The following is a 288,358-nucleotide window of genomic DNA, read 5'->3' as shown; positions in this document are numbered from 1 at the left end:
GAAACAGATGTCAGATGTTATCTCTATACAAGTATAAAAGGACAGTCTCTTGTTCAATTTTGGAGAGAATATATTTGGCTCCTGTACTCTCCCAGACATCCATGGCAAGTCTGGTTTGATGCTGTTCTTCCTTGTTATAAACATATTATTATAATCAAGTCAGCGTCAGCGGAGATTCCTTCTTCATCAACACATCATCGACAACAAAGAATCTACATACTCACCATATTCTAGAAATTGTAAAAACACACCTGCTATAAGTAAGGTTTATATTTGGTAATCTTTTTCTGTTTTGGTTTCGTCCTTTTGATCCATCATAAAAGTATTGAGCATAGACAGTTTTTTCTGATAATCAAAAATAACCACGATTAATAATGTTTTTGCATAAAATACAACGAATGTAAGCAAAGCAGCCCCTGAAGACTCACTTCAGGAGATATGTACTCAATTGCAAATTCATGTTTGGGGCTTGGTAGCCCCAAAAGGGCGGAATTATGTAGTGGAAATTTACTGATCCCCAACTTATTATTGGTGTGTGCTAAAGAAGGTCAGTATCGCTTCCCAGATACTACTCCCTAGAGATAGCCAACTTGGTAAACCACAATATTAAACTGCCAAACAGTGATGTGGAACACTCTGCTTAAGTAGAAAAACACGCCACAGACAGAGATAATAAAACCACTATGTATCCTTTGTATTCTTCAGTCTTTTACTCTCCAGAGACAAGCTCAGATATTTTATATAATAAAGGATGTTGAACTAAGGACCTCTTCTCCAGGGTGATTTTTTCCAACAGTTACTAGTACAGGATCTATTCCAATTGTATTAGTCACTATTAATTGAGTACTTATTCATTGGTGACTAGTGCCTTTCCCAATGTCTAAATTAAATTTTAAATTAAACTATCAACAAGCTGTTTGTCTAGTAATTTCTCATTATCGGTAAAAATTACATTGTGATTGGTTAAACAAAAAATGTTACAACTAAGAGCAAGAAAAGGCGGCTCAGGTTTTGTGTGTTTTTACTTGTTCTGCCAAGGCCTTTCTTTGGCCTGTTAATTCATATTCTAATAAGATGCAGCAACATTGATCAGGTCTTTTTCACTGAAAAATCCTTGCATGGGAGTTAATTTGATGCTGAAATTTAATGTTTTTCTTTTGATAAATGTCTACATTCCAGAGCACCTGTTGTCATTTTGTCTGAAAAGCTTGTGCCAACACCTCACCTAACTAGCTAGGTCAGGTTTGCCGTTTTTACATGTCTTGTTGCATAAACCCGTTATGAAGTAGTCATTACCAAAACTTATTGTGTTGCATTATTTTGGCTTATTTCCAAATTGTGCCAAATGCTTTTATTAATGCCATCCAAAAAAAAGAACTCTCAAGCAGACTTCAGGTATCATACATTCTTCTACTCTCCCTACATAGAGAAAAGATGGGTAAAAAGAGAGCTAGAACAACTCGGGCGAGTGTGTGTCTGTATAAAAATACAGTTGGAAAGACTTGTAGCCTCGTCAGTGTTGTGTCTGGCCAATTTAATTGCCCAGATCAGCCACTTGCCCCGCAGATGACCCAATGAAGAAGCAAAGTGCATATTGCAAAGATGGCATACTTCAGTCTGTAACACTCATTTACACATTTGGATTTTCATGGCTTCTGTGATTTATTTAAAAAGCACTCACCGAATGAGATATTGTCCATATGCCAGCCTATAGGACTTCCAACAGTCTTTACATTTATAGTGTTGACAAAATATGGACAAAATATCTTGTAATATTTTAAATTGGCCCACAAAAACTGTGGACATACAGTAATCATTGCAGCTGTCATTGTTTTTGTATGGACAGCATGTTTGTGTAATACAAATAAATAAACAAAGTTTGCTGAATTTATGACTCCACACTTAAAAACACATTGACCAATGTTTAATTTGCTCGAGTAAATCCCTTTATTTATCAGTAAGTGGTTGATAGGTGTACATTGGGTGAATTGTCGCAGTACAGAAAGTATACTGCCATGCCCCTCCCCCTCCCCCAAGAAACACAGACAGACACAGAGAGAAAGATTGGAGGGAAGGTGTTGGCAATTGTGGTGAAATCATTTGAAGTCACCCTATTCCCTTCCACATTCCCATCTATTATTTTTTCTTGTAGTCCTCCAGGTGAGCCAGTATCCAACCAGAGGGTCCCAGGATGGTGATAAACATCACTGTCAGGGCTATTGCCTGTTCCTGTGGGAGGGAGGAAGAGAGAGAGAGAGAGAGGGAGAGAGAGAGAGAGATTGACAACTGATATTACTATTATATTGCGGAAAAAATAAAAAAACGAATAACATACAGTACAATATACAACAGTAATGTTTTTTTGCCGCGCAAAAATAAAATACAGCTTACAAATAGCAATGATACCATTCATTTTGTCTCTTTGTGCACATTAACAATGGCAACAAACAAGATGCAATGCTTAATGATGTGCTTATAATGGACAAATCAACATCTTCTGTATAGTGCATTGCAAGGAAAATTTGAAGAAAAAAATTGCCACTCTGAAACTATTCCAAATCTAAAATAACGGTAAGTCTCTCAAAGCCGACGTGGTTTTATGGAGCAATACAGGTGGAAACTCAAGGTTCTCTAGCTGCAGCTTCCAAGAAAACATAGTTTAAAGTTATTTATATATTTAGCAACATTTTGACACCAAAACAAACCATAAAGGATGCCATAGAGCTCAGTACTGTGGTTGTTTGTGCAGCCAACTTGCAGCACTGACATTATATACACTAATTAGTAGGGATGCACAGATTTATAGGCCGTACATCGGTATCCGACATAATTTGCCTTGTTGACCGCCATTGGCATATCAGCAAATATGATGACATTCACAAATGGCAGTGGCTGATGTTTATTTGTTGTGTCATCAATTTTGTGCTGGCTAAATGTTGTGTTGGTTATTTTCGGTCTGATGCCACCTTCACATTGAGGGGAACATTACATTTAGCAGACGCTTTTATCCAAAGCGACTCACAATTATTCAAACACAGCCATCGGGAGCAATTAGGGGTTAAGTGTATTGCTCAAGGACACTACAGCATGCTAGCAGGAGGAGCCTGGGATTGAACCATCAAACTTTAGATGACTAGACCACCAGCTCTACCTCCTGAGCTACCATCCCCCGGTACTTTCTGAACGCAACGGGGGGAGCGAGGGGGAGGTACGACAGATGTTGGTGGTGTTGTTATGGTAATGTACAAGGACTGCAATAAAATATATTAAACTAAATTATTTTGTGTCTGTTGTAATAAATAAAAATGTATACAGGCAATAACCTGGAGCTGCAAGCCACACGAGACCACGATGTCCAAATCCCTGTATCTGCTTCCTCGCTACAAGCGCCAGCCTCCATGCAATTAAAAAATAGAAAAAACTAGAGCTGCCCCCAACTAAAGATTTTCTTATAGTAGTCCACTATTAGTCTTCAGTTCAAGGCATTAGTCGACTAAGCATATTGTTAGTGATATTAATTTAATAATTTAAATATATGTTTTTTTCTTTCTGTTACTCACATCAGAAAATTTCAAATACAGTTCCAGCAAAATAGGCTTTAAGGTTAATTTCCTGCGACCAACTGACCAATGAAAAACTTGGTCGACCAAGACTCTTCTTGTCGACTAACGTCTGGTTGACTATTTGGCGGCAGCCCTAGAAAAAACAACTTTTATTTCAGTCCACATTTTTATTTAACCCATTTAAGTGTGATATTTCTGAGAAAATGTCCATCACTTTCTCCATGTCTGTAAGGTAGCTACGGTACGTAACATTCATCGTGGAGGAGGGCAAAAAGTTTAAACATTTTTATTTTAATTACTGATCTGATTATATTTACATTATTGCTTCTCTAATCACTTTTTCATTTACATTTAATTACATTCAATTTATGTTTCCCAAAAATTATTTACTGAAAGTAAAGTACTCAAAAATTCTTCTCATTGAGTAGGTAGTTGTATAGCAGGCTAAAGGGGCTTTAAATAGTTATTTTTCACCAAAGATTATCTTTGTCATGTGAAAGAAGGTTATTTGGTTGTCTCATAAATTTGTATGATTGAATTTGTGCTCATTCAAAAATAGTGTGATGAAAGGCTGAAAAACTTCAAAATAGTTCAATAATTTTGTTATTATCAAGATTTATTTGTTTCCCTGGCACAAAAGAAGGAATAAATAACAAAAACAAAATAACCGAAAAAACCTCGGCATCGGCTGAGAATTTCACAATCAGTGCATCCCTACTAATTAGACAGTCATTACTCTCCCACAATCCCACCAGTCGCTCCTCCATTTTCAGAAGTCCACACTGCTGCTTTCTTTAGCTTCATTGAGCTCCTGCGTTGACTGGCTGCTTTTGATCGCTGTGTTGGCTGTGGCTATGGTCACTCAAAGTCTGTGGTCGGTGCTTAATCAGTGTATAATCTGTTGTATTCTGTGTATTTTTGATTGTACTATATAGCCTATTTCTTATGTCAAATGTCAAGTAATAAAATATCCTATATACAAAATTCTTACAGTCTTATGGTTTGATATAGGTTAAAGTATACTACATTAGTCAATATGTGGACATTGGCGTAAGTAGTGAGGGTGCCCTCAACCAGGAGATCCTGAGTTTGATTCTGCATGTTATCAATTTTGGCTATTAAAGCCCAAATTATTGATAGAATCACCCTCTTTGAACATTTCAGTATGATTTAGTTCAGTTCATGATAATTAGAGGACGTTAACAACTGGTCCGGACCACAAGGACGAGAGGATGCTCACTGCAGAGCTAATTGGCTCTAGGTCTAGCTGCACCTTAGCTCAGAATTAAATAAAAATTAAATAAAAAATAAATAAAAAATAATTTATTGTGTACAGATGGGTGACTGTCTACATTAAATAAATATATTAAACATATAAAAATCGACATTAAAAATATATATCTGGTATTATTATATCTATAGAAATATGTATTTTTTAGATGTAAATATTGGCATTTATATTTGTTCTAATAAACGTAAGTCCCAAACTGCAGCAAGAAATGTATGCACAGCAGAGAATTAAATACTGAATTTTTTTTTTACACACACACACACACACACACACACACACACACACACACACACACACACACATATATATATATATATATAAAAGAACTCTTGCTCTCCACAAACAATCGGACAATCAAAATTTGATAATTTGAATGGTAGTCTGCGGCCCGAACACATCTAGTACCTCGGACCACGGACGGACCACCAGGACAGTGGACCGACCACAAAGACCACTCCACAGACCACCCACTAACTGGTGCGGACCACTAGCTTCAGCGTCCCCAGTGGTCCGTGTTCACGGTCCGTGGACACGGACCACTGAGTCGGCTACAACCCCCTGTCACTTCTTGTGTGTGCCAGAACATGCATGAAATACATCTCAAGTGTCAAATATGTGACCTTTAAAAATAATAATAATAATAATAATAATAATAATAATAATAATCTCACGCATACTTGAAATAAGACAAAAGTTGCTCTGCCAATTCAACAAGTAAGGTCACAGGAACTTGGCATCAGTCCAAATGGTCAACGGTCATATTTTTTGACACAAGACAGGAAAAATAAAGGCCTCGTCCTATGTGAGATACTACATTCTCAAATATGGGAAATATCAATCAGCTCTTATTTCTCTGAATAAAGGGGGCGCGAACAAGTGTGCGATCGACTACGTGTCGGGATTAAGCAGAACGATGGCGCTGAACACGGTGCGCGTCTATGGGGCCTGATAGGCCATAGACGCGGGCTACATATTGAGCACGCCGCTGGTTCCGCATAATGCTGCCGAAAATAGACGGAGGGGGAAACACTCGATACAATGATCGGATGCCATGCCAACATATAACAATTTAAAATAAAGAAAAAGAAAAACACCCGAGCTGTATGAACTTTTATGAACTCATTAAAAAAAGTTTGCCATAGTCATTAAGTGCCCAACTATTCGCTTACACGATTATATATATATATATATATATATATATATATATATATATTATTAGAGAGAGGGAGTCAGATCTTCGTGGTCATTTTAAAATCCATATGACTTACCCCTGCGCCGACAATATGTTTGGCCGGTTTCGATGACACATTCGCCCTGAGGAGCAACCGGGTCTTGGCCGCGCTCCTTAAAAGCCGAACCGAGGTGTTCAGAGCGGACATTCTGCCGCCGCACTGCAGTTATTTCCCACTCGGGTGGTGGTGAAAAAGGGAATATGTGCGTATATGTAAGTATCCTCTCAGCCCCAGTAGCTGGTTTCAGTTTGTCTACCTGCCAAGTGTGTGTGTGAGGAGGGGAGAGAGAGGGCAGCAGAGAGAGAGAGAGAGAGAGAGAGAGAGAGAGAGAGAGAGAGAGAGAGAGAGAGTTGTTGTTGATGTTGTTATTGTACTTTTACGTTTTATTTTTTGTTTTCAATTTGCTTTGACAATGTAAACGTATGTTTCCCTGTGCCAATAAAGCATTTTTAATTTAAATTGAGTTGAGAGAGAGAGAGAAAGAAAAAGAAAGAACGAGAGAGGATATATACTGTATATATATATGTGTGTGTGTATATATATATTTTTTTTTTTTTTTTAATTATTATTATTTATTTATTTGTTTGTTTGTTTGTTTGTTTGTTTGTTTGTTTGTCTGTTTATTTATTTATTTATTTATTTATTCGCCGGGGATTTTGGGCCCCATGAAAAGATATCACATTGAGGGGCACCCTATTGTTCTAATACTCTTTTCGGGCTCCTGTCATCCTAACTTTTCCCCCTACGGCTCCCCTGCCTGTTCATGTTTACATTTTTAAGTGCAAGGTACACATACTTATTCTCTAGAAATGTTTTCATTTTATCTTCTTTATATTTATCTATCTATCCGTCCGTCTGTCCGTGTGTGTGTGTGTGTGTGGGGGGGGGGGGTGTGTGTGTGTGTGTGTGTGTGTGTGTGTGTGTGTGTGTTATAAGGGAAAAATATTGTTTGACCAGAGTTAAGTGTTGTTAAAAAATTGTTTACCTTGGCTACAGGAATAACCAAATATATCAGGAAATCGTGTTGTTGTTGTTGTTTTTTTAACTTTGATGGTTAGTATTATAAGGGAAAATCGTGACAATGTATACTGATCAGTCACACCATTAAAACCACCAACTGATTAAGTGAATAACATTGATCATCTCATTCCAATGTCTGTCTGGTCTGATCTGTGGCAAAAATTGCCGAAAAAGTTAATGCTGGCTATGATAGAAAGGTGTCAGAGCACACAGTGCATTGCACCTTGCTGCGTATGGGGCTGCATAGCCGCAGAACGGTCAAAGTGCCCATGTTGACCCCTGTCTATTGCCGAAAGCATCTACAATGGGAGGGTGAACGTCAGAACTGGATCATGGAGCAATGGAAAAAGGTGGCCTGGTTTAATGAATGACGTTTTCTTCTACGTCATGTGGATGGCCCGGGTTAGGGTTCGATCTGATCGAGCATCCGTGGGATGTGCTGGAACAACAGTTCCAGTTTTGCAGTTTTGGTGACACGAGGGGAATCTACACAATATTAATGGTTGTTAGCGATGGTTCTAATGTTTTGGCTGATTGGTGTATGGTAAAATTGCAACAAAAACTGTTAGTGCACTTTGTGTTTATATGGTTATCCATACATGGGGAAACTTTAAAAAACAGTTTAAGCATTCATTTATCTGTTAAAGAGCAAAGATTATATTTGTTTAGATTTGTCATTCATTATGGTTAGGCCTCGATCTTAACTGCAGTATAATTGGGGCCTGTTCACACCTGGCATTTAAATGCATCCTTGGTGATACGATCACAAGTGGTCAACTCGATAAATCAGGCCACAGGGGCGCCTGACATTTAATCCATAGGACAAACTCACTTTTTAAATGTCATGGGTAATTATATTTTAATTACTAGTAACTATTCAAATTGTTATTAGTAACAATTTGGACAATTTTGTCATTGAATCCTATGGGGCTCCATGGTAGCGATATCAAGTATTTGCCTCCGACTAGTATCTATTCCAATTGTTACTAGTCACAATTAATTGAGTACTAATAATTATTCATGAGTGACTAGTGCCTTTTCTTTCTGTTACTAGTAACATTTTTGTTTTACTAGTAACAACTCATTTTTTACCATACATCAGAAATAACTAGACAAAACAGCATGTTGATAGTTTAATTTAAAATGTTACCTATAAGAATAAAAAATGTACTAGTAACAACAGGAAAAGGCATTAGCCCATTGATGGATTTGTCGTCTGGCAAATAGGCAAATGCCACAAGGGCCACCCTACTAAAGGCCGGGCGGCCGGGCCCATAACATGTACCGGTACAATAATTTGTGTGAGCGACTCAAATGATACCATTTAATTAATAAAATATTTTTGAAATGTAGTGTTGCAAGAGTAGTTGTTATATTTGCACGCTCACAGTTAATGTTACAAGATGCAGATGTGCAATTGAATCGCCTCCAAATGTATAACGGGTAATGGCACACATTGGCACGATGACAATGTCATCATCAATGACTTGTCAACACAGTTTCTGACGCTTTCTGTCACTGTAGCAATTGCGGAGCACTGATTCTCCAAGCTAAAACTTTTTAAAAACAATCTAAGAAGCACAATGGGAGAGGATGGACTGAGTTGATGGGCCATGTTATCATTTAAAAATGACCGGACGAAGATGTTGGACATAGGGTGCATTTAGGATGACTTTGCGGAGCGCAAGGCTCAACGAGTGCCCTTCAAATAGTGGTGAGTACTTGATGAATTGATGGCCACATGCCAATTTTTCTAAACATTCTAGCTATTGATAATTTACAATAAGTAAACAATAAGTACCTGCCCCTGATGCTCATTAGTCAAGGCGGGTTCTAAAAAGACATAATCGTTGTGACAGCGATCACAACTTGTCAGTGGTGCTGTGAGTGCGCGCTAGTTGTGCACGATTTGTGCTGTGCAGGCAGGCACACATTGTCGTGTTATTTTGAAAGAAGCATTCCTTCACACAAATAAAGACATTTCCACAAAAAATTGATGCAGAAAAGGCATGAATTGGTGCATAAGAATTCACCAGAATGCAGGGAATTAAGTGTTTGACGCTCAAAATTTCCTGGGGGAGAACCTTCTGACCCCCAGCTTAATGTGTTCATCCCAATTTCCAAACGAAAACCTACCCCACTGCTGACATGAATATTAGTAGTCCACCCTGGGCATAGAGCTTAAAGATTAATCGAACCATCTAGTAGCTGGTTTCCTCCGAAGTCCTCAGGATAGCTGCCACTTGACAGACGAAATTGTATCCGGTAAATCGCTATTTCAAGCTTTTCATGTAAAAATTTGGGTGGGGTTGGTGATGGGTTTAAAAAAAGGGCCTCTTCGTTGCAAATGCCAGGGCCGTTTTCTATTGCAGTCCGTTACTGGGCTCCGTGTTATGAGGGAGCAGCCCTCATATCTTAAATACAGAGCCCCATCAAACTCAACGACAAATTTGTCCAAATTGTTCCAAGTAAAATTGCAATAGTTAATAGTCACAATTGGGGTAGTAACTCGTATATAATAAATAGAACTAGTACCTAATACATTTCGACTAAAAAAAAAAAAAAAATACTACCACCTGGTGAACTGCAGGAGAATCACATGCGCGTAGTCACTTGACACCTCCCCGCAACGACCACTAGGTGGCAGCTCTACAACCGCCCACCCAGCCTGCACTGGCGTCACAGCCCCGTCCGGGGGAAGTTCGGAAGCTAATCCGCGAACGTGTCTTTGCCGTGGCCTGTGCCCACCGTGTGCGAGGTCCAAGCGCTGGAAACCCGTGAGTCACCTTAACATTTGGACTAGGTAACAGCCACAGCAACGCCCCAGCCTGTTGATATCGCTCCGTCTTCAGTGACATATTTGTAAACGACTTCTAGAATTGTCTGAGGGGGGTCGTTGTTCTTCGCTGTTCATTTTTTTTTTTTTTTGTTGCCTACCTAAAACTGTAGCACTGCAGTAATCTTTCTGTACCGCTTCCAACTTTTCGGTCCTGCTAGTGCTGGTGTTGCGTTAGCTTAGCACCTATCTGAGCGACCGCGCTCATTCCGTCACAGTCAAGTTAGCTACCGTTAGCTTGCAAATTAGCCTAATAATAACCAAGATTCAAAGTTTTATTTGGCCAAAAATATAAGCAGAGGGAAAACCAAAAGAAATATAAAACTAATAAATGAACGACATTAAATGTATGCAATGTATGTATATAGAATGTATGCTGAAGGCATTAATTATTATTCGATTAGTCGCTGCACCTAACTAACCTTAGAAATATCAGCATTAGGTCGGATTCAAGTCGATTTTCTTATTCTGAAATTTGAGCTGATCTGTCTTCTGGTTAACGGAGTCCAGGTAGGCAAGGCTTACGCTAGGCTAGGGTGATTAGATCTCCACGTTGGAGCTCCAAATGTTAACCTTTGAATATGTACTGTTAAGTAGTGTTTACCTTCAGGGTGGGCACCGCTGGCCATGCCAGGTTGCGATGGCCCAAGTAACCATTCATCGTCAAATATATACGAGATGTCTTGAGTTATTAGACGATATACATGTTGCTGTTGGCCATGTTTCAAATGTTAAAAGTTGAGCCATACTTGTTGATTTGTAAAGGGCGCCGATCTTCCTTCGTATTGGGAATGGTATAAAATTTGATCAAGTAGGCTCAATATAGTCATATAGTAATAATAATTGGGGCATGTGGGGTTTTGTGAGGTGCTATTGACTGGGTTAGGGTAAATATGCATTGTATAGAAACTTACATAATATATGTAGTAATAGCCTGTTAAATAATTTAAATGGATTCTAAAAATAAATTTCCACTTTCCACTGTTCTCTTGTATCCAATTTTACTCGACCTTATATCATTTACTGGCACTTTTAATTTTCAACTATACTTTTCCTTTTTTTTTTCTTCTGTCTTACCATGTGTTTATATAATTCAGTCAGTTTACCACTTTCCCTATGCAGCATTTCCTATTTCTGTGGGAGCTTGTCTAAATGTCACGGTGACATTGCTATGGAAGCACTTTCCACAGAAATAAGAACAATACAAATTCTTATTATATAGCTTTGGACCAATTACGGACAGAAAACTTCTTTCCCGCTTCCAGATCCTATCCCATACAATGTTGGGAATGTCAAGTGCAAGCTCTTGAGTTTTAACTATAGAGATTGAACAATTAAAAATAAATAAATAATAGAAACATGTAATTTGTTTCTGTGTGTATGTGTGTGGGGGGGGGGGGGGATTAACAACGACAGATGTGACATCAACATGAAGACTACCACTGAAAGTGTAAATAGATACCCCACCCCCCCCAAGTTGAAATACTGTAAAAACATACAATTCACTAATCCACACAAATGCGAACATTTAAAAACCAGAAGAAGAATTGTATTAGCCTCACAGGTGCGAATGCACGTAACACGCACGCACGCATGCAGGTGAGTGGTGGCTGGAGAAATTCAGCATCTGTGTTTCTCCAATCCTAGCCATCGTTCCTCAAGGGTGCAGACAGGAGCCCTCACTTTAGATGGGGGTCAGTGACCAATTCCCTGACTGGGGATGGGGGGATGGTAGCTCAGGAGGTAGAGCTGGTCGTTAAGTGTCTTGCTCAAGGACACTACAGCATGCTAGCAGGAGGAGCCTGGGATCAAACCAGCAATCTTTAGATTACTAGACCACCAGCTCTACCTCCTGATCTACCATCCCCAGCACTATAGCACTAGTACTAAGCACTATAAACAATGTAAAATATATAGAAAAGAACACCATAAATAGGAATCAGAGTACTCAGCATATTGCACATATTGTACTTTTTCCTTTTTTTGATTAAAAAAAAAAAAAAAAAAAAAAGTGATCCAGGAAGACAGGACCCTGGACCTTGTTGCTGTGATGCAGCGGTGCAAGCACCGTGCCACCTAAAACATATATTTTCCTTACGTTTTTTCCGGTCTTCGTCCACCGAAAACTGAGATTTTCAAAGATGCTCTCCCAATGTAAATAAAAAAATAAAATATTCTTGGCACCAGAGTATCGATGCAATATCGTGGGGGAAAATATTGTGATACTATGCTGTATCGATTATTATTTTTTTCCCCACCCCTAATGTGTACACTTATAAGTACCTAATTTTAAAAAGCATATTCAAGTTAGTGTGGTGACAAACCAGACTTTTGTACTGTTAGAATATAAGTACTTGAGGCGAATCCACTCTTTGTGGAATCGCCTCAAGTGCTGGTTTTGATTGCTGTATTGTTTTAAGATGTTAAACAAACTCTCATTGAGGACAACATTTTCTAATCTAATCCGAATTACAAAAATGCCACAAAGAAATATATGGAAGTACATTTAATATTTTGTATGCTGGAATTTTCCAGATGAATATGTGGGGAAACGCTTGAAATGATGGTGGACCCATTAATTTTTTTTCCAGGAAAATAAAGACTTGTAATTGCTGTAGTTGAAAATAAATTGTACATTCTTCTCACAGGTTTTCCTCATTTGGATTTGCAGAAATTTGTTAACATTTTTACAATTACATAAACATTACATACGTCTTTATTCCACATATGTCCCATTTAATTTTTATGGTTGATTCTAATGGATAGTTTAGATTTTTAGACATATGTTACTGTGATGTTGTCGCAATGTTTTTTCATTTTTCTTTTTTATTGCAAATATGAATCCAAATTTTCAATGAGACTAAATTAAATCCAGATTAAAAAAAGGGATTAGGTATCCCCCCTGATCACTACAGTTCCACAGAGAAGACACTAGATGGGAGTCATGCGTCATTTTTACAGCCTGGTTGAATTGCTAACCATTAATAGTGTGTATTAGCTTTTCTGTCCATGTAATTGGTAATGATGTAATGAGGTGTACTGTATGCGGACTCCAGTACACAGATTGTTTTGTGTTTTTATATTATTTTATCCTAATTTGTAGGCTTTTTATTCCTGTGTTTTGTATCTCAGCTCTTGTTACCACAGCGTTTCCTACAATCTTCTCTCATTTATATCTTAGCAAAAGGCATTTATTCTGCAATAATTCTAAAGGTTACTATGCGGTAAAACTAGTGTAGTGTTTTTGTAAGCATGTCTGATGCTTACTAGTTTTTGTTTTTTTTTTATGTTTTTTTTGTTTTTTTGTTTGTTTTGCATTTCACTCCCTGCTACATTAATTCCACATATGCCAGACATTTGGCATACATTTTTTGGCAAATATCTAAATTTAGCACCAAAAGTTAATCATTTTCAGGACAACTCTGAAAACATTAAATAATAACAATTTCTTCATATTATTTCACTTGGCTCTTTTCAAGCGAGTGACTGCAGTCTTTTGACGACAAGTTTATCGACCGAGTCGTATCGATATGTACAGGCATTTTCCACCTCCAAACTTTTGTTAGCAGTCACTAAATTCAGTTTCACTCTTCATTATAGATGCCAGCTTGTAGACTAGTTTTTTCTTGCTTATTGTTGCCATGGTTTTGATAATCTGTGATGTCTAATTGCAAACAAACCCCCCCCCCATGTTTTTCAACTTTGAGAAAAGTAGCAGGAAGTTTTTAGAATTTATGCCCGAGCCTGATATAGTGTCATTATGTCAGCATCGCTCTTGTTGGTAAACACATTTTTTTTCTTCGTCTCTTCATTTAGGTCCAGCTCTCAGATGGTGACTTCCTCCTCCCGTACCACATCATTCTCTCCCACTTGTCTCCTAACTTTTGTGCCGCCTCTTCTTCAAGTCTGCACTAGTGCCAACGTGAATGTGATCGTTAAGTGGGGTCTTACATGTGCAGCCTCCTGCAAGGCTGCACATGTAAGAGGTGTGTGTGTGTGTATGTGTGTTTCTGTCCTCAATACCGCCATGTTCCACCATGTCCCTCCACCATCCCTGCGCTATACCTCCAGACAGCGGCATCTCCTGCTCCCTCTCCTCCTCCACACGCTGCTGATACTGCTGCTTCTCCCAGATGCCTCCTTGTGCACCACGATCGCCAAAAAGGAGCCCAGACCAACCAGTACTGGTTCTGCTATCCCATCCTCCCTCAACGCAACACAGAAAGTCAACTGCACCACTTCATGTAAGTGTGTGGGGTGGGAGTTGGTCAATACAAGCTTGATAGAATAGCAGCTAGACTGCATTTGTCTGGTAGATGTGTTTACAGCACTGTGGAAGTATTGTATGTCTTCATTAACTTGATGTAAGACTTTATACTGCCAGATTAGATTAGATTCTCAACAGTGCAAGTTAAATTCAAATGACTTGTTGATAGTAACTTCGATAGAGTTAAAAAGATATATATACAGAAATTAATAATTTAAAAAAGAAAGAAAAATAAAACGTAGGGTCAAAAACTGATGCAAACTAGATGACAAGCTAAACAGTTGACCAAACTGCAGCACTGGCTTTAATCCAATTTGTTTGCTCTGCTTGCTTATGAATGTTGCCCTTTTGAGAAACCAACCAAAAATCAACATTCTAGTAATTAAGACCATTGAAATGAATACCCTTGAAATTAATCTGAATGAATGAATGAATACATCAATTAATTAAAATTCATTTTCACATAACTCTTTACTTATCTGAACCTCACTAGTTCAAATTTACCGGTCAACCAAACACAGCCCCCCCCCCCCCCCCCTTTCCCACCAGCTACATTAGTCAGATAACAGGTATTGGAAGCCACAAAGTGTAGAAGAATTTATCTGTTGTAAAATGTGTATTTAAACTTCATGGCTCCCCATTAATTCTCCTGACAGGGCTTTCGCACGCAGGCAACAATTCAAGTTACACGTAGAAGCATTTTAGGCATTTTCAGTTGTTCAGTTTCATGTATTGATTATATATTTTTGGGTCATACTGTTTCTGAATAATTTGGGATATTCATGCATGTTTATAGTAGAGTTTAAATAAACCAGCTGGATTGATTCAGGGACAGTTTTCATGTCAATACATTCATGTTCCTGTCAAATGAGCCCTTCACTCTTTGGAACTAGAAGGTTCTGCTGTGGTCATCAGCAACATTGCAAGATGGCTTGATAGTCAGGATTGCGATTGTCTATACTATGCACAATTACAATTGTTCAATTAAGACATGTTTATATTGTATGCCTACCATATAGGCATAATGCTTGCAGCGACCCTGGTTCGAATCCAGCATGTGGTCGTTTGCTGCGTGTCTCTTCCTATCTCTACCCTGTTTTCTGTCTTCCCCCACTGCTCTCCACATTTAAAATAAATAAACTCCCCAAAAGGTTTAGTGAAATGACTTAATCTAATCTAAAAGTTTATGAATGTAATTCTTTCCCCAAGGGTTTTGGATTTCACATATGCTTACTTCTAGGTTGGGGGGGCAGCAGTGTGAGGCATTACTTAAGCGTAAAACACAAAGTGTGGCAATAAACTCTTGATTTCCATGGTCTCGCATACCTGTACACACAGATTTCTCCCCTGAGATATGGGAAGTGTAGGATGCTTTAGGTGAGAAAGAAAAAGACACTCTGAAAGAAGAAGGAAAAAAAAAAAAAAAGATCACGGGAGAGATGCAATGAAAGAATACAGGGAGGCGTTTGCCTGCCCGGTATCTCACTTTTTCGTGGGGGGAAAAAAAACAACCAGAACCATATGTGAATGTTGGTGTTTTTTCTAAATCACATCTCCCTCCTCGGTGGAGGTAAGATTTCAAAGCCGCCATGTGGTTCTAATTGAGGATGAAAGGGACCACGCACGCACACACACGTGCGTGTGTTGTGTGTGTTTGTGATCCATGAGTCCATGAGCTACACGGTGCCTTGATCCCTTCATCTCTTTCTCCTTGTATTTTTCCTCACTCTTCTCTTTTCTGTTTATGATCTTTCCCTTTTTCTTCTTATTACCTCACACTGTCAATCTCCTTTCTCTGTGTCTCCTTCCCATCTGAACACCCTTTACCAACAATTGTCAAACGCATACAAACAAAACATTAGTCCAGCTTCGTTATCTGGTTAGAGGCCATCTGGCCAACTATTGATGCCAAAGTGTCTCTTTCTCTTTAGTTTTCTTAGCGTGTCCCGCTATCTCAAATCTCTTGTCTCAAACTTGCTCCCCCCCCCCCCACAGGGGGAGGGAAGGCGAGTCTCCTTAATAGATACATGTGTAGATTTTTAGTCAAGGTGTGGAAAAATGTGCACCAAACATCTCACTGAAGAGTTTGGAATTATTTTGTGAAACCCACGGGAATGACCGCTGTTCGTTAGATTCAACTGTTTGGTTAACTGAAGCATGGCTGAACGACCATGAAAGGATTTCCAAATTCAATCCAAGTGATTTATTTAAACTGTACTTGAACCATACTTAGGAATAGCCCATATTTGCTCAGTGTGATCCCTAAATCAAGACATTTTCTCAAAATGACAGTTGTTTTCTCAAAACAATTATAACTGTCCATAATCTTCTCTTTTACATGGGTCTGAAAGACTTCTTTCAGACCCATGTAACATGCATAGAGTCCTTAATGATTTAAGTGTGTATGAGGTATTCCTTCATTTAAGTGCTGAATAAATGGAAACGCAGACATTCTAAATTTTGATGTAATGGGACTGAGAAAACCCAAATGTGGAAGAAGGTAAATTCTGCAAAATGAAAATGGTTGTCGCTGTGAACTAGGGTAGTTACTGGAGTGTAGGCCAAACAAAAAGACAATAAGGCCATGGCAGACCAACTAGGAGTCGTATTACTTGCTTGCAAGGTCTCTCTTTTATTTATGTATTTTGTTAAACTTTTTTTTTTTTTTGTTAATTAATTGACTATTGTTTCAATGTGAAATACCATGCTATTTATCACAGCAACAACTATTTGAATAGCTATAAGGAGGAAACCGCTGGCTGTTAAATGCAAGTAAGTACTGAAAGTCGTCCAATCCAACCGAACCACGACCTGCCCCCTCAATCTTATCCCTTCACCTCTTCTCCAAACCATCTCTGACCCTGACCTTCCTCACTACATGAGGAAGGTCAGGTCCCTGTCCTCAGGCTCTATTTCTACCGCCCTGAAGTCTGCCAATCAAGTCTCTTCTCAAAACCATCCGTTGACCCAGCTGCTTTCCAGAACTACAGATCCGTGTCACTTCTCTCCTTTCTATTAAAAACCCTTGAGCGAACAGTCTCCAATCAACTCTCTCGCTACCTCTCTCAAAATGACCTCAACTCGCTACAATCTGGCTTCAAGACTTTCCACTTTACCCAGACTGCTCTTCTTGCAGTCATGGAGGCCCTCAAAACTTCCTTGGCTTAATCCCTCTCGTCAGTCCTTATTCTTCTAGAGTGGTCTACTGCCTGCGACACACTTAACCACCAAATGCTTCTCCACCCTCTCTGAGCTTGGAATGACAGGATCTGCACACTCCTGGGTTACTTGATCAATCACTCATGGGGTAATTCTCAACAACCAGTGGTACTATCACCAGCTGGTTTACTTGTCAGAGGACTGCGGAGAGGGGGGAGAGAATGATGTAATGCCAGATTTAGAGGAAACAGGATTTAAAAGACATGCATCCATTAAGCATTAAGGGAACAATGTTGACAGAGACTGGCTTCTTGTTAGGCTTCTTCCACTAAACCCTGAGTGTCAATCAGCCGGTCCTCTTTTCCGTCCATGTTTGGCACTGTCTTTTTTCCAAGACATCAGACCAGGCATTCAGTCTAAATAAAAAAAGGCCAGACCACATCTTGTGATCTGAGCATCTGAAAACCATCTGAGTTAGCATGTTAGCATTCTGATTTTGGTCATTGGCACAGCTGAGATTCTTAAAATTGATTTTATATAATTTTCATACAATGCTTCAAATCGTCAAAAGGTTTCCTCATGTTTGATCTGAACACTCAGGTTTTCTTCTATTTTGAGGGAAACTGATAACAAAATTAACTATTCTGACATACGCTCATTTATAAATCTAATTATGCTAATATGTATTTTGAATGTTAGTGTCAAGGCAGCGAATGTTCCATGTAATTGTAATAACTGCTCCATTACAACCAACTCATGCATTATGGGTAATGCTAGGCTGAGTAGCAACTGCTGTGGAGAGAAATCAGAGATGGCAAACAAACTGCAAAATATCCATTATCTACAGTTATCCAGTACAATTCAGGTACAACAAGCAATTAAAATGGCTGAACACAAAATTAAATATACAGTATATAGCATATCAAATTTGTATATTATATCTGTACTGGCATGCAACAGCATCTGTCTGTCAACATAAACAAAATGAAACAGAAAAAATAATGAGAGAGAATAATGAGGAAAAATACTATTTTACAAACACAATGTTTCTGACACCTTTAATGCATACTTGGTGCCAACGATTCTGTACGGGCCTTTTATATGGACAGTGTCCTTTCACAACTACTGTCCCTGGCATAACACTTGCCTGCCCTTTCCAATTCTACTAGCATGTTAACATATGCTCACTGCCACCTGGTCCGTATAGGGATGGTTAGTGGATATCATCCATCCCTAACTATCAGCACCGCACAGACCTGCCCAGTGAGTAATCCCACTGGCACTGTTAAGATACATGCTCAGTGCTACTGGTTCAGTATGGGCCCATCCCTTACAATCATTGTTTCTTACTAATAGCTACCTCCCCAACTAATGTTTTCTTAGCTGCTGACTAGCCCCCTCCAGCTGTTTCAGACAAATCCATTAGAGCTGATCTTCAAGAATGACCTTGAATTCCAAAGGAATGATGTAGTTAAATTGGCAGCAAACCCTCTTAACACCTACCTTTACTGCACATCATAGGTTCCTCCAAAGAGAAAATGAATGACTGGTCTCCATGCGCCAAAAATCTTCCCAGTCCATCTTCCGCCTTCCTACACTTTCCCAATCCATCCACTGACCTTGTTTCACCTGGCTGCATTCTTCTCTGTATTGGCCTATCAGCGTTTGTGTGATCTTTCCGCTAAAATTCAAATACAAATAGAAAATCAAAGTTCACACGGATATCTGAAATGATTGAGACTAAAATTGTATGATGTCTAAGTAAGAATCGTCTTTCAACTGTGTACAATTAAGCATAAAAACCAAAGAACTCTAGCTAAGAATTTTCTAGACTAAGCAACAGACTTTTCTACAATGTCATAAGTTTCATGAGAAATTAATTTCAAATTTTTCTCTTGATATAAATCCATGGTCCATCAAATGTGGACAAAAAAGGCATGTTTTGAAATAGGTTTCGACTGAATATGTTGATTGGAGTTATGTGATTTGTTTATTTGTTGAAGGGTTACATGGGGGGGGGGGGTGTAATTTTGTTCCAAGATCCGGGAAAAACTTAATACTTTCCACTGGGTTACATTTTGTTTTGGGTTATTCTGCAGAGTATACACAGCTAGAGTTATAAATCTACCTTAATAACAGAACTAAATAGTTTAAGTGTCTTCAGGGAACTTTTTCAAGGCTAAGATATGAATGGTGTTGAGTGGCAAATTGAGCTTTAGACGTTTACTAGTCAGCACATTCATTTTACATTACCCATGAACATTTTCCTGATAGTCCACATTTTTGGATTAATTTCATATATAGTATTTCTGTTTTTAGGGTAAATCCAATGATTATGCTGAGATCTTAAAAATATCTCCCGGTCACCCTGACAACTATGGTAACACATTTTTCTTTTGCCATATTTTGAATTTAATTCCATTTGAAAATGCATTGCTGTAACATGAATGAATAAATGGACAACATAGTAAAATTAAGTAACTTTGACAACATTGATATAGATACCCTGTATCTGTAAGATGTGCTGCGACCTGGCTTGGCTACGGAGAGCGGCGCAGGGTGCCTTCCGGGGCCCCTGGGGGCGCTGCTTGCTGTTGTGGTTGTGAGTTGGGGTGTGGGGGGGCGACTGTCGGCCTATTGCTTCTGCTGCGCGGCTTCTCTGCGGCGGGCACCCCGGGTGCTCGGGGAGGGTCTGTATATTTGGCGGCCTGCAGGCATCGGCAGGGTGGCGGGCTAACATCCAGGTGCCCCGCACTGAGCACACTTTGCTACGTGGATGGGCACTAGTGTCTCACGCCGGGGGAGGCGTATGGTCGGCTGCGGTGGGGCGGGCATTGCCCTTGCGCAGGTCGTGGGTCGGCATGGGGGTCCTGCCGGCTCGCCTGCGGGGCGAGAGGTTCAGGCGGGGTGTCAGTCTGTCAGTGTTCTGGCACACACACACACACACACACACACACCACCACACCTGCTTCGAGTGCCCCCCAGCACCCTCCTGGTTGCATTCCTCTCCTTTCCTCCCTCATTTACTGCCATAACTATGACAGGAAGAGGCCACGTGCCCAGTTGTAGTTCTAGTTTTCCTGGATCCAATTAACTTTTTCAATACATATTGTAGTCCAATGTTTATGTTTTTGTGTAAATGTTGTTTGGTTCTATTCTCCCCCTCTTGGAGTAGTGATCAGTTGTTTATAGACCAAAACATGACAAATAGTTCTCCAAATAGGGGTGTTGGTGGTGGTTCTGTATAACCAAAAACTGTGCCCTTGTCATCCTACAGGTCATCCACAAGACAGAGTTAATGCAACAGTTCTTGAGGATTTTAGAATTAATAGTTGCATTGCAGGTTGAGAGTTTGAACTCTACTTGCAAACTAACTCTGTCCTAGATGCAATGGCATACAAATACTCTGTTGTTTGCCCAGCATGCTAACAGCACAGATTTATTTAAAAAAAAAAAAAAAAAAAAAAAAAGATACCCTGTATATACTAACCCTGACAATAAAACATTTATTAAGATAATGAAATAATGATAGTGTACCCATGTTCCCTGGTTTGAAATACAGGGGAGGTAAAGATGGGGTGTCTTAAGTCTCATTCTCAGGAATTGGGATCTTAGATCATGGGGGAATTTGGTAGCACCATGTTAGTTAATCAGAGACCCACATGAGTAGTAGTAGTTTCCAGGTGCTTGAATTTGAACATAACCTTTATTGTTTTCATTCATAGATTATACAATCTCTTTAAAGAGGAAGACTTGAGGTAGTTTAAGGCCATAAACTATTGACCTATTTTTATTTTATTTGAATGTTTATGTACATAGTTTAATTAAACTTATCTAAAATGCTGTTTTACTTTTATTTTTTTTAACATTCTTTCTTTACTGTACAAAGACTCATTGGAAACCGGAGTGAAATTCCTTGGTAACCTGCCTTTACAGTGAATTTGAAAATGGACCCAATTGTTAGACCCCATTTATCCATGGACCCCATCCATCAGTGTGAAGGGAAATAAAGATATTGTATTGTTTTCTGTCCAGGTTATGTTGGTGGCGTTCACAACGGGAGCAGAAAGAAGGCCAGGGATTTGTCGGATTCAACTTCCAGGAATCTGAGAAAGTTCCAACAGATAAATGGCTCCTCAGCCCTTTCTTTGTCTTCATTTTCTGAACTCAAAGAACCCTTCAGCGAGTTGGAGAGCAATACCACCAGCAATTCTGCCAGCTCTTCCTCTCTAGATGTCAGGAACAGTAATACTGGTCCAAAATCTGGGGAACACCTCTCCAAGATCCATTCTTCCATCTCCTCTTCATCCAGCCATCATGCACTTGCGAAGCGGCTTTTGAACGACACTGTACCACCGTCAACAGCACGGAACCAGACTGGCATAGCCAACAAGCATGAAGGCGCCATGAAACCATCTAACCAGTCTGTGCCACATTCAAAAAAGCCTAGTAAATTGCCACATGATTTACCTGCAGAAGGCCAATCTCCAGTCAGCCAGCCATTAAATAATCAGTCTGTGTTAGAACCTAGTCAAATACCAAGCAACACAATAATAGTCTACCACACTAAAAACGACCATATGCAGACTAACCAAACATCAACTCTGTCTAGCAATATTGTAATCACGCCATCAACAATAGGTCAGTCTAACCCAGTCCCAGACTCACCATCTCCCATTGAGCCCACAACACCACTTCCAGTGTTAACTTTGTCTGTAACCCGTCGTCCTCCTCTCACTGAATTAACAAGCAGTTCTCATTCACAGGCTGCCAGCAGTACCTCCATTAAATCCACTACAATCACTAAATCCATTGTTGAAGAACCCATAAGTACCTCATCTACAGGGACGCAACATCCAGGAGGTGAAACCACTGCTCCCAGTACTGCTACACCTCCAGCAAAACAAACTACCACACCACCAAAAACAACCCCAACTACTACAAAAAACTCATCCACAACAGCTGGTACAACAGTTAGCGTAACAACAGATACAAGAGAGAAGAAACCCTCAGCTTTGCAGTCGACTCCAACAGCGCACGCATCCAATGCCCAAGTTCCAGCTGGGGAACTGTTTCGGTCCACCACTGCTTCACTCAATCGGACTACTATCTCTGCAACTACCACTACTCAAGACAGTCAAGCTGGGGTTGCCATCGTCGAGGTCGCCGGTGGAGCTCTTACTAACCAGCTGGTGGACACCGCCTCTCTGTTGGCGGTCCTGCTGTTTGGTCTGCTCTTCTTCTTTGTCACAGTGGCTGTGTTTGTGACACAGGCCTATGAGAGCTACCGCAGGAAGGACTACACACAGGTCGACTACCTAATCAATGGCATGTACACAGACTCTGGAGTGTGAGACTGTGACATTGAAAACTGTCTCAGAAAAGATTTTGAAGGGGGGTTGTTCCCCGCCTGAGGCATGCTTAACCACAGGATTGGAGGGGCTAGGCTCTAGTTTCTTCAGGAAGAGGGTAAAATAGTTCTCCCTTGCGACTTGCTGCCAACTTTTCACAGTTGTTTGCATAAAGTAATGAAGAGTGAGATCGCTTTGAAATTTGACACAGCAGTGAATTCAAGGGACGGTACAGTGCCTTTTTTTTTTTTTTTTTTGGGAGGGGGGTTTGTGCGTGGGTGAACGATGGTAGATAGAATGGACAGGGCCTGAGAAGCAGTCCTTTCAAGCTGGCTTATGGGCCAGGCACAAAAGGGTGAGAGATGCATTGTACTGTATCTCCCTTTACTCTGCTTACTTTACAATTCGCTGCTCTTTTTTTTTGTTTTTTTTCCCCCCAAAATGTTTAAGTTAATTAAACAAAATCCCAGTCAAACAAACTCATGTCATGGCCGAGTCCCCTTGACTTGTCTTGGTCCATAGGAGAGGGTCATTTTATGGCATTATCAAGATAGATTGACACTGCATGATCTGATTATATAGAGATGGTGGTAGAAAGCACAACAGATTACATGCTAAGTAATAGTTTATATACCAGAGGAGAAACATTTTCTTTGTATACACACTTCTCACTTCTTCTTTAAATTCTCACCAAAGGTTTTATTTGGCATTGGCACACCAGATGCACTGCATTTTGTAAGTGTTATGTCCTACAATATAACTTCAGTGCACTTCCTCCTAATCTTCCTTTGTACTTTTACTTAAAGATCTGGGATGTCTTATGGTCTGTCAGTACAGTAGTGTATTTTTCTAGATAAATATTTCAGTGTTTACAGGTACTCAGTTCATCTGAGCACGGAACAGCCCCCTCTCTGTCTCTCTGTGTGGTCTCTGCATCCTTGGCTTGGCCAGTTGTGCTGTCTGTGTGTTTGTATGTTTTTAAATCCTTGTGGCCAAAGTGTATAGGTCTCCTTAAGGAGAACTTGTTTGTTGCATTTCAATGCCTCTTGATTTCTAACTTGTTTTGAAATTCCATTTCTTTATTTTTTTATTTTTACCTTTACTTTTATTTTTCTTTATTTTTATATACATAATATCCTATGCTCTGTTTCAGTGTTATATTTCTATGCAGATGTTCCCAACCCAGAAACATAGGATTAAGGCCATAGTCTAGACTACACTATAGAGATTTGGATGTATTAAATATTAAAAGATATATTGCGACATATCTATGTCAACATTGTTTACAACTGTCCTAACTCGAGTTATTTTATTTTTATTTTAGTTATTCTATTCGGTACAGTTTGGTTCATAAATTTCACCTTAAAACTCATTGTATTATTTGACTGCCTTGAGGCAGATTTCATTTCACTAACAAAGGTTGCCAGCTACCTTACTAGCTTTATTTCACTTAACTGAAGTGCCATTGTGCAACTTTCAGATCAATACAAAATCAATAATTTTGTATTGATGGTTCCCTTTAAGGTAAAGCTGAGGATTGCCTAATGATTGCCTTTTCTTACATGATTTTGTTTAGCACATTATTGTACTCTAAAGCCAAGGGAATGGTGTAGCCATCATCAGTATGTGATGACTAGTCTGGATCAACATTGGAAAGAAATGCCGCAACGCGAGACAGTTTCTGAAAGCGTGTGCTACCTATCGCAAGTACCATTTTCACTAGCTTGGAACAATAAAATTATGGTAACATTGCAGAAGAAATGCTGCAGTATGTTGCTTGCAGGTGTTAAATTATCTTGGGGAAGATGTTCCTTTTCTTTCGATGTAAATGTTAATCACACAATTTTAGTAGGGTATATGACGCGCTTTCAGGAATGGTTCAGTTATGTCTTCTCCAACAAACCTCTCTTATGCTAAGAAAATCCCCTTTTTTTTTTTTTTTTTTTTTTTTTTTGTATGATTTTGACAGTTCATAAAATGTACATCACAAGCTCATCAAAGGTCCAAAGGTCCAATTTGAAGCATGATCAAAAAAGTGTCCTGAATGTCAAAATATGTTAAATTGTTTTGTTAAACAACTTTAATCCTGTGAAAATATAATCAAACCCCTCACAGTCTCTTCAGTCCGTGGCTTGTTCACAGACTTCAGACCAGATTCGTCAACTTGAGAGTAGAGAGAGTAAAGATGATTTTATTTTCGGCAAACACTAATGTTCACAAATATCAACTTTACTGTCAAATATCATAGAGCAAAAACATGAACTGTGTTGAAGGTATTATTTTTTCTTAATTAATGAACTTTTGTCAAGTATAAAAATACTGACCATGCGTCAGATCTTTCCATTTGACAACCCTAACATGTATTAATGCACTATCAAAAGATGTTTATTTGCTGAAAATAAATTATGTAAAAACAAAAGTTTTTTGTGTTTCAGTTAAAGAGTTTGTTGTTCATCTGCAAGGCAGTAATTCAATAGAGGAGAGCATGTTTTAATCAATGCTCCAATAGTACCAGCTTCAGCTATAAATCTGGTGGCTTTCTCTGCACTTAGTCCTCTTGGAGCTACAGTGGGGCAAAAAAGTATTTAGTCAGGCACCAATTGTGCAAGTTCTCCCTCTTAAAAAGATGAGAGGACTGTAATTTTCATCATAGGTACACTTCGACTATGAGAGACAGAATGGGGGGAAAGAATCCAGGAAATCACATTGTAGGATTTTTAATGCATTAATTGGTAAATTCCTCTGTAAAATAAGTATTTGGTCACCTACAAACAAGCAAGATTTCTGGCTTTCACAGACCTGTAACTTTTTCTTTAGGAGGCTCCTCTGTCCTCCACTCGTTACCTGTATTAATGGCACCTGTTTGAACTCGTTATTAGTATAAAAGACACCTGTCCACAACCTCAAACAGTCACACTCCAAATTCCACTATGGCCAAGACCAAAGAGCTGTCAAAGGACACCAGAAACAAAATTGTAGACCTGCACCAGGCTGGGAAGACTGAATCTGCAATAGTTAAGCAGCTTGTTGTGAAGAAATCAACCGTGAGAGCAATTATTAGAAAATGGAAGACATACAAGACCACTGATAATCTCCCTCCATCTGGGGCTCCACGCAAGATCTCACCCCGTGGGGTCAAAATGATCACAAGAACGGTGAGCAAACATCCCAGAACCACACGGGGGGACCTAGTGAATGACCTGCAGAGAGCTGGGACCAAAGTAACAAAGGCTACCATCAGTAACACTACGCCGCCAGGGACTCAAATCCTACAGTGCCAGACGTGTCCCCCTGCTTAAGCCAGTACATGTCCAGGCCCGTCTGAAGTTTGCTAGAGAGCATTTGGATGATCCAGAAGAGGATTGGGAGAATGTCATATGGTCAGATGAAACCAAAATAGAACTTTTTGGTAAAAACTCAACTTGTGTTTGGAGGAGAAAGAAAGCTGAGTTGCATCCAAAGAAGACCATACCTACTGTGAAGCATGGGGGTGGAAACATCATGCTTTGGGGCTGTTTTTCTGCAAAGGGACCAGGACGACTGATCCTTGTAAAGGAAAGAATGAATGGGGCCATGTATCGTGAGATTTTGAGTGAAAACCTCCTTCCATCAGCAAGGGCATCAAAGATGAAACATGGCTGGGTCTTTAAGCATGACAATGATCCCAAACACACCCCCGGGCAACGAAGGAGTGGCTTCGTAATGAAGCATTTCAAGGTCCTGGAGTGGCCTAGCCAGTCCCCAGATCTCAACCCCATAGAAAATCTTTGGAGGGAGTTGAAAGTCCGTGTTGCCCAGCGACAGCCCCAAAACATCACTGCTCTAGAGGAGATCTGCATGGAGGAATGGGCCAAAATACCAGCGACAGTGTGTGAAAACCTTGTGAAGACTTACAGAAAACGTTTGACCTCTGTCATTGCAAACAAAGGGTATAAAACAAAGTATTGAGATGAACTTTTGTTATTGACCAAATACTTATTTTCCACCATAATTTGCAAATAAAATTCTTTAAAATGCAGACAATGTGATTTTCTGGATTTTTTTTTTCTTATTTTGTCTCTCATAGTTTAGGTATACTTATGATGAAAATAACAGGCCTCTCTCATCTTTTTAAGTGGGAGAACTTGCACAATTGGTGGCTGACTAAATACTTTTTTGCCCCACTGTAGTTAAAAAGCATAAAACTTACTGGACTACTTCAACCAGTATTCTGCAGTGAGCGTTGTGTTTGGTATTTCAAAATAATCTGGGGGGGGCACACTGGCATTGAGAACCTGGTGTGGTGTGGTTATGGTGTGGTTTGAGCAGCCACACCTGACCTGGGTCTAGGTTATTGGGGGCCCAGGATCAGAGAGGCTGTATCTGTTGTTCGTTGGTTGGTCTAATAAGCAACAGGTAAAACCCCCATTCCCATACACACTCAGGAGAGGAGCCCTTGCCATGACACATCTTCATCTGCTCCTGGGCTTATTCCAACAAGCCCTCTCTCTACAATAAACTGGTGTGTTTACAACCCCGTCGCCTGTCTCTGTGCCAGAGGTCCGTGAAACGCCACTTGGGTGGTGTGTGGTAGGTGAAACTGCCACACTGGCACCTGAACAGGGACTCTCCAGTACGGGGAAGGGATATAGAGGGGCCGTCCGAAGACACCCTGGTGTCACCAGTGGGTCAACGGGCGGCCCCAGCACCAACCCTCTCCCGACTGGCAGCACCAGCACCCAGGATGTCCGGCGGAGGACAGGGGGAAAAGGAGTGTCGTGGATATTCCAGCTGTTCAGGTGGTGGTCAATGCGTCAGGTGAGATAGTTCAGGTTAAACTGAAAATACAACAACTGTCACTTAGTCTAAGTTTATTCCATAGAAGATCGATCAGCGGGGAGCACTTCAAAAGTCACACAGAATAGTAAAGCGCTCTCCCCCGAACTAAGTTGCTTGAGGGGTTATATTAACTAAGCCACATGGGTCGTTACTTACGCGGGAATGTTGCCTGGTTCACGTCAACAGTTATTGCACGAGGGAATACGTAGACAGTCAGAAGATGGTGTAGCCTGGTTTCCTGCCACAACTGTCTTGTGGGCTGCAATAAGTAGGACAAGTGAAAGGCGACTTCTCCTTTTGGAGAACTGTTTCACTGCACCCAGCAGTACAAGATGTTCTCCTTGTTAGTAAAGCAGATATGGGGGTTAGAAGCGGGCACAGGATCAGTTTCAGTAATTTCCATTACATTTCCCCTCTTTGATCAATCTTTTAATCAACATACATAAATGAAAATTTGTGTTCACACAACTGCGACTACTCATTCCGGCAATGGCCTGTCGTCGTCGCTGGCATAGGGTGAGACCCACTCGAATGGTATGGCAGTGAATTGATCTTGGCGGACAATTTGATTCTCCAGGGTCCTCTTGTACAAGATCCTGTATGGAATTTGTTGAGTTTTTCCCACGAGGGGGTAGTTTCTAAGGCTGGCACCTGTATGTGTGGTTGCATTTTCTGTGTGGCATGTTTTGCCGCTTTGCCGGCCCGATCGTTCCCTTTGGCAATTGGATCAGTTGTTCATATTGTGTCCATGTCGTGCATATGGCCAACCGGGTTGGCAAAGTGATGGCTTCAAGAAGAGCTTTGGCGTTTTCTTTGTTTAGTATTGGGTAACCATCTGATTTCAAAAAGCCCCTTAACTTCCACAGGGCACTGGAGTCGCGAACGACCCGAAAGCGCATGGGCTGTTGGTGTAGACAGAAAGAGAATGTCCTGCTGCCATGGTGCAGGCTCGCGTCAGGGTGTGCAGTTCTGCCTGTTGGGCAGAGAAGTAAGGTGGGAGTGGGTTTGATTCTACCAGGCCGTTATCACGGACTATTGCGTAGCCTACTTCCGCCTTCCTCATGTCTGGGTTTTGGGAGGCAGAGCCATCCACATACCAGATATGATCACTCTTTGTGAGGGGTGTTTCCAGTAAGTCTGGTGTGGTCGGTTGTCTGTTCTGATATCACCACTGCACAGTCATGTGGTTCCCCATCCCCCTCTGTAGGCAGGAGGGTGGCAAGGTTCAAGGTGATATGAGGAAGTGAAAGTATGTCAGAATAGTGGAGCTGTCTGCCAGATGCAGATGGGCTGTTTTATGTTGAAGTAGTATGGTTGCTACCGCATGCAGAACTAATAGCCACAGAGGGCTGTAATCCACAAGGTTACAGCGGATGCTGTGACCACTGCACCAGCGGCAGCTACCGACCGCATGCAGACAAGCATCCAAGCATGTGCTACTGCATCCATTCTTTGAGAGTAATAAGCCACCGGCCTTAATTTATCTCCATGAGGTTGCAAAAGGACCGCTGACATAAACCCCCCCTTCTCATCCACAGTCATAGTATATAGTTGGTTTGGGTTTGGTAAACCCAAAGTCGGTGCCATGCTGACCTTTTTCAGGTCCTCAAACGCATCTGTCGTGTTGTCAGTCCATTCTACTTCGTCCCGGCCTCTCAGGTCATTACCGTGAGCTATATCCTGAAAGGGTAGGTCAGTCTTGGGTAGTCTGTAATCCAGCTCCTGCAGTATCCAGTACAACCTGGAAATGACATTAGCTGTTTTGTTGTACGGGGGCGAGGTCTTTTAAGAATCTCTTCTACCCTCTCTTCCTTCCTCTATTTCCTTCCCCTTTTCTGAGAGGATGTGACCTAGATATGTCACTTTTGAACAGACTATTTGTAATTTTCATTCTGTTTACTTTGTGCCCTTGTTTTGCAAGATATTTTAGCAATTATTCTGTGTCTGCCTCGCAGGCTTGCTGGTAACCGGAGCATATTGAAAAATCATCAACATATTGGATTAGTGTGCTGCCGAGTTTGAACGTGAAACCTTCAAGGTGTTCGCCTAGTGCCGCACTGAATACTACGGGGGACTCTGCGTAACCCTTGGGCATGCGGGTCCAGGTGTAACGTTTACCTTTGAACGCAAACCATTGCTGAGACATCTCTTCCACCGTTATACTAAAGAATGCGTTTGCCAAATCAATCACAGTAAATACATTGGCATCGCCGGGTACTTGGGCCAGTATGGTAATGATATGAGGGACCACCGGGGTGGGGAAATGAACAGCCTCCTTATCCCCCTTAGGTCTTGTACAAATCGCCAATTCACCCCATCTGCCTTGCGGACTGGGAGTATGGATGTGTTACATGGGGAAGTGGGCATGGTGTCACAACTGCTCTTTCTAACAGTGAGTCAAAAAGGGGTGCAATGACGATCTCAGCCTCCCTTTTGAAAGGGAACTGCAATTTGCAAGGCCTGTATTTTATTTTGGATGTACCTGTAGTGGGGTAGTTCCAGCCATTAGGCCCACATATTGTGTGTCCTGAGTCCACAGGTGCTCTGGCACTGAGGCCACCTCTTGAGCTTCTGTCAACACGTATTGTAGGGGCCCTGTGGTGGAGCCATAAACTTGTTTACCTGGCACCGGGTAGACAGCCATATGACAGAATGCTCTGCCCCGGAATCTACCAAAAACTTTTACTTTTGTTCCATTACCAAGAGTGTAATTGGTATATCTCTACCAAGATGGTCCGCTGAGTGGTCGTGCCCGTCCCCCCGTCAACATTAGTCCTTGCTGCTATGCTCTCTGTCCTGCTGTCCCAACCCGTCTCCGTCACGCTTCTTCTTTGGTTCCTTGCAGTCCCGAGCAAAATGGCCAGGATTTCGGCAGTTGTAACATAGCAGGTGCCGTCTCTCACTCTGTCCCCATCCTTGTCCTCTCATGGGTCCTCGATCTCACTTGTCCCTCTGGTTTATGCGCACACACTCTGTCCAGCCGAGCTGTTTTGTACCTGATGCAGGGGGTTTTGGTCATTCGGCTGATTTCAGGTTTTAGTCCATCCAGGAAACAACACTTTAATTGTTCATCGGGAGGGTCCGTGTTTCCCCCTTGGGGAGCTGTCCTTCCGCTGGCCTGCCTGAACACGGCTTCCAGGCGGCTGAGATATGCTTCCGTCAGTTCATCTTATTTCTGTGTACAGTCCCGTACGGTGGACCAATTCATGGTCCGATGGAACAGCCCTTTGTTTCGGTCTTCCATGTCTCGATACTGGTTGCATTGGACTTTCTCATGTCCTCATGTCCCGATGTCCTTTCTCATCGACCCGCAGACAGTCCTCTGGGAAATACCCCCGGCAACAGTCACAGTCTGCACCAGGTTTGTGGCGCAGAACCACATTCACTTCTGTGAGGGTGGTTCGATGCATACAAATCAGGGAGCGAAAGTCTTGTATGCAAGTCTTCTGGGCCGTCTTTCTTTGGGTTTAGGAGGCTATTAATGATTGCTCCCACCTCTGCAGCTTTGTATGGGCGGAAGAGGTCCATAACATCGGCGGGACAGCGGGATCAGGACAGGAAACCACGGGCATCTGAGCGGTGATTGGAGTGCCCGGGTCATTCGGATCAGTCACCTGGTGTCCCCGGGCTGTATGGCTTCTATATGGGGATGGTGGTGTGGTCATCAATGGCTGATACAGCACTGGAGCTTTGGGCATAGGGGCCGGCGGGATCAGCACTGTGGCCGGCAAGGGCGATGGCCATGGCCCATCTAAACCTGGGTCAACTTTGGGAAACTGGCCAGAGTTGGGGTTATTTTGCTCTGCAGATTAATTCACACATTTCTTCTCTCTTATTATCGCTTCCTTCACCCACATACCAAAGATCCTCCTATCAGGGCGTTGTTTCTTGCGCCCTTTAACTTTATCATGTTCCTCCAACTTTGTTCTCCACTGATCTATTTGTCTTGTGCTAAAACTACCATTTGCGAGAAAACTGAGTTTCTCCCAGAAGCTCAATTGTAATCCCACTGTCCCACAATGTTTATCAATCATCACTTTTGCTTGACCCGTCCATTCGGAGGTGCCCTTTAATTTTGACCGTTACCGTTTACCACTAACAGCGCTTACCTGTATTGATTATATTTACTACCTTAACAATTACATTTAGGACCCTGACAGGGGAATTTTACCACACCATAACCTTTAATATGTCCCAGACGTATATTCAATTGTTGTAATTTTACCTTTACACGGGTAGTTGTAAGAGTCACGAATAGTTGTCATGGATTTCGTGTCCTAGATTCTGTCAGATTGGCTTGACTCAGGCGCCTGCTTCTCCTCCCGTTTCGATTATGTCACAGGCGAGTTGAGGTTTCGGCCAGGTATTCTCCCTGGCCTCAGTTTGGTGTCAGGGGTATGTGGTGTGGGGATGGTGTGGTTTGAGCAGCCACACCTGACCTGGGTCTAGGTAATTGGGGGCTTAGGATCAGAGTGTCTGCATACCTGTTACTCGTTAGTTGGTCTAACAAGCAACAGATAAAACCCCAATCCCCCCCACACTCTCAGGAGAGGAGCCCTTGTCATGATACATCTCCATCTGCTCCTGGGCTTATTCCAACTAGCCCCCCCTCTACAATAAACTGGTGTCTACAACCCTGTCGTCCGTGCCATATATATATATATATATATATATATATATATATATATATATATATATCTTATTCTGTTTCTTGATATGCTTTTTTTGAACGACTTAATGCAATCAAATGCCACTGGTCTACAATAGGCTGTCATGGTGATTAGCTGCCTGTTGACCTCATGAGGCTCCCAATGCAATATCTAAAGGAGACGTACGTATGTATTAGAACTTCCGTATTGTACTGTATTAGCCGATCTTTACCATTCGGTGTCACTATATCCTACACATGGATAATTCTCTTTTTAAAAGTGAGTTGCTATTCACCCATAACCTGGTCGTGCAATACACGATGTGGGCCCTCTGTCTCAAAGGACATGTCACTGTCATGCAAATTTTCACTATTTGCCTATTACTTTTAATATTTTAACATTAACATTACTATTAAGAAAATTTCAGTGAGTCACTTTTAACCGTTTGAAAATTCACTAAAGTTCAATGGACAAGTGTGCCTTGGCTCTCTGTTCTGGTGTTTTTTGTGACTGCAGAAGTTCATTTGGCCTGGTTACAGTCTACAGTGTACAATGTAGTTACTAATGGTGGTTATCATTCTGAAGTTGGGCTGCATGATCATGACAAAAATGCACGATTAGTGTAGTCAATATTGTGAGCACAATTATTGATCATGATTACAAATCCATTTTGGGGAACGGAATAATCTTATGGCACTTCAACAGTAAACACTTCAACGTAAATCAACAGAAAACTGCCTTCACAAATTGTAGTTTCTTGATGAATTTAATGTGTTGATGAAGAAGGAGTGACCGCTGACGCTGACTTGAGTAAAATAATAGGTTTATTACAAAAGAAGAAAGAAGAAAGAAAAGAAGCATCAGCCCAGACTTGCCAAGGACATCCAGGAGAGAACCGAGCCGGATGGATTCTCTGTCGACTGAAACTCGGGCGGGTGCTTTTAAGCTTGTCCAAAGACAAGGTTGACCATTTGGTTCCCCTACATAGGTCACAGGTCACATTTTACCTCCCTTATCACCGGGACCCCTGGTGATGTGCTCTCTCTCTCTCGGGGCCCCTGGCACCGTCTTTTAGTAATTATCTTATACAACGGGGGCTGTCTTGGGACGCCACACATTCCATGACACTTCATATTTCCCCCCTTCGAGACTACACAAAGTCTCGACAGAGAAAAGTGTAATTGAACTTATGATGTTAATTGGCTTAATAATAATCACATACTAACAAACAGACTGATTATAGTAAACCCTTCTGAACATGCTTAGTCGTAGCAATACAATAAATTTGTGGAGTGTGAGAGCGAAAAACCCATCTGGCAGCTTCCTTTCTTAGTTCTTTCATCAAACAATCAAGACAGGAAAATTCTCTCACCGTCCCTCTGCCCCAGGCAACCACCTATTCCTCTCAAAATCAATTAACCGCAAAGAAGAAGGGTTTAGACAACTGTACAGGATGTTACATATAAATGCATACATTCAGAACCTCAGAAATAAATCAAAAATGTTGTCCAAAGTCAGGCTGGTCGACCCATCGGACCTTCCAGTGAACCTTTCCCTGCCTATCATCAATGTCCTTCAAAACCCCGCAAAAAAAGAAAACACCTGAGGTCCCAATATATTCATTTCACCACAACAATGTGAAATCAAAGTAATATGTCTTGCTAAAACATTCTAGTGTAGAGTACAGACTTTTCATCCATAATACAGGTTACATTGTTATAAACAAACTCCAATATTATAAAAACCTGTATAACACATATGTATGTATGAAACTGTTGCTTTTTAACACCATCAATCTTCAATGCTATTTCACTCGACACTCCTGATCATGATGTCCTCATTCAGGATCTGTCGTCCATTTTCATCCTCCATTCTTGAATGTCCATGTTTGAGTGTTCAAGTCCATTAGGCTGTTAGGATCTCTGGATACAGCCACCCTCAGACTGGTCCTGAAAGAATAATTCACCAGCCAGTATCTTGCACACACATCAAATATAGTATAATAATTTCACTTTTGCATTACACTTTAACATTATTCCAATATATGATTAAAATTTTCCTTTTCCCCCCTTTGTCCATGCATTTTCCCGGTTAAAATAGATTTGAGTATATGACGGAATCAGATATTCAGAATGGATATTTCTCTACTAGTGCTCCTAACTACACACCATTAATGCCAACGGAAGTGCCTCTACCCAATTTAGTCCTGTGTGCTGACAGCTTTTAACAATACCATTTTTCAGCACACCCTTTTTTCACAAACACCTTGGCCTTGCGGATAAACGTTCCTAGACGTTGTTTGATTCACAATTTTTGCAGAATTTATTTTACTGTTTCATCCACAAACTCTTTCCCATTATCTGACGATATGCGATCTAGAAGTCTCCACCTGCTTATGACCTCACGACACAAGAACTTGGCTTGGCAACTGACTGAGCATCTTTATGCTTGGTTGGACATGCTTCAGTCGCCCATGAAAATCTATCCACGACGACTAACATGTATCTTTTACCTCCTATTGGGCTTATCATGTCAACAAAATCCACAACCAACTCACGCATGGGACCTGTCGGAGTTGGAATGTGACCGGGTGGACTCTTCACACCCCTCCGAACATTGTTTTTAAGACAGATTGTACATCTGCCTATGACATAATCAATTTGCTTAAGCAGGTACGGTGCCCAAAAACCCTTCTCTTTCGTGATTTTTCTTCTTACCTCCCCCCTTGCAACATGGGCTAACCCATGTGCTTCCATCATCAGACCTAGTAGGTCAGGGGGTGCTACCATCAGTCCTTCATGATTTCTCCACAGACCAGTAGGCTCTTGTGTGGCCCCTCGGTCCAACAATAATTGTTTATCTATGGCTGATGCAGCTTCTTGCATCAAGATCACATCTCTGACCGTGATTTTATCTTCCAAGTCCACTTCATGGGTGACAAGAAGAATTTTGCCTGCTTTGTTTTTCCTACCTAGATTTGACTACATTATATTTTCATACAGCCAACACTCACACAGCATTTAATGTACACATGTCTTACTGTTTAAGGACATGCGGGCCTTGTCTTCATTAATCTTGCATGGTTATTTAAATAACTTTTGGCTACTAGTTCTGCCATTCTACAATTACTTTTTACTTCAACTTCTCCACATATTTTAAGCCTTTAACTTTTACTTTTAACTTCATATTTTATTTCTCTCATCTCTATTCTCTATTTCGCTTAATTCTCTTTTTCTTTGTTTATTATTCTCTTATATTATTTACGTTTTTTACAACTTAATAAACCCCAATTTATACGGAAACTCACTTCACACATCACCATATCATCTCCATCTCCGCACAATCTGCTCTTGTTAGTGCAGCCTATCTGCACAAAACACTACCGCTTCAAGAACCTAATGATATATTTTATAAACATACATTATAAATACTAAGGTAAGTGGTTTAACTGGCTCAATTGTAGAGGATATATAATTGAATAAATCATGGAGTGGGCTACACAAAAAAAACACAAAAATAATGAAAGTGATTCAAAACACATATACAATAAATACATATTCCTTGTATTATGTAATAGCTTATGGATATTGTTATCAGAAATTATAATTCAGGATGATTGTATAGTTCTTGAATACATCTTCCGATGCACCTGAACACATCATTAGTGATGTAACCTGGTGTCCTCGGGCGTTTCGGGTCTCTCAACATCATACACCCTCTCCCAGGCGACCCCACCATGGTTCATCAGACCACAGTGTGTGTTCAGGTGGCATTCGCTTGTCCCCATCTCGAGGCTTTCTCAGCTGCTTCGGTGATGTTCTTGATGGCTCTGCTCCTTGCTCCTCCTGTGATGCCCAGTACACTGAGGGCTCTGTGGAGTGAGTGACCCACAAATCCTCTGCAGCCTACTTCAATGGGCATGTACCCCGCCTTCCAGCCCTGCTCTCGGCGTATACATTGATCTGGAATGTATATTCTGACAGTATTGTTAATGGATTTTTATTTTGTGAAACTTACTCTAGTGCATGGCAGTTGTCCTCAGAAGTGTATATATTTATGATGTTTAATATGCTGCGCTTTGTTTAATCCAATTCTTCAAACAGAATTAAGGTTAATAGTCATAAAATACCAGGCACTTTGTATTTTCATGTGGTTAAGTGTTTGTATCTTCTAATCCTTGCAGCGTGTTAAATATCATAAATGTATCCGCTTCTGAGGACAACTGACATGCACCAGAGTGAGTTCTCGAAAAGTACAAAGCCAATAAGGACACTGTCAGAATTTGTACACCACCAAATTTGTATTCCGATTTATGGTGAAAGGATTGGAGAGAACTCCAAATGGAGGAAAAGGCATGACAACTTAGTGCAAGAAAAATGTTTTTATTGAGCAGTTGTTGGACAGAACAAGAGAAGGCCAAAATATAGCAATGTGTTTAAATGTGTTGCACCCAAGACTTGGTGTGTAACACAAATGAGGCCATTGTCACGTAATGTGAAGAAACAACTTGTTTTTCAGCATTATGTGGTGTAGCTGCTGTTGCTGTGTCATCCATGTCCATTATGATAATGTTAGTGACCATATAGGTCTCAGTGAGGTGACTTCGAAGTAGCCCCCCTTGCTTTCTGGACTCTCCAACCTGTAACCTTTTAACACCAGGATGTTTGGAGAGTGGCTCACATGCCCATTGTAGGCACTTTCAGCAGTGGGCAGGTGTCAGCATAGGTACTCTGACTGGTCTGCGGCTACGCAGCCCCATACACAGAAAGCTGCAATGCACCGTGTGTTCTGACACCTGTCTATCATAGCTAGCATTAACTTTTTCAGCAAATTGTCCTTCAGTAGCTCTTCAGTGGGATCGACTAGACTTCGCTCCCCACGGGCAACAATGAGCCCTTGCCCTTCCTTTCACCACTTCTGGTAGGTACTAACTTCTTACCCAGCCATCACAATTTAGCCCTTGTCAAAGTCACTCAGATCCTTACGCTTGTCCATTTTACCTGCTTCCAACCCATCAAATTCAAGAACTGACTCTTCCCTTGTTGCCTAATATATCCCACCCCTTGACAGGTGCCATTGGAATGAGATGAGCAATGTTATTCACTTCACATGTCAGTTGTTTTAATGTTGTGGCTGATCAGTGTACAGGAGCTCCTTACTTAACGTCCTACCTGTTTAACGACTGTTCGGACTTATGACCAGCTTTCTGACCAGTCTGTATTGTGCGCTGCGCACAATACCGTGCGTCAAACATCTCATCTCGCATGACCGTGAGGTGACTTGGAAGGTGTGGCGTCCCAAGACAGCCCCATCGTATAAGATAATTACTAAGAGACGGTGCCAGGGGTCCTGAGAGAGAGCCCATTGCCAGGGGGCCCGGTGATAAGGGAGGTGGAATGTGACCTGTGACCTATGTAGGGGAACCAAGTGGTCAACATTGTCTTTGGGCAAGCATAAAAGAACCCGCCCAAGTTACAATCGACAGAGAGTCTATCCAGCTCGGTTTTCTCCTAGGTGTCCATGGCAAGTCTAGTCTGATGCTGTTCTTTGTAATAAGTCTATTATTTTACTCAAGTCAGCGTCAGCGGTCTCTCCTTCTTCATCAATACATCAAAATTATAAAGGAACAACAAAGTGGTGTCACGAACAGAATCTGCTGGGCCTCACCTGCCGATGCTGCCTGCTCCAGCAAATTACCACTCTCACGGTGAGTGTTACCTCACAAAATTGAGCTGTGTGTGGTTCTTGAGGCGGTAGTATTCTGTGCAAATAGGCTGCACTGACAAGAGCAGATTGTGCAGAGATGGAGCTGATGTGATGGTGTGAAGTGAGTTTCCGTCTAAATTGGGGTTTATTAAGTTGTAAAAGACGTAAATAAGGGGAATAAGAGAATAATAAACGAAGAAAAAGAGAATTAAGTTGAAATAGAGAATAGAGACGAGAAATAAAAGATGAAGTTAAAAGTAAAAGATAAAGTCTTAAAAGATGTGGAGAAAGTAGAAGTAAAAAGTAATTGTAGAATGGCAGAACTAGTAGCCAAAAGTTATTTAAATAACCATGCAAGATTAATGGAGACAGGGCCCGTATCTCCTTAAAAAGTAAGACGTGTACATTAAATGCTGCGTGAAAGTTGGCAAAATGAAAATATAATATAGTCAAACTAGGTAGGAAAAACAAAGAGGAAATAACCCTGGCCAGGGGAATTGACTCAATATAAAATTATATGAATGAAGATGAAAAAGATGAAAAGTGAAAAAGAGATAAAAGTTAAAAGTCTAAAGTAAGATGAAAAAGGATGAAAAGTGAATTTGAAAAGTGAATTTTTTTTTTGGGAGAATCAGAGAATCAGCTAGACAGACATGTCTTTTTCCTTTTGGTGTGTGAGTGTGCATGTATGTGTGTGAGAGTGTGCCGGCTAAAGAGGTGTGAAGAGATTTGTGTATTGTTTGTGTATATGTATAAATTATATATAGAATACATGGGTTATTAAAGAGGTATACATATGTGGTGAGCAGTTGAATAATACATAAAAGAAACATTTCTTGCCCCTTTAGTGATGAATATATGAGCCTGTTTACGGACTTTGTAAAGCTGATAATAAAGATTATGAGCCTTTCTTTAAGGACGTTTTTATAAATATATATGAGCCTTTTTCGTTAAGGACGTTTGATAAATATATAGGAGCCTTTTTCTTTCAAGGATGTTTTATACAGTTGATAAAGGATATGAACCTTCACAGGACTTTATATATTTGATCACAAAATGAGCCTTCTTGAGAGAAGGACTAATTCACCAGAAACATTCTGCCTACACATGCATGTACACATTCAGAAAAGAAAAGAAAATCTCCTGCTCTGAATTATGGGTAGGATTTGTGGATTGTTTGGTTGGTGTGTGAGTTTTTTCTCTTTGTGCTTGGAGTATGTGTGACAGTGCTTGTGAGTCCTGTTGGTCAAAGGAGAAGGTAGTCTTGGTGAAATAGAAGGAAAAGCTGAGTTTTTGATGTAAGAGAAGAGGTTTTGTGTTTCGGCTGCTGAGTGAAAGGAATTAGCTTTGATTTATGACTGTGCATTACTGCATTAGGCTGGGCTGTTCCAACAGGGAGCTGAAACAGGATGTTCGTTCGCTGACAACCAGTGCAAACTGGAAGGTGTGACTAAATTTAAGAGGTGGAGCAAGGTGTGGTGCTTCATACAGCATGGAACCTAGTCGACTCCCTCTGATAAGAGGGGCGGAGAAGAAGTATGATAGAAGAAGATAAATAAATATTAAATTAAATAAATAGAAATACAATTAAATTAAATAGGAAAATAGAATAAAAATAATTAATTCGAGGTGGTATTAGATTGACTAATATACTGTACTCTTTAGATTTAAATGCGTCGTATGAATAAAAGTAAACATTGCTTTATTTCAAATGCGCGAGAAATAAAAAAGCTGATAATGTATGTCTCATTGAATTGTATTATAGTATGTAGAATTTAGAGTGGTCTTAAGACACTAAACTCTTGTTTTCTTTTTGTTTTTTCTTTCTTCCTCTCTTTTACTTTGCTAAGGGGGGAAGGGGCAGGTGACAAGACATCTGGCAGTTCTTCACAGACACCGGGAGCTTGCGGATGACAACGCATAGAAATTAATCAGACCAGTACAGATTATCCACAAACTCTTTTCAATAGACGCCTGCATTTACCTATATGTGCGTACATCTAGTTATAACCTACATTATTGCTTGTTCTCAAATATAGGGTTACAGTAGTTATTTTCCTTATATTGCGTTTGCAATTACTTAGTAAGAGACTTGGCAACGGACTGACTAATCAAGGTATTCGCCTAATTAATGGAGCATTATTGATTTGATTGATCACATGCGGAAAAACTGATTTGATTTAAATACGGTTGAGTGCTGTGAATATTGGTTTCATTATCTGAGTATGGTTTATCTTGATTGAGGCTGTTTTGAGAGTGAATATTGATAGACATTTTGATAATTGAAGATAAATGAGTATGATCAGATGTATCAGATCATGAGGTGAAGTTGCTTTCATAAGTGGGAAGCTATTGGTCTCCTTTGGGGTTGGAAAATTCTGTTGTTTTTGGTCGAGTGTGATTACATGGTGCTTTATAAATCATTTTTAAATAAATCAATTCCATTTAAAATAAAAGAAATGGATACAAAAATTACAAAATTAATCACTCCTATTGATGTAGTGCGAAAGAATAATCCTCTTATTAAAGATATTGCAAAAATATCAGGAAAATGGAGCAAGTGATGGCCTGACATTGAACAACCATGGCCAGCTGAAGGAACTCTTAACCCTGATGTGATTAAAACAATGCAGGTGCTTGTGTCAACATATAAAGTAAATCAAAAGAAAGGAAAAAGAGGAAAGAGACGCACGGAGAAAAGACAAACAGAACTTGGCATTCTGCAGCTCTTCGTAAAGGAGGGACAGACATGGTTCGAAGCTGCAAAGGAAAAAAGAGAACAAAGTAGACAAGAAATAAAGAAAAATGAAAAGGAAGCAGAAAAATTGATGGAGAAGATTACCGCACCCTTCACACATACAGCATCTGTAAAGAAGCCCCCGCCTTATGAGAAGGAGGTGAAGTGCACTGATGTTTATCCCCAGCTCCCAGTGATGACAACGGAGGGCAACTATCTCTTGAAAGATGAGGATGAGCAAATAATAGAGGCGGAGAAGGCTACAACAACCATAAAGATGTATCCAAGCTCCAACAGTACAAAGAGAAGGAACCGTAGAAATAGGAGAAGAGAGTGTGAGTGATTCGGACAAAGCTATTGGAGGATACGACCCCGCAGTCAGACGGATGTTGGAAAAAGCGGAGAAAAAAGGAGATCAACCAGTGAGGAAAATGGCTCCAGGAACAGACGCCACAGATGAGAGTGAACAGGTTGAAAGTGATGAAGAATCGGAGAAAGAAGGTCCTCCCTGTTTTCAACCATTAGCAGCCAGTACAGGGGTAGGAGATGACATACGTATGGTTTTAAGAGAGATTGAGAGGAGTATAGGCAGATGCCTCGAGGACATAAGTGACACCACCTGTCCAGAAGTTCAACAAATATTGGAAAAACAATTACACGAATTGCAAATAACGGAGAAGAAATTACAGAAGAAAAAGCCTCAAAAGCCAGACACTTTGAGGTATGGACTACGGCTAAGAAAAGGACAGAGACCCAACAAATTGTGTCCAGTGATAATTTGAGGACCAAATTTAGAGTACAAGCCTTGGCAGAATACATACATGTCTAACATACAGTACTTGAAAAGTTACCCACTCTTCAAGATGGAGCACATCCGTGGATCTCAAAGCTGGAAGAGGTTTTGGTGGGAACACAGCCTGCCATGGGAGATATTAAGAGACTTCTGGCTAGCCTTATTGGAGTCCCAGCGATGGAGCAGATCCTGCAGGCGGCAGGCCTTAACAGATACGTGGCAACTGCAGTGTATGACCCAGAATTGTTTGCTGCAAGCAGAGGTCAGATGTGGAGAGCATTGAGAGATGCATTTCCAACAAACGTACACCCGGACAACATCTTTGAGTCATTTTGCCCACAAGAAAACCCAAGAGCTCATGTGTCAAGGGTTCATCAAGTGTGGAGAAATATCACAGGAAATGATCCGGATTTGAGTCAAATGGAGAAGTCAATTCTCCGAGCCAAAATACAGAAGGGGCTGCCTCTTTAAGTGAGGAGCAAATTGGCAGAAGTGGTTGGTCTTGGAAGCATGACCAAAGGTGTTTATACGGATCACATAGCACATCAAGTGGAGCTATATCGGAAAAAGGAGCATGACCAGAAGGAACTGGACCAGGAGACTCTTAGAAAACTCAACCAAATACAGTTGGTGGCTATTAAGAAGGAAAAGAAACAAGCTGTGGTTATGCAGAGCCAGTCACAACCAAATCAATTACCACCACAACCACAGCAAGGACAGAGTCAGGTTCAACCACCTGTGGTCCCCACTGTCTGCCTTCCACAGCCAGCTTTTGATCAACCACAAATATGGAGAGGAAGAGGTCAAGGAAATTTAGGAAGAGGTAGAGGAGGAAATTTCCAACAGTCTTCAGAAGCGTGTTATATCCCAAGGGACCGGCAAACCCTTTCAGGGGTCCGGAACCTGGATACTAGGGGTGCCCAGAAGACTCGAAAGGGAGGTGTCAGCTGGTAGTATCAGGGCCAGAGAAAGATCCAAAAATAAAAGGTGAAAATAAATGATAAACCATTGGAAGTAATGGCAGATTGTGGAGCAGCTTTCACCTGTGTTCAGCCTGAAGATACTATACTCCCCATGTCTGACCAATTGGTACAGACAATCGGGTTTGAGGGTGTGAGACAGCTTATTCCTCTCACCAAACCAATTGAGCTCCGCTATAAAAAGCGGAGAACATATGCCCATTGCACTCTTGGGAAGAGATGCTATGTGCAAACTAAATTGTACAATACAATGTACACTGGACGGCTGTCTGGTGGATGGGCCACCTGATGTAAACCACCAATTTTTTATGGCACCAGAGACCGAGACTTCTTCAGTATATTGGATTGGAAATCTTAGTCCAGAGCTATTAGAGCCAGCCAAGAGATGGGAAAAGTTCATTGTGGCAAATATGCCTGACGTTAAGCCCCCTGAGTACCCACATCATTGCACGCTTAAATATTTTAAGAAAGCTGGCCAAGAAGAAAGAAAGAAACAATCTTTATTTGTCACACAACACACCACACTACAACACATGCTTGCACACACACACACACATGCAAATGCTTTGGATGGTGGCCGGTGAAATGATTCCTCTGCATTTAACCCATCCTGGCTTGTCCTTCCTCCGGGGCCACAGCCAGGAGCAGTGGCGGTGACGCAGTGGCGGTGACGCAGTGGCGGTGACGCAGTGGCGGTGACGCAGTGACGCGCCCGGGGACCAGGTGATAAGTGTCCATCGCTGGTCAGACAATGATGTGTGCATGTTTTTGAGGGGGGTCCTTACTGACGTGAGGTGGAGGAAACCCCATGTGAGCACGGGGAGAACATGCAAACTCCACACAGAAAGGCTCCTATTTGGGAGATAACCTGCACGGTGCCAACAGCGCCCCAGGCGGGAATCGAACCCAGGACCTTCTTGCTGTGAGGCAGCAGTGCACTGCACTGCGCCACCTCGTGCTGCATAATTGTAGGACTACAAGGAGCAGCTATGAAGATAAAAACTGATGAGTACCTTGAAAAGGAGCATGACATTGAGAAAAGCGTGCCACATGTGACTTTAATGGTGGCTGAAGGATTTGAGCAGAAGTATACAGGAGAAATTATGGCAGAAGCTGAGGAAGCCATTTTTGCACCAATAAAGGAGAATCTTGCTATCTGGATGAGTGAAGAACAGAAGTTCATAAAAATCATGATTTCAGCTCAAGGGCAAGGACAACCACAAGTGGTACAGATGACACATGAGGCAATGCTCAGCACTAAATTGGACTCAGACAGCATGAGAGAAGAGATGCTGCAACAAATTCCAGAATGTTTGTGGTCACGCCATAGTACTGACATTGGACTTATGAAAACAGCTCAACCGGTGAGAGTTGAACTCGACCAGGAATCAAACCTCCTTGGAAGAACCAGTACCCACTAAAGGAGGAGGCAATCAAAGGGATTGAACCACAAATTGAAGGACTGTTAAAAGCAGGTGGAGTGGAAATATGTTCGGATCCTCAGAGTAATACGCCTATATTGCCTCTAAAGAAACCAGATGAATCCTTGGTACAATCGCTTGGTACATGACTTGAGGGCGGTAAATGAAGTGGTACAGGACTTTCCAGCTGATGTACCAGTTCCACATACCTTGTTAGCCCAAATTCCTCCAGAGGCTACACACTTCACAGTGTTGGATTTGTGTGGTGCATTTTTTTTTTGTTCCATTGAGCGAAGAAAGTCAAGGGTTCACATACAAAGGACAAACCTTCAAATACAAGAGGCTCCCTCAAGGATTTAAACATAGCCCTCACATTTTCAATAAAGTGTTGCAGGATGACTTGGCTGGGATTAATCAGATCTTGAAAAGTACTGTCATTCAGTATGTGGATGACATTGTCATCTGTTCACCAGACAAAGAAACATGCCATGAAGACTCAATCAAACTGTTACAGCTATTGGCAGACAAAGGACACAAGGCCTCTCAGAAGAAGCTACAGTATTGTCAAGAAAAAGTAGTTTATATGGGTCAAACAATAACCCATGGACATAGAAGCATCTCTGAGAGTCATTTGGAAGCCATTTGAACGGCACCAAAAGCCAGAACATTCAGAGAGATGATGACATTTCTTGGCATTGTGGGATATTCTTCGGCTTGGGTAGAAGATTATGCCTGCCTAACAGGGCCTTTGAGAGCCATGATAAAAGAGACTGGGAATGCTCAACTCCATTGTAACCTCACCTGGATGCAGGAAGGTCTTATGGCATTTGAGACAATCAAACAGAGGTTACAAGAAGCTCCAGCGCTAGCGCTGCCAGACTACTCTCAGAACTTTTTGCTGTATGTGGCTACGTCCACTGGGGGCAAATATGCATGCGCAGTGCTTTGTCAGCCCACAGGAACAGGGACAAGTCCTCAACCTGTTTCGTATTATTCTACTGCCTATTCAGAAGTAGAATTGGGGCTACCACGGTGCTACAGAGCAATGGTTGGAGTTTATTTAATGTATGATAAAGCATCATCAGTAACTATGAGTTACCCAGTGACAATTCTTACCCATCATAGTCTCAGAAATCTTCTGAACTTTGGTAAATGTACATTGACCATGTCTAGGCTAAGAGACTATCATAGGCTCTTAGAGCAGGTGGATGTCACCTTAGTAAGGTGCATCACAGTAAATCCAGCGGAGAACATGCCAACACCAGAAGATGGGGAACCACATGATTGTGTTCAGGAAGTAGAGAAATATGCAAAGCTCAGATCTGACTTGCAAGCCTTACCACTGCATGTGTCAGATGTGGAGTCTTGGACTGATGGGTCCTGCTCTCAAATAGGAGACATATTGAGTGCTGGTTATCCAGTGGTCAAAGCCCAAGGAACTGAATTTGTCGTTGAGAAAGCAGAAGTAATATCACAACCCGCTTCTGCACAGCTTGCTGAACTTGTGGGCCTGACGGAAGCTTGTCCATTGGCCGAAGGCAAGCGAGTGACAATGTATACAGATTCTGCATATGCACATAATGTGTGTCATTTATTTGGATCAGTGTGGAAAAATCGAGGATTTAAGAAATCCGATGGTTCTCCAATACAGCATCATGCTCAGATAATGAAATTGCTGCATGCAATGATGAAGCCAAAGGAAATAGCTGTAGCTAAGTGTGCAGCACACAAAATGGACACGTCAAGGGTTACTCAAGGTAACAAAGCAGCGGATGAGGCTGCTAAAGCAGTTACAGAAGCAAACAAAGCAGGCAAGGTTCTTCTTGTCACCCATGAAGTGGACTTGGAAGACAAAATCACGCTCAGAGATGTGATCTCGATGCAGAAGCTGCGTCAGCCATAGATAAACAATTATGGTTGGACCGAGGGGCCACACAAGATACATGTTAGAAACATGTTAGACAGATACATAACCAGGTGGGGACTTCCAGATCGCATATCTTCAGATAATGGGCAAGAGTTTGTGGATAAAACAGTAAAATTGATTCTGCAAAAATTGGGAATTAAACAACGTTTAGGAGCTGTTTATCATCCGCAAAGCCAAGGTGAAAATCTGTCAGCACACAGGACTGAATTGGGTAGAGGCGCTCCCGTTGGCATTCATGGTGTGCCATTCAAGTGGGCTCCGGGATTTGCACATGACCCCCCATGAGTTGGCTACAGGTAGACGGATGCCAACACCTTGTTTGCGCTCAAGTGGAAAGGGTCCAAGTCTAGCCCTTTTAGAAGATGAAATGCGAGTGTATGTTAACTATATGGCTACACTGTATAAGAAAATACACATATATGTCTGACAGGCAAAAACAGAAGGAGGTGCTAGAGAAACTTGATGAGCAAAAGAGGAATGCGTGCCACCTGGAGACACGGTATTCGTGAAGGTGTTTAGGAGGAAGTGGTTTAACGAACGCTGTGAAGGACCATTCTAAGTTGTTCGCAGTGCAGGAACTGCGGTTCAGGTTAAAGGTTCTCCTACATGGTACCATTTATCACATTGTGTTAGGGCGCCAAAGGAAGAGGCCCCTCGATCACAGAGCAGAGATGTTGAAAGCTCTAGAGAGCCAACAGAAGCTGCAGACACAGCAGAGGTTCATGAGGACCTCCAAGGTCAAGACCCAGAAGAAGGGCTTCATGATGATGTGGGTGTGCATGATGAGGATAAGCACACTTTTGATGATCTCAGGGACAAATTGTCAGTCCCTGAGCAAGAGAGACACTTTGGTGAAATTGATTTACAACATGTCCCAGAAACAACAGAGTCTAACTCCAGAGAATATGAATCGTCAAGGACTCCAGAGGGCTGTGATACCTCTCCAGGAGAATACACAGACCCAGTTGGGCCAAGGAGTCCAAAGCCAACCCAAAAATGGGTTAGACCAAAGCGATACGAGGACTAGGGTTGAAGTGACTTTGGGAAGGGCAGTTCAGCTGCCATGTAAATGTAGTAGATGGAATAATGGTGGAACTATTCCCCCTAAATGGAAAAATGCGCATGGTGAAGACATAGGACCTGATGATAGCAGTGGGCCTCGCAGTCTACGAAAGTTTGTTACAGAATGAGAGGAGACGATCAGTCATACCAAAGGTGACTGTTGGACCGATGATGTCTATTACCTTAGCTCGAAGATTAACTAGTAGCATTAACGTATCATCGCCAGTTACCACTCTGGCTACGACATTGGCAGAAAAGGATGTTACAACAACGAGGATGACAACTTCTATGTTTGTAACTTGTAAACATACAAGTGAGGTTGGGAGAATGAGATCCACCACCAATAAAATAAGGATTACTTTTTCGGTGTCTACGAAGTCTGTAGATAAGGTACTGACACCTTTCACTGCATCGCCATCATTTCAGAAGTTGGTAAATATAACTCAGAAGACTATGGCGAAGTCGGAAATTAAGTTGAACACTGGCATGGAGAGCTCTGAAATTAGAGAGCCAATTGCAGAGAGATTGATAGAGATTCAGGTTAAGTAGTTCAGACGACTATGTCAAATGTGGTCAATGATTTTATTGAACCGGAATGGACATCAAAAGACATGACTGAACCTCTTCATGCTTTACAGAAGCGAAAAACCCAGTGGAAAGCATATGGGTTTGATTCCTCGGTGCTGCAAGTAGCAGACCCGTGGGCGAATAGAAATCTGTAGTTCCAACAGATAACTCACTCCGTTAGAATGACTACTAATTTGAATTGTCGTGTGTGGTGAGAGTACCAGTTCCAGGCACGTGGCCTTCAATTCTAGAGACGGTACCGGAACCTTTGACGCCTGAATGTCAAAGTAATGCATTATCATGGCTGCTATTCAAACAACAAGCAGCGAATGAAAGATGGATGGCTCTGTCGGTCAATCTATTTAGACCTGGACGTAGGTGTTCCTGGTTGAAAGAATTATCATATTTAAATCTTCTTGACAAGTATGAAGATATTAGAACAGCAATACCTGATGCTATGGAAGTGACACCTGCGAAAGGTAGAGCTTGTTTTTGTTCAAATGATACTCGTGGTGGAGATGGTATGTTTATAGGGATATCAGCATGTGTAAGTTACATGATGCAATTTGGACAAAGTACACAAAGGACGGTTGATGACACATATACAGTGACCTTTCATGCACCGCAGTGTCGCCAGAGTAAAGCTTTAAGAGTAAAGAATCTAACTTTACCGGAACATTTAAAGATATTTGGTGGGTATGTGATGATAAAGCATACTTATTTCTGCTGTATGGGTGGATTGGATGTTGCTATATGGCACGGTTGAAACTTCCGTATGATGTTTTTGTTATCCGGAAGGGACAAGAGCCAGATGTTACAATGTAACCTGTATTATTGATGAAAAGTCATGTACTCTACAGTAGATATTTTTAGCAAGACATATTACTTTGATTTAGTATTGTTTTCTTTGAAGTTTTCTGTAACAGGGTGAAATGGATATACTGGGACCTCAGATGTTTTCTTTTTTTGCGAGTTTTGAGGGACATTGATGATAGGCAGGGAAAGGTTCACTGGAGGGTTCGATGGGTCGACCAGCTTGACTTTGGACAAAATTTTTGATTTATTTCAGAGGTTCTGTATGTATGCATTTATATGTAACATTCTGTACAGTTGTCTAAACCCTTCTTCTTTGCGGTTAATTGATTTTGAGTGCAATAGGTGGTTGCCTGGGGCAGAGGGACTGTGAGAGAATTTTCCTGTCTTGATTGTTTGTTGAAAGAACTAAGAAAGGAAGCTGCCAGATGGGTTTTTCGCTCTCACACTCCACAAATTTATTGTATTGCTACAACTAAGCATGTTCAGAAGGGTATAATATAATCATTTTGTTTGTTAGTAGGTGAGTTCTATTAGGCCAATTAACGTTGTAACTTCAATGACTCTTATCTCTGTCGAGACTTTGTGTAATCTCGAAGGGGGGAAATATGAGGTGTCTTGGAAGGTGTGGCATCCCAAGACAGCCCCATCGTATAAGATAATTACTAAGAGACGGTGCCAGGGGTCCCGAGAGAGAGAGCCCATTGCCAGGGGGCCCGGTGATAAGGGAGGTGGAATGTGACCTGTGACCCATGTAGGGGAACCAAGTGATCAACATTGTCTTTGGGCAAGCATAAAAGAACCCGCCCAAGTTACATTCGACAGAGAATCCGTCCGACTTGGTTCTCTCCTAGGCATCCATGGCAAGTCTAGTCTGATGTTGTTCTTTTGTAATAAATCTATTATTTTACTCAAGTCCGCGTTAGCGGTCTCTCCTTCTTCATCAACACATCAAATTCATCAAGAAACAACAACTGCTCTCAGTCCCGCAGTCTGTCAGTATTCACAACACTATCTATTACGCAATCGCCATGCCCCCTTACCATGAAATAACACGGGTCCTCGCTTATCGACCAATTCGCTTAACAACCTGGTCCTAGGAACGGAACTCGGTCATTAAGTGAGGAGTACCTGTATATAAGGATAATTGCAATTATAGATATGAACAATGTGAATAATGGAAATAATGTGTATATAGTAATAGGTAGATATCATATAATATGTATATATTACATTATATCAACAAGAAAAACACCAGTTACAACTAGAAATGGCATTGCTATGCAGTTGCTTGGGAGTGGATGGAACAACAAGAACAGATCCAATTGTCTTCTTTGGCAGGTGCATGCTGTTGCCCCACACAACTTAGATGGAGCCACACAATTGTGCAGTTTTTGTTGTCACAGGCTACCATGATATATTAACTGACAAAGCCTGATTGGGTTTTTATAATGTAGAACTTACTCTGGAGCGTGCCAGTTGTCCTCATAAGCATATAAATTTATGACATTTAAAACACTGCGCTTTTTTAATGCAATTGTCTTTTGGTAACATAATACCTGTCACATAAGGCGTTTTCGCACTGAACTGTTCTGGGGACTCCCAGAGGGGAACTAGGAACGAGGAAGGTCCCCCGAGAACTAATTACCGTCAAGGGCTTTTTTTCTGGTTGTATTCGCACTGCAATGGAACTCTGAAGTGACGTCATCCATCGGGGTTTCAGTGTGAGTTTTGTGTTGTATTTATCCCGTCACCTTAACTTATTTCACCTTATCAAGATTCAAGATTCAAGAGGTTTATTCGTCACATACATATACATGCTTTCATACATAGATGCAGTGAAATGTAATAAATATCAGTGTACTAAAATCTGTTTCTGAACAAATTGGAGACATGAAATAAGCAATCCAGTTGCCGAATCTTCACACATATTAGATCTACCATACCTAATTTAAAAGTTTGTTCAGACAAACGTTTCGTAAACGTTTACGTTTCGTAAACGTTTTCGTAAATGTTTCGTAAGGCACACGCTTGCATCGGGACAGCGCACAGGGATTCATTCAATTAACATCGGAAAATAAAATAAATGAAATAAATACATCTACAAGAACAATACTATTTTTATTGTTTTTATTTTTATTTGTTATTTTTTATTACTGCTGAGTGTACGTGGACTGGTCCGCACCCAGAGCGATGCGACTCGACTGGGTGGACTGTGACGGACCGTAGTGCACATACTTTTTTTTTTTTTTTTAGCTGTGCTGTCAGCATGCTGGGCATAAAACACGGAGTATTTGGATGCCATTGCATCTAGGACAGAGTTAGTCTGTCCTAGAGTTAGTCTGTCACCCCCCCCAGCCAGCAGGCCATTAGATATACAGGCCCTCCGCCACCGACAGCTGCTCCCAAAACCCCAACCCACACCACACACAACAGCAAGCAGCTCCCCAGGGCCACCAGAAGGCACCCGACAGCAACAACAACAGCAGCAAAAAAAGAAACAACAGCAGCAGAAACAACAGAAGGAACAACAGCAGCAGCAATAGTAGCAGCTACAGAAACAACAACAATAGCAGCAGCAAGGACAACACCAGCAGAAACAACACTAGCAGCAACAACAGCAGCAGTAGCAACTATAGCAGCAGCAGCAACAATAGCAGCAACAACAGCAGCATCAACAATAGAAACAACAACTGAAACAGCAGCAGCAAGAAACAACAGAAACACCAACAGAAAAAGCAACAACAGTAACAAATGAGACAACAACAGAAACAACAACAGCAGCAGCAACAGAAACAACAATACCAGCAGCAACAGAAACAATAACACCAGCAGCAACAACAAAAACAACAGCAAAAATAACTACAACAGCAGCAGCAACAGCAGCAGCAACAGCAGCAGCAGCAACAACTAGCCCTAGCCAAGCCAATGTCCACATTCCAAAATCCCCAAAATAGTTCAGGCGAGGGTCAAAGCCAGGAAATAGTAAGGATATCACAGTGCGAACAATCCGAAATCCCTTGTCCAAATCAGGTAAAGTTGGGAAACCATTCAACGAAGTAATGCACACACAAAGACGTCACCGGAACCGGAAGTGGTAACTCACACCGGAAAAGGACATTTCAACAGTGTACACCATCTCATCTCAATCCAGTCATGGCATCTGTAAATTAAGGGTCAAGTTTTCATTTAAACCTCGGGAGGGAGATCCTTTTGACTCTCTCTTTAAAAACACACCGTTCTTATGATCCTCTCACTGGAATCTCACAACAGAAACAGAAAACAACAACAACAGTAGACACAACAACAACAGTAGCAGCAGCAGCAAAATGAGCAGCAACAACAGAGACAACAACAGAAATAATAGTAGCAGCAGCAACAGCAGAATCAGCAGCAACAGCAACCACAGCAACAACAGAAACAACAACAGAAACAGCAGCAACAACAGAAGACAATAGCAACAACAGAAACAGCAGCACTAACCCGTAATCTTATTACATAGAGAACACACACACAAAAAAAAACAAAAAAACAGCAAAAACAACTACAACAGCAGTAGCAACAACAGAAGCAACAGCAGAAACAACAGCAGCATCCGCAGCAATAGCAGCCACAACAGAAAGACAACAAAAACAGCAGAAACAACAGAAATAGCAGCTACAAAAGAAACAGCAGCAACAGCAGCAAAAAATGTCTGTGCAATCATAAAAACAGTCAGGTTCAAGGGTTCAAGAGGTTTATTCATCACATACATATACATACTTTCATACATATGCAGTGAAATGTAATGCAACGCACCCGCTGATAACACACAATATGTCCTAGGGAAAAAATTATTTCTAATAGACCAACTAACTGATTCCTAAAACGTAATACAGTAAGTCAAATACTTATAGAATAAAATAAAAATATACAGAATAAAATAAAATACAATAAAATAAAATAAAATGGAATAGATAAAGGGAATATGCTTATGTATATGGAATAGGCAATTATGTATATACAGATAAGTGCATTAAAGTGGCATGTGAATGAAGTGAGGTAGTGTTTGTGGGATAATACAGCACAGTATACAACAGTACGGCGCAGCAATACGGCGTCACCGAAAAACCCTTAACAGTGACACAGTATGTGGTACAGTATGCTACATACAGTACAGTAATGTAGTGGAGTATGTGTGGCTCAGTGAAGACCCCTGGTGAGGTCAGCATTGACAGTTCTAATGGCTTGCGGGAAAAAACTCTGTCTCAGTCTCTCTGATCTCACTGTGTGACTGCGGAGGCGCTTGCCTGACCACAGCAGCTGGAACAGTCCGTTGTTGGGGTGATGAGGATCCTTCATGATCCTGCGGGCTCTGCTACTACACCTCCTGGTATATAAGTCCTGCGGGGGGGGGGGGGGGGTAGTTCCAGTGGTATGTTCAGCTGAACGCACCACCCTGTGCAGGGCCCACCTGTCCTGAGCAGTACAGTTCCCAAACCAGACAGTGATGTTGCCTGTCAGGATTCTCTCCACTGCTCCACAGTAGAAGGACTTGAGGATCCTCACCGAGACCCGGAATTTTCTCAGCTGCCTGAGGTGGTAAAGACGCTGCCTCGCCTTTCTCACCAGAGTGTCTGTTTGTACAGTCCATGTTAAGTCCTCTGTGATGTGGACTCCCAGGTACTTGAAGCTGCTCACCCTATCAACAGATGTCCCTTTAATCACCAAGGGTGTGTGCGTCCTCGATTGTAATCCTTGCCTAAAGTCCACAATCAGCTCCTTAGTTTTGCTGACGTTCAGGTGTAGGCTGTTGTCCTGGCACCAGAGTGACAGGTCAGCCACCTCTTCGCGGTAGGCCTTCTCGTTGCAGTCCATGATCAGGCTCACAACAACGGTGTTGTCAGCAAACTTGATGATGGTGTTGGAGCTGGACCTGGCCACACAGTCATGTGTGTACAGGGAGTACAGTCGGGGGCTGAGGACGCAACCCTGGAGGGATCCTGTATTCAGGGTGAGGGAGCTGGACATGTGCTTCCCCACCCTAACCACCTGGGGCCGGGCTGTGAGGAAGTCCAGGATCCAGGCACACAGCTGAGTATTCAGTCCGAGCTCCTTCAGCTTGACAGCCAGTCTGGTGGGGACTATGGTGTTGAAAGCCGAACTGTAATCGATGAACAGCATTCTCACATATGCCACCTGGGCCCGCAGCTTTCCTGTTGTTCACCCGCCTCAGAGCATTCCTGACCTCGTGCACGGACACCGAGAGTGCGCGCTCATCCCCAGCAGTGTAACTCCAATTAACCGGCGAGCTAGCGGTGCTGTTGCCAGACTCAAACCGCGCATAAAAGGAGCTCAGTTGGTTGGCTAGGGAGGCATCCACACTCGTGGCTGGGGAGGAGCTGCTCTTGTAGTTTGTTATCGTCCGCAGCCCCTCCCACAAGCGTCTGGTGTTCTCCCGCTCCATCTGTAGCTCCACAGTCTCTCTGTACACCCGTTTAGCTTCCTTCACCGCCCTCCGCAGATTGTACGATGCTGCTTTGTTAAAGTCCCTAGTCACCACCACAGCCGCGTTGGGATGTTTGTTTTGAAATCCGCACAACACATCATACAGGTCCGACAGTGCTGTGTCGGTGTCCGCTTGTGGTGGGATATAAACGGCTGTAATGATGACCGTGTTGAATTCCCGGGGGAGATAAAATTGACTGCATAAGATGGTCAGCTATTCCAGGTTCGGGGAGCAGGAGCGGGAGAGAAACTTGGTGTTGTTGGGGTTGCACCAGCGTTTGTTTACCATTAGGCAGACGCCCCCACCTTTGGATTACCCCGACTCCCCAGATCTGTCACCACGGAACACAGGGAAGGACTCGGCTAGACGGATGGCTTCATCCGGCACCAGTGGGTTCAACCATGTTTCCATCAGACAGAGGACGCAACAGTCAGTGCAGAATAAACAGATCTCACACCATACAGAGCACACACACAAATGTCACAACATAGAGAACACACACACACACACACACACACACACGTCAGTCAGAGACTGTAGTGAACAGCAAGGTTTTTAACCTGCATTTAAAAGTGTTCAGTGGGGGCCTCTCTCAGGTCCCTCGGCAGGGTGTCCCATTTGCTTGGAGCATAGATACAGATGGCAGCCTCCCCTGCTTTAGAGTTGGTACGGGGGATGGTTAAAAGACCACTACCTGTGGACCTGAGAGTTCTTGCTGGTTCATGTATAATTAGCATTTATTTTATATACTGACGTGCAAGGTCATTTATAGCTTCATATAAAAGTAGCAGGATCTTAAAATAAATTCTAGTTTTAACAGGGAGCCAATGTAGAGATCTAAGAACAGGTGTAATGTGTTCAAAATTTTTTGTCCCAGAGAGAACCCCTTCAGACGCATTTTGGATTAATTATAGCCGCTGTACAGCTGATTTCGGGAGGCCGGTGATTAGGCCATTACAGTAGTCCATTCTACTTGTTATGAATGCATGGATTAATTTTTCAGAGTCTGCTTTTCACAGGAAGCCTTTTAAATTTGAAATGTTTTGTAGATGGTAGGCTGATTTTGTGATGTGATTGATATGGCTAATAAAATTAAGATCGCCGTTTGTGATTACACCCAGATTTTTGGCTTTATTCTTGCTCTCCAGGGACAGAGAACTGAGATGAGCTGCAATTTTCGGTCTTTGAGCCTTTGTACCAAAGATGAGTATTTCTCTTTTGTCTTTGTTCAGTTTTTAGAAGTTCTGTGACATCCATGCATTAATATCATTAATACACTGAGTGATATTTTGTGTTTCTTTACAATATGTGCAAGTGGGAGCATATAGAGGTTAAACAATAATGGGCCCAGAATCGAACTTTGGGGCACTCCACAAATAATATCCACTTTGTTCGACACAAAATCTCCAATGGACAAGAAGAACTGCCTGACCTGCAGGTAAGTTTTGAACCAGTTTAGAACCGGGCCAGATAGGCCGACCCATTTTTGGAATCTCGCCAATAAAATCTGATGGTCAACAGTGTCAAAGGCATTACTGAGATCCAGGAGCAGAAGAACAGGTAGTTTTTTAGCATCAGTGTTTATGTGCAGATCGTTCAGAACTTTAATAAGTGCTGTTTCCGCTATGGTGATTCAAGATTCAAGAGGTTTATTCGTCACATACATGTACATACTTTCATACATATATGCAGCGAAATGTAATGCAACGCACACAGTGATAACACACAATATGTCCTAGGAAAAATTTCTTTCTAATAGACCAACTAAATGACTCCTAAAACGTAATACAGTTAGTCGAATACTTATAGAATAGAATAAAAATATATAGAATAAAATAAAATACAATAAGATAAAATGATATAAAATGGAATAGATAAAGGGAATATGCTTATGTATATGGAAAAGGCAATTACTGTATGTATATACAGATATGTGCATCAGGCTTTTGGTAAGGTCAAAAGCCAGACTGATAGGTGTCTAAAAGGCTGTTTGAGGTAAGATAGTTGTTATGCTGAGGGTAAATTGTTATTTAAAGTATTTTGCTGAGGAATGGCAAGTTGAAAATGGCCTGTAGTTGGCAAAAACTGTTGCATCAAGATTGCTCTCCTTCAGGAGTGATTTAATGACAGCTGTTTTAAATGCTACAGGAAATATACCTGGTTGAAGAGAGCCATTTAAAATTTCTGATACCTCATGTGCTAGGCAGTTAAAAACAGTTTTGAAAAATTTGGTAGGGAGAGGGTCCAGGCAGCAGCTGGAGAACCTGAGCTGACCAACAATATCGTCCAGTCTTTTTATGTCTAATGGGATGAAGTGAGATATGGCAGCAGTCATATTACTGGAGAACTGGAGGGTAGGTTCATTTCTGGATGTCAGGCACTAATAGTCTGTCTGATAGCTATAATTTTGCTACTGAAGAATGTAGCGAACTCACAATTTTCAGTGGGGAGCATCTCTGACAGGGTTGTAGATGGTGGATTAATATGTCGATCAACAGTGGAGAAGAGCACTTTACGATTCTTGATATTTTCATTAATGATTTAAGAGAATAAATGCTGTCTGGCGTGCTTAATTTCTATATTGTATTGATTGAGTCAATCCTTGTTAATTTCATGATGAACCTGAAGTTTTTTTTCTCTATTTTTGTTTTTTTCTAGCGATACTCTCTCTTAGGCTGCCAAACAACCACTTTATTTCTCCAGGGGGCTTTTTGTTTTTCTATGTTTTTAGTTTTCACAGGTGCAATGTTATCAATGATATTTTGTATTTTGGAGTTGAAGTTGTTCACAGGATCCTCAGTTGATGATGCCATCAACAGTGGCAACTCATTTACAATTCTCTTAAGGGTTTCAATGGTATTATTGTTAATGATACGTTTTTAATTGTTAAGATACCCCTCTGTTGTACAGGAAGAGCAGACACGTCAAAAAATATGCAACACTGATCTGAAATAGCAACATCCATGACACAGGGTACAGTGATATTAAGTCCTTTTGATGTGACCAAGTCCAAAATTCCTAATTTGAAATTAGGAGGTGCTGTCTCAATGAGTACGACCGTGCCATTTCTGTCCAGCCAGGTGTCAGTCAGTAGAGAAAAATACAGGTTATGGGTACTTATAAGCTCATTAACTAAAAATGACTTATTAGTTAGTGACCTGATGTTTAATAAAGCCATTTTTTTTGCTCCCGGTGCATGGCTTTGCGGGGAACTGATAGTTGGAGTCCAAACCAGTAGAAAATTGTTTAGATTCCTGTATGTTACAGGGAAGTTACATAATTTCGGTCGATGGTTTATAATTACAGGAATTTGTAAAGCAGAGTGACAGTAATTGTTGTCAGCAGTAAACAAAGGATTTCAGCGTAAGTTCCATGTTCAAGGCGAGGAGACGTGATCCGTGAAAGTTTGGATCCCCATCACCCCATCATGTCTGAGGACGTTTGGACGGTTTAAGAAGCTGCCAAAGTTGTCCACAAATGGTATGTTGAGGGAGCGGCAGTATCCCTTGAGCAATGTGTCTAGCTGAAGGACATGCGTGAATTTTACGTCTCCAAAACTGGGACACGGCAGAGGCCGGAGATGACAAACCGGTGGTCCGACTGTAGAAAACTGTCAATAAGCTTCGGAAAGTCTTCTTTAAGTGTCTCAGATTGTTTGTTCCTAAGTTCATTGGTTCGGACGTGGATGAGAAAAGTGGAGGCAGAGGGGTTTTATCCAGCAACTGTGGGATTCTGGAGTCTATATCCTGGACGTGGGCACCCGGGTAGCAGAGGGTTTTAGCCGCAGACAGGGTGATGTGTTGAACCATGGAGGAGCTGACAATGAGCATGGATGGAGGTCCGGCAGCAGAGGAGTTCCGAGGGACAGCAGCAGCAGCCGAGCCAGGAGAGCCCCGTCCTCCCGGAGGCGGTGCAGGCAGGTGGTCCAAGTCAGTGGCCGCAGGGCGGCCCCGACAGCCGGAGATCCCGCTGCAGGAGCCAAAGCAGCGCCCTGCGGCGTTGAGAACAGCGGGGTCCGCGGCGGTGGAGGAGCCACCAACTGGCTCGGGAGCAGAGGTTCAGGCAGACAATGGATAGTCTGGCGGCAGTGGAGACGAGGCCGGTGACGGTAGAGACTGTCTTGGTGCCCTCGATGCCAGAGTGGATTGTAAGCCCTGCCCCCCAAAGGGAGGAATTCCCGCATATCCCATATATCCCATATCCCGCATCACCCCAACAACGGACTGTTTCAGCTGCTGCGGTCAGGCAAGCGCCTCCGCAGTCACACAGCGAGAACAGAGAGACTGAGACAGAGTTTTTTCCCGCACGCCATTAGAACTGTCAACGCTGACCTCCCCAGGGGTCCTAACTGAGCCATACACTAGGCTCCACTACCTAGTGTACTGTATGTAGCATACTGTACCGCATACTGTATCACTGTTCAGGGTTGTTCGTGATGCCGTATTGCTGCGCCGTGCGGTTGTATACTGTGCTGTATTATCCCAAACACTACCTCACTCTATTCACATTCACATGCCACTTTAATTCACATGCCACTTTAAATGCACATATCTGTATATACATAGGCATATTCCTTCTATCTATTCCATTTTATTTCAATTCATTTTTATTGTATTTTATTCTATATATTTTTATCTTATTCTATACGTATTCCACTTACTGTATTACATTTTAGGAGTCAGTTAGTCGGTCTATTAGAAAGGAATTTTCTACTTTTTATTTTATTTTCTATTTTTTCCTAGGACATATTGTGTGCTATCACCGGGTGCGTTGCATTACATTTCACTGCATATATGTATGGAAGTATGTATATGTATGTGACAAATAAAAAATCTTGAATCTTGAATCTTGAATCTCCCTGACGTTGACTGTGGGTTACACAGCTCGCCGCCAGGGTCCAAGGCTCTGGGGTGGAGCAGGTCCGGGTTTGGGCCATGGCTCCTCTGTCACAGCCGGCGGGGCGACAGATGGATCCGACTCACCGCAGTGAGAATGGATTCGGGCCATGGGAGAGTGGAGTCTAAGTCCGGTCCAATCACAGTGGAGGACATGGAGCAATATGCTACACGTACAGGCTAACTAGCGTTAGACGAGCATTAGCGAAAAACAGTTCAGGCGAGGGTCAAAGCCAGGAAATAGTAGGGATATCACAGTGCAAACAATCTGAAATCCGTAATCCAAAATCAGGTAAAGTTGGGAAACAATTCAACGAAGTAACTCACACACAAAGATGTCACCGGAACCAGCCCCCGCTGGACCCGACCACGCCATAGTACGCTAGCCTCCCGTACCCGGAAGCACCAAACCCACAGCGACCAGCCACGGGTGCAGAGCTGCCATGCGCCTCCGCCATGCTGGGCAATTCCGCGCCCCCATCAGGCCCCTGGCCAGCCCCCCGGCCGCCACGGATGCAGACAACACAATAGAGGGCGGCAGACGGCCCCCCCCACCCACAGCTCGGCCCCCCAGCGCCGAGCACCCCGCGCACTGATAGTACCAGAGAACAGGTGCCCAGGCAGCCCGGTGCAAAAACAGGAGTCTGCCCCCCACCGAAGGAGACCACATGGGGAGCCCCGTGCCGAGCACACCCAGCCAGCCTCAGGTGTAACCCTAACCCTAACCCAGGTCACAGGACCAGCCCTGGCAAACCCCCCCACCCCGAATCCAACTACACTTCATTCATGGCTGTGGGTCTGGCGATTGCTGTGCGCCAGACACTTTCAGCTGAAAAATAACAACAATAATAATAATAATAATAATAATAATAATGTTAACCTTTATTTGTATAGCACCTTTCATACACGACCAGTCAAAGTGTTTTACGTTAATAGAAGGCAATCAAATAATAACAATGAAAGCAAAGCAAAATGCCTTTACAAAGTATAATAACTAATTTTACTAAAAACAGGGTAAGAATAAGCTGGTTAACGTAGACATACAAAATTGCATTTTATTTAAAAAGAGGTAAATATACATTTTAACTCATTTTAATTTTTCATTTGGGGCTATCAATTGAAACCACGAAGGATCACAATCATTCCTCAGTGAATTATTTCGTTATTTCAATAGAGTCTTTGATTTTACTGTAATGACAACCGAAATGCACAAAATAAACTTTATGAACAAAATAAACTTTTCCTACGTGCATTGTCTTTTTTTCTTACTGCTTCTTTCTCATCTACTTCCTAGAATCCCTTCAATCTATCACACTTGCAAAAGTATTTTAGACTTGGATCAAACATTTTTTTAAGGTAAATATTTTTTCACAGTGATCTTTTACCATGGGTTTTCTGACGATATTGGCACAAATATAATTTGAGTCCAGTCAATGTCTCTCAGTTTGCAGTGATATGTAGTCTTGACAACAACAAGCTTGTTAAATACACTGGTCGAGATGAACCATTAAACATTGTGGCATAAAATATAAACATAAAATTAACATATAAATGTAAAGTAATATGTAATCCACAGAGTAAAAAAAATCCACATCTAACATAACAACAGTGTGTTTTTATTCGTTTCAGCCGTGATCTGGTTTAGTCGCAATCAAGAGGAGGCGTAAACAAAGGCACATCTGCAGCCAATTGTTTACCTCCTGAAATCATGGAGCTGATCAGGCTGGTGAGTATTGGTCTCCACTGGTGTGTATTCGTTGCTTCGTGCAGGATCTGTGTCAGGTCGAGATAAGAGGGAGCCAATGCTGTGTTCCATGGGAACTCAGAAAATTGTAACTCATGTTGGTCCGAAGTAATACTGCCTTCCATGGGAAGGGGGATGCATTTCCCGGGAGCTCGGAAATATTTAATTTTTGATCAATGCGACTATTCTAGACTGCGTGCATTGCTGCCTACAGTTATATTTGTTATTATTACTAGTATTACTTGTACTCTATCAATAATCTGTACTAGGGATGCAACAATACACGGAATGTTATCGAACCGTTCAGTACACTCCCTACAGTTCAATACGCACATGTGAGCCGCCAGTTTTACAATATCACGCTAGAAGTCCACCGGACGCGTTGGTGCAGTGCACAGGCGCAGCGTGGTGTGCCGTAAGTGCACGCTTCCTATTAAATCCATGTCTATGGCATCAAATGAGTCTCAAAAATCGCGAGCACACAGAACACTATACACGAGCGGAAAAGCATCCTTCACGAGCGGAAAAGCATCCTCCGCAAGCAGAAAACTATCCTCAGTGAGCGCATTTCTGTTCTGCGTGCACAAATGCGTTCCCGCAAGCATGGCACTATGACAGGCATGAGCTCGACCCTCTCTTCACGCTCGCAATTGCTCAACACTCGCTTGCTCGTTAAGTTTACTATTGAGACATTGGAGCCGGGGCAGAAGAGACAGTGGGTGATGTCTCCGCTCTTTTGATTGCTCACTATGAATACTATATAACGTATCACAAGAAGTAGTTAAAATGCACAATGATCGCATATGTCCACAGTAAATCTTATGAGATATTATTTTTTTGTTTGTTTTAAAAGAATATAAAAGTCAACAAAAAAATCTAACAAAACAAAAGAGAAAAGAAATGCAAGACACCTTTGGGAAGTTCTCAAAAAGGGGATAGATTGTTTTCTAACCCCCTTTAATGCATCCAAGCATTGACTGTGATACCATGATAGTATTTTATACTCAATTGCTTCCCAGATACAACATTGTGATATTTGGAGGAATGGATGGTTTCTCCAAAAATCGAACTGACTGCTACTATATTTTAGTAATTCCACATGCTGTGCATTGGCTATACCAGCATAGACCAGTGCCTTGGGAAACATTGTGTTGTCTGTAAACACACTTAGAAGCTTTGACTAATCATCCATTTAAATATATAGCCAGGGTGCAGTCACTTCCCTCTCTCCTCTCCTTCCACACTATGACTCTCCGCCGAGAACCCGCCGCCTAGCCACCTGGGCCAATTGCCCACTACCATGGACACCTCCCCTCCAATCAGATGAACTTTTACAAATTATAACAACCCACCAATGACCTTGAACTCCCTTTCCACTCAGTCATACACACACAGCGTTACACTATGAAAAAATTATATATAGCAGACTACTATAAAAAAAAAATGTTTATACCTTTTTACTCTTATTTATATTTTATTCTTTTCTTTTTATTAATTATATAAAGATACCAAAACCGCAACATTACCGTGGCCCAAAAACCATGATACATACCGAACTGTGGGCCCACTGTACAGTTGCATCCCTAATCTCTACAGTGGCGCACACCTGGACCCCATTTGCACTGACCTGTCTATCAGATGAGGATCTTTATCCCCATTTTCTAATAAAAAAAAAACCCTCTAACTCTACCAATGCTACTTACAGTATCCCTAGACAAGGTTTAGCTGGTTGTGACTGTGATTTACAGTTGGTTTGAGTATGACCAAGAAAATGTACTTTATGCAAGTTGCTTTGCACAGTGTCCAAATTATTTTTATGTCATGTAATGTAATGCAGCGGTACTCTTCCTTAAGAATTTCCGGTTCTCTTCCCTCTGCTGTCTGTGTGTTGTTTGTTGTTGTTATTTACAGAGGGAAAGAGGCATTTATTATGCCCAGCTGTATTACTCATAAACCTTGTAAGTCTTAATAAGGAGAAGATGGACCAATGTGGATATCTTTATTTTTTTAAGTTTGTGGATTGCGAGAAAGGGAGCAGTGTGCATGGATGTGGATCAAAGCTGGCCTGGAGGCTACAAGTTGCAGGTGACTGAGGGGTGAAAATATGTTTCATTACAGCATTCTTTTATTGGCCTAGGCTTGGAGTATAGAGGGAGGTAGCATAGAGAAGCCACACTGCTAGATTGCAGCAGGCATCCACATAAACCTGTCCAACTCAGATAGCAAACTTTCTGATGAAAACCAGCACCTCCGTTGCAAAAGAGAAAACATTTTGAAGTGAATATTAGTGCCGTCCGAATGGGCAACCATTTGACGCCCCCATTGTTGCAACATACTGCAACCAACTTTATTTTTTGGATGAAACTGCAAAAAGATGTTATTAGTAAAATATGACATTACTCTTATTCAAAAATATAAAAAATGAAACAAAATACATGCTGTGTGACTCTTAAAACTGTTTAAACTTTAAGTTCTAAAACGTAATCTTGGACATTTCCACTTTTCTGTTAATTATTTTCCTGAAGTTATGTCATGCAACTCGTTTGAGGTAAAAGTAAACAAAAAGATATGTCCAAATTCACTTGAAATGTTTTGCGCCCTCATTCATCGATCTTCCATTGATTAGCCCATGGCATCAAAGCCCATCGCATCACCCCCTCCAAAGCCACTCATCGCTATGATGTTTTGCCATTTCACCTCTCCTTCCTCTGGATTTAAATGCATCTGGATGCTCTTTCTGCCTGCCTGCTGATGTCAGCTATACCAACTTCTTCCTTGCTGGGCCTTCCACTCCAGGCGGTCCCATGAGTGTTCCAAAGGGACTATCCGATGAAACCCCTGCAGCCAACTTCCATCGGCAGATTCCAAGCCTTCCATCCCTTCTGCTGGCTCCCAAGGATGGGGGACTGGTATTCCTTGAGTTTCCGCTCATGTGCCTCCTCGATCCTCTCTTCCCTGGGCACTGTGGGCTTGATAAGCACCACCTGCTTGGAACCTTTAGACCAGTGGACGATGTCCACTCTGAGGTTTGTATGGCCTATCTCATCCGGGAATCTGAGCTGCCTCTTGAGAGCTTCACATTCAGATCTTCAGATTTTAGATTGTACTAACAGCTGAATACCTGATCCTATCTTAGCTATGGCTAACTATTCTTGTTTTTGTTGATGTTGACTAGTATTCAATCTATCTGTATATTTGTCTGTCTGTCTGTCTTACTACTACAGCAACTAATACTACTAATACTGATACTAATATTAGTACTAAGACTAAGACTACTATATATTGAGATATATATGTATATATATATATAACTAATAATAATAATAATAATAATCGCAATTGTACAATATACCCATTCTATCAGTTGAGTTTCTAGGTCTGAGAATAAGTGCTTGACTCTTCCACATGTACACAGAGAGCAGCACATATGTTTTACGTTTCCAAAGCCTTTAGATTCAAGGCCAATTGGAGAGCTGAAGCGATCCAATGGAAAGCGGAGAAACGCCAGGATTGGCCTGGTTTTAGGTGTGTGTGAGAAAAGAAGAGAGCTGGGTGTGTGTGTACGTGTGTGTGTGTGTGTACGTGTGTGTGTGTGTGTGTGTGTGTGTGTGTGTGTGTGTGTGTGTGTGTGTGTTTGTGTGTGGGTGTGTGTGTGTGTGTGTGTGTGTGTGTGTGATAAGACCTTTACACCCCCCCTTCAAAGTCTTTTTTCCTAATACAAAATCACTTATGATTACTATTGTTTTTGGTGTTATTGTGTGTGCTTTCTTGTACGCATGGCAGGTGATATGACCTAGCAGGTACAGAAATGCAATGTGTGTGTGTGTGTGTGTGTGTGTGTGTGTGTGTGTGTGTGTGTGTGTGTGTGTGTGTGTGTGTGTGTGTGTGTGTGTGTGTGTGTGTGTGTGTGTGTGTGTGTGTGTGTGAGTCAGTTAGTTTACATAGTACCAAGAATCACTTTGGCCGAAATGGAGTTTGAAAAATAGTGGTCATAATATACGACTCAATCATTTCGAAGGGATGATGGGGATGATGAAAGAATGATATGGTCATTCTTCAGAATCTGAATGTTTTATTTATTACGTGTGTTTCATTGCAGACCATTAGCATTAAAAATGTTAAGTCCAAAAAAAAATGATAAATATAATGATAAGATAAAATATGATTTTAAAATGAAGTAAAAACATATTATTATTAAATTGTCAAATATATACAATTGCCAAAAATACAAAAAAAAAACAAAAAAAAAAACCCCCCAGAAATTAGTCTATTTAGATATTTAAAGAGAACCTATACAAAATACACAGGATAAATTATTGTTATGGGCATATAGAGTACTTATTATAAATATGAATTATTACTTTGTGCAAACTAGCTTATTACAGAGTCATTACATTTGTGAGCATATGCATTTTTTGTGTACAAAGAAATGCATACACATTTGTACTGTTCTGTACCTCCAAAAAAATAAACACAATAGAAGAGGATCAGTAATGCGGTATATGTTTATTAATTTACAATTTAGTATAGGCTATTATGAAAGCCCATTTCAGCTACCTAAAAAAAGTTTGTTTATTGTTTAATTAATTCCAACAATTCACAATTCACACATTTTAGCCAGAAAGCTTTACAAATTGAAAATAAAAATGGATACAATCATAAAGGACTATTTTAGGCGTGGTTTCACAAACCATGAGATCTTGTTATTACTGGAAGAGAACACTGTCTAATAATCAGCTCTGGCGGAGATGAAACAAGACATGAAGTAGAGGCGGCCTCGTTCACGCACCAATAGCTTTAAACTTCAGGCAGAAAGGTGATAAGAGGATTCAAGATTCAAGATTTTTTATTTGTCACATACATATACATACTTTCATACATATATGCAGTGAAATGTAATGGAGGAGGAGCAAAGAGAAGATGAAGGAGAGAAGATGAGAGATAAGGAAAGGAGAGAGAGGGAGAGGGAAGGAGAAGTAGATGGAGATACTGGGGAGAGAGGAGATGATAAAAGGAGAGAGGAGAGAACAATAAATAGGCGTTCGGCAGAGAGGAGAAGAGGGGAGAAAAGCAGAGAGAGGAAGAGAAAGAGGGGAGGCCAGTAGCAGAGGAGAGATAAGGGAAGAGGAAGAGAGAGAAAAAGAGGAAAGGAGAGGAGATGAGGACACAAGAAGAAAGAAGGGGAAGAGACGTAAGGGTGTGTGCAGGGGAGAGACGGCGAGAGGAGAGAGAGAGGAGATGAGGGGAGGGGAGAGGAGTGAGAGGAGATGAGGGGAGGGGAGAGGAGAGAGAGGAGATGAGGGGAGGGGAGAGGAGAGAGAGGAGATGAGGGGAGGGGAGAGGAGAGAGAGGAGATGAGGGGAGGGGAGAGGAGAGAGAGGAGATGAGGGGAGGGGAGAGGAGAGAGAGGAGATGAGGGGAGGGGAGAGGAGAGAGAGGAGATGAGGGGAGGGGAGAGGAGAGAGAGGAGATGAGGGGAGGGGAGAGGAGAGAGAGGAGATGAGGGGAGGGGAGAGGAGAGAGAGGAGATGAGGGGAGGGGAGAGGAGAGAGAGGAGATGAGGGGAGGGGAGTGTGAATGAGATCTCTCATACTTTCTTTCGCGCACGAGGAAGCCAATAAGGATGAAGCAAAAGGGCGGAGCTAAGGCATTTGCAATGGTTTATGGAAGTCCAGCAGTCTTGTACCTTTGCCATTTTTGCGAAAGAGGTGAATGAATGGAAAAATTCACTTCCGGTAACAGAGCCGTTGGAAAGGTGGGCCGTCACTGTTGAGCACTATAACCAGACAATATTATATGTATAAAACAAAAATCTATGAATGAAATTCATTGTTTTTTATTGAAATTCATTGTTTTTCAACAATTAATTTGTTGAATAATCAACACCAATATAGCCTATGTGAATGTGGCTTAAATGATGACCAGTTTCATAACATTATTGTTCTTTACAAAGCTAAGAACAATTCGACAAGAATGATAACTCTGTGATATTTGTGGCTGTGAACGGGTGTGTATTACCGATTACACCCCCTATGCCCCTGCCCTGGTGAGTCCCTTGCTCTTCTTTTCACCCAATTCAACCACTGTCAAAATATGTGATGACAAATATACTTACTTGTATAGTAGCCAGCTTCTCTCGGCCGTTCAGAAATGGTCAGTCTAAAACTGCCTCCACCGGCTTCTCAAGGTGGGCCACCAACATTCCATTTTTTGATATCTAGTACTTGGACCTAGAGTCACACACTTTGTGCCATCCTCATTCTGAGAGTTTTGCAGGAACATTTGCATCGCTAGAATGTGTGTGTTTTCAGTTCCACGGTCAAGCCGTACTCTTTGCGGACATATTCCATCGGGTTTAGTTTGTCATACCTGTCAACATGCCACATATAATTTGAGTGACGACTGTTATATAGGCTGTTATATAGGCGTCGTCTCAGGCGATTCCACAGACGTAAATCTACTCCATTCCCATCCATTAGATGCATCCACTGACGGATAGTTTCTCGGGCATTCAACATTTATGATGCATCCACCGATAACCATGATGTCAGGTTGAAGTTTGAAGCTGTTGGTGCATGAACGCTGCCACCTCTGCTTCATTGGTCTTGTTTCATCTCTGCCAGAGCAGATTGTTAGACAGAGTTCTCTCCGGGGATCGGATGCTTTGAGTTTAATACCATGCAATTATTCCAGTAACAACAAGAGCTCAGAGTTTGTGGAACCCTGTCTAAAATAGTCCTCTATTATTGTATCCATTCTCATTTTTAATGTGTAAAGCTTTCTGGTAAACATACTGCAGAGGTGATGCTGACTGATTGTTAAAAACAAAAGTCAGAATTATGAGAAATAAATTCTGAATTGGGAGAAATACATTCAGAATTGGAAGAAATAAAGTCGGATTTCCGAGACATGAAGTCAGGATTCGGAGAAGAAAGGCAGAATTGTAAGAAATAAAGTCAGAATTCCGAGAAACAAAGTCAGAATGGCAAGAATAAAAAGTCAGGTTGTGAGATCCAAACGAATTCAAATATGAAATGAAATGTATTCAGTACATGAGAAGTTAGAGAAGTGTGCTCAATAAGTTGGAAACATGATAGATAGATAAATGATAAGCAACTTGTAAAAAATACAGTGTGTAAGTGTAACACAAAGTCATTTTCGAGACATTGATTGACAAATAACGAATTAAAATTGTATAAAACAAACAAACAAATAAACAAACAGACAAAAAACAATAATTTGGCGCCTCGTGTCTGCTGACGTCACACAACTTCCGCTTGTCTATTCTAAAGTAGCGATGAAAGGTTAGACTCTTTTTTGAGATTCGGTTCCTGCTGAGTCACCCAGTGAAAAGAATCGTTCGATTTTTCCCGACTCATCGTTCATTCGATTCAGTTGTTATAACACGGTGAGCGAGGAAGAGCCGTTGAACATGAATGTCAGAAGAGTCGGCTCTGTGAGACACGGAATCTTAAACAAACAAATCAATAAAAAACATTTAGTAATGTACTTAATACTTTATCTTAATTCTCTCAGAAAGTGGCAGAGAAATGCAAAATGTTATAAATAAAAATGGTTCTGTCAAATTAAAATGTTCGAATTTCGATTTCGCTTAATCTAAATCCAAGGCGGTTGTTTGGACACTTCCTTCACGAATCGAGATTTAGACTCCCCCTCGGAGTCGTGCGGCGCAAACAAAACAAGCGACTCTTTCGCCGGAGTGACTCCCGACTCCCGATTCATTTCGAAGATCCGTTCGCTGCGCACGAATCGTTCGTGACTCCTGCGTGCCCGGTCTACGCTGCGCGAGCCTAACCCGTAGCCAAAGTAGCGCGAGTCGCCCGAAACAAAAAGAAAGCGGCGCCGAGAGAAGACTTCGCTGTCGTGCGGGTTTCCCCCCCGATAACTACTCCCCAACTCCAGCAATTACTAACTTCGCGAATAAACAACGACCGACAATGGAATCGCAAACATGGACTTAAATCGGAGAGGATTCGCAATGGGCGTTTTACTGGAGGAATTACTGCTCTGGACTTGCTTGGTCGCGATACTTGACGGTAGGTTGACTTCGAAGGTGGAGAATTGAAAAGGAAAAGGAACAGTGGCAAATAGTGGGGGAAGTACTCGGAAGCATAATAACATATGCGTTACTATGTTTATATATATATATATATATATATGTATATGTATATGTATATGTATGTGTGTGTGTGTGTGTATATATATATATATATATATATATATATATATATATATATGTGTGTGTGTGTGTGTGTGTGTGTGTGTGTGTGTGTGTGTGTATATATGCACAGTTGCCACTCGAGTCAAGGAACTTGCGTGACTTTTGCGACACACAACACGCTATTGTAACACTATTTCTTTTGCGTCTTGTGGACCTGCCTGCCAGCCAAGCCAGCCTCGGCATATTTTGGGGCCTTGGTACCTTTTACCATCACTGCAGTCGATGTCGCGTTATCAAATTGACTTTCTCCCGGGGGGAAAGGGGGCTTGAGGAACGGATTTGTATTATCCACGTTTATCGTCTAAAATGTTTAGGTTGTTGATTTGTAAGTCTATTATTTTATATTTACAAGTCACCTATATCCGTCTAGTACCTCCCACTGGATCTCCGCGTAACTTCAACACAACAGCTGAATAATAGTCGTTGCTGCGCAATGAAGTCTTCAAGAGGAGACAGTCCTCCGTGTTTAGATTGTTTGTTTATCTAGCTGTGTTTTTTCCAAAACGCATTGTGCTGATTGATATCTACTTCCCGTGCAAATCCAACCATTTCGCTTGTTAATCCGGTGTAAAAGTACTTAAATATAGACATGGATGCGAATATTGGTTTATTACCATAAAACCAGTGGTTCACAACCTAGGATCCGGGGAGTCCCGGGCTCCTTCAAGCGGTTCCAGGGGGTCACCAACAAAATGATTTATTGTTCTACTTTACATTATTTCATTTACAAGAAGGTAGCGACATTAGCGAATGTACAACAATGATTTTTTGACCACAGTTTCTGTTATCTCTGTTACTATAGTATGGACGTTTGGATTAAATCGTATCTTTCCTAGAGGCAAAATCTTATTGAGGTCCGTAGCATAAGGTTTATCGAATTGTGGGTCCTTGATGTGAAAATTGTTGAACGTCACTGCCGTAAACAGCTCTGTGTCTCAGTGGCTCTAAAGCCTTGGAGCAGTTTGACTTTTCACCCAGGCCTAACTTCTCTAACAAGAAACCTGGCCAGCACAGGTACAAATAAACAAGAAAACAAAAAAGTTAAAACATAAAAAATGTTTTTAAAGTTGCGAATCAAATTGAGTACATTCTGGGCAGATGGGATGATGGAAGGCAAGAAGTATAAATAATTTCGATTATACCTTCAGTGGAACATACAACACAAGAACCACAAAGTTAATATTTGGCAGTCTTTTATACCTTATTTCCTCAAATATAAACCCATAGTCAAATAAAAACTGGGCAACTAATGAATGCCGGGCGTGGGTCTACACAAACAAATTAAAGCCTGCCTGAAATACAGACTGGGGGGAAAAACTGATCGGGTTGCACTGCTCTGGCGCGGAGCTTCGCTTCCAATCAAAGCAAATAAAAACAGTGTGTTTTTATTGTCGATGTATTTCATTACTCCTTTTCCTACTGCTGCATGGCAGGTCACAGCTTCTTGGGACAAATGCCCCGCTCTCGCGCTCCAAGCAGGAAGTGCTGCGTTCAAGGCAAACTCGGAGAACTGTAATTCACCGTCGTTTACGCCACAAGTACGACTTTTAGGGTAGCTACTAGCTCTCTCTTTTTTCACCATACATGCGTTTGCATGGCATGGCACTCCGACGAAGTTTGGTTTAAAATTCATACTAAAATATGATCAAATAAACATTATCAGAGGGAATTCGATTTAAAATCCTGCCTCTATAATATAAGCCTGCTTCCAATAAAGGCCTGGTACTCTCTGTAGTTAAGGTAAAAAAGGCCCCAGTCACGATTTGAGGTAATATACTTACTTTTGTGGTGTTAAGTTCATTAGGCTTTATTTTTGAGTGACCTGCAGAATGTATTTAGTTCATGCCCTCAGTAGCTGGCTTTTGGCGACCAAAAATGGTACACTCTTAATGGCAACACTTATTTCATACGATGTGGCAGCCCGTAGAAACTGTTTGTAGACCTCTATCCTCCCGGGTCTGGCTGCTTTCTGCTAGAATTAGCTTTATGTTGAACAACCTCCCCCAACATTTCCCGCAAATGTTCATATGAATGTGAAATGTAATTGATTGAAGAACACTTACTGGGTGATGCATGTAGTGACAGGCACACAGAAGGACGCCCACATTGATTGATTACATTATCATATCAAAATAGATTATTAGAGAATTTGACAGTGTATTGTTACAGTCGACATTGGACTGTGTTCTGCCAGGTCTTGGGTGGTTAAAATCTTAAACGGGCTGTATCAAAAACAAATTTTTCAGGCTGCAGTTAGTTGTATGCAGTCAAGCAATGGTTAAAAGTCTTATGTAGTAAATAGTAATAATAATAATGAAACATCTGGCAATGCCATAAACATCTATTTAGGAACCCCGTGTGAGGGGGGGAAAAATAATTGTAAAATGCCTATTAATTGATGTTTGTTGAGTCTATCAGATTTAGGGTAGTTGAAAGGAAAAATATCTGCATATCATGCACACCCATGGGAGGTGGCTTTCCTCCAGACAGAGTAATGGTACGGTCACACCGCCGGCAACAGGGCGCTGCAAGGCGACAGGCTGCAATGCGACAGGCTGCAATGCATTTCAAACGGAGCACGGCTTCATTCAGTTGCAGGGGGCGGTGTGACGACCAGCGACGAGCTGACAGCTTCATGGTGACCAGGAAAGTTGAGCAGGTTTAAACTCTTTGCAAATGAGTGGCGCCGGGTCAGCCAATAGGAAGGAAGATACGCTCTCACTTAAACTATCGATAAAATAAGGAACACGTAATTTTATGTTTCTTCAACAAGGAAATTCTTTATTTTAAGGGACGGTTGGCAAGATTATTTATGTATTTTTTTTCAAGGGGTTATTTTTTTTTGCCAAGTAAACAAACTACACCATTTTAATAAAAAATAAGTAGACGGCCCCATCTATCTACATAGTGTATTTTAAATATGGAAAAAGGAGAGAGGTTTGAAATGTTTGGTGCACCCACAACAGCCAGTTCATTTCGAGCTGACACACCCACAAACGCCAGGGGCACAGAATCCCCTTTGGCGGAGGTGTGACTGTATTGCGACGAGACGAGCGCTGCTTGGCTTCACGCTGCAGTCCTGTCGGTGGTGGTGTGACTGCAGCATAATATAGGCCTACAGAAACAAGGTGTGCAACCGTATCAATATTGGTATCGGATATCAGTCCAATATCCAGCCTGTCTGGTTTCATAGAATATTTCCAATACAATTATTAACAAAAGATGACCTGATATTCTGCTTCCTCGCCAAACAAAAGCAGACCAGATGTGTTTTAATAGAGGAAAAACAATGATATACCAAATTGTTATGTCGAAACTAATGGTCTACATTCATGCTTTGTAAAAGTAATGAATGACATTGGTATTGGCATACTTATAGTTTATGATCCGGAATAGATATCGGCAGTGACAAAGCGGTACCGATGCATCCAGCACCATTTACCCTAACTCTAGCACATAATCTGATGCTCATCCCAAAATCAGCACACATTTTCTGTGCACACCCAATGCCACAGGCTGACTGCTTTAAATTTAGGCAAAAGTAGGTTTGTTCATATTGCTGTTCATAATCTCTTTCTTTTTTTTTACTGCATGGCTGCCTCATGAGAAAAAATCTGTCCAAAAACTATCAAGGCCATAGAAGAAGAAACAACCTTTTTACCGAGCACAGACACTTTTATTGCAGAGAATTGAATATATAATTTTCAGAGAATTAAATGTGAAATTCACCTGAGATTCAAGTCAGAAAATCTACGAGAAAATACTATTGGATTTTCTCTGAGATCACGGTCAGAAATTTGCAAGCAAAATCTGTGAATTTCTGAAGGGAAATTTACACCCAACACCCCAATCAATGTTTTAAATTGTACTTTATTGTGTTGCCCATCTTAATTTTCTAATCAACCGCCATTAGCCTCAACCTCTATGTGACACATGTATTCAAGCATGATGTTAACAAACTGAAAGCCAATTTATGCATAATGGTCATGACATTACAACATTTCTTTCTGAAAAGGCCCAGTCCATGACAATGTCCCTTTAAAGTTTATATATTTGTAATATGCCAATAATATGGTGATTTTGGGCCAAAACGGCAAGAGATTTGTGTTTAATTGCTTAAACCAGTCTCCACAGGACAATTTGATAAGGTACTCAACCTCCGCTGCAGGAATATTTTTACTCAGACATGCCAAAAAAAAAGTGCTCTTTACATTTGAGTTTAATTTCAGAGAAATTCAGATATTTTTCTCCAATTTTTCCAATTGAAATTTCTTCATTTGTCTTGATTCGTTTAGATTTTCAACTTTTGAATCCCCCCCCCCCTACACACACACACACACACACATACACACACACTTGCATAATGGGTAGACTTGTTGGATTGGCATATTGTGGGAACAGGAGCCGGTTTTGATGTTCCGTGAGAGTCGTTCTGTAAATTTCCCCACTCTCGATCTAGTATAATTTCCGGGTAAATGGTGGTATGGCTGTGAATGGTAGTGTGTGTGAATGGAAACAGTAACATTACCGGGACAAGCACATAAAGTAGGGGTCCGTCCTGGCATGGTGGGGAGATAGGGAGGTGGAAACTGAAGCGCTTGTCAAAAGAGCAAGGAAAAAAACCAAAGCGATTCAGATTGTATGTCCATTGCTGACAGATTGTCCAAACGATCACATCTACCCTGGACATAACATACTAACCCTAACCCATTACGTACTGTATCCGTATTGCCTCTTTTCCACTGCACCAAAACACCCGCTAACATCTGGCTTTAATGAAGGCATGTAGATTTATGATATCTTTTCATTGAATATTTAAAATTAGTCCCGTCAGTTAATGCCGTTTTAAAAATAAATAAAGAAATATTACGTATATTACTACCTGAAATCAAATAATTTCTGTTTGTGATCGATAAGTAATTAGTGAAGGTGCTTTATTTAACATTTCACTTAGAAAATAAGATTTTGATAAAAACAAAATAAATATGGCAAATAGGTCTAAATAAATAATAAAAGTTTGTGGTGTTGCACATCTTGTCGACATGTTTTAAACAATGGATATTTACCGTGTGCTTTGGTTTTGGAACTTAAATATAATTAAAAAAATGCCAAACTATGGATGTATGTGTCCTTGTTGTCAACGATACATCATCTTTATGCTTCTCCTCAGAGTTCTGGATACTGCCCTTTGTTGCTGCTCCGTGTGTGCGTATGTGTTACAAGTGCAACCTGTCCATGAGGGAGTGGGTGGGGCTTATTTCTATATTGACAAACGTGATTGGTTCGAGGTGAAAGGTCAGCTTTAGCTTGTTCAAACTGATTGGTTTTCCGTTGCAACTTGCCGAATGCAGGAATGAACAGATCTGGGGAATTTTTTATTGAAATTGAGTCTATTTTATCATTGACACACAGGAAAAAAATATGGCAATAATTATCTTTTTCATTTTATTATTTATTATTATATAATTATTTTCACTGGACATTGTGACTGGAGAGATTTAAATTTGTCAAACTTCAACAGATTTGCCTGGTCAAAAACCGGTAATTAACGGAAACTGATTTCACTGAGAACCCCCATGGTCCCCGCTGGGTTTTGAGCCACTCCTGAAGGACTGGGCCCGATGTGCGCGCATCTGGCACTGCAGGATATTTTTTAACCAGATATGTTATAGATTCCATGTGGGAAAGGGGCTTTAGTGTTGTTTTTACTGCCATGTCAGGATGACATAATAAGTGGATTCTGGACAATGGGGGATGGATGTGAAAATGTTGGACTGCTAGGTGAGTCAACGGCCCACACTGGGTCACAACCCCAGTTTATGTTGCATTCGCACATGGCAAAAACATTGCTGTGTTCCTGGATCAGCGACAAGTGACAAAATGGATTTTCAGAGGTTGATTTGTTTGCAAAGCCTTGAACTTGGTGTTTAGAGAATGTCGAGGTGAGCTGTGAGTATGAGACGTGCATGCATGTCAACGCCTCTTGCATATAGAAACACACTTCACACACATGGGCCAAAACCGAACCGGAGGGACTTCACATCACAGCATCATCACAGCTATAGGCAAATACTGTATGTATGTGTGTGTTATGTTGTGTTCAGATACTGCTAATTTTGTATTGGAAGAGAATTTAACTGTCTTTATAGCGTTATTGCACCAAATATAAGTCACGTCAACCATTTCCACAGAAGGAACTTCTTTCCACCATGAGTGGACATAAGTAGGATGAAGAGGATTTAGCGCCACTTCATACTCCGAAAAACAAATAGTCCTTGTCTGCGGTCAGAACGCATTTACACGTCATGTTACCTTTCACATCAGTACTTGACTATCTATCCAGAACATGTTCAATAGTATGGCTGGATGAGGCCAGTGTGGCATTGCAGAGATTCAGGGTGTGAAATTGTATAGTTCTGTATTATTTTACACAATTGAATAGATCGCTGTGAACTCTGTTCACGTGAGTCAATGGATCAATACTTTCGGTCTGAGCTACAGTGTCAAAAATACAGTTTCACAGTATTATGCTTGGTCGTCCAGGGCTGACAGTTATATATACGTTTTTATAAAAATGTTTGGTTGTTGGTGGAGGTGCAGTGTTTTTTACAGCATGCCCATGACCCTATTGCGGCCCCTTGCGGGCACCAATAGCATGGCATTGTACTTTATAATTGTACAGTAATAAATGGGTAATTGTACTTAGGGCTGGGCGATAAAACAATCTAGATAATTTTCACGATAAAATCTTCCACGATAACGATGATATTATCGATCGACAATTACACTGATTCAAGTTTCAGTCCATTTAAATTGTTTCATTTAGTTAACAGAACAGTTTACATTTTATTTTATTTTAATTAGCAAATATAATTTATTATTTTTTTTTTGATGATAATCTTATACAGGGATCTTGGATATACAAAGCGCACATATGTGGTTGCAACATCACAGATTGAAGTCTGACCTCAATTCCTTTCTGTCAATCTTCCCACCACTTAAGAGAGCACAACTTCTGAAACCATAAACTCGCACAACAAAAAGCTGATTGTTGGGGTCAAATGGGGTATGGAGCACAAATCAAATAGTCTAAGTCTATTCTGCAGAAAATTACATTTTACAACTTAAAATAAGCAATAGATCTTGAGATTAAAAAAAGAAAAAAAGATGAACGGACTGGTGTAGAAAATCATATGCAAGCATTACCTTGTTTGAATAAATTGCTAATTCTGTCTATGTCTTTGATTTATATATGTATGATTTAAAGGTGCAGTGTGGACAATTTACACAATGGACTTGGCAGAAATGGAATATAATATTCATAAGGATGTTTTAATTATCCCATGAAAATAAGAATCATGTTTTTGTTACCTGACAATGAGCAGTTTCTGTCTACATGGGTGCGGGTATGCTTCACGGAGGCCGCCATGTTGCACCGTCATGTTTCTTCTACAGTAGCCCAGAATAGACAAACCAAACACTGGCTCTAGAGAGGGCCTTTCATGTTTTTTGCAAATTCGTGGCCACCGTCTCCTCCACAGAGGCCGCCATGTTGCACTGCCATGGGGAGAAATTTTCAGTTGCAATCTGCAACCTCACTGCTAGATGCCAATTCTGCACACTGCACCTTTAAAGAAAATTGTTATATAAAATACAATACTTTGTACTGTACTAATTCTCCTATAGTAATTATCCACTATAGGATAATGACCATTACAATATTTATAATTTGAAGAATTCTTGTCAAATTTTTATACCACTGTCGGTATATCCTTTTGCAGTGCATTTTATTCTTTCGCGAAGTTTGCCGAGCTCTATGTGGCTAATGAAGATGCAGCCTGTCATAGAACATAGAAAACATATTACATGAGTTCAGTTCTCACAATGGTGTTGTAAATTTGCATGCTTAGTGATGTAAAATTTCCTATAAATGTAGAGTTCTTATGGATATTATTCCACTTTTAAAGTCATAATGTTATGTTTTCATTTAAACTTTCAGCTATACAAACTTTATGAACAGTATAGAATAAGTGTCATTCAGGAGCCACTACTAAAAGTCAAGGTGTCCCTTCTTTGTACCGGTCCAGGAGGACAGAGGATGGGGGTGCGGGGTCGATTGGCAGGGGAGCTTGGAGGAGGTAAAAGGAACGTAGATTTGGGAGCCGTTGGAGCTGGGGGGGGGGGGGGGGGGTTGCATTGGTTTGCAGCGCTGCAAAGGAATGCACAGAAGAGATCCAATCTTTTCCTGTTTGCTTCTTTTAATTTTTTTCTCCACTGGCGTGAAACATGAGCAGGTTGCACTGTTTTGATTTCATGAGAGAGAGAGAGAGGGAGAGAGAGAGAGGGAGAGGGAGAGAGAGAGAGAGAGAGGGAGAGAGAGAGAGGGAGAGGGAGAGAGAGAGAGAGAGAGGGAGAGAGAGAGAGGGAGAGGGAGAGAGAGGGAGAGAGAGGGAGAGGGAGGGAGGGAGCACAGGAAAATTACAGGTTAACAATGAGGGAATCATCCGGGCTGAGTTTGTAAAATGTTTGTAAAACTCAAACTCCACCCTGAGGCGGGCTCAGAGCAGTCCAATCGTCATCTGGGCTGAGAGAGAGAAGTGGGGGGGGGGGGGGGGGGGTAGAGGAGGGAGTTAAAGAAGAAGAAATGTGTTGCAGACTACCTTATTTCATTAGGGTTCATTCAGAGACACACACACAGCATTTATATGTGTGCTGTACACGGCAAGGCAGACACTACACTGTCGCGAACATTAACGTGAAATCGAACACTGCGCTGTCACAATAGTACCAGACATATTCCTAGATTTATTGAGATTTTTCGTTTCTGTTACACTTCTGTTTAATACTCTTACTGTACTATTTAAAAATGAAAATGCATTTTATTTCACTAAATTGTGGCTGCACTTAAAAGCTTTTTTGATAGGAATTGTTATTTATTCCCAGATGTATTTATTTATGATGTCATTTTTCAGTAATGATTAACTGACTGGCCAACTAGATAATAAAAGAAAGTTCTATGGCATTCATTCTCTGTGAGTATTTGTTCATGTTTTAAATAGGGTGAACTGAGCCAGGCCGTACAGCAATGATAGCAATCATAGCACATCCATACATCCTTAGTATACCGCTGTTAAAATGTACACACATATATATATATATTTCTTTTTTTTGATGCACTGTTATTGGATTGGTACTCAAATCATAATCGGTATCAGGAAGGAAAATATGGTATCGGAACATCTCTCTAAATTAATTCCATAGTTCAAGAAAAAAAACTGATCTAGTGTGGTCTGAAATATTCAATGCTGACTTAGATTTTTGCTACTTAAGAAATTTCTTTCTGCCAAGTCATATTTACAACAGAGTATGAAGTGTTCTTGTCAAGAACTACACGTTGTCTGGCACATACTGTATGTTCGGACTAGTGACACAAGACTCATGATTCGTACGAGTCGATTGTAGCGAACATTTCATCACTAGTTCCGACTGCGTTGAGTGTCCTGGTGTTTTCGGTGATGGCTTGAAGACAACTATTTTGTAGAATCTCTCAGGAATACATTTTTTCCATCTAAACAACTTTTTTGTCCTCTGCACATTGGTGTTTCCAATGTGCCAACGGTTAGGTCAGGTTTGTCGCATCTTATGCCATCAGTAATGTTGACAGTCTAGAGTGGCCATAAATTAAATTGGCCAAATTTCAAATGTATGTATTATGCTATAAATGGTCAAGTTAAGGTATAAGGATAGACATGGTACAAGATACACTTTGATCTGCTTGTGTAACAATGTTTTACAAGCATTTCTGTTTCTCTACTCAGAAACTACAGTTTATTAACTATATTGCAATTGTGGCTGACTGTTGTTTTCAGGCTCACATCTTATCACAGACATCCTGTTGTTCGTTTGCATCAGAAAAAAAGCAGAAGGTTAATTTCTGCTTCACATATACATCTGACTGGAACAGTGAAAAGTCATGTGTCTCAGTACATAATGTTCATATAATTTAATCCTGTATTGCTGGAGTCATAAACCATGTGACATTTATGACATGTAACAATTTATAAAAGAATCCTGGGAGTACCCTTGGAGAGAGACACTTTATCTTCTAGCGAATGCATACTCAATAATACATAAATTCAATAAATATAACCCCATCAGATGAGATATCAATTAGATAACCACTCTGTTGTACTCTGCAATAGATTATATTCATTGAAAACAAATATTAAGTATTAGATAAGAGAAGGTTACATTGAGGTATAACATTAGAAATAGCTAAGCTGATGGTTATATTTAAGTATTAGGTAATTTAAGATATGTGTTTAACGTGGTTAAAGGTTGTTTGGGCTCTAGGAATCTTGTGGATGTGTGGCAGAATCACAGGTGCAAGCTCTATCTGCTCCATGCTTATATGGATTGTGGTATTTTGGTATCAAATATCATGATATTTGGTATGAAGAAATTCTGACACTGTCATGTGGAGGGAGTGGGGGGGGCATTGTCCCCCGAATAAATATTAATTACGGTCTTTATTTATTGGATTTACATCCCATTTAGGCTATTTAAAAACATGTACAAACTAGGGATGTTAAAAAGTGCCAACTAAACGACCGACTGTCTCCGTGTCAACAGTAAAATTGAAAACCTTTTATTTTGTAATGGCCTATTCAAAATGTTCCAAAATTTAGCTATTTAAAAAAATAGCCTAGCCGCGGCGGTGACGTGTTGCAGGTGCAGGAGTTTGGCTTTCTCACTTTGTGTGCTTGAAAATGGCAACTTTGCATAAGATTCAGAGGAGTCTCACGAAAACCTGCGTCGCAATGAAGGTGATGAAAGATCCCACGAATTACAATAAAAGATTCCACCTCAGCCACCGGGTGCACCTCTCCGTCTGTCGCTCTCCGGCGTGGGGTGACTTCTGCTGGACGGTCTCTTGCCCCAACTATTCTGGCATTATCCTGGCATGCGTGCAAAGGCGCAAGATGGAAATGTTCTGGAATGTAGCTGCGTGTGTAAATAGTGAAACTTACTAGTGTTGCCGGAAGGGTTATCCCAGTAATTTATGTGTGAAATGGGCTTCATAGAGATAATGTAGAGGTTGTGCCCTCAATCAAAATCACAAAACCCATTATTATATAAAGAGCTAAACAATGTTTCTTTTTAAAGGCACTTAATTTTGTCTATCCAATATCCATTAATACAAACCCTTGTTTAAATAGATATTGTTCTTGAGATGCAATAGACTATTGTTTTTTTCATAAAAGGGCAGCTTAAATAATTTTCAACAGGATTTCTTCAATTGTTGCAGAATTTGGCAGAAAATTGTGCTTCAAAATCGTTACAATTTTAAGATCCATCCATTTCCTCCATTTATTAACATATTTCTTGGGGGGCCTGGTTAAATTGTGTGGGGGATAAGCGGTGTACATGTCTCTTTTATTAGTGGAGAGGTGAGGGTAGGGAAGGGGCATTTCATTTCATTTCAGACAGAGGGTTTCATTGACGAAGGAGATAGAGGGAGCATGAAGGGGCAATCTGAGGCGGAGGGATAGTGAAGAAGTTGATGGGAAATTGCGGCCAAGAGGAGCTGGTTGGAGGTTGTGGGGCTGGAGAGGTGTGTGAAGAGCTCAAATGTGTTTTAGAAGACATTTTCTTGTTGAACCTTTTGTAAATAGGGTTCAGGATGTGACCCTTGCCATATTTTTGATTGGTCAGCTTATGAAATTTTTATGTACTCCACAAATATCTGGTGTTCTTCTCTTGAGCTCCATTTTACCCTCCTTTAGTTGTTCCTGCTAGATGCAAAACTGGCAGTCCCAAGATTCCTTATCAACTTAACATTATCAAAAAATATTGATTGCCATTTTATGGTCAAATAAAGTAATTCCAAATACCGTATTTTCACGACCATAAGGCGCACCGTACTAAAAGGCGCAGTCTCAGTTATGTGTGCCATTACTGTATTTAACACACACATAAGGCGCACCGGATTATAGGGCGCGGGTTTTATATACCGGTACATATCCTCTACTACGTTTAAATACCTCTACTGCGTATTTAAAAATAGAGCGGGAGCAAAACTGAGTATGTTTGTGCTTTATTCATGTATTTATTACAAAGTATTAATCAAACCCATCGAAGTCATCATCCTCTGTTTCTGAATCAAACCGCTGCGCTAAATCAGACATGCCAGTTTCCCCTTCTTCGCTGTCAGAGTCACTTTCCGTGCCGTGCGGCTCCTCGGAAATGATGCCGGCTTTTGCGAAAGCTCGAACAACAGTGCCAGCAGACACGTTAGCCCAAGCATCTACAATCCATCCGCAAACTGTGGCGTAACTTGCCCGGCGCTGCCTTCCACTTTTCGTGAAACTGTGGTCTCCGTCGGTCATCCATCGCTCCCACGCGAGCCAAGCATAACAGTAAACGACGCCTTTTCATACCCCGTTGTGCGTATCGCTACCGTGCTGGTCCCCTTCTTCTCCACCGTGTGATTCACCGGGATGTCGAAAGTGAGCGGCACCTCGTCCCTGTTGGTGATGTGGCTTGGCTGGATGCGTTTGTCGGCGATGTGTTTGCTGCAGTAGGAGTGGAAGCTCGCCAGCTTTTCATTATAATCCACCGGACGTTGCTGCGCTACTGTAGTCCTGGTCCGGATGGAAAAATGGCACCGTTTCATAAAACGAAAGCACCACGACGGACCTCCTTGAAAATGTTCAATTTTAATTTCTTCCGCTAGCGTTACTGCTTTTAGTCGAACAGTGACCGTCGAAACGCTCGCCCCACTCGTTCTTTGCTCGATGATCCACCGCTCGAGTCTTTCCTCCAACTCGGGCCACCTCGCCTTATGTCCGCGGAACACACATAGGGCGCACCGCACTATAGGGCGCGCCGCACATTTTGAGGAAAAAAATAGACGTTTATATGCGCCTTATAGTCGCGAAAATACGGTAGACTTCCTTTGCCATTGGTAGTTGCAATGGCGACAAAATGTTATTTATCTAACTTCAAATTGACAGAAGAAATATAAAAAAAGTTGTAACTATAGTTTTACATGCAAAATGAGTAGAGTTGTGTTACTTGGTAAATAACAAAAATGTTCTGCATAAATAGAATTAAAAGATGGCGTAGCAGCATTTAAATGCAGTACATGTAACTCATCACAAAATCAGGTTTGTCTGCTTTTATACCTTTTATACCTCTTATCTCCTTTTCTCTCACTCAGTCCACCTGCTTTTTGAAGGTGATGATCTGCCACTGTGTTTTCACATTGTCTTAATAATACACACTGTTCTACCATTTGGTAAGTACTTGGTTGTTAAGTACTAAATTTGGCAGATAGTTTTTTATATAGCACTGGGTTAGCAACAGGTTGCAAACCAACTGGCACATTGAAAGAATCAATAAAGCAACATGCCATATTGCCTGTTGCTTGGAGGAGAAAAGGGTTTGAGGTTATCACAGTTTAATATGCCTCTCAATATGCCAGGAACATATTTACAACATTTTGTGGTACAAAAACATTGACAATAAGCATCATGGAGCACGATGACACGTGTTGAAGTTCCGTATGTTGTTGTATAAATAGACAGGGATATCCATGTATAATTCGATCATTTCATATCCGATTTAGAATCTATAACCAAAATCATGTTATAGTCAAGTTATTGACTTTTTTTCCACATGGTGGACCATGAAATGTTTAGAGTGTGGGGATTGCAACATGGGGAGCATGGGCGAGAACCACCACTCTCCCCGCCGGATTCCGAGTCACTCCAGCATCGCCCCAAGCTAGTCTCCAATCCCCGCCGCCAAAGGGCCACTGCGCTGGCCGACAGCATGGATACTCCACGCTGCTTCTACTGTAGTGTTGGGTCGTTCATGAACAATCTGATTATTTTGAACGGTTCAAAATACTTTTTTCCCTATGTTTTACAGTTTTGTGTAGTTGTTTGTTTAAGTTGCTGTCTCCTCTACTGTTTTGTTCCCAATCACACTGCAACCATGACACGCTCCTTTTCCGACGTGTTTGTGCGTATATCTGCTTTTAAAAGCTGAATGTTTTATGTTCTTTAAAGAGATTTTATTATTTTAATTTAAAACAATCTAAAATCTAATCTAATTACAAGACACTAAGAAATAATAAGTCTCAAAATATAAAAATACTTGAATTCTCTCTCTGACTCTTCTGCATTCATAATTTATTTCCATTCAAACTTTATATTCAATTTGTGAGCTGAGTGTGCCACCCCTATTCATTTAAAATGTAAAAAAAAAAAAAAGGGCAAGCTCAGTCTCCCCTAGCGTATTCTCCAGTACAGCAGGACAATAGTGAGTGCTTTTATCAGCTGAGATTTTGATTTATCACCAGATTTGATCACAAGGCAGCGGCATTGTATCGTAGGAAATTAAGAGTTAAGGTGGAGGTTCACTCAAAAAGAAGTAGAAGTTTTGGATGAAAAAGACATCTTCAGAACAAGATAAAAACAAATTGACGCAGTGCTCTGGGTTCTTGCGGTGTTCTCAGCGCAAGCCCCCGAAGTGAACCTTGTCTTTTTCTCATTCTGAGAGCTCCACATGGTCCAAATTCCGTTGTGTCATGGCAGGGGACGGACTTCAACCTCCCTTTCCAGTTCACCGTATTTTTTCAAATATCAACCGATACGCAAATAAAAACTGGTAAACAAAGCTGAGTCAGTGTGTGTTTTTTTTTGTTTTTTTTCGCCTACAGCCCTGCACGCCAAGCGCCTCATGTGTCGAGCCCCGTGTCAGTTTTCCTGTGTTTTCGATCTATTGTTTTCGTTAGTTTCTACTTATATAATACAAACATTTTAAACTCAGCTAAGGGATGTTCCACCTTTGATCAGGACAGTGGATAGCGTAATGGAGACAGAGTAATCTGTGGTCCACCGTGCGTCCCGGCCATTCCCGTGGCTCCAATTTCATATGTATTTATTGCGAGTTTAAGTTAAAGTATATATTTACCAATGTATTTATTTTGAAGAGCACAACACCCAGACAGAAGTTGAGGTTAATAAAAGTCACTATTTGAGGAAGTACGGGTACTGTCAATAAATGGCATTGTTTGAATTTCATTTCACTTTTTTTTCTTTTTGTTCATATTTATGTAACGCAAAGCCACGTTCTTATTGAGAATTCTGCTGACGGTCTTCTGGGATATGTTCTCCGGTGGTTCTTACGTCTTTTGTTCTCACGTCTTTTTAAGTTTACCTCCTGCTTAAGAGAAAGCGGTGCCAACCCCCATAGTGTGTCAACACCCTGCCTGCCCAGGCCAGTAACCACAAGTCTCCACCACAGGCACGTTGTCAGCTACTGTGTCAGTGGCCGTCCCATACCACTGAGTTACCATCATGCTGGTAATTTGTTAAGTCTGTGAGTCTGTCATTTTTACAGCTTTAAAAGTCTTCATCAAGCCCTGTCTCATTCGTCCAGGCAGGCTAAAGCAGAAAATGCACCAAGACCATTGCTCCAAAGCATGAACAGGAATTCATTCATTTTCAGAAACCTAACAGAATGTATACTGGTTTAGACAGGATGGCACAATTGTTATCTTTCCCTACATTATAGCTCATGAAAACTTCCCTGCCTTTGTTTTCCCTTATTCTCCTAGGCTCTCCTCTTCTTCTCTTTGCCAACCGTCGTGATGTGCGTCTGGTGGACGCTGAGGGCGTTCGGGGGGAGTCGGCAGTGGTTGTCAGTGACCTGGAGGATGCGGCGGCTGTGGACTTCCTCTATGCCGAGGGCCTCATATTTTGGACGGATGTCAGCGAGGAGGCCATAAAGCAGACCCACTGGAACCAGTCCTCCAACTGTAAGCACCTCCATCCTTTAAATAAGATAACACTTTACCGCAGGAAAAAATAATGAATTAGTCAAATGAAAATTAGATAAGAAATAGCAAATATGTAGACATCTATCTTCACAAAGTTAACATGAAGTAGCCCTTTGCTAACTATTGAGCACAATACAGGCAAGTGGCAGTAAGTACAAGTTACTGTATTGTTGCATTACTAACAGAATTGGCTCAGAGTAGTAACAGTAGTAAAATAAATGGCTCAGAGTAGTAACAGTAGTAAAATAAATGGCATCCAATGATAACAGAGATCCAAACGTGGGGAGAAAAATCCCCACGTAATAGTACTAATGAGCCTGATACAACAGCCGTCCTAATATGTAACAACAGTCCTAATATTTATATTCCAAGGTGGTATTAGATGTCCAGGTGCAAAGTATAATCCAGATTTACAGTCCAAGTGGTATTATAATGTCAGTATAATGGGAGTGCATCCACCAAAAGTAGATCTCAGAAGTGTTAAGTGATTTGGGGGGGGGGGGGGGGGGTGTCACAGCTGACTGGTGCAGGCGGTGTTGAACAGTCTGTTTGTCGTTGACACAAACGAACATCTGAAGCGTTCCTTTGTGCACCGTGGAGTGATGCATCTGTCCCTGAAGGTGCTCCTTGTCAGCCTCAGCTCCTTGTAGAGGGGATGAGAGGGGTTTGTACTGGATGGGAAATTCTGGAGGTGGCATTCCGCAGTTGAAACGAAAGGCAGTGGTGTAGAGGTTGAACAATAATGGTGACAGGACAGTTCCCTGGAATGAGCTGGTGTTGCTCATCAGCATGTCGTGACATGCTGCCCTGCAGACGGACTTACGTCAGTTAGTTAATAGCTGACCCACAGCACAATGTCGTGATCTACTGTATCTGCCTCATCATGGTGGCGCAGTGCTTGCACTGCTGCCTCACAGCCAGAAGGCCCTGGGTTCGATTGCAGCCTTGGGTGCTGTTGGCACCGCGCTTAAGTGGGTTATCTCCGAATGAGGGGCCTTTCGCTGTGGAGATTGCATGTTCCCCCTGTGCTCATATCTGTCTCCTCCAATATCAAAAAAAGGACCCCGATTAAAAATGTGCAGAACACTTTCCTGTCCCTGACCACAACAACACCTGGAATTGGTCCTGAGCCGCCATCAAAGTGAGGGCTATCAAATGCTCCTGGCTGCCCCCTGGAGGAAGGATGGCTCGAATGGGAGAAATCTTTCGCACATTCCAGGTTTCCTTCCACTGCTGGATTTGACTGTCTGTAGCCAATTATTCTCTTGATTCCATTCTACACCTCTCTCCGTTGTTCTGCTGCATCTTGTCTTTTGTCGTCTCCCTGAAGCAATTACCCTCAGTTCCCTCTTAAGCTCTTAACTGATTTCGCCTCCTCCGTCTCCTGCCATGAAAGCCCTCTTTTTCTTGTTGAGGAGGACTTCAATGTCCTTGTTATTCCAGGGTTTATTGTTGGGGAAGCAGCTGACCTTCTTGGTGGGTAGAGCGCTGTCCTCACAGAAACTGAAGGGATGCCCTCAATGTCCTCACCATGGCTCTCCTGGAACAGGTGCCACTCTGTGGTCTGGAAGCATGCACGGAGGTCCTCCCAAGCATCTTTAGACCACACCTTAACAGTCCTGTTGGTGGTGGACAGGCTTGTCCACAATTACAAGATGTATCAGGTGGTTGTGGTTTGATCGGCCAATTGTCTCCATACAATAGCGTTGGACGATCATACAAAATTCCAGTCAGCAATCGCTGGGGGGCAGCGATTGGCGACGATTTTATTGGGGGCGCATGTGCGCGGGGGGGCTTGCGCGCGCATATAACGTAATGTAATGTGGCAAATCCGGTCTTCCAATTCCAGGAGTGCAGAATTTATTATTTACAGTATTTACACAAAAACATCCAGCTTTTACTAAATTAAGCCCCAAAGCTACTGAAGGCAACAGGGAGGCGTGCGCCCCCATTGTCCCAACAGTGGGGACGCACCAGTGGTTACTCGACAGCTCTGAGCGGAGAGGGGGAGAGCCTTAGCCTCTCTCCCGCTCCCTCTCTCTCCCCTCCAGTTTCAGAACCTCTTACCGCTCTGTTTCTCCCGGCGTGCTCCTAGCAGCGTGAAGCCGGCTATCTTAACCTAACCATCCAAGATGTTCTAATTAAGCCATGTCTATGAAACAAAGCAAGCTACTCTCTGTACTCACAAATGTCTTTTGAGTTTGTTCTCAGTAAAAACAGGGTTTGGTTGTGTTTCCATGTCTCATGGCACCACTGTTGAGTGCATCCTCAGTGGCGAATTCACATATTTTTACGTATTTTACACGTATTTTTAGGTTTATATGCAGTGACTATAAAACATTTAAATAGTATGAGAAAATCTACAATAAAAGCTACTCTTAACACACAGTTAATTTATTGCATTCATAAAATGTGTATATATTACAATTTTTACTGAAGAAATTTTAGTTCTCACTGAATCTTAATATTACAATGCAATGAACAGTGAACAAGAAATTATGACAGTTCATTCAATATATTTTACTTTACCAAGTAGGGATGATAATAATTAAGCGGTCCACCATTAACCGACAATAAAAATTTTGACTGATTAATACGATCAGTAAACAGTTAAAAAAACCTTAAAAAAAAGTAATTAAAAAGAAAAAAAAATTTGCATGGTAAAGAGGCGGTACAATCTATTTCTTAAAAACAACTCATGGCATTGCACATGGGCAACTAGGGCTCATTCCCATCATCACCGCGAATAATAAAAAGTAAAATAAAATAAAAAAATATTTTATCTATATATATTTTATATATATATTTGTATTTCACTTTTTTTGCTGCTGAAAGTTACAGGAGGATATGAAATATTAACACAATAAACATTGTTTATTTATCATCATTGACTGTCTTCCATCCTATGTTCAAGGGCTTCTGGAGAAACTTTTCAATTGTTCTGCTCATCACTGGGAGGGACAGTCCATTAAACATTTGGGGGATTTCTTTTGTGTGTGTCCGATTATTATTCATTATTTCTGTACCCACCCCGTACTGAGAATTTTGTCAGTCAATTCGGATTCGGCTGTTCAATGCGAGTATTCGACGGTGGTGGGGGGCTCCCCGTACTAACATTTTTTGGGGGGGTTTAACTGTTACCTGTTAATATTCAGTTAGTTGAGGGTCGGCTATCGGTCATCATTTTTTTTTCTAAATTAGCATCTAGGCAAGTTAGAAATAGGTTATATAGTGTAAATAAATAGAATATCTATTTTCTTAATTTCTCAAATGCTGTTGACAGCTGTCCCAACGTCGGAGCTTATTGATACTACTGGCTTTAATCATTTAACCACAGACTGCTGCCCATTCATGGGGGCAGTGGGTCAGGAGGTAGAACAGGTCGTCTTGTAATCCGAAGATTGCCGGTGTGATCTCCGACTCCTCCTGGTAGCATGCTGATGTGTCCTTGAGAAAGACACTTAACCCCCTAACTGCTCCCCAGGGCACGGCTATATGGCAGCCCACTGATCCTGGATATGGGAGAAATGCATTTTGTTGCCTCAGTACTTGTACTCTGTGCACTGACAATTAGTTGAACCTAATCTACAAATTCCGCTACCATCAGATGCTGTGACAGTAATAAGAATTATAATACAGCCTCAAGGCGCAATTCACAGCTTCAAACCATTTTGCGCTCAACTGAAGGACGCAGCTCAATCATCCAAAATGAAAGCCACAAGCAGCAACTAGTGGGTTTAGGGCTTCACAAAGCCGAGCAAAGTCAATGCAGCTAGTTCAATTCTGTTTAAAGGAGTGAGACCAATCACACACTTGTTGTATTATCCCAATGTATGCAGCATTTCAATAATTGTACAAGTAGCACTTACAATGGAACATTTATGAACATATATATAATCATGATATAGCATTGAGTAGGGACTATTTGGCAGAGGGATTTGTGAAAATAATCGAATTGCGATTGTTTAGATCAATATTGCGATTGTGATTTAGTATGCAATTTTTCCATTTAGTATGCAATTTTTCCAAAAGTTCCTTATGTTCTGTATTATTCACTAAACACAAGCCATAAATCATTCTATAGCAGTGGTACTCAACCTTTCCCAGCCACATTAACAAAAAATATTTTTGCAAGAGTCAAATTTCTGAAATGTCCCTTTCCTCAAACAAACCATTATGCATTTTACAATAAGGCTACAAGTAATATGTTAATAAGGAACGGAAAGCATGACGTATGCAATAATTGCAATTTATTACTATTACCATAGTTTTATTACCATATTTTTATTACCATTGCAACTACAAATGTATTATTCTACACAAATGATGTACAAATGTATACGGATAGATGGCAAACAGAAGTTACCTGGAAAAAGCGACGGGCCGACTACTGCGCATGTGTGCTGCGGCTTGGGTTTTTGCGCTGATGCCGTGTTCTCTGGAATATCGCAGAATATCGCACTTAAATTAACTTTGGCAATCTATCTAATTAACTATGACTTAAATAAAGCCATGGATTGATGTAAAAGTAGTTTTTTTTCTATTTATTAATTGCATTGAGACTGTTGTGGTGTTTTTACTGTGGGGCCAATGGTGTCATGAACGAGGCAGATAGGACCCAGACGCAGCACATACCACGGGGGATGTATTTAAGGTATATAATGTATATAAGGTTTATTTACAAGGGAGGAACAAAATGATGTGGGCATGGTGTGTCGTTCGAGGTCCAGGCGGGCAGGCTGAAGGCAAGGGACTTGGAGTGTGGACAGGCTGGTGGTGAGGCGTAGGTTTTCTGGAGACGAGGGGCGGACAGGGTCAGACAAGGCAAGGATCAACAAATACATGAGAAAATAACAGAGAGCAGTCTGGAGAACACCACACTAGGTGACGTTTCAATCAGACGAGGTCTGGATGATGAGCTTCTTATGGAGAGTGGTTATGAGTATGGTAAGGAGCAGCTGTGCCAGCCAGGCCTGGAACCAGGAGCCATGCCAAAGCTGCACTGTCAGGTATAGAGAGGGAACAAGAGGTATACAAGAGGGAAAGGGAGGAGAGACACGTAAGGAGACCAGGGGACAGAAAGGCATGGCTGGGGCTTTGACAGAACCCCCCCCCCAATGGGAGCCCTCAGGCGACCCACAAGGTCATTCCAAACTATGAACGGCTGTTCAGCCTGTTGTTCCCTGTTGCCTACATCATAGTTGTGCTCACTGGGTAGAGACGACGTGAGAAGAAGGCCCAGGGATGAAGCTTGGAGTCAGGATCAGAGCGCCGGGTGAGGACGGCCCCCACTCCTACGTCTGAGGCGTCAACCTCGATGACAAACTGCCGAGAGGTATCAGGCTGGACCAGGACGGGAGCTGAAACTAAGCATTCTTTGAGCTGGCCGAAGGCCTCTTCAGCAGCAGGGGTCCAGGCGAAGGGAGCACTGGGGGGCTGGGGTTCAATGGTAGAGCTGATGAGAGGCAGAGGATACTTGTTTTTAACTGTGATGTTATTGAGTCCACAATAATCAATATAGGGTCAAAGGGACCCGTCCTTCTTAGCCACAAAGAAGAAACCTGCCCCTATGGGGCAAGAAGAAGGTGGGATGATCCCTGTAGAGAGTGACTCAGTGATGTACCCTTGGTTTCACGCTCAGGACGGGACAGGATGTAGAGGAGGCTGGAGGGCAGGCACCAGGCAGTAGATCAATCGCACAGTTGTTCAGGCGATGGGGCGGCAGAGAGAGTGCCCGCTCCTTACTGAACAACTTCCCTAAATCGTGATATTCACGAGGTACAACAGACAGGTCCAGAGTAACCTGGGAGACAGAGGGAGGTTAAACAGGAGCAGAACACAGGCGTTTGGAATGGCACAGGGAACTCCACCCAATGATCTTGTTGGCAGAACAATCAATGTGAGGGTTGTGCAGTCCTAGCCAGGGGTGTCCATGGACCAGGGGGGTGTGAAGTGAGGAAAAAATGAAGAAACATATGTATTCTCGGTGGTTCCCAGACAATATGAGCAGCAGGGGTTTGGTCTGGTGTGTGACCTGTGCCAGAATGCTGCCATCTAGGGCACCAATGTTCATGGGACAATCAAGGGGCTTCACATGCCAGACTGGGAGGCTAAACATGAGTCGAGAAAACTCTGTTTGGCACTGGAATCCACCCAAGCTAACAATGGAAGGGCTTACAGACGCAGCCCACACCACGGGGGAAGTTTAGAAGGTTTTATTTACAAGGGGGGAACAAAGTGACGTGGGAATGGACTGAAAGGCAGGTGGGTCGTTCGGGCTGGCTGAAGGCACAGGGCTTGAAGTGTGGACAGGCAGGTGGTTAGGCGTAGGCAAGCAGGCATGTGAGAGGTTTTCTGGAGACGAGGGGCGGACATGATCAGACAAGGCAAGGGGCAACAAATACATTAGAATCCACCAGAGAGCACTTTGGAGAATACCACACTCGGTGACGGTACAATCAGACGAGGTCTAGATGAGGAGCCGGGGTTCTTATGGAGAGTGGTGATGGGTGTGACGAAGAGCAGCTGTGCCAGCCAGGCCTGGTACCAGGAGCCACGCCCACACTGCACTATCAGGTATAGACATGGACATATGAGATACAAGAGGCAAAAGGAGGAGACACATAAGGAGACCAGGGGACAGAAAGGCACGGCTGTGGCTGTGACAAATGGAAGATTTGGACAAGGCGGTCTCACGTGGCCCAGTTGTAAGATTAGTTGCGGGGTTATTACTTATATAAGGCAATATAATTAAATATGAATAATTAATAACATTTTTCGTGGAAACCAGGTGATCAGCCATTGATCACTCAATTAAAAGATCATTGATCACTACCAGGAAACAGATCTCTATAGATGCGCTCTCTCTCGAAGCTGTCATAGGTTGTGTCTAATGTGAAACTCAGTTTTGAATACTGCAGACAATGTCTCAGACAAAACTGATTGAAATACTCTTTTAGAATTTTTTTTTATATAATTTTAAATAAAACCTTAAAGAATCGCAATTGTGTAATATAACATCGCAGCATTTGTGATTTGAAAAATTGCCTTCTATTACATTGCGATGTCTGTTTGAATTTGATTAATTGATCAGCCCTAGCTACTAGCAGTTATATAAATTCTCTTGAAGGTAGACTTTTAAAATATCAGAACACCCAATACTCAATCAGCCCATCAATTCCTATATTAAAATTCCTCTCATCAATGATTTTAATTAAATAAATCCATCAATACCAATATTATCGTAATTGCACAATGCCATAAAATTCTTTAGTATAATGCACTTCAAAGTGACTACAATGCAAGTCACTTTAAATTAATTACAGTGCAAAAATTTTGTTCATTTGTTATATAGTCCAATGAAAGTTCAATTGATTGTTTTAAAGTGATTAAAGTGCAAACGTTTGTCTTAGCAATTGTCAGTAATGTCAGTTATTTCACAGTCTCATTAAAGTTCCTAGTCAACTGTAATGTCAATATAGTGCAAAAGATTTGTTTGTGTGAGTTGGCACAGTGTGCAGTCCTACCACACCAGTAGGGAAGGGGCCTAGAGGAACTAGGCTTGAGGCCTGCTGACAGTTAATTGGGTGAATCTTTCCATCAACCAGGGTTTTCTTCGAGGGTTCCTACCTTGACTTGCAATCCAATTAATTGCGCCACCATAAAACCTGACCTGTATCGGTGAAAAATCTTGAGCATTACATTTGTCAAAAAGTTTTCATGTCTTCTCTCCATACGCACATACCATCACATCTTCCACAGGAGTATTAAAACCCATCATGGCTCACCAGTGTTCAGCAGCAAGTCTGTCACGTTCCATAGCAGCAGCACATCATAGGTTGTAGCAGTAGAGACTGTTGGGTAATTGTCGGGTACAGCTTGTTTACAGTTTAAATTGTATACTGAATTAAGTAGCTTGTTTGCATAGCTTGTTTAGCAGTAATGCTAGAGGACTGCCACTATTTCTAAAGTGAGATTCAACTCATCAATTCTTTGGATAAATGAGGAGGTCAAGACCACGGCCATGGGGACGCACATCCAGCAGACGATGGACCGTGAAGGCAGGGTGGTTGTCAATGGTGCGAGGTGGTGGAGGGGCCGGGGTTGGGGGAGACAGGGGGCAGGAGGCAACAGGCTTGACTTGGGATACATGAAAGGTCGGGTGGACACGAAGGGGGAGGTCGAACAGCACAAGGGTTGGCAATGGACTCGACAACAAAGGGGCCAACATACCGTAGGGCGAACTTGCAGGATTCCACCTTGAGGGGCAGGTCCTTCACCAGGAACCAGACCCTTTGGGCGAGGATGTACCAGGGCACCGGGGACATACCGGGGCGCCAGGGACGTACTGGGGTGCCAAAATGTGGGCCTGGACAGAGGGAACAGAGGGGGTTGGTAGCCGAGTAAGGGGGACAGACCAGTGGAAGCGTTGAGGAGTGTTTTGTGAGCGTACTCAACTCATGGGAGTTTGGTGCTCCAGGAGGAGGGGTTTGCGGTGGTGATGCAGCGAAGCGTGGCCTCCATCTCCTGATTTTCCCGCTCCATCTGGCCATTGGCCATTAATTCTGCATCTGGCCACTGACCTTGGCTCCCAGGACAGCGCAAAGGGCTCACCACACCTGTGAGATGAACTGCGGACCCCTGTGAGAGAATATGTCTGCAGGGATTCCATGAAGGCGGAACACATGGGCCACCAATAGGTCGGCGGTCTCCTTCCCCGATGACAGCTTGGGCAGGGCGGTGAAGTGGGCGGACTTTGAGAACCGCTCAATGATGGTGAGGACTGTGGTGTTGCCACTGGATGGGAGGAGACTGGTGATGACGTCCAGGGCGATGTGAGACCACAGGTGACTGTGGATGGGCAGGGGATGGAGGAGGCCATAGTGGGGTCTGGTATGGACAGGACTGCTCCTACCCCTGTGTCTGAGGGGTCCACTTCCACCACGAACTGGAGGTTGATGTCAGACTGTGCCAAGACACGGGCCGACACGAAACAGCGTTTGAGCTCAGCCAACGCAGGCTCTGCCGTGGAGGTCCACTTGAAAGGTGAGGCAGTCGGCTCGATGGACTTCAGTAGGGCTCGGGAAGTGCCGAAGCCGGTGCCCGGGATGTCGCTGACAGAGCAAGAAGTACTGGCTGGATCTGCACGTTCCTCTCATGCCGGTGCTCCCGGAGCCGGTTGTCCAGCCAGGTCTTCAGGGTTATCAGCTGGTCCAGATTCGCGGGCTTGTCCCACAGCGCTAACTCATTCCGCAGATTATGATTCAGAGCATGCTGGAACACGTCCTGTAGCGTGTTGCCGTTCCAGTCGCCATCAGCGGCCAGAGTCAAGAATTCCACGCCGAGTGCGGACACGCTACAGGGGGGGGAGGCGCCTCTTTGCGACTTCTCTTCCATGGACCGGGTGGTTAAAAAATCTTCCACATCTCCTGCGTGAAGGCTTCATATGAGCGACTCTCGGGACCTTCCCACACTGCCGATGCCCAGGCTAGAGCTGCCCCCCTCAGGGAGGCGACGAGGTAGGCGATGTGGGAGGTCTCTGTGATGTAGGTCATCGGCTGCTGATCGAATACCACAGAGCATTGGACCAGGGGAGCCTGGCATGCCCTGATGTCGCCGCCATACGGTGCTGGGGCTGGAACATTGTGGACGGCCAGATGGTGGCCCTGTAATATACTTTTTGGATTTTGACTGTATCAACACCAACATTTGTGTACAGCATTGCGGGACTGAAATACACATTTCCTTATAAATGAGCCAGATGTCCAAAAACATGGGCATCACCAAAAAAACTTTGCAAAAGCGGGACACAGCAGAAAACTTCCCGTAACTCATTAACCATTTGTCTAATCATCATAAATATTTTTTTCAAAAAACTTTTGGTCATGCAGATACCACCAGCTTTCTGCAGAAGGTAATAATTTCATGCTAAATGTGTGTGGCTATTAGTGTGTCTGTGAATTGGACACTTTTTGCAACGAGGCTCATTTCCATAGAAAGGGGCCAATTTTGCACCAAATGTATGCATAATACCTCATTAAAATACGCGCAAATACCACTGGCACACCGAGGTGTTATTTGCGTGGCAGCGCAGTTAGCGGTGCATTTCACCACTTGCTGGTGCTTTGTGGCGGTTTAACGGGCGCAAAAGCTGCACAATACTTTTGTGAATTCCCCCCTCAATGCTTTAGTCTGAGTAAGAACACATCCAGGCCTTCAATGTGTTCTCGAATTTTGAACTTTATTTTGAAAGATGGCATGAAGCGAGTTTATGAGAATGGAAGTACACACGTGCAGTTAATGATAAAAGGGCACTTTTACATTAAACAGATCTGGGTTGTTCACCACTTTTTTTTTAACACTAACATGATACTTATGCCACCTTCTCACAGATGTTTCACAGTGGGGTAATCGCAACTGTGGCTCATAACATTAATAATTGGTGTTTTACATTTAGGTACGCCACTGCAACACGTACTGTATAGACTGTATTGTATACTGTATAGAAGTTTTGTTATTTCGCATGTATTCTCTATAAGGACCAAAATGGAACAAACCTACTATTTGTAAATGATCCCACTGCTATGATATGGAAAAGGTCCACAGAGCTTGATTAGGTCTGTGAAGACTGGTGGATAGGGTGTGAACCACTGACTGATATGATTTTAACAATGATGTGCTGCAGTTTCTCCTTAAATTCAGACAATGCACGAAAGTAGATTTACATTAACTTAAAACTCATATATTCTTGTTCGAGCAGCAACAATTAGCATAATCCAAACCATGTCTCTATTACTTAACACTTTGTCCTCAATTGGGAAACGTTTGCCAGACCGTGGTCAAATATTAACAATGCTTTGTCATTGTGTCTACCTTTGAACTTTTGTTGCTGTTCTTATTATTATTAGTATGTTATTATCATTATTACAGATTTCTTTCTTTCCTCATTTCTTTCTTTCCTCTCTAGCTTTTAAGGAAGCCCTAGGAACAGGCCAGACCGTCGTTGTATCAGGATTGGACAGCCCAGATGGTCTGGCATGTGATTGGCTGGGTAGGAAGCTGTACTGGACAGACTCGGAGACTAATCGAATCGAAGTGGCCAATCTTGATGGAACATCCAGGAAAGTCCTGTTCTGGCTGGATCTGGACCAGCCAAGGGCAATAGCACTCAACCCTGCTCACAGGTAAAATAAAAATAAAAAATAGTATATACTTACCAAGGCCTATTGTCAAAATCTGTGAAATACATCCCCTTATACTAGTTGAATATAGGAAAGAAGTAATTAGAGCGATTATGCGAGGACATGTAAAGGTATTCAAAAATGCCATATCATTTGAATGGAGTGATGCAGAGTGAGTAAGAGAAAGAGACAGATCTGACATGCCAGTGTGCAGTCTGTTTCCTGGCTCTGCTATTCTGACCTCACATTGACCTACTCCCCACCCTCCATGCCTTAATTTAGACACGTTCTTTGCTTTCGAGTGCATGTGTGTATGTGTGGGTGTGTTTGCGTTTGTGTATATATGTGTGTATTTATCAGTTGGGAATTACGTAGCTCAGCAAATGTGCATTCCTGAATTTATATATTTATCAATTGTTGATTAGGGCCCAAGCAGCAAGCAGTGTGAAGGCCCTATTGTAATGCAAGGAATTATTATTAGGACCGTAGCAGAATGTTCTGCATCGCCGAAACGCCAAGGTTCTAAAATTTCCAGTTGGGTGGTGAAGCGAGACGCTTTGTGACATCATCATTCCAATTTTTTATTTTTTTTTGCATCGTTTGAAAGTGGAGAATCAGAGCTTGTGCAAATCAAGCAAATATTTTTAAAGCTATGAAAAAAAAAACAACCTTTTATTCAACAGTAAGAATATACATGTTTTATAAAAGTGGAATTATTTTGGAGTTTAAAAGTACGGACAACACAACCAAATGTAGTGTCTATCAATATTACGAGTCTGAAAAATCTGAAATCTGTCACCAACCTCAACGGACTTCATGTCATCGAGTTCTTCTGTTGTAACAACAACAAACGTATCGTCGGTCTCCTCCGGTGGTTCTTGAAAATATTCCATTTCATTGTCACATTAAGTTTGAAATCCGCCGTTTGAAATGTTCTCCAAGTCTGGAGTAATATCAAATTCAGCGTTGCTGTCATTCTCCGCGTACGTCGGAGAACAGACTATCATCGCGGAAAATGAAGTCCAGTACTCGCCGCTAACACTGACTTGGATCTATCGCACTGGTCAAATTAAGGTCCGAAATATGATGCAGAGCTTCCACCACCCGCTTTGCATAATCCATAACGATACAGACAAGAACGTTTTCACAGTTAAGTGAGACCGAAACACCCCGTGCTGCGCTTTTACCGTCTATTTACGGAAGTGACGTAGGTGGGTGACGCGTTTCTTCGTCTTCTTCTTCTACGTCCTTTTTACAACTGTTGCTCCGTGTGTGAAAGTAGTACGATTTAATGGTTGAATTCTATCAAAACGGTTTCACATTGTGACTTCACATCACATGGAATATGGATAAATGATCTTCACCTGGACTCTCGCATTAAAGGAAATCGTCGATCGATGTTATTCAGAGCTGTTCCACGTCCCGGTAAGTGAACTGTGTTTCCCCATGTAATCTAACTGGAATATTTAACTCCACGGTTTAACATTTTTCTACTACTTATAAATCGAATTTGAAAATAAGTTGAGAGATAAAAAAAACCACAAAGGAACATGAATCTGGAAAAATCTAATTTTCCTTGAAGAATGTTTTTTTCAATTTATTTGGCTGCTCCTGGCGATTTTTGAAATGCGCGAGATTGCGAGTTTTGCTGTGGTGGGTCACATATATGTGCAGGTTCTGGCTCTGGACACCCATTCGCATTATTCGAGGTGCGTGGTGTAGACTCCCACTGCCTTTTCCACCAAGGCATTTTGAGGGCCGGTTCGGAGCCAGTGCCTAATCTGGAACCGGTTCTTCGCGTTTTAAAGAGCAAAAAAACCGGCACCACTTTGAAGCTGGATTAGAACCAACAACTGCTTACCTCGGGGGGCTGGGGGCGGGGACAAGAAAGCCTGCTTGCAAGCAAAACATTGTGACTGCGATTTTATTTACTGCTTCTGCAGTATGGAATTCATGGACGTAAAATCTGGTTGGTGTAGCTCACAAGTGGACAAATCAAGTGGAAATATTGTAAAATAAATTCTATTTTATTGAGCTGGAGCACACTTTTTCTTTGAATTATTGGAACTCACAAGCTGTGAGCCCACTGACACGAAGTCTAGCAGTCCGTGGAGCCCATGTTGTCTGTGGAAATAGAGCTGCACCCCCAGTGACTGGTGGCCGTTTGGTGCCGTGTCGGGCATGAATTTGTTGAATTTATTTGTTGAGTTTAACATAATATTTTTGTAAAGTTGAGTTGAGTAATTACATTTTCAGTAAGTTGCCATTTCCATGAAATATTAAAAACCTTGTGGTATTTCTATGGGTAATTACAATTGCATGGCTTTTATTTTTCCGATGCCTCCCTGGATCTTGAACACATCAGTCACACATTTCCGTGTTTGAGTGGACACATTTTTAAGGATTACTTTGTATTACCTTTTTCATTAAAAAAAAAAGTAATGTGGACCACGGATTTAAAATGTCAATCGAACAGATCGACTGACATCTACCAAATAAGAATCTATATAAATACAAACATAAATCGATAGTTTGGTGATGTCGAACCACTACAGAGAGTTCACTCTGTACAGTGGATGCGGTCCAACTGGAAATTGTACATTTATAGTAAATAATATGATGACATCATAAAGCGTCTAACTTTAAATCTCATTGTGACGTGTGAATCAACCAAGACCAACTAAATATTTTGGGTCAAAGTTCGGTTTTTCAATAATATCTGCTCTGTATGTGGATCTGTTTGGCTGAAATTTAAACCACAAGATCCTTGTCAAATAGTGGTTTAAACGACACCTCAACTGTGTTTGTAGGTTATGCTGAAGTATGTCTTCCAGATAGTTTTAGCCGGGTTGGACATATTTCGGCGTCCAATGCATTCGCGGTTCAAACAAGACGTCAACCGTGTTCGTGTGTTATGTAAGTTGTATGTAAGTTGGTGTTCCAGATAGTTTTAGGCTTCAAAATTCAGAGAATTTTCAGGCTGGACCCCCAATTATTGTCCCCCATCCTGATGAAAAGACCTAGACAGTGACGTAATGACATGGCTCTCGGATCCGTTTTTCCCGTGGAAAAGCAAACCGGTTCTATGAAGGTTCGCAAGTTGAACCAACTGAAAACCAGCACAAGCACCAGCCCATGGGCTGGTGCTAGAGAATCCTTGAGCATCCTTGAGCCGCACTCATTATGTTTACTACCATACGATTCTGGAGAACCATCAAACGGATCGAAGTTAACTCTTGTTTAACAGCTTCTTCTGCTAGGATAGCTGTATTAATGAACAGTAACAACCTATAATATATGATATTTAACTACTTAAAAGCTGTAGATGTACCTACGGCCGCTAATATAGACGTAAAAAAAAAAATTCTGCTCCACCTACAATCCTATACTCAGCTGGAAACGATGTCACAGACATATATGTTCCTGATCGTCTTACACGCACATCTTGATGGGCCTTGGTCAGATTATACATGTAAATTGGCATAGAAAGAAAGATGATAACACGGGCGTGTCCAATATTTTCCTGTTGATGGGGCGTCATCCTTTTCAAGTAGAAATACTGTAGTAGCATATCCTCTTCACGGGACAGAGGTTATGAGCACGTATCCCACAAGGATCGTGATCTCAGTTCACGTCCGATGATTGACTTTCTTGCAATGGGATGTGTGTACCCACGTTGGTCGTTCTGCCACCTTAACTGCCACTGCGGTGGTGAGGAGTATCTGTAACGGTCCCAGGAATCTGGCGAAGTTCCAGCTTTTCCTCCAGCAGTCGCTACCCAGGTACCTGGTCGGAGGTGGCGTAGTGGTCCTTCGAGTGGGATGGGTAGGGTTGCTTTAACCTGGGCACATAGACTTAAACACTTGGGTGAGAGGCACACATTTTTAGCATTGTTTGGTCTAGGTCCATGAATGTAAAATAGGGTATGTGGAATAATTCTGTAATTTCCCAAACAGTTATGTTGAATAAACGACTACAGACTCCGCACAAAGGTTTATGTATGCACCCTAGTGTAACAACTATAATATTATCACAATGTCTAATATGTGGGAGACAATGTCCATAGAATCTCGATTAGGCTACAAAACAACCGACAGTGTGTAAATTATGCTTATCAAATTAACGCTTTTCAAATTTTCCCAGGACCCATTTCTCAAATGTTGTCTGAACATAATCCCATCTAACTAATCCATTAATAAAGTAAATCTAACAATGATAAATACTAAACTGGACAACGTGATCACTACTGGTTTACGTGATGTATTTCATATGTGGCTTTTGTTGACAGAAGACAGACTTAACCGCATTGGTCTCCTGGTCAGCAATTCATGCTGGGACAGTCCTGTCGCACCATGTGATCGTCCTCGCATTCCCATCATCACTAATGACAGGAATAAAAACTCAGTAGAGCTTACCTTTACTGAGATTCCATTCTGAAAAACATGTCAATTATCACCAAACAATGTTTTAATCATGACAAAGCGTCAGCTTGATTAGTCCAACATGAGGTTCCTGCATTGTTCTAAGCACAATCATTATGTTTACTTAGTTCTCTAACTATATCCCTCCTTTTTGACAAATGGTACCTACCATATGTCAAACAAGTAAAACAATTAAAAAACTTGTGGGAAAGATACAGCTCAGTACATACTGTACCAAGTGGCTCTGCCACTCCAATAATTTAGTGCAGGACACTAGAAAAGGAAAAAACCAAGTTAGTGAGCCTGTGTCCTCATCTGTGGAGGAGACAACCATCATTAGACAAAGCAAAAATTGGGTATGGCGGCTTTGTTGGCTGCATTGGCTCCAACATTTCCTATAGAGATGGGGTCAAGTACATTAATGTAAACAACACAAATAGGAAGATCAAAATGGGGGGTGATGACATCACAACATTAAACATGAGACATACAGAACATATTCTGTATGTCTCATCAAACAACTACACCACACCGTATCTCACTTGCCTGTACATATTCATGCAATCAAAATAAAAACAAAAAACAGTTTACCAAAGATAGAAACACAAACACAACCAGTTGTACAAAGATAGACACACTGTTTTATACAAAAACAGATGACGGACAAACAAACCAAACAAAACAAGCAACAAGTTCGCTGGCATTTGATTTTCCATAACAGAAGCTTTCTCGTTGTTCAGAAAATGTCCCACGTCTTTTCTTTTTCTATTCAGCCTGACGTTGCAACATTAATTGAATCACAAGATCTTTTCAAGTTTAAACTTAAAATTTTTGAAAGTCCAAATAAAAAAACCCCCATCTAAATGTCCAACTTTTAGTAAGCGAATGTACACAATCCATTACCTCTCTTTTATACAAAAGAACACAATTATTCCTCTTTGTTAAACTACTTAAATGTTATACTGTATATCAACATCTACCTTATTCAATGTCAAATCGAGATTACTTCGAGAGTAAGACAAAAATAAAAATTAATAGTATTCATTATTTTGTTCGATCAACTTAAACAATCACCAGCCCTACTGATAAAAAAAAGAGTAACTGGTAAGGATTTGAAACATACAAACACAGTTGTATATCACACCAAAACTAACAATTCACCCATGCAATATCATGATTTAATGTATAGTGTTTCATCTATACTATTTAGTTATTTATTATATCCTTTGATTTAGAATTACCAATTTACTAATGCTTTGTGCCATTCAATTTGTTACTGCTGTAACACTGCAGACTATCCCTCCGTGGGATAGATAAAGGATTATCTTATCTCAACCAGCAGATCACTTTGACACAAGAACACTTAAGGGAAAAATAAAGTAAATTTTAACCAAAAACGAATTAATTTCTGCTGCTACTATGCATCATATCTGCTCTCCGCGATGTCTTAAAACATATTTTGGAAGCAATTTTTTTATTTTATTTATATTGATCAATTTAGTTTTACCAATTTTCTAATGCTTTTCCATAAAATCTTATTAACAAAAGTACCAACTAGAGTTCTTAAAAAAAAAAAACTCACCATACTCCTAACCTTACCAAAGTCGCATTTAATGAACTAAAAACACTTTCCAGCAACTTAAAACCCTGCTTCAACTCACCACAACACTATTATCACAATCATCTCTCTAAACACAATCCAACAGTTCAAACCGTGCAAGATCTATTCATACTACCACAGCATAGATCTCTGTTGTATAACATTTGACTATTAGTTAAATTATTCAGTTCTGCAGCTTCCTCTGCTGAACCAATATCCTACTAAAATGACTTTTACACGCACTCTTCTCCAAGTTCCATCCTAAACAAAGAATCCCAAATGCATCATGGGCAAACTCTCCCACTTTCATTGTCAATATTTAAAATTTTTTTTTATAAAAAAAAAAAAAAAAAATCCTAATTAATTTAAAACCTTACGGTATCTTTTCTAGCAATCCTACCAGATATTTCAGATTATAATGCTAATTTTACACCAAGGACTCCTGTGTGAAACTAGTTTAACATGTTATGTACAGCACACATACCACGCTTATCTTGCATTTATACATTCGCTTGTTTCATTGAGATTTTATCAGCCAGGAAGCTAAACAAAGCCCAAGAAACTGTCTCTCCGGACTCATCTCATCCATACGTGTTCCAGAGTGATCAATCGGCCAGACACCAATTTGATCACACAGGATTCATGTGAAAGTGTATTATACTGCAAATAGAGTCACACAGTGGGCCCTTGAACTCCGTTCTCCTAACTAATTAAAATTTTCTGAAACTAGTTAGAAAGTAAGTCGCATAGCTGTTATCAATACCTCCAAAATGAAATCTAAACAAAATAGTTAAAAACAATAAACAAAACAATAATGAAAATTACAATACTTTTAATAACTTTTATTTTATTTCTATTCCCTTTTTCGTTACAATAAATTTTACTCTAGTTATTAATTAAATGTATTATATTTCTACAACACCAGAAGTTTCTCAACGCATCTGCTAAGAGGAATCAACAATACTCTATAATATTATGTATTCAATAATGTTGAGTTATTATTGAATAAAAACATGTATATAAAAAAAAATAAAGATAAACAAACAAAAACCCACGATCCTCTTGATCGATACATAGTGGCCACTTTTTCAGTCCTCCAGACCAATTATCCGCTACCCCGTCCTTGTTGCGCCGCACGCAAACAGGCCATACATCTATGTGAGGGGGGATTTCTGAGATAACAAAGAAGTGTTACCCAGAGCCATTTCTTACACAATAGCTTTTCTTTCGATCTTCTCTGATCGGTACAATATCTCAGTTAGTCCTCACCTTAATTTTTCTAAGATCTCGTGTTGCTCTCTGCTGGATCTGCCAATCACGTCCAGAGGACTCCTTCTCGGATGTCTTTACGGTCAGTTCCTGCCTGCCGTTGTGCACACAAACTGGGCATGAAGAGTTCCAACAGAGGCAAGAAGAGATCCTGCCGACAACGCCAAACTGTGGAAGAAATTGGTGATCGGTGAGGTTAATCTGCCCGCTACAAGAAAACAAAACTGAGAATATTCAAGATTATTTATTCTGCAGAATAAAGGGAAAGATTCAGTACTGCTACAAAGCAGCGCTCGGATCAATCTAATATCACAGGAAAAGACAGGAGGTTTTATACAGTCAGGCTTGGGTCAGAGGTCTCCAACAAGTCTGCGCCCCCTGTTGAGTTTCTTCATCTCCATAGAAGGTAAACAGGGCCAGGTGTGATCTGATTCTTTCATGTTCAAATGGACATTGTAGGGAGCAAAACATTTCTCTTTACATGAACTCTGCGTGGTTCCTGGGGAGACAAAGACAAATGTTTTAAAACCCCCTTCTGGAGGTAGAGGCCTTTGTCCTCATTCAAAATATTTGATCGTAATCATTTTTGTCTCACAAGCACTAGAGGGCTTTTCATTTGAAACAAAAATAAATGTTCAGTCTGCTTGCTGGTTGTTCCGACACATTCAGAAGAATAATCAGAGCTTTTGTCGGTTTGACAGTCATTAACAGGCGGCTTGCTTCATGCGTGCGCGCTGTGCAGTGCTTGTAAATTTAATTTATGTTTTAAAGGTCGGTTCTAAGTTATTGTGTTGGGGTTACCGATAAATTAACAAAATATTCAGTTCCCTTGTTGGTTGTTCCGACAAATAGAGAATAGAGATGTTCCTAACTACTAATTTCCCTCACATTTAAACAGAAGTTTAAACTTATACCCCTTTCCCACTGCGCCAAAAACCCAGTTACACCAACTAACATCTGGCATTTGTCATTAGTGGGAAAGGTAATCTCAGAGCCACTCCATCTCCAGAACCAATTTATCTTTTTTCACTGAAATTAATTACATTTTTGAGGGGCTAAATATGCTCGTAAAGTTGCAAAACTTTCACATCTGCCCCAAACAAAAACCTGGTTACACCTGCTAACATCCGGCATTTGTCATTAGTGGGAAAGGTAACACCCAGGTTTTAATCCTGGGTCAATTGGCCCTGCCAATTGACCCAGGACAGGTTTGACCCACACAGGTTTTTATCGGCTCCACCCTTGATCGGCTCTGATGTTAACAGGACACCCCGGTCAACCCGCTAATTTTGGCCCCTTTACTGGCGGAATGTGATGTGCGTTGATGTTTATCATTCCATCATTTCATATCCCATTTAGAATCCACAATTCAAATCAGAAGTCAATTACTTTTTTCCTGCATGGGGGACCATGAAATGTTTTGAGTATAGGGATCCCACCGTGGGGAACACAGCAGCGAAGCCCCACGTTCCCCATAGGGCTCCGAGCCACTCCAGCGCCAACCAAGCCGGTGTCCGAACCAGAGGAGCGTCTCCTCTAGGGATGCAATGGTATACGGTATGTTATCAAACCGTTCGGTACGTCCCCTGTGGTTCAATATGCACGCCTGAACCACATATTATGTTATCACGTTAGAAGTCCACTGGACGCGTTGACGCAGTGTATGGGCTTGGTGCAGCGTACCGTAATGCACGCTTCCTGTTAAATCCACTGTTGCAGCATTTCTCTATTTTTGCGTGAGAGGTGAATTTTTTTCAACTGCGCGTGGCTACACAGCCTTTCCAATAGAAACACAAGATAAAACCACATAGAAATGTTTGCGTAAAGAGTGCCATTAATCAAGGTGTCCAGTCGGAAAATAACCCCCTGGGATGGTGTCCCTCTTTATTACGAACTTCTCTTCAGACACTCGTTTCCACTCACACCGGATAGTGTTGGGTAGTTCACGAAGGATCAGATTCTTTTGAACGGCTCTTTTGTACGAATAAAGGGAACTGATTCTTGCTGGGTGATGAGCTGTTCTTTTTTGTATCAAGTTTATAGTTTTATGTTGTGTTGTTTGTTTTAGTTTCCATCTCCTGCCACTGGCAAATGTTTCCCCCTCTATGTAAGGGATAGCCTATGTTCCTCCCTTGCCGGCAGGTGCCCTGGTTGGGAAGGAGCGCACCCACTGACGCGTCAGATTTACAAAGCGAACACACACACACACTGTTTTGACTGTGAGGTTTTATTTCAAGAAGTTATTTTACTATTATTATTTATGTGTGAAAAATACCGTTTATACCTGTCCTACACAAAAATAACTATAAACAATAGTTCTATTTTGTTGTTATTTTTTATTGTGAAACATTTTTTAAATATTATATACAATATATTAATAAATAAATAACGTAAATTAATATTTGAATTATCCACTATCTTGGACACCTCCTATCCAATCAGATAACCTTATGCAAATTATAACAACCCACCAATGAACTCCCCGTCTCCCTCCTCCCCCCACAGTCATACACACAGAGCGTTACACTAGTTATTTGTGGCAGACTACTATAAAACAATTTTTTATACTTTTTAACTATTTAAAAAAAAAAAATTCCCCTTGAATATACAGATACTGAAACCGTACCTTTACCGTGCCCTCAAAACTGTGATACATACCGAACGTGAGACCACTGTACCGTTGCATCCCTACTCTGCACACCCTGTCACCGCTGGCACGCGCACCAGCAGATTGGATCCTCCATGCTGCTTCTACTGTAGTGTTGAGTCGTTTACGAATGATACGATTCATTTGAATGGCTCAAAATACTTTTTTTCCTTTGTTTTATGTTGTTGTTTGTTTAAGTTGCTGTGTCCTCTACTGTTTTATTCCCAATCACACTGGAATCAGGACACCTTTTTTCCGGCGTGTTCTTGACGTTGATTGTGACAAAACAATGGCATTTCTCCTGCCAATGGGAAAGGCGCCTAAAATTTGTGGGTTTAAATAACCCCGGTAAACCCATTAATTTTGGTGTAAAAGCGGTATTAGACTAGTCGACTCGTCAAGTCTGAAAAAATACTGCGTATATTATAAAAAAATATTGCGCGTATTATAAGAGCCATTTCAAACCGTTAATCACATTCTTCGATAACCAAATCGCATTTTTAATGTTCGGACGGACCGGGGAGAGGCGGTGGTGTGCCTGAGCCCTGGGGTTGGGCGGGGACGGGGAAGGCGCAGCGATTAAGCGGCATGGTCGGGGCGGAGGGACGCTGTAAAGCCGGCGGACGTCTGGGGAAGGCGCAGCGAGAGTCCGCAATCTTGGGGAGGTGGACGAGGGGACACAGCACCGGAAAAACTATCTTCTGTATGCCACATTTCAATGCAAATTATGTCAATATGTGATTTAAATGTGTACATTAATCAAATAATAACACGGCCTTATATGTTAACCAATGTTATGTTTAACCTGTGTAATTAACAGGCGGCTCGTTTTGTGCGTGCTTGTAAATCGAATATATTATTTCATTTACATTTAATTTATTTTAAAGGCTGGTTATTAGGTTTTGTATTTATCTGTAATGTAGCACAGTGTTAACAATTTTAGATATACATTTACATTTACATTTAGTCATTTAGCAGACGCTTTTATCCAAAGCGACTTACAAGGGAGAATAACATTCAAGCTAAGGTTTTGTATTTATCTGTAATGTAGCACAGTGTTAACAATGTTAGATATACATTTACATTTAGTCATTTAGCAGACGCTTTTATCCAAAGCGACTTACAAGGGAGAATAACATTCAAGCTACATTGCGACAGAGATTAGTGTAACAACAACATTAGTGTTACAATAAATACTGCTAAGTAGTGCTAAGTAATTGTAGGTTAGGACAGGAGGTACTCACTGAAGAGCTGGGTCTTCAAGTGCTTCTTAAAGACAGAGAGGGAGGTCCCTGCTCTGGTCATTTTTGGCAGCTCGTTCCACCAACGTGGAACTACAAATGCGAATAGCCTGGATTGCTGTGGCTGTATGGCCGGCAGAGCCAGGCGACGCTCATTTGACGAGCGCAGCATCCGGGGGGCAACATGTGCTCTTACAAGAGCATTTAAGTAGGCGGGAGCATTCCCAGCAATCACTCTGTAGGCCAGCATAAGAGACTTGAACTTCATGCGGGCGGCTACAGGTAACCAGTGGAGCTCGATGAGCAGCGGAGTGACATGTGCCCTCTTTGGCTGGTTGAACACCAGTCGCGCCGCCGCATTCTGTATCATCTGTAGTGGCTTCACCGCACAGGCCGGCAAGCCTGTTAAGAGGGCGTTGCAGTAGTCGAGACGGGACATCACCAAGGTTTTTACCAGCAGTTGAGTGGCATATTGGGTCAGGTACGGCCTGACTTTTCGGATGCTGAGTAGTGTGAAGCGGCAGGACCGGGAGACGGCGGCAACATGGTCCGAGAATGTCAGTTGGTCATCAATAATGACACCAAGATTCCTTGCAGCCTTGGTAGGAACAAGAGATAGAGAGTCGAATTTAATATCAATGTTGTGATAAATACCTTGTTTGGCCGGGAACACCAGCAGTTCCGTCTTCGCCAGGTTTAGTTGAAGATGATAATCCTTCATCCTTGTGGATATGTCAGCGAGACAATCCGAGATCTGCGTCGAGACAGTGGGGTCGTATAGCAGTGATATGAAAAGCCATGTGAGCGGATGATCGGGCCCAGTGAGGTGGTGTATATGGCAAAGAGGAGGGGTCCTAGCACCGAGCCTTGGGGCACCCCTGTGGTGAGGTTGTGAGGCACAGACAGCTGGCCTCGCCATGTCACACTGAACGAGCGCCCAGTAAGGTAAGATTCGAACCAGGAAAGTGCACTGCCTGTTATGCCCATACTTGAGAGTATGGACAGGAGTATGCTGTGATTGACAGTGTCAAAAGCAGCTGATAAGTCTAGCAGAATGAGAACTGAGGATTTGGCAGCAGCTCTAGCAGTTTTTAAGGCCTCTGTCACAGACAACAGGGCTGTTTCGGTGGAGTGACCACTTTTGAAGCCAGATTGAAGTGTATCAAGAAGGTTGTTTCTTGACAGGTACTCTGCAACCTGTCTAGAGACCGCCCTCTCTAAGGTTTTGGAAAGGAATGGGAGGAGAGAGACCGGCCAATTGTTTTCTACTTGATTGGGATCGAGTGAGGGTTTTTTGAGCAGTGGTGCAACCCGAGCCGCTTTGAAAGCGGAAGGGAAAGTGCCGGAAGTTAGGGAAGAATTAATCATATGTGTGATTGCCGGGGTGATAGTCGGTGATATGGCTTGAAGGAGGTTAGATGGGATCGGATCTAGCGGACAGGTACATGTTAGTTGTGACGGCTACATGTTAGTAGTTTAGATACCTCACTTTCAGTGAGGGGGGTGAAACCAGGGAACGATGAGCCTAGGGCTGGAGAAGACAGGTTGTGAGTAAGTTGTTTAGTGAATTGGCTGCTGATGGCTGCCACTTTGTTAGTAGAAAAGGAGGCAAGGCAGTCAGCAGTGAGGTTAGTAGCTGGGGGAGGTGGTGGAGGGTAAAGCAGAGACTTGAAGGTGGCGAATAACTTACGTGTGTCTGTGGCACCGTTGATCCTATCGTTGAAGAAGGCCTTCTTAGCAGCAGTGATGCTGGAAGAGAAGGAGCACAGCAGTGTCTGGTAGCTTGCAAGATAGATAGATATAAAATTCTTTCTCAGCCCTGGAACTCAAACCAATTTCTGATGCCCCAAAAATATATATTTAAATAATTTAATTATCATAAACGTCCAATGATAAGATATATTATTGGCTTGAACTGACAACCAGGAAAATCTTTAGTCGGGGGCAACCATGTTAAATGCAGTCCAATAGAAAAGCATTAAATAAATCTGATACTTAAAGAAAATAAATCGAATGTCCTTACAATGCATTGATAATCATAGATAACAACAAGCATGGTCAAGTTTCCCATGGTAAATGATTTAAATAAATAAAAAATTATTTCAAATGCAGATACTTTTCCACCCTCTTGACTCTCACTTCAGTCTGCTTGCATACTGAACATATCATTCAACACTAGTTGCTTTACTTTGAACAGGTTACTCACAATCCCCCCTTTCCCAAGCACACCAACAAGACACTTAATAGTAAGGGAAGGAAGGGAAGGAGTGAAGAAGGAAGCGAGAAGAAAGAGGAAATACTGGGGGCTTAATTTAGAAAAATGCACTGGCCTTGGCTAATAATTCAATAAACCCATCCACCCACCCACCCCACACTCACACAGACACAAATCCCCAGAGATAAGCAGAGGTACAGGGAGGAGACAAGGAATTGGAATTGGAGGGAGAGTTATTTTAGTGACGACAAAAGAGAGACCCACAAGGAAGAGTAGAACCATACAAAAGTGGATTGAGGTGACGAGGAAGACAGAAGCTACATAAAGAAGAAATACAGTATGGAAACAGGACAGCAGATAGGGCAAAAGGGTTTGGCTGCTTAAATACGTCAGCCCATAAGGGCATGGAAGTATGTGGTGCCGTCAAGTTGACCTTGTCTCCCAATGTGCTGTGTCCATCAATTCTATCTGGACGATAAAAATAAATAAATAAATAAATAAATCTGTAAAATTGGAGAATCAGTTAAACCACAGGTTTAACTGATTCTCCTATTTTACCCATGCCATTCTGCTGTTTGTGGGCCGAGTTGAATTCAATTCAAATGAAATTACCTCCTGAATATCAATTGAAATTCTAGTTCACACTGGATATATTACGGATGTTCCTAGGGCAATATGGCAAGAGGGATTGGCTGCTTAAATAAGCCAGCCCATAAGGCCGTGGAAGTGTGTGGCTCTGTCAAGTTGTCTTACGGAACTAGTTACACAAGCTACACCTCATTTTAATGGATTTGCTTTATCTATGTCCTCCTATAAATGCTGTTTACATTTTTGGCTGTGGGGTCAACTTTTCCCGGCAAGAATGCACTGATTGGGCAAAAAGTAAATAGCAGCCGTGGTGAATTTCATAAACCAGCGTTGCCATTTGTGGTCAGTCGACTCAAATGAAAAAATACAAATCAATTGATCAGAAGACGGCCTACTTTTGTGAAAAGAAACTGAAGGGAGTAAACTTGACTGGTAGGGGGAAAAAAAAAAAATACCTTGGGCCAAACCACATTGTTGAGTGGAATACTCTGACTTGTACCGTAATCCACTCACAGACAATTTTATGGATTTCCACTTTAAACAAACTCATTGCTTGGCCTGGAATACCTATGCACTGTCATTTCTTTCCTAGAATATCTAATTCTGCACCCAGGCTTGGACAGACTAAAATTGTGCTGTTACCTACTGCGTCTGTTATTTGGAGGCAATAATTTTAAACTCCAAGTAAAGTTAATGTAGTGTCATATTACATGCTAATCATTTTAGTTGTTAAAAAAAGAAATAATAATATATATATATATTTATATATACACACACACACACACAGACACACACAGTGGTACTTTGACTTACGAGTTTAATTTGTTCTGTGAAGAGATCGTAATTCAATCTGCTCGTACAGCAAATCAATTTTCCCCATTGAAATTAATTGAGATGCCATTAATCCGTTCCAGCCCCCCAAAAACCACCCCAATTTTTTTTTGTTATGTGTTTTTAAATGAGAAAAATTTATTTATAAAGAACAAATATTGTATAAAAACATAATAAAACATAATAAAAGAGAATAAAGAAATAAACTGGTTTTATAAAGTGTATTTACCTTGGAGATCAGACGACTTGGACTAACGGAAGATACTGGCGGAGGTGGAGGAGATAGGCGGAGGAGGTTAGAGGAGTTTGTTTCGTGCTTTTTTGGTCGCTTTTGTTTGTTGCTACACTTTATTGCTGAACTTAATTGCTACAATTCTTTTTTTTTTTTTTTTTCCGCCTTACTTTCGCTTAACTTAAAAGAATTCGGCAATTCCATCACACGCACACCTCGCTCATGTTTTTCTATGATTTCATGCTTTAATTCAATCGACATCATCAGCTTCTTCTTCTCAGCACTTACTTTCTTAGGACCCCTTAGGAATTTTTTTTTTTTTGGGGCAAAATAACTGCACAAATCGCGAGCACAAAACACAAAAGAGATGCTTAAATGGTCAGATAACCACGTGAAGTGAACGAGTGAGACGTGGGATGCTGGCCAGATTCGCTCCCCAACTAGCGGCGGCACCTGAAGCTCGCTCCTCGTAACTCACATTTTTGCTCGCAAATCAATACAAAAAAATTGATGGAACGACGGCTCGTAACTCGGAAAAATTGTATGTTAGTGCACTCGTAAATCAAGGTACCACTGTATATACACTACTCACAAAAAGTTAGGGATATTTGGCTTTCGGGTGAAATTTATGGAAAATGTAAAAAGTTCACGCTACAGTGATATAACAGTATATCATAAAAGTAGGGCATTTAAGTAGAAGCATGCAATGGTGATTTCCTCATCTCAAACAATTTATTGAAACAAAAGCCAACAACAGCGGTGGGTAAACCACAACAAAAAATGTCAGTGTCTCAATAACTTGTCATGTGCCCTTGAGCATCAATTACAGCTTGACAACGATGTCTCATGCTGTTCACAAGTCGACTTATTGTCTGCTGAGGCATGGCACCCCACGGCCCTCGGGTCATTGAGGTTCTGGGGTACAGAGTTACGAGCCTCTACACGGCGACTAAGCTGATCCCATAGGTTTTCTATGGGATTCAGGTCTGGAGAAAGTGCAGGCCACTCCATTTACATTTACATTTACATTTACATTTAGTCATTTAGCAGACGCTTTTATCCAAAGCGACTTACAATTATTCAAACACCGACGGACGCAGCCATCAGGAGCAATTAGGGGTTAAGTGTCTTGCTCAAGGACACTACAGCATGCTATCAGGAGGAGCCTGGGATCGAACCAGCGACCTTTGGATTACTAGACGACCAGCTCTACCTCCTGAGCTACCATCCCCCGTACCATTTGAGGTACCCAAGTCTCCAGCAGCCGTTCCCTAATGATGCGACCTCGATGAGCTGGAGCATTGTCTTCCATGAAGATTAACTTAGGCCTGTGTTGTTCATGCAGGGGCACAATGACTGGATTAATGATGGTATTCAGGTAGTATGGGCTTGTCACTGTACCATTCACAAAGTGTAGGGCAGTTCTTTATTGACTAGACACACCTGCCCACACTGTAACACCACCACCACCAAAGGCTCGTCTGGTGACAACAGTGGCTGATGCCTAGCGCTCTCCTTGACGTCTCCAACATCGTTGGCGGCCATCATTTCTGTTCAACGTGAATGGACTTTCATCAGAGAACAGCACTGAGGCACTGAGAACTGTTAATGCTAACCTCACCAGGGGTCCTAACCGAGCCATACACTAGGCTCCACTACCTACTGTACTGTATGTAGCATACTGTACCGCATACTGTGTCACTGTTCAGGGTTGTTCGTGATGCCGTATTGCTGCGCCGTACTGTTGTATACTGTGCTGTATTATCCCAAACACTACCTCACTCTAGCATATTCCCTCTATCTATTCCATTTTATTTCATTTTATTTTTATTGTATGGTTTGAATGGTCTCATGTGACACTTGGGTGCCTCTCACCTCCCTTAAAGAGTTGGAGTTGAGTGGCATTCATCATCCGGTTACGCAGGGCACTGTTCACAATGAAGCGCTCATCAGTGTGGGATGTGGCCAAAGGACGTCCACTTCTATGCCTTTCTGTGACTCTTCCAGTCTCTGTATCTCTGTTGCAACCTGCTGATGACACTCTGTGACAGTCTAAGCTCAGTGGCCACTTCCCTCTGAGAACATCCTGTTTGAAGCCTCGCAATGGCGAGGTACTGTTGATCAGTTGTTAGGTGTCGTCTTGGTCTCATGATGTCAAAATGTGAACAGCATGATGAAGAGGACTGTTTAAACACCAATTCTAATTGAACCAGGAAATGTATTGGTCGATTCATGGATCAAACACCTGTTGTGAATTTTGTCGTTGAGCTCCTTGTTAGAGAACAGCAAGTTGTGCAAAAAGTGCTGAAACATTGAACAGTTGGACATGTGCATTCAAAAGTTTAGAGAAGGTCAAATTAAGTTCACCTCTAAAGGTTATAGTGCATTTTAGGTTCATCCTGAAATTTCACCCGAAAGCCGAATATCCCTAACTTTTTGTGAGGTGTGTGTGTGTGTGTGTGTGTGTGTGTGTGTGTGTGTGTGTGTGTGTGTGTGTGTGTGTGTGTGTGTGTGTAAAAATAAAAAAGTGTTGGTATGGTTGACAGTTTAGTAGGATGTGGGGATGGTAGCTCAGGCGGTAGAGCTGGTGGTCTAGTGATCTTAAGGTTGCTGGTTCGATCCCAGGCTCCTCCTGCTAGCATGCTGTAGTGTCCTTGAGCAAGACACTTAACCCCTAATTGCTCCTGATGGCTGCGTCTGTTGGTGATTGAACAATTGTAAGTCGCTTTGGATAAAAGCGTCTGCTAAATGTAATGTAAAATAGAAAGTGCATCTCTACCTCACCTGTCTTACACTGACCACATAATCTTTGGGTGGCCAGGATTTTTTGTGTCTGCCTTTTTCAATGGCTAGAATTTTTTTCAAGTTTACTGTCAGGGCCCAGTTGTGACAGTATTGCTCCAGCAGATCCAGGTGCTGCTGTAGACCCTGCTCTGTAGGTGAAAGCAGCACCAGGTTGTCTGCATAGAGCAAGAATTTCACCTCCTTGTTGTTTAGGGTGAGGCCTGGGGCTGCAGATTGTTCCAACAACATGGCTAGCTCATTAATGTTGATATTAAAGAGGGTTAGAGATAAGTTGCATCCCTGGCGAACACCTTGCCCTTGAGTGAAGAAGTCTGTTCTTTTTTTGCCAATTTTTCCGCACTTGTTTTTTATATAGATTGATTCCATTCTTTTGTATTGGGGAAATAAGTCCCCGACTCCAGATCTCAGGGAAGCAGCCAGCTTGAAGACCAGGTTGAACAGTTGAAGCAGGGCCTGCTGCAGCTCAGGACTGCTGTTCTTCAGCATCTCTGTCCTGATGCTGTCGGGACCGCATGATTTTCCTGATTTTAGCTTTTTAATGTTGTCTTCTAATTATTTATTGTAATTTGGTAGTCAAGTGGGTTCTGATTGTTCTTTATAGTTGTTTCGAGTATTCTTAATTTCTCTTGAATTTGTTTCTGATTGGGGGACAGACTGTATGGTGATGTTTCCTCATATAGCTTTTTGAAATGTTTTTTCCAAATATGACCGTTTTGTATTGCCAAATGTTTATTTTCTCTGTTGTTTAGGTTGTTCCATCTTTCCCAGAAATGGTTTTGGTCGATGGACTCTTCAATTTCTTTTAATTTTTGATTGTAATGTTTTCTTTTTTTTTTTTGCTTCAGGGTTTGTTTGTATTCTCTCAGGGTTTCAGGGCGAAGTTATGATGCTTTTAAATGTGACGTCACTGTCAGGAGCCCATCTGTATGATGGGTGTAGTTTGGACATTTTGCAGGCCTCAGATTCTTTTTTTGTTTGTTGTCCAGTGGTTTTCAGATAGACATTTATCTGACAGTTGTCTGTAACTGGTGACTGTGGTCTGACCGTGAACGCGCTGATGGAGGAGGGGTCCATGCCAGTAATTGCATAGTCAACTACACTAGTCCCAAGAGCTGAACAGTATGTGGATCTCCCTAGAGAGTCCCCTCTGATCCTACCATTAAGCATGTACAGGCCTAAGGAGCGACAGAGATGCACTAACTCTTTGCCTGTTTTGTTGACCACTAGGTCAGGGTTGTTTCTCTGGAGAGCGGTGGGGTTGAGGTACAGGGAAGGCTGTTGTGACTCTTGTCAGTAGCATCCAGCATATCAGGCTCACATCCAGTTCTGGCATTCAGGTCTCCCTTCAGCAGAATGCTACCCTGGGCCTGGTAATGGTTGATCTCTACTTGGAGATTGTTGAAAAAGTTTTCATTAAAGTAGGGAGATTCCTGGAGGGGGCTATATGCTGCACATATATATAAATCATTATCTTTTATCTAATTTGAGCCAGATATGGGTTGGTGCTTTTTTGATTTGTTTTAATTGGCTTGACAAATCCTCTTTGTACCATACAATAACCCCACCTGAGTCTGGTCTTTTTCTGCTTGAGGGATGGTAACAAGATTTCTGCGTATCCTGGGGGACAGTGGGTGTCTGTGTCCTGCCGACACCATGTTTCTAGTAGTATGACAATGTTGTGTCGTTCCATACATGTCATACACTCTGGGTTTGTACTCTTTGTTCTAAAAACTGTGTAACCCTTGAATGTTCCATGAGCTAATCAAGAGAGATTTAATTTCCTTCATATATTTTTTAACATAGATCTATGTACAATGACAAGTAGACAATTGAGTTGCAATTAGGATCGGGCAGCAAGTTATTCTTAAAAAAAATCATAATAATAATAAATAAACGTAATAATAAAAATAATAATAACAATAATTTATTATTATTATTTATCTTCTTTCTAATAATGGGGTGTGTGTGTGTGTGTCTGGGGATGTGTGTGTGTGTGTGTGTGTGTGTGTAGGTTTTTTATTTGTTTTATTATTAACAAGCTGTGGTCCTGTGTGGGGTGCTGTGCCAGGTGTGATGTCTAGAGGCCTGGCACCAGAGCCTGACTGCTCTACATTGGCTGGAGGACTCCTATTCTGGGTTCTGTTTAGTGGGAGTCTAGGATCCTGGGATCCTCTGGGTGGGGGTCTAGTAGGCTGGGATCTGGTAGGTTGTCTGTTGGGTAGAGCTTTCCTCTGTCTTGCTTGGTAGGGTGTGTGATGTTGTAGAGGAATTGGAGTGTCTCCTCTGTAGGGTGTGGTTCTTCCCAGGTCCTTTGCCAACATCCAGGTGTATTTCGGGGTCTCTCTCTCTCTCTCTCTCTCTCTCTCTCTCTCTCTCTCTCTCTCTCTCTCGACAGACTCATGTACTCAGGCACGTGTGTATGCACTGTTTTGTTTGTAAGAGCTGCTGCTAGAGCAGGGGTCGGTTCATTGGGCTTCACTCCTAACTCCGGCATGTCACTGTTAATATTCCTCCAAGACACCAGCTCTGTGTAGCAGCTTAGACGTGTTATAAAAAAAAAAAAACAATGCAAAAAGAGATGGAAGCACCAGAAGAAGAGGACGGAGCATTGTAGCAGAAATTTTGTCGCGATAATCCTAGGGAAGGTTAATATCAATACACTACAAAAACATCAATGTCAGAAAATGAATAGCACACTATCTGAATAAAGCAAAGCTATCTGCCAATGGGTAATATATATATATATATATATATATATATATATATAATATTTGATATATATATAATATTTGAAGATTTATCAGCAGAGTTCGCAATTGTTGTTGATCAAGGCCAGTCTGAAACAGGCAGTCCACACTGGACTTTCTATTCACCCCCGGACATGTCAATCAGAATGTCTACTCAATCCCTGCCCCCTGAATTTCGCCGGTTATATTTCTGAACTAGTTTCATTTTAGTTTAGTTTTATTACACTACATTTGGATCCAGAGACTAGGCAGGTTGAGATGAAAAGAGAAAAGTCTTTACTGATTTTGTACAAAATACTTAATACCTATAAGTCTTACAAAATACATAAAGGTACAAAAGCTGTCTTCACAAAGATCTGAAATAAATTTCCAGGAATAGCAGCATAGACTGACAAACTGACAATACAAACGGCCAATTGATAAGACTGAGGACAGGATATGTAAACTTGTGAGGTGATCACTGCGTCAATTTGTTCTTATGTCTTTTTGATCCAAAACTTCCACTTCTTTTTAAGTGTATCTCAACCTTGACACCCAAGCCCATATTTCTCGGCTATCCATGTGCACACAAAGTACATAACTCACAGACCTTAACTGAAGGCATCCTAGGTGTGTTTCTCTTTCTATTTGTGTGGGCATGCATGTTTGAAATCTCAACTTGTAGAGTGATTGAGAAATGTGTATGATAGAAACATAAAGGGCCGCTTTCTGTCTAAAATTAGCAGGACAAGATTAGTGCTGAACGTAAAGTGGTTATTCTGTCTTTAAACTCCTTTACGGTCCAAATTTCAACCACTTCGGACCAAAATTGTCAGTGTCGGAAAATTGAACAGATGTTTAATTTCTGACCATCTTGTCCCGATCTTTTTTTTTTTCCCTCAGTTACATGTACTGGACTGATTGGGGGGAGGATCCAAGGATAGAGCGGGCCGGCATGGATGGAAGCAACAGGTAACACCCAACTGTAACCTAGCAGATGCAGATACCTTTCTACTGCATGTCTGTCCATATTTCACAGGGCTTGGGTCTGTTTATGTGTCTAGCAGAGATGTATATTCTCAAATAATACAAACCCGGATCAAATGTCGATATTTCTAAAAATATCTTTACATTGACACAAATTTAAGTATATTGTTTAAATTTTTGTTACACATCTTGGTTATATTTAGGAGTTTGCCCACAAATCAGATGGATTTTATTTTCCTTCACCTATTTACTATTTCCTTGTTCCAACCTTTAGTTTGAGAAGATGGCAAAACCTTGTTTGTTGCAGTATTATAAAGAGGTGATTAGTGATGTCAGTTGTGATTTGAGACACAAGAGAGAGGTTCAATGGGGTAAACATTTAAACCTTTAAAACATGGTCAATCTCCTTTTGGAAATGGGAACTTGCAAAACTTGTGGTACTTCCGTAGCTTGCCGCGACTTGCTGTTCCTTGTCTCTTGCATTAGCACAGATAAAGCCAAAAGAGTTGATTTGCGGTAGGGCAAAAAAATTAAAATAAAACAATAAAAAAAAAAAAAAAAAAAAAACATAAAATGCACAATGATAAAAATGATCAAATTGCATTTTATCACTCTCTTTCCGGTATACTATATAGTCCAACTTGACAATATAGTCTATCTTTTTGACCATATTGGACTGCATTTATGCACAGTGAGAAGCTGCAGCAGGAAGTTTCTCAGTAGTAAAGCGTTCAACAAGATTTGACTATCAATTACTGTATTTGATATGAATCAAACCAACATTTAAATAATTTTAATCTGTAACCTAATTGCGCCTCTGAAACACTTCCTTAACCTGAATTTAATCACACCAATGTAGCATTATAACCACATGAATAAAAAAAATTGCACTCGTCAAAAAGGGTATCAATTATGTAGTGTTATATGGTTTATTAAGCTATTAAATTATCATACTAAATGACTTATTTACAGGGCACCACCCTTTTTATTCAAAGGGAAAATTATATAAACCAAATGAACTGTAATTGATCAGTCTCATAAGGATTGGAGCTCTTGTCTGAGACATTTACTACTGTCTTCACTTCTAAAGGAACACAAACAGCTGCCCTTCTTTCCAATAAATGGGATTTATTTTATCATGCTATCTAATTGAATAAATGTAAACATATAAAAAAGTAAATAATAGTAAAGAATGATAAAGACATTAAATTATAAAGAAAATAATTATATTTCTTATCATTAATTAAATGAATCATAAGAAAAGTAAACAAATGAAAAAAGGATTTAAAAATGGTGACACACTTTAACTCAGAAACAATAGTGAGGCAAGCAGTTATACGACTCTTTCATCAAAATAATGAAAAGAGGCACAAGCTAAGGACAGTTAGTTTCTCAGAAAGGAATTCATTCTAGAAAGGACTTAATTTAATTCGACATCAACCTGTATCAAGAAGCAGAATCAGGAGCCTTTTGCCTTATGCAACGTCGAGTTGTGGTAGAGAGTGTCAGCGGGCTTTACAAAGCTTACGTGGACCGAGTGGAGTCTGTGGGCAGTTGCGGCAGCTCGTCGTCTCTCCGACGACTTCCGGGTTGAAGGGCAATGGCGTCGGTGCGCTTCTCTTGTTGTGGTTGAGCGTCAAATGAAATTAATCTCACTACACTAACTTAATCAGTTAGGCTTGAATCTTTCATGGATCCGTTGAAAACAAAAAAAGAAGAAAATAATGTAGAATTGCAAAAACCGCAAGGTTTGGTGATTTGACATTTGACATTTCACTGCATATATATATGAAAGTATGTATATGTATGTGATGAATAAACCTCTTGAATCTTGAAACAAAAGAAAGAAAATTTTAAATAATCTTCTGTTGTGCGGCGGGAGCACGCTTGTTCAGTAAGATTAAAATTGGGGCGAACATTAGCCAAAACAAAGACTTAAAGAAAATAAATGAAAAAATGAAAAATAAAATTAAAAGAAAAAAGTTCTTACTCGAACTGTTGATCCCTTGTTGATGGCTCCTTATAACACTAAACACTAAAGTGTCTCGCCTTCTCAAAATGGTGGAGGAGGCGGAGTTTTTGTGTGCCTCCTTTCTTACTGGTTGCTAATTTTTCCTAACTAGTGAATGTAATTTCTCTACATGCAAAATTCACAAAGCTTCACACAACATGTTCAAACCAATTAATGATTTTCAAACATAAACGCTTGTGATAATGTTTTACATACAACATATAAAATAAAACAAACACATGGTCCAAAGCATTCTCAGTAATATAACATTCGTGACTAACTAACTTTTAAGACGGTTTCTAATTATTAACTATTAAAAATAATTTAAACCAAATAGCATAAAATAAATAAATAAAATAAATCTTTAACTGGACAATATACAATGAACATTGTAATCTTGGTGGTTATTGTGATTCCTACATGTTGGCCACTAGATAGCAACCTGGCAACATGGAAGTTAATACATTTAAATAGTATTATTGGTAACTTTGCAGTGATGAGAGTTGGATCATTTTTAATATAAAAACCTGCAGAAACAGGGCGCCCCAGTGGCTCACCGGGTAGAGCATACCATATACAAGCCTGAGTCCTTACCCCAGCGGCCCAGGTTCAATTCTGGCACAAGGGCATTTGCTGCATGTCATCCCTTCTTTCTCCCTGCACTATCACTATCATATAAAGCATGAAAATGCCCCAAAAAAAACAAACATCTGCAGGATTAATGTTACTTCAATTACTAACTGATTTGACCTTGGTTCAGATTTAGGCTGAACACAAAGGAGAGATAATTTGCAGGTGCAAATTACTTGTGGATCTCCTTCTCCCAGACATTTCAAGTCTTAGAGATGGCTTCTGGGCAATGGGGGGGGCTGGATGCAGGTATGGTGTGAGAAAAGGCTTGTTGACTCAGTCTCAGCCAAGGCAACAAAACAAAGCCATATGGTCCTCTTCCCATCTGTTTTTGTTCTGTCCCAATTTGCATCTTCAGTGTTCAGGAAGTTTGGGAAAGCTCCAAAAGATGGTGCTTTCCAATGAATAACAAATGTACACAAATTTCTTTTGTACATACAAAAAAAAAAAGGACACATGACACAGAATTTCAAGCAGATAGTGGGCACAGGGACGCTGACTGTCTGGATTAATTCTGCAGATTATTACAAGTCATAAATAGTTAAAGTGTAAAGAAAATACCTATTATTATTTTCTTTTAATATACATTCCATGCATTCTATTTACATTTATAGATTACAGCTCTTCCTCCTGGTTTCCTCTCGCGCTCTTAATTAGTTATTGCTGATTGCCAATTTCTGAACCCGTCACAACATACCTCCAAGTTCGCAGTTTTGTGCCAATAAAATCAAACCTGCTTGAATCACACTTGCTTGCATATTGTTAAAAAAATTATTTTTGAGACACTGCTAGCAGTGTCTCAAAAAAAATACTATTTCTGCTAGTTTCCAACTTCTATGAAACGAAAAATTTAAACGCTCTGCGTAAGGGACGGTTCCGCTCATTCCCACTCGGAGCAGTCCCACTGTGCCTCTCGCAGAGCAATTGTCCTTTGAGAGACGCTGTCCTTTGAAAGACACGTTTGACTTTTCCTTTGTTTTCTACTTGGATTTAACAAAACAAAACCTGTTCTGTGCTACGCACGTCTCTGTTGTCTATTTATTTTGTCAAAACTGTATTTTTCTAAATAATAAATCCTGCAATTCTGTAACTGGGGAGACTTGTGACTGCAGAGCCATCAATACCCAACCTGTTTTTTATTTTATATTGTTAAAGCTGCACAAACACAGTACTTTACCATCCCAAATAGCTGTGGCCTGCTGACTTACTACCACCCTGCTATGGCAGTCTGTGAGACCCCTTTGTTTCCCCTTTGTCACTGGCCACCCATCTTCTCCATGAGCCCAAAATTGTAAATTAATTTGAACATTTTACCTGATAGTTGCTTTTCAATGGTCGATGGTGCGTGCATGCAGTAACTAGTGCTTTTCTCGCTGATTTAAATTATGTCTGCAACTGCCAGATTGGAGCTTAGGTCATCTCCTCTAAGCAGGGCATTACCCACCTATTACCTTAACACACCCATTTCTTATCCTCCTAAAGACAATCCTGAAGACAATGAGTATTAGTAATAATACTTTGTTTTTGCTGGGTGCTGTTCTCAGTCTCTCTCTACCTCTTCTTCTTCTATTTTTAGGAAAGTGATAGTGGCTGTGGATATTTACTGGCCCAACGGTCTAACCATCGACCTGGAAGAGCAGAAGTTGTACTGGGCAGACGCCAAGCTCAGTTTCATTCACAGAGCGAACCTGGATGGAACGGCACGGTACGTAGACACAGGGTCATCCTTTAAGTGGTTTATTATGTGCAGAGATAGTGTTGTGGATAAAGCGTTCACTCTGTCTGCTAGGAATTCATTGGTGTTAACACACCAAAAACCCTATCAGGCCTGGACAACATGTAGACAAATTCATTATCGTTTATCACAGGAATGGCAGTTGTTTGGGAGACGACTGCCATTAAAAAGTTTGCTTGACTGAAACCTGAACAAAAACACATGGAAACCATTCCAGAATTAGCCCAAGTGATTTATTTATTAATTCAAACCTTGCCAGAAATCAAACCTATAAATATCCTTTGGTTATTACTCACAGTGTGATGCATGCAATGTAGTGAGGAAATGAGCCATAAAACTAAAGCTGAATTATGTGGGTTAACTGTGACATAACGACTTGTTGACTGAGATATTTAGACCAGTTGAAGAAAAAAATGTTGGTGAACATGTGAATAGTTTACTCTGAGATCTTGCACACATAGACTCTAAACCAGTCTTTTCCTTCGAATACTAGAAAGAGAGAGAGAGAGAGAGACTGGAGTATGCAGGGACTATCCAACACAAACAGAGCGCTGATGTAGAAGCCCCAATCAAAACACACACTCTCCACAATGTACAGTCCCTTCGTTTTCTCTCGCTGTTTGTCTCTTCACTCCCAGTCTTTTGATATTTATTACTTTTGATTCATTATTACCATCATAGAGTTGCATATATTACAAACCATATACTGTATGTTGAAGGGACTACTGGTGAAGGGTCATTCTGAATATATTCAATCTCGTTTTTTCCAGCGTAGTGTATCGATTTTTTCTCTCTGTCTTTCTGTGTGTTTGTGCTTTAATTGCCCAGATGTTTTTTCGGAGAGCAATCCAGCTCAATTAACTTACCATCAAAAATTTGTGAGTGGGATAAGATATATCATAAGCATCTATGAGCACAAGGGAAAATTCTTGGGGAAAAAATGTGCTGTTAGGCTTGGGCCGATTTACGATTAAATCGTTTATCGGCGATCGACTCCATCGATCGTGATTGACATTGATAACAGGCTTCTTCTTTTTTTTTTTTATCCGCCAGGAAAAATCAGAGAATTTAAATTGTGTAAGTGCAGTTTACCGTTTTCTTGAACTGGAGCGGAGGGGGAGAGGGCGGAAGAAGGAGAGGGAGGGAGAGAGGGGGTGGAGGCTCTCCCCATCTCTGCTCAGAGCTGTTGAGTAATCACTGGGGATCGGGTCTCACTTCTATTCTTCTAGACTCATGAATATATCTTGCTCAGACAATCCGCTACCTCGACACCCATTAATTTAAAATAAATGTAAAAAGCGCGCCTGATAAAAAGGGCAGGTGCTTGGACACCCTCTGTTCGTGATGAATATTGGAAAATGAAAAACAGGGAGACCGCATTTGCCACATTACGTTAAGTTCTGCGGACGCGGGAACCCCCGATAAAATCGTTTATCGATTGGAATTTTGCATGACCGCCCAAGCCCGTTTGCTGTAAAAGTATCAAATAATTCCTGAGTATACATAGTAATAAAGCCATGGTACACACCAATATGGCAAAATATAACTGCTCCTCCTCAGGGGTTTGTCTACTCTCTAGTACCACTTGCGTATGCATCCCTCCTTTCTTACACATTCAAACTACTCTTGTTCCAGTGAGACCGTGGTGGAGGGCACGCTGACGCACCCCTTCGCCCTGACGCTGTCTGAAGAGACCCTGTACTGGACCGACTGGCAGACTCGCTCCATCCACGCCTGTAACAAACATAACGGAGATAAAGCTCGAGAGATACTGAATGGTATATACTCTCCCATGGACATCCAAGTGCTGGGACCACAGAGGCAGCCTTACAGTGAGTGAAGTGTATGTGTGTGTGTCTATGTAAATTGTGGGAAATGTGGAGAATATATTTATTTATGTTTTCTGGGGCATTTCTAAAGGCTAGCTAGCAACAAAAAGATACATATGTATGTATACGTATATGTATCCCAGTATACATAACATATGTATACTGGGAACATAGGTGTTGGCTTATTTCTATTATAGCTGAACACAATGGAGAAAAGGTCGAAGCACTGCTTGCCTGGAAAGTCTGAAAGAAGAAAGCTTTTCGGCAATTACCTCAATTAGATTGATAGACAGTACAGTACTAGGGGAACCACTAACTAATGCTGCATTTACTGATTTTTGTAGAGCATTAGATGCTGCTCATGCTGCACAGCTTTAACACAGGCCTTCGTGGACACTTGCAACTACTCCTTATATGAGAGGAGGATCAGGAGTCTTGAAGCTGATGTTACCAAGGAGGAGAGCCAAAGGGAGTCTACCAGTGGCCAAATATTCTGGGCCAGATGGATTTCCTATAAATTTTTATCAGAAATTCTTGCCTTGACTTTTCAGCCCCCTGGTAAACAAGTAAGGGGATGCCAGACCAATTCAGACCAATTTGCAAATTAGTCTTGAACTTCTCTGTTCATTTTCGATTTCCAATGGCCGTTATCACAGGCACAAACCAAAATGTCTCAGGACGTAATTGGATAGTCCTACAACCAATCAGAGCAACGGAACGTGTGACGTAGGTTGAGCAATGGAAAAATGCCGACCAGTGGGGCCAGTTGGTAAATGTAACTTTAACAACAAAAACGCTGACCATATTAGTTTAGTTTTAGTCAGATTTTTAGTTCATAGATTTTATAGCCACATTGTAAGTCCTTTCCTCCACTTCTTCTCAGTCCCAGGGACTCCCTGGAAACAGATATTTAAAAATACTCCCAATCAATGGCCTTCATTGGGATTACATGACAGTTCTACAATACAAAAAACAAAGGGAAATATAATTGCTACGCTCTGATCAATGTTTCTTTACATTCTCCAAGTTATATGCATTCTTAGTTTGGTACAATTTAGGGGGCCTTTGTGATATAACTTCCAGGGGCGGTTGTGGGTTCCTAGAAATGTTTGACTGTCAAAGACCTGCGGCTAAATTAATGACATTTTCTGGAGAAAATGTCATTAATTTGCCCCAAAAGTGTATCCCACTGTAACGACTTTATCTATACCGACTATATCATTGCAGAATATGCTGCATACTGCACATTATTATTAATTCCTGTTCAGATATTGTACATATGCTGTTGTACACCGTAAAACACATACATATACATACATATATATTTTTCATTATGGATATTTCTGGGTTTTATCATTTGCCTATACATACGGTATAAAAGTGGAAGTTAAATGTAAAGTAAAAATGTGCCTTGTGCATTGCCATTCAGAGGAGGGGTTTCTCTCCTGGCACAGAGGGGAGTCATTGTAGGTGGCTATTGTGGTGGGAAGTAATGGCCTCCTGTGAGGGTCCTTATTGCAGCGGAGCTGAAGGGGCCTCTGGCTGAAGACACTTTGTTGTCTGAACAGTAGGTTGTGTAGGGGGTGTGCAGTATTGTCCATTATGCTGAGCAGCTTATGCAACGTCCTTCGCTCCACAACCAGCTTTAGGGGCTCCAGAGTTTGTTCAGTTTCTCTGAGTTGCTGGCTCTAATGCTGCTGCCCCAACAGATGACTGCAAAGAAAATTGCACTAGCCACAACAGACTGGTAGAAGATATGCAACATATTTTGCTGCACGCATTGAGTTTCCTCAAGAAGGGAGACCTGAGTTTCCTCAAGAAGTAGAGTCTGCTCTGTCCCTTCCTGTACACAGCCTCAGTGTTGCATTTCCAGTCCAGTCTGTTGTCGAAGTGAACGCCCAGGTACCTGTAACCCTCCACTACCTCGACCTCTTCTCCTAGGATGGAAATAGTGTTCGGCTTAGTCCTGGTCCTCCTGAAATCCACAACCATCTGCTTCGTCTTGGTCGCATTTAAGAGGAGCTGGTTGTTTCCACACCATGCCACAAAGTGGTCCACCAGTTCCCTGTACTCAGTCTCCTGTCCACCAGTGATACACCTCCCAACTGGAGAGTCATCCAAAAATTTCTGCAGATGACAGGACTTTGAGTTGTATTGGAAGTCTGCGGTATACAGGGTGAGGAGAAAAGGTGAGAGTACAGTCCCCTGCGGCGCCCCTTGTTGCTAACCACCCGCTCAGACACAGATTCCCTCAGCTGTACAAACTTTGGTCTGTCCGTCAGGTAGTCAATAATCCAGGAGGTGGTGGAAGCGTCCACCCTCATCTCTTGGAGCTTCTCCTGCAGCAGTGGAGGCTGCAGGCTGGATCATGTTGAAAGCACTGGAGAAATCAAAAAACATGATCCTCACAGTGCTGCCTGCTTTGTTCAGGTGAGAGTGGGCTCACTGAAGCAGGTAGATGATGGCGTCTTTAACTCCAACCTTGGGGCGGTAGGCAAACTGCAGTGGGTCCAGAGAGGTGCTCACCTGAGGTGTGAGATTGGGCCAATATGAGTCTCTCCAGGACTTTCATGATGTGTGATGTTAAGGCAACCGGTCTGTAGTCATTGAGGGCAGATGGATAGTGTTGCGACCGGGGCTGGGAGGGACTGAATCGCACGACACAGAGGCAGCTGGTAGAGGGGAGGGACAAAGGAGTTTTATTAAGAGTCACAGGAGTGGCTGGATCGGGCGGACGTGACCTGGAAGACGGGACTACCGGACAGGGCGAGGCAGGAAAGGACAAGGGTGACGTGGATGAGGAAGAAGGGATCCAGGTTCTGGGTAGGTGGACAGGGAACCAGGTTCGACGAAGCAAGACAGGAATGACTTGGACATGGAGAGGGAAACGGGCAGGTTAGTACGGAGACCAAACAAACAAATTCTCCGATTTAGACGGAGCCAGGAGAGATACCAACTCAGGTAAGTTATTTGACGATCTGGCGATGAGTGGATGGAGGACCTGGGAATAAATACAGTGGGTTCTGATGGTTGCTGGATCTCAGGTGGGTGGGTAGGTGCAGATGGAAGGAGTGGGAGAGGATATGAGCGGCCCCTAGTGGCACTAGGAGGCTGTGGGCTTGACAGAGAGGACTTCTTAGGTACCGGAACAAGGCAGGATGTCTTCCACAGCAGTAAAACCTTCCCCTGGCTGAGGCTGAGGTTAAAGAGGTGCTGTAGAATCCAACATAGCTGATCCACACAGACCTTCAGGCCCCTGGGGCTGATACTATCCGGACCCGCAGCCTTGTTCTGGTGCAGTCTCTCCAGCTGAAGGAAAGGAAACAGAGAGGTGACTCGGGGGGTATTGAAGTCCATGGTGGGGGTTGGGGGGTGAGGGGAGGCACAGTGTGAGTCTGTGGTCTTGATCACTGTGGAGATGTGAGAGGGAAACAGCTGTGGGGGCAGGGAGGGTGTGGGGTCTGTGTGGCTGGGAGTAGGGAGGAAGGCAGCTGAGGGTCCTGTGCTGAACCTGTTGAAAAACAAGTTCAATTCATTGGCTCTGTCCAGGCTTCCCTCAGCCTGATCCACCTACACCATGAAGCCTGTGATTTTTCATTCCTGACCACACATCCCGCATGTTGTTTTGCTGGAGCTTGCTCTCCAGCTTCTGCCTGTATGCCTCCTTGCTCTCCCTGGGTCTCACTTTCAGCTCCTTCTGCACACTCCTCAGGAATTCCCTGTCCCTGTCCCTGAAGGCTCTCTTCTTGTTATTTAGCAGCTCCTTCAGGTCGCTGGTGATCCAGGGCTTGTTATTGCTGAAACATTGCACTGTCCTGGTGGGGATGGTGTTATCCACACAGAACTTGATGTACTCTGTTATACAGTCTTTCATGGACTTGATGTCATCACCATGGGACTCACAGAGTACGTCCCAGTCTGTGGCCTAAAAACACCCCTGAAGAGTCTCATTTTCTTCCTGTGACTACCTCCCCACAATCCTTGTGAGAGAAGTGTGGTTAAAGTCTCCCGAAATTGCTATGAATGCATTTGGGTGTTTTGTTTGTAGTCTGGCAGTGACTGAGTTGATGATGTCACATGCCGCGTCGGCAACAGCTGTTGGTGGGATGTAAGCAGCAAAAATGGTGGTGCATGTAAACTCCCTCGGCAGATGATATGGACGAAAACTCACAGCTAAAAGTTCAATGTCCGGGCTACAGAAACGCTCCTTCACAGTAACATGTCTTGGATTATACCATCTGTTGTTCACAAACACAGTGTGGCAGATTCTCCACCATACGCCACCCAAGTGGCGTTTCCAGGAGCCTCCAGCACAGACAACAGGGGGTTGATAACACCAGTTTATTGTAGAGATGAGGCTAGAGGGGAATTAGCAAGGAGCAGATGGAACATGTCATGACAGAGGGCTCCCATCATGACTGAGTGTGTGGACGGGGTTTTAAAACCTGATGCTCGTTAGCCCAACCAACGAGCACCAGGTGTGGCTACTTAAGCCAACCCATACCCCCAACACCAAACTGAGGCCAGAAGGAATCCCCAAAGCCTACTCCCCCACCCCACCAAGCAGAGAACAAAATAATGAAAAAAAATGTTCGAAACAGACTCTGACACAGGGTTTCCATACCTCATAAAAACAAATGTGCAAAAGAATTTAACAGGTCACCTCCCAGAGGACCCGAGTTCCCCGGAGCAGCACAGTGGACCGGCCTCCTTCCACCATGGCGCCGACAGAATGCCCCCTCCTCCCTTCCGGAGCATGGGGCCTCGGGCTGCTGCGCTGCTGGTGACGGCGTGGCTGAACTTGGCCGCTGCGGGGGCTGCTTGGAGGGGTGGCCTGGCTGCTGTGCTGCTGGACGGTCCTCGGGGTGGCTGCTGGGTGGAGAAGCTAGCTGCCAGCAGTTACCTGTGGTGATGGCTGCGCTGCTTCTCCCCCGGTCCTCCACTGGACCCACCAGGTGCTGCCGCTGCCAGTTGAGAGGGGGTTGGTCTGGCTGCTGGATGGTCCCGGCGATGCCCGCTGGGCGGAGAAACTAGCTACCAGTGGTTGCCTGTGGTGGTTGCTGCGCTGCTTCTCCCCAGGTGCTCCGCCGGACCCCCTAGGTGCTGCTGCTCCTGCTGCCACTTGGGAGAGGGTTGTGCTGGAGCCGCCCGTCGAACCAATGGTGGCTCCAGGGCGTCTTCGGACAGCCCTTCTGTGTACCTTCCCCATGCCGGAGAGTCCCTGCTCAGGTGCCAGTGTGGCAGATTCGCCACCATACGCCACCCAAATGGCGTTTCCAGGGACCTCCGGCACAGAGACACAGACGACAGGGGGTTGATAACACCAGTTTATTGTAGAGATGAGGCTAGGTGGAATTAGCCAGGAGCAGATGGAACATGTCATGACACCGGGCTCCCATCCTGACTGAGTGTGTGGACGGGGTTTTTAAACCTGATGCTCGTTAGCCCAACCAACGAGCATCAGGTGTGGCTACTTAAGCCACCCCATCTACCACACACAGCAATCCCCCTCCTTTCTTGTTACTGCTCCATCTGCAATCTCTGTCAGCCCGTACCGGCTGACAGCTGGGGATGGTGATGATGATAGCGTCTGGAATATGTAACTGCAGCCATGTCTCGGTGAAACACATCATACTGCTGTGGTGTGGGGATGGGATGGTTTGAGCAGCAACGCCTGACTTGGATCAATAAACTGCAATAAACTGGTGTCTACAACCCATCGTCATCTGTGTCTCTATACCGGAGGGCCCTGAAAACGACACTTGATTATGTGTGGCAGGCGGAACTGCCACAGTGGCACCTGAACAGGGACTCTCCGGCACGGAAAGGGACACAGAAGGGCTGTCTGAAGACGCTCTGCAACCACCAGCGGGCCCAGCACCGTGGCCCCAACACCAACCCTCTCTCGGCTGGCAGCAGCAGCACCTAGGGGTCCGGCAGAGGACCGGGGGAGAAGCAGCTGCAGCAGCCAAGACGGGTAACAGTCTGCGGCTAGCTCCTCCGCCCAACAGCCACCGCCGGGACCATCCAGCAGCCCAGCAGCCAGGCCACGCCTCCAAGCAGCACCCGCAGCAGCGAAATCAGGCCACGCCATCACCAGCCAGCACAGCAGCCCAAGGCCCCACGCTCCGGGAGGGAGGAGGGGCAGTCTGTCGTTGCCCTGGGGGAAGGAGGCCGGTCGACCATGCTGGGTCGAGGAACCAGATCTTAGGGAAGATGACCTGATCATTTTTTTAGGACATCTGTTCGTTTAAGGTATGGGAACCCTGTTTCAGAGTCAGGTGTTTTATTATTTAAGATATTGGAACCCTGTGTCAGAGGCTGTCGTTTTTTAGGTATAGCAACCCTGTGTCAGAGTTTGTTTTATACATTTTATTTCATTTTGGTTCTCTGCTTGGTGGGGGGTGGAAGGTGCTCCGAGGTCGTCCATCTTATTTGCCATGGACCTCACATTCCCCATGACAATCGAGGGAAGAAATGGTTTATATCTCCACTTCCTTGCTCTCCATTTGACACCGGCCCTGCATCCCCAATGTCTTCTCTTCAACTCGTCGGGGATTGGGGGTCTCGCTCCGGGCAGCAGTGTAGGCTTGGAGAGAGCAATCAGCTCGTCCCGGAGGTAAACAATACCGGCACACCCGTTGGCATAGCAACCCGGCAAAACAAAAGTAAAAAGCACCAGGGGTATCAAAAGAAATCCGTTGAACCGCACAGTCACCTTATTAGTGTGAAAAAAAGCTACCTTATGGAGTGTTTTGCCAGAAAAGCAAGTGCAATATAAATAGAAGGCGGATAGAAGTGTGGAAATTGACTGCACAAGAGTGGGGTAATTTCTTACCTACATAACAGGCACTTAATCATGTTTAAGACAATTTGCAGGCCAGGATATGATGAATTTTAATTTTAACTTGTAATTTTGGTTTGTCATTTTATTCAACTTGTTTTTTCATTTGTGTATTTTCTTTTTTTGTTTTGTTGGCTTTTGTGTTGCTTTCTTTCCTTCCTGTTGATATCTATAGTGGAAGGATGTGGGAGAATATTATTTGATATGGATTTAAAGTCCACGATTGTAACTCTGATTGAAGGCTGTTGACATTTTGTTTTATTTTATAGCAGCTGCAGAACATCAATGGCTGTTACTGTACTAACCCTTCCTCACTTCCGTATCACAACCATTTTTTACAGAGCACTGCACTAACGTAGCTAACCCCCCACCACCACCACCACCCCCAATAGCATCCCTCTGTTTTTCTGACTTTCTCTATCTGTGCCCCCCACCCCCTAGTCCAAACCCCCTGCAGCGAGAACAACGGAGGCTGCAGTCACCTCTGCCTGCTGTCCCCTGTCCAGCCCTACTACAGCTGTGCCTGCCCCACAGGAGTGCAGCTCAAACAGGATGGCAGGACGTGCAAGCCTGGTACGGGGGGACTTACTGAGTTCATCATGCGGATTCTCTTCAGAAGCAGGATGGATGTTTTCCTTTTGCAGCACTTTCTATGGTCTACACGTTAACTGTTGGAAACTTTAATATCAAATAGAATCAAATTGTGCAGAACCACAAGCAGTGACGGTAGTGATGGTTCTGGATCATTTCCTTTCTTGACAGCCTGTTTCCAATGTGTATAATGTCATGAGAACTGGTCATATACACCCCTAAGTAAAAGTGACAAACTGACCATCAGCTGTATTGATTCCCACGGTCATTAAACAATGGAAGACTTATCCTACCGGCTGGAAAAAAACAAAAAACGCCTATTAATGTGTGCGCGTCTGCGCGTCCGTCCGTTAGGCCTTGCTTTGTGAACATAATGAGTTTGAATGAAGGATGCCATCCAATTGTTCAGCTGCTGTTGACAATAAAACAACACTACCCTATTGTATTGCTTGCCCGTGAGTGTGTGTGTTTGTGTCTGAATCTGTATGAATGGAAATGAGCAAGTGTCTATGCCTCTTAATTTGTTGTGCTAGGCTGGTTAAATTGAAGTGTGTGTGTGTGTGTGTGTGTGTGTGTGTGTATGTGTATGTGTATGTGTATGTGTGTGTGTGTGTGTGTGTGTGTGTGTGTGTGTGTGTGTGTGTGTGTGTCCTCCCATGAGGTGAGATTGGTGCAAGTCCCTCTAAATCAGACCCAGCGGCTGAAAAACAGCAAGGGTCTCTCGAAGCGCCGGGAGACTGTGTGGTGATTGGCTCAAGCCGAGAGGCATTGTGAGAAATGATGTTTAGTGGAAAAATTACCTGGGACTTCAAAAAAACATTTAGAGCATTCTCCCAGCCCAACCCCTTTTTAATCCAGGAGGATTTTAATTCTGACTTCTAGTCAGAATAGCGTCTTTTTTACCCCCAAGATTGATCAAATTAATATTCTGTGTTTTTCGAGATCAAAATATTTTGAACTCATCACAGATATTCTACAATATACATTTTACTTGATTTGTTTCAAAGATGATTTATGAAATGTATGTGGTATGTATGTAACATATCAGGATTGAGCTTAAATCTAGTGTATTCAGTTCATTCCAGGTTATCGATGGATTGCGCTACAATCAAGCGCAACTTTTAAATAAGAAAATTCTCAAACTGGAAACCCTGAATCAAGGTGATCCAAAAGTCGAACATACTTTGAATGCATTTATGAACTCTGGTTTTCCAGGTGTCTTAACTCAACTCACAACTAGCCCGCTGACGAACAAAATCTTCTATTTATTTATGTCTATTTTGAGTTAAATTGACTGGCCTAACATTTTTCCTGGATTAGTATTGTATTATTATATGTAATACATAATAATAATAATATATAATATTATATATTATTATATTATTGTTAGATTACCCTATTAGATTCGATTATGCAATTATTGTGCGAGCATTGATAAACCATGCCTTTTACCGGGGGAAAAAAAGGGAATTATATAAATTTCTTCAAGTGAATAAAGCAACTTGTTTTGGGACGGTAACTATTCTGACATCAGAATAAATCTTTTTTACTTTTTTTATTTTGACTTTCGTATTTGTTTTTTTGCTTTTTTTGTATATTTTTTTTACATTCAATGATTGTAGTGGACTTGTGGAATTTCAAATGACTCCTTTAGAAATCGGACTGATGAATTGAATATCTGAATATCATGGTTTGTACCTTGTTTGCACTTCCAGGTGCGGAACAGGTTCTGTTGCTGGCCCGCAGAACGGATTTGAGGAGGATTTCATTGGACCTGCCGGACTTTACTGACATAGTGCTGCAGGTAAAAGCACATTTCGTTCTTTTCCTGCTGAAGCCAACCAAATTTCCTTTTACTGATGGAAGGCTACTTGTTGGTTGGAGAAGTGAAGTTATTTTATCTGAAGGCACATCCCAGCATTCAATATTGTGGAAGTTGAGAGTGGTTACTGGGGTGGGGATTGAGCAGAAATTGTCAGTTTTGTAGTGAGAGGCATCTGTCTCCTGAACAGAGAGAATGGGCTGCCTGTTTGGGAGCTTAAAATCTAACTCGTCATAATGGTAACAGTGCAATTGATCAACATTTGTGAACCCCTCGCCCCTCAGGTATAAATTAACAAAGTAAAAAACATTGTTACTGTATTTCAACATTTTTTGAAGGTATCTGTACTTAACTTGAGTTATTATACTTCTGTAGACTTTTACTTTTACTTAGCTATATTTAGCCCAAAAAAAGTATACTATTACTGCAAAACATTTCCCCTGAACACCTTTGTGACTCGCTACAAAATTAAATGGTAGGAAAACTGGTAGCCAATAATGTTAGTGCAAGCCAGTTATCACGAGCTTCATGTTAGTGAATCAAGTGTCATATCCAGCCAGCAAGCTAAGTGTAAACAAGCACCCTGGACCCCTGTTCAGAGTTTCCAGTAGGCTTGACCAATAGTGCAAAATTCTAATCGGCGATCGCTGGGGTGTAGCGATTGCCGATAGGTGATTCTATCGGGAAGGACAGAGGGGGTAGGGGATGGGGGCGGGGGCGTTGAAGGAAGCTCGCATAGAACTTAATGTAATCCAGCAAATGCGGTCTCCCCATTACAGAAGTTGAGGATTTATTATTTACAAGTAAAGTATTTACACAAAACATGTAGTTTTTACTAAATTAAGTCCCAAGTCCCAAATGAAGCAACTTGAGTTAGGTTTACATTTTTCATTTTCCATACAAGTAAGAAACTAAGGAAACTAAATAAATCGAAATATTTCTCTGAGATTATATTATATATTGCTATATTATAATCACAATATATTAGATTTGCATGTGGAGCGATGAAGTGAGATCCGATCAGAAGTGGTTACTCAAGAGGCATGTGGAGACACATTTTAATGCCAGGTGTAAACCGACATACTTGTTTACAATGACTTTAGTCATTGTAAGTAGTCGATTCAGACAATACACTTCAAAATGAGGGTTAGAAGAACACATAAAGAAAAAATAAAGAGGGAAAATATATATTTTTTTGTTTTCATGTAATACAAGAACACTTAAACATAATGAACATTACAAATAATAAATACAGCCTGGGATCAGGGTGGTTGTACGCCTGTTCCTCGTTTGACCAATCAACAAGCAACAGGCGTACAGCCACCCTGATCCTGGGCTCAATTACCTAAACCCAAGACAGGTCTGGCTGCTTAAACCACACCACCCCCACACCACAATGACTTTTACGGAACATCGACATCGGCTCCTTTTCACACGACACCAATATGGAACGTTGCCAGTGAATTTTCAGCTTTCAGTTCAAGTGCTCCCAAGTTCAGTGCTACCCCCCCACTGTCTGTCACTGTTCTGTCCCTTGCTGTTGCTCTACCACAGGTGGAGGACATTCGTCATGCCATAGCAATAGACTACGATCCGACTGAAGGCTATGTATACTGGACGGATGACGAAGTCAAGGCCATAAGGCGTGCCCGCATTGACGGCAGCGATGCCACCACCCTGGTCACCACGGAGGTCAACCACCCAGACGGCATCGCAGTGGACTGGGTGGCCCACAATCTGTACTGGACGGACACGGGCACCGACCGTATTGAGGTACCTTGGCGGTGCTCACAGACCTGGCGCCCTCTGAAACGGGCACGATTTTCCAAACTCAAAATTCAGAGATTCTGGGAACTTTTTACTTTATGAAAATGTATCTAATAATAATCATAAAATCTGTAAAGGCATTTTAATGTTAAACACTTCTTGGTTGCAAAGAAAAATAGCTATAGCAGTAATCCAATGCAAATATGTCTTCAGTTTTTTAGTCCGTCAACCCATTTTTCCATTGATGGATTCATGGGTTGAGGGGGGTTATGTTGTGGCAAGGCTAGTGTGGTGTATGTATGGCAAAAACATGGCAAAAAAATGGTGGTGGGCTTTTTTTGGGGCTTCTGGTGGACTTTTGTTTTGCTGAATACTTTCCGAACTAGGTAACCAGACTGAATGGAACCTCCCGGAAGATTCTGATTTCTGAAAATCTGGATGAACCCAGAGCCATCGTCTTGGATCCTGTTAATGGGTAAATGTTGGCTTTTTGTGCGTGTTTTCTTATAGTCGTAAATTAATAATGTGAAGAGTGAGAATGTGAACCAAAATGTCCCACAATATGAGGATATCTGAGCAAGTTTCCTCTGGATTGTTCAATGTGACGGACCTTCAATGGATTCTTAACATGCAGTTTTTAAATCATGGGTAGATTTTGTGATGGATGTTGTTTAAATTTGTTGTTTTAATTCCCTATGAAATCCCCTACCCCAGTTACATGTACTGGACAGACTGGGGTGAGCGGCCCAAGATCGAGAGGGCCAATCTCGATGGTTCAGAGCGGTTGGTCCTGATCAACAGCTCCCTGGGCTGGCCCAACGGACTAGCCATCGACCACGCAGCAGGGAAGCTCTACTGGGGAGATGCTAAGACCGACAAAATCGAGGTGGGTTTCCCCTCTTTTGTACAAGGATGCCGTGTCCGCCTTTATTTATACAGAGATAGCCTACTGACCTTGTAGCTTTGTGTGCTTGTCTTTGGAATGAAGATGGTTTTAAAAGTATGTGTGTGTATGAGGTCAGGCAAGCTGGTGAGGTTTTACATTTAGTTGGCTGTTCTTCTGACCTGCAGTATAGCAATCTGGCTTTCTTAAACCTGAGATCCACTTTGCCATGCTGTTGTGTTTGTGGTGGAGGTGTTGTTTGATTCCACAAAGGGCTACAGCCCGTTAATTATCGGTCGATAACTATCACCTATACTACTACTGCCCGAGTTGTCCAACATTCCTTAACAAAAATTATTTTGCAGTAGTTGTCTGGTATGCAAGCTAGCGGGTATGTGGATGTAGTCTTCAGTTGAGAAAGATGGCTGATATGGCAACTATTATGTTCTGACCAGCCCAAACTATTGGTCTAACTCAACACATTATGTGTTCAAGATTCAAGATCTTCAAGATTGGCTTGGTGCATTTTACCAGTATTCATAAATGCTGTATCAGTCCATCCCTGTGCTCTCTTCTTGTCTCCCTAAAATTCTGAGCATTCTTCATTCAAATGACCTATGTCACCGACTGTTGCCAAAGCGAAGTTTTTGAGTATTGGCCTTTTGCATATTTGTGTGTATTTGTGCCTGTGCAATTCCCTGTGCGTGTGTTTTTTATTGTCATTGTATGTGTCTGTAAGAGAATGGGAAGACAGAAAAGCAGACTGAAAACAGAGAGAGAAACCATGTGCTCTTCTTCCCCTCCAGCCTTCACCTTTAACCCCAGAACCCCCCGCCACAACTCCCTACACACACCCATGCTCTTCTAATGTTTTCTGCAAGGCCAATTGATCAAATGGAGTAGAACGGTTAAAGATGAGTTTCCTCTTGGAATGTACTCAGCTTCTAAATGCAAACTACATGGCAGTACTTAGTTACATATGTAACCATAAACAAAAATGTGTCATCTAACCATTACTTTTGGACTGCGTTTGCGTTAAACTCCGATGCAGATAAGCTGAAACAGATCGAAATTTGAATTTCAAGAACTGTTAGTTTAAACTCTGAACACTGGGGGGGGGGCAGTGGGAGAAAAGAGTGGGGAAGAAGAGAGTGGGAGATGCTCAGCTGCTCCCTCCCACCCCAAATCCAGGCCTTCTGCATTCCTATAGCGGTAATTGGAATATAATGGTGGTCTTTTTCTCCACTTATTATTTAATAATCTGCTGTTGTTATTTATTGTTTTGTTATTTCTGCTCACTATAAATGAGTGGTTTAGCTGCTATCGAGTGAGGCCAGTTCAATTCTGTTTTCTCTGAGCAACTACAGACAGTGATTGAGAGAAGAAAGGAAGGACAGGGGTCAGGCTCTACGGAGAGCAAGAGAGAGAGAAAATATATACCAGAGGGATGTAATGGCCAGGGATCTCTGGATGAATGCTTTCCAATTGAAAAGGGGAGGTCTCTCTCTATCTCTATCTCTATATCTCTCTCTCTCTCTCTCTCTCCCTCTCTCTCTCTCTCTCTCTCTCTGCCAGGGTGAAAGGAAAGATCTCAAAAGTCCTTTCAGTATTGCTGAAAAGAAATTGCTTAAGTGTGAAGATGTTTGCAATGTGTGACTACCTTTGTGTGTGTGTATGTATGTCTACATGTCATTGTGTTCAAATGTTGCCATAGATGTCTATCGATCTATCTATCTATCGATCTATCTATCTATCGATCTATCTATCTATCTATCTCAAGTACTCCGCAGAGAATTACCCCCATGGGACTGTTTTCACTGTGTATAGATATTTAAAGTAGTGTCTTTTTGCTTGCCTGAAGTTATTTCCCAGCAATGGGCTAATGTACCCGTCTCCTCCTATGCTGAATTTTGGTGATCTGTTCCACGATCAAACACATGTCTAAACAATGGCATGCGTGTTTTAAAAGTTTTTTTTTCTGGTGAGGTGAGCCTGCCAATCAGCCCCTAAAGCAAACCGTTGCGTCCAAATTCTTTACCTTTGATGCGAAAGAGGTGGCATGATGAACAACCCGAGACTGGTTCCCTTCAAACAGCGAAGGAACTGAATGTTTCTTTCAAAGCCCCCCCCCCTTTTTTTCCGCTATTTCTCTGAGTGTTGTACGTGTGTTTTGTTTTGGGGTTTTTTAAGAAATCTGACTCCTACGCCACCTCCTTAACCCTTAACTCCGCCTCCCAGCCCAAAACAACCCCCTGCCCCCACCATGAAAAGAAAACAGGCCTCTGAAGTTGCCGCTCAGACCCTCTCCTTTCACAGGCTGTGTGTTGTGTGTGTGCTTGTGTGTGTCGGCTGCTTTGACAGATGTGTTGCTTTCTTCACACGCACACACATCACATGCATGCACACACAAACACACACAAACGTCTGCTTTTGTAGTTTGATTATGCAAATTGACCGTGCGTAACATGTTCATTCATGCTGCGGAGCCATATGGTGTCTCCATGTGTTTGTGTGTGTACGTGTGCTTGTTTGTTGCTATTGGTGCCTAAATAATTTTCTGTTATCTATCAATCCATAACTACCGAGTTAAAACAATGTATAACATGTATCTGTCTGTCTGTCTACTGACTGACATATGTGTCTGTCTGTCTGTCCAGGCTTGGCGCCAGAGCATATCACTTGACAGGGTATTCAATTTTTGTGAGCGGTCACACAAAATCACCACGGTGGGATTCCCGGGAATGCCCATCCCAACCGTTTCCCGGAAAATATCGTAACGGGAAAACAGGATTTATTTGTTACATGTTACATTTAGAACATAAGCCTATATTCAGAAAATATGTAGGCCTAAATTGTACTTTCTATATGTTTTAATGTTTTTAAGTTTATGCAACAGCTGTGTGCTCACTGCATGTGCCAGTGGCACAGCACAGCTTATTGTAATCAATACACACAAAGCGCCAAAGGTTTTTTGTTTTAATTAGGGTGTGTGGTGTGGGGACGGTGTGGTTTGAGCAGACACACCTGACCTAGATCTAGGTACTTGGTGGATCCAGGATCAGAGTGGCTGCATACCTGTTGCTCGTTGGTTGGTCTAACGAGCAGCAGGTCAAAACACCCATCCACATACTCACTCAGGAGAGGAGCCCTTGTCGTGACACATCTCCATCTGCTCCGGGGCTAATTCCAACTAGCCCTCTCTCTCCAATAAACAACCCGTCTTCTGTGTCTCTGTGACGGAGGTCCCTGAACACGCCACTTGGGTGACGCGTAGAAGGCGAAATTGCCACAGGGTGATATCTGTTTTATTTATGACTGGCCCCTGTCTGTTTTATTTATAATGGAGATAAGAATATTGTGTTTAATTATGTAGTAAATTTTGTGTAATTATAGGCCAATGAACGTGGCTGCAATCTCGCCTCAATTGGTGCAACGCTGTGATAGATCTAAAATGACAACAATCACAAAAGAAACGTAATTCAATATAAACTATTATATGTTAAATTTTATCTTGCAGCAAGAGAAAGTGATTTTGTTCTATCTACCTGTCTGTTGTTCTATCTATATGTCTATCTGTCTGTGTGTACATCTGATCGATAAAACCTCTGCATCCAATGCTAATCAAACTTTTTTTTTTGCCACACCTCGTTTTGAAATTGTCGCTGGATCTATGAGGGAAGGAGGTGCTGGGCGTGATGTATATTTTATAGCTAAATCATTATTGAATCACAATGTCCCTGCCAATTGCCAGACAGTTGCCAACTGCCTGCCAGACAGACAGTTTGTATATGTATGTGATGAATAAACCTCTTGAATCTTGAATTGTCATTCCTACCTCAAACCAGTACAAAGTTGTATTGACAATATTTTTAGCATAAAGGCCTCATTATTTGTGATAAACAGCTTCACTCTTACTACAGTATTCTTGACTGTCTTTGAGCGCATCTTTTTTTATTTTTTTTATTTTTATTTTTTCAAACTTGTGACGAGGTGACTGGCTGTTTGTTCTGCTTCCGACGGCAGCCTGGCAGACTGTAACCTCAGAGGATCAATAAAGACTTAAATTAAAGATTCGGAATCAGGCTTTGTTCGAGTGTTGGCCTCCGAATGCCATTCTGCGGCCCCAACACTTTATCCCCCTTTTAGGGCTATGAAAGACCACTTGAAATGCTTTACAAAATGCTGGGGGCCCCCTTTTAAAACACTGGCTGTGGAAATGATGAGACACGCCGGCCCAACCAAAGACACAGACACGCACACACTGTGAGAAAAAGGCATACGATAAACTATTTGAATGAGGACAATAGCCTCTACCTGTAGGGGGGGGGGTTTAAACATTGCCTCTGTGTTTCCAGGAGCCCCCCAGAGTTTATGTAAAGAGAGATGTCTTTTCTCTTTACAATGTACATTCTAACATTGAAGAACCACGTCACATTTAGTCCTGTTTACCTCGTATGGAGATGAACAATTACCCTAGGGGAGGTTGGAGGCGCATTGTAAGGGATTATAATCCGTGTCTGCCAGGTGAATATATATATATATATATATATATATGCACACAGTATATACAGTATATACTGTATATATGCACACAGTATATACAGTATACGTATAAGCATCCATCAGCCACAACATTAAAACCACTGACAGGTGAAGTGAATGACATTGTTCATCACATTACAATGGCACCTGTCAGGGGGTGGGAAAAATTGTGATTGCTAGATTAGTCGGTCAGAGCATCTCCAAAACAGCACTCGTGCGGTGTTCCCGGTATGCAGTGGTTAGCACCTTGGTCCAAGGAAGGACAACTGGTGAACCGGCGACAGGGTCATGGACGACCTCATTGATGTGCATGGGCAGCTAAGTCTAGCCCGTCTGGTCCAATCCCACAGAAGAGCTACTGTATGTATATAGCACACATTTCTGAAAAAAATAATGCTGGCTATTATAGAATGGTATCAGAACACACAGTGCATCACAGCTTGCTGCGTGTGGGGCTGAAAACGCCTACAATGGGCACATGAGTAAGAACTCGACCATGGAGCAAAGGTGGCCTTCTGGATTCTTCTAAATCACGTTTTCTTCTCCATCATGTGGATGGCCGGGGTCAGGGTCTGATCCCATCCGATCAAGCATCCATGGGATGTGCTAGAACAACAAGCCTGATCCATGGGGCCCCACATCACAACTTACAGGACTTAAAGGATCTGCTGTTAATGTCTTGGTGACTGTTATATTCTTGGATGCCAGCGCCTTGTACCTTTTTTTTAGTTCACATTCCTCATCTAATATGTCCACTCCCCACTAAGAAAACAGCATTGACTCACCTTGACTCAGGCCGGAGGGTTCCAACTCTAGTGGGATTTCTCTGAATGTTTGATGGCACGTTCATTTCTCTACAGCGGTGTTCAAACTCTAGGCTCCACTCGATTGCTTATTTTCTTGTTGTTTCTTCTACCGCCACTCTTCCTCTTTTGCTGTGTGTGTGTGTGTGTGTGTGTGTGTGTGTGTGAGTGTGTTGGGGGACGTGGTAAGACTGGACAGAGAAATACCAAAAACACCTGACATTGCTCAGAGTTTCCACTGTCTCCTGCCATATCTCTCTCTTTCTCTCCCTCCCTCCGTTTCGCTCTGTCTTTCTATTTTCCATAGTCTCTCTCAAAGAAATCACATAGCTGTTTCTGCAACTCTCATTTACAGGCAGCATGTAGCTATTTTCTCCTCTCCTCTTCATCTGTAATTCTCAACATTAAATGCAGACAGTTGACATGTAAGCAGCACATGTAGAAGAAGAATCTTTAATTGTCACACAGCACACCACACTACAACACATGCACGCGCAAACACACACACACACATGCTTTTGGTGGCCGGTGAAATGAGGCTTCTGCATTTAACCCATCCTTGGCTTGTCCTTCCTCCGGGGGCGCAGCATTGGGCAGTGGGCAGCATTTGTGGACGCGCCCGGGGACCTGGTGATGAGTGTCCATCGTCATCGTCTCTCCAATGTAAACACAATTATGTCAAGCACAGTGGCTTTTTTTTGTGTGTTTACACCGTGATTGTGTGTGTGTGTGTGTGTTTTTGTATATGGTCCTTTTTCCGACTTCTGGTTGATCCAACATTGCATGTACTAGGGCAGGGCTACCAATACACACACCCACACATACACACATGTAAACACTCCTTTTGGGATCTGTCTTGTTTGCGTGGGTGTGTTTTTACAATAGGAATTTGTGTGTGTGTATGTATATGAGTTTTTAAGGAAAAGCATCCAAATTTTGTTTTTAGGCCATCTTACCCTGAGCCTCAAAATATGAATAAATCTCTGTTAATTTGTGTTCGCGTTGTGTGTTTTACACATAAACACAACAGGGACACGAAAACTGAAACATTTGACATAAAGAGAAAGACAGACCCCATATTTAAAACTAATTGGAATGTTGAATTTGAAGCCCCTCTTAGGGTCCTAGTATGCTCTCTTCTAACTACGCAAACGCGTACGCAAGATGGCTGCCTCGCCTGTCCTGCGTTCCTTTGGAGCGTTGTGCACGTCCTCAGAATTGAACCCTACACATGCAAGATGCATTTCAACACATGACCGGTGGGGGCAGTATATCGGGTTGTGACAGGCAGGTCCACAGTAGACTCGAACTACAACAATGGCAGAACGTTTTAAATAGAAACTTGTATTGCTTGTCCGCAATTACTCGCATTTATGGTAGCTTATGGTAGCATTTATGGGGGATGGTAGCTCAGGCGGTAGAGCTGGTGGTCTAGTGATCTAAAGGTTGCTGGTTCGATCCCAGGCTCCTCCTGCTAGCATTCTGTAGTGTCCTTGAGCAAGACACTTAACCCCTAATTGCTCCTGATGGCTGCGTCCGTCGGTGTTTGAACAGTTGTAAGTCGCTTTGGATAAAAGCGTCTGCTAAATGACTAAATGTAATGTAATGAAATGTAATTTACAGCGATAAATATTCTTTACAGAATAGCAGATGTGAAAACGCTATCATTTGCAAGTCGACATTGAAACCTGTAAAAACAAATGGAAACAGGTCTGAGACCATTATGTACTAGCCCAGAGGGAGATGCTTGAGAAACGAAGCGGGGATGGTGTTGATGCTGTGTTTTGTCCGGCAGTCACTCTCGAGATCTTCTCAAGAAGACATTCTGGTGTCGGCCATGGATTTGGCCCTCATCTGCCCCCTGGTGGATATACTTTCTAACCTCCAGGCACATGCAAAGTATGCAGGAAAATATGTGGACATGACAGACATTGCAGCCGCTTGTCTACATGTACGCGTCGTTAAAATCAACTACATTGAGGGCTTAACGTGTCATCCCTAAAACAAACATGCATGCATTCGAGATGCCTGGAACCCTTGAACTTCAGATCGGCAAATTAATCGACAAATTCACAGGTATTTACAAATATTTTTCTCTGTGTTATCGGGCCCTGCCATGTAGGTTCTCAGGATTTATGGTGCAAAACCACACTACACAAACAAAATGTGATTTTATTTTTCGACACAATGTTCCCTCATATCACATCAGCAGTGACAAAAATTGCACTAACAGATGTTAGTCACAGTAGTGTGTGTGTGTGTGTGTGTGTGTGTGTGTGTGTGTGTGTGTGTGTGTGTGTGTGTGTGTGTGTGTGTGTGTGTGTGTGTGTGTGTGTGTGTGTGTGTGTGTGTGTGTGTGTGTGTGTGTGTGGAGGGGTGACCTTAGCATTCAGAATGCATGATTGCATAAATCGGTAAAATTCGTGAAGTCATATGGATCCTTACATTCCTTCACAGACATTTTTGGTTCCACAAACAACTTTTCAAAACAATGTTCTCTGAAGAACCTATGGCACCACCCACTGTTGAGAACCTTTGGGGACACCAGAATGTTAAAGAACGTTGTTTTCTTGTTGGAGTCATTATTTTTCAGTTTACCTGTGTGTCAGTTTATGTGTCTGAACCATCTTAACCTCCCTCTGAGGAGATGATGATGCAGCTGTTTTTCTCACTCATTCTTTCTATCTATCTTTTCTTTCTTTTTTAACTAGCTTTTCAGGCCCATTAAGAAGAACAAGGCTTTATCACATGCCAAAATACACACACAAAAAAAAGTCAAAGTGAGAAAAAGAGAGCAAGAGAATCAAGAGGGTTCAGTTGAGTGGCAAGGCGGTTCTCGGTAACAAGGCGTCATTTCAAGAACCCTTTACTTTGGCCCGCTCCAAGTCCACTCCAATTCGTTATCTATGAACCATTGCTGCAGTTGAGGAATTCTGTACTAATTTCTCTCACTGGTGTTTGTATAGTTTTTCAGAGATTCAGGGTCAACACTGCAGCTCCACAAATCGTGTGTGTGTGTGTGTGTGTGTGGGTGTGGGTGTGGGTGTATGGGTATATTGCGGACAGAGTAGCCAGTGTCTGTGGGCAGCCATGCGTTACTGCACCTTCAGAACCCCCCCCACTGTGCTCTAAATCCCTCCTGGCCCTGCAGTTCTTGTTGTTTTCCTGACTTATTTGGTCATCTTATGTCTCTCTTTACCTCGAGTTTGGTGCATTCTTTCTCGTGTAGTACTTCTCTCCTCTTCTCCCCTCTCCACGGCAAAATAATCTATGTCGGGGAAAAAATTAAATACAGTGAACAAGCAAAGTTATCTGCCTTTTTTCCTTGACAAGTTTTTAATCATATTTTAATTATATTTATATTAAAATAATTAAGTTGTTAAATACTATATGTTATTTGTTAAATATTATAATATATTAAATATTGAATTTTTTTTTTCTGGAAACCATTGAAGTTCTGCTGTTCTCTTTAAAAAGCAATAGAGTAGTGAATTAATCTCAAAGGAGAATACAGAAGGTTGATTGTTTATTTTGAAGATCTGGTTTGTCGAAATTGCATTTTTTTGCAGTGTAGCACACTTTTTCTTTCTTTGCCACAGGTAGCTTTTTTCCTTTTCCCTCCCTTCCCTCTCTCTCTCTTCTCTCCCGCTCTTTCTCTCTCTTTCTTTCTCTCTCTTTCTCTCCCCGCCTCCCTCTCTCTCTCATCACTTTCTTCTCTTACCAAAACATTATTAGTTGGACATTTTTGCCACACATTCTGCTAATCCAATCCCAAACTCCACTTGAGACATTTTGATATTTTCTTGGAATTAAAAGTTTTTAGTTCACTCGCTTCACTTTGGTAAAGCTGCTGAGCAGTACTTTTGTGGCTAACAAGACAAAACTCCTCCACATTGAACGGGGAGGAGTAGTCTTTAGTCGTCTTTCTGTTGAACACATAGGGAGCGAAATTGGTGCATACTTCTACTTACGCCTGCTTTATGTATCTAAAATTCACAATGATGAATTGAGTTTTGTAAAGTGAAAAAATTATTATGTTGCCCACTGATAAGCTCTCTCCTCATGTTCTCATTGGCTTTAGTAAACTTGACTTTTGATTGGTGGGTGCATCTTCCCCACTTCTCACGATATACTGTAGAGTCTCAAGATAATGCACCTGTGTGTCTGATGTCCATGCCATTCACATACTGTACTGTTTGGTGGGACGGGCCCTTTGAGTAATAAGAAAAAATTGCAAAAGATAAACAGCTCACCTTTGTTACATGGTGGCCAGAATAAAATGAGCTGTTTGACTGTAGGCCACCTTTTGACCGGTGCTGCATGGACTGGCTGGAAAATAACCGAATGCAAAGCACTAGTTCCACTACTTGAAGCACTTTTATTTCGCTGCAGATACAGCTATCTAACCAACTGTGCTTTTTTGTTTTTTTCAGTTAGTAAACGGAAGTAAAATAATATAATCTAAAATAAAGCACCCTTTTTCTATTTGTTTTGTTTGGAGAAAGGGAACGCGGACACGCAGCGGAGAGATTGATGTGTTGGCCGCGAACCTGTACCTAACCGTAACACAGTTTACGATGGGAGCCGGCTCCTGTCTGAGAGCCAGTTTCTTTTTTCTTTCTTTTTTTGTAAATTAATACAAGAATAATAGGATGATCCTATAACGTATTTGTTGAATACGATCCGGTTGTGCAGGTTCAAATTCAAATGGCGCAAAAATCAATTATATTTAAGTCAGAGCTTGAGCCAGAGCCTCTCTTTGTTTTTTAATCAGGTTTAAAATGCATCTGAAATAGGCAAACATGTGATTTATGAGTAACTTCAATGGGAAATAATATTACACAAAATGTATTTACAGATTTTCATAGTGACAAAGGAGTCATCAGATTAAGCCATTTCACTTTCACCTTAGAGACACACCAATAAACCAATAATAGTAAGCAGTTATTTTTTCTTTACAGTTTTGTTACCGTTGAGGGCTATATTTTTTTTAAATAGGGAAATTTGTTTTGTTGTGCTATTCAGTAACATGCAAAATAGTCTTAAAAACCAACACAAAAAGGATTTGTGATAAGATCGTGGATCATGATCATGCCTGAAAGAAATCATGATATATTTTTGCCATATTGCATGACCACATGGATGCACACGTACATGCAGTGCAGGCTGCAGCTGACTGTAGTGTGTGTGTCTAAAATTAAAATAGCTCGTCTCTATTTGGGTTGCCCTGGTTCAGTAATAGCACAAGCTGTGGGGAGGATTGGAGCGGAGGGGAGGGGAGTGATGGCCGCAGCTTGTAATTGCAGCCTTCTCAATTACAACTCTTGCTTTCTGCCACACACACACAAGCACACACACACAAGGCGCAACAAAAACACGGACAAAGAAGAGGAATGGAAGGTTGAAAGTCATGGAAAGAGAGCGAAACTTTGTGTTTTGCTCGGTTTCCAAGAAGGCCCAGCAGAGGATGTACTTTCTGTGTCTGCTGAAGAAATTCAACATGAGGCAGCCGGTAATTGTTCAATTCTACCCAGCCGTGACGGTCCATCATTTCTTGCTCTGGGTCAGAGGCGAAACTCCTAAAGTATCGTCCGCTCAGCAGAGAGGACCATAGGATGACACCTAATTTTCTCTTATGACAAGAAGAATAGAAATGATCTGATACATCCCAAAAAGCATTGCTTCCTTAAAATAATGAAACACGCCTTGAAATTTCTTAATCTTTCAGACAGCCACAGTTCGAAATGGGGCTGGAGTTTATGTATCAGCATTAAAAAAGGGTTTAGTGCCTATTTGTCTTATTAGATTACATAAGTATTTGAATATTTATGCCCATCCTTATCAATAAATTTGACACGGGCATGTGTTTTCATGTGACCTGAAGTACTGCTTGTGTACTGCTTGTGTACTGCCTGCGTGCTGTGGTCAAAGCAAGCCTTCACTATAATATTTTGAGCGGTACTCTGATTTTGACATTGGTGGTATAATTTGTTGACAACCTCAAAATTAAATGTAACAACATTTGCATGTGCAAACTTATTATTTCATTTGTTGTTCCCTATGTTAAAAAAATACTTTTGGCCCTTCCTAGCCCAGAAAGATGCTGGAAAGCTGACTCATGCATTCATTACAAGACAATGCTCTCCTAAAAAGTCCATTGAGAGACTTAAACTTATTCACAATTCGGCAGCCAAACTTTTAACAAAAACAAGAAAGCGAGAGCACATCACTCCAATTTTAGCTACTGTACATCGCACTGGCTCCCAGTTTCCTTTCCATTTGATTTTAAAGTCCTTTCACTTGTATACAAAGCCCTAAATGGCTGACGGCCAGCTTACATTACAGAATCACTGGTCTTCTTCGTTCCATCTAGAGCCCTCAGGTCTTCCACTGCTGGCCTGTTGGAAGCAGCCTTTTTTAACTATGCTCCCAATCTATGGAACAAGCTACCAAAGAATATTTGACTCTGTATATGGTACATGGTACGGTATATAGTCTAGGGTTTGTGGGACGGGTGGGGTGCGAGCTATGTTGGTAGGGATGTGGGGGGCGGCTGCAATCTTGCCCGTCATGCTCTTGCCCTGGCGTGCTTCATGTTTTTCCTGCAACTTTAATACCACTCATATTAATACATACACACCCACACAGATCTTTCTCCAAGCAACACTCAACCAGACAATTGTTTGTGGGACAGAGGGGTTCGACTGATTCGCGTTTGACATGCTTGGAGGACTTTGAGCCCGCAATTTTAACTGCATCTACCAACAGCACACATTGAGCACTGGGTTTTCCGGCTGGTGGGTCGATGTGGGGGTGTGGTTGGCCGGGGTGGTGACTGGGTGGGCCCCCTGCTGGCTGGGTTCAGGTCCTGGCGGCTTGCACCTGATGCCGGGTAGTTTCTACACACACACACACTGCCTGCTGCTACCTGGCATAAGTGCAGGGCGCGCTGTCAGGTGCTTTACGGGGCCCCTTGGTGTATGCTCGCCGGTGTGGGAGGTGGCTGCCGGCCTAGCTCCTACTGCGTGGCTTCTCTGCAGCCGGTTCCCTGGGTGCCAGGGGTGGTGAAAGGCCCACATATCTGTCTGACATCAGTGTGTCCTGCACCGAGCGCACTCGGCTACATGGATGGGCTCTCGGTTGTGGTACGTCGGGCCTCGCCTTTGCATGGGGGCCTCGCCGGGCTTCTGGCTTCTCTGGGGGCTGGGGGTCTTCTATGGCTGCAGGGCATGGCGCTTGCGGCTTTCCTGCGTCTTGGAGTGTCTTTACGGTTGCGGGACCCAGGGGTGGCTGAGGGACCTTTTCCACTGCTTGGAGGTGCTACGATATATTTCTGACCTCATGCACAAGAACTAATTGGGACTTAAGTCCTGTGCACTCACCAGTGGACACATCACACAAACACGCGCGCACACACACACACACACACACACACACACACACACACACACACACACACACACACACACACACACACACACACACACACACATACAGGCGGACTCTTCACAGGCACACACAAACCTCCAGTACCTGCTTTGAACACACCCCAAACACCCTCCTGATTACCAGGTTACACGGAGGCCACATTGCATGTCTCCGTGTAACCGGGTGGGCACCCTGGGTTTTCCCTCATATTTTTAGGTTTTTGTGCAGTAACTATAAAACATTTTTACATTCTAGTTCTAGAAATTCTAGTTCTGACTGAAATCTCATTGACCAAGTTCTGGGCCACTGTGTGCAAAAGGTCGCGGCTTGAGGAGCTGTCCATGCAGGTTCAAGGCCATCTGTGGTTAAATGGCAGTTTTGACCACTTTATCACTATTCCCTATAACTTCTAGTTGTTGTTTTGACATCTTTTAAGTTTTTTGGAATTATAGAATGTTTTTTGTCAATGATGGTACAAAAAATTATTCACACTTTTAACAAGGTGCTTTTGGAGTGCGTTTTGAAAACCACCACAGACTGCTGCGCGTTCCTACAGGTGCTGTGACATAACAATAATTAAAATAATAATAATAATGTTAAAATATTATTTACAGATCACTGGAAAGTCTGGGCCTGACACCTCTTATAAATGTGCTTCAGTTGCACCAGCTCTCTGAAGACGATCATACAGAGGAGTCTTTTTTTGCCTTTTTTTATTTTTTTGACACGCAGTTACCACCAGGTCTCTGCAGACGGTAATAGCGTCACTATTACTGCGTTTTGCTATTAGCGCCGGTTTTTGTGACTTGGACGCTATTTGCAGCAAGGCTCATTTGCATAGAAAGGGGCCAATTTTGCACCAAATGCATGCACAATACCATAATTTAAATATGCACAAATAGCACCGGCGCACCAAGACGTTATTTGTGTGGCAACGAAGTTAACGGTGCATTTCGCCGTTTGTGGGTGCTTTGTGAATCAGAGGCTCACTTTTTCATTTTTTTTTTGCGCCGGTTTAGAGGCCACAAAAGCAGCACCATCGCTTTGTGAATACACCCCTCTGTGTTGTTGGCCAAACATGCTGACAGCATAAAAAGAACACTCTTCCAGCCGGGTCCGACCAAACAGCGCTAATGGGGCTGTTTATGCGGACCCGTTACAGCTGCGCTGTGGCGGAAAGAAGCCAGTGTCTTCGTCTGCAACATACATTTTATACATGAATATGAAAAGAACATCAAAAGTCATGAATTATTGCAGTAGGAGTTGTTGATTAGTTCACCTCAATCTGTTCTGGAGAAGGCTAGGCGTTAATCCATTAACTTCTTGTGAAACGGCATCCCCCACACGTACAATTCTGTGCTGCTCACTTATCTGTTTCGTGTTTGCATAGCGGCCTTATTACAGCATTATTTCTTTGTCAAGTTACGTAAGATTTCTCATCAAACTGTCTAAAGTTATCACAGTTCAACACATTTCCAGTTTTGTATGATCGTAATGTGGCTCGGGTTAAAATCATGCTGCCCTTTGTCTCTCTTCCCTCTTCAGGTCATTCACGTGGATGGCAGCAACAGACAGACCCTGCTAGAGGACAAACTTCCGCACATATTTGGCTTCACGCTCCTTGGCGATTACATCTACTGGACAGACTGGCAGAGGCGCAGCATCGAGAGAGTCCACAAAGCCACGGCCGTACGGGAGATCATCATCGACCAGCTGCCCGATTTGATGGGGCTCAAGGCCACAAAAGTGACGAAGACGTTTGGTAAGAGCCCCAACAATTTTCTGGACTACCGATTGTGTCGTTTTTTTCCGCTTGCTTCCCCAATCCCTCCCTTCCCTTTGCCCAGGCATCAATGGCTGTGAGGCAGACAACGGAGGCTGCAGCCACCTGTGTTTCTGGTGCTCGCAGGGTGTCCGCTGTGCCTGCCCCATGGGCCTGGAGCTTCTGTCTGACCTTCAGACTTGTGTGGTGCCGGAGGCCTTTCTGCTCTTTACCAACAGGTATATCCGTTGATTCTCTGTCCATGCACAGTTTTTCCACTCACATCACAGGGTCCATTATTGTCCAATGCCTAGGCGATACTACACTGGCCCTATTTTCAGACACGCCCCCAGGTGACTTATTTCCTTCCCATTCCTCTTCAGTCGATCTTGGTCCAAAAAGTGAAACTGAAAGTATATCCTCCAGCTCATATACGTAGGGATTTACCAACACAAAGTTTCACCTCAGTATGCTTGAAATGTACTTATATGATGCACGATATTTACGAGGTAATTTGACCCATCCCCAATCGTACAGATGGGTTCACCTGAAAAGAAGATGTTGATCATTCTTATCCTGCTCAACTCTTAGCCATTTGATCTGTTTTTTTGGGGGTGTTTAAAAAATGTCAAGCAGCTGTGGTAAACTGTGGCGAACTGGGTCTCTGATAATGGATCTTGGCAGAAAAACGACATTGTTGTCGTGCTGCATCGTAAATCAAACACATTACGGTGAATAAAGGTAGGATGGATAACTGAATCTTATCTTTTACTGGATTATAACAAGTATACTGATAAGGGTGACAAGCTAATTGGAAGATCGACAACAGAACAGATATTTTGCACAGATGCACCGTTGTATGTGATAAAGTGACCTAGTGACATTATGTTTTGGCGGTGAATTTGCTGAAGACGCCTGTCTTTGTTCCCCAGGGACAACATTAGGAGTATTTCATTAGGTACCAACAGTAACGACGTCGCCATTCCTCTGACTGGAGTCAAAGAGGCCTCTGCTCTCGACTTTGATGTCTCAGAAAACAGAATATACTGGACAGACATACAGGCCAAGGTGAGTTTGAATTTTGTAGTTGATGGTGCACTTGGGTGTACGTACTCATTACAGTTTTTCCTCAACATCTAAAGCACATTCCCTGAAGCATTTCACAATATCCTTGATTATACACACAAACACAAAACCACTTGCTGATCCAGTCAAACCTCTAACTTCACGAGCAAAATCAAATAATCTACCATGTTTTATCTAAAACCATGTTTCTCATCCACATAATCAAACTTTGCTTTCAGAAGGCTCTCAAATGCTATCGAATAGATGGCATTTGATGGCAATTACAAATTGGCAAGTTCCCTTACCCTCCCTTCCCTGGAATACAATATTATCCAAAATCTCTCTCTTGCTCATTCTTTCTCATTCTTTAATGCACACAGACCATCAGCAGAGCATACATGAATGGCAGCTCCGTAGATCACGTCATCGAATTTGGGCTAGACTACCCAGAAGGCATGGCAGTGGACTGGATGGGTCGAAACATCTACTGGGCTGACACAGGCACCAACCGCATCGAGGTGGCCCGTCTAGATGGCCAGTACCGCCAGGTTTTGGTGTGCAAGGATCTCGACAACCCACGATCACTTGACAACCCCCGGTCACTGGCACTAGATCCAGCAAATGGGTAAGGCTTAGTGGGACTTTATAGGGTGGTGTCGAATGGTCTGGAAAGAGGCTTGATCAACAAGTCATAGAAGTACACAATCCTGCAGAAGTACTACGGTGGTAGCCATGGTAGAAGTACTGTATCCTATAGTAGCACTACAGTGGTAGCTATGGTAGAAGAACTTTATCCTACCGTAGCGCTACAGTGGTAGCCATGGTAGAAGTACTCTATCCTACATTAGAACTACAGTGGTAGCCATGGTAGAAGTACTCTATCCTACAGTAGCACTACAGTGGTTGCCATGGTAGTAGTATTCTATCCTGTATTAATATTACAGTCTGTGTATATGATTGAGTGCATGAGAGGAAAAATTGCCAAGTGCATTTGTGTCCTGTGCACTAGAGAGCATGCTTTATCAAATGCAGTCAATTTACCATTTCTGTTGGTAGCCACTGTAGAAGTCAAGATTCCTGCATCAATCCCACATTCTTACCACGCTGATAGCCATAGAAATATAAATTAGCTTCCAAAATAGTATTACTTCTATTGTTACGCAGACCTTCTGCCTCTGGCTGCCAGAACCAGAAACAGAACTTTCCAGGCCATTTCTCAAAATAGCAAAGCTACTGTACAGCACAGCAGTAATTATTTGCGCCACATAGTAAACAGAGCTTTAACAATAGTTCCGTCTGTAGTTTTAAGACATCTAGATTTAGTCCTGACATTACAAGGGTATGAATCAGTGCCAATGACCTCATGTTGTCCGTAGCCTGCCTCTCCCATGCAGGATTGAGATTGTGTAAGTCTATTGGAATGCCACTTTTTTTCAAACAATGGAAGGAAAGGTTGTTGTCGCCCCCCCCCCCCCCCCCCCCCCCGTTTAATCTGGAGCTGACTGAAGGAGGAGATACGTGTATATATAGAGTTCGTTCCTCTTTGCTAGTGTGAATGTGTACATGTGTGTGTATGTGTGTGTTTGTGAAGCTTAGCACACCTGTGCCAGCATGCCAAAGACCCATTGCATGTCACTCAACCTGGTTTTGTACCAGTGAGGTCATTATTACATGGAAGTTTTCATGCCTTGGAGCATCTGGCGCAAATTCATGATTACACACACACACACACACACACACACACACACACACACACACACACACACACACACACACACACACACACACACACACACACACACACACACACACACACACACACACACACACACACTCACTCACGCCAGCAAAGAGGAATGAACTCTATATATACGTATCTCCTCCTTTAGTCAGCTCCACACACACTTGTTTTATTAGCTTCTGGTTCATTGTAGGGCTGGCTCGATGAAATAATTTATTATCAGTATAATAATGATAGGTGGTTTACATGGTATTGATAGATATCATGACATCTGCCCAATTAACAGCTGGCTTGATTTGATTGGCCCAAAAACAAACCAAATTAAATGCAAATGCAAATTCAATCTCATACATTGCATTTAAAGTGCTTATAAAACTACGTTTGTGTGCGTCATTTTTTTTGTACATAAAAAAACCATAATGGTTAAAAGTAAACTTTTATGTTGGGATGCACAAATAGCTGTACAGTTATTCATCACTTAACAAACTACCTGTTTAACGACCGTTCAGACTTATGACCAGCTCTCTGACCAGTCTGTGTTGTGCGCTGTGTACAATACCACGACGTGTGGGCTTCATGCGCAGCGTCTTAGCGTCAAGCATCTCATCGCGCATCACAGTTCTTGGCCTCAATCTCGTTCCAGCAGTCTGTCAATATTCAATTGTAATCGCCACGCCCCTTATCGGGAAATAACACGGGTCCTCGCTTATCGAACAATTTGCTTAACGGCCTGATTGTAGGAACGGAACTCGGTCATTAAATGAGGACTATCTCGTATAGGACAGTGTCATGAATGTCATAGTCGTAAACACACTAGGATCCTAAACAAGATACCGACATAACGTTGTATAGTTTCTCAGAGTTCCCATTTATTGTTTTGTTTATAGAATTCTGTGAGTTTTTTGTTACAACTAGTGGCGATAGTGGCGCCGCCCCTAGCGGTCGCCTGCGCCGGCGCTCCGGTTACTTTCTTACTCTTTAGTATTTTTTTCCTTTTTTTATCACAATGTTCGCCAGAAAAACAACAACAATTAACTCATACGGCCGCGATGCACTCATGGATATAAAAATTTCCCTAAACGAACAACTTTGGGACTTTCTATCGGTGGGAGCAGAGTGGCCGGCGGAAATCCTACGCCGGAACACTTGCAACAACAACAGAAATGGAGCCGCTGTTCCACGAGCGGGCCCACGGAGGAAGCACCGAGGTAAACGAGGCGGCATTCGGGTCAGAATGAGGACGCAACCTTACCGTCCACCTCTGCCAAGCATCCTTCTTGCCAACGTCCAGTCCCTGGAGAACAAGATGGATGAACTTCGAGCGAGGATTCAATTCCAGCGTGACACGAGGAATTGTTGCGTCCTCTGCCTGACGGAAACATGGCTGACCCCACTGGTGCCGGATGAAGCCATACGTCCAGCCGAGGCCTTCTCCGTGTTCCGCGGCGACAGAACGGGAGAGTCGGGGAAATCCAAAGGTGGAGGCGTCTGCCTAATGGTAAACAACCGCTGGTGTAACGCCAACAACACCAAATTCCTCTCCCACTCCTGCTCGCCGAACCTGGAACAGCTGACCATACTATGCCGTCCATTTTATCTCCCCCGGGAATTCAGCACGGTCATCATTACAGCCGTTTATATCCCACCGCAAGCGGACACCCACGCAGCTCTGTCGGTTCTGTACGATGTGTTGTGCGGATTTCAGAACAGACATCCCGACGCGGCTGTGGTGGTGACTGGGGACTTTAACAGGGCCAACCTTAAGAAAGTTCTGCCGAATTTCCACCAACACATCACGTGTGCCACCAGGGGAGACAGAACTCTGGACCATTGTTACACTCCTTACAAGAACGGATACAAGCCCGTGTCGCTCCCTGCTTTCGGGAAATCAGATCACGCCGCGATCTCGCTGCTTCCTGTTTACAGGCCTCTGATCGCGCGGGATCTGGTGATGACGAGGGAAGTGAAGCGGTGGACGGACCAATCAGAGGCTGCGCTTCAGGACGCTCTGACTGACGTAGACTGGGACATGTTCCAAACAAGTTCAAGTGACGTCAGCGAGTTTACGGAGGTTGTAGTAAGTTTTGTGGCTACGCTCGCGGATGAAATCATTCCCACGGTGAAAGTTCGGATATTTCCAAACCAGAAACCATGGGTTGATAAATCCATCCGCTGCGCTCTGAATGCGCGCACGGCCGCTTACAACGACGGACTTGTATCAAGTAACATGGACAATTACAAAGCGGTGTCGTACAATCTGCGGAGGGCGGTGAGGGACGCCAAACGGACGTACAGAGAGACCGTGGAGCTACAGATGGAGCGGGGGGACACAAGACGCTTGTGGGAGGGGCTGCGAACAATAACAAACTACAAGAGCAGCTCCTCCCCAGCCACGAGTGTGGACGCCTCCCTGGCCAACCAACTGAACTCCTTTTATGCGCGGTTCGAGTCTGGCAGCAACACCGCTAGCTCGCCGGCTAATTGGAGTTACACCGCTGGGGATGAGCGCGCACTCTCAGTGTCCGTGCACGAGGTCAGGAGGGCTTTGATGCGGGTGAACACCAGGAAAGCTGCAGGCCCAGATGGCATATCTGGGCGAGTACTGAAGACCTGTGCTAACCAGCTAGCTCCGGTGTTCACCACAATATTCAACATCTCCCTGGCTGAATCAGTGGTCCCATCCTGCTTCAAGAGGTCCACCGTCGTTCCTGTCCCGAAGATCGCCTCTCCAACCTGCCTGAATGACTACCGTCCGGTGGCCCTCACCTCGGTGGTCATGAAGTGTTTTGAGAGGCTGATTAAGGATTACATCTGCGCCTCCCTCCCCCGCATCTTGGACCCGTTGCAGTTCGCGTACCGGCAGAACAGATCCACGGATGACGCGGTCTCCCAGGTACTGCACACCACGCTCACGCACCTGGATGGCCAGAAGGGGGCCTATGTGAGAATGCTGTTCATCGATTATAGTTCAGCTTTCAACACCATAGTCCCCACCAGACTGGCTGTCTGTCAAGCTGTTGGAGCTCGCATTGAATGGTCCGCTGTGCACCTGGATCCTGGACTTCCTCACAGGCCGCCCCCAGGTGGTCAAGGTGGGGAAGTACATGTCCAGCTCCCTCACCCTGAATACAGAATCCCCCCAGGGCTGCGTCCTCAGCCCCCTACTGTACTCCCTGTACACACACGACTGTGTGGCCAGGTCCAGCTCCAACACCATCATCAAGTTTGCTGACGACACCGTGGTCGTGGGCCTGATCACCGACTGCGATGAGAAGGCCTACCGCGAGGAGGTGGCTGACCTGTCACTCTGGTGCCAGGACAACAGCCTACACCTGAACGTCAGCAAAACCAAGGATTGCTGATTGTGGACTTTAGGCGTGGATCACAATCGAGGACGCACGCGCCCTTGTGGATTAATGGGACTTCTGTTGATAGGGTGAGCAGCTTCAGATATCTGGGAGTCCACATCACAGAGGACTTAACATGGACTGTTCATACAGACACTCTGGTGAGAAAGGCGAGGCAGCGTCTCTACCACCTCAGGCAGCTGAGGAAATTCCGGGTCTCGGTGAGGATCCTCAAGTCCTTCTACTCTGGAGCAGTGGAGAGCATCCTGACAGGCAACATCACTGCCTGGTTTGGGAACTGTACTGCCCAGGACAGGCGGGCCCTGCAGAGGGTGGTGCGTTCAGCTGAACGTACCACTGGAACTACCCTCCCCCCCTTGCAGGAGCTATACACCAGGAGGTGTAGTAGCAGAGCCCGTAGGATCATGAAGGATCCTCATCACCCCAACAACGGACTGTTTCAGCTGCTGCGGTCAGGCAAGCGCCTCCGCAGTCACGCAGCGAGAACAGAGAGACTGAGACGGAGTTTCTTCCCTCAAGCCATTAGAACTGTCAACGCTGACCTCACCAGGGGTCCTAACTGAGCCATACACTAGGCTCCACTACCTACTGTACTGTATGTAGCATACTGTACCGCATACTGTATCACTGTTCAGGGTTGTTCGTGATGCCGTATTGCTGCGCCGTACTGTTGTATACTGTGCTGTATTATCCCAAACACTACTCCCTCTATTCACATTCACATGCCACTTTAATTCACATGCCACTTTAAATGCACATATCTGTATATACATAGGCATATTCCTTCTATCTATTCCATTTTATTTCAATTCATTTTTATTGTATTTTATTCTATATATTTTTATCTATTCTATAAGTATTCCACTTACTGTATTACGTTTTAGGAGTCAGTTAGTCGGTCTATTAGAAAGGAATTTTCTACTTTTTATTTTATTTTTTATTTTTCCTAGGACATATTGTGTGCTATCACCGGGTGCGTTGCATTACATTTCACTGCATATATGTATGGAAGTATGTATATGTATGTGACAAATAAAAAATCTTGAATCTTGAACTAAATCAGTACAACTACAACTAAACCAGTGACTAAATCAGTTCACTCAAAATAATAAACAGTCTGGTTCTTCAAAATTGGTGATTTCACAATTTTCAAATCTTCAGCGTTAGCATCACTTCTCAGCATCATATTCGAGATGCACCAAAGGCTGAGCATTTAACACTTGTTTTTTGGTATGAAAAATAATATTTTACAATCTCCCGATGTCCCACGACATTTCCCATAACATGATTTTTAGATTTGAATGAAATGAATAAAATTTTTAAACAAGCTTGAAAATATCGGGACTTCTGTTCCGGACGAGTGGCGGTGACATGAGTGCGAGTGAGGCGGAGATCTTGAAAATGTTTCTTGGGGAAAAGGTTGTGTAATCTGAACAAGGCTTTGGACAACCGTGCGTCCCCATATGATACGACATCTCATTTTCTTTCTTTCTTTTTTTTTTTTCTTTTTTTTTTTACCTGTGCTGTCAGCATACTGGGCATACAACACAGAGTATTTGTATTGCCATTGCATCTTGGACAAAGTTAGTCTGCAAGTGGAGTTCTCAACCTGCAATGCAACTCTTTATTAATTCTTAAATCATCAAGAACTGCTGCAATAACTCTGTCCTGTGGATGACCTATAGGGTGACAAGAGCACAGTTTTTGGTTATACAGAACAACCACCAACCCCCCTCTTTGGAGAACTATTTATCATGTTTGGGTCCATAAACAACTGATCACTACTCCAAGTGGGGGAGATTCACCACGGGTGAGACAAATAAACGTAGAACCAAACAACATTTACACAAAAACATAAACATTGGACAACAACATTTATTGAAAAACAGTTAATCAGGTCCAGGAAAACTAGAACTACAAGTGGGCACGTGGCCTCTTCCTGTCATAGTTATGGCAGTAAATGACGGAGGAAAGGAGATTGCAACCAGGAGGGTGCTGGGGTGCATTCGAAGCAGGTGTGGTGTGGTGTGTGCGTGTGTGTGTGTGTGCGTATGTGTGCGTGTGTGTGTGTGTGTGTGAGTTTGAAAGGGGCTTGGGGGTCTTAGAGGACGTCTTGTGTCTCAAGTGGAGCGAAGCGAGCAGAAGATTGGAAATCGCTGCCCCACCCTCTTTCTTCACCTCCCAACTCCCCCTCTTTATCTCTTTCTCTTTCCCTCCCTAACTCTGTTCTTTTGTTTAGAATAAATGGCCGGGCGTGTGTGTAAGTGTACATGACTTATCCCAAGTGGTTCTGGTGTATAAGGTCGATATTATGTTGTGGCACCTCCAAGCAGCGGAAAGGGCCCTGAACCCCCTTCCCCCGAGCTCCGCAGCTGCATAGACACCCTATGGCTGCAGGAAAGCCCCGCGCACCCTGCCCTGGGGTCACAGAAGACCCCCGGGCCCCCAGGAAGCCAGAGGGCCGCGGAGCAACCCCCACGCCTGGCCCTGAGGAGCATAACCCAGTCCAAGGGAACACAAGGAGACGGCGCACCCTAGGGACGCACACATACAACCCACCACCAAGTACAGGCACAAGACGCAGCCACATGCACAGGACCTGAGCCAGCGGGACCCCCATACCCACCTGCGTCCCGCGCAAGGGCGAGCCCCGCCCCACTGCAGCCGACCGGCCACGAGCGCCGAGTGCCCATCTACACGGCAGAGTGTGCTCAGCGCAGGGCACCTTGATTTTAGCCCCCCCCCCCCACCTCCGCCGATGCCAGCAATATATGGGCCCTCCACCACCCCTGGCACCCTGGAAAAGGAATTTTTTAAATGACCAATATGAGTGAGATGTTTAATCATTGGAGGTGGTTGTAGGATGTTGTTCGTCAATTTGATTTAAACTTTTAGAGACAGCTCTAGTTGAAGGAATTGAAGGAAGCTGTGGCCACCGATATTATACCTTTGGGTTAAGGTTGGGAAGGATATAAGCAAATTGTTTTCATTGTTTATTTTTGGAAGTATATTCATTTTCTTCTGGTGCTTAATGGTTTTGCTGATGGCCTTGTAGTCTGGTTCATATGTAGTGAGGTTAAACTTCATGCAGGCGTTGAGGCTTCCATCAGTTAAACATGAGCGTAGGTTAGCCTTAATGTTTCTCAGAAGCGAGAGACTGCTCACATGTGTATGTTGAGCCAAACATGCTCAATACGGCAATACTCACACACTGCATTGTGTGGTATGTGACAGGAAGCTCGTTCCAAGTTTTAAGAATCAGCTCGTCTTCAGGTTAAAGTTTTTCATTTTTGTCCACTTGTGTTCACTTGCCAGCTCTGCTCTGCTCAACTCTCCTCCCAATATGATAATTGAGTCAGAGAATTCTCAGAGTTTTGAAAATATATTGTGAAAGAAATTTGGGTCATCCTCATTGGGGCCATAAATATTAGCTATGGTTAATTTTAAGTTACCGAGAATTCCAATAATTATTATGTAACGCCCTTCTGGTTCTGATATTGTGGTTTTAATTTTGATATGGGATACTTTTACTGATCAATATAGAAACACCTATTTCTTTTAGTTGTATGATGCAGAAAACATCTAATTAACCCGTTTAGCTTTGAGTTTGAGGTGCTCAGATGCAGTGAGGTGACCTTTTTCTCGTAGACAGAAGCTGGGGTTCATGCTGGTGAGGTGATTTAGGATTTTACTACATTAAGCAGGTGAGCCCAAGCCTCTCACATTCCAACGAACAAACTTAATGGGGGTCATTGTAGTGAGTTAGGGGGTGTCTGTATAGTGCATCCAAGGCAATAGCTATACTACCGTGCTCATGCTTTCCCATAGATAAGTCTGGGTTTTCCTCCTTTACATTCCTTTTTACTGTCCTAGTATTGCAGGAAGTTTGTAGGGATACACATCTACACAGACAAATGACAAATAGATAGAGATCTCCCGGGTGAATTGATCATTCATACCCAGCGTGGTTCCTTTCAGCTCCCGTCCTTTGCTTTTAACCAGCTCCTTGTGCTTGAAGTTTTCAAACTTGGCAATAATGGAGCGGGGGCGGTTCCCCACGCGGTGTCCCAGTCGGTAAACCCGGTTGAAGGTGATCTGCTTCATGGAGTTTCAGGGCGGTGTGAAGGAAGTCTTTCACCATGTTTTCTGGGGACTCGGTGTTCTCTGGGATACCAGAAAAGATGAGGTTGTCCTGCATACTTCTGGACTGTATATCCAGGATAGTCTCTTTCATTATTTTATTTTTTTTTTTAATTTTTTTAGAACCTCCACCTGAGATGCTTCGCGGAGGATTTTAGAACCGCGTTCCTCTTTTTGCATCTCGCCATCCGTGTGGTGTAGGAAACCAAGGCTGGCTTTGATCTCGGAAAGAAGTGGACCAAGCATGTCCCTGTTAATCTCATCCAAGACACTAACCTCTACACCACTTGTGATTAGATCGTCTGTGTCCGTTGCTGAGTCTGTCTTCTTCCTTTTAGCCGGATTGTTACGGTCCTGGTCGTCTTCTATCACGTACTCGTTATAGAAAAAATCTATATAATCCTCCAGGTCCTCCACTTGGTTTCACGCAGTGTTCCTTTTTTTAAAATTTATTTGTATTTATTTATTTATATTTATACACATTTTTTTTGCAATACACTTTTCATATTTGTCTGAGTTGGAGCAGATTGTCTGTGTTTGAGTCAGTACAGCAGGGCACCGCCATGTTGGATCTGTACTCACTTCCGTCTTCTCGCAAGATCACAGCATGCTCCCGTGAGATCTGTCACCCCCGTGAGATCTGTCACCCCCTGTGAGATCTCATGTTATTTTCACAAGAATACAATACAGCTTGAAGACAAATTAAATTATTTTGGCCATTCTATTGCTGATTATTTCTTTAGTTTTTTATTTTAAAAAGTGTGTTGAGTCATTGCTTTCTTTCCTTTCTCTAGTTACATGTACTGGACGGAGTGGGGCGGTAGGCCCCGTATAGCCAGGGCCTACATGGATGGAAGCACCATCACCACCTTGGTGGATAAAGTGGGCCGGGCCAACGGACTCACCATTGATTACATCGACCATCGGCTGTACTGGACCGACTTAGACACATGCATGATCGAGAGCACAAACATGCAAGGTAATGGTGCGCGCCTAATTCACATGTTATTCATTGCAGCAAAATTCCCTTAACATTTAGAAGAAAACATTTGTGGAATCTGAAGATATTACAAATTGATTGCAGTCAACTCAAATAACCGAGATTGATGTTATTTTTGACAGCTCTAAATCCCCTGCATCCAAATATGGTCCATCCTTGGCCAGTGGCTGTAGTAGTCTAATTTATTTTCCTCTGTATTTCATCCCTCTGCTCCTCCTTGGCTGTAGGTCTCCAGAGGGAGATCATCATAGATGACCTCCCTCATCCCTTTGGCCTGACACAGTACCGCGACTACATCTACTGGACTGACTTCAACCTCCGGAGCATCGAGCGTGCCGACAAGCGCAGCGGTCTCAATCGTACAGTGGTGCTGCAGGTAATAATCCGGAGAGTCTGAAAAGACCTGAGTAAAAAAAGAGTTCTCTGCTTAAGGGTTGCCATTTTTCAACCCAGGTCTTTTTAAAATGGTGGTTTCCATAATTTAATCAACAAACATGTTTTTAAGGGTAAAATTTTTGCCTTATTGGACTGCATTTAAACACAATGAGAAGCTCAAACGGAACCCTGGGTTTCTAATTGTAAAGCGTAATGCAAGGTTGTGCTTTAATTAATTTATTTATTTGTGAGGGAGCCTGTACAATATTAAACATAAGCGTTGCCATTTGATGCGTTGTACCAGTTTTAGCTTCAGCTCTTTTTTATCTGCAGTCATAATGCCTGGAAAAGTGTTTTGAAAAATCCCTTCACCCTTTTCAAGACATTGATTAAAACATTCCAAAAGTTTAGCCAGAACAAAATAATAGTTTATATTAGAGTTCTTACCAGGTCCTTAAGATGCTTGTAGTGCTTGGATTTCTTCCTCAGAAATGTAGGTCCTTGAATACCCCTGAAAATAACCACCTCTTGTACTGAAGTGCTTAAAAAGTCCATGAAAAAAATTCCATCATTGAAAACCTATCCCCCTGTTTTTATTTTTCTAATTGTATTGTAATAAAAACAATTCCCGAATTGCTTTTATGAGATAGAGGCTGCCAGGGGAATGTAAATGCAATCCAGCATGGATTGCAATTACATTTAGACACTTAGACACTCAGAGAGAGTAGATGTAGTAGATGACAATGAGTTTGATAATATATATAATATATATACTCATATAAATATTAGACAACAAGATAATATTATATATAAATGAATAAAGATAGCATTGGAAAAAGATTAAACAGTATTTGTTTTGTGTGAAGTTCTCGATAATAAAAACAATAGTGCTTATAAAATCATGTGAAAGTCCTTGAATTTAATTTTATAATGCCTGAATTAACCCTATAATTATTGTTATAATTGATTAGCAAATGTCTTAATTCCTCCTGTGCTGCTTTACAACTTTACTAAAACGGTTTCTCAGTTTGGCATGTTAATATATCATCTAGCAGTTGGCTAAGTCCTTTGGTTAATAACTCCTTGTGAGACCTCGCTCTATTGGTGGTAGAAATAGCCATTTAGCAGCCAAATGAGATCTAGGTAGTTTGGTTACTGGATTTTTCACCCCTCCCTTCTCTCCCTCCAGGGCCAGTTGGAGTTGATGCTAGATATCCTTGTGTTCCACTCATCCCGTCAGGACGGCGCCAACGAATGCTCCCAGAACAACGGACACTGTGCACACCTGTGCTTGGCCTCGCCCACTGGCGCACAGTGCCGCTGCGCCTCCCACTACACCCTGGACCCCGACGGGCGCAACTGCAGTTGTAAGTCTAGCGGGACATCAGATAGGGAGGCGGTGGGGTTGTTAGAAGTGGATGTAGCTGTCTGTACTGAACAGTAGAAAAAAAAAACAATGACCACGAATTTCTAAGCATAGTGTGCTTGATAAAATTAACCGTGACTTGAAAAATGAACCAGCCAGGAATAGTCTTGTACTTCTGAATGCATCGTCTCATTCGAAGTTATTAATTGACCAGCTTTGTTTTATATGTTCGACAATTCCATTTGAAGGCCAACACCAACCAATAAAACTTCCTATTCCTATTTAATTCCTATTCCAATTTGGCTTTCCTCTTCAGAAATATGAGTGATGGTTTGTTATTGAATTACATGTGTTGTCTTGTATTTGTGTGTGTGTGTGTGCGCGCATATGTGTGTGCGTGCGTTTGTGTGTGTGTGTGTGTGTGTGTGTGTGTGTGTGTGTGTGTGTGTGTGTGTGTGTGTGTGTGTGTGTGTGTGTGTGTGTGTGTGTGTGTGTGTGTGTGTGTGTGTATCCTACTCTTGCGTGTGTGACTGTGTGTGTTTAGGCCCGGCACACTGCTTTTCTGCCCACCCTGTGTTCACAACATGTGTTCAGCAAACTTTCAGACTCTTTCAATAGTCTCTGTCTGTCTCTGTCTTTCTCAAGCGCCTTCCAGTTTCCTGTTGTTCAGTCAAAAAGCCAGCATCAGCCGCATGGTTCTGGGGGAGCAGAGCCCAGACATCATACTACCCATTCACGTGCAGAGGAATGTTCGAGCTGTTAGCTATGACCCGCTGGACCGATTAGTCTACTGGCTGGACGGACGGCAGAACATTCGCAGAGCCCGGGACGATGGAACTATGGTAGATAGATAGATAGATGGATGGATGGATGGATGGATGGATGGATGGATAGATAAATTGATAGATGTCTATGGCAACGTTAAGTATGATTTGACCAGAACTCGTGAAAGAACGGTCATGCTTTAAAGCAAAGTTTTACAGAACATTTGACTGTATATGTTCCTTACTTTTAATATAAGTCCATATACTGCCATTACTGGAAAAATAATGTTTAATTTCTCCTGCCCTTACCTACGCCCCCCCTCTCTCTAGTCTGCCACAGTGGTGAACAGCATCACTCAGCAGGTGGAGAACCAGCCCCATGACCTGAGCCTGGACCCCTACAGCCGCCACCTTTACTGGACATGCGAGACAGCCAACACCATCAATGTCCAGAGGATGGACGGACACAGTGTGGGTGTTGTCCTCAAGGATGACACTGACAAGCCCCGTGCCATCGTTGTCAATGCAGAGAAAGGGTGAATATATGAGCTGATGTTAGTTTATTCACAAACAATATTTGAAGTTTGGCTGTCAAACTATTTTAGTCCCACTAATTTAGTAATTATTAACCACAGCATTTCTGTGAGTGATTGTGATTGATTGTACATTTAATTAACGTATTGACATTTCCTGAAAGATGATGCAAAAAGCACCAAGCACTCAAGCAAAACAAAAAAAGGAATCGTATATTCCCAAAGTTCAGGTCAAATAGACTCAGAGGTTAAGTCAAGATAAAAAAAAATGTATCCATTCATGGGTTATAGTCTGACTCGGTTGACTTACATTATTGCCTTGAGAAAAAGGCTAGCATATAACAGGACCATATTTCTGTAAGGAGCTATCAGCGAATGCAGGTTGTAACACTTTCTGCAATTGGACACAATGCAGAATATCAGCAAAACACATTTGATATACTGTATGGAAACCACTCTTTCCCGGCAGGTACATGTATTTTACCACCGTGCAGGAGCGTTCGGCCAAAATAGAAGGAGCCAGTCTGGATGGAACAGAGAGGGAGTCGCTGTTCACCACAGGCCTAATCAGGCCGGTGGCATTGGCCCTGGACAACAAGCTGGCCAAGCTGTTCTGGGTGGACGCTGACCTCAAGCGCATCGAGAGCAGCGACCTCACCGGTGAGACACCAACTCAAGTTTCTTACAGCAGGGAGCCACGGCATAATGGCTATTAGGTAGCTTATCTTAGTTTGAGGATAATGATAATGATAGGAAGATAGGGATTAAACAGTCTGGTTATTCTGTGTGTATTAGATTAACCAGAAATGACCATAACAACTTTCTATTCCCTTTCCCTCCAGGATTCAATGCAACATTATCAGATAATTACCTGATTATTTTAGAATGTGGAAATTGTTTTTAGGATATTCACATGGACAATTATTTAGTTGATCTTAGATTATATAATTTAACCAAAATAATGGTACTAAACTGTTGTGGTGTCAATATTTTTTAGTTCTATTTAATTCTGTTCTTAGAGCAAAGATGCTGCAAATTCTGCCAATTTGTTTTGTTCCAGCAAAGTGGAGGGAATGTACTTTGGAGCAAATCGCTGTTGCTTATATCTATATCACTATTTTCCCACTACAAGAGCCGAAGTTCATGAAAACTCAAGAGTTTGAAAGTAAAAAAATATGCATGTTACTTAAAAAAAAAACAGTCAAACCCAGGGTGGCACCAATACCGCATGGGTTAAAGCAGGGGTTCCAAAAGTTTTTTTTCACCAGGGACCCCTTATATGAGAAAAAATAAACCAAGGACTCCCTCACATATGTCCTAAAAAAAATTCACATTATTTCTCACACTCTCTCACTCACTTTCTCTCAAAAACAATCACAAGTCAAGGGAAATGGATGAGAAATATTTGTATTGACTGTTTCAAAATACAGGGTGATGTTGTACCTGTGGTCACTACCACCTTCTGCTGGACACACGTTGCAATGTATTTCTTCCACTAAACAGTACAGGCTCTCGTGGCAGTCACAGTATTTCAACTCTGAACCCCCGTGTGTATGTGTGTGTCTCCAAATTGCCAGAATCCAGAGTTGCTGTTTGTGTGCCTGCTAAGCACCAAAGTTATTGCCTCAATGCGCTCGCTGGGATTAACCTCAAAAGTGCTCAAAACTTCTAAACATCCTTAATCATATCCATATCATTTGCCAGACACAAAAAAAACCTCACCAAACAGGCTTGGTAATTATTTGTTTAACTGAGACAAAAGAACAGAGATATACTGCACACACTGCTGGGGAGAGACTCTTTATTCTCCTCATTTGGTCAAATCGGATTGGCTTAAACCTGCCATTAATCACATGCAGATAAACAGCTACGAGTCATCATAACATATGTGCGAGTTATCATATTATGTGGCTACTGCAGCTGTTGCTGTGGAAAGACACTTTAACTCCGGGGTATTTCTGTCTATATGTTCCTAATAGTCCATGATGCTGACACTTGTGGAGAATGAAGATTTTCTTCTTTTCTGCTCTGTCTTAAAAATTTAGACCTGACTGAAATCTGAAGCATGTCAAATTATATCAAGTATGATGAAAAAAGGACTATGGGTATATCAAAAATCGACTCCCTATGATGATGAAAGCTGTTAGCTATGTACCAGGAGACTATTTTGTAACTTTAACAATATTGGAGCTTCTTGTTTACAGTCTCAACAAAGCACCTTAAGGAAAAATAATTCCCTTTATTGACAATCGATAGTCTACATTTTACTACACTATCCTTTTTTTGCTGTTTCTATTTGTAAAAACAATGGAAAACAAATTCCATTAGAAAAACCCAGAAATCTCCATTTTCCACATTGCATTAGTGGCAGTATACAGACTTATACACCGATCAGCCACAATGTTAAAACCCCTGATGGACAGTAAAGTGAACAACATTGCTCATCTAGTTCCAATGGCACCTGTCAAAAGGTGGAATATATCAGGCAGCAAGTGAACAGTCAAGTCTTGAAGTTGATGTGTAGGAAGCAGGAAAAATGGGCAAGCATAAGGATATGAGCGACTTTTGACAAGGGCCAAATTGTGATGACTAGACGACTTGGTCAGAGCATCTCCAAAATGGCAGGTCTTGTAGGGTGTTCCTGGTATGCAGGTGTTAGTACCTACTTAAAGTCCAAAAGGTCCAAAGAAGGACAAACGGTGAATCAGTGACAGGGTCATGGGCACCCAAGGCTAATTGATGTGCGTGGGGAGCAAAGTCTAGCCTGTCTGGTCCGATCCCACAGAAGAGCTTCTGTAGCACAGATTACTGAAAAAAATAATGCTGGCTATGGTAGAAAGGTGTCAGAACACATAGTGCATCGCAACTTTTTGCATATGGGGCTGCATAACCACAGACCTGTCAGAGTGCCCATGCTGACCCATGTCCACCGCCAAAAGCACCTATACAATAGGCACATGTGCATCAGAACTGGACCATGGAGCAATGGAAGAAGGTGGCCTGGTCTGATGAATTACATTTTGTTCTACATTATGTGGATGGCCGGGTTAGTGTCTGATCCGATCGAGCATCTGTGGGATGTGCTGGAACAACAGTTCCGATCCATGGGGGCCCCACCTAACAACTTACAGGACTTAAAGGATCTGCTGCCAGCGTCTTGGTGGCCGATACCACAGAACACCTTCAGAGGTCTTGTGGAGTCCATGCCTCAGAAAGGGTCAGAGCTGTTTTGGTGGCACAAGGGGGAGCTACACAATATTAGTGGTTATTAGTAGTGGTTTTAATGTTATGGCTGATCGGTATATTGTGAGTAGTAGTAGTTCAATTCAATTTCGATCCCTCCTCCTCCTCTCCTCCATCAGGAGCCAATCGCATCGTCTTGCAGGACTCCAACATTCTCCAGCCAATGGGGCTGAGCATTCTGGGTGACCACCTGTACTGGATAGACCGCCAGCAGCAGATGATTGAGAAGGTGGACAAACTGACCGGAGACAGACGTACCCGCATTCAAGGACGCATCTCCTACCTGACCTCTATACATGCCGTGGAGGAGATGGACCCTCAAGAGTTTGGTAGGAATGCACGCTTTGTCTGAGCTTAGCCCAAATTCTTTCCATATTTGCAGAAATCTTTGGTGCAGTTATCGATAGGGGCTGAGTATCAATTAGATTTTCTCCAGTTAAATGAAATGGCATTTATTTTGTAAGTTGGGACTACATTGAAGGGGGGAAAGAAAATCAGAGGAAGCAATCAAACACTCATTCAAACTCTTAACAGATTTAAAGGATGAGTTCACTATTTTTCAACCCAGGTCTTTTGAAAATGTTGCTTCCCATCATTTATAACCGCTCATAACAAAACCTCACTGAATTAGACACTAGAGATTAACTTCAGAAAATTACCATTCTGCTGCAGCAGAGGTGACCAAAAAATGCATGCTGAAGCATTTTAAACTGAGTGGTATACTACAAACAAAGATGTACCTTTTGTGTAAAAGAACACATCCCAGAGTGCATTTGTCAGACTACTTCAAAATTTCCCTCCCAGCCTCATCAAATCTGTTAGTTTTTTCACACATTTATTCTTTTAATTTATTTTAATTTTCCAGCATCCCATCCATGTTCTCGCGACAACGGCGGTTGCTCTCACATCTGCATCGCCAAAGGGGACGGGACCCCTCGCTGCTCCTGCCCGACACACCTGGTTCTGCTGCAGGACCTTCTCCACTGCGGTGGTAATGCAGTTAATACAACCGTTAACAAACACATTGTTGAAAAATGTGGTCAGAATTGATGTGTTCACGTTGATGTGCCACAAAATTGATGAAACGAGGGAATCAACGATTACGCCACAAGCGAACATCCCTTTCGTGGGAAATAACAGATTTTCTCCAAAAGGAATATCTGTTGTTCCTCCAGAAGAGAGGTGTTGACTCTACCTCTACTGCCTCTTCTTTACCGCCCTAAAATTTACCTTAACTCCACCCACATCTACTCTGTAGGGAACTTAGGAGAGAATTCACCATTTATGTCAATATTAAATTACATTACATTATACTTAGCGGATGTATGTCACAGTCACAGCCAGCTTAACATTCTCTAAAAACAAGCAGTACTCGCAGAGTTAGAGAGAAGTTTTCATTACATTTTTTATGAAAGTATGTAAGACAGTAAAGGGAAAAGAGATGCTCATGGGATAGGGCAAGTAGGGTCCAGGTGTAGTCTGAAGAGTTGGGTCTTTTAGCCTGTGACAGAAGATGGGAATCGATTTAGCCGTTCTGCCACTAGGCAGAGCTCATTCCACCATTGGGGCGCCAAGGCTGAGAAGACTCGTCACTGGGCTGAGCGGCTCCTGAGACCACGTGGCAATGGAAGAGCAGGGTGACCTGCGAGGGTGGAGGAGTGGTGTCTGGAACCTGAACAATTATTGGAGATATGGAGGAGCAGATCGATGGATAGCCTTGTAGGAGTCTTAAATTTGATCCCAGCAGAGATGGGAAGCCAACGAAGTGATCGAAGGAGGGGCTGCTGGGCAGGCTGCTGCATTGTGGATGCGCTGTGGAGGTCTGATGGATCAGCCAGGTAGTCCAGCTAGAAAAGCGTTGCAGTAGTCTAGAAGGGAGATGAGGAACACCTGAACCAGAACTTGTGTCGCGTCCCTCATTAGGTATGGCTGTATTCCTTGGATGTTGTTGTAGAGGGAAAATCTGCAGGAGTGAGTTGTAGCAGCATTGTGGGCAGAGCAGGAGAGCTGGTTGTCCAGAATTACCCCAAGGCTCTTGGCAGTTTGAGAGGGAGATCCTGTAATCTTTGTCAATATCTTGACCAATATGCGACATTGATACGACATTGATTTACAAGATTTTGTAGGTCAGCTACAAACGAAGATGGTACCAGAGCAACCCTAATCCGTCCAAAAGAAACTCAATCCCCTACCTCTCTCCACCTCCGCTCCCATTTCCATTTACCAGAGCCCCCCACCTGCTCCACAGAGCAGTTCACCTGCTCCACGGGGGAGATCGACTGCATCCCTGTTGCATGGCGCTGTGATGGCTACGCTGAGTGCGATGACAGCAGCGATGAGGAGGGTTGCCCGGTCTGCTCTGCCTTCCACTTCCGGTGCCACAAAGGAGGCTGCGTCGATGCCCAACTGCGCTGCAATGGAGAGCCAGACTGTGCAGACCACTCGGACGAACAGGACTGTGATAGTATGTGAAAAATCGATTGCATTCAGCTTTGATCCTCAAACAGGGTTTTTCCGTATATTTTAATTCCCAATAGGCTACTGATTAAAACCACATTGACAAAGCTCGCTCAAAACATATCACTTTGCTGATGAGCTTTTTACGTTGGTTTGAATTATTAGTTATGATGTGTGCCGGCACCAAATTTGTATTTGCACATATTGTATAGCAGATATTCCAAAGTGACTTCGGTTGCTCAAGTCACTCTGGATCTAGCAAATACAGTGTTCTGTGTGGTCTCAGTGCCAGCTAAACTATATTACCTATGTGGCTTACGGAACTACAGCTCGTGTGTTGGCGCAGTGTAAGGGCTGGGAGGGAGTGCCGTAAGTGCATGCTTCATATGGCAGACTACTATCAAAATATTTTTCATATCTTTTAACTGGATAACTGCAAGACCTTGTTTAACTTAAAGTGGAGAGTGCAGAGTTGGAGATCATAGGACATATTGTGAGACAGTCGAAACAAGATCAACATGTTGTAATGTAATTTTTTTTACTATTATTTTTAAAGTAAAAAGCAGCAATCACAAAGATTTTTTTTCACACAATAACTAATAAAAGCATTGGCAGTATTTCAGACATAAAACGTATTATCAAACTGTAATATTTAAATGGCTTTTGTTTTCAACACTCTCTACCATAACATCAACGTAACTGGGACGCTTCACCGGTAAATAAAAACACAGCCCGCTCTGTGCCAACATGCCTGGTGTAGAGTTCTACAGTTACAATGTCTGTGTGACAGTTTCCCTGCCACAGGTGTGGCTCCAAGGAGGGGGACGGAGTCGGAATGTCAGCCTTTGCGGCCTAGTTTTATTTTTGATGGAAAAGAAAGGCTCGCTGGCTAAAACGTGAACATAAAACAGAATGAATGGAATGAATGAATGGAACGTGAATGTCCGTGTGTCAGGCACGGACATTCACGTTCCATTCATTCATTCCATTCATTCTGCTGCCTGACACACGGACATTCACGTTCCATTCATTCATTCCATTCATTCTGTTTTATGTTGTACCTCTGGTCCGCCGGAGGGAGCTGACGGCCGACTTGATGGCCAGGCACTGTCTACTCTCTATGGTACTGTACCTTGTCTCCTGTTCGGACAGCTTGCGGCTGAGGTACAGCACTGTCCAGTCCGCGCCCTCCACCTGCTGGGACAACAGGGCCCCCAGCCCTCTGTCCAATGCGTCGGTCTGCAGGCAGAAAGGAAGAGAAAAGTTTGGACGAACCAGAACTGGATCCCCACAGAGAGCTGAAAATTTGACTGGACTGGATCTGACGCACCTTTTTGATTTATATCAGACAAAGGGCTGGTCAGCCCGGAAAAGCCTTCTACAAACCTTATATAGTAACCTGCCAGCCCTAAGAACTGTTTTACCTCTTTTTTCGTCTTGGGCCTCAGACTGTTCGCGACCGCGGCAATTTTATCCATCTGAGGTCAGACCAGTCCTTCACCCAAGTGGTACCCCAGATACCATACCTCCCTCTGCCCAACTGCACACTTCTGAGCGTTGGTGCCCGCCTTAGAGACTTGAGGACTACGCCCACATTCTGCATATGCCGCTCCCAGGTGTCACTGTGAATAATTACATCATATAAGTAGGAGGTGGCGGATGCCATGTGTGGACGCAGGACCCAGTCCATGAGTCTCTGAAGGTGGCTGGGGCCCCGTACAACCCGAATGGAAGTGAAGGACTATGGTGACAAGGGAATCTGACAGTAGCCATTGGTTAAATCCAGTGTCGTAAAAAATTACGCTGTGCCTAACTGCTCAATTAAGCAGGACTTCGGGAGCAAAATTAACACCTTGTTAGCCGAGCCCTTCTGTCATGCCGAGCCCTTCTGTCAAGCAAACAGCACTGACGTTCCTGAGCCTGGAGCAATTTCTCTCATAAAAAGCACCCTAAAGCGGTGTAGCTTTGCTCGCAGGTCTATAACATACCAAACTTCATTCTTACTAGTGCTAGGCCCTTCCTCCAGCTTTCCTTAATTAGGTCTAGCACCCCCGAGACCTCCTGCCGAAAAGGAGCTCAAAGGTAGAAATTCCTGTGGAGGCCTGAGGTACCTCCCGCCCACAAATAACAGATGGTCCAGCCACTTGTCCCAATTATGGCTAACGTTGTGCGCAAACTTACGAAGCATGTTCTTCAGTGTCTAATTGAAACGCTCCACCAGACCGTTGGTCTGGGGTGGTACACGCTTGTCCGAATTTAGTGGACGCCGAAGAGCTCGTAAAGTTATCAAAGTGTACAAGACATTAAAGTAGTGCCCTGGTCGGTCACAAGATGGTCACCATCTTGTGGATCGGATTAGAATGCTCCGCCTGCATGTCGGCATAGGCTGCGATCAGCTGCTCGAGTGGCATGGGTGTCCTGGCTTCTGCGTTTGCTCCCTCTGTCATCTTTATTCAGGCATCAGATGTGACAGTTCCCCTGCTACAGGTGTGGGTCCAAGGAGGGTGACGCAGTCGGACTGTCAGTGGGGTGCCTTAGCGGCGTAGTTTTATTTTCGATGGAAAAGAAAGGCTCACTGGCTAAAACTCAAATATAAAACAGAATGAATGAATAAATGGAACAGCGTCCGTGTGTCAGGCAGGGACCTGGTCCGCCGGGTCTAGCTCTAGCACCACATGTCTCCTCACTGAATGAGACAACCAACATATTTGAAAATTCGCCCCTCTCAAGATTCAAGAGAATCTGTAACAAAGACTGCATTTATCACTTACGATGATCTGTTTGGTTAAACCAATGACCTTTGGTTTTCTAACTTTGACAGACACAGAGATAACCCCCCCCCCCCCTTTTCTGCCAGCTATCTGTCCTCCAAACCAGTTCCGTTGCGGCGACAACCAGTGCATCACAAAGAAGCAGCAGTGTGACAGTTACTCAGACTGTACCGATGGGTCGGACGAACTTGCCTGCGGTACGCAACTACATAGATACATATGCAGCAACACACACAATTTGATACATTGGGCCAGGGATGGAGGAGTAACAGAATACATAACATTAAATGACACAAAATGGTAGTATGTTACAGTATTACATGTGCATTATTCAGCTAAAATTAATGTAACAAGATATACAGTATATATATATATATATATATATAATTTTTTTTTTTCTTTTATTGTTATTTGTTTTAGATACCGTATACAAGTCAATACACTGCCTCTGACTTTTACATTGAAGGATCCTACCTCACAGTTTACTTGTGCGACAGCAAGGAACTATTCAGTTGGACCAAACGATTGCATTGTAAATAAGCATCAAATCACAGGGTGCTGCTGAGACTAAATAAAGTTAGCTAGCTTTATTGTAATATGTGTATAACAATCCTTTTGTCGATTGTTGACAGCATGGGACCTTTCAACTCGCTTTATATTTTGGGCAGAAGAACATATTTCAGACTTGTTACTAGTATCTATCTCAATTTCACAACTCACTATTACTTCAGTACTACTACTTAATCATTAGTGACTAGTGCCTTTTCTTGCTGTTACTAGTAACTTTTTTTGTTTTACCAATAACAATGCATTTTTTACCCGTCATGAGGAGTTACTAGTAACAACGGGGAAAGGCACTAGTCAGGAATGAATAAGTACTAGTCCTCAATTAATAGTGACTAGTACAATTTAAATAGGAATCACAATGGATACAGTACTAGTCAGAGGCAAATATTGAATATCTAAAACATGGAGCTCCATCGGATTCAATGACAAAAATTGTCCATATTGTAGGTAGAAACATCACAATAGTTACGAGTAACAATTGGAATAGTGCCTTGTATATAATAAATAAGTACTAGTACCTAGTATATGTTGACTAGTAAAACTAAAATAGTTACTAGTAAATGTTGGAATAGCAACTAGTAACTAAAATATAAGTACTAGTAACTTCAAAAAGTGACTAGGTCGTCCTATGGATTAATGTTAAAATCCCTTGCCATACGCTGCACACCCCTTCATCCTCTCTCTTGGGTCTTGTATGCCTGCAGGATTTCTACCCCCACCATCTAGCGATCTCCCCCCAAGCTCCTCCACCATCGGCCCTGTCATTGCCATCATACTGCTGGTATTCGTCATTGGAGGTGCCTACTTTGTGTGCCAGCGGGTGGTGTGCCGACGCTACAAGGGGCCCAGTGGCACCTTTGCCCATGACTACATCAGTGGGGCCCCCCATGTACCCCTCAACTTTATCGCCCCAAGCACCTCGCAGCACGGCACCTTCCAAGGTACGACACCCCCCAAGGACCGCTACCATCAACTGATGGCCTCAATGTTTCTGTTCTCCAAATTTGTGTTTAGGATGTCCAAACCCGTATTGCAGATAAAATACTATGGTAAAAGTAGCGGTGTTGACATACTACATGAAAATACCACAATGTTCTTAAAGGAAGTGGCGCAGCTATATGACTATGTAGCATGTCCAAACCACATTGAATTAGCAGCAACTGGAAAACCTCCCATTGGTTCTCTAAAGAACATTTTCTCAATTGGACTTTTATTTTTTTGGCACAGGTATTTCTTGTGGCAAATCCATAATGAGCTCAGTCAGCCTGATGGGCAGCAGTAGTAGTGGGGCGCCACTCTACGACAGGAACCATGTGACGGGGGCCTCATCTAGCAGCTCCTCTTCTACCAAGGGAGCCTTCTACCCTCAGGTACCCTATCACACACACATATTACATTGAAGCACCCAACCAACCCAAAACTGAGTCACTAGAGTGAGATTTGGTGTTTTTTTTCTCTGAGTAGATCCTGAATCCGCCTCCCTCCCCAGCGACTGATCGCTCCCTTTACAATGCAGAGGTTTTCTACTCTTCAAATAGTCCGTCCACAACCAGATCCTACAGGTAACACATCCTAGCACACAACAAACACAGCACATAGGGAAGTTGATTGGCGAATTGTTATTAGTTGAAAATGACATTTTAAATGTTCTAGTCAAAAATGGGTAACTCGCATTTTAGTCTAGTTTTGACTATATTGATTATATTTGGGAAAAAATGGTTGCAAACTGTGCATTTTATCAGGTTTCACAGGGTTTTATTGAGGGCTTTAGGACTTCAACACTTTTGGCTATATATCCACACTAATGTAGAGACTAGAAACAGGACCAAACAACGTACTGCAGCAATTGCAAAAAGTAGTTTTAAATTAAATTACATATAACTGTTATACAAGTCATCTAAAAAAGGAACACCAACTCCTGCAAGTTTCCTGCTTTTGAAAAGGACATTTTATGTTTTTAAGTGGTTAAGACGTTGAAGTTAAGAAGTTGTTAAGATGTTTGCCCCATTGGACTCCATTTAAATAACGAAAGATAACACCTTATTACTCTCCGAGGGGGAAATCATGCGTTACAGCAACAAACAACAGTGCAGTCAAGAAAGAGATACGAGTTAAAATGAGATATGAAATAAACCATTTACCTAAGTTAACACGAGGCAGCACTATGCTAGTGAGCCTTTTATGGGCAACAGGCAGTTAGTCTACACCAGAGCTTCTCAATTATTTTCTGTTACGCCCCCCTCGGAAGAAGTAAACATTTCGCGCCCCCCCCCAACTTTCTGCCGCGACTGTAAATAGTATCATTTGTCTATAAAAAAAGAAAGAAATATGGATCAACTTACAACAAAGAATAACTTTATTAACAAAAGATAGGGGCGATAGTGGCGCCGCCCCTAGCGGTCGCCTGCGCCGGCGCTCCGGTTACTTTCTTACTTTTTAGTATTTTTTTCCTTTTTTTATCATAATGTTCGCCAAAAAAACATCAACAATTAACTCATACGACCGCGATGCACTCATGGATATATAAAAATTTCCCTAAACGAACAACTTTAGGACTTTTTATCCGTGGGAGCAGAGTGGCCGGCGGAAATCCTACGCAGGAACACACTCTAAACAACAGACAACAAAGTACAACAAAAATGGAGCCGCTGTTCCACCGAGCGTGCCCACGGAGGAAGCGCCGAGGTAAACGAGGCGGCATTCGGGTCAGAATGAGGACGCAACCTTACCGTCCACCTCTGCCAAGCATCCTTCTTGCTAACGTCCAGTCCCTGGAGAACAAGATGGATGAACTTCGAGCGAGGATTCAATTCCAGCGAGACACGAGGAACTGTTGCGTCCTCTGCCTGACGGAAACATGGCTGACCCCACTGGTGCCGGATGAAGCCATACGTCCCAGCCGAGGCCTTCTCCGTGTTCCGCGGCGACAGAACGGGAGAGTCGGGGAAATCCAAAGGTGGAGGCGTCTGCCTAATGGTAAACAACCGCTGGTGTAAACGCCAACAACACCAAATTCCATTCCTCTCCCAGCTCCTGCTCGCCGAACCTGGAACAGCTGACCATACTATGCCGTCCATTTATATCTCCCCGGGAATTCAGCACGGTCATCATTACAGCCGTTTATATCCCACCGCAAGCGGACACCGACGCAGCTCTGTCGGTTCTGTACGATGTGTTGTGCGGATTTCAGAACAGACATCCCGACTGCGGCTGTTGGTGGTGACTGGGGACTTTAAACAGGGCCAACCTGAAAAAAGTTCTGCCGAATTTCCACCACACACATCACGTGTGCCACCAGGGGAGACAGAACTCTGGACCATTGTTACACTCCTTACAAGAACGGATACAAGCCCGTGTCGCTCCCTGCTTTCGGGAAATCAGATCACGCCGCGATCTCGCTGCTTCCTGTTTACAGGCCTCTGATCGCGCGGGATCTGGTGATGACGAGGGAAGTGAAGCGGTGGACGGACCAATCAGAGGCTGCGCTTCAGGACGCTCTGACTGACGTAGACTGGGACATGTTCCAAACAAGTTCAAGTGACGTCAGCGAGTTTACGGAGGTTGTAGTAAGTTTTGTGGCTACGCTAGTGGATGAAATCGTTCCCACGGTGAAAGTTCGGATATTTCCTAACCAGAAACCATGGGTTGATAAATCCATCCGCTGCGCTCTGAATGCGCGCACGGCCGCTTACAACGACGGTCTTGTATCTGGTAACATGGACAATTACAAAGCGGCGTCGTACAATCTGCGGAGGGCGGTGAGGGACGCCAAACGGACGTACAGAGACACCGTGGAGCTGCAGATGGAGCGGGGGGACACAAGACGCTTGTGGGAGGGGCTGCGAACAATAACAAACTACAAGAGCAGCTCCTCCCCAGCCACGAGTGCGGACGCCTCCCTGGCCAACCAACTGAACTCCTTTTATGCCCGGTTCGAGTCTGGCAGCAACACCGCTAGCTCGCCGGCTAATTGGAGTTACACCGCTGGGGATGAGCGCGCACTCTCAGTGTCCGTGCACGAGGTCAGGAGGGCTTTGATGCGGGTGAACACCAGGAAAGCTGTGGGCCCAGATGGCATATCTGGACGAGTACTGAAGACCTGTGCTAACCAGCTAGCTCCGGTGTTCACCACAATATTCAACATCTCCCTGGCTGAATCAGTGGTCCCATCCTGCTTCAAGAGGTCCACCGTCGTTCCTGTCCCGAAGATCGCCTCTCCAACCTGCCTGAATGACTACCGTCCGGTGGCCCTCACCTCGATGGTCATGAAGTGTTTCGAGAGGCTGATTAAGGATTACATCTGCGCCTCCCTCCCCCGCACCTTGGACCCGTTGCAGTTCGCGTACCGGCAAAACAGATCCACGGATGACGCGGTCTCCCAGGTACTGCACACCACGCTCACGCACCTGGATGGCCAGAAGGGGGCCTATGTGAGAATGCTGTTCATTGATTATAGTTCAGCTTTCAACACCATAGTCCCCACCAGACTGGCTGTCAAGCTGATGGAGCTCGGATTGAATGGTCCGCTGTGCACCTGGATCCTGGACTTCCTCACAGGCCGCCCCCAGGTGGTCAAGGTGGGGAAGTACATGTCAAGCTCCCTCACCCTGAATACAGGATCCCCCCCAGGGCTGCGTCCTCAGCCCCCTACTGTACTCCCTGTACACACATGACTGTGTGGCCAGGTCCAGCTCCAACACCATCATCAAGTTTGCTGACGACACCGTGGTCGTGGGCCTGATCACCGACTGCGATGAGAAGGCCTACCGCGAGGAGGTGGCTGACCTGTCACTCTGGTGCCAGGACAACAGCCTCCACCTGAACGTCAGCAAAACCAAGGAGCTGATTGTGGACTTTAGGCGTGGATCACAATCGAGGACGCACGCGCCCTTGTGGATTAATGGGACTTCTGTCGATAGGGTGAGCAGCTTCAGATATCTGGGAGTCCACATCACAGAGGACTTAACATGGACTGTTCACACAGACACTCTGGTGAGAAAGGCGAGGCAGCGTCTCTACCACCTCAGGCAGCTGAGGAAATTCCGGGTCTCGGTGAGGATCCTCAAGTCCTTCTACTCTGGAGCGGTGGAGAGCATCCTGACAGGCAACATCACTGCCTGGTTTGGGAACTGTACTGCCCAGGACAGGCGGGCCCTGCAGAGGGTGGTGCGTTCAGCTGAACGTACCACTGGAACTACCCTCCCCCCTTGCAGGAGTTATACACCAGGAGGTGTAGTAGCAGAGCCCGTAGGATCATGAAGGATCCTCATCACCCCAACAACGGACTGTTTCAGCTGCTGCGGTCAGGCAAGCGCCTCCGCAGTCACACAGCGAGAACAGAGAGACTGAGGCAGAGTTTCTTCCCTCAAGCCATTAGAACTGTCAACGCTGACCTCACCAGGGGTCCTAACTGAGCCATACACTAGGCTCCACTACCTACTGTACTGTATGTAGCATACTGTACCGCATACTGTATCACTGTTCAGGGTTGTTCGTGATGCCGTATTGCTGCACCGTACTGTTGTATACTGTGCTGTATTATCCCAAACACTACCTCACTCTATTCACATTCACATGCCACTTTAATTCACATGCCACTTTAAATGCACATATCTGTATATACATAGGCATATTCCTTCTATCTATTCCATTTTATTTCAATTCATTTTTTATTGTATTTTATTCTATATATTTTTATCTTATTCTATAAGTATTCCACTTACTGTATTACGTTTTAGGAGTCAGTTAGTCGGTCTATTGGAAAGGAATTTTCTACTTTTTATTTTATTTTTTATTTTTTCCTAGGACATATTGTGTGCTATCACCGAGTGCGTTGCATTACATTTCACTGCATATATGTATGAAAGTATGTATATGTATGTGACCAATAAAAAAATCTTGAAATCTTGAAATCTTGAAATCTTGAATCTTGAAACATTGTTTTTTAGTCTGTAACAGAAAAGACTTAAAGTGCATAAATTTCCCTGAAATTAAAAAAACTATTTCAATCCTTATTTAAACTGTAAACATTTTTTGACCATTTGATACTGAAAAATAAATTTTAATATAATCAATAAATAATAATAAATTCAAATTGATCAGCAAAATTAACTCAGGAGCACAATATATGAAACACTTTGACCTATAAAACAAAAATGAATAAAACAATTTGTGCAGATTTTTTTTTATCAAATTGAGGAATTCAGGATTAATGGCTACAATGAGCACGTTTTGCAGTGCACAGCTTTTCGAAGCGGGGTTTGAAGCATGATACTGCAACTCTCAGCTCCTGCTCAATGTTTAGCTGGGACCTGTACTTGGTCTTCAGTGCAGCAACAGCAGAGGAGCCAGTCTCACAAAGATAAGATGTTGCAAAAGGAAGAAGAATGCCCATGGCCCTCTGCCCTAAGAGTGGATACTGCCTCTCTACACTCAGTGTCTGTGACGTGAACCTCAGTCTCAATGTGGAGTCAGACGTCATATCAATGAACTGGTCCTCCTCTGCAGAGCTGAAACCAGTTGGAGCTGGTACAGTCATATTGGGAACTGTTTTCAGGGAAGCACTTTTTAAAGAATCCCATCAGTGATGAAATATAATCCTTAATATATGGAATCACTGAGGTGGCATCATAATCAGTAGTGTCAACAAATTCATGCAGGTTCTCGAAAGAATCAGTATTTCCTTCATCAAGTCGCCTGCCCCACACTGCAAGCTTTCCAGTGAAAGAGCTGATCTTGTCTGTGACCTGAGGGAGGTGTTTATCTTTTCCTTGAAGCTGTAGATTTAGTTCATTTAGCTTTCCAAATATGTCACTCAGGTAGGCCAGTTTTGCCAGGAAGTTTTCATCGCTAAATTTTTCTGCAAGGTCATACTTGTGCTCCTGCTCCATAAACATTCTTATCTGCTCTCTGAGCTCAAAACTCAGGACAAGACTTTTCCTGGTGACAGCCACCTTGCTTCACTGTGAAACAGCACAGCTTGATGTTCAGCTCCCATCTCCTCACAGATAGCAGAGAAGACTCTTGTTTTAGTGGTCTGGTCTTTATAAAATTGACTACACCTACAATGTCAGTCATAACCTCACTTCATTCAGAGGAAAGGTGCCTTGATGCCAGTGTATAACACAGTGTGTCCACTCAGCATTAGGTGAGGCCTTCTTGATGAGGTCCTTTTCTAATCCCTGCCATGGTCTGTGCACCATCACTGCAAACACAAATGCACTTCTCCCACTTTAGCCCGTTCTCAGTCAGGAAGCAGTCCAGCATTTTGAACAGCTCTTCAGCTGTGGCTCTCTGACATATTTACAAAAAAATAGATCCTCACTCAGGGAGGTTGTCATGTCAAAACGTACATTAGCGATAAACAAACAGTCTTTGTTGCTGTCAGTTGCTTCATCGAACTGTAAGGCAAAATGTTTGTCTTTGAGATTATCTACCAGCTGTTCTTTAAGATCCTTAGCAATGTCATTTACACGTCTGGCGACAGTGTCATTGGACAGAGGGATAGTTTTTATTTTTGCAGCACTTGCGTCATCCAGCATGACAGAGACCATGTCTAATGCTGCAGGCGGTATCAGTTCCTCTGCTATGGAGTGGGGTTTTTTGCACTGAGCAATTTGGTAGGCCACCTTATATGATGCTAACAGTGCTCGCTGGTTTACTGAAGTAGCATTCACAAAGCGGGACGATTGTTGGCAATATTCGGCACGTTTTCGCTGAAAAAACTCAAGCGGCTTATCAGCGTGATTGGGGTGTAATGTCTTTAAGTGACGCCTTAATTTATTTGGCTTCATGCTGTCCGCTGCCAACTTTTTTAGACACAGTAAACATACCGGTCTTTCCTCGTCTCCCACCGTAGTCACAGTGAAGCCAAGCGCTACATACGCTTCGTCATATTTCCTCGTCTTAGCTTTCGGGAGACTTACGTTTGTCTCATTATCTCCGGCTCTCTCCGCCTTTCTTTTCATCCCTGTTAAATATTTTTCCATGGTGTTCTTAAGGGTTTGTTATCTGCACTTCGTATCTCCTTCGTATCTCCTGCTCTCCAGCTGTGCTCTTGTTCTGTGCAAAAAAACTATCTGCGGCAAAAAAAAAGCATGTTCCCCGGGTCACAGCACCCCCCTGGCATCGCTCCGAGCCCCCCCAGGGGGGCACGCCCCACTATTTGAGAAACACTGGTCTACACTAAGTACAAGATACAGTGTGGTGGCATTAATAATAATAATGTAGTAATACAAATAGTAATACAAAGTGCGTACACTAGTAACAATAGGCAAAATAAGTGGCACAGAGTAATTTAATAGTGGCAGCAGTAAAGAGAGTTTAAGCACAATGACAACAAAAGCTGTAGCAGAGCGATAAGTTCCTCAGTAGTAGCATCACAGTCATACAGTTATAATTTATGGGAACCAACATTTTATTAAGACCTGGGTGAAAAGATGGCAAACCTATCTTTTAAGAGTCCATTTAGTTAATTTTGCTCTTTTTAGAGGGTCGTAGTGCCATCTAGTGGCTCCAATTCCATGCTTAGAACACTTGACATTTCTCAGTCAAAGAGAAAATATTCTTAATGACATGTAATAAATAAAATAAAAAGTTTTCAGAAGTATTTCAGTTAGTTTTGGAGGTCCCCATATTTTATTTCAGCTTGGTTTTGGTTTAGAGAAAAGGCTTCATGTTTATTTACATCTAATACATTTTTTTGGTTTCAGTTTCCATCCACATCCATTACAAGCCATTAACTTTGGCTTGTGGAAGGAAATTGCAGTTTTTCCAATTTATTCTGGGTAAATGGAAAAGTTTTACAGCGTACAACAATTACACGCCTATGTTTCTTGCTGTAAAGAATTGTAAAGTTAAACCCCGAAGAGATATTTCTTGGCGTGGTTTTTTTAACACAAGTAACATGTTTTTATATCAAGAAATGACGTTCAAGAAATGTTACCAGAAAAGACAGTGTTGCAACATACTGGAAGAGAAATTGATGGATCCAATAGTAATTGTGATTTACTAAACCCACCCCTCCTCTCCAGGCCTTACCATCCAGTGCGAAGCGCTGCACCGCCCACGACGCCCTGCAGCACAGATGTCTGCGACAGCGACTACACCCCGCACCGCCCACCCACAGGCCCCATCCCACCCTTAGGGCCAGGCAGCCGTTGGAAGGGAGTGCCGGTGGCTGGGTCAGTAATGACTGGGGGGGCAGTGGCCAAGCACAGCAAGTACTACATGGACCTCAACTCAGACTCGGACCCTTACCCCCCCCCGCCGACGCCCCGCTCCCAGTACCTGTCAGCCGAAGAGAGCTGCCCCCCTTCCCCCTCCACTGAGCGCTCCTACTTCCACCTCTGTCCCCCACCACCCTCCCCCTGCACTGACTCTTCCTGACCAGCAGAGGAGGTCGGCACAAACTGTCCATACAGGGACTTCAGTGACAAACTGGTGATCGATCACATTTAAGGGGGGGTGACAATGTGGAAAAAAAAAAGTAAAAAACAGAAGAAAAATACAGAAGAAGACTTTAATAATTTGGTGACTTCTCTTTGTGCCTTACTCAGAAATGCTGAAGTCGGGTTAGCGCCTCACACAAAAGTGCACTGTGTAAATGAGCATGCGTCTGGGAATCACCTCAGCATTCCACGTACCCTGACTATGTGGGTGACTACACACACACATTAGGTTGCAGAACATTAAAGTTTGACATTTGCGCGAGTTTTTATGAACTCCACGTTGCATTCAGAGGAAGGATGAAAGGGCGGTGTCGGCCTTATGTAGCTTCAGCACAGTTCTCTCTGCCGTTGACTCAGTGGACCTGGGGTGCTAAGTGGTGGGATGCTGATCTTACCATAACCTTACCCCCCCCCCCCCCCCCCCACACACTACCCATCCCTTTCCAAGTTAACAATAAAAATAACATTTTCTTGGTATCACATTTAATAGCGACAGCCAAGGAGAGATGACGGAGAGAGGTAACATCAGTTTTTGCTTGACCGGCACGCCCCATCGTAACTGCCCTTTCTCCCCCTCGCAGCGTCCGTGACGGATGAGCTGCAACAACAAACTGTATATAGTGTTGAAATTGTATGAACAAAAGACTAATTGAAATGAGAGGAATTATTTTACTATTTTATTCCGACGTTGGTTGATGCCGCTTGCTTATTATCAGTGGCGTGAGAGCAAGAGAATTTTGACAGAAAAAAGAAAGATGGATGGATAGTAGTGTGACTGAGTGATTGCTTGCATGAATGGGCTAAATGAGGAATGGTTGGTTTTGTGAATGTATAATGGATGGGTGGATCAGATAGGGCTCAGATGAAAGTGTGAAATCTCTAAATTTGAATTAATCAAACATATGGCCTCTGTTTTTCAGTGGTGAGGTGTTTTTTTTCTTGACCTTTTTGTATGAAGACCATTCAACTGTGTGTTGAATGCATTCAAAGCTTTTTTTTCAGGTCTGCCAAGATATTGCGACAAAGAAGTCAGTTTTAGTGAGATCCTTATTTTTACACAAGAAACAGTGAAAGGAAGGAAAAGGTGGTGATTTGTGATTCTTGTCTTTTTGAAACCTTTTTTCCTACCACGCCCAGTTTATCATGTTCTGTTGTTCTGTTTACCAAAAGTATGTTTGCTGCTATTGTGTACATACAATAACTTTTACTATGAATTATAACGCTATAGAAACGGCCAATTTACCGTTACCGATATTGACAATAGATCGTGAAGCTATTTTATGGGTAATAACCGACAAAATATTCTTATACCGTATTCTGCAACTCGTATTTCAGTTTGTTGTGTAGACCATTACATATGTATGCGTACGCTTATTTTGTGAATCCTTGTTATTGGTTTGAAGGAGCCATTCTGAAGTCTCTGTTGAAGACATGTTCGAAAGCCTTAGAGGTTTCAGTTTGCGTTTGGAGATACAGCTGCGTTTTCTTTGTAATATATTTTATAGGAAACAGTTTGGTTCCCAGCATTTCAAGAACTTTTTTAAAAACTTTAAACTTTTTCTGCTATAATTTCCCCCAACTTCTTACGCGCAGGAAATGAGTTCCGCAGGATTTCCAAGTGCGCTCCGAGCAACAGTCCTTGTCCAAGTGTGAATGTAGGTTGTGATCGGTGGCAACAGACATTTCATTTATTATTTTACACCTGACAATTCATGGCTTGAGTTTACCGTGAGTGTCAGTCAAGCACTTACCAAATGCATTTCGTCTCTCGACAGCCATTATCCAGATAATGTGAGTGAAAGTCAGAACTTACGCAATACGACACAAGAAAACTCGTAAAGAAATGTCGTAGCACTTACAGCCTCCGATAAACAAGCACAAAGAGCAAAATTCTGCCGTTTTATTTGAGAGAGGCACATATTTTCCTCCCGTCCGTTCGCATCTACCACAGAAATGACAAATGCCCTTAAAAGGTGTATACACCCTTTTGGGAAATTCTGATTTAAAAAAAATAAAAAATAAAAAAATAAAAACAACAAACAAAACATAATCAATGGCATTTTTTCAGCATGTTTAATGTCTTTGAAAATTCCCCCTTTCCTCAGTTTCATGTCTATAGCACCTCAAAACATGCTCTTGGTACACCATGGTGTTCAACAAGCCACAAGCTTAAAGCTGTTCCTGCCAGAACCATGGCTTCAAAAATATGGGCTAGAATTGCCAGTGAAATACAACTATCTATTATAGATTTTTATTTGTGATCTAGATATTTGATTAGATTCGTCAAGGCTTACATATTTGGCTATCTCTGCAGATGTGCTGTGAACTGACAACTTTGTTATGCTGACGACCATTCAAACAGACAAATAACATTAGAGCAACTATGTTAGCATTACCCGGATGCCTCTGTGTGCCTGATGTGATGTGTATCGGGGAAAGCAGGGTCATGTTTATCCAATGAGGGTTTGTTTGAGATTTTGCCGCTCCACCCCCCCATGCAGAGATTCAAAAGCAAATCCAAGGGACATTTCAGCTCTGTTGTTAAGAAGTGGGACTTCAACTCCCAATCTAGGCCCTTATATTTGGGGGCGCAGTTGGCTGCGGCGAACATTTACTCATCAGACATTTTATTTGTAGGACAGCAATCTTAGCAGCACTCAACCCTTTTTTGAATGTAAGGCTCTTGCACTCTCAAACCACTGTGCCAGTAAATTGATGCTCCTTTGACCCTGTCTTCCTCGTCCTCGTTTAAAACAATGCTTTGAGTAATTGACACTTGTGACCGTTTTCGTATCAAAAGGCATTTTTATATAATAAAGGTTCTATTTTCAAGCCACACTTGTGTTTTAAATATTGTGTTTTAAATGTTGTTTGGATTTGTATTACTCTTCAGTGATTGCATTGCAATTTTAATTTTGTGAAAAATGTCAACCTACAATAGCAAAACAGGGGCTTTCCAGTTCAGTGGATTGACCTGTATTTACACCAAACAAGGGTGATAAAAGATTATCTTCATTCATTAACAAAAGATCTTTCTCTACCTTTTCACTCTTTTTAATGTCATCAGGAAATCTTTTGTTTTGCCAAATTCTAGGCTCAAAAATAAGATGTTTACCTTTATCTGTACACACAGTGACATGTATATTCTCACTAAAATGAGAGGACTAGTCTGATATTTTTGACTTTAAATGCTTGTGTGAGGGGAGGAGCCGGAACTCATCCTGGAGTGGGTTTAACATTCAACCCTGATTCACTGATTTTAATATAATTTTAGTTTCTGTCATTTGGCATGGATCGTTTTGAGACCTGTCACAATGTTGCTGTAGCAAAGCCATGACTTTTATTAAATTGTATTATTCAATTGATTCAATTTAAATTAACTTAATGTACTCAAAACCTCTAGACTTAAACCTCTACACCTAATCCCACATAAGTAGGCACCCGAAAACAGGCATGCCCATCCCTCTTCAAATAGTCAAATAGTTCTTCTTTTAATCTTCGAAAAATATCGATCAGAATGAAAATCAGAATTTGTTTATTTTGACAGGTTCATTTTCACATACAAGTCATTTGTTATGGTGAGATTAGTGCATTTCTGAACAGATGATTTGCATGAAAACATTTTTAACAAGTCAAATAAAAACAAAATAAATCCAAACATACAAAATACTGTATATACAGAATATACAAAAAAAGCGATACTTTGCATGGGATAAGTTCAGTTAAAAAAAGGGGATAGAAACCATTACAAACTGCAAAAGCGAGAAAACATAGAAAAAAAAGGAATTTTGCGATTGCAAGGCTGTACTAATTCAATAAATTCCAGCCGCGATACCAGCTCTTGTGCTCAGTTAAATAATGCACAAGTTTCACACTGAAAGTGAGAAATATTAGGAGGCAACAATAATATTTATATTTAGTTATGTACAATCGAACCTGCATTATTGCGCATATTATTGCATCATCACACACTATTATATCATCTGTGAATAACACCCCCTTCCAACTGTACATAATGTAGTATTTCCCTTTGAGCACGACATGCAGGCTGTGTTGCATTACTGCTCACACACACACACACATATTTTGCTTGTTATATATATATATATATATATATATATATATATATATATATATATATATATATATATATACACACACACACACACACACACACACACACACACACACACACACACACACACACTACTCACAAAAATTTGGCTTTCGGGTGAAATTTATGGAAAATGTAAAAAGTTCACGCTACAGTGATATATCATGAAAGTAGGGCATTTAAATAGAAGCATGCAATGCTGATTTCCTCATATCAAATATTTTATTGAAACAAAAGCCAACAACAGTGGTGGATACGCCACAACAAAAAATGTCAATGTCTCAATAACTTGTCATGTGCCCTTGAGCATCAATTACAGCTTGACAACGACGTCTCATGCTGTTCACAAGTCGACTTATTGTCTGCTGAGGCATGGCCCCCCACTCTTCTTGAAGGGCGGCCCTCAGGTCATTGAGGTTCTAGGGTACAGAGTTACGAGCCTCTACACGGCGACTCAGCTGATCCCATAGGTTTTCTATGGGATTCAGGTCTGGAGAAAGTGCAGGCCACTCCATTTGAGGTACCCCAGTCTCCAGCAGCCGTTCCCTAATGATGCGACCTCGATGAGCTGGAGCATTGTCGTCCATGAAGATGAACTTAGGCCTGTGTTGTTCATGCAGGGGCACAATGACTGGATTAATGATGTTATTCAGGTAGTATGGGCTTGTCACTGTACCATTCACAAAGTGTAGGGAAGTTCTGTATTGACTAGACACACCTGCCCACACTGTAACACCACCACCACCAAAGACTCGTCTGGTGACAACAGTGGCTGATGCATAGCGCTCTCCTTGACGTCTCTAACATCGTGGCAGCCATAATTTCCGCTCAACATAAATCGACTTTCATCAGAGAACAGCACTGGGGCCACTGGTGCCTCGTCCAGCGTAAATGCTCCTTGGCCCATGCAAGACGATGATGCCTGTGCCTGGTTGTGTGGTCAGGTACCCTTGCAGGTCGTCCAGCATGCAGACCACGCTGATGTAAACGGTTTGGAATGGTCTGACGTGACACTTGGGTGCCTCTCACCTCCCTTAAATGTGCCTGGAGGTGAGTGGCATAAATATATATATATATATACACACACACTGTATATGTACATAAACATATAAATATATATATTTTTACACACACACACACACACACACGACCTCTGTGATATGTCTTCTGTCTACATTAATCTCTTGGAGCTGGTCAGGTTTGTGGTAACAGCAGGTTTATTCCACATCTGCATTTTTGACAAAGGACAAAGTAGAATGGTCATCTCTTGTGGACAAACAGCACATGCTTTGTCTCGTGGACAATCCTTTGTAAACCTGAGGATTACCCATGTTGAGAATCTTTACAAAATAAATCTGTACTCTATATATCTGTACAATACAATAACAAAGTGATCGTAGATCACTGTTGTGAAGCTGTTGTCATCCCACATCCTCCTCGGGGGTCCCTCTCTTCAGATGACGTCTCGGCCGTGTTGGATGCACACGACTCTGGAAGTCTCTGCCAAGTGAGAGGCACAGGACCAGCTATTCCATTGCTTGCCAGTGTTGACCAGACTGCCTCTCTACCATGGAGTGAACTGGTCAATCTGCAAGAGCGGGATGATGTCTTGGGCAAAGTCTTCTTTTATATCCAGCGTTGCAGGAGACCCATTAGGCGTGAACGTGCTGCTGAGTCTGGTGGTGTGGTGAAACTGTTGAGACACTGGCCCAAGCTGTCGATCAATGATGGCATGCTGTACAAGGTAAAGAGAGAGAGACAAATTCACCAATTTGTTGTTCCCTGAAGGCCCAGGTCCTCCAAGGCCTCCACGACTCGGCTGCTCATCAGGGGCAGGCTTGCACGCTTTCTCTTACCAACCAGAGGTTCTTTTGGATAGGGATGGAACGTGACATCATCAATCATGTGAGGAACTGCTTTCGCTGTGTGGTTGGAAAGACCCAAGAACCTAACAGCCGAGCACCTCTTCAAAGTATTTGCACCTCTGAACCGATGGAGCTAGTCTGTGTTGTCTTTTGGACTGCTGAGCAGGCTAACAGGAAGTGTGTCGATGTTTTCGTTGTTACAGATGACTTTTCCAAACTGTTGCACGCATTTCCATGTCACACGTGAGGTGACGTGTGACATGACGTCACCTTGGAGTCAAGCTGCACATTGTTTGCTGGGAGTTAACAAAGTGACCCAGTGGTTCCTGTTGACACACAGTACACTGTTGGTATGATTTTATTAAGTTATCTATTCGTTTTTATGTGCCTTTATCATCAGTAAAAATCTCTGCGGTACAGCAAGTTAACATTAATGTGATGCCATCTTTCCAGACACATGTGCTTGTCCACAAGAGATGACCATTCTACTTAGTCCTTTGTCAAAAATGCAGATGTTATATGTTGTTAACATGCAGATGACGTATTTTCCCCTTGTGTTCTGTTTCTTATTAATGTGCCTGAATGCCAGCAAATTATGTAATTGTTATTATAAGGTGAAAAATATTATAAAAGGGTAACAGCCCAGGGTGAGAAATCTGTCTAAATATATTTTTGTTTATATTTTTCTGTATTTTATGTATTTCATTTATCTTACTGACATGACTTCAAATCCACTAGGCTTTGCTTTGAGAACATGACCGCTATCAATAGTCACATCTGTGTAGAATAGGCATTCAATCTTCGGGAGCTTCTGCAGGCTTTGCACAATCAGTGTTTTTTCAGACGGCACGATGCTGCTGTAGGTGTGATACAATGTTTCATAATCATTAATATCTGTCAAATCCAAGGCTCACTCATTTGATCTGGGCAGTCCTTCCCTGTCCGCAGATCATTCAGTTTCTTTGCTGACCACGAATAGAAGGACGTCTCCCCTCTTGGCAGTTGCGTCTTGAATGGCCAAGTAAATGACACAGGAAGCACAGCCTGTTCTCCGGACAGTGAGTGAGGGCAGAGTGAGAGCTGTCTTTACATATGGAACACGGTGTGTCATTTAAGCCCTCAGCTTTTGGTAGCCTGTTGTTGGTATGTGGCTTTCTATTTGCTTGACCATTACCCGGGTACTGAAGCAACACCTTCTCCAGCATGCCAATCAACCTCTCTAAAGTAGAATTGTCATGAGTCACAGATTTCTTCTGTTCAGGGATGTCTGAGAAGTGGCATTTGGGCTAACCTCAACCTTATTCATGTTGATTTTGCTACTCCTCTCCATATAAGACCTGAGACCCTTCTCTAGATGGTACTCATCTAACACTTCCTCAACCTCACAAGCTGATCATTTATCAATTGTCTTGGACCTAAAGGTGAGAGCTAAATCTCTACTGGGGCAGTGTCTGATGAACATACGTGTGACTTCAACACTGGGGTTGTCAAACATTTTACCCTGGTCTTTAATACAAACTTACGGCAACATCAGCAGCCCTGTTAAGACTAAGCCAATACTCATATGGATCCTCTTGTTCTTTTGGCAGGGTGGACTCAAAGTCAGCTAGAGGCACAGAGGAGCAATGGCTAGAGCTGAAACATTTCAGTGCAGGAGTCCATAGATGGCCTGCTGGTTATGTTGGACATCAGTTCTACTGTTCCTTTTTCCAAGTCTCATAACATCCTTCGCCTCTCACATGGATGAGGATTTCCTCAGCTTGGTTTTCCAGCTGAACACCACTTTTTCTGATGCAAGCCCCCATTGATTCCTACCATTCATCAACAGCCAGTGTATCAGAACTCTCCCCTCGGAATACAGGTGGATCTTTGACTGACCCGTGAGAGAGAAGCCGGACTTGGGAGAGATCCAGCGGTTGGCTGGAGGAGTAACATGTAGGGCTAGAAATGAAACTTGTGTGTTCCTAAATACTCGACCCCTCTCAAAACCTAGAGGAGTCATATCAAAGGTACCAAATTTGCTGAGATCCATTCTTGATAGTAAAATCCCCAAACAGATCAAATTAGTCTCAAGGGAATATGGCTGTTAATGACTAGATAAACCTGACAGTTCGATACACTGAAGAAAGGATTGTGGCTCCAAAGCGAAGACACCTGCCCGGTTTAGCTGAGTCAGGGATGAGTCACGACACCAATTTGACCTCTGTGATATGTCTTCTGTCTAAATGAATCTCCCGGAGCTGGTCAGGTTTGTGGTAACAGCAGGTTTATTCCACATCTGCATTTTTGACAAAGGACAAAGTAGAATGGTCATCTCTTGTGGACAAACCGCACATGCTTTGTCTGGAAAGAGGCATCACAATAATGTTTATTAGCTGTACCGGAGAGATTTCTACTTACTATAAAACATAAAAATGAACAGTTAACTTAATAAAACCCTAGCGAATTGAATCTAAAACTAATGATATCATATCTATTAAAACAGAAACTTTTATGTGCTTCTCAAGTTAGTTATCATTACTTTGTCAACAAACATTCCCAAACACACCACCTCGTCGTAAACCTGAGGATTACCCACAATCCTTTGCAATCACTACACAATGCAGGTGCAATATTACGACAGCAGAGGGCACAGCTGTCCCATTTAGCGGGATTTAACCACAACCTTTTCTATGTCACACACACACACAATTACTGCACATAATGGCTTGTGCCGAATACTGATCTTGAATCTTACCACCATCTTACCGCTTTTTCTTCTTGTCGTTCACCTGCAAAACTGGGTGTTTATGCCCCAACTCCGTGCACTGTTTCCGGCGCTCTCAATCAAACCAACACATTTTAAGCTCCACCCTTACAGGAACCCGTTCCTAGCCAATGAGACGGCGGTGGGCTCTTTGAGCGACAACATATTTGTCCAATCAGATGTCTGTGACTGAATCGAGCGCTTGGTCGTGGAGTTGACGTGGGGGGAGGGGGTCGCTGAGGTTGACGGAACCGCCATCTTGAAAAGTGCCCTCCGACGATCTACTGTTTCGCGCCTGTCAGAGTCATTTTTACAACGAGTTATTTTTCTCACCTTAACCGCACAGTATTCATACAGTTCTTCGGCCCAGGTTCTGGGTTAATGGCCAATTAAAGCTACATTCCGGAGACTCGTCGTTTACCGTGGTTTATCGGTAGGTACCTCTTGCCAGTTCAAGCACTTAGCGCTGAAGACACAAACTGATATAGCCGGCTAACGCTAACCGCCTTGCAGGAAGCACTTGGCCATCTTGCTTTTTTTTTTTTCTCTCTCTCGCTTGATGGTTACTTTGGCGAATTAAGGTTTCTCTGTGAATTACAACCTACAAGCAGTCACAGTGAGTGAGCATGTAAAAGCTCGATGATGTTTGTGACGCATATCTGTTCTGTTTCAGCTCGCTCATTATCCCGGTGGCTGGTTTTGCACGTAACGTTAGCTAGTCATCTTTAGCTCTTACTAGCTAGCTGTCAACGCCAACACGCTAGCGTTTAGCTCACAGCCAGCTTTCCAAGACCACTGTTGCGTCTCCTGAACCGTAGCCAGTAACCTATATCGGTGCCGACAAGCTGACAGTACCTGGACCAGAGATGAACGTGCACGTTTTTATAGCAGGTCTGTTTCAACCACCGCTTACGTTACACAGGATAAGCAGCGACTTTAGTGTCAAATAGTTGCCAATAAGGCTAACGATGGTAAACATCACTGAAAAAGTTGGCTTGGCAGACAGGCACATGACAGCACTCACAGATTAGTCATATCCGTTTTGAATTCTCAAGTTGTGAATCCAATCGTGTGTCCTTGGTAGTATAGCACTTTTTGTACTGTAATCACCGTTCACAAGTTGTCCATAATCCTGGGTTAGATACTTTATTCATCCCTGGAGTGGAAATTGCCTTGTTTCAGCAGCTCACATCAAAGCAATAGGCAATAATAATAAAGATCTAAATAAAGGGCAATGTGCAACAAACCTAAAACATGAACCAAAATCGGCATTATACAATGCAGCTTAAAATGAACGATAATCTTTTTTTTGTGTTTAACTGTTAATGCTGCAAATTGTGTTGTGAATCCGCCCTGCAGAATTTTAACCTGATTCTATGTATTTGTTTTTTTGTTCTCATAAGACCAGAAGTGCCTAGATGGAAAAATGGTGGTTAGTGGCTTTTCTATCATTGTATATATTTTTATGGTCTGGGAGCACTGCAAAGTGTATATAAAAATGCCACCAAGCATACTGGGAAGTTTATTTCCTACAATAATGACCAACATAGTGACTCTTATTTACACTTATTTATTTCACTTTCCTGTTTACTGACTACTTTACCGATACTGTAATTGCACAATTTAACTACTTGCGATGCTGTTAAAACCGGTTGTATTGTGATCTTGTTTGTTAGCACCTGTCTTGGTCTTTATAGGGTTTAAATTGCCAGTGAACTTATTGTAGATTAAATAAGTCCCCCTGCTTCAGGGGGACTTATTTTGTTACTTCGACCTTGGACCCTGAACTTTGGGATAATTTAATAGAATAAATGAATGGGCCTTAATGATCACTCAGCTACTAAAGAATCCCTGTGTGTGTGTACATCAATAATAGATGCTGCATGGTCAGTGGTCAATTGGGTTTGTCACAGGTCTGTAAAGACAGTCGACCTTAGCTGTATTTTCAGTGACAAAAATCTTTGGCCTTAAGCGACAATTTTCTTTCTTCATTTGGTTGTGTTGTGGTGAAGTTGTGCTCTATTTTCTGATCTCAACATTGCACATAATCTACTGTAAAAAACAAAACAAAAAACCTTAAGATTTACTGCTTTAAGTTAATACTCAAGTCAGGGCCAAATTCCTTGATTTAAAATCGAGTGAGCATAAGTGTCAAGGATATTGAAAACTACTTCAAAGGCCAGCAGGTATCATTCACATCCCAAAAGAAAACTTAATATGGCACACACCAGGGAAGTATTCCCGAAGGCTCGCTAGGAGTAAGCGGCTGTAAACCCACTATAGTGTTGGTCACTTGGGGCTCATTCAGTTGGGATATGATGGGGAATTTATGTGCATGCTGTCTATTTAATGGATCAACCAATCAGTGGAATGCAGAGTGCTGCAGGATCAATACAGTATAAGTTTCTTTTACATCCACAAAGCAAGAATTGGTGATGGAACAATATGTGGAATTTGAACGCATTATTACAAGAAAAAGGCAGAGAAGCAGCCTGGAATTTGATTGTCGATGACCTTATGTGTTTATACGGGTAATTAGTCATGTTGCAATGATTGCATTTCCACTTACACCTATCTAAGCTATATTATCTATAGGTTTAAGTTTTATTATACTAAATTAGTGAGCGTTTTTAAGAAAACAATAGAAAGTGCATCAATTTGCAGTTTCAAACTCTTAATCAACTTTTAATCGTGTAATTTTCTTTGTCGGAAAGAAAAATAAATTGTGAATGCCTAAAATTGCGTCATAATGTTGCTGAAATACATTCAGTCCGGCTAATGCAGTTGCTGTGTAATTACATCTGCTGCCTCTGGACACATCATCAGTGATTTTCCTGGAATCATTTGGTGTTTCAGGTCTTTCAACATCATACACCCATATCCAGGTGACCCAGCTGGGGCTGATCAGACCCCGACTTGTGTCCAGATGGCTAACTAACTACCATGTCTCCACAGTTCTCCTCTCTTGAGCCACAGCCATCTTGAGGCCCTCTCTGCCGATTCGGTGGTACTGCGGATGGCTCTCCTCTCTCTCTCTCTCTCCCTCGATGCCTAAACTGCTGACGGCTCTGGCCAAAGAACAAGCCGCGAAACCTCTGCATCCCACCTCCACTGGGAGGCACCTCGCTCTCCATCCAGCCAGGTGACGGTCACTGACCAGTCTTGGAGAGCTTCCTCTCAAAGGTTTCTTCCAGGGGGTCTTCCCACGGGACTGTCAGCACGGCTTGGTGGTCTCAGACACGAGGACGATGTCTGGTCGCAGGGTGGTAACAGCAATGTGGCTGGGGAACTTCAGCTGCTTGAGGTCCACCAACAGCTTCCAGTCTCTTGCGTAGGTCAGGATGCCTGCAAGTGTTCTTCTGGCAGGGGTTGCCTGCTCCCCAGCTCTGACAAAGGCGATGGTTTTCTTGGAGGGATGGAACTGCTTTGCCCACTCAAGTCCAGTGCTGATGGCTTCAGCGATGGTCTTAAGGACTTGGACATGCCTCCAGCGGTACCGTCCTTCTCCAAGTGCTGTAGTGCAGCAGCTGAGGATGTGCTCTAGGGTTCCTCGCTTGGAACACAATGGGCATGCTGGTGTCTCTGCAATGCCCCATGTGTGCAGGTTAGGCGGGCTTGGAAGCACATCATGAACTGCCTGGATGAGGAATTTGATGCTGTGAGGCTCGGCTCTCCAGATCTCAGTCCAGGTCACCTTTCTCTCAACCGCGTTCTCCCATCTTGTCCATGCTCCCTGTTGTTTCATCCCCACAGCCTTGCAGGATCTTGTCTCCTCTACTGCTGCTCTCACCTCCTCTTGTACAAGGCACTGCCTCTCCTCTCCTTTTCAATTGAGGAGTTGGAAAGGATCCTAGCCCTGCACCATCTCGTGTGACCACTCTCACAAGGTTCCTGTGACGCAGTCTTGCTTCTGCCTCTTGGACAGCGTCCTCTGCCCTCCACCTCCTGCCAGTCCTCACTTGGCTTCCAGCTTTGTCCACCTTTGGATCACTTGAGTCCCTATACTGCACCACTTCTCTGCCATCGTCACCTTGAATTCCTCCTCCAAGTATTTGAAGGGCAGCTGCAGCTTGTTGTTGAGCCCATAGAGGGCGATGCTGCTCAGGCTCCTTGGTAGTCAAAGCCATCTCTGGAGGTGGTTGCTGACCTTCCTCTCTAAGGTCTCGACTGTAGAGATTGGGACGGCATAGATGAGGAGGGGCCACAGGATCCTGGGAAGAATGCCATGTTGATAGACCCAAGCTTTGAACTTTCCAGGTAGGCTGCACCTATCCACGCATTTCAGCCAGCCATCCAACTCAGTACAGGTTGACTGGATGGATGTTGTGTCTCTCAGAGAGCTGTCGAAAACCTTGCCAAAACTCTTGATTGTCTTCTCTGTTATCGTTGGAATGGCTGTGCCTGCGATGTAAAACCGGAACTTGTCCTCCACCTTTCCTTTCCTCAGCACCATAGATCTTGATTTGGCAGGTTTGAAACGCATCCGGGCCCACTCCACCAGCTTTTCGAGTCCCTTCAGAATCCACCAGCAGCCTAGGATTGATTCTGTTGTGACTGTCAGTCATCCATGAATGCCCTGATGGATGGCTGTCGTCCGGAATTCGTCTGGGGCCCTCTGCACTCTGGCTCAGCTGACTTGGTGAGTATATTCATGGCTAAGGAGAACAATGTCACAGTGATGGTGCACCCTGTAATGAGGCCACTCTCCACCTTGTGCCAACTAGATGTAGTTGCTCCTGAAGAGACCCTCATCCTGAAGTTGTTGTAGTAATCAGCGATGCGGCCTCTACACCTTCTGGGGACATGATGTTTCAACAGAGTGAGCTGGACTAGCTTATGTGGAATGGAGCCGAATGCGTTTTCCAGGTCAAGCCATAACACTGACAGGTTGCCTTTGTTCTCTCTGGCATCCTGAATTAGCTGTGTCACCACACCAGTATGTTCCACACAGCCCGGCATTCCTGAAACGCCGCCCTTCTGGACTGATGTGTTGATGTAGGTGTTCTTTGTCAGGTAGGTGCACAGCCACTTGGAAACTGCACTGAAGAAGAACTTCGCCTCAACACACAGCAGTGAGATGATGCGGAACTGGTCTATCTGGGTGGAGTTTTCCTTCCTTGGGATCCACACCCCTTCAGCCACTCGCCATTGATGTGGGATCTTCCCCTTTCTCCAGAAGAGTCGCAGGATTTCCACAGGCGCAGTAGGAGTTTGAGACAGTTCTTGTACACTTTGTACGAAGTGCCACTTTTTCTTGGAGCAGAGCTAGCCCTTGCTTTGTGGACGACCTCTCTGACTTCCTTCAGCTGCAGCTCTGACATGTCAAACTACACTTCAGATTCAGGGGGATCTATGAAGATGTTGCACTCTCCCAGCTCCTGCTCTCTTTCAGGGTCGCTGTACGTCTGTGTAAGATGTTGGTCTATGTCCTCCTGCGAGGAGGCAAGTTTCCCGCTGCGCTTCTGCCCCAGCAGGTCTTAAGTGAACTTGAAGGGGTTGGCGGTAAAGGCAGCTTATTAACGTGCCCTCTCGCGTCGCCGCCTCCAATGCCACTCTGCCCGGCGGAGAACTCTGATCTTCTTCCGTAGGATGCACATCAACTGGGCCAGGCCAATGCGTTCCTCTTCTCCTGCCACCTTGTGCTGGGACTTCAGGGCTTTCATCTCCTTCCTGATGTTGTGGATCTTCACAGCTCCCTGGTTGTTTGAGTAAGATGTTCTGGAGCCTTTCCTCTCCTCCTCCCAAACCGTTCAGCTGCGATAGTGACAATGATCGTTGTCATGGCTTGAAGTTTCTGGCCGGCCCCTCCCTTCGCCGTTGCCTCCAGAATTTGGTCGACATCGCCATCAAACTGTTTTCCACAGTGACGTCATGGTAGCTGCAGGCCATTTAATCGGCCTCCGGTCTGACTTAATGTTCGGGAGGATTAGTCTACAACACTTGGAGGTTCCAGGCACTATGAGATGACTCCAGGCCTGGCCCCTCCTGTGTCTCACTAGGTTGAACGCCTGTGCTTGCTTCTGCTCCCACTGAACACTTCATCTTCGCTCAGTGGATCTTCAAGCCAAGGGTGTTCTTGCAGACTTTACCACATGTACACTGCATAGTCTTTTGTCCGTTGCCTGAGTCTGTTACCAACCCCCCCCCCCCCCCCCTCCTCGGGCACCCCTGGGGGTATCTTTACTTTAGGTCCACCGTAGCTTAGTTGGGCGTCCTCCTCTCAGAGGTCACAGATTGGGTTGCCAGCCGTTCTGCCCCGGTTGCCGTCTCTCTGAACTGTCACATCCAGTCTTTCCTGGCTGTCGCTGATGACTCAGGGTGTTCGCTGTGTAAAAACGTCTGCTGATGCCTCTGTCACGTCATCAGTGATGTTCCTGGAATCATTGTGTGTTTCGAGTCATTCAACATCATACACCCTCATCCAGGTGACCCAGTCGGGGCTGATCAGCCCCAGGCTTGTGTCCAGATGGCTAACGAACTACCATAACTCCTCTCTTGAGCCTCAGCCATCTTGAGGCCCTCTCTGCTGCTTCGGTGGTACTGCGGATGGCTCTCCTCTTTCTCTCCATTGATGCCCAAACTGCTGACGGCTCTGGCCAAAGAATGACCCCCGAAACCTCTGCATCCCACCTCCACTGGGAGGCACCTTGCTCTCCATCCAGCCTGGTGACAGTCGCTGACCAGTCCCACGTACTTGGAGAGCTTCTTCTCAAAGGCTTCTTCCTGGCAGTCTCCTCACGGGACTGTCAGCACGGCTTGGTGGTCTCAGACACGAGGACGATGTCTGGTCACAGAGTGGTAACAGCAATGTGGCTGGGGAACTTCAGCTGCCACTCAAGGTCCACCAACAGCTGCCAGTCTCTTGCGGAGGTCAGGATGCCTGCAGCTGTTTTTCTGGAAGGGGCTGCCTGCTCCCCAGCTCTGACAAAGGCGATGGTTTTCTTGGAGGGACGCTCTAGGGTTCCTCGCTTGGAACACAATGGGCATGCTGGTATCTCTGCTATGCCCCATGCGTGCAGGTTAGACGGGCTTGGAAGCACATCATAAACTGCCTGGATGAGGAATTTGATGCGGTGAGGCTCGGCCTCTCCTTCCCTCTGGGGATGGTAGCTCAGGCGGTAGAGCTGGTGGTCTAGTGATCTAAAGGTTGCTGGTTCGATCCCAGGCTCCTCCTGCTAGCATGCTGTAGCATGCTTTGGATAAAAGCATCTGCTAAATGTAATGTAATGTAATTCAATTGAGGAGTTGGAAAGGATCCTAGCCCGGCCTCGTGTGACCCCTCCCACAAGGCTCTCAGTTGAAGATTTATTGGTGTAGAAATGATTCAGATTGTTTCAATCCTGGGGGGTTTTATATCCACACCTGACTGGGCATAATGTAGGTTATGCCCTAACCCTAACCCTCTGTGGTTGCCGAAATATGGATTGTAATATATTGCATAGAATTAGGGGGTAAAAGCCTGTTTGATGTGCCCAGAAATGTAATAAATACATTTCTAATATTTTAAGGGAACATTTTATGCATTACGTGGCACACTGTGGCTTTGGGCAGGTTTTCAGCATGTCAAACACTGGAAAAGCTGTTGCTCGCTAAAAAGCATATAATCTGAAGTGGCACACAACAGTTAAGAATGCTCTTTTGTAGTGTACACCATGAGTCTGAGGCAACTACTCCAGCAGTGCATTTGGAATTAAGCCCTTTTCATAAATAGTACCCGGTAACTTACTGGGATAACCTTTACGGAACTGCTAGTGATTTTCACTACTCACACATGCAGCTACATTCCGGAACATTTCCATCTTGTAGCTTTTCACACATGCCACATGCTAATGCTGTAATAGATGGGGCAAGGGCCAGTCCTTTCCAGTGTTGATGCAATCGTTTTGACTATCTGTTGGCAACGGATGTGCAATTCGAATGGTTTAGTGTTTTTCCTGGCTCACGGAGACCAGTGCTTCGGTTTCCACCTCACCATCTTGATGGATTCAGTTCCTTCGGCTGACTGAGTGGGGACAGAGCCCCTGTCCCCAGGCGTGATAACCCTAACCCAATGTTATCAAATCAGTGATCATTTTCAACCTGTGCGACACACTCTGCCTTCAGAGAAGGAGCGTTCTCTACCTGTTCTACCTCTCCCTGTCTGCTCACTCCCTCTCAGGCTCCAGTGCAGCCAGTGGGCAAGCGAAGCACTTGTGCCCGATGTCACCGCACCGCACCCCTAACTCTAAAAGACACGATTCTGAGTGACCCTTTTTAATTAGAAAAATAATCCAATTTAACAATATAAAGACGTTTCATGACCTGTCTGACATGTTTTCTTGACTTTGCAGTCGAGCGCCACAGTTGGAATTGGATTTGCCATTTTTCGGAATGGAACAAACTCATACACCCCTTTCCCACTTCACGAAAAACACGGTAACACCTGCTAACAATCATTTGTCACCAATGGGAAAGGACAAACCTGAGTCAAATGACCAGGCAATAGACCTGGGTTTTAATCGGCCACGTCCGATCGGCTCTAATGTGAACAGGACACCCGCGTTGACCCTCTAATTTCGGCCCTTTTCCCACGATGCGACGCGTGTAGAATTTCTAGGCGCTGGCGTGTAAATAGACAGAAATATCCGTGTGTCATTCTTTCATTTCATATCCCATTTAAAATCCCAAATCAGATGTTATTGACCTTTTTTCCGAACGGGGGACAGTGAAATGTGAGTGTGGGATCCCCACGCTCCCCACCGATACCCACTCCCTGCTGCCTGAGGACCGATGCACGCACCGGCAGTATGGAGTAGACGCCCCAACACTACTCCATGCTGCTTCTACTGTAGTGTTGGGTTATTCATGAATGATCCGATTCTTTTAAACGTCTAAACATACTTTTTTTTTTTTCCCCCATGTTTCATAGTTGTTGTTTGTTTCATTTGCTGCCCCTCTACTGTTTTGTTCCCAATCACACTGGAACCACGAAACGCCCCTTTTCCGGCTGTAAAAAACTCTGTCAACCTGCTAATTTTGGTGTGAAAACAGCATTATAATTTGCTAATTTGGATCGTTCATGGCATCATGTTAGCTTTCCCTGAAATGTGGAGTGAGCTTTTGGAAACATGGTTAGTTTTCACTCCTTTCTAGCACGTGGGCCTTTTGTTTTCATTTGAGAACACACCATGGCCCCTCCCATACCCACCTCTTTGCTAGAACTGGGATAAATCATGGATTCTTTCAGCTGAGGTAGTGTGGCAGTACGTTTTTGCAGTCCCTCCATTAATATTAAGAGTTCCAGCCTGCAAGGCGCTTTGTGATATCCAATTTGTTATATATGTGCATGTTGCAACTCTGGGGGGGGATTTCGCATCTGGCGAGCTGAGCAGTGTAAACTCCATTGGTGTGTAGTGGTTGCTTCGCGCAGGATTTGCGGGAACTAGGTATATTGGACCTGGACCCGGACCCGTGTATTGCTGCGGCTGCACCCCTTATAAATATAGCTAATATGTAGCTAATTGATTATTGCTTGCTGTTTTTTTTTTTTTTTTTTTTTTTTTTTTAATTATCTGCTTTTTTTTGGGATAAAAGTCAAGTCATCTCAAACACGGCAGAACGCACAGATATGTTTCTTGTTAGAACCGGGATGTTTCGGACGTCTTTTTGTTAGAGTTTGATCAATATCAATCTATATTTGGAGCAGAAATTTGTGAAACACTCTCGGAATTGTATTAGTTCTAGGAGCGGGCCGCTTAGTGACATAATTATCCAAATTTATATAGATTCAAGATTCAAGTGGTTATTTGTCACATACTGTACATACACATACGGTCATATATGCAGTGAAATTTAAGTATATAAGCTTCCTCTTTTGGAAGTCATTCCCCTCCAGCCACTTGCGAGAGGGACACCTAGACAGACAGCTTGAGCCGGTGCTGCGTTTAATTGAAACTATCTAGCGCTGCATTTTACAAAACCCACGAAACTAATCATTCAAAGACGTTTTCACACCGCAGGAAGTTTTAAGAACCATTGAAGGATCCAGTGGAGGAACTGACCGTTTATGTTGCCGCTGCACTGCATGATCTGGGAACAACCGTAATTGTTAAAATACCGTTCTTGCGGGATATTTTAACCAAATGACAGAAGAGGAACATTCAGTGACGTGAATGCACGTTGAGCCAGTCATAACTAGGATTGTGTACCACTGTTGGCACCAGTTCCTATACAATCAGTATCTACCGGACTGAATTGCAATGCAGATTTCCGTGCCACTTAAATGCTAGAGCTGTCGATTGAAATATTTGCCCTCTGGAGCACCAGAAATTGTATTTTCATCGCCATCGCGATATGAATATGTGCAAAAAACACTTTGCAAAAGACTGAAATGCGATGAATAAAAAAAAAATATATATATATATAATTATTGACACGCGACATGCATAGTAAGCTTGCGGAATTCAAATGTTGACATTCCTTGCTCTACCCCAAGTCAATCAAAAACATTCTGTGTTTGTGTCCTCATACAGGGAGTTAGCTTGCAGCTCCAGAGCAACATGTCCAAAGGTGTCCGTTTTATTTTAGTCCCAAAAGTAAAAAAAAAGTTGCTGAAATGTCTGTGAGGGACATGCAGTGTCGAGTCCCTTTGAATGGAACCGTTTTGTTGGGAACTTCCACTTGTGAATTCATGAACCGATGTTATCTAAGTCCGGTTTACGTCTCTGGGTGCTTGTTCGCGATCGGAAAGTTGGGCTGGGTAGACTCCATACCAGAGGAGACAATGTGGCGTTCGATGTAAACTCTGAAAATTCAAACTCGTGCTGCGTTTCAGAGAACCCAGAGAACTGTATTACGAACCTAACACGACTAAACTAGCTATATTATTCATCTATTTATTTTTGTTATTCATTTTACTCAACAATCTGATTCAGCGTTATAGCTAAATGCCGACATAAGGGCTGTCAAGATCTTGAAATTTTATTACAGATAACAATTAAATTGTATTGAATGGTCCTCTTATTCATGTTGTGCTTATAAACTTATTTTAAACATTGGAGAAGATCCATTTATTGTCATTGAACATTGGAACAAAAATTCAGGCTTAATCAGACGTGATTTTCCTCAACCCCACTTGCCTAAATCACATTCTATGAATTGCAACATTTCTAACATTGGCTTCAATTTCTTAATTGATGGAATCATAGTAATTTCATAAATTGGTCATGATCGACTTGAATAATTCCGAAATAATTTTGTGTATCCAATTTTTAGGCCCACACTGTATGGTGTCGACAGGGCACAACAAAAAGCTCAAGTGATGAGTGTCCTAGAAAAAACAGTGTTTTGTTTTTTTTCTAAAAAATGTATCCCTTTACTGAAGCGATCTTTACCAAAACAAGCAGCTACACAGAACAGCCAAAGAACATTGGCCTCATAACTAGATTTGCTTCTTTCTTTAATTATTAATATAATGATTAAAATTATAATAATTAATATAATTATCAAAATAAAAAAATATCAATAAAGTTATACATAATCAATACAGTTTATTGATAAACACTCAATTTTTACTCCCTGTCTTAACTCGTTGCAGCATAAGGTACCAACTCCTTAGCAGTTTCCCTGCTGTTAAAAATGCTACGGTCTTATTACACCTGTCAACAGGAACAGCAATAGTCATGAACAGATCAGCTCTCATTATTCAGAATATCTGACCGCTGATTCGCTTGCTGCTATCGCCAAATCACAGAATATTCCACAGAGTCATGTGATGACAGTTCTACTAATGTTGAGCCATTTGTGTGTGGGAATCCATGGTGAGGTGGTCTGACACGTTTCAGCTATGGCTGTCAAAGACGATACAACACTTGTAGGAACACGGTCGGCAGCCGAATTGCATATTTGCCGGTCCAGCACTGACAGGCCTGTGTCATTCTATTGAGCAGTTAAATGTCCTTAACGATGTTTGCTGGGAACCCAACATGACAACTTTAGGGTGCCGTCTTAAAATGGACAAAGTCTCAGAAGCAACCCCCTTTCAGCAACCCACCCCAAAACATGCTCTATGGTTGAGTTTGTGGGGAGGGTTTGTGTTAACTATTCACAGTAAATCAATTAAACGTTTTAGTTGGACAGGAAAGCAATTGGTTGTAAATAATTAATTAATTTGTCATAAATTCTGAGTATTTTTTAGGACAAAAACATAATCCAGTTTTGGAAAATGGAACCGACCCTTTATTTTGTGTCCACACTGCATGATCCAGGAACGACCGTAATTGTTAAAACACCATTTTTGAGGGATATGTAGAATATAGTTGCATCTAGTGGAAAGCACTTGGCAGAAATTAATATAATGTTCATAAATATGTTTTAACTACTGTATAATTCCATGAAAATAAGTTTTGTTTTTGTTACCTTATGTCCAGTTCAAACTATGTGATTCTGGGCTGATTTTCCGCTTGCCGACATGTTTTTGGAGATCGCTTAGCAAAAGCCCCAGATCGAACGAGCGTGTGGTGTGCACTGCTCACGACGCAATCTGAGAGATTTCTGAGTGCTCTCGATGCCGGTTTAAGATCTGGTTGAGTGGGAAGTGACGCAAGGAACCACAGGCAATGAGAGCAGACACCAGGGGAAGTGGAGTCGAGAAGGAGAGACGGGAATCCACGGAGCAGCAGCCAGATACAAACAACATACCTATTTGAAATTTCTTCTCTGGGTTTTTTAGTTTTTCTTATTTAAATTCTGCTTTTAAGCATTTTTTATTTTTTTAATGAGTGATTATGAATCATATATATATAAATTAAAAAAATCCTCGGCATGGTATCATGTCATTTCCGGTGTCTCTTCTCACATGTGTTTCCTCCAGGCAAAAGATTTTTTTTATTTTTATTATAATTTTTTTTTTTTTTTTAAACCTGTGCTGTCAGCATGCTGGGAATGCAACACACAGTATTTGTATGCAATTGCATCTAGGACAGGCGAAATGATCTTGTAACGTGTTACCCCCTGTCAGTGATCAGTAATGTGTGCAAAGCACAAGACTAAGATTCCCGATCACAAGACAGAAAGTTGTGTAGTGTGAACAGTACAGTGATCTGTTTGCCCATGGCATTAGAATGAGCCCTTCGTATCTCCATAGTGAGCGGGTACCCTTTCACGGAGGCCGGCATGTTGCACTGCCATGTTTCTACAGTAGCCTAGAACGGAAAAACCAAACACTGGCTCTTCCTCCAACCTCCCTGATGTTACAAGGTGGTTCATCCGGTCTTGGATTCTGCAAACGGATCATGAAATATGTATCCTGCTAATGCTATCACGCTATCAGACTAAACGCCCAGAATGAAATAGCTTTTTAGCATTACTTCACTAATGTTAGCTCATAGCCACCGTAGTTTCTCATACGTCGTTGAAAAGGAAGGGTGGGGGGGTTATCAGTTTGTTTAAATCTCCAACCTCACCACTAGATGCCGCTAAATTCTACACTGCTACTTTAATGTTATGAGAACATGTTTGCAAGTTAACTCAGTGCATCATATTGTTACATTAAAGGCCCCATATTATACTCCTTTTCAAGATTATATAGGTTAATATAATGTCTTTGAAGTTTTTTGCTTAAAATACCACTCAGATTTTCCATTCTAGCCATCCTACCATGCCTCTATACCCCTACTGTTCTCGACGGACTGTTTCTGTCTGTCGCTTTAAATGAGAATGAGCTGCTGCTCCCCACACACCACTCCACGCACTGGTTGTTGCTTGGTGGGGGCTTAATTTTGTTTCATTCAAGTAGGAAACTGAGGAAAATAAATACATCTAAAATAAAAAACACTTTGTTTTTGTTATCTTTGGAGACATGGGAACCCAGACATGCAGTGGAGTGGAGATCGCTCTGATCGCTTAGCAGAGCTGAGATCGCTCTGATCGTGCAGCCTACCCTCAATGTTACCGCCAAACCTTTTTTTTACGGGAAAATATTTAAACTGTAGAACAGTGGAAAGGGTCGGGTAAAATACGGGAGAATCATGCATCATGCGAGAAAATGGTGCATGTGAGGAAAAAAATGGGCCACTTTCACGAAGGTATTTCTCAAAACGCGGGCTGAGTTACTCACATGGGTATGCTCTCTTTCTAATGAGTCCCCATTTGATGAAGGAGGGGGAGACAAATGTGAATGGCTTGTTGAATCATGTTTTCTGACAAAGGCACCCCACCAAAAACTGACTGGGTTGTCTTATTTTACAGTAGTTTGTGTGTTAGTAGGCCCGTCACAGACCCAATTGTATGTTCACAAGCACTGAAAAAAAGAGTTTCATAATATGGGACCTTTAAAATGAACTACAGTATATACAAATGACTGACTGCCCTTAAAATTTTGACCATGCCCCTGAAAGGCACATGCGGTCTTAAAAATAAGTCATCCCTGGAACCTCCAGGATTAGACTACTTGTTTTTTAATTTGTTGATTGCCCAAATCTTAGCAATCTTTGATTTTGCTTCTTATCGTCAATCATAGTGTTTAGTTTCCTCTAATCCTCTTGTAACTTTCCTAAATCTTTTCTCTGTATCGTCATTCTGCTTTTATCAGGTTTTTGGAGGAGTTACTAGGTGCCACTTCCGCTGTATGTGTGCCGTCTCATCTGCCAGTTGCTGCTGCCTACATACCTGCTCATTTGTTCATTCGTTCGTCCGTCTGTCCAGCAAACCAGACTGGAATGGGCCACAACTCCCAAAGAGTAGAAGACACTTTCTCTTTTTAACCCTGAGTTCCACTCACTGGACTCCCAACACACAGGTAGGCAGGCAGAGAGAACTTACTCTTGCCATGTGTTTTCATCCTTATTCAACAAGGGGACTGGTGTTAACATCAATACGGTGGCCTCTTATGGCAAGCCGTTTTGACATTTAATCCATGGGACTAGCTACCTTTTTAAAAGTAACAACTTATATTGTAGTTACTAGTTTCTATTCCAACACTTTCTAGTAACCATTTTAGTTTTACTAGTCAAAATGTGAATGTACAAATTAAGTCTCATACTCACTTAAAGCGACGGGGAGATGTGTGTGAAGTGACACAGAACAGTGGCGACAAACAGTTTTGTTCTTTTTTTGTAACCGAACAGTTCCTCAACTCAGATGTTTTAAAAATTAAATAAAAAACACGGCACCTTCGCACCGCTGTGTGGAGGAGAAATAAATCAGACAAAAAAAACAAAACACTCCAATTCTGAGATCCCTCTTTTCCAAAAATAGACAGGATGGTCTCACGAAACCCCAGGGCACAAGGGGAAGGAAGATCCAATGAATCGCAATGAAAGATCCCCTGACGGCCTGGGGGGCCACGGTTGGCCATCGGGCATATATTTAGTTATTTATAAATTTATATAAAAATGTATTTATTTATATTTATTGCCTTGTTTATTTATTTCAGGAATTATTTCTTAGGCATATTATTTTAATTTGCGTGCTACGTCCACACACATCCTCTTGAATTAGTAGGTGAATGAGATGCGTACGCTGCTGCCCCATCTGTTGCTCTCGTGCGGGGAGTGCAGATCTCGCACCGGGTGACTTCTGCTAGATTGTCCCTTGCCTCATCTATTCCGGCTTTATCATGGCATGTGTGAAAAGGCGCAAGATGGAAATGTTCCGGAATGTAGCGGCTTGTGTGAATAGTGAAAATCACTAGCCGTGCCAGAAAGGTTATCCCTGTAATTTACCAGGAAATATGTATGAAAGGGGCTCAAAACAGTTCTGAGCAGAGAGGAAGAGAGCAGCTCTCTCCCTCCGCCCCCTCTCCACTCCTGTGATCAGTTTCAGAACACGCTGGACTGCACTTACATGTTATGTTCAGTTGTTATGCTACATTCAATGAAAAAAAAAAAAAAAAAAAAATTGTCTGTCGTCAATGTCAATTGCCGATCGATGGAGCTGATTCATTATTTGTCATTCTGCTCAAGCCTACAGACTAGTATCTATTCCGATTAGGTACTCGTACTTATTCTTTAGTGACTCGTGCCTTTTCTTCCCGTTACTAGTAAAATTTGAATAGATACTAGTAACAATCGGAATAGCTACTAGTATCTAATAACTACAAGTTCCTAATAGATTGACTAGTAAAACCAAAATAGTTCCTCGTAACTGTTGGACTAGCAACTAGTAACTACAATATGAGTACTCAATATCTTTTGAAAAGTGACTAGTTCCTCCTATAGATTAAATGTTAAAATGCCTTGTCATAGCCTCTGTCATTTGCGCTTGTTAAAAGACTACTCCAAACCCTTTTTCACTATTACTTTCCAGAGCCACCATGTTTTGGAAGTTTGACCTGCACACCACATCACACATTGACACGCTGCTGGAGAAGGAGGATGTGACACTAACAGAGGTGATGGACGAGGAGGACGTCCTGCAGGAGTGCAAGGCCCAGAACCACAAGCTGGTAGATTTCCTGCTAAGGCCACAGTGCATGCAGGACCTGGTCACCTTCATCACGCGGGAGCCCAATGCTGATGTAGAGGAGAAGGTCAAATACAAGTAAGAGAGTGAGGTTATTTCTCAACACAGTGGTCCCGTCTTCAATTTAGGCCGCTAAATTGTGTGTCGCAATATGATGATTTTTAATTATATGACTATACAACAATACCTATATAATTGTGACTAAAATAATCATCCCAAAACTTATACAGGTACTCCTCACTTAACGACTGGCCTGTTTAACGACCGTTCGGACTTACAACCAGCTCTCCGACCAGTCGGTATTGTACAATACCACAGCGTCTCAGCATCTCATTGCACATCACCGTTCTCAGTCTTGTTCCTGCTGTCTGTCAGTATTCAATACACTAGCGTTCCACGCCCCCTTACCGTGAAATAACATAGGTCCTCGCTTATCGACCAATTCGCTTAACGACCTGGTCCTAGGAACGGTGTTACAGTGTTCGGCCGTACACCGATTACATTACTTGCCCAACGACCCCCCCCCCCCGTCCTTTTGCAGCACAGTCTGCTTATCACAGGGGGAGAGATGAGTAGGCTATAGGAGACCATAGATCAGGTATAGATCACGGCCGGTCCCCCTCCATCCGTAATGAGTGCCCGTGCAAAATGTTGTTCGTTGTTGTCATGAGTTTATTTATTAATCGGCCAAATTCACATTGGACTACACTGCAAAAGCGCAGTCTGCAATTACTTGAACATGCTGACGTGGATGAACTGTAATGTCCTGCTATTCCCCAGTTTTGACAGGTTTTTGTGGCAACTGTTTGAGTTTAATTGGGTGGATGATGCCTGAGTAAACCAAATTCTATCGGAAGTGACCTTGAGAATGCGTCCTTCCATTTCTTGTAGGTACCCCAACATATCGTGTGAGCTGTTGACGTCAGACGTGGGCCAGATCAATGACAGGCTGGGTGAAGACGAGAGCTTGCTTATGAAACTGTATGGGTTCCTCCAGAACGAACCGCCCCTTAACCCACTACTGGCCAGCTTCTTTTCCAAGGTCCTCTCCATCCTCATTGGACGCAAACCTGAACAGGTGCAAGCACGCTAAGGCCATTTTCGGGTTTATTTGTTTAATGCATTCAGTAAGGACTATGTGCTTGGCTTTAAAGGCCACTTCCAGTCAACTTTACTTCCTGCCCTCAGTTGTCATATTTAAATAGGTAGTCTTGAAATGACAACAAAAATAGCACCGACAGTTAAACAACGTATGGTAAAGTACGGCACACCTTATAACCAAATTTTTTGTGAACATTGGTAGATTGTGGAGTTCCTGAGAAAGCAGGAGGATTTCGTCGACTTGATAATCAAACACATCGGGACATCTGCCATCATGGACTTGCTACTCAGGATGCTGACTTGTATCGAACCACAGCAGCTAAGGCAGGATGTGCTCAACGTGAGTGGTTGATAGCATGCTTCCCAAGTGGGTTTTTGCGAAGCGCTCCCTACTCAGACCGTGGTCAAACTGTATTTTATTGTTTTATTGTATTTTCATTTTTTTAACAAAATCCTCAATTGTATTAAATTTGACATATATTTTTCCCACTTTTTCTGAGGATGCTCTTTATTATTTCTATTATTAACATGCGTAGGATGAAATTTCAACATTATTTAAATATTGACAATATATAACAATATATTTGACGTACATTCCAAACAGTTGAGCGTTAAAAATAAGCAGCTTTGTTTCCAGACTCCACTGAAACTGGCTACTTATTTCGAGCCCATTAGCTCGCAGGGCCAGTTTGTTTATAATGTTGAGACAAAAATTGATGGATGCCTAACAGGAATACAGAGATATGTATTTGTTTCTCTTATTTATTTATTTATTTATTTATTTATTTTTTGACCAAATACGTGTCCTGATTACTCCTACCTATTGTGTACTTGCGGAAACTGTGTACAGATACAAATTCCAAAGTTTTTATTTACACTGATTTCAAAGACCCTTTATCTAATCCCTTTGTGTAATAATTATCAGTAATTAATTTCTTTTTCACTTAAACTAAATCGGATATAACATCATGTTCTGGAAATCCAACACAATTCCGGAATGAAATGTAACTACGCTACATTATGTTAGGTCGGGATCTGCAGGTTGGGTTGTTACCACTTATGTGGTTTTCTGTGATGGTTATGAGATTGCTTTCGCTGAGGTAAAGAAATCCGATAAGTTGCTAGCCAACCCATTTCAATTACAAAATGGGTTGGAAGTGTTGCCTTGTCTGAAGTCCCTTTCCCACTCGCACTGAAAGCTGTAAATCCACAGGCCACTTTGGTCCATTGGTGTAATGTGGGATCAAAATCAATCATGTTTTTTCATGGCCGATTCCCATTGTTGATTTTTTGCAAATGACTGTCTATAAAATTTTTGTGCAGTGTTTCAGCAGAAATGTATAATATTTTATAAAACTGTTGCACGCATACGTCCACATGCATCCCCTGCATGCAAGTCAATGAGCTTTTTCCGTGCACCGCTCCGTGCACTCTGTTCTTTCGTTAATCGCTCTCTGGCATGGGGGGTGCTGACCTCACTGGGTTATTTCTGCTCGACTGCCCCTGTGCCCCATCTATTCCGGCTTTATCATGGCATGTGTGAAAAAACACAAGACCAAAATGGAATGTAGCTGCACGTGTGAATAGTGAAACTCAATAGGGGTGCCGGAAAGGTTGTCCTAGTACAGGGGTGCCCACACTTTTTCGGCTTGGGAGCTACTTTAAAATGACCAGGTCAAAATTATCAACCTGCATTAAAAAATGCTAAATACATTTATTTAGATCTATAGGTTGAATAGTCCGGACAGTAGCTGCTGGTAGCCAGCCTCAGGCAGCTTTCCAAATAATCATCAGTTATCGTGGAACGGTATTTGGACTTAATCATCTTAATTTGGGAAAAGGCTGACTCGCATAAATAAGTAGAGCCGAATAATGCAGTCAAGGAGGTAGCGCATTTCCTCATGTTTGGGTATTTTTACTCTGTGAGTAAGTTCCAAAACTGCCTATGAGCCCTGGACTTCAGCTGAATGTCAGCCTGTAGTGTTGCAATTTTTGATGCGAGTGAATCAACCTCAATATCTTCCCTAAATGGGTGACAAATAAATGTTGCGATTGGCTTGAGTAAAGCAAAATCTTGAAAAGGTTTGTCAAAGTCTGACAGACCATTTTCATTCTGCTCTGTGTAACGTGCACTGTCAAGATGCGCACACGCCTTCCCTTGGGTCTCCAGCTCTGAAGCGAGGTTTTGAAAGTTCCCCAAATTATGGCGCTGCAGCTTTGAGGACAGAAGTTGCATTTTTGGTTTGAAAGCATTAACTGAACTGATCATGTTGACCACAGTTTTGTCCTTTCCTTGCAGCTCAAAATTAAGCTTATTCAACATGTTGCACAGATAGGTTTAAAAAAAAAAAAATTTTGAATGGCGCGTAGATCTGCTTAGTCTGACAGATAAATTCTTAGGTTTGCTCAGGCTAGGTTAAAGATGGCTTTGTCGAGAGTCTAGATTCACTACATTGAGCATCTTGCATTTGCGGATGTTTCAAAAATCACTTGCTCCAACAATAAATGTTCTTGGTTCTTGAGCTGTCTCAACCATCTAACACCTCCATCTGCTGTCTGCCCTGTTACAGTGGTTAAATGAGGAGAAGGTGATCCAGAGACTGGTGGACATGGTCCAGTCTTCTCAGGATGAGGATGTGAGTCTCTTCCTGAACTCCCTTATCTGACAAATATTGTATTTTGTTGGTACTAGACAAATCATCGTCTTCAGAGCTTGACCATATTGCCTAGAACGTTAGCTAGTCAGTTAAGGTATAGTGGATGTTTCCGGCATCTCTTCAGAAACCCGAAAGCGTGCGAAACTGTCTGTAAGACAAATAATTAATTGGTAAAATCAACACAGAAGATATACAGTTATGACAACAATGGGCTTCCAAAGAAAAGGTTTAATGATTCCTAGATTATGAGATGCAATTGCAGATGTTAATATATATGCAATTATTAATATTTTATTATTATATGCAATTGTTAAGCTACCTTTTTGCAGAAAACTATTAATTATCTGTAAGTTCTTAATTTAAAATTATATTGGCAAATGTCAATTGCCTCGATCTGTCTTCCACATGCAACCCGTCCTCTCCTGCACAGAGACACTCCAACGCCTCCCAGTCGCTGTGTGAGATCATCAGACTGAGTAGAGACCAGATTTTCCAGGTCCAGGGCTGCACAGAGCCTGACCCTCTGCTGTCCACGCTTGAGAAGTATGCTAAAATAAAGACAAACAACAAGCTAGTTACCTGTAATGACAATTTTGTTAGACTTTTTAAAGACTTAAGTGAATGCTGTATATGTTGCCCTGAATTATTATTATTATTGTTGTTATTATTATTTGTAAGTACTTTATTCTTTTTAGGAAAGAGACAGTGGAGCAGTTGTTGTCCAACATCTTCAACAAGGAGAAGAATGAGTGCGCTATTGTCAGCGTTATCCAGATCCTGCTCACACTGTTTGAGACCAGGAGACCAGCGTAAGTCCACACTAAACCCTGACTGAGTTGCTGTAGACTTGATGTGTAAATTAGTGCCGGGCGACACCAATATAGTCATTAAAATGATCACATCGAGCTAAAATGTCAAATTTCGTTAATGAAGAACGTCTAAGGCATGTGTGACCATATACAGCACCAGCTGTGGTATTTCAGCCATCAAAAACAAAAAGTCCCTGCCGGAGCTGGACTTGGCAGCATTTACTTCTTGTGGTTAGAATCCATCCCAGTCCCGTTACACTACCGCCAAGATGGAAGTGCACAAAGTACCTAATGTTCTTTAAGCAACACAGCCAATCATCAATTAATACAAAGCAGCCAATATAGCAACTTCATTGTCACATGACGCATTCCACAAGCACAAATTAATTAATCCAGATAGTGAGCAAGAGTAGCCTACTGAAGAAAGCAGCAAGAGAAAATGAATAAAATGACACAAAAAAAACATGTTCTGCAAGCACTGTAATGACGCGATCTCAGCATTGCAAGGGAACATACCTAACATAGATGTGAGAAAATAAGTTGTGTGTTGTTTTGGTGTTATTGTACTTTTATGTATTCAGTTTACTTTAAAAACATTTTTATTAATAGTAAATATTTATTTTATTTTACTATGCTAACTTAATACTTTAAATTATGCTTACCATTATGCTCAAACAAAAGCTCAGACTTTAAATGTGCCCGTTCGAAACATTCCTGTTCGTATCGGGTTGCTTTACCGATACTATGTCTCGTTTTGAAGATCGATTCTAGTGTCAATACGATCACTAACAAAAAAGGGTTCAGGTTCTCTCGATAGATTTCCTTACTTGTGCTTGCTTGGTGCCCGTCACTGTGTGGTGAACGGGAGATCGTTTCAGCATGCACGTTGCGTGAACACCCATGCGCAACACAGGCAGAAAATCATTCAGTGAAAGTGAACCGCTGCATGTCCCCGTTCACTATTTTTCCAAACAAAACCAATAATAATAGTTTGCTTTGGACAAGTCTAACCCTGGTATTACTTGGTATTGGATGGAAACTAAATTTTGCAATACCGCCCACCCCTACTACACTGTTTAGAATGGGCTGCCCTGCGGACATAAGTGACTCAGTCGCAGGGCCCTGAAACCGCTGCTGCTGCCCAGAGCTGATGGCTTGCTGTTCACTTGTTTACTAAAAGTTTATTAATATTACACGTGTCGCATGTCCAAATTGCACCAAATTCGACACTGCGCTTCCTTGGGTCCCTAGCAATACACCCGCAAAGTGTGAAGTAGACTGGATGAACAGTTGTCGAGATAATCAAAGGACAGTTGGATTTATACAATTTTAATATGAGCCTTTTTCCGTGATCGTTGTAATGGTGTCGTCATTGTATTTGCTCAAAATAATCGCAATTTATTATTTTTTGCTATATCGCCCAGCTCTAGTGTAAAAAGGCCCCAAATCTTTTCATCTGTTTACATTATCTTTGTACCTGAAATCTTGTCCGCTGACTGATGGAGTCACATTTTCCGGTTAGATTTGAGGGTCACATGGAGTGCCCCCCTGGAATGTCCCACCCTTTGTTCTCAGTCAACCAGAGCATACTGGAAGCTGTCAGGCCCAGACTCAAAGACTTTCACCAGCTGCTACTTGAACCACCAAAGGTAAAAGCACGTGCCGCCATCCAGCTACTGTAAGCCTATTAACAGTTCAGGACTGGTTTGGAATTCCAAGCTGATATTCTGGAAAACCACATACACAATGTATTGTTTGGTTTTACCAACTGATTGAGTTAATTAGCAGAGCAAGTACAGTGGTACCTCGACTTAAGACTGCATCTACTTACGACTAATATAAGATACGAGTAGCGATAGTCGCGAAAATTTGTATCAACTTGCGACCGAGATATGACCGCGGAAATTTGCAGTTGGCGGATCGGCGGTCAATCAGCAGTCAGTCAGCGGGCGACCTACATCGTGTGTGCACTTAGTTCGTGGCTTATCCATATTTTTTTCATATTTACTGTGTTTGTGCTCTGTATTTTGTTTTTCACCCTTCATGAGTCCTAAGAAGAAGGATGTTGGGAAAAAGAAAATGGCAATGATTCCCATTGAAACTAAGTGGGAAATCATAGAAAAAAATGAGCGTGGTGTATATGGGAAAAAATGCTTCGACATACGACTGTTTTAACATATGACCGTTCTTATAGAACAAATTAGTCGTAAGTCGAGGTACCACTGTATAAGCTTTCAAAGTCTCTTTATAGTATTAAAAACTACCTGTAGCCTGTATATAATGCACATTATTTCAAAGCCATACAACATCAAATTAAATATTTGCTGTATGTATGACTACCTTATGTTGAATGTACATGTGGAGCATTAAGGACATCACTGATTCATCATTGCTGTCAGTATTTAGCCACTTTTTACAATTGCGTGGCAAAATAGTTGCTCAACAGAAGGGTCCTCTGAGTGCTGTAGCGTTTCACCAATAGAGATTAGCAGCTCAGGTTCCGGGATGTGAGGCTGCATCCCATAAAATTCCAGATTTTTGCCACTGTTGCATTAAAGAGGCTTTGTCTCATCCCACATAAAGGATAAGATCAATATTTTTAAATCTTTAAACCCAGGCTCTATTAAAATGTTGGTTCCCATCATGGCCGCGCTGAACGCTTTATGCTCCGCTGCATTTTAAGCCTTAAAAAACATGATTTTCAAATGCGTGAATTCCGGCTTTATGGTCTCTATTCTTAGTGTATGTATTGAATAACAGTTCAATCACATTTTATTTAAAGGGGACCTATTGTGCTCCTTTTCAACAACTTAATATAGGTCTCTAAGGTCCAAAAAAACGTGGGGTTTTTTTTGTTGTTTGTTTTTTAGTTTTTTTTTTCTTCTGAAAATACGACTCAGATTATGCATTCTAACATTCCTCACAACTATCCTGTTCCAGGATGCTCTAGTTTCTGTGGGATGGTGCCACCTTCCTGAGGCCCCTTGTTCTGTGAGCCAATGGGGTTTGAGCTTTACTTCCGGGTTCCGTTATATTTAGTCCATAAACTTTTTATCTTTGCTCCGACTTTCGTTGCGGGCACAATTGCAGGGATTTTTTTTGTTTCATGTAAATGTCGGAAAATTAAATAAATTCATCGACAATAAAACCACACTATTTTTAGAAGTGGAGTGAATGTAGTTTAGAATGGAGAAACGCACATCAGATCGTGCCCCGCATGCTCTATATACCGCATACTTTTTCTTTTTTTTTTTTTTAGAAAGAAACACAGCAGAATTATTTTTTAAATACTTAAATTTCCATCGTGTGCAGTTTCTTAGCAATTGGTATTATTTCCTCTTTCTTTTAAAAGATTGATGCTGGTCTGTAAGCCAACGGAGCAGTTTCCAGCAGTGCTTGCTATTCTCCAGCCGTGGGTGGAGTTTCTCAGATGGGGGGCAATTCTACTGAGACACCAAGTAATGTAGGAAGCGATCACAATTCTGAACGGCTTGTTTCACCACATGTTTTCGGGAATAGACAGCTCACAAAAAACTGATTGAGTTGTCTTAGTTCACGGTGAGTGTCTTAGTAGGCCTATAAAGCCTACACACGTGTGGGAGTGAGGCCCAATGAGAAGCTGCCACTGAGTGGCAAGTTTCTCAGTAGTAAAGTGTTCAGCGAAGTTGTGGCACGCTAATTTATAAATTATGGGAACCAGCATTTTAATAAGGCCTGCGTTGAAAAGTGACGAACCTATCCTTAAACCTGACTATAGCTTGCTTAATGTGTAAAAATAAAAGAACACTGTTTTTAAGTAATCCAGTGCAAAATAAAGTAAAATCTGCTAGCATCTCGAGGAAGGTGTTGAACTCTTAACTCTCTAGTTATTAACACAACCTATCCATTTCCCTTCATTTCACATTTGCACCTCCGGATTGAAAGAGCTTAAAATTTCACAATTTCCCATAATCCGTTGAGTCATGAGTGATGGTGTGTCCAATGACTGTATTCCCAGGACAGGAACTGATCACATATTTGGTTTACTGTTCCTTTCCTCCCCCAACAGAAGAACACGATGAAGACGACGTGGGGTGTGCTAGACCCCCCAGTGGGGAACACCAGGTTAAACGTAGTCAGACTGGTGGCCAGCCTGCTGCAAAGCAATACGCAAAGCATCAACACAGAACTGATCAACCTCAACACTTTTGGAGTCATACTAGTGAGTTTTGCATTACAGCGCGCAGCCAACTTTCACAATGCGGAATCTTTGGCTTTTTACATGACAATATAACAATTATATGACTAACAATAGAACGTGCTATAACGCAGCTCCTCAAACCGCCAGCAGTGGGTTGCTCCTGGCTAACAGTTTCCTCCACCTCCCCCCTCACAGGACATGTATTTCAAGTACATCTGGAACAACTTCCTCCATATCCAGGTGGAAATCTGCACAGCCATGATCCTGGCCATGCCCCCCATCCAGACACTTGGCCCCAATGGCCAGGGGAATTCGGAGCAGGAGAACCCCAAGGAGAGCATCCTCATCAAACATGTAGGGCTTCAGCCACGGATGCAAGATAACGTGTCTTTGGATGCCTATTCTGGGTGTCTCAATTTGTTACTCCCAAGGAAAATTCCAGTCATGCACTACCTACATGTACTACGGGGGTTGCACCGGTTCTATGCAAAATCCTGACCGAGCTATAGTAACGGCAAGCCCCAGTGTAGCGCCGCCACTGCAGACAGGTTACCGTGTGGCAAAGTATCCAGATGATCATCAAAAAATCTACCAATTACCAAAGTTTTACATTTTTTGAATATGTTATGTATGAAAAGACCCAAAATAAACGCTGTAAGTGGATTACTATAAGCAAATTATTTGAGCAGCATTTGTATAGGAATGGTTCTGTCCCAAGCTTTTTTATCCATATAAGCGGTTGATCACTGTAACTGTGATCATTATAAGCAGTTTCACCGTATAACCATATATTTAAATTGTGTAATGCTGTGTTAATACATACATAAACTTGTGATTAAAAGTTTCTAATGTCTGATGGAAGCTGTAATGTATGCACATTTACACCGATCAGTCACAACATTAAAACCACTGACAGGTGAGGTGAATAACATCGATCATGTCGTTCCAATGGCACCTGTCAAGGGGTGGGATATATTAGGCAGCAAGTGAATAGTCAGTTCTTGAAGTTGATGTGTTGGAAGCAGCAAAAATGGGCAAGCATAAGGATCTGAGGGACTTTGACTAGGGCCAAATTGTGATGGCGAGACGACTGGGTCAGCGCATCTCCAAAATGGCAGGTCTTGTAGGGTGTTCCCAGTATGCAGTCGTTAGTACCTCCCAAAAGTTGTCCGAGGAGGGATAAGACAACGTCATGGGTGCCCATGGGCTCATTAATGCACGTGGGAAGCAAAGTCTAGTCCGTCTGGTCCAATCCCACAGTAGAGCTACTGTAGCACAAATTGCTGAAGAAGTTAATGCTGCTTTGACAGAAAGGTGTCGGAAAACACAGTGCTGCATCACAGCTTGCTGCCTATTGGGCTGCAAAGCCGCAGACCGGTCAAAGTGCCCATGCTGACCCCTGTCCATTGCCGAAACCTGCAACGGGCGGGTGAATAGCAGAACTGGATCCTTGAGCAATGGAAGAAGGTGGCCTGGTCTGATGAATTACGTTTTCTTCTACATCATCTGGATAGCCGGGGTTAGGGTCCGAGCCGATCGACCACCTGTGGGATGTGCTGGAACAACAAGCCTGATACATTGGGGCCCCCACCTTGCAACTTACAGGACTCAAAGGATTTGCTGCTCATGTTGGGGTGCCATATACCACAGGACACCTTATAGAGGTCTTGTGGAGCCCATGTTGCGACGGGTCAGAGCTGTTTTCGTGATATAAGGGGGAGCTACATGTCAATAGTGGTGGCTTTACTATTGTGGCTGATCAGTGGATGTCTCTAAAATAAGTTTGCTTCAATATGTGATTAATTCATGACCAGAATAGTTGTTGGTTGCAGCCCTAGTTAATTCCATTTGAAAAAGCGGAAGTACTATTGCTTAAAAAAATAGTAACTGTGGCAAAATTAAGTACATTCGACAAAAATGTGTTTCTGTCACTGAGACCAAGAGATAATCTTATAGATTCCTCATCATATTGTTGCAGTTTTTAAAAAATCCAAAAATGGAGAGAATATTAAAAATGTGAATTCTCAGGAAAATGGTCAGGGGTAAGGTAAAATATTTGTGCTGACAAGAAGATAAATTTGAAAGTGGCATGGTCCTTTTTAAAGTTCTCCCGTCATCAAATAACTGACTTGTTTTTTTTGTTTTTCCTATATCACAGCTTTTTCAGAAGTGCCAGTTTATACAGAGAATTCTGGAAGCATGGAACTCCAATGAAAAAGAACAGTGAGTATTTTGCCATTCCACCAGAAAGCTCCCAAGTGTTTCTGTAATTTTCAACATCTGTCGAAATTGGTGGAATGATTGTGATGCAACGATGTGTTTTGCAGGGCGGGAGGAGGCCGTCGTCGAGGCTACATGGGGCATCTGACCAGAATAGCCAACTCTATAGTTCATAACTGTGACAAAGGCCCAAATGGGCAGCAGATTCAACAGCTCATATCTGGTACGGACCCAGCTTTTTACAAATTGCAGAGATTAATGATGAGCAAAATTTTCCACTGGCTTGCCTGGCTAGTAACTTTGAACAATTCCAAAGCCAGTGGCCCTTATTTTTATGTTGGTTTCTTACAAAATAATTTTCATTTGTGTATATTAGGGGTGGGAGATTTTATATTTCATTCTGTAGGGACTGGACTAGATTTCTATGCAGACCGGTACTGGATTTTCTTTCAGCTCTGTGGATTTGAAATTAATCGAACTGCAAAGCATAATGTGACCACCCCCTCTTTACGTATGTTCTGGTATATTTTGTGTGTCGCAGAGCTCCCAGAGGAGAGCAGAGAGAGATGGGAGGCCTTCATCTCCGGCCAGTTGTCAGACACAAACAAGAGAAACACTGTCGACCTGGTAAGAGCACCACATCCCCAGGAAACACCATATACGCGTTTGCCAATCGTTTGATAGGTTAATGATTCTCAAATCGATAATAGCATTTATCCGCTGTGTAATGCAGAAAAGCGCTTAAAGGACACCTCTAGACAATTTCACTTGCTGCCCCCCCAGAAAAGGGGGTGTGGTTATCATTGAACATCATTAGTATACACATTGGAAATGACCACTAAACAAAGCAATTCAATGCCAACACTACTATGTGTGTCTATAATAGAGAATTAAGCTTTTTAGGTGGAGGATTTTCCACTTTTACCTAAAAATGCTGAAATACTAGTTGTCGTCAAGTACAATTGTCATCAAAGGTCGCAGACTCTGAATGAGAAGATTAAATGGTTTTGTCTCTCGCTTTTCAGCTTGACTAATATGTTGCTTTTTTGCCAAGTACCATTTTAACAAGAACCAGAGGATATATGCCGTGACTGGAATCAATGTATTCCAGAGTCATAGACAAAGATGATATTTCAATAATAAATATAGCCCCAAGCGGCAATTCACAGGTTCAAACCAGGAACATGTATACAACTACAGTGACGTAATGACGTGGCTCTCGGGCCCGTTTTTCCTGTGAAAAAGCAAACCGGTTCTTAGAAGGTTCGCAAGTTGAACCAACTGCGAAACAGCAATAGCACCAGCCCAGAACCAGAACAAGATTCGCGTTAGTGGAAAAGGGGTATCAGAGGACCCAAAACGTACTTGCGTTTTTGATCAGTGATATCATATTATTTTTGAGGGCTTTAATGCATGATCTGAATGAGAGATGAATAGATCCGGGGCATGTTTTTATTATTCTTGTAAAAAAAAAAAAATACCATTTCTTTTTTTTATGGACTAAGCCCATCTGTCCTTCATTACTTTTCACCTACTTTTCACATGTTGGTACATGTTAACAAATAACTGACAGTTTGTATGAACCGGATGTTATCTGTAGTGTAAACTTTTACAACCCGTCTCTTTTATCTGATAGGCTTAGCGACCATAATGTGACATTGACGAGCACCGCTGCTACGGCTGCTTTCGACCAAAAGGCGGGTCACTCAGTTTGTATGGGGGAGGGAAGAGGCAGTGTGACATACAGATAATTTCAAGCCGCGCGCTCCAAAGTATAATGTTTAGTGAAGGTGCGTGTGGCGGTTTCAGAGCACCGGAGGGCGGCTATTTAAATCGGCAGCTTGGGCATGTCACCGAAATGAAGCACTGAAATCTACATTGCGATTCTGTCAAGTAGATACAGATTATATAGGAACCGGTAGCATAGTGCCATAGAGAGTTTCGGTACCCAACCCGCATGATCATGTTTTGATTTGAGTGTGCACAGAGAGGCTATTCACAGACAGGTCCGTTGTCAATGAGAGAGAGACTTTGACTTTTAAGGTGCCTTTATTTGCAGTAAGTCATGCCACAACAGCAGAAGCTGGATAATGCAGGAAACAACAAACTAAAAAATTTGAGACCCCAAACACATTTGAAAGTGTCCAATTTTCCAGTCAGTTTGTAAAACTCAGAGTAGACCAATCATCATCCTGGCCGGATCCACTCACCCCTGACCCGTCACAGTGTTCTTCCTGCTTTTCCAAATGGCCAGTTTGGCTACCCCTGAAATAGTGTTCACCAGGACATGGACAGATTTGATTGATACAGTGTAAACAGGACCGAAGATAAAATGTTTAAAAGAGAAGCTCTCCCCCAGACCCTGAACCCACCGCTCCAGTAGCGCAAACAGCCCCTGCAGCCTATGACACAGAACAAACAGGTGCTGCAGCGTTTCTCTCTCAGAGCAGGAGATGCATCCCACCCCTGTACTGGGATCCAGGTGTGCCGGATACCCGTTTGACACTCGAACCCCTGCCAGAGAGCGTAGGTGTGTCACTTTGACGCAGGTGTAGTTGGCAGCTTTCTTGCTCACTGCCTCAAACTCCCCCAGCTTGGGAGTAGCAAAAGACAGGAGGCTGTCCTCCGCCTCCTCCCACTTCACAGCAGGAGAAACCATTGGTCAAGGACACACATACTCACACTCATCATCCCATTGGTCAGACAGAGTACGGTTCTCCATAAAAGCTCTATAGGGCACTGGCAGGGAAGCACAGATTTCATCCACTAACCTGTGCATCAGTCTGGAGGATCTGATGCCCGTTATCTTCATGAGCTGCTCCACGGATGTCTTCAGCAGATGACCCAACTTGACACAGCCAGCCCTGTGCAAGCTGGAGCGCAGGCTGGAGGAGGAAAGGAGCCCAGAGTCCAGCAGAGGGTTCCCAAACTTAAAGGATCCTCAAACAGCCACATCCCAGGTGTAATTATGATGTCACGGTGGATCTTAAAAACCTGCCATGACTGCAGCACTGACTGATACAAGGGAGTCAGCGCTGTTAAGTCTATCTCCTCGGTTCGCAGCAGGAATAGCTGCTTGTCATAAGAAAGGCTCCCCGCCCGCCTCAGCAGCTCCTTCGCTGTGTCCAGCCACTCAGTCCAAAATTGTATAGAAGCCTTTGCACTGTCTGGCGGTGGAATGCCGTGACCCTGGATGTAATGTCAATAAGGCCATGTCCCTCCTCCTGGACTGGTAGATACAGGGCTGCTGCTCTGATCCAGTGCTGACCAGACCAGAAGAAGTTCACGATGGCCCTCTGGATCTCCTCTAGCAGGCCTCTGGGTGGGTGTAGAATGGTTAGTCTGTGCCATAAGGTCGAGGCAACCAAGTTATTAGCAACCACTACCCTCCTCCTGTAGGACAACTGGGGTAGCAGCCATTTCCATCTGGACATTCTGGCACAGACCTACTCCACCACACCCTCCCAGTTCTGCATCTGGTACTACTCTGAGCGGAGCGGGGGGTTGTTTTATCCATTCTTGTAAGACTTATTTTAGTTTTGTCACTATAGAGTCCAGTCACATTAAATAATTATAAATGTTGTTTTTTGGAGTGGAATAAATTACTTCATACAATTTCAAGAAATGCTTGGGAGCCCTAAGAGCCGTCTCTTTTCGGTGTCCAGCCTTCTGAAAAGAGCCAAACTTTTCAACATTACTGCGCGTCTCTTCTCCGCCCACTGTGTCCGTGTCCACTCTGTACGTTCTCCTTGACTTTTTTCCTAATTCTACTCATCATATCACAGCATCATGTTCCATTGACCATTATTATCTTATCTTTGATATCACAGTCCAAATCATATCCGTAACGTTAACTACTCTTATGGAGCACGTACCGGTGCCCTCCGGCACTTCTCACAAGCTGCCAGTGCTCTGTTCTGCCCTTTCAAGTGGACAAATTAAGTGGAGATCTTGTGAAATATATAAGATTTATTGAATAGGAACACATTTTTTATAATCTACCTGGAGTAGACTCAAGCTGTAACCTCCGGCTCCTGTGGCTCGAGCTGCAGCTTGGGCTATGGCTTCGGCTCCCACTTCAGCACTTGGCCTATTTGGAAAAATAAAATTTTAAATAGTATAGTTATATTTAATTATTAGTTATTATAATTCATTATTAGTTTAATTATTAGAATTGATGTACTATGGTAACTGTTTTTATGTGTGGTTGAGGTTATGGCCTATGTTGAGGGGATAGGGTGATGACATCACGGCTAGTCAACTAATTGACTGAAATTCTTGTCGAGCACTAAAAAAAATGGAAAAGCCCATACCTACTTATGACAAATTTTCTGCTAAGGCACGCCTTTTGCAACAGTTTTTTGATTGGTGGCAGCCATGTTTTTGGCCTGAGCTTGCTCATTTATAATAGAAATGTGTATCTCAGTCCTCAATGATGTATAGCAAATTTGGTGTTGATACAATAAAAATCGAAAGGTCCATTCACATTACTGCTTTTCATATTATGCAAATGAGCAAAAACTCCATCCTGGCGGGGTTTTATGGTCCAAGAGGCTTTTTTTTTGTACAGCACATTGAGCTAGAATTGGGTCCAGTTCTCGCCAATTGGGCTCATGTTTCTTTGGGAGCATTTGCAAATAATTGCCCATTATTGGGCCAAGTTTCATGTTTCTAGCTCGTCCCAGCTCACAGTAATTTAAAATGTGGCTTAAGACAACATAGAATAATTAATAAAGCGGCAAGAAAACCCCTTCAAGGTTTGAACCCTAATAAACTGACAGGAACACAATAGTGTTCTACCCTTCGGGGTTTGAACCGTGATAAAAAGTGGCAAGAAAACAATTGGATTATACCCCTTCGGGGTTTGAAGTGGCGATGTTCACAATGCTTCTACTATCAATTAATTGCTAATAAAAATGTAATCAATAACATTTCAAATTAAACAATTACCTGAACAATCTTCAGTCTTGTTTTACGCCTGTGCAGAGAGCGCAGGGCATTTAAAAGCTGGCACATTCTCTGTTGCAGTCCATCACTGGAACGACAGGGGGCAGTTGGGGAAAAAAAATACCCAGTGGAGCAGGAAGTAGTAGTACTCACCGGAACAACGGTGACAGTTGAGAGAAAAATAGCCAGTGTAGAAGGAAGTAGTAGTAGAAGTAGACGGAGGCTTCTGGAAGAACAACAAACATCTCTGCGCTTAGAAAACGGGAGCTTTTTTATGTTAGGAGGAAACGATATGTTTATTGTTGCTCAACAACTAACCCTCACCTCGTGCAAAGACGAGTCGTAAATATTCTGCGCGAACCAGCTTAGTGAGTCTTGCTTCGAACTTCTTCATTTTAAAATGAAATGAGAAGCACCCCTCGTGCCAAGTCACAAAATCTCGGAGGAACGCAACCTCACACCATCGCGTAGGTCCCCAAGCGCCATGGCACCACCCCCCTGTGACGTCATAAGCTTTTATGTTATCAATTAAGTGACGATTGTTTAAGGTTAACAACTATTAAGGAAATTCCTTTAAATTTGCATCCCTAGTGGCCCTTTAACCTACTTTGTTATCATTTTGTTTGTAGTGTAAAAAAATACTGGGTGTTGGTACTGTGCGTTCTTGACAGAAATCAGAAAGGGTCAGACTCAACATCTTAAAGGAGCAATAGACAACTTTTTGCTTATCATTTTGAAGTTCATGTTGATTGCACAGTGTAATGGCTATAGAATAATGACACCATGGAGTTTAGATCAGCGTATCCGTTATCCAGTAATTGCCGGTTTCTGACCAGGAAAATCTGTTGAAGTCCGACATATTAATATCTCTCCGGTCATAATGTCGGGTGAAAATAATTCTTTCCAAGAACAATTTCAATAAGTGCTCGCTGGATCATTTAGATAAAATCTGCAGATCTGTTCTGTTCATTTCTGTGCTCGGTAAGTTGATACGGGAAGAACCAATCATGTTTATCAATATAGAACTAAGCCCCACCCCCTCCCTCGTGGCCAGGTTGCGCTTGTAAACACAGTAGACACACACAGTACACACGGAGTGGAGACAGCCGCAGGTAAAACTCTTCGGAGAAACAGAAAGATGATGTATTTGTAACAACAGGGGCACATACAGTGGGGCAAAAAAGTATTTAGTCAGCCACCAATTGTGCAAGTTCTCCCACTTAAAAAGATGAGAGAGGCCTGTTATTTTCATCATAGGTTCACCTCAACTATGAGAGACAAAATGAGAAAAAAAATCCAGAAAATCACAGTCTGATTTTTAAAGAATTTGCAAGTTATGGTGGAAAATAAGTATTTGGTCAATAACAAAAGTTCATCTAATACTTTGTTATATACCCTTTGTTTGCAATGACAGAGGTCAAACGTTTTCTGTAAGTCTTCACAAGGTTTTCACACACTGTTGCTGGTATTTTGGCCCATTCCTCCATGCAGATCTCCTCTAGAGCAGTGATGTTTTGGGGCTGTCGCTGGGCAACACGGACTTTCAACTCCCTCCAAAGATTTTCTATGGGGTTGAGATCTGGAGACTGGCTAGGCCACTCCAGGACCTTGAAATGCTTCTTACGAAGCCACTCCCTCGTTGCCCGGGCGGGGTGTTTGGGATCATTGTCATGCTGAAAGACCCAGCCACGTTTCATCTTCAATGCCCTTGCTGATGGAAGGAGGTTTTCACTCAAAATCTCACCATACATGGCCCCATTCATTCTTTCCTTTACATGGATCAGTCGTCCTGGTCCCTTTGCAGAAAAACAGCCCCAAAGCATGATGTTTCCACCCCCATGCTTCACAGTAGGTATGGTGTTCTTTGGATGCAACTCAGCTTTCTTTCTCCTCCAAACACGACAAGTTGAGTTTTTACCAAAAAGTTCTATTTTGGTTTCATCTGACCAACATTCTCCCAATCCTCTTCTGGATCATCCAAATGCTCTCTAGCAAACTTAAGACGGGCCTGGACATGTACTGGCTTAAGCAGGGGGACACGTCTGGCACTGCAGGATTTGAGTCCCTGGCGGCGTAGTGTGTTACTGATGGTAGCCTTTGTTACTTTGGTCCCAGCTCTCTGCAGGTCATTCACTAGGTCCCCCCGTGTGGTTCTGGGATGTTTGCTCATCGTTCTTGTGATCATTTTGACCCCACGGGGTGAGATCTTGCGTGGAGCCCCAGATCGAGGGAGATTATCAGTGGTCTTGTATGTCTTCCATTTTCTAATAATTGCTCCCACAGTTGATTTCTTCACAACAAGCTGCTTACCTATTACAGATTCAGTCTTCCCAGCCTGGTGCAGGTCTACAATTTTGTTTCTGGTGTCCTTTGACAGCTCTTTGGTCTTGGCCATAGTGGAGTTTGGAGTGTGACTGTTTGAGGTTGTGGACAGGTGTCTTTTATACTGATAACGAGTTTAAACAGGTGCCATTAATACAGGTAACGAGTGGAGGACAGAGGAGCCTCCTAAAGAAAAAGTTACAGGTCTGTAAAAGCCAGAAATCTTGCTTATTTGTAGGTGACCAAATACTTATTTTACCGAGGAATTTACTAATTAATTCATTTAAAATCCTACAATGTGATTTCCCGGATTCCTTCCCCCCATTCTGTCTCTCATAGTCAATGTGTACCTATGATGAAAATTACAGGCCTCTCTCATCTTTTTAAGTGGGAGAACTTGCACAATTGGTGGCTGACTTAATAATTTTTCCCCACTGTATATCTATAGTTTGGCAGGGTTTTTTTTGGATATTGAAGTTCCGACCCAAAGCAGACGGTAAATATTCATTGTGTAAAATATGTCAACGGGACGTCCCAACGAACACCACAAACTTTATTATTTATTTAGACCTTCTTGACATATTTTACTTTGTATTTGATTTGATCAAATTGTATTTTAGTGAAATGTTAAGTAAAGCGGCTGCACTTGTTACTTATTGTTCACAAACGGAAATTATTTGATTTCAAGTAGTAATGTTCGTAATATTTATTTATAAAATGCCGTTTACTGACAGGACTTATTTTAAATTATAATTATTAAATTATTTTTGCCTTGATGGTGTTATTCTCTATATAGCCTGCTTATCAATTGTTTTTAAGCTCAATAAACACAGATAATATATGACCGGAATCTCTCCCATTTGTCCTTGAAATTGAAATCTTCCCGGACATGTTGACCAGCACCAATTTCTTCTCACAGAAACTCTGGTTTAGATTGGTTCCCTATAAGCCACGATAACACTATGAATTCGGACTGCTACCGGGTACGAACTCCCTGGAAATGGTCGATCTACAGCAGTGTGTCACAGCAAATGCGTCAACCAATGTGCAACCATTATCGGAAATGGTGCAGAGTGGAGCAATCTACTCCAGGTAGATTATAAACCTTGACTATAAAATCAAGACTCATTGAAATCGGTTGGGAAATGTAAACATTATAGTGCCTTTTATCCAGAAAAACCGCAGCTCCCCATCGACTTGTATTTGTTTACAGACCAGTCTTGCCTGCTCCAGTATGACGGTCTGTGGACGTATCGAAGCTATGCGCCAAAGCAGTCGATGCAGCGTCTGTGTATATATGTATATGATTGCGCAACCAAAATAAATACTATTAAACTGAAATTGTGACAATTAATTTACATCTTCAGTGAACATGCTTCTTTCTCCTTTTAAAGTGGTGTTGGATCATTTACATGGAGAGCGAGAGATTGTAAAGTGATCAGTTGTCTATTGCGCCTTTAAGCAGACATAAAGAACAGACTGTCATAACGGTTTCCCTTCATGTCAGATTAAATGAAAGGAACAGCTGTCAAAAGAGGCTCTGACAGTGAATATGGCCAGAGGCCAAAACAGCGCCTAGTTATCAATTTATTAAAAAATGTAATACCATGCCAATATTGTTTCAAATTTGTTCGCTTTATGGACTGTTTGTGCACAGCCTGAGATGTACAAGGCGCTTAACTAGGCTGCTCTGCTGTGCAGCTCAGCGGGAAAATGGAACACAAATGGACGTTGAATGTAGAATAGATGTATTGGCATTTGTTTAAATTCCGTCCCTCACGTTTCCCCTCAAGGTCTTGTAGCCTCAAAGGCGGATCAGATTTAGAAGTTATCTAACTGGTAAATTCCTAGATAGTCTAAGCCAGTACAGATTGAGACTTCTCTCACACCGCTGGTGTTAAAACAGCTTACTGGTTTTGTCAAGGGCTCTTAAACAACGGCAACTCTTGTCTTGTAGGTGAACACACACCACATCCACTCGTCCAGCGATGACGAGGTGGACTTTAAAGACACTAATTTTCACCAGGATTCATCCCTACAACAAGTAAGTTGCACACATGCATACGTACACAAGACACTGAATGTTTTTATATACAGTAGAACCTCATTTATCAAAACACCAAGGAACTGATGGTGTTTGGAGAGACGGAAATGTTCAGTTGACCGAAATGTTTAATACACATAAAAATGTCCCTAAATCAATCCAGGGCTCCAGGGTGCGACCACCAAAAATCTGTCACGTGTAACAAAACATTTTTGTTATGGTCATTCCAGTGCGCCTGAAATTTAGCAGGTCTAATTTAAATAAACAAATAATGATTAAAAATAGTTTGGAAATATATATTTTTATAAAAATTGGGTGTGAATTTGTCTTTGAACAAATATTATAAACATAGCCGTAGATGTAAATTTAGCACATTCTGTAGATTATTTTGGTGTGTGTGTGTGTGTGTGTGTGTGTGTGTGTGTGTGTGTGTGTGTGTGTGTGTGTGTGTGTGTGTGTGTGTGTGTGTGTGTGTGTGTGTGTGTGTGTGTGTGTGTGTGTGTCCCCTTAGAAATCAAGTCCGACATCACAACCTTAAACCGTGTCTCCAGACAAAACAACTAAAAAGTGTTTTTATTTGAGCCCTGTGCATCTCATGTCACACATGTCCCCATTGCTTTCCGTTGCTATGGGACTTAATTTGGTAAAACTGATTTTTATTATTGTTTTGTTTTTTTTGGTGCGTACTTCTGCTTACGCAGAGGACGTTAGTTGAGAAGGCGGTCCTGCAATGCGGACCAGGACCCATTTGCATACACATTTTAAAAAAAGGCTCAGACTACCTCTGAATGTGGTCTGAGCAATCGCTTCTCAATGCGTCCTCAATGCTTTTTTAGATGTGTTCACACCTGACATTAGAGCTGTCCACTTGTGATCAGATCACCCAAGACGCATGTTTATTCCAGGTGTAAACAGGGCCTAAGATGCCTTCCTAACTCAACATCTTCGGCGGAGATGGCTGCATCTAACTCTTAGCCAGAGCCTACCACATACACAAAAACCAAAACATATGCCTTTTGCAAAGAATGGCTTGCCAATTTTCGTGGCTCAGATATGGTAAAACAGCCAACATTATACATTGCATTTATTGCAAAGAGTGTGGCCAAAGCATGGCACATTATGTAAATCGTTGTTCACAAGAATGTGTTATTAATAAAGATATGAATAATGATTACTAATATGTATGGGAACTGACCAAAAAGCTAACCAAAGGCGCGGTGAAAAAAGGTGGGTGCACCTAAATTATGTGCTGGTGCACCTAAATTAAAAAAAAATAATAACTAGGCGCACCAATATAAAAAGGTTAGTCTGGAGCCCTGCAATCTTAACTCTGCAAGAAACTGTCATTAATTTTTGTTATTTACTCACAGGGTGATCTCTAAACACAGACAATAGATTAAAATGTCATAAACGTGCATTCTGAGCATCTGAGCAACAGCTAGTACTTAAATCTATAGCCTGCTTGGCTAGGACTCGTGCATAGCCATGATGTTTCATTCACCACTTCATAATAGACGGGAGATGCTTTTTATAACTTGGAGCTGCCATTGCGTAGTAACTGAGCGCCGTTGTTGCGGGGCCTGGTGAGTTTAAGGGAGGTCTCTTTCTTGGGGTTCTACTGTATATAATAGGTGGTATTCCACAAGAGAAAATGTAGTTGGTGAATTTTTCTACTACATATGAAGATTTTCTTTAATTGGATATTGACATGTGTTGCATAGCTGAGCTAAATCACTAAGCCCTCCTGCCTATTTAAAATAGGCAGGAGGGCCATGCTATTTTATTTTGACTTTTTACTGTTTATATCTTTTTTTTAATTTTTGTTTGTTTTTTTTTTTGTTTTTTTTTTCACAATTCATTTTTATTGTTTACACAACCAATGTTCCCTTGTAAATAGGGATGCACTGATAGAGTTGTTGATTTTTGTTTTTATGCAGATCGATGTTACCATTCCTGTAGGGAGGGAGGGAGGGAGGGAGGGAGAGAGAAAGAGAGGGAGCTCCTACATTAAGTAATTTTCTTGGTTAAATACGCACCAACTTAATTACACTAACTTTTTTTTATAGTCTTTTGCATCTCCTCAACAATGACACTTAATGAGTGTTGGCTCTTTTTTTTATCCTTCATTCTATTGTGGAATGTCTTTCCTTTGCATGTAATGTGACCAGTAAAAAAAAATTTAATTTTACAGATTGATAGACGGACTTAACAACAACTCTTTATTCTCTTCTGAAGAAGACAATTTGCCAGTAATTTCTAAGCGATGTGGTGCTTCAAAAAAAACAATCCATAAGATATATAGATAGTTTTTACAAATAGCAGGAAATAATGCAGTTGCACCGAATTCTATTCAATGGCTTGTTATAGAATTTTACAGACAATTTAATTGTCTGTTATTGTCTACTAATATCAGTGCATCCCTACTTGAAAGGCTCACAATTAAGTTATAATTGAATATTTTGCTTAGATATTGGAGATTTGACTTTTTGCATGCCTGTTTTGCTTACTTTTGTAAGCCTATTAACTCACCGAGCATATATGTTTTTCCTAGCCATCATTGTAAAATAAGTTCCAGCTTTGTGTAGAGCCAAGACTATATCATTACTGTTGGTCCTGGGCTTTGCCAGGCCTTTTCTGATTATCAGATGCAACAAATGACGTCCAATTTTATTGAGCAGTTCGGCTTCAATGACGAAGAGTTTGCTGATCAGGACGATGTTGTGGAGTGAGTACTCATCCCACATGACTAGAATTACTCTCATAATTAAGATTGTGGCATTTAAAGATGAAAAAAAAAAAGGGACAGCGCGCTAAATCAAGTACAAAGTCAGTCAAATTAATTTTGTAAGTGACAAGTTCACATTTTGTGCACAAAATGTGACAGTTTTTGTGTTGACACCTTTGGATATGCCGGTGATAGCACAGAGATCAGAGAACTTCGAAAGTAAACATTTTTTGCGTGCTTTCCCTTTTCTTTTATTGAATCTACGTTGCTGGTATCTGTGTAGTTTGCTTTTAATGGTTGAGGGTTATCACAGATAATTAATAATGTATACTTTTGAAAAAATTTCTGCTGTCCTTTTAATCACAGTCTTTACGGGGTTCTCCTAGAATCTTTCCCTCTACATAGTGCTAGGGATTTTAATGTACGCCGACATGGCATGTCTTCGGGAAAATCTGACAATGTCTAAACTAGTAACTTATCTCCCATTTGGAAGTTGTCTTGAACGCCCTGCTATTACCAGGTAAATGTGGGGGAAAAGAGAATATATGTAACTACAGCAACAAACACTCTTGACAGTTTTTTTCAGTGAACTGCATTTAATGGAATTGTAAAGAAAAAATAATTATATTAAGTTTGATAACATTAGTCATTCTGATGGCTAACAATTACAGTACAATAGACCTTTCCTTTTCAAAAAAATTCCTTTTGTTTTCATCAGTATTCAAGTACCCAAACACAATGACAGCACTTGAAAACCGTAACGCTGCATCAAAGCTAGGAGCGGACGTGTTGTGCTCCCCCATAATGCTGAGGGTGAGGATCTTAGAGAACTGGAGGACGGAGTCCTGATGAGGAGGTTTTGGCTGTGGAGCTCCTCCTTCAGCCTCTTGATCTCCAAGCGTGGCAAGTGACGATGTGTTTAGTTTCTTCCACAAAGTTCAGACTCACCACTGGGTCCCCGTCAGGCTCCCTGGAGGACATTGCTCTGACATCAGAGGAATTCTGTCTCCTGGGCCTCTTGGTCATGGCTGCTTGGATTTCATATAGAAGCTGTAACTGTCCTCCTGCTTCAGACTGTTGCTGACTATTTGTCTTCAATTGCCCTTTGCAGCCATTCTGTCATGATGCCCCTTTCTTGTTCCAACTTCAAATTGGTCTTTTGCTTTATGTGGATGCCGTAGATCTTCCCTTCACCAACCTCCTCACGAGCATGTTGCCTCGCTTTGTCATGACACTGTGCCAGGAGCTTTATGGTCTCTTGCAGCTTGGCATCGTAGAGGGGCAATGTAGGCAGTGGCTCAGGAGGTACAGTGCGTCATCTAGTAATCAGAAGATTACCAGTTGTTCCCCGGCTCCTACTGGTAGCATGCTGAAGTGTCCTTGAGCCAAGAAGCTGAACCGGTAACTGCTACTGATGAACCTCACTTATGTGTCCAGCCCGTTATTGCTTTGCGTTTTTTTCTTTTTAATCTTGGTGTTTTTTGGGCTAAAAGTATCTGAAATAAGAAAATGGCAGTAAGCATAGACATGGTTTGGGTCTCGTTAGAACAGGGACATTTCAGACGTCGAGTTTGATCAATATCGTTCTACATTTGGTGCAGAAAATTGTGAAAAACTGTCGTAATTTCATTACTTTCAGGAGTGGGCCGTGTTGTGACATCATCTGAAATTATACAAGTCCAAGCTTAGTCTCTCAGAATTCATTCCCTGAACTGGGGCTGCGTTTAAAGGAAACTCGTAAAAAGAACAGCCAATCGTACAGTAGGAGTATCGGTGTTTGTATCGGCATTGCTCTCCGGCCGGTAATGCGGAGTGCGGGGGAGGTCCTTCAGAGCTGACACGCGGTCTTCCTCAAATGCCAAATGCCAAATTTAACTCGAACCTTCCCTCCTCAAAACCAGCGCCCAGTGCGGCCATCATCCCCGCAAAAGAAGTGATTAAAGAAAGAATCCGCTATTTTTAGTGACGTCTGGTCTGACACTGTTGTAGACAGTCCCTTGGTCTGCTCCAATCGTCCCCGCATATAATCACAAAGCGCAGATTCGGGAACCTCGGAAACTTATAATGCGTACCTACCATCACTAAACTGGACCCTGTGTATTTCTGCCTGTAGCGATATTTATTATTGTTATTTTTATTATTTTTATGATAGCAAACGATTGCCGCTTTACTCCATCCACAGCTTTCAAGCCACATAGATGTAAAATATATTGGGAATCTCTGGCTATTACTTTGTGGAAGGTTTTGGTCTTCCACAAACAGTTTACGAATTATCAACTTTTTGTTACAAGATTTTGACCCAGAGGTCTGGGTCTATCTGTCAACACAAACTCAGTTGTCAAGGAAACACATTAGGGGAATTCACCACATAACCCTGCTCCAGGTAGTTGCAGCAAGGTTGCAACAGTACAGTGGGCCCACGGCTAGGTATGTATCACTGTTTTCGGGCCACGGTAGCGGTACGGTTTAGTTATCTTTATATTAAAGAGAAAACATTTTTATTTTTATATATATATATATATATATATATATATATATATATATATAAATACACACACACACACACACACACACACACACACACACTATTCACAAAAAGTTGGGATATTGGCTTTCGGGTGAAATTTATGGAAAATGTAAAAAGTTCACGCTACAGTGATATATCATGAAGGTAGGGCATTTAAGTAGAAGCATGCAATGGTGATTTCCTCATCTCAAACAATCTATTGAAACAAAAGCCAACAAGAGTGGTGGGTATACCACAACAAAAAATGTCTCAATAACTTGTCATGTGCCCTTGAGCAGCAATTACAGCTTGACAATGACGTCTCATGCTGTTCACAAGTCGACTTATTGTCTGCTGAGGCATGGCACCCCACTCTTCTTGAAGGGCGGCCCTCAGGTCATTGAGGTTCTGGGCTACAGAGTTACGAGCCTCTACACGGCGACTCAGCTGATCCCATTTTCTATGGGATTCAGGTCTGGAGAAAGTGCAGGCCACTCCATTTGAGGCACCCCAGTCTCCAGCAGTCGTTCCCTAATGATGCGACCTCGATGAGCTGGAGCATTGTCGTCCATGAAGATTAAATTAGGCCTGTGTTGTTCATGCAGGGGCACAATGACTGGATTAATGATGTTATTCAGGTAGTATGGGCTTGTCACTGTACCATTCACAAAGTGTAGGGCAGTTCTGTATTGACTAGACACATCTGCCCACACTGTAACACCAACACCACCACCACCAAAGGCTCGTCTGGTGACAACAGTGTCTGATGCATAGCTCTCTCCTTGACGTCTCCAACATCGTTGGAGGCCATCATTTCTGCTCATTGTGAATCGACTTTCATCAGAGAACAGCACTGAGGCCCACTGGTCCCTCGTCCAGCGTAAATGCTCCCTGGCCCATGCAAGATGATGATGCCTGTGCCTGGTGGTGTGGTCAGGTACTCTTGCAGGTCGTCTAGCACGCAAACCACGCTGATGTAAACGGTTTCTATGTAAACGGTCTGACGTGACACTCGGGTGCCTCTCACCTCCCTTAAATGTGCTTGGAGTGGCATTCACCATCCGGTTCCGCAGGGCACTGTTCACAATGAAGCGGTCATCAGTGTGGGATGTGGCCAAAGGACGTCCACTTCTATGCCTTTCTGTGACTCTTCCAGTCTCTGTATCTCTGTTGCAGCCTGCTGATGACACTCTGTGACACTCTAAGCTCAGTGGCCATTTCCCTCTGAGAACATCCTGTTTGAAGCCTCGCAATGGCGAGCTACTGTTGATCAATTGTTAGGTGTCTTCTTGGTTTCATGATGTCAAAATGTGAACAGCATGATGAAGAGGACTGTTTAAATACCAATTCTAATTAAATCAGGAAATGTATTGGTCGATTCATGGATCAAACACCTGTTGTAAATTTTGCCGTTCAGCTCCTTGTAAGAGAACAGCAAGTTGCCAACACTGAAGGAAGCCACACCATCAGCTGGTCACCTCCACAGGTACTCATCCATTATAGAAGCACGGCATGGTGAGTTTTCAAGGTGACTTCAAGACTTTAAAAGAGTTGAGTGAAATGCACATGGTTTCTTCTCCCTTCACCTGCAGTGTGGATAATGCACCCAGTGATTTTCAGCTCTGTTGACTGCAGGTCAACTCATTGACCTGCAGTCTGACACATTTCTGGCAGAGCACTTTAGATCAGTCTCACTGCTTGATTTTTACTCTTCCCTTAAAGAGGAGAACTTTCCACACATGAAGAGGCATGCTCAGAAGATTCTAGTCCTCTTTGGATCTACCTACGTATGTGAACAGACATTCTCAGTGATGAAGTTCAACAAATCCAGATACAGATCCTCTATCACTGATGATCACCTCTCAGCTGTCCTTCGCATAGCTACCTCAGGCATTCAGCCAGATTTCATTGCACATGTTCAAGCCCAAGACAGACTGGATTTTTCCCACTGAACAAGTCAAATGTACTGAAAAACATTAAAATCACTCATTTGCTTTTTGTGTCAAGTTGACCAATTGCTTATCTTTAACAAACTGCAAAACACTTTGTCAGTATTTGTGAAGATTAACATGTTAAAGGTAAAATGAAACACTGATGTAATGATTGTTTTTGTTTTTACTGTTTATTAATTGTATAGGAGTATTTTCCAATTTGACCTACACTATTTAATATATATTATACAAATACTTCTTCTGATGATTACCAGTAGCAGCTTATCAAAATATATAATTTACTGCATTTTACAATGGGAGAAAATGGATATTGAGCAGAATTAAGTTCATGTTATTGTTGGTCCGGCCCTCCAACACAGCTCAGGTTTCTCATGCGGCCCCTTGTAAAAATTAATTGCCCACCCCTGTTCTAGACTGAACACAATAGCTACCTTAAAATTTCTACTTGACAAACTAACTGATTCCTAAAACGCAATGCAATAAGTAAGTCGAATAAAATAAGAACTCCAAGGTTACGCAGAGTGGGCGTACAAAATCGAAATAAAGGTAATAGACTTATGTATATGGGACAGGCTATTATGTATATACAGATATGTGCATTAAAGTGGCATGTGGATAAGGTGAGGTAGTGTGTGTAGATATACACTACAGTATACAACAGTACAGCGTAGCAATATAGGAACACCGAACACACAGCAATACAGCACAATATGCAGTAACCCAGAACAGTGATACAGTATGCAGTACGGTATGCAACATACAGTACAGTAAGGTAGTGGAACCTATGTTTGTGACTCAGTGAGGACCCCTGGTGAGTTCAGCATTGACAGTTATTATGGCTTGCGGGAAGAAACTCTGTCTCAGTCTCTCTGTTCTCGCCGTGTGACTGCGGAGGTGCTTGCCTGACCACAGCAGCTGGAACAGTCTGTTTTTGGGGTGATGAGGATCCTTCATGATCCTGCGTGCTCTGCTACTACACCTCCTGGTGTATAAGTCCTGCCGGGGGGGGGGGGGGGGGGTAGTTCCAGTGGTACGTTCAGCTGAACGCACCACCCTCTGCAGGGCCCGCCTGTCCTGGGCAGTACAGTTCCCAAACCAGGCAGTGATGTTGCCTGTCAGGATGCTCTCCACTGCTCCACAGTAGAAGGATTTGAGGATCCTCACGAGACCTGGAATTTCCTCAGCTGCCTGAGGTGGTAAAGACGCTGCCTCGCCTTTCTCACCAGAGTGTCTGTCTGTAAAGTCCATGTTAAATCCTCTGTGATGTGGACTTCCAGGTACTTGAAGCTGCTCACCCTGTCGACAGAAGTCCCATTAATCACCAATGGCGCGTGCGTCCTCGGTTGTAATCCCCTCCTAAAGTCCACAATCAGCTCCTTAGTTTTGCTGACGTTCAGGTGGAGGCTGTTGTCCTGGCTCAGAGTGACAGGTCCGTCACCTCCACCCTAACCACCTGGGGCCTGGCTGCAAGGAAGTCCAGGATCCAGGCACACAGCGGAGTGTTCAGTCCGAGCTCCTGCAGCTTGACAGCCAGTCTGTTGTATGTTATTGAAAGCTGAACTATAATCGATGAACAGCAATCTCACCTAGGCCCCCTTCCGGCCATCCAGGTGTGTGAGAGTGCTGTGCAGTACTTGGGAAACCTCGTTATCCGTGGATCTGTTCTGCTGGTATGCAAACTGCAACGGGTCCAAGGTGCGGGGGAGTAAGGCGCAGATATAATCCTTAATCAGCCTCTCAAAACACTTCATGACCAGGACGTGGGGCCACCAGACGGTAGTCATTCAGGCAGGCAGGCGAGGCGATCTTGGGACGACGGTGGACCTCTTGAAACCCGACGGGACCACTGATTCAGCCAGGGAGATGTTGAATATTGTAGTGAGCACCAGGGCTAGCTGGTTAGCACAGGTCTTCAGTACTCGCCCAGATATGCATCTGGGCTCGCAGCTTTCCTGGTGTTCACACGCATTCAGAGCCCTCCTGACGTCATGCTCAGACACTGAGTGCGCGCTCACCCCCAGCGATGTAACTCCAATTAGCCGGCGAGCTAGCAGTGCTGTTGCCAGACTCAAACTGGGAAAACTAGGGAGGCATCCACACTCGTGGCTGGGGAGGGGCTGCTCTTATAGTTCGTAATAGTCCGCAGTCCCTGCCACAATCGTCTGGTGTCCTGTTGCTCCATCTGTAGCTCCACAGTCTCTCTGTACATCCGTTTAGGCGTCCTTAACCGCCCTCCACAGATTGTACGACGCCGCTTTGTAGTTGTCCATATTTCCATCGTTGAAAGCCGCCATGCAAGCATTCAGAGTGCAGCGGATGGATTTATCGACCCACGGTTTCTGGTTTGGAAATATCCTAACTTTCACTGTGGGAATGATGCTGTCCGCTAAGGTGGCTACGAAGCTCACAGCCACTTCAGTAAACTTGCTGACGTCACTGGAACTTGATTGGAACATGTCCCAGTCGACATCAGTCAGAGCGTCCTGAAGCGCAGCCTCTGCTTGGTCCGTCCACCGCTTCACTTCCCTCGTCACCACCAATTGTGGTGCGATCAGAGGCCTGTAAATGGGAACCAGCCAAATCGTGGTGTGATCAGATTTCCCGAAAGCAGGGAGCGAGACGGTCTTGTATCTGTTCTTGTAAGGTGTGTAACAATGGTTCAAAGTTCATCTCCCCTGGTGGCACACGTGATGTGTTGGTAGAAATTAGGCAGAACTTTTTTAAGGCCTTGTTAAAGGCCCCAGTCACCACCACAGCCACGTCGGGATGTTTGTTTTGAAAACACATCATACAGGTCCGATAGTGCTGTCGGTGTCCACTTGCAGTGGAATATAAACGGTTGGAATGGAGACCGTGCTGAATTCCCGCGGGAGATAAAAATGTACGGCATGACATGGTCAGCTGTTCCAGGTTCGGCGAGCAGGAGAGAGTCCTGATGTTGGGGGTGCACACGCTGCTGTTTACCATGAGGCAGACGCCTCCACCCTTGGATTTCTCTGACTCCCCCGATCTGTCGGCGCAGAACACAGAGAAGGGCTCGGCTGGACGTATAGCATGGTCCGTCAGGCAGAGGACGCAACAGTTTCTCCTATCCCGTTGGAATGTAATCCTCGCTCGCAGTTCATCCATCGTGTTCTCCAGAGACTGAACATTGGCAAGAAGGATGCTTGGCAGAGGTGGACGGTAAGGTTGCGTCCTCATTCTGACCCGAATGCCGCCTCGCTTACCACGGTGTTTTCTCCGTGGGCCCGCTCGTGGAACAGCGGCTCCGTTTTTGTGAGTGTTGGTGTGTAAAATCTCTCTCGGCACCTCTAGTACCAAGGATAAAAAGTCCCAAAGTTGTTCTTTCAGGGAAGTTTTTATATCCACGAGTGCATCGCGGCCGTAAGAGATAATTGCCGATGCTTTTTTGGCCGACATTGTGATAAAAAAACTGAGAAAAATACTAAAATGTGCGAAGCCGACATGGAGCGCGGGTGTAGGCGACTGCAAGGGGTGGCGCCACTATCGCCAGCTTAAAGCTTATCGCCAGCTCATAATCATGCCATCCCAATGTCTCATAAAGACAACTAGATGGCAGCAAAAAAAACCAAATAGATTGTCATGTAATATTGAATGTTTCGTCTATTATAATTTCTGCACTGGGACAGTAGATGGTGGTTGGCCGGATTACTTGAATTTAAATTGAAATCTTTAACGAAACATATTCCAATAACTATTATTAATATTTCACTTGACAATTCCGTGTGTGTGTGTGTGTGTGTGTGTGTGTGTGTGTGTGTGTGTGTGTGTGTGTGTGTGTGTGTGTGTGTGTGTGTGTGTGTGTGTGTGTGTGTGTGTGTGTGTGTGTGGGTGAGTCAGCTGATACCTAAATCGTCCCTCCTGAGAAGGAGGGAGCTACTGACACTCATAGGGGAGGATTTCTGACACGACAAAGACATATGATGATGCCCCCCGGTTCCCACAGCTACCTCAATTTACTCAATAATAGCTGCCAGCAGACTTAATAATAGTGTTTGAAAATACCAAGCTTAATTATGAAATAATGAGTTAAATTAAGCACTATTATAAAATTGGCCATTATGAAACATTTGTAATTTGAATGTTTTCTTGAATTGGTACGAATGATAAAATGGTATGCATAGGCAAGTACAATTTAGTTTAATTTAACTGAATTGATACACCTGAATAATCAATGGAGCTGTGTAATGATAATGACTTTCATTAAGGAAGCTATGTCCGTGCTTTTTTGATGTATAAAACAAAGTATAAATAAAAATAAATGTAAAATAGAAACACTCAATTAATTCTGTGATTGTCTTTAAATGGTAAATGGACTTCATTTATATAGTGCTTTTCTAGTCTTGCAACTACTCAAGGCACTGTACAGTACATGCCTCATTCACCCATTCACACACATTCTGCCGGCAGCAGCCGTGCAAGGCGCACACCTGCTCATCGAGAGGGCACAGGGCTGTGTAACTTGTCACTGTGTCAATGTATGTTAAATTGCCACAGATGTGCCAAGAAGTTGTTCAATATGCTCCCAACTATTTTTTTCAATATCAAAGTAACCATTGCATTATATTTTCTTTAATAGAGATCTTAATATCTGTTGACTGTAGTAATATAGTGCTTTTGCTGTACAAGCACCCTCTAACATTAACATAAATCAGTGTTTAAAGACCTAAAGAAGTCTGTTCTCTGAGTTCTCTTTCAGGGAAAGCTCAAAAATGAAACCCCCATCATTTAATACTGTATGCTAGCCACCATGCATATTTAATATATGCTTTAAATTTAGATTAAGGTTAAATTAGATTAGTTATAAAAGTTAACAAGTAGATTCATGCAAAAGGTGGTTTGCTTACTCGATACACTGATGTTCCCATGAATTTCTAACCAGTTCCTCAATTCTGTACAAGCTATTCAACTCATCTTAAGCCAAATTATGTAAGGTGAAGTTGAGTTGAAATGGCATTACTGCTATTTTCTATGAAACAAAACATTTTGGTCAAGTTTCCGTTGCGCGTAGATATAATATCTTGATGATCCAAATTGGTTCCTCCTGAATGCTAAATCTTTGTGTGTTGATGCCTAAAAGGACTCTAACTGAACTAAACTCTGTTCTCTTTAACATTGCAGTATTCCCTTTGATAGAATATCAGACATCAGTTTCTCACTGAATACAAATGAAAGTGTAAGTATTTTGTTTTGCGTTGTATCAAAATGAAGTGAAAATGAAACAAATGTGCTTTTAATCCACTTCTTAAAGTGATATGGAAGTTTTGTACAACATTTGATTGTAGGTTCCTCGCCTCAATATAAGTCCATATACTATGACTCACTTGTACCAGAAGCTTCTGTAGTCGCTGTGCGGAGGACAAAGATTAAAAACAAAAAAATAAAAACTCCCATTATCAAAGGCTTACCCATTCCAGAGCAATGTGTTTACTCTGTTAGAGGCAAGAAAATTGTTGTTTTTTGTTTTGTCCGTTGACGCGAACTACTGGTCTAAGAGGTTGCGACATTTCTGATGTTTCCCAGGCGAACATAGCTCTGTTTGAGGCGCGCTGTAAGGAGAAGATCCAGCAGTTTGAAGATGCTGGCTCTGATGAAGAAGACATCTGGGATGAGAAGGACGTCACCTTTGCTCCTGACGCGCAGAGACGTCCCAGGTCTCACACACACACACACACACACAGTCCCTTCAAAGACCAAACTTCATAAATTGTGCAAGCTTTGGGAAAAGATTATAACCAATGGCCATTAGCATTTTGGGCGACAAGATACATCTGAGTGTGAAAACAAAAAGAGATGAGTGCTCAAGCATTCAGATCAGTTGTGTAACTCATTTTATATATATATATATATATATATATATACACACACACACAGTGCATCCGGAAAGTATTCACACCCCTTCACTTTCCCCACATTTTGTTATGTAACAGCCTTATTCCAAAATGGGTTAAATTCATTTTTTTCCTCATCAATCTACACACAATACCCCATAATGACAAAGTGAAAGTCTTTCTTTAGTCTTTTTTTTAGAAATTTTTGCAAATGTATTAAAAATAAACAAACTGAAATATCGCATGTACATATGTATTCACACCCTTTACTCAGTACTTTGTTGAAGCACCTTTGGCAGTGATGACAGCCTCCAGTCTTTACATTACATTGCATTTAGCAGACGCTTTTATCCAAAGCGACTTACAATTATTCAAACACCGACGGACGCAGCCATCAGGAGCAATTAGGGGTTAAGTGTCAGGAGGAGCCTGGGATCGAACCAGCGGCCTTTAGATTACTAGACCACCAGCTCTACCTCCTGAGCTACCATCCCCCCTGGAATGGTGCTACAAGCTTGGTACACCTGGATTTGGGGTATTTCTCCTGTTCTCTGCAGATTCTCTCAAGCTCTGTCAGGTTAGATGGGGAGCGTCGCTGCACAGCTATTTTCAGGTATTTCAAGAGATGTTCATTCGGGTTCAAGTTTAGGCTTCGGCTGGGCCACTCAAGGACATTCACAGACTTGTCCCAAAGCGACTCCTTTGTTGTCTTGGCTGTGTGCTGAGGGTTGTTGCCCTGTTGGAAGGTGAACCTTCGCCCCAGTCTGAGTTCCCGAGTCCTCTGGAGCAGGTTTTCATCAAGGATCTCTCCGTACTTTGCTCCGTTCATCTTTCCCTCGATCCTGACTAGTCTCCCAGTTCCTGCTGCTGAAAAACATCCTCACAGCATGATGCTGCCACCACCATGCTTCACCGTAGGGATGGTATTAGCCAGGTGATGAGAGGTACCTGGTTTCTTCCAGATGTGACGCTTGGCATTCAGGCCAAAGAGTTTCATCAGACCAGAGAATCTTGTTTCTCATGGTCTGAGAGTCCTTTAGGTGCCTTCTAGCAAACTCCAAGCCGGCTGTCATGTGCCTTTTACTGAGTAGAGGCTTCCGTCTGACCACTCTACCATAACAGCATGATTGGTGGAGTGCTGCAGAGATGGTTGTCCTTCTGGAAGGTTCTTCCATCTCCACAGAGGAACACTGGAGCTCTGTCAGAGTGACCATCAGGTTCTTGGTCACCTCCATGACCAAGGCCCTTTTCCACCGATTGCTCAGTTTGGCTAGGCGGCCAGCTCAAGGTAGAGTGCTGGTGGTTCCAAACTTCTTCCATTTACCAATGATGGAGACCACTGTGCTCTTCGGGACCTTCAGTGCTGCAGAAATGTTTTTGTACCCTTCCCCAGATCTGTGCCTCGATACAATCCTGTCTCGGAGGTCTACAGACAATTCCTTTGACTTCATGGGTTGGTTTCTGCTCTGACATGCACATGTCAACAGTGGGACCTTATAGAGAGGTGTGTGGCTTTCCAAATCATGTCCAATCAATTGAATTGACTACAGGTGGACTCCAATCAAGTTGTAGAAACATTTCAAGGATGATCAGTGGAAACAGGATGCTCCTGAGCTGAATACATAGGTACATGTGATATTTCAGTTTCTATTTTTTAATACATTTGCAAAAAAAATAAAAACCTTTTTCGCTTTGTCATTATGGGGTAGTGTGTGTAGATTGATGAGGGGGGAAAAAAGCAATTTAATCCATTTTGGAATAAGGCTGTAACATAACAAAATGTGGGGAAAGTGAAGGGGTGTGAATACTTTCCGGATGCACTGTATATATTGAGTGTGCACTGTTGGGACTTATGACCAGCTCTCTGACCAGTTGGTTTTGTATTGTACAATGCCGCGGCGTATTGTAAGTGGCGCGGCGTCTCTCTCTCTCTCTGAGAGAGAGAGAGAGAGAGAGAGAGAGAGAGAGAGAGAGAGAGAGAGAGAGAGAGAGAGAGAGAGAGAGAGAGAGAGAGAGAGAGAGAGAGAGAGAGAGAGAGAGAGAGAGAGAGAGAGAGAGAGAGAGAGAGAGAGAGAGAGAGAGAGAGAGATTCCTTTTTGAGTGTGTTTTGAAAACCACCACAGACTGCTGCGCGTTCTGCTACCTACAGATGCTGTGACATAAAGTATGGGTCCGACACCCCCTTATAAATGCGCTTCAGTTGCACCAGCTCTCCGAAGACAATCACGGGGGTCATTGTTTTTTTTGCAACAAGGCTCATTTGCATAGAAAGGGGCCAATTCTGCTCCAAAATGCTGGCATAATACCTCATTTTAATACGCCAAAATACCAAGACGCTATTTGAATGACAGCCCAGTTAGCGGTGCATTTCACCGTTTGCAGATGCTTTTTGAATTAGACGCTCACTTTTTCTGTTATTTGTGCTGGTTTAGCGGTCACAAAAGCCGCGCAATCGCTGTGTGCGTGTGCGTGCGTGCGTGCGCGCGCGCACCAATCAGCCACAACATTAAAATCCCTGACGTGAGGTGAATAACATTGATTAATAAAAAACATAAATGATTAAAATAAATAATGATTTCGCAATGGACCCCGTCCAATTCCTGGGGGTTCTTAAGGGCACATGGATCCATAGATTGGGAACCAACCTTGGATATAAAATGAAGTCAGTGTCACAGTCTCATATTTTAACGTTTATCATTTGATCGTTGGTTAAAAAGTATTGTCGTCAAGAGTTATTGCACTTTGAAAACTATGTAACAGCCGCTCTCCCTTGCATTCCTTTGAATATCTGTTGAAATCTGAAGTTTTCCAGGATACCGCAAAAGGAAGTTCCTTATATGGAGAAATCGGGGCGTGGTATTATGCTAATTAGAATTTGCAGACACACATCTGTCCATTTATAATAATTTGGATTCATCAACATACGCATACTGGTAACATCAAATATGGCTGATATGCAAGTGTTATGAGACCGGCATGAACTTACCATATCCACATTTCTGCGCTTAAAGTCAGAACACTTCTCCGAACATTGAATAATAATTACATTTGTAACAAAGTTTTTAATACACATCAGACAAAAGACATATTGTTTTACACTGCCTGTTTTATGTCTGCCACGTGGTGGTTCTGCTGGTGGGTATGTTTGTAGAGACCTAGGTTCTACAAGCTCCTCACAAGCTGATTCACGTCCTCTGCCTCCTGTCTCTTCAAACAGGAGTTCAGGCAGCACAGACAGTGAGGAGAGCACAGACTCTGAAGAGGAGGATCTTAAGAGGGAACCGTTTGAGGTTTCCAACCCCAGCACTGACGATAGAATGGAGGTTGATACAGGTAGTGTGTGTGTGTGTGTGTGTGTGTGTGTGTGTGTGTGTGTGTGTGTGTGTGTGTGTGTGTGTGTGTGTGTGTGTGTGTGTGTGTGTGTGTGTGTGTGTGTGTGTGTGTGTGTGTGTGTGTGTGTGTGTGTGTGTGTGTGTGTGTGTGTGTGTGTGTGTGTGCGTGCGTGTGCGTGCGCGCGCGCGCGCGCGCGCGTGCGCGCCCTGTACTCCTCCCACACTCCTTGCGTGTGAAAGAGATCAATCAAGTGCGACATCACAACACGTGTGTGTTAATAGGGGTGTTGGTGTGTCTCTATTCTCTAAGCCTTTGAATTCTTTTTTAGGCCCCGTGTGGACTGCAAACTTTGATGACATCCCCATGGACACTGGGAGCTCCACTGCCCTGGTATCCAGCACCAACAACCCTGAGTCCCCCTCATCTTCCTCCCCAGCAGTGCTCCCAGACACAGCCTGGAGCTCCTCTTCTGCTACCATCAACTCCGAAACGGGTTGGGCGGACTTCTCCAATTTCACCCCTGTCAGGTAGGGGAGCGCCACTAGCTAGCAAACTTGAGCTTTATTTCTCTAACAACTGAACAACTTACTTGTCATTTGATTTCTATAATTACAAAACACTTGACTTTTGAGTGGCTGTGTGCACACTGGTTAAGATAATTTGATCGATCCAAATCTGTAATAAGAATACAGATGAGACAGAAATTCCAACTAGGGTTTGGTGATCAAGTTGGCCATAGGACTGTGACAATATGAATTTCTAATGGCGGTGAAAAAGCAACGTATCCCTGCGAGAATGCAGTTTTGGGTTTTTTTGTCAGTCAGTGTGCATTACAATAACAGGATAAAACAAATAGAAGCCTACACAATGCACGGGGATAACATTTAAATGAGGAATTATAAATTAGGGGATTCATAAATAAGAGTTTCCGTTAGAAAAGAATTGGTGCCAGACAACATGTCCTGGAAGATTTCAATTCCCCGGACAAACGGGAGGGATTCCGATAAAATATTGTCTGTGTTTATTGAGCTTAAAATCAGTTGATAAGCAGGCTATATAGAGAATGAAATCATCAAGTCAGAGAAGAAGAAGAAACAGTCTTTAATCGTCACACGACAACACATGCTTGCACACACACACACACACATGCACATGCTTGATGGTGGCCGGTGAAATGGCTCCTCTGCTTTTGACCCATCCTGGCTTGTCCTTCCTCCGGGGGCACAGCCAGGAGCAGTGGGCAGCATACGTGGACGCGCCCGGGGACCAGGTGATAAGTGTCCATCGCTGGTCAGACGATGATGGGTGCATGTTTTTGGTGGGGGTCCTTACTGACGTGAGGTGGAGGAAACCCCATGTGAGCACGGGGAGAACATGCAAACTCCACACAGAAAGGCTCCTATTTGGGAGACAACCCGCCGGAGCACGGTGCCAACAGCGCCCCAGGCGGGAATCGAACCCAGGACCTTCTTGCTGTGAGGCAGCAGTGCAATGCACTGCGCCACCGTGCCACCGTGCCACACAGTTAACGCCATTTTTAAAATAAATAAATAAAAATGATGACTATTACTACTTGAAATCAAATAATTTCCTTGAACAAAAAGTAACAAGTGCAGCCGCTTTAATAAACATTTCACTAAAATAAAATTTTGATCAAATCAAAAACAATAAATATGGCAAGTAGCTCTAAATAAATAAAGTTTGTGGTGTTGTTCGTCTTTGTCAGGACGTCCCGTCGACATATTTACACAATGGATATTTACCGTCTGCTTTGGGTCGGAACTGAAATATCCCAAAAAAAAACACCAAACTATGGATGTGTATGTCCCAACGACACATCATCTTTCTGCTTCTCCTTCTCAAGTTCTGGATGCTACAGCTCCGTCTGCGCGTGTAATGTGTTTACAAGCACAACCACAAGGGAGGTGGCGGGGCTTAGTTATATATCGACAAACGGGATTTGTCAGACGTGAACGGCCAGCTTTAGATCGTCCAAACCGATTGGCTTTCAGTTGCAACTTGCCGAGTGCCGAAATGAACAGATCCGTGGAATATTTATCGAAATGATCCCCCCAGCACTAAATCAAATTGTGCTCGGAGACAATTTTTTTCACTGGACATTATGACCAAGAGAATTAAATATGTCGGACTTGAACAGATTTTTCCGGTCAAAAAACAGTAATTACCGGATAACGGAAACACTGTCATATATTTTTATATGCGTGAATCATCCGGACATGGATGCGAAGACAGCTCACCAGCTGTGTCCTGTTCCTCCAAATAAAACAACTAAAAACACACTGTTTTTAGTAAATATCCATTAACCCCTTCTCTCCTTCTCTCTCTTTTACACATATCCTACATTATTTTGTTTTATCTTGGCCCCCTGTTGAGAACCCTTTGTTCTAGACCAGGCCATAAATTGCAAGCCATACCCTGAGTCATTTCCATCTGCAATTTCTTCCGTGTTAGTGGAGTTTGAATTAATGGGAACCAATGTCAAATCCATTGTAATTGTGTAATTGAATTAACATTATTTCTGCAGATATTCCTATGAAAAATTATCTCACTCCCATCACTGTGTGATGCAAAACGACAAAGTTACAATATCATTTAAATGTATTAACTCTCATATTGCCAGGCTGCCATCTAGTAGCCAATGGGTAGAAATCCTGGTAACCGCCAGGATTACAATGTTCATTGTGTACTGTCATGACTTTATGCCATCTATTAGAAGTGTTGAAATTATGTTTTAATAGTTAATAATAAGGGCTCACCTTAACAGTTAATTAGCCACAAATGTTATGTTACTGATAGAAGGGTTTTCAAAACTGACTGAATCACTTTTTTTTTAATTTTACGTTTGTATTCAAAGCATTATCACAAGAGTTTGTTTTTAAAACCATTAAATGATTTAAACATTATTTGGTGCGTACCTGCAATCTGAGACTGGCATCAGTTATGGGAGTAGTCCAGAATGAATACATTAATGAAATAATACAAATGCCATTTGTGTATGTTTTTGCTGTGCAGCCCCAAAGACCCTCTGAGATGCAACTCGCCAGTTGCTATGGAAACAAGTGTTGAGACTGTGGACCCCTTGGGTGTCAACGCACCAATGCAGCCCACCGGTGAGAGAAAGATGAGATGCCCTTGGGTGTTTGTAATTTCTCAACAGTTACAAGAGAGGGAAAGTGTCAAAGTGTTCTGTTTTTTACTCAAAGATGAGTTTACAGCAGAATTTGATTCTTGGAATCTCTGTGTAAATCATGTGAATACAGCTTGTACACAAACACAATCATCTGAAGTAAATAACCTCAAAATGAAGTTTAAAAGTATCATTATTTATCTATCCTCTTTCCAACCCCCATTCTTCAGACTGCGACAGCTGGCCAAGTGATGAAGGGGCCCTGCCCCCCTCCTCCTCCCCATCAAGTGCCGTCTCAGAGGAAGCGGGTGGCGAGCATCGCAGCATTACGGAGACAGTCATCAATGGCTCCATGAAAGAAACAGTCAGCCTCACAGTAGATGCCAAGACTGAGACTGCTGTCTTCAAAAGGTTAGACACACACACACACACACACACACACACACACACACACACACACACACACACACACACACACACACACACACACCACAGGGCCTCTGCATGCTTTAATCATGGAACACTTGAAGGCAGTTGCATCTCTGCATGTAGCTCACCAGACTGAAGTCCATCTTGGGCTGGTTGTTGAAATTTGATGCATTGGTGCTGGATTGACTACTGAAAGTCATCAGTGTTCAGTGTTTCCCCTATATGCACCTAGTAGCAGCGGAACGATATTTGACCGCCGCTACTGATTTAATTTGATCCAATTTTTTACGAGATAATGGGAGGAGAGGGCTCTGTCTTAACTCTCTAGAAACTAACATTATATTATTTTGCACTATGGCACTTCATATCCAGGTCAATTCACACCTGTGAGTAAAGCATATAAACAAGAAACTTTGTGCTTACCTGATAATGTCAGCAAAACAATTATATCAACAAGCACGGTATATATAAACACTGAAGCAAGCAATACTGATCATGGATTCTTATCAGGATTATAGTACGCAAAGGGAAAATAGTCCTGCAACTTCACGAGTATCGCTGTTGGCGCGGTACCGGCAAGTGGACAGTCACGCATGCAAAAAATGTCATACTTCACCTCCGCTGCTACAACTCCATGCTAGGGGAAACACTGGTGTTGGTGATCTAAAAATTAAAGCTAAAGATTTTCATAGTATGAGTTAGGGGTGTCACGATTCTCCAAATCCACGATTTTATTTGCTTTTCGATTTTAAGGTTTCGATTTGATTTTCAATTTAAACATATGTATTTTTTTCAGCTTTGACGGCTATGCCATTGTTAGACTATCGAGCCTATGATATAAAATATATACATATACTGTACATATGTAAGATATGTAAAAAAAAAACGTATTTCTCGATAAGTAACTTTTATTTGAATAACAATAATTATAAATAATAACAAATATGAGTATTTAAACACACCTAAACAGTGAAGAGCTTTATCAAAACGACTTTACTACGAAATACTTAAGAATAATAAACAATAAGTTACTTATTACACTACTTTTAAGTTACCAAAAATAAGCGTAGAAAAACTGATGCTATTTTTGCCAGAGAGGAAATCTGGTAGTAAAAGGCTAATTACTACCTGTCTTGTCTTCTACATGTACTAAACGCGATCGTTATCTTATTTGCAAAATTAATTGAGATTTAAACTTTAGTTCACCTCACCTTATTTTGCCGCTGCACGGTAGCAGACTGGCAAATGTTGTAATAATCCATCAAATGAGCGATTTTCCCGAAGCCTTGTTCCGCGATGTTTGTTTACAACAACATAAAGCACTGCGTCGTAAAATATTGCCATAAAGCAGTTCTGCTGCTGCCACTGTAATCAGGGATGGCAGACCGCATCCACTAAGGTGAGGGTGAATTAAAGTTTGCATCTTCAATTTTGCAACATAAATTTATTCCGTGGGCACGGTATTACAGGGAAAGGCTTAAGGTTCAGAACCGTGGATTCTTGATACCCCGATATACCTTAAAACGGTATACCGTTACATCCCTCGATCGACATCCGCTGGTGGGCGTGTGCACTGTACGTTGAAGGATGAGCCGCCTGCAGCTAACCCAGCTCCAAACCAAATTTCATAAAAGTCGGTTCAGACCCGGGCGAACTGCAGTTGACTCCGCGGAAGGGCCTGCACCGCGTAGTGCACACTGCATTTGGTTACCGGCAGATCTTGACTGCCCCATTATGGCGACAATGTCAGACAATATTACGGGGAGAATTATGGGGAGATTGGCTAGAATCACGAACCTGCTTGTAATTTCGATTGATTTTTGATTTTTAATTGCAATCATGACACCCCTTGTATCAGTGTGATTTTCATTTTGTTAAACATATTTTTTTAGAATGGTAAGCAAAGATATCCAGTCCTTTTTATAAAAAAAATAAATAAAAATGGTAGATGACCCTTCAAAGTATTGTTAGGAAGCGGTATAAAAACAAGGCATTGGCACCAGTATTTAACTTTTTTTCATGATTCCCAGCCCCAAGTCCATCTTTATTGTTGTTGTCTCGAGCTCTTTTTTCCTCTGTGTTCCAACAATGTACATGGTCAAAATGGCTCATTCGGCCGGGTGTTCCTTGTGACATCACCACCTGTGTGTCAATGTTGGATTTTTTATTTATTTTTTCTTCCTCAAGCCCCACTTCCTCATGACCACTCGTAATTGTGGTTTTAGCCATCTTGATGCCTTCCCAAGCAGCATGTACAGTATGCACCTTTACCAGCCAGTAAAGTTCACATTTCCTTCAGACAGATTAATTGAGAACTTTTTCATAGTTTTGTTGCTGGTTCTCTGAATACGGTAACCACTGGAATTACGCTTTCACGTTAGTTGCTGCTTTTGTGAATCAATTTTTGAGTCTTTCACAGTTTGAGAAGATTATTTTCATTCCTCTTTTTCTTAGCTGAAGGGTGGGCAGCATCCTCTTTTGGCATTTCATAATTTTGATCTGAGTTTGAAATTAAATATTATCTTACTGAGTGTTGAACCCTATCGTACAGGTAGGGTATTGTACAATATTTGAGACTCCATTGTAAAATAGTTTCAGCACCCCACTGTGGTCACATACAAAACCCGCAGGAACGTAAAGGGTTGAGCCAAGCCAGGTGAAAGACACCAAAAGAGTGAGTTTTTAACCATGTGTGGCCATTACACACTGGTGAGTTTCCGCAACTTGGGAGTTGCTTGAAAACTACTTTCGGTTTCATTTTTGTCGGTTTTTCGTCGAGTCCTTTTTTTTGTTGTTTTTTTTGTTTAATTTGAGCCTGCTTCCCCCATACACACACAAACACACATAGACAGACAAACACACACACACATTTAAGTCTTCCAATTCTGTATTGTAACTGCCCGTCTGTCTGTGTAATTAACAACTGTATGACTGTTTGCCTGACACTTACAACCAGAGCTTCCCCTCCTCTCTTTCTCTCTCTTTCTTGCTGTGCGTTGTGGGTGTGGTCTTCTTCAGGGTGTTGAAATCTTATCGGTATGTACAGCCAATCAGAGATTAACCTGCAGCCATGATGTGGTCTGTTGTCACGTCAACCCCCCCCCCCCCCAATTTTAATCTTCTTTGAACTCAACTTATTTTATTATTTTTATTCCATTCTCTCCATTCCGCATGTGTTTCTCCCTCTCAAGGTGTTGGAAAAAGTTTAAGTTATAATTATTTCAAATGATTATGGGTTAGGGCCTTTCTTTGTGACTTTAGGTCACAAAGAAATTGTCAAAAACAAAGATATGCTTCTCAGCTGCCTTCCCACTTTTAGTTATGACATTTATTTGTATGTTAAATATACATGTATATATTTTGGGGGGGTTCACATGTTGAAATTTTTGCTCAACTCTTCTCCCTAATAGAAAATGAGGGAGCATTTATTAACTGTATGTCGCTATGGCATCATTAACTCCACAGCAACCAGTGAGAAATTTTAAATCTTATTTCCCTTCTGTGTATAGAAAGACTAGTGCTCTGTCCGAAATGGCATACTATGCATCCTAAGTCTTTAGGTATGTCTGCAAACAAGTTCAAGTTCAAGAGATTATTTGTCACATACATATAGATACGTTCATACATATATAGTGTATGCTCGAGTAGTATGCAAAAAGCACAAGGATGATATCTTGCAAACACTGCATGTTATGGCAACATGTATCCCTCAATGCCCTATGAGAGAGAGGTGGGGGGGTGTTCCTCCTTCTCTGGCTCGGTTCAATGGTCTTTCTGTGAAACATCAGCCACTAAAACTAATCAGACCAAATAAACAGTGGTCGGTAAAAAAAAAATTGTGATTGTCTTTTAATTGTACAATAAAAAATATTATCTTGTGGCATGGGGGTCGGTCCGCCCCTTGAACTCTGCAGTCATATCCCCGATTTGGCTTCATTTTAGTTTTGCGCGAGCATTGGTAAACATTCGGCTACCAAACAACCACTGTTGCAAGGTCTCTGATACAAAGCCTAATGCCTGCTTTATATTCTCTGCAGCCATAGTGTCGCCAAGTGCACGCACACTATAAATGACATTGCACGCCGATTTTGCTCATGGGCGCAAATTTCCAATCTCCCAATTTTTGGAACTCCACACCGTGCGCTTCAGGTAGTTAAACATGGACACATCCAAAGGAATGTTGTGCGAAAAGGTCCGCAGATACAATGTGTACGATTCTTCCATGTGTCACCACAGAAATAACCAGAGGGCGTTGAACTCACAGAAGGAGATAGCGCTGTCTCTTTCAAAAGATTTTGACTATTTTAATACCTCAGGACTTCTTCGTAATGTTTACACCGACAATTTGCCACTGACACAATAAATATACATACATTTAACACTTTCTATTTTCTATTTACTGCCCTTTTCTAGTTATTCAGATATTTCCCCTTGGACTTTGGAATCTTTACAGCAGTTCTTTCAGTTTCCCCTGGTGGTTTGTGCACAGCATCTACACAGCAACGCGCAACTATAATGCTCGTGCTCTCTGGTACTGCATTCATGCAAACATCCATGAAGCTCCAAGAAGCCTCATATAGGAGGAGCAGCCACGTTTGACGACGCTGGTGAAGTTTCTATGGCTGTTGTTATCGATCCCTAATTCAGGAGAATCATCAAGTGTCCTTGAGCAAGACACTTAACCCCTAATTGCTCCTGATGCCTGCGTCCATTGGTGTGTGAGTAATTGTCAGTCCCTTTGGACAAATGCGTCCTCTAAATGAAGATGTAATAATGTAATGTAATTCCCCAATCTTAGTTATTCTGCCTTTGAGACTCTTTTTTGCAAAAGCAAGGTAAATTCAGGGAGAGTGGAAGTGAAGTCTTGTCCACACAGTGATAACATAAGCTTCTGGTAAAAAATGGGCAACGGAACATGGACTTGTATCGCAATTGAGGAACATCTCAAATCTCCCTGTGGTTCTTTTCCTTTGGTTGCCGAACTCCCGTTTTCCACACCTCCATCATTGTCCCCTTTTCACATTTCTTTTCACACCAGTGTGATCTGTTACTCCATTGTGTGTGTGTGGTTCTATGTTTGTTCAGTTTATGCAAAGTTTGAGTGGGGGGAGGTGTACTTTAAATAACATTAGCAGGCTTGCCAACCTGCATGCATTTTGTGTATCAACCACGCAATTCTTGGTCAAAATACACAGGTACAAAATACCAGCTGAAAGTGTGTGTGTCATTTAATTATGAAAAACAATAAATAAATCAATACAAAACAATACCGTACATTTACTGGGTATTTTAACTACATCCCTGGGATTGGACCAGATGCTACGACGTGTGGTTCTGTTAACCCTCCCCTCCCTCGCCGCTCACTCACCCCCACTGATGTGCAGCACACTGAGCGCAGCGGTACTTTATTATCCACCAACGCTGCATTTCTGAGGTAAAATGGAGAGTGGGGGAGTAATGAGCACAAAAATGTGACCGTAATGTAAACAGAGAAAATGTCGGCAATAGAGATGCACCAATTGATCGGCCGGTTTTCAGCTTGATCAGCGTGACCGGCCGATCAGATATATTTTCAGATTCTATGCACGCCTGATACTTTACTCATGTACTGTACTCCTAAAAATGCTCAGATACTCAAACCCGATACTAATGTAATGTAACGTAGTTGCGTAGTTGACGCTCATAAAAGAGAGCGAAAGGAGGAAAATGTCCACTGTTTGGAGGTACTTCAAGGTAAACGAAGATGATTAGATCAATTATTTATCTATTTTCTGACAATGTTCCAATATTGTGCAGACTGCGTATCTACCGCTGTAATAGTTGAGCTCCGATGGGGATGAAAAGTTTGACTCTCTTTTCAGACTCGGTTCTGGACGAATCAGTAAAACGAGTCGTTCCATATGCTTCAGTTGGTTTAATACACAGTGAGTTCAAGTTAACGAGAGTGAGAAGAGTGGGTCATTTTATTACTTTTTTTTGCAATGATTGTAATTTATTTTGGAATGGCAAGTACCATATCAATATAATAGAAATGTATATTTGCACTCAAAGGTGAAAGAGACTTTAATTTAAAGTTTGAAATGGACATTTCCATGTTAGATATGTTGTGTCCTACTAAAACTCAGTGAGAGTTAAAGGTTGCATTATACTGAAACTTGGTGACAGTCCCATTTTATTGGAACTCAGTGACTGTTCCATGTTGTAATTTACTTTATTGGGACTCAGGAATAGTTTCATGTTCTATTAATGTTCCATAGTAAAAAATGAACGATAAGAAACAGTGTCCAAACCAGCAATCTCTCTATTGTGGTAACTGAAAATTGCAGCGGTACTCCGTATGTGCAGCTGTCCTATCACGTGAGCGTGATCAGATTACACAATGTGTTTTTCTTTAACGTAGAGCAGAGGTACCCTATGACACCAAATGATGAGAAAACATTTTTTCTCAATTTCTCCAATCACAGATATAAGCTCAAAAATATAGGACGACAATGTAAAATGTATTTAATAGTCAATGTTTTGTTATGAACATACAATTAAATGAATATCAGAATCGGCAGGTCAGACTTAAAGAAATTGGAATCGGCCAAGAAAATTGCAATCTGTGCATTTCTAGTTTGTAAACATGTTAGGTAAATCAACAAGATAGGGTATTTCAAGGGGTATATCCTAATGAGATAATTAAGTATATATAGTTAGCCGTAGTAGCTTACATACGATGTGAGTAACTCAAACCCCACTCCCTGTTACACTATAGTGGTACTTTCCCAAGGTTGGCAGGTCTGCATTAGCAATGTCGGGGGACGGGGAAAAAAAACCTTGACTTGTGCTTGTGTTGCAGTGATGAAGAGAAACGTGTTTCCTCCAAAGAGAAGTACTCTGTGAGCGATTGCGATGACACTGAGAGAATGGGAACCAACGCGCTGTCGTTGGCCGCCTGTCTTACAACGAGGTCAGATTGATACTTTACCCAAAACAACATTCCTCTGGAACAATACTATTTACCTGTTGCATTTAAATTGTAATTTCTTCTTCAGTATCAATGGATAACTTATCTTATTCGGGGAAGGCTAATGGGTAAATTGTCTGACCAGCCCCGAATTCATGGCGCAATTTGCTCTCAATAATTGATATCAATGAAAGTAAAGTGGTGCTGCATCATTTGTGTTTAAATTTTTATTACACAGATATACATTTCAAATTAATCACAAAGATGAACCACCCTTCATAGTCCAAATATGTACGATCATCTGGTGTGATGAAGTACATGACTGTAAAGAGCGATGCCTTCTCAGTAGAGCTGGACGATATGGCCAAAAACCTTATCATGCTAAAATATTACATACCATTCGATAACAATATTTATATATTTTTTTGTTGTTGCTGTAAAGAAGACACTTGTATGCCATGATGCATTTTTAAAAACACATTTACTGGTGGAATGAAATTGACCAAAATAAACACTAGTCTTAGAATAAAAATCTGTATTGTAAAATTTAAAACTGAGCAGCTTTTAGCATCTTTTTTTTTATTATAAAATACATCTCAAAGAAAAAATTTGAAGATAAAATGCCAAACATATTTATACAATGAAAATTGCACAGAACTTGTAATGTAAGTGAACAAATGCAGCTGCTTTAATTGATATTTCACTTAAATAAAATTTGGATAAAATCCTAAACAAAATAAATATGGCAAGTAGGCCTAAATCTAAATGAAAAATAAAGTTTGATTTTGCTCATCTTCATCAGCACATCTCGTCAAAATATTTTTCAATGGATATGTACCGTCTGCATTGGGTCGGAACTTACATATACCCAAAAAAAGCCAAACTAACCTAAAATTTGGCCCTCATTTGTCAACGATACCATCTTCTTTCGTCTTCTCTGAGTTGCTCAGTTTGGATACTGCCACTCTGTGTGCAGCCTACCCAGGAGGTAGGGGGCTGGGCTTCTTTCTATATCGACAAACGTGATTGGCTAGAGCAGAAAGGTTAGCTTTAGATCATCCGAATTGATTGGCTTTTCGTTGCCACTTGCCCAACACGTAAATGACCAAATCTGCCGAATACTGTATATTATTGAAATTCTTATTCTATTTTATTTAGACATTGAGGGAAAAAATATTGCAATAATTGTCATTATCGTTTTATCGCCCGGCACTACTCCTCCGACATACATCGATGTATATCTGCGCCACTTCCTTTCAGCATGTTGTGGGTTGATGATGACGAGGCAGGGTGGGGGTTTAGAAATGGTGAAAATTGGGAACATGTCCACAGCCTTGAGCTGACTCTGAATGTATTTTTCTTGGTGGGAATTGTTCTCAGTTTGTACTCTGTTGTTTAGTTTGTTTGTTTGTCCGTCCCTCTCTTCTGCTGCCTCCTTTGCATCCCATCCTCCTGCCAGTGGGGACAAGTGTTGGCCCACGGGGGAGGTTCCCAACGGTCCAGTAGAGCTGTCAGTCGTGGAAGAGCCCAAGTACGTACTAATGGGTTAATTTGGTTTGGTTAGTTTTGCCATCATCTCATCGCTGTTTGTAGCATGGCCTTGGTTTAATAGGGTAAACGTTTAAGCCTTAGATGCATGGTGTAAAAAGTTAAATATGACTTTAAGTATTTCTCGTCACCTATTATTATTTTTTTCCCCCTTCCCTCCCATGTGTCGTCAGACTCGACCAGAGCCCAGTGTCCTCTGAGCCAGCTGTCAACGGACCCGCCTGAGGATTGCCCCCACCCCACAGGAGCTGCACCAGGGGCCAATCAGCCGAGGCTACCTGCTCAGAGCTCCACCAATAACGCGACGCCACCAGGACCAGCAATACTCCCATAGACTCATCTCAGACAGATGGACGGACGTGTTAAGACACAATATGAACTGAAGAGGCGAAACGGAGAGATGAACTCAAAAAGATAGGGTTGTTTTTTTTTTGTTGTTGTTTTTTTCCCATTTGTTAATATACTATTGTTCTTATGAGGAGATGTGCAACTGATATCTTGCCACTCAAAAGTCAAATAGTAATGTTGCTATAGTAAAAAAGATGATTGTATGAATAAAATATTTTATAAAAAGCAAAAATGTATACAGAAATGGGAAGATGAATAAGTATGGAAAAGAAACCTAGCGGATTTCACACTTGAGCTAGTGTCACCCCAAGCCAACTCATAACCTGTTATTACAGAACTGATTTGTTAGCCTGCACAATAATTGGGGGCGACGACATGATGATGATGACACGACGGCACGACGACGACTTGCGTCTTTGAGTTCTGCATAAAAAGTCAGGCCTATTATCTTGGAAAAAAAATCTACACTCTGCACTGGTCCATCTCCTGAGAACAAAATTGTCCGTCTCCAAAAAAAACTCTTTTTTTTTCAAATTTTCCCCACAGGTATTATTTGTAAATGTTTATTTTTCCTCTGCATTAAGTGAGATTGGACAAGCCTTATTTTGTATTTTTTTGGTATAGATTTAACTTAATTTATTACAGAAGTTCAGCGAGGGTATTGTGTAGTTTCTAAGGAGCTGTACCGAAGCAACCTTGTTGCATGCCACACTAGGGTCGCGCCCCCTCTCCCGGTACACGGAGAGCAGTGGTGGGGGTGGGTGACCTAAAATGAGTGGGATCCCCCTCACTTGGCTCATTCGCCCCACTCCCACTGAACCTCCCAACACCACCCACAACTGAGTCATTGTTTCTTATATTCTTCATTGATTCCCAATTTTTGTCTTGAAATTTTTCTCTATACCTCATCGCCGTACGAGGTAATGACGCCTGAGTATGACTCCGAAGCAACTTCCGAAAATTCCACTGTGTGAAATCTCTGGAATTTTGCCTTCAAGTGGGCACCATGTCTTAGACTAGCTTATCAACTCGGGGGAATAAGCTATTCAAAGACAAATTTGTAACTACATTCTCTAATGAAATAAACAATTCTTGTTCCTCTGCAGTTGAGCTTTCTCATCACTAGTGCCAAATGAACTTCATGAGAAAGGGATGTCCCGTCTGCTTATTGATTCAAAAACTAACGATAAACTAGAATTCTACAGGCTATTGTACATCATGTCAAGCAGTCCTTTTAATAGATTTACTAAAAAAAAATTTTTAATTGATATATATATATAGATACATATACACACACTACTCACAAAAAGTTTTGGCTTAAGGGTGAAATCTATGGAAAATGTAAAAAGTTCACGCTACAGTGATATATCATGAAAGTAGGGCATTTAAATAGAAGCATGCAATGCTGATTTCCTCATCTTAAACAATTTATTGAAACAAAAGCCAACAACAGTGGTGGGTAAACCACAACAAAAAATGTCAATGTCTCAATAACTTATGTGCCCTTGAGCATCAATTACAGCTTGACAACGACGTCTCATGCTGTTCACAAGTCGACTTATTGTCTGCTGAGGCATGGCCCCCCACTCTCCTTGAAGGGCGGCCCTCAGGTCATTGAGGTTCTGGGGTACAGAGTTACGAGCCTCTACAGGGCGACTCAGCTGATCCCATAGGTTTTCTATGGGATTCAGGTCTGGAGAAAGTGCAGGCCACTCCATTTGAGGCACCCCAGTCTCCAGCAGCTGTTCCCTAATGATGCGACCTCGATGAGCTGGAGCATTGTCGTCCATGAAGATGAACTTAGGCCTGTGTTGTTCATGCAGGGGCACAATGACTGGATTAATGATGTTATTCAGGTAGTATGGGCTTGTCACTGTACCATTCACAAAGTGTAGGGAAGTTCTGTATTGACTAGACACACCTGCCCACACTGTAACACCACCACCAAAGCGGGTATTTGATAGTGTCGTGAGTCACGTCCTGATGATCATAAACATGTCACTTCAAACTGGCATCTTTCCAGACGCCTTCAAAACAGTTGTGGTGAAACCGCTACTAAAGAAGGCCAATCTAGATGTGAACGAATTGAAAAACTATAGGCCAATATCCAATCTTCCCTTCATCAGTAAGGTACTCGAGAAGATAGTTTCAGTACAAATAAACTCTTTTCTCAGAGAAAATAACATTATGGAAGAATTACAGTCAGGCTTTAGAACAAATCACAGCGCAGAAACTGCCCTCACTAAAATAGTTAGTGATCTCAGGCTGAACGCTGATGCAAATAAGGTCTCAATCCTTGTCCTGCTAGACCTGAGCGCAACATTTGATACAATTGACCATGACATCCTAATCAATCGTCTTGAAAGGCTGGTTGGTCTCTCCGGCAACGTGCTCAATTGGTTCAGAACATACATTATAGGGAGAAAGTTCTACGTTAAGCTGGGAGATCATGTATCAGAGAAACATGACAGCAGCTTCGGAGTCGCGCAAGGAAGTTGCCTTGGCCCTTTGCTTTTCTCACTATACATGCTCCCACTTGGGCACACCATTAGAGAGCACAATGTATGCTTCCATAGCTATGCCGATGACACACAGTTATACATCTCGGCAGAACCAAATGACACTGTAGCCATACAGTCCATCACAAACTGTTTTCTAGCGATAAATAAGTGAATGAGTAATAACTTCCTGAAGCTAAATGAAAACAAAACTGAAATCCTTCTGATTGCCCCCCCCCCAAAAAAAAAGGGACATGCTACTTAAAAACCTAGGGAAACTGGCACCCTGGGTCAAACCTGAGGTTCCAAGTTTGGGTGTCATTCTAGACTCCGACCTGAGCTTCAAGTCCCATATTAACAAGGTGGCGAAAGTTTCATTTTTTCACCTTAGAAATATAGCATGAGTAAGACCTTTCATAAACCAAAAGGATGCCGAAAAGCTGATTCACACCTTTGTATCAAGCCGGCTTGACTACTGTAATGCACTTCTCACTGGCCTTCCCAAAGGAACTACTGAAAGGCTTCAGCTCATCCAAAACTCTGCTGCCCGACTACTAACTAGAACTAAGAAGAGAGAACACATCACCCCAGTCCTGGCTGCCTTACACTGGCTTTCAGTTACATCTAGAGTAGACTTTAAGGTCCTTCTCCTCATATTTAAAGCTCTAAATGGGCAAGGACCAGAATACATCACCAACTCCCTTACGAACTATGTGCCCCCAAGAGAGCTACAATCATCTACTGCTGGCCTGTTAGAAGCACCAAGTAATACACAGAAGAGAATCGGGAGTGCAGCCTTCGAAACTTGTGCCCCAAAGCTTTGGAATGCACTACCTATAGATATTAGGAAAGCCGGCTCGTTTGTCATCTTTAAAAGAAAACTAAAAACAAATCTATTCACTCTAGCCTACAACTAGAGCTCTCCTGCACTGCTATTTCCTATCGGCTGTACCTAGTCGGCCTACCTAGCAGCACTTTGTAACTCTATGGTACTCTAGTTGATTTTCCCTAACGTGTGTCATCACCTTGTGTCGCAGCTGTGGAGAGACAGGGCCGAGGTCAGCTGACATTCCAATGAAGGAGACTAGATACAGACTGAGGGACAGTTTGTTGTTTTAACAAATATGTATAGGCCACAAATCTTTAGGTGTCTAAATTAGTAGACTAGAAACTGTAAATTAGTCACTGTGCTTTGGCTTGTTTTTAACTTTAATCTTTAATTCTCTGATTAATGTTTTTGAGTTTCATTATTGGTTAAATCTTTTACTTTCTAATGCGCTGTTGTACAGCACTTTGAGTTGCATTTAATGTTGGAAAGGTGCTATATAAATAATTTTTTACTTGCTTACTTACTTAATTACTTACCACCACCAAAGGCTCGTCTGGTGACCACAGTGTCTGATGTATAGCTCTCTCCTTGACGTGTCCAACATCGTTGGCGGCCATCATTTCTGCTCAACGTGAATCGGCTTTCATCAGAGAACAGCACTGAGGCCACTGGTCCCTCGTCCAGTGTAAATGCTCCCTGGCCCGTGCAAGACGATGATGCCTGTGCCTGGTGGTGTGGTCAGGTACCCTTGCAGGTCGTCTAGCACGCAGACCACGGTGATGTAAACGGTTTCGAATGGTCTCACACTTACACAAGTGTGAGACCACCCAAGTGACGTGACACTTGGGTGCCTCTCACCTCCCTTAAATGTTCCTGGAGTTGAGTGGCATTCATCATCCGGTTCCCCAGGGCACTTCACAATGAAGCGGTCATCAGTGTGGGATGTGGCCAAGGGATGTCCACTTCTATGCCTTTCTGTGACTCTTCCAGTCTCTCTGTATCTCTGTTTTGCAACCTGCCGATGACACTCTGTGACACTCTAAGCTCAGTGGCCACTTCTTTTGAGAACATCCTGTTTGAAGCCTCGCAACGGCGAGGTACTGTTAATCAGTTGTTAAGTGTCGTCTTGGTCTCATGATGTCAAAATGTGAACAGCATGATGTAGAGGACCATTTCAATACCAATTTTAATTGAACCAGGAAATGTATTGGTCGATTCATGGATCAAACACCTGTTGTGAATTTTGCCGTTCAGCTCCTTGTTACAGAACAGCAAGTTGTGCAAAAAGTGCTGAAACATTGAACAGTTGGACATGTGCATTCAAAAGTTTAGAGAAGGTCAAATTAAGTTCACCTGTAAAGGGTATTGTGCATTTTATCTTCATCCTGAAATTTCACCCGAAAGCATAATATCTCTAACTTTTTGTGAGTAGTGTGTGTGGGAGTGTGTGTGTGTGTGTGTGTGTGTGTGTGTGTGTGTGTGTGTGTATATATATATATATATATATATATATATATATATACATATCTTTTTTTTTTTTTAAGTTTACATTTTTATTTTTTTTTTATATTTTTTTATAACTTTTACAACTCACCCAACTTGTTGAAGATCAGTGGTTGGGGGAATCATCTGGTTTCAGCTAATTCATGAACAGACATAGATAATTGAGACACATAGAGAATAGAATAATAGAGTATCCACAAACCAAACCCAAGTGAAGACTAGAGTACTCAAACGAGTTGGTAATAATTAGAAGTGCAGATGTGGGAATGCGACAAGACCATCTCGAAGACACTGAGAATATCTCGGAGCTCAATGCTGTTAATCATACGGGGGGGGTTAATCTACCCCACACCGCCTAGGTAAGGCCATGACTAAACTCAGTCGCCAAAGAAGAATGGCAGTTGTTTGAGGCTCCCATGACAGTAGCTGTCAATCTGTCTTGGATGGAGAAGTCTCAGTGGCTGAGATGGAACGTGAATGTTCATTGTTAAACAGTCTCTGAAGGCATTGCACATAAAGGGACCTTATTGAAGAGTGGCAAGGAAGAAGCCCTGACTGGGGAAAACAGACAAATCCTTGCCCCTGAAGAATTGTCAAATGTTGCTTGAAAGGTACTGCACAGACAAGTCTTGAGATGAGACTGAAGTGGAAGTGTTGGGCTTGAACATTAAGCAGTATTAATGCTACACATCAGCCAGGTAACTGCATCCCCACTTGAAATTAGGTACTAATGGACCTAGAACACTGCCAGAGCAGCGCTGGAGTGGTTTTAAATGAAATAAGCTCATATCCTTTTTCAGCCTGGTCAAGGTCGTGACCTTGCCCACTATAAAATGTGTGTGGCAATTTGCTGGTCCCTAACTAATCTGACACAGCTTAAGCTATTGTAAGGGTGCAAAATCAATAGGCTTCATATGGAATGAGTAATTCACAAATACCAGGTTGCGATAATCACTTATGTGGGGAACAAATGGTTGTGGGCTGAATATCAAGGCAGAGTACACTCTATACACCGATCAGCCACAACATTAAAACCAACTGCCTAATATTGTGTAGGTCCCCCTCGTGTAGGCAAAACAGCTCTGACCCATTGAGGCATGGACTCCACTAGACCTTGTTGTTCCTTTGTTGTCGATGATGTGCTGATGAAGAAGGAATCTCTGCTGACGCCGACTTGATTATAATAATACGTTTATTACAAGGAAGAACAGCATCAAACTAGACTTGCCATGGATGTCTGGGAGAGAACAAAGCCAAATGCAAGAGACTGTCTCTTATACTTGTACAGAGATAACATAACACATCTGGTTCCATTCCATAGGTCTCAGCTCAGCCCGTCTGACATGAATCTAAACATATTCCACTTCTCTACTCACAGGGCCCCCAACGTAAACACTCTAATGTTGACGTTCTCCGTGTAACTTTAGAAGCAACATATGTTAATAACTATACTATACGATGAGCTCTTTTCTTGGGAGCCCAGGGCCCTTCTTCACCCCACACATTCCAGACACCTCAATCTCCAAATGTGCCTGTGGTATCTGGCACCAAGACATTAGCAGCAGATCCTTTGAGTCCTGTAAGTTGTGAGGTTGGGTCTCCATGGATCGTGCCTGTTCCAGCACATCCCACAGGTGCTCAATTTGGATTGAGATCTGGGGAACTTGGATCAAATATGAATCAAATATGAATCAAATATGGCTCAGTCACCAAGCATTCTTAACTGTACACCGCATCCCAAATTATTATGCATATTGGATTTAAGTGTCAAATATAAAAAAAATTGTTTTTCAATTAAACTCATGGATGGTATTGTGTCTCAGGGCTCTTTAGATCAATGAAATCAATCTCAGACACCTGTGATGATTAGTTTGCCAGGTGAGCCCAATTAAAGGAAAACTACTTAAGAAGGACGTTCCACATTATTAAGCATGCCACGGGTTTCAAGCAATATGGGAAAGAAAAAGGATCTCTCTGCTGCCGAAAAGCGTCAAATAGTGCAATGTCTTGGACAAGGTATGAAAACATTAGATATTTCAGTGCATTGCACTGCTGCCTCAAAGCAAGAAGGTCCTGGGTTCGATTCCCGCCTGGGGCGCTGTTGGCACCGTGCTCCGGCGGGTTATCTCCCAAATAGGAGCCTTTCTGTGTGGAGTTTGCATGTTCTCCTCGTGCTCACATGGGGTTTCCTCCACCTCACGTCAGTAAGGACCCCCCTCAAAAACATGCACCCATCATCGTCTGACCAGCGATGGACACTTATCACCTGGTCCCCGGGCGCGTCCATGTATGCTGCCCACTGCTCCTGGCTGTGCCCCCGGAGGAAGGACAAGCCAGGATGGGTTAAATGCAGAGGAACCATTTCACCGCCACCATCCAAAGCATGTGCGTGTGTGTGTGCAAGCATGTGTTGTAGTGTGGTGTGTTGTGTGACAAATAAAGACTGTTTCTTCGTGTTTCTTCTTTCAAAGCAGCAATCAGGTATTTGAAGCTGCTGGTGCCTCTGGAGTCCCGCGAACCTCAAGGTGTAGAATCCTCCAGAGGCTTGCAGTTGTACATAAACCTACTATTCGGCTACCACTAACCAATGCTCACAATCAGAAACGGTTGCAGTGGGCTCAGAAATACCTGAAGACTAATTTTCAAACCGTCTTGTTTACTGATGAGTTCCGTGCAACCCTGGATGGTCCAGATGGATGGAGTAGTGGATGGTTGGTGGATGACCACCATGTCCCAACAAGGCTGCAACGTCAGCAAGGAGGTGGCAGAGTCATGTTTTGGGCAGGAATCATGGGGAAAGAGCTGGTAGGCCCCTTTAGGGTCCCTGAAGGTGTGAAAATGGCCTTGGCAAAGTATATAGAGTTTCTGACTGACCACTTTCTTCCATGGTACAAAAAGAAGAACCGTGCCTTGCGTAGCAAAATCATCTTCATGCATGACAATGCTGCAAAGAATACCTCTGTGTCATTGGCTGCTATGGGCATAAAAGGAGAGAAACTCATGGTTTGGCCCCCATCCTCCCCCTGACCTTGAGAACCTTTGGAGCATCCTCAAGCAAAAGATCTATGAGGGTGGGAGGCAGTTCGCATCAAAACATCAGCTCTGGGAGGCTATTCTGACATCCTGCATAGAAATTCAAGCAGAAACTCTCCAAAAACTCACAAGTTCAATGGATGCAAGAATTGTGAAGGTGTTATCAAAGAAGGGGTCCTATGTTAACATGTAACTTGGCCTGTTAAGATGTTTTTGATTGAAATAGCTTTTGAGTTCAGTAAATATAACCTCCTAATGCTGCAAGTTCAACAAATGACCATTTTCAGTTCTTTACAACCTGTAAAATGTTTTGAAACTCTGTTGTGCATAATAATTTGGAACAGTGCATTTTGAGTTTATTTTTGAAAAAAGTATTCAATCATTGGGAGGTTTGTTCAATAACATTCAAATGAAACCCTAATGGTTGATGACTGGAAAATTATACTGACTGTTATTTGCATCGACTATTTAGGAAAATCTGATAAAAATATCATTTGCATAATAATTTGGAACGCGGTGTATATGCTCTGTCCTACCGTGTATGGCGAGTGTTACCACGAGATGCCGCTGTTTCCCCAACTTGCCATATCACCAGAGTTAAGATGGAATGCACGGTTGATGAAATGATGCCCTCTTTTAAATTTCAAAACATCAAACCTATTCGCTTTTTTCCAATTTTAGTCACTTTCTGGTCATTTTCATGCTTTGTAATTGGGCGAGGCAAAGCATTGAATTTCATGTTTCAAAAAAAGCTGTGTTTTTGTGATATTTTTAGGCACCTTTTATACTTTGTACTTTTGCAAACTACTCCTAGAGTATTTATTAGATCGACTTTTAACTTGGCAAGTGTCTACAAGACACCTTGGGGATTAAAAGTTATTAAAAATTTAGTTTTCGTCACACTATGTGACCGTGGCAACGCATTGCATTTCATGTTCGACAAAACAGTGTTTACGTGACTTTTGGGGCCTTAAGAAATTCAAAATCTCACGAAACTTTGCACACTCGTCAGTCCCATTGTGGCAATTGATATTCTATGTCTTATTATTGTTCTATCTCTATGTCCCGTGCATTGGTGTGACAAAATGGCCCCCCGTTGCGACCCCCTTGGAAAAAAAAAAATTAAACCTCTTCACTTTTTTCCATGAAAACTTACAGAATTCGGTACACATATGTAACGTCAATAGACTGAAAAAAATTATATTGCCGCCATGACTCAAACCTAACAGGAAGTTTGCCATATTGGATTAAAGGTGCAATTTTCGTCACTTTTTGGTTATTTTCATTCTTTGTGCTTTTGCAAACTCCTCCTAGGCCATTTATCGGATCAACTTCAAATTTGGTGAATGTCTACAAGACACATTCACGATTAAAAGTAATTAAAAGATTTGGTTTTCGTCACATGGTGTGGGCGTGGCACAGCCTTGAATTTCATGTTGGAAAACAACCACTGTTTACGTGACTTTTTTGGCAATTTTTGGTCATTTTTATGCGTACTTTCGCAGACTCCTCCAAGCCAATATATCAGGTCCGCCGACACTTGCACTTTGATGACCCCGTCACCGCTGCTTGTAGCTTTAATAAAGGTCCTCATCTACAGAATGTGGGATGAGGATCCTATTGTTATTGGTCTGTTTATTAGGGTCCTCATCTACAGAATGTAGGATAAGGATACTATTGTTATTGCTCTTTTTATTCTTCTTCTTGTTCTTCTTCAACCAAATTGACTCAGCTTTTTGGGGGCCTTAAGAAACTTTAAAACTCACAAAACTTTGTCAGTCCCAGTGTGTCATTTGATATTCTATCCCGTGCACAGGCATGCGTTGAATTTCATGTTCGAAAAAACCTTCTTAACACGTTAAACGGCAAAAACAATTCCACAAAACTGTGCACAGATTTGATTAATGAACACACCCAGCAGTGAAATAAACCAGTACTAGCCTGAAAACCCATGAACATTGACAAATTAGATAAGGTTTCTTATTATGATCTAGTCCAGGTTTGACTACAGTACAGTATTTTTTTTTATATACCTGGTACTGTGTGGTCAGTGTAGAAAAAAAAAAGATGAAATAATGTTTGAAATGCAATATAGACTTCTTATCATAATCTAGTCGAGGTTTGAATACTATAAGTACAGTCGTTTTCGTTCAGTGGGGGGGGATACAGTAGAATCCACCCTTTTCCTGTTTTCAGCAATGGAATAAAGTTTTACAAATCAGAAATGGTATTTGAAATTCAATATAGGCTTGTTATGACAACTGAGGCCAGGTTTGACTACTATTAGTACAGTAGTTTTTAAAATATCCCTGACTGTATGTGGCCAGTGTGTTTTTTCCTGTTTTCACTGAGAGAATTGAATTTTCAGAAATAGTGTTTAAAATGCAATATAGGCTTCTTATTAAAAGGCAGGTGGCTGAACTGGAGGTGGCAGAGTTGAGGATGTTGAGATTTTCATTGGGAGTGACAAGGGTGGACAGCATTAAGAATGAGTACATTAGAGAGACAGCTCAGGTTGCACAGTTTGGTGGAATAGTGAGAGAGGCCAGATTGAGCTGGTTTAGGCACGTGTGTAGGAGAGGTGAGCGTTACATTGGGAGAAGGATGCTGAGGATGGAACTGCCAGGCAAGAGGAAAAGAGGAAGGCCAAAGAGACGGTTTATGGATGTGGTGAGGGAGGACAGAAGATGCGCAGAACAGATTGTATTGGAGGCAGATGATTCGCTGTGCCGACCACTAACGGGAGCAGCCAAAAGAAGAAGAAGAAGATTATAACCTAGTCCAGGAATTTCCACGCACCATGAAAACAGACGCTGCTAACTTCAGCCTTGTTTACATATCGGAGTGGGTATATTGTGGGTATATACGGAAGTATATACCCGAAATATAGAAGCCCAGAAGTGTCACGCCCGCAGCCTCCTAGTCCCACTAGGGAGTCTCTTTTATCATGGACAGGTCCCCGACGCTAACCCCTTCCTGGTTCCCTCTGCCACTCCTTCCTCCTGCACCGTCCTACACACCTGAGGTCCATCACTCATCAAAGCCTGCAGTATTTGTTTCCCTTTCTATCCATTCATCGCCAGATCATCAGCTAATCTAACTCAGTTAGAACCTCTCGTGGCTCCTTCTAAGTTCTGAGAATTTGTGAACAGAGTCAGAAATGACAGCACCATCTTTGTCGTTGGAGGAGAAAAAATCCCACTCCTATCCGAGCAACCCATTAAAAGCCTGGAGAGGCAGTACACTGCAGAGCTGTCTGATAAACAGATGGAAACCGTCATGAAACAGCTCTCTGACGGCCTGACAAGGATCGACCAAAGCCAACTTCCTGGGAAGTATAAGGTCTGGTGCTACCAGTTCACACTCTACAGGAGGGTAATGCGGCCCCTGAAAATGAGTGAGATCCCCTTATCAACCGCAAGTAAGATGGATGGAAAGGCCAAAAAATTCATCCGAAAGTGGTTGGGGCTGCCACGGTGCCTATTATGAAACTGGTCTCTTCGGGAAGAACACACTGCAGCTGCCACTGCAGTCCATAAGTTTGGGCTACATGCAGGAGAAGACCAGACTGGTTCTCGAGCTAAGGGAGTCCACAGACCAGTCGGTAAGGAACGCAAACGCCAAGGTTCCAACCGGCCGTAAGTGGAATGCCCAAACCGAGGTTGACCAAGCTGTCGGTCGGCTGCAACACCGGGAGATAGTGGGCAGAGTCCAGACAGTAAGAGCAGGGCTAGGATGGGGAGAGGCGCCACGCTTCTGGTCCAAGGTCAACTGTAAGGAGAGGAAGGAGATGGTGGTGGCAGAGGTGACAAGGATGGATGAAGATCGCTACAAGATCAAGGCTGTGTCGCAGGGCCGACAAGGAAGCTGGACAACCTGGGAGGGAGTTGTTAACCGGAACATCAGTTGGTCAAACCTGTGGAAGATTCCACAGGAAAGACTCAGCTTCCTCATTCACTCAACCTACAACATGCTACCCTGTCCTCCAGTGCTACAGATGGCGCCACGACCATGTCCTGAGAAAGCTAGCCGAAGTGCTGGAGGTGTGTCGACAGGGTAACAAAGAACCACCATCAGCAGAGGACCACACCAGCTTTGTCTCAGAAGGAGGGGTAAGGAGAAACAACAGGCCAACAGAAAAATCAAGGCCCTTCTCCCCCGACCAGGAGTGGAACATGAGGGTTGACCTCGACAGGCAGCTCCGGTTCCCCACAGAGATCACCACCACATCTCTCCGACCAGACATAGTTGTGTGGTCAACCAAGGCAAGATCTGTGCACCTCATCGAGCTCACAGTACCACCTGAGGAGGGGATTTAGGCCGCCTTCGAACGTAAGAAGGCCAAGTACTCAGAGCTGGCTGCGAAGTGCCAGGAGGCTGGCTGGAAGGCTACCATCTACCCAGTGGAGGTTGGATGCCGAGGGTTTTTGGGGTTGTCAACCACACGCCTCTTGAGGGATGCAGGAGTGACCGGAGGGAGGCTAAAGAGGGCAACAAAGGACCTGGCAGAGGAGGCTGAGAAAGGGAGCTTTTGGCTCTGGCTGAGGAGGAAGGATAGGTGTTGGGAAAAGAACACCTAACCCCAGACAACAGCCGCAGGGGAGAACAACTATGCTGCGGGGGGCTGCTCCACCACCAGGAGATGTTCCAGAATTAAAGGAGCAAAACGTTGATGAATGGTGGTTTCTGGCTGATGACCCTGCAGCTGACCCATGGGCACCGGAGGAGGTGTGACAGGCAGCAAGCCCAGCAGGCGATAACATCTTCCTGTAGACTTACTGAGAATTCATGAACGCAATCACCGTGCTAAACTGCCTTTCTCCCTTCCATGTCCAGCCATTCCCGTCCTCCCTCGCCGGGCCTGGTTCCCTGTCCACCCGTCCGGAACCTGGATCCCTCCTGCCTCGCCCACACCGTCCTTTCCCCATCTTGCCTCATCCTGTTCGCCTTCTAGGACCCATCCTGCCTGATCCAGCCCGACCGGGTCTCACACTCCATCATGCCATTGACTCGCAATAAAACTATTGTTAAACCCTGTCTGCCAACTACCTCAGTGTCGTGCGTTGAGTCCCCCCTAGCCCTGGTCGTAACAAGAGGTGGGAATACGTCATATACCTACACACCAGCGGCACCACTACACCACTAATATGGCATTCTGCATATAACAATGTTCCATTCTCCATTCCATTCTATCCCCTCATCCCTGCTTTGGTGCACTCCTGTTTGGTGCCCCAAATTAGTGTTTAGTGTGTCCGAAAACATACACACAGCAGTGAAATTGTGGTATGCGAACATGCACAACACGCTGGTGAATGTATGCCACAATGCATTATGAGTGCAAGACAGTGATGCAGTAGGAGCTGCTTGGAGAGGGCAGCTGCAACATGATAGGTAGATCCATGATTGGGGCGTGGCTGACCCATGCAGGGTCCCTGTCAGGGCCATGCTCGGATCTTGCCTGTAATTATATACCCCTCGATGATGTAATTTCGCGCCGGCGCCTGGGAACCCCCCCAGGCTGCATTTGTGATGCATGTGATCCAGGTCCTCTGCCAACCTTAAAAAAGTTCTGCCGAATTTCCACCAACACATCACGTGTGCCACCAGGGGAGACAGAACTCTGGACCATTGTTACACTCCTTACAAGAACGGATACAAGCCCGTGTCGCTCCCTGCTTTCGGGAAATCAGATCACGCCGCAATCTGGCTGCTTCCTGTTTACAGGCCTCTGATCGCGCGGGATCTGGTGATGACGAGGGAAGTGAAGCGGTGGACGGACCAATCAGAGGCTGCGCTTCAGGACGCTCTGACTGACGTAGACTGGGACATGTTCCAAGCAAGTTCAAGTGACGTCAGCGAGTTTACGGAGGTTGTAGTGAGTTTTGTGGCTACGCTCGCGGATGAAATCGTTCCCACGGTGAAAGTTCTTATATTTCCAAACCAGAAACCATGGGTTGATAAATCCATCCGCTGCGCTCTGAATGCGCGCACGGCCGCTTACAACGACGGACTTGTATCTGGTAACATGGACAATTACAAAGCGGCGTCGTACAATCTGCGGAGGGCGGTGAGGGACGCCAAACGGACATACAGAGACACCGTGGAGCTGCAGATGGAGCGGGGGGACACAAGACGCTTGTGGGAGGGGCTGCGAACAATAACTAAGTACAAGAGCAGCTCCTCCCCAGCCACGAGTGTGGACGCCTCCCTGGCCAACCAACTGAACTCCTTTTATGCGCGGTTCGAGTCTGGCAGCAACACCGCTAGCTCGCCGGCTAATTGGAGTTACACCGCTGGGGACGAGCGCGCACTCTCAGTGTCCGTGCACGAGGTCAGGAGGGCTTTGATGCGGGTGAACACCAGGAAAGCTGCGGCCCAGATGGCATATCTGGGCGAGTACTGAAGACCTGTGCTAACCAGCTAGCTCCGGTGTTCACCACAATATTCAACATCTCCCTGGCTGAATCAGTGGTCCCATCCTGCTTCAAGAGGTCCACCGTCGTTCCTGTCCCGAAGATCGCCTCTCCAACCTGCCTGAATGACTACCGTCCGGTGGCCCTCACCTCGGTGGTCATGAAGTGTTTCGAGAGGCTGATTAAGGATTACATCTGCGCCTCCCTCCCCCGCACCTTGGACCCGTTGCAGTTCGCGTACCGGCAGAACAGATCCACGGATGACGCGGTCTCCCAGGTACTGCACACCACGCTCACGCGCCTGGATGGCCAGAAGGGGGCCTATGTGAGAATGCTGTTCATTGATTATAGTTCAGCTTTCAACACCATAGTTCCCACCAGACTGGCTGTCAAGCTGATGGAGCTCGGATTGAATGCTCCGCTGTGCACCTGGATCCTGGACTTCCTCACAGGCCGCCCCCAGGTGGTCAAGGTGGGGAAGTACATGTCAAGCTCCCTCACCCTGAATACAGGATCCCCCCAGGGTTGCGTCCTCAGCCCCCTACTGTACTCCCTGTACACACATGACTGTGTGGCCAGGTCCAGCTCCAACACCATCATCAAGTTTGCTGACGACACCGTGGTCGTGGGCCTGATCACCGACTGCAATGAGAAGGCCTACCGTGAGGAGGTGGCTGACCTGTCACTCTGGTGCCAGGACAACAGCCTCCACCTGAACGTCAGCAAAACCAAGGAGCTGATTGTGGACTTTAGGCGTGGATTATAACCGAGGACGCACACGCCCTTGGTGATAAATGGGACTTCTGTCGATAGGGTGAGCAGCTTCAGATATCTGGGAGTCCACATCACAGAGGACTTAACATGGACTGTTCACACAGACACTCTGGTGAGAAAGGCGAGGCAGCGTCTCTACCACCTCAGGCAGCTGAGGATATTCCGGGTCTCGGTGAGGATCCTCAAGTCCTTCTACTCTGGAGCAGTGGAGAGCATCCTGACAGGCAACATCACTGTCTGGTTTGGGAACTGTACTGCCCAGGACAGGCGGGCCCTGCAGAGGGTGGTGCGTTCAGCTGAACGTACCACTGGAACTACCCTCCCCCCTTGCAGGAGCTATACACCAGGAGGTGTAGTAGCAGAGCCCGTAGGATCATGAAGGATCCTCATCACCCCAACAACAGACTGTTCCAGCTGCTGCGGTCAGGCAAGCGCCTCCGCAGTCACACAGCGAGAACAGAGCGACTGAGACGGAGTTTTTTCCCGCACGCCATTAGAACTGTCAACGCTGACCTCACCAGGGGTCCTAACTGAGCCATGCACTAGGCTCCACTACCTACTGTACTGTATGTAGCATACTGTACCGCATACTGTGTCACTGTTCAGGGTTGTTCGTGATGCCGTATTGCTGCGCCGTACTGTTGTATACTGTGCTGTATTATCCCAAACACCACCTCACACTATTCACATTCACATGCCACTTTAATTCACATGCCACTTTAAATGCACATATCTGTATATACATAGGCATATTCCTTCTATCTATTCCATTTTATTTCAATTTATTTTTTATTGTATTTTATTCTATATATTTTTTATCTTATTCTATAAGTATTCAACTTACTGTATTACGTTTTAGGAGTCAGTTAGTCGGTCTATTGGAAAGGAATTTTCTACTTTTTATTTTATTTTATTTTTGTACTTTTTCCTAGGACATATTGTGTGCTATCACCGGGTGCGTTGCATTACATTTCACTGCATATATGTATGAAAGTATGTATATGTATGTGACAAATAAAAATCTTGAATCTTGAATCTTGAATCTTGAATTTGTGGAACAGCAGTTGCAATGTTTTATCTGTCCACCAGGGGGGGGAGCAGTGTCTCAAAACGTAAAGCAACTCGTGTATAGGGGATCATTTTGCGTTTGTTTAATGAAAAATATACATGTTTTGGAATCTAATAGAATCAATAAATACATCTATGATCCATTTATTCTTTCAAACCATTCGTTCTTTCAAATCAGTGTTTTTTTTCTTTTTACTTTACATGTATTTAATTGAATGAAACGAATGAAAACAAGATTCAAGATTCAAGATTCAAGATTTTTATTTGTCACATACATATACATACTTCCATACATATATGCAGTGAAATGTAATGCAACGCACCCGGTGATAGCACACAAGAAGTCCTAGGAAAAAGTACAAAAATAAATTTCTAATAGACCGACTAACTGACTCCTAAAACGTAATACAGTAAGTGGAATACTTATAGAATAAGATAAAAAATATATAGAATAAAATACAATAAAAATAAATTGAAATAAAATGGAATAGGTAGAAGGAATATGCCTATGTATATACAGATATGTGCATTTAAAGTGGCATGTGAATTAAAGTGGCATGTGAATGTGAATAGTGTGAGGTAGTGTTTGGGATAATACAGCACAGTATACAACAGTACGGCGCAGCAATGCGGCATCACGAACAACCCTGAACAGTGACACAGTATGCGGTACAGTATGCTACATACAGTACAGTAGGTAGTGGAGCCTAGTGTATGGCTCAGTTAGGACCCCTGGTGAGGTCAGCGTTGACAGTTCTGATGGCTTGAGGGAAGAAACTCCGTCTCAGTCTCTCTGTTCTCGCTGCGTGACTGCGGAGGCGCTTGCCTGACCGCAGCAGCTGAAACAGTCCGTTGTTGGGGTGATGAGGATCCTTCATGATCCTACGGGCTCTGCTACTACACCTCCTGGTGTATAACTCCTGCAAGGGGGGGAGGGTAGTTCCAGTGGTACGTTCAGCTGAACGCACCACCCTCTGCAGGGCCCGCCTGTCCTGGGCAGTACAGTTCCCAAACCAGGCAGTGATGTTGCCTGTCAGGATGCTCTCCACTGCTCCAGAGTAGAAGGACTTGAGGATCCTCACCGAGACCCGGAATTTCCTCAGCTGCCTGAGGTGGTAGAGACGCTGCCTCGCCTTTCTCACCAGAGTGTCTGTGTGAACAGTCCATGTTAAGTCCTCTGTGATGTGGACTCCCAGATATCTGAAGCTGCTCACCCTATCGACAGAAGTCCCATTAATCCACAACGGCGCGTGCGTCCTCGATTGTGATCCACGCCTAAAGTCCACAATCAGCTCCTTGGTTTTGCTGACGTTCAGGTGGAGGCTGTTGTCCTGGCACCAGAGTGACAGGTCAGCCACCTCCTCGCGGTAGGCCTTCTCATCGCAGTCGGTGATCAGGCCCACGACCACGGTGTCGTCAGCAAACTTGATGATGGTGTTGGAGCTGGACCTGGCCACACAGTCATGTGTGTACAGGGAGTACAGTAGGGGGCTGAGGACGCAGCCCTGGGGGGATCCTGTATTCAGGGTGAGGGAGCTTGACATGTACTTCCCCACCTTGACCACCTGGGGGCGGCCTGTGAGGAAGTCCAGGATCCAGGTGCACAGCGGAGCATTCAATCCTAGCTCCAACAACTTGACAGCCAGTCTGGTGGGGACGATGGTGTTGAAAGCTGAACTATAATCAATGAACAGCATTCTCACATAGGCCCCCTTCTGGCCATCCAGGTGCGTGAGCGTGGTGTGCAGTACCTGGGAGACCGCGTCATCCGTGGATCTGTTCTGCCGGTACGCGAACTGCAACGGGTCCAAGGTGCGGGGGAGGGAGGCGCAGATGTAATCCTTAATCAGCCTCTCGAAACACTTCATGACCACCGAGGTGAGGGCCACCGGACGGTAGTCATTCAGGCAGGTTGGAGAGGCGATCTTTGGGACAGGAACGACGGTGGACCTCTTGAAGCAGGATGGGACCACTGATTCAGCCAGGGAGATGTTGAATATTGTGGTGAACACCGGAGCTAGCTGGTTAGCACAGGTCTTCAGTACTCGTCCAGATATGCCATCTGGGCCCGCAGCTTTCCTGGTGTTCACCCGCATCAAAGCCCTCCTGACCTCGTGCACGGACACTGAGAGTGCGCGCTCATCCCCAGCGGTGTAGCTCCAATTAGCCGGCGAGCTAGCGGTGTTGCTGCCAGACTCGAACCGCGCATAAAAGGAGTTCAGTTGGTTGGCCAGGGAGGCGTCCACACTCGTGGCTGGGGAGGAGCTGCTCTTGTAGTTTGTTATTGTTCACAGCCCCTCCCACAAGCGTCTTGTGTCCCCCCGCTCCATCTGCAGCTCCACGGTGTCTCTGTACGTCCGTTTAGCGTCCCTCACCGCCCTCCGCAGATTGTACGACGCCGCTTTGTAATTGTCCATGTTGCCAGATACAAGTCCGTCGTTATAAGCGGCCGTGCGCGCATTCAGAGCGCAGCGGATGGATTTATCAACCCATGGTTTCTGGTTTGGAAATATCCGAACTTTCACCGTGGGAACGATTTCATCCGCGAGCGTAGCCACGAAACTCACTACAACCTCCGTAAACTCGCTGACGTCACTTGAACTCGCTCGGAACATGTCCCAGTCTACGTCAGTCAGAGCGTCCTGAAGCGCAGCCTCTGATTGGTCCGTCCACCGCTTCACTTCCCTCGTCATCACCAGATCCCGCGCGATCAGAGGCCTGTAAACAGGAAGCAGCGAGATCGCGGCGTGATCTCATTTCCCGAAAACAGGGAGCGACACGGGCTTGTATCCGTTCTTGTAAGGAGTGTAACAATGGTCCAGAGTTCTGTCTCCCCTGGTGGCACACGTGATGTGTTGGTGGAAATTCGGCAGAACTTTTTTAAGGTTGGCCCTGTTAAAGTCCCCAGTCACCACCACAGCCGCGTCGGGATGTCTGTTCTGAAATCCGCACAACACATCGTACAGAACCGACAGAGCTGCGTCGGTGTCCGCTTGTGGTGGGATATAAACGGCTGTAATGATGACCGTGCTGAATTCCCGGGGGAGATAAAATGGACGGCATAGTATGGTCAGCTGTTCCAGGTTCGGCGAGCAGGAGTGGGAGAGGAATTTGGTGTTGTTGGCGTTACACCAGCGGTTGTTTACCATTAGGCAGACGCCTCCACCTTTGGATTTCCCCGACTCTCCCGTTCTGTCGCCGCGGAACACGGAGAAGGCCTCGGCTGGACGTATGGCTTCATCCGGCACCAGTGGGGTCAGCCATGTCTCCGTCAGGCAGAGGACGCAACAGTTCCTCGTGTCACGCTGGAATTGAATCCTCGCTCGAAGTTCATCCATCTTGTTCTCCAGGGACTGGACGTTGGCAAGAAGGATGCTTGGCAGAGGTGGACGGTAAGGTTGCGTCCTCATTCTGACCCGAATGCCGCCTCGTTTACCTCGGTGCTTCCTCCGTGGGCCCGCTCGTGGAACAGCGACTCCATTTTTGTTGTTGTTGCGAGTGTTCCCGCGTAGGATTTCCGCCGGCCACTCTGCTCCCACGGATAAAAAGTCCCAAAGTTGTTCGTTTAGGGAAATTTTTATATCCATGAGTGCATCGCGGCCGTATGAGTTAATTGTTGATGTTTTTCTGGCGAACATTGTGATAAAAAAAGGAAAAAAATACTAAAGAGTAAGAAAGAAACCGGAGCGCCGGCGCAGGCGACTGCTAGGGGCGGCGCCACTATCGCCACTCTGTTACACACTGTCCGTAACTGTGTGTAACAGGTGTTTTATTTTACATAACATAATTGTGACATATCGCAACAAATACAATCACGATACTTAATGTATCGCAAAACTCGCCATATCGTGCGTTTTCGCGTTCATATCGTGCGAAAAAGTTCTTGCGGTGGCAGGACCTTTTGTAAAGTAAAAGGGACTTTTTGGAGGAACTGTCCCTTTTATTGTGTCCGGAGGAACTACTGAAGGAACAATCGTTGTTCTTAGAACTCTGTTTAGAGGAACTTATTCAGCTCCTACTCCAGGACAGGGACTCACCAGCACAAGAGAAACGTTCTGTGATGTAAGTGCTGGTGATGGGCCCAGACCTAAGACCACGGTCCCTTGGACTAAGTCTGCCCCGTCGAGTCGCATCGCTCTGGGTGTGGACCAGCCCACGTACACTCAGCAGTAATAAAAAAGATGACAAATAAAAATAAAAAGTATTTTTTATTGTAGATGTATTTATTTGATTTTACGACGTTAATTTGAATGAAACAGAAAATCCCAGAGCGAGGGAGCCCGTGCTTTACGAAAGTCGGAACAAATGTTTAAATTATATCTTCTAGACCAAGATGAGTGAAGATTCAGCAACTGAATTAGTTGTTTCTCGCCTCAAATTTGTTCAGAAATAGACGGAACTCGTGCTGAAACACCGTTGGATGACGTCACATCAACCTCACCAGTGCCAGTGCCAGATTCTTGGGGCGATTCCAGGCGATTCCCACCCCTATTTGAGACAAATAGGAGTCGGAATATATATCTAATATATATATAATTAACATAGTATATGATATTTGTATTATATAATTATGTTATATAAAACAGTATTATTTAATACATATACTATATTTTATTTATATATTAGTATCTATCTATCTCTGTTGCTTTTCATAACGACAAATAATGCACATGCACACACAAGTGTAATTGACCATCCGTGCATTATGACAATTGATTGTATGAGATCATTTTTATCTTTAGTGCTGCATCACCCTTCATTGTTTATCACATGTTTTGCTGTTTTACCTATTGCTTCCTACTTTGTTTTTTTTTTTTTAATCATTTGTATCGGAGCCTCCCAGTCTAACACTTTCACACAAGGGTACGGTACTTTAAGCCCCCACACCTAACCCATACATTTCCAAACGCAGACCCATTGACGAAAATCTCCAATTTCCAATGGAGCAATCAACCCCTTTTTCACTGAGGGGAAAATTCTCACCGACCAATGGCCCCCTCTCTCTCTGTAGAGGGGGAATCAAATATATGATTTACTATCATACAGGACTTCTCAATAATTGTTAATAATTGTTAATTAACAGTTGCCGATTTATTTAATAGTTGGCAACTAAGCTATGAAGTAAACCATGGATTTTAAACTGAATCAACAGTAAAACAATCTTGAGTGTTCAGAAGGACCCATATACTGTTTAGTCTCTTTAACATTTGTACAAATTATTATTATTTCCCTGGTGTTGATTCTATTCAATTGACTTGCATTGCATTGATTGCTTGCATTTTATTACATTGTATACTCTTTTTTTACTTTTACCTTTTGTTTTATACATACATGCATTTTATTGTGCCATTGTTGTTTTTTTGGAATATGGAAAATGTATCTATTAAATGGGGGGGGGGGTGATGGGGGACCATTTGTCTGACATAGAGGCTCAAATGCAGAAATTTGTTGTGATATTTCACAATTATTTTAAGTAAAATAAATATTAGATAGTTCAAAAACCCTCATTTTGAAATCAAAAGGGCAAAGACCAGTACCTATAAATCCACACACTTTAAAAAGAAGGAAAACTGCTGTTTACATCATCCACCACTAGTCACTTTAATGTATTAAGTATCGTATTGCATACCTATTTTGTCTTACCTCTTTGTCGTACATGGCAGTGTTTGTCTTACAACAATGTGTCTATCTTGCCATTCAGTACGACACTGCATTGTTGTGGACAGCGACTATTTAAGATGTCCACCATCAAGTTGCAATTATTGTGTGCATTTTATTTTGTCTTTCTTTTAGTTTATACGTTCATATTACTTATACTACACTATTACTTTCTGTATAAGATTTTTAAAATTTTGTTTTTAAAAGCTGTTGAAATACTCTTTAAATTCGGTTTTTAACTACTGTTTTATTTTAATCACTACTTACTTACTTGCATTGTTATCAAGTATTTGACAATAAACTTGAAACTATAATTAATTATTAATTAAATATAACTATAACTACATCGCCTGGTCGGACTCAATTGCCCCCCTAGATTTCTTTTTTTTTTTTTTTTTTTTTAACCTTTGCTGTCAGCATGCTGGGCATACAACAAAGAGTATTTGTATGCCATTTGTAATGCATCTGGGACACAGTTGGTCTGCAAGAGGAGTTAAAGTTGTCAACTTGCAATACAACTCTTTATTCATTCTTAAATCATCAAGAACTGCTGCAATAACTCTGTTCTGTGGATGACATGAGCACAGTTTTTGGTTATAGAATAACACCACCAACTCCCCTCTTTGGAGAACTATTTATCATGTTTGGGTCTATAAACAACTTGACCACTACTCCATGAGGGGGGGATTCACCACGGGTGAATCAATTAAACATAGAACCGAACAACATTAACACGAGAACATAAACATTGGATAACAACATGTATTGAAAAACAGTTAATTAGGTCCAGGAAAACTAGAACTACAATTGATCACATGGCCTCTTCCTGTCATATTTATGGCAGTAAATGAGGGAGGAAAGGAAAGGAATGCAACCAGGAGGGTGCTGGGGTGTACACCGAAGCAGGTGTGTGTGTGTGCGTGTGTGTGTGTGATGTGACCGCCTGTGTGTGTGTGTGTGTGTGTGTGTGTGTGTGTGTGTGTGTGTGTGTGTGTGTGTGTGTGTGTGTGTGTGTGTGTGTGTGTGTGTGTGTGTGTGTGTGTGTGTGTGTGGTGTCCACCGGTGAGTGTACATGACTTATCCCAATTGGTTCTGGTGTATAAGGTCGGTATCATGTAGTGGTGCCTCCAAGCAGCTGAAAGCCTGCCCGGATTTAGAATCAGAATCAAAATCTGTTTTATGCACCACTTGTACATTTACAAATTACAATACATTTCTTCTAATGAGGTTTGGTGCATTACACTACAGACCATAAGCGTTAAAAAAGAAAACAGCGTAACTGTCCGAAAAATGGAGAATAAAAAATAAGATTAAATTAAATTAAAATAAATAAGATATACAAAATGCAATGCGCAAATACTATGCACAGGATTAATTGTTGTTATGAGTATATAGGGTATAAATTACAAATATAACAAGCTTATCACAGTATGCACAGGACAATACCGTGTACGTAATTAAACACTCCCGCAATGGCATTGTGACATTATTCCAATAATCAACTATTAACATTCAAATCATAAAATATCACCCACGTGGTTTGTTAATTTGACTTGTTTTTTGGTTATTTTTCTGGTGGCATCTCTGCTGTGCTACCTTAGCAGCTGTGAGTTCAACAAGAATGAGGTGCGTGTGTCATCGAAGGTGTCTCACTGGGGCGGAAAGAATGGGGAAGAATACAGCAGCCCATTTAGTAGTTAAAGGCATATGAACAGGGTTGCAGCATTAGACAGTAAAGATCATACCAAGCAGAGAGAGCGAGGCAGAGGGGACCATTTTATGTTCTCTTTCCAAATAACCCATAATTGGCATGTCACGATGTAATGTGTTTAGATGGCTGCGTGCAGCTTAATTTGAAGGTGGCCTGAATGACGAGTGATTAAGTGTAATTTGCACATATTAATAAGAGCTGTATGTGAGGGTAGAGTGTTGCTGTGCAGTCCTTTCCTTGATTTGGAGTAAAGGGTTGGATTATGTAAAAAATCTCTAAAAGAAAGATGATAGATGGATGATAATAATAATAATAATAATAATAATAATAATAATAATAATAATAATAATAATAATAATATCCTTTATTTGTATAGCACCTTTCATACATAACATGTAACTCAAAGTGATTACATTAAAAGAAGGCCATTAAGATAGTGACAATAAAAGCATAGCAAGCATTTACAAAGTAAAATAATGAAATATATAAAATGAAATAAATTAAAAACAGCCTAAGAATAAGTGTTCCTCAATGAATTATTTTCTTATTTCAATGGAGTTTTGGATTTAAAATCATGTAACTTTTCTGACTATATAATTGTACAAGTTTGGGGGTATCGATTTCTTTAACATGGCCCTCTGATTAACAACATATTACAAATACGCAAGATCCTTTCAGATATCAAATTCTGTATTATTTCAATATGTTTAAAAGAATCCACAAAAATATGAGATATATACATATATATATATATATACATAGTATTTTCATCCAGTCAATGCACTTATATTAGACAACATGCATTTGTCAGCCTGAACCTACCAAAACCCTTAATTATTTTTATTTTTAATTGGTGGTGTAGGTCACAAGCAAAAATAATGGTGGAAGTGAAATTCATTCATTTTAAAAGTGTCCTAAATGAGCTGTAATTAGTTAAGAGTGATTTCCACATGCACTTGCAATCTAGTTTACACAGGATGACGACAGTTTTTTTGGTTTTGTAATTTGATTTAACATGTAACGCCATTTCCATATTTTGCATCACTTCCCTCACTTCCCATTGCTGAGAACAACGGCATATCAAAACATCCGACAAACAAGGCCCCCTGTTATGAACTCAGCGGAAACACACGCATACAATAAGCGAGAGTGGGGTCAATTTAGGAACGGCACGCCATGGAATCCTTCCACAAAAGGGCAGTCCTCAGACGGCCTACGGATATCTCAAAGCACATCAGAATCGTCCACTAACCAAGGTGTTCATCATTTAAACCAGAATAGAAAGTTAATCCTCCACTTCTTCCAGCTCTATCATCTATTTCTTGCGTTTTGTGCAGAATACATTTCAAGTGTGAGGTTGTGTCAGGGTGTGTGTGTGTGTGTGTGTGTGTGTGTGTGTGTGTGTGTGTGTGTGTGTGTGTGTGTGTGTGTGTGTGTGTGTGTGTGTGTGTGTGTGTGTGTGTGTGTGTGTGTGTGTGTGTTGTATATGTGTCGGAAATTCAGGATGAGCCTCTCTAAATGCTAATGATGTTGTGTTAGTTCTGGGTTGTGAAAAAGCTCTAAGGTTTCTGGCCGGCAGGAGAGCACAAGGGAGTATAAAAGACCCTCCAACCACAGAAGCCTCTTCATTACACTGCAAAAAAAAATAAAAAATAAGCCACAAGTTTTTATCCCCTTTCCCCTATCGATACATTTAAAGAAAATAAATGATTTATTCATAGTCTCTCAGAGTTACAAGTCTTCTAAATTCATGGACTGGAAACCAAACCAAATAAGGGACAAAGATCACTTTTTGATTGCTCCTTGAATGATTTGGTTAGAACTTGGCAGCTATTTGTAATCTATTAAAGGCCTCTTAAATTCCTGTTAATAATGTTGATTTGTGTTCCATATACTGTACAATGTGAAACGTTTTTCAATGTATAAATAAAATAACAGGTCTGTCTGAGTCATTTGATGGGATAATAGGCATTCCATGAGTGCAAGTTTAAATTATTATTTTTTAAATCACAATGCTTCATTAAACTTCAATTAAACTTTAATGTTTGTTTCCAACAGTATTATGGGGCAATTCACTGATGTGCGGGAGAGCTTCAAGTTCTTCCCTTGAAGGTCAACACGGCCACCCTAGGAGACGACAACCTGGCCAGTGGCCCCAGGGTCATTTGGGTTGGAGACCACTGGTCTTGAATATTTGTTCAAGGTCTGTTGTTGGGTGTTCTTTTGATACACTTCATGTTAGAAAGTACACTTCACTTCGTTGTGTTATACATTTTAGTCAGAAGAATGTTGTTAAAATTCAGTTTTCCAAAGCAATAATAGTCAATAAAGAGCAAGAAGAAGAAGAAGAAGAAGATCCTTGTTCTCCGGGGAGTGACCACAGACGCTTATGGTAGAAGGAGGTGACGCTATATTGAATTAATCATATCAATGTCAGCGTCCTCAAGGCCTCATGTCTACTCTGCCTATCTATCAGTCTGTATGCTTGTTGCAATTCCCCCCCGGAACCCTTCAACAGCTTGCTGGTTATGTTCCGTCCCTTTCTTCTCTGCGCGCTCCATTCTCTCTCAGACCCCCTCCCCACAATTACCCCCTGCCCCCACCCCCCAGTACTGCTGTGTTGCCTACGATGTAGAGGGAGGGAGAAGAAAGAATAGCGACTGAATCATTGAAAATGCCTTTCAACATGCACACACACTATTATACAAGCCCGGCAAATTTGGTCTGGGGAAAATGGGGCTGTTCAATGGATTTTTAATAACCCACACTAATCCTTCTGGATATCGGACAAATGCATCACATTTGGTGTGCATTTATGTGAAACCAATTAATCTTACTCTACTTCAGTTAATATTGAGATATAGGCTCATCAAACACTGTATGTTTAGGTATCGGGTTATAAATGGTTAAGTTTAGGTATAAAGTTATAAATGGTTACGTTTAGGTACTATATAAGCATACAGCACCAATCTGTGTGCAGTATTCACTACGTAATGTTGATATTACAATTGAGGAGAAGCCTTGTTTTTTTTCTTCACTATGATTATGGCGGTGTAGCCTAATTATGTTCCTTTGCAATATGAAATTATTTTACAATGAGGGGGATTTACTTGTTCTTTTACTAATGTGTAAATGGACTGTGTGTGAGTCACCTAAAATAAACAATTTGGCTGTGGCTTTTATTTTATTCCTTCACTATGATAATGGGGTCTGGCCAAATTGGGTTCTCTTCAGCTATGATGTGCAACTGTGGGCGTGGCCCCAACAATGGGACACTCTCAGAGTGTAGTAAACACCCAGTCAATAAGAGTGAGGTATTCACTGCAAAATTCCATTGTGGGGATGTGGCCTTGTTTTATTCCTTCACTATGATAATGGGGCTGTGGCCTAATTATGTTCCGTTCCAACCTTTAATGCCATTGAGGTCGCAGTATTCTTCTTCTGTTTTGAGTTATTGTTATTGGGTTTTTATGGCGGCTTGCATCCCTTCTGTCCTCACTAAATGTATATTTAATACAACACAGACAATTTATTCCATTTGTAATTATAGAACCCAGAATCGCGATTGTGGCACCGCCCCTGGCAGCCGCCTGTACGAGCACCTCGTCTCGTTTACGCACATTTTAGTATTTTTTGTATTTTTAGAGCTTATCGAGCTTATTGGGCATAATCACCGGGTATCATGACATTTCACTGCATATATGTATGACCATTTGTATATGTATGTGACTAACTTGAACTTGAACTACGTGTAGCAGTACGTGGCTATGCAGCGAGCTTAACACTCTCCCAATAAGTGCCCAGAGACAGGACCTCACTTTTGGTATCTTTAATGGAAGCAGTGTAAAACTGTGGAACAGTACAGAATTATGCAGATAAACAAACAATCTCTATGCAGATGTAAATAACCTGTTAATACGTTCTCATAGCTCCTACACTGTATACATACACCAATAACATGAATAAACTCAGATTGTGCTTTCTCAAGGGCAATGACGAGGCTGATGGAAGGAGATGTTAGTCTGAGTCTGAGGTGTGATCTGTCTGTCTGCGTGTGTTTCTGTCTGTCTGTCTTATCTGCCTGTGTTGTGATGTCATACTATCATCACAATGCTACGGTACCGACTGGGGGGACGGAACACATCCTATCTTCAGTATTCCAGTATTCCCTGCATAATGGAATATTGATATTACAATTGGGGACGTGGCCTTAACATATGATTTAATCAGAGCCAATCAGAGTGCACTATTCAGAAAGAAGAAACAGTCTTTATTCATCACGCAACATACCACACTATAACACATGCTTGCACACACACGCTTTGATGGTGGCCGGTGAAATGGATTCTCAGCTTTTGACCCATCCTGGCTTGTCCTTCCTCCGGGGGCACAGCCAGGAGCAGTGGGCAGCATACGTGGACGCGCCCGGGGACCAGGTGATGAGTGTCCATCGCTGGTCAGACGATGATGTGTGCATGTTTTTGGTGGGGGTCCTTACTGACGTTAGGTGGAGGAAACCCCATGTGAGCACGGGGAGAACATGCAAACTCCACACAGAAAGGCTCCTATTTGGGAGATAACCCGCCGGAGCACGGTGCCAACAGCGCCCCAGGCGGGAATCGAACCCAGGACCTTCTTGCTGTGAGGCAGCAGTGCAATGCACTGCAATGCACTGCCATATACTTTTGGGGCTTGAACTTTAATAATCAGAGCCAATCAGAGGGCAGTATTCGTTAAAATGTGTACAACCGCCAACACCAAGTGTCCTGTTCCGTCCACAAATTTGAGTGGGAAGTCTGTCAGGTAATACCCTGATCATTCAAGGGAATTTCTTTCTTCCAATAGCTTTCCACTCTGTCCCTCGTCAAGAGACCAGGCCAAGGGACTGTCAACAGAAACTGCTGAAATGGACAAAACAGCTCTTCGGGAATAGCATTCCACATTACAGTATAACTGTGTAGCTATATGATAATTATTGCCAATGGATCCATGAATACCTGGGCACAGACCACTTGATGGTGTCCAGAGCACACAAACCAGACGGCAGCAGTCAGGGTCAGCGCTGGGGAAATATGATGATGGATGGATCACGTTGTAGGTTCTAATGGTTTCTTTCATCTTTCAGCCTAAACATGGGTTTTTTTTGTTGTTGTTGTTTATTTTTATTTTTTTACATATACCGATATTGTATAGATTGTTACATTTGACAAATGACAGGCTACAGAAGTTGTGGTGTAATGGTTGAGTCTTGTGAGGTCTACTTCTGAGGTGTGTATGCATGTTCTGATCCAATAATTAAGTCTGGTATAATGGGTGAGGCACAATGATGGATTTTAGTGCAATGGATATTAGATGGGCCTCAGGGGAGTCCAAATAGAAATGATTAGGATGTTGAAAACATATCAAAGGAAAACATGTGATTGTGTATTCTAAGCTACAAAAAGCGACAAGAGGACAGAAGACTTAATTTTGATGTAAAATATATAAAAACAACCCTGTGGTCTCCGGGGCTATTGTCATTCATCTGTGCTTCTTTTTGACATATCACAGAATATTGACGCTGGAGAAAGCATTGTACGCTATGTGAAGGCAAGCTGCTATGAAACTCAAAGAACTGAACTCTGTTAGTTGAACTTAGCTCAATGCAATGCTGCCGATGGAAATAACTAGCCTAGCTCCTATGAAAGTAGGGAAATACGTTTTTCAGCATCTCATAATCTTTATTGAGTTATTAAAGCGAAACATCCTGCGTCTTTTATGGCAAGTAAAACGTTTTAGTAAGTAAAGATAAGATCTGGCTTGTTTTTAATCTAGCTACATTCAGAACTATTTTTGACCGTTCATTATTCCATCAGCTGCGTGACCAGTGACATGAACCAGAACATTACCATACACAAAACCCGTCAGACAAAACTGGCAACCCAGCAGCACCAACACATTGAGTTTGACAGGTGGCGCAAAGCTGATTTTTCCCTCCTTCTTTTTCCCCAATTTTCAGCAGTATAGCTTCTAAAACTGATTAAAAACTGCAGTTTTGCACACCATCCAGTTATACTCACGAGATCTTAATAAAACATGGCAGTCGCTCGAGGAAAAAAAAGTCTAAATATGTTCAAGCACATGCATAATAATAATCATCACACCACAGTTTCATACTCACAGTCATGTCTTCAGAATATCATGACATTATTGAGCCAGGAAATTAGGGTGGGGGTGGGTAGGGCCTTACCTCCTGTAAATCTGCCCATGCACACACCCATCAACAAACAAACTACGCAGATAGGCCCAAGCTCTTAGTTAAAGTAAACTTAATTTCACAACATTGATCCAGTAGGGTCAATAGTTAAACGGTTCATTATGTTAGTTTATAACCCAATCGGAACCTGTGCCTCGGGCCTGGCATTTGCAGCAGTGAGATGGGCATGAAGGAAACCAGATCGGGAGCGACCAGGTCACAAGCACCAAGGCAACACTTGGGCGAGTTTTAACTTAATAGAACGTCTGGCTCCGCATTGACTTGACATCTAAGAGGATATAAATGAAGCATCCTCTACGACTCCCATCTTTTTTTCAGTTTCTCAAGTGGATCTGACTTGAAATTGAGACGGGTCCTTCAGCAGAACCATCTGTGATTATACAAAGAACCTTTGGAACCAAGGTTCTTGACAGATTCAAGACTCAAGATTCAAGATTCAAGAGGTTATTTGTTACATACATATACATACAGTCATACATATATGCAGTGAAATGACATGACACCCGGTGATTACGCACAATAAGCTCTAAAAATACTAAATTGTGCATAATCGACACGAGGCTCTCGCGCAGGCGGCGGCAAGGGGCGGCGCCAGAATCGTGATTCTGGGTTCTATAATTATATAATAATATTAATTGTCTGTGTTGTATTAAATATACATTTAAATCCTCCTAAATTAAACTTACCTTAACTTACCTCCAGTACTGACCTCACAGAGACATTTGTATTGTGCTCCTTTGCTTAGAAATGTTCTTTTTATTCAATTTCCCCACTCAATTCCACACAGACACAATTGTACTTCTATCAAGCTTCCTGCGCATGATAGTCCTGCACTTTGGTTGATAAGAAACACAACTAAACAATATTAAAAGTCGCCAGATCTGGTAATAAAGGACGATACTTAAACGAGCCATCTGAAGTGCTATTAATGTATGTGCACCAAAGCTTTCCGGTCTTATTTGAAATCTAATCTCTAATATGTCAAAATGGACAGTGAGCAAGTTCACTTTTTGTAGTGAATCAAATATATGTTTCAGTCGTAACACATTTTTTTTGTCAGCACTCTTTTGATGAGCTGGATTGTGTAATACATTCAAGATTTGAATCATTCATTTTTATTTCACAAAATGATTAGGGCAGTAATCGACAGCTTGTAAAGTTTAGGAAGTGACAATTTGAAAAGATTGGGTATGATTACATTTGACCTGGGTAACGACAGCTGTTTGATGTGTGTTTATTATTATTATTATTATTATTAGGGGTCCAACCCTGAAGGTGCTACTGACATCAGTAGTCTGTGAATGTCATGATCCTCCACACTCACAGACAAGATGAATAAAACGTTTATATGGGGTAGTCCCGGCATGCTTTTGTCGAAGTTTGATCCAGATCGGTCCATCGGTCCATCGGTCCATCCACTGTGGAATAATTTCGTAAAAAACCTTTGTTTTTGTCATCGGCGCAACCGCGCGTGTATTGCAGTGCAATGCAACAACCGGGTCCTCGCCCAGATGGCGGCATGTACAGATGGGACTGACGTCAGACTTTCATTGATATTATGGATCCAAAGAACCCACAGACAATCTGATGAGATTGTTTATTCGGGGCAGTTCCAACATGCCGTCATTCGAGTTTCATCCAGATTGGCGGTTCAGTGTTGTGGATGGGGTTTGTGATCAACAATGACTCCCACACCAAAATGGCGCTATGCATAGACGTATACTACAATGAAAAAAATCAT

The 288,358-nt window shown here is 42.6% G+C and overlaps 2 protein-coding genes and 1 long non-coding RNA gene across 7 annotated transcripts; 2 read left to right on the top strand and 1 right to left on the bottom strand.

The window, feature by feature from the left end:
* Positions 1 to 1,923: 1,923 nt before the first annotated feature.
* Positions 1,924 to 6,262, bottom strand: LOC307231720. Its single transcript, XR_013844211.1, has 2 exons — positions 6,123 to 6,262; positions 1,924 to 2,229 (listed from the first exon to the last, which is right to left on the bottom strand). It is a non-coding gene; the product is annotated as an uncharacterized lncRNA (long non-coding RNA).
* A 61,916-nt stretch (positions 6,263 to 68,178) lies between these two features.
* lrp5 (low density lipoprotein receptor-related protein 5) lies at positions 68,179 to 185,477 on the top strand. Its single transcript, XM_080002409.1, has 29 exons — positions 68,179 to 68,376; positions 84,190 to 84,390; positions 95,378 to 95,594; positions 117,070 to 117,138; positions 121,371 to 121,499; positions 123,165 to 123,361; positions 130,644 to 130,775; positions 132,509 to 132,597; positions 134,170 to 134,388; positions 134,769 to 134,857; positions 135,097 to 135,268; positions 149,584 to 149,800; positions 149,886 to 150,039; positions 150,733 to 150,868; positions 151,246 to 151,490; positions 160,909 to 161,093; positions 161,342 to 161,490; positions 162,679 to 162,856; positions 163,501 to 163,697; positions 163,950 to 164,155; positions 164,622 to 164,812; positions 167,515 to 167,724; positions 168,261 to 168,386; positions 169,623 to 169,859; positions 172,710 to 172,820; positions 173,895 to 174,131; positions 174,418 to 174,560; positions 174,655 to 174,752; positions 182,223 to 185,477. Exons 1-29 carry the CDS (start codon positions 68,292 to 68,294, stop codon positions 182,575 to 182,577), a joined length of 4,974 nt encoding a protein of 1,657 aa, XP_079858535.1. The 5' UTR covers positions 68,179 to 68,291; the 3' UTR covers positions 182,578 to 185,477.
* A 6,165-nt stretch (positions 185,478 to 191,642) lies between these two features.
* On the top strand, positions 191,643 to 257,970 carry ppp6r3 (protein phosphatase 6, regulatory subunit 3). Of its 5 annotated transcripts, none has more exons than XM_080002283.1 (25): positions 191,643 to 191,797; positions 205,934 to 206,140; positions 207,649 to 207,882; positions 208,696 to 208,882; positions 209,108 to 209,245; positions 211,476 to 211,541; positions 211,993 to 212,105; positions 212,258 to 212,371; positions 213,894 to 214,020; positions 216,420 to 216,572; positions 216,747 to 216,905; positions 218,710 to 218,774; positions 218,879 to 218,994; positions 219,313 to 219,398; positions 227,998 to 228,084; positions 230,763 to 230,809; positions 240,410 to 240,464; positions 240,812 to 240,942; positions 244,337 to 244,452; positions 244,781 to 244,979; positions 247,486 to 247,583; positions 247,831 to 248,011; positions 254,871 to 254,981; positions 256,378 to 256,509; positions 256,700 to 257,970. In XM_080002283.1, exons 3-25 carry the CDS (start codon positions 207,656 to 207,658, stop codon positions 256,749 to 256,751), a joined length of 2,760 nt encoding a protein of 919 aa, XP_079858409.1. In that variant the 5' UTR covers positions 191,643 to 191,797; positions 205,934 to 206,140; positions 207,649 to 207,655; the 3' UTR covers positions 256,752 to 257,970. The 5 variants fall into 5 exon arrangements, with proteins under 5 accessions (XP_079858409.1, XP_079858408.1, XP_079858410.1 ...); XM_080002282.1 differs by having other exon boundaries at positions 230,730 to 230,809; XM_080002284.1 differs by having other exon boundaries at positions 230,712 to 230,809; positions 256,438 to 256,509.
* The last annotated feature ends 30,388 nt before the right edge of the window (positions 257,971 to 288,358 follow it).

Source organism: Zeus faber (genome assembly GCF_960531495.2).
Source record: "Zeus faber genome assembly, chromosome: 6".
Classification (NCBI taxonomy): domain Eukaryota; kingdom Metazoa; phylum Chordata; class Actinopteri; order Zeiformes; family Zeidae; genus Zeus; species Zeus faber.
The sequence above is the reverse complement of the archived record's forward strand: the minus strand, read 5'-3'. Positions and strand labels throughout refer to the sequence as shown.

Bases quoted from the DNA above. Each gene is read 5' to 3' on its own strand.
- lrp5 (XM_080002409.1), top strand. From the start codon at position 68,292: ATGGACTTAAATCGGAGAGGATTCGCAATGGGCGTTTTACTGGAGGAA. The intron at 134,858-135,096 runs GTAAATGTTGGC...CCCCTACCCCAG, and splicing joins GTCTTGGATCCTGTTAATGG to TTACATGTACTGGACAGACT. The intron at 161,094-161,341 runs GTAATGGTGCGC...CCTTGGCTGTAG, and splicing joins CGAGAGCACAAACATGCAAG to GTCTCCAGAGGGAGATCATC.
- ppp6r3 (XM_080002280.1), top strand. From the start codon at position 207,656: ATGTTTTGGAAGTTTGACCTGCACACCACATCACACATTGACACGCTG. The intron at 230,810-240,409 runs GTGAGTACTCAT...TTAACATTGCAG, and splicing joins GATCAGGACGATGTTGTGGA to TATTCCCTTTGATAGAATAT. The intron at 254,982-256,377 runs GTCAGATTGATA...TCTGTTGTTTAG, and splicing joins GCCGCCTGTCTTACAACGAG to TTTGTTTGTTTGTCCGTCCC.